The sequence below is a fragment of the Ovis aries genome, chromosome 17 (genome assembly GCF_016772045.2).
Source record: "Ovis aries strain OAR_USU_Benz2616 breed Rambouillet chromosome 17, ARS-UI_Ramb_v3.0, whole genome shotgun sequence".
Classification (NCBI taxonomy): Eukaryota; Metazoa; Chordata; class Mammalia; order Artiodactyla; family Bovidae; genus Ovis; species Ovis aries.
Genome location: NC_056070.1, coordinates 44,443,157 through 44,656,880, shown reverse-complemented (window position 1 = coordinate 44,656,880; position 213,724 = coordinate 44,443,157). Strand labels below are relative to the sequence as shown.

At 48.0% G+C, this 213,724-nt stretch overlaps 8 protein-coding genes and 1 long non-coding RNA gene across 30 annotated transcripts in view; 4 read left to right on the top strand and 5 right to left on the bottom strand.

Annotated features, from left to right (window-relative positions):
- Positions 1-2,269: 2,269 nt before the first annotated feature.
- Positions 2,270-12,844, bottom strand: LRCOL1 (leucine rich colipase like 1). 2 transcript variants are annotated; one of them, XM_027956360.3, is made up of 6 exons: positions 12,758-12,844; positions 4,933-5,036; positions 3,814-3,939; positions 3,578-3,703; positions 3,387-3,509; positions 2,270-2,463 (listed from the first exon to the last, which is right to left on the bottom strand). In XM_027956360.3, the coding sequence occupies exons 1-6, from the start codon at positions 12,813-12,815 to the stop codon at positions 2,461-2,463; spliced, it is 540 nt and encodes a 179-aa protein (XP_027812161.1). In that variant the 5' UTR covers positions 12,816-12,844; the 3' UTR covers positions 2,270-2,460. The 2 variants fall into 2 exon arrangements, with proteins under 2 accessions (XP_027812161.1, XP_042090389.1); XM_042234455.2 differs by lacking the exon at positions 12,758-12,844 and adding an exon at positions 12,412-12,649.
- A 13,458-nt stretch (positions 12,845-26,302) lies between these two features.
- Positions 26,303-29,854, top strand: P2RX2 (purinergic receptor P2X 2). Of its 5 annotated transcripts, XM_027980233.3 has the most exons (12): positions 26,303-26,512; positions 26,846-26,981; positions 27,087-27,158; positions 27,252-27,327; positions 27,398-27,494; positions 27,670-27,750; positions 27,860-27,998; positions 28,385-28,515; positions 28,736-28,826; positions 28,945-29,010; positions 29,104-29,181; positions 29,374-29,854. In XM_027980233.3, exons 1-12 carry the CDS (start codon positions 26,337-26,339, stop codon positions 29,476-29,478), a joined length of 1,248 nt encoding a protein of 415 aa, XP_027836034.1. In that variant the 5' UTR covers positions 26,303-26,336; the 3' UTR covers positions 29,479-29,854. The 5 variants fall into 5 exon arrangements, with proteins under 5 accessions (XP_027836034.1, XP_060256682.1, XP_027836033.1 ...); XM_060400699.1 differs by lacking the exon at positions 28,945-29,010; XM_027980232.3 differs by having other exon boundaries at positions 29,104-29,854.
- A 1,300-nt stretch (positions 29,855-31,154) lies between these two features.
- Positions 31,155-87,472, bottom strand: POLE (DNA polymerase epsilon, catalytic subunit). 3 transcript variants are annotated; one of them, XM_027956359.2, is made up of 49 exons: positions 87,358-87,472; positions 83,253-83,394; positions 82,736-82,816; positions 82,268-82,312; positions 82,022-82,114; positions 81,560-81,714; positions 79,304-79,445; positions 79,097-79,177; positions 78,281-78,388; positions 77,838-77,948; positions 77,491-77,576; positions 77,201-77,320; positions 75,270-75,402; positions 75,065-75,178; positions 74,745-74,957; positions 74,377-74,484; positions 69,834-69,962; positions 69,656-69,758; positions 69,424-69,570; positions 68,918-69,063; positions 66,893-67,041; positions 65,700-65,792; positions 65,299-65,443; positions 61,946-62,103; positions 61,401-61,596; positions 60,555-60,769; positions 59,251-59,353; positions 58,729-58,809; positions 58,510-58,632; positions 53,030-53,242; positions 52,551-52,760; positions 52,168-52,311; positions 50,604-50,744; positions 50,298-50,451; positions 50,114-50,220; positions 49,724-49,900; positions 49,418-49,641; positions 49,086-49,306; positions 48,647-48,851; positions 47,290-47,463; positions 46,286-46,411; positions 43,861-43,993; positions 41,621-41,810; positions 39,787-39,918; positions 39,473-39,666; positions 33,894-34,094; positions 33,473-33,598; positions 32,771-32,860; positions 31,155-32,624 (listed from the first exon to the last, which is right to left on the bottom strand). In XM_027956359.2, the coding sequence occupies exons 1-49, from the start codon at positions 87,417-87,419 to the stop codon at positions 32,511-32,513; spliced, it is 6,858 nt and encodes a 2,285-aa protein (XP_027812160.2). In that variant the 5' UTR covers positions 87,420-87,472; the 3' UTR covers positions 31,155-32,510. The 3 variants fall into 3 exon arrangements, with proteins under 3 accessions (XP_027812160.2, XP_042090384.1, XP_042090385.1); XM_042234450.1 differs by having other exon boundaries at positions 41,621-41,807; XM_042234451.1 differs by lacking the exon at positions 31,155-32,624 and having other exon boundaries at positions 33,473-33,645.
- A 278-nt stretch (positions 87,473-87,750) lies between these two features.
- PXMP2 (peroxisomal membrane protein 2) lies at positions 87,751-99,906 on the top strand. Of its 4 annotated transcripts, none has more exons than XM_042234454.2 (5): positions 87,751-87,889; positions 90,152-90,268; positions 91,947-92,109; positions 94,982-95,101; positions 99,726-99,906. In XM_042234454.2, exons 1-5 carry the CDS (start codon positions 87,768-87,770, stop codon positions 99,735-99,737), a joined length of 534 nt encoding a protein of 177 aa, XP_042090388.1. In that variant the 5' UTR covers positions 87,751-87,767; the 3' UTR covers positions 99,738-99,906. The 4 variants fall into 4 exon arrangements, with proteins under 4 accessions (XP_042090388.1, XP_027812159.2, XP_060256685.1 ...); XM_027956358.2 differs by lacking the exon at positions 99,726-99,906 and adding an exon at positions 97,552-97,892; XM_060400702.1 differs by lacking the exon at positions 99,726-99,906 and having other exon boundaries at positions 91,961-92,109; positions 94,982-97,892.
- A 114-nt stretch (positions 99,907-100,020) lies between these two features.
- PGAM5 (PGAM family member 5, mitochondrial serine/threonine protein phosphatase) lies at positions 100,021-106,682 on the top strand. Of its 3 annotated transcripts, none has more exons than XM_027956356.3 (6): positions 100,021-100,230; positions 102,504-102,682; positions 103,339-103,464; positions 103,551-103,639; positions 103,762-103,892; positions 105,625-106,682. In XM_027956356.3, the coding sequence occupies exons 1-6, from the start codon at positions 100,040-100,042 to the stop codon at positions 105,773-105,775; spliced, it is 867 nt and encodes a 288-aa protein (XP_027812157.1). In that variant the 5' UTR covers positions 100,021-100,039; the 3' UTR covers positions 105,776-106,682. The 3 variants fall into 3 exon arrangements, with proteins under 3 accessions (XP_027812157.1, XP_027812156.1, XP_060256683.1); XM_027956355.3 differs by having other exon boundaries at positions 103,759-103,892; XM_060400700.1 differs by having other exon boundaries at positions 103,551-106,682.
- Positions 106,683-107,996: 1,314 nt separating this feature from the next.
- On the bottom strand, positions 107,997-132,340 carry ANKLE2 (ankyrin repeat and LEM domain containing 2). Its single transcript, XM_012097639.4, has 13 exons — positions 132,143-132,340; positions 123,763-124,233; positions 122,085-122,279; positions 120,513-120,706; positions 120,248-120,436; positions 117,224-117,346; positions 115,324-115,390; positions 113,597-113,769; positions 112,775-112,881; positions 111,879-112,069; positions 110,951-111,587; positions 110,266-110,397; positions 107,997-109,916 (listed from the first exon to the last, which is right to left on the bottom strand). Exons 1-13 carry the CDS (start codon positions 132,327-132,329, stop codon positions 109,679-109,681), a joined length of 2,904 nt encoding a protein of 967 aa, XP_011953029.2. The 5' UTR covers positions 132,330-132,340; the 3' UTR covers positions 107,997-109,678.
- Positions 132,341-132,646: 306 nt separating this feature from the next.
- Positions 132,647-138,774, top strand: LOC132657990 (uncharacterized). Its single transcript, XR_009596849.1, has 2 exons — positions 132,647-132,689; positions 132,825-138,774. It is a non-coding gene; the product is annotated as an uncharacterized LOC132657990 (long non-coding RNA).
- A 436-nt stretch (positions 138,775-139,210) lies between these two features.
- GOLGA3 (golgin A3) lies at positions 139,211-185,442 on the bottom strand. 7 transcript variants are annotated; one of them, XM_027956353.2, is made up of 24 exons: positions 185,338-185,442; positions 178,867-179,186; positions 176,390-176,629; positions 174,102-174,214; positions 169,080-169,738; positions 168,071-168,182; positions 163,600-163,906; positions 160,315-160,517; positions 158,134-158,271; positions 156,383-156,544; positions 155,775-156,143; positions 154,938-155,015; positions 153,908-154,171; positions 152,679-152,773; positions 151,688-151,904; positions 150,001-150,144; positions 149,171-149,368; positions 148,268-148,384; positions 146,123-146,262; positions 145,402-145,534; positions 145,065-145,187; positions 144,156-144,320; positions 143,127-143,290; positions 139,211-142,550 (listed from the first exon to the last, which is right to left on the bottom strand). In XM_027956353.2, the coding sequence occupies exons 2-24, from the start codon at positions 178,997-178,999 to the stop codon at positions 142,334-142,336; spliced, it is 4,491 nt and encodes a 1,496-aa protein (XP_027812154.2). In that variant the 5' UTR covers positions 179,000-179,186; positions 185,338-185,442; the 3' UTR covers positions 139,211-142,333. The 7 variants fall into 7 exon arrangements, with proteins under 7 accessions (XP_027812154.2, XP_060256678.1, XP_027812153.2 ...); XM_060400695.1 differs by having other exon boundaries at positions 176,510-176,629; XM_027956352.2 differs by lacking the exon at positions 185,338-185,442 and adding an exon at positions 185,034-185,178.
- A 13,502-nt stretch (positions 185,443-198,944) lies between these two features.
- The window catches only part of CHFR (checkpoint with forkhead and ring finger domains), a 24,778-nt gene continuing 9,998 nt past the window's right edge, over positions 198,945-213,724 (bottom strand). For 2 of the 4 annotated variants that reach the window (XM_060400693.1, XM_004017297.5), the window contains 11 exons: positions 213,710-213,724; positions 211,539-211,695; positions 210,335-210,652; positions 208,408-208,550; positions 207,262-207,378; positions 206,662-206,745; positions 205,817-205,887; positions 204,429-204,516; positions 201,844-201,951; positions 201,337-201,409; positions 198,945-200,014 (listed from right to left, as the gene is read on the bottom strand). The exon at positions 213,710-213,724 is cut by the window's right edge and continues 153 nt beyond it. In XM_060400693.1, coding sequence (XP_060256676.1) covers positions 199,972-200,014; positions 201,337-201,409; positions 201,844-201,951; positions 204,429-204,516; positions 205,817-205,887; positions 206,662-206,745; positions 207,262-207,378; positions 208,408-208,550; positions 210,335-210,652; positions 211,539-211,695; positions 213,710-213,724 — 1,217 coding nt within the window. In that variant the 3' untranslated portion in view covers positions 198,945-199,971. The other 2 variants (XM_015101550.4, XM_042234447.2) reach the window with 2 other exon arrangements.

Genomic DNA, 213,724 nt, shown 5'->3' with positions numbered 1-213,724 from the left:
TTCCTTATAAGAGGAGATCAGGACAGACACATGGGACGACCGCGTGGGGACCTGAGGAGGAGACAGTGTCCACGATCCCCACCCCACCCCCCGCCGAGGCTCTGTCAGCCATGCGGGGGCCGCTCAGGCCCCGGACACCACGTTCTCCACGTTAGCCGAGAAGCGCCGGCCAGGAGAGGACCAGGTTCTCCCGGAGGCCGAGGAACCGGGTCTCCGCCGTTTCCTGGGGAACAGCCCCCGGATAAAGGCCGCACTGGCAGGGTCTCAGGTCCCGAGGACCCCGGAGTGGCCGCCAGGAATCTCCTCACACGCAGGTGCTCCCCCCGCATTAACCTGAACGAGGCCGGGACCCAGTGGGCAAACTGCTGTTTTCCAGATGAAAAGGGAAAATGTCAGGGTCTGTCCGCATCCCCGGAGGAGCAAGCACCTGCCGGCTCCCTGGGAGCCTGGTCGACTGGCGGCCCACAGCGCCCTCTGGCGGCCCCGGGTGGTGCCGGCGCCGCTGCAATCACGTTCCTCGGAACCTTTCCGCTGGCGAGGCGCCGACAGGGGCTGCTGTGGGTGCATCAGAGAGATAAACAGGCAAAATGTCCGGATCCCCGGGAGGTCTCGACCCCCGAGGAGACAAGGAGGGGCTGGAACTAGCGTGGCCAGGATCCTGCTGAGAACTGGACGTCTGAGTACGGGGAGTAGGGGGAGCCGCGAGGCCCTGGGGCGGATCCTGAGAAATCCCTGCGGCGGGAGACCGGCCCCAGAAGAGCGGAGCGAGGGGCTGGGTGGGGCAGGACTTGGGGACAGTCCACCCCGCCCCGCTCCCTGGGCAGTGAGGAGGACCCTGGCCACAGCAAAGCTCCGGCTGGCCTCTACTCCGAGTGTCTCAAGAACATTCTGAACTAAGGCGAGGGATCCTTCTGGTTTTGTTGTTTTTATTTTTGCTCCCGTGGCTTGCAGGATCTTAGTTCCCCAACCAGGGATTGAACCAGTGTCCCCTGCAGTGAAAGTCAAGTCCTAAGCACTGGCCCACCTGGGAAGCCCCAGCTTTGTTCTTAAAGAATGAAGTGCAGTCACTCTGGGATCCACTTCCTGCCCCCTGGGTTGGCCAAGGGGGCAGGACCAAGAAGACAGATGGTAGCAGGTGTTGTCCAGGGTGTGGACAGTTTGGAGGCCTCGCACGGGCCCTGGGAGCGTGAAAAGGCGCAGGTGTGCTGGAGAGTCACCTGGCGGTTTCCTAAAAGGTGAAACATGGAGTACTCCTCAGAGCCAGCACGCCACTCCTAATTCACGCCCAGTGGCTTAGAAACCCGTGTCCAGAGAACATGCAAGAAATGTGCACGGTGGCTTTACTCATAGTTAAGCTGGGAGCAACCCGAACGTCCACCCTCCGATGATGGACAAACAACATGCACAAACTCAAGTGGAACGAAAAGGAAAACAGTCCGGCCACACCGTGGATGAGCCTGGAGAGAATCACGCTCAGTGAAGGAAGCCAGTGTGGCCGCGGACTGGGCGAGTCTGTCTACTCGGAGTGTGCAGAGCAGGCAAACCTGCAGAGACGGAAAGTGGACTAGTGGTGGCCTGGGAAGTGGGGAGCGAGGGGGCGGGGCGAGGAGGGGAAGAGGGAGGGGAGGGGAGGGGGAGGGACAAGGGAGGGGGAGGGAGGGGTGGGAAGAGGAGAGGGGAGGGGAGAGACCGAAGTTGGGGTGGAGCCTGAAGGCCTCTCTGGCCTCCTACAGACTCGGAGTAGAGGGGAATGTGGGAGGAAGGAGATGGAGAGGAGGAGAAGGAAAGGAGGGAAAGGGAGAGGAATTTTTTAAACAGAGCCCCCAAAAGCAGCCTGGTATCTGCAAGATGGGTGAGGGCACAGAGGAAGGCAACGGTAAAATTTCTGGTGCTCTGGAAGCAGAGGAGGCAGTCGTGGTGTTCACCTCTAGAAGCCACCAAAGGGAACAGTTTCTAGATCAGCCAGGACTTCAGCTCCTAGGGGAAGTGGGGACCCTGGGGGCCAAGGGAGCAGGAGGAGGGACCAATGGGTGGCCCCTCCCCGCACGGGTCTTCAGCGGGCTCCAGTGCCTTCACTGCACCATCCACAAGGTCAGGGGAGCCTTCCAACCTTTTACCTGTGATGACAAGTCACAGTCACGTGCCTGCAGGGGAGGGGCACGTCTACACCTGCCCCTTCCTCTGGGGAGACTTGGTCTCTGGTTGAGGGGGCTCCTGAAGATGGCACCGAGCTGAGACCCGGGTCTCCATACCCACAGAAACATGCTCACTCAGTCAGGAGGTTTATTCATGCTAAGTCATCACATTGAGGTTCCAGGAGCTGCCCTTGGTTTGCACGGACATGGATGGCCTCGGGAGTTCATGGTTAAGACGTGCAATACCTGCGGGTCTTCATGGTCCCATGAACACACACAGGGCTCAGGGTGTAGGGTGGTCTCCTGGGCACAGACTGGGCCCACGTCACTAGAAGGCATAGCACAATTAGGAAACACACAGGGAGACACAGCCCACGAGGCAGGGAGGAGTTAGCCTTCAGGGCCAGCTGGTTAATGGCCAGACACTCTCCTCGGCACTGACAGTCTGCACCTCTGGGCGAAGCCACTGAAGGTGTTGCCTGGTTCACTTGGACACCCTGGGGACACCCATGGACTCACTATTGTGGCACCTGCTGCACCCACTGTTGTTCTGGGTGCTGGTGGACCATGGCCAGCAGGTGAGGATGCTCAGAAAGGTCTGGTTCTCAACCTCTGGGCTCAGACACACCTTTATAATCAGACTGAAGTCCTGGATCGGGGCATCCAAGCTCAGACACCAGAGCATCCCCTCCAACCTCGTTCCCGTGCCCCCATCCCTCTCTGTCCCCAGCTGTTCTCCACAGTGTCTTCAGGTTCTGTGTTCTGGGGGCTGACCTCTGCGGGCTGCCTCACTGAACCCTTTCCTTCTGGATTTCCAGTTCAGCCAGTGAAAGTCTCCAGTGGAGATGGGAGGGAAGGAAGAGGAGGAAACTCCTGAGAGGGGACCCTCCCCTTCGTCCAGCCGGGTGTCCAGCCCCACAGGAGTTAGGCCCCGGTGCTGCCGGATCTTGTGGGCCCACCACCTACCACCATGCTGGCCCTTCCCCAGGTGCCCACACTATGCCATGCTGCCACCCTGGTGGACATGAGAACCAATGCCCACAACCTGTGTCCTTTTCTGAGCTCGGCCGCGCTTCTGCCGCAGGTGCAGCAACAGGAGGCCAACTGGCAGCGACGACTGGCGGCCTCTCCTGGAGGGGACGCCACCCACGCGCGTGGGCACAACGCCCTCCAGGTCACTGCCCGCCTGCCCTCAGGCCAGCCGCAGGACTGAGGCCCCCCGGCAGGGCTGGACTGGGTTCCAGGACTCACCCAGGGCAGGCACTGGAGCAGGATGCCGCTCTGGGGGACGCAGCGGTTGGGGCTGAGCTCGTTCAGCCGGATGCAGCACTTGCTGCGGCACTCGCTGTGGTAGTTGCAGTAGTCCCAGTTGGGCTGGGGACAGAGGTCAGAGGTCAGAGCTGGCGGGCGCCTCCCTCCATCCCCATGGCTCCTGGCCTCACCTTGCGCCAGGGCAAGCACTGCAGGAAGATGGTCTTGGCTTTGCAGTACGTCTGCACCCCATAATTGTTGACGACACAGCATTTGCTCTGGCACTCCAAGTGGTCCTTGCAGATGTACCCATTTGGCTGCAGGAGAAGGAGAGCGGTCCTTTCCACCAGGCCCCCAGCCCTCCTTTCAGGGGCTGCCCTCTCCAGCCCCTTGCCCCCCACCTCTCACCCGCCCAGGCAGGACACACCTTCTTCCAGGACAGGCACTGCTGGAATACGGTCTGGGCGGTGCAGAACTTCTGAGGGTTCAGGCTGTTGGTGACACAGCAGTCGCTCTGGCATTCACTGTGTGTCTCACAGGGCTCTCCGATGCTCTGCAAAGTTGGGGCTCCTTTACGTGCGCCCCCACAGACCAAGCGTCCCTGCAAGGCTGTTGTCCATCTCAGTAAACTTAGCTCACCTGCCTGACACTGTTCCGGAAGGCTAAGGGAGCCAGGCCCAGAGGACGAAGGATGCTGGTGAGCGGAAGTAGCTCACCTGGCCCATTCCATGTGCTCTCACATTTTATAGGTGAGATGTCACAGTTCAGAGAAGGTATCGACTTACCCAGGGTCACACAGCCAACTAGAAGTTGGAGCTGAAGCCTAGGTCTGCCGCCTGCCCACCTCCTGTGAGGAGGGGCCCTCGACTTGGTTCTGAACATCTCAAAACTCCTTTACAAATGCAAAATTACTGGAGACTGCAAAGAGTCATTGTTGCTGGTTTACCATTGGCTGTGAGCAACTTTATCTCTTCTTGGCTGAGATAAAAGCCATCGTCTGGGCTCAGGAACTGGAGGCCAGAAGCCCAGCGGGTGAGCGGGGGACAGAGGAGGGAGGTGCATCTGGAAAGCAGCGGCCACACAGCGCGGTGCCCTCCCTCCTGCATCCTGCACAGGGGCACCTTGGTCCAGGCAAGACGTGGGGATCAGAGGGGTGGCACACGGCCCCCAGGACCGACAGACTGCGTTCTTTGCTGTTGCTGCATGACACACACGAGTTGGTCACATCACCCCCCCAGAACCCACTGCCCTGCCTCCTTCCATACTGCCTCTTCTGCACACACCCCCCAATCCTCTGCAGGGTCCCTGGACTTGGGACTTGGCATTGGGGGTCTGGGGGTACACCAGGAATCAGTCATCCTGGGGACCTGAGAGCCTTAGGAAGCAGGTGCATTCATGAAGTGCGGGTTCAGTTCAAAGTGGGGGTGGGACAGGAGAAAAAGCACAGAGCACCTGGCAGGAAAGGGGGCTGGGAGCCCGGGTGTCCCGGGGTGGGTCTGGCGAGAGTTAGCCCTGGGCCCTGCAGAGACAGGGACGTGGTGCTTACCTTATGTGACAGATGCTGGTACTTCTTGATTGTCAGCACCGGGGCCACGGGTAGCAAGCAGAGCAGTAGCAGCAGCAGACGCCCAGCGCTGGCCATCGCTCGGCCTGTTGGCGCCAGAGGGCATGGATGCCTGCCCACGAGGCTCCTCCTCCCCTCCCTCCTGCCTTCCTAATCCTTCTCCATCAACATGGATTTTCAAAAATGAATAGATAGGGTTCTCTGGCCGTCCAGTGGTTAGGAATCCACCTTGCAATGCAGGGGGTGCGGGTTCGATCCCTGGCCAGGGAAGCATGATCCCACATGTGTGTGCTGTGCTCTCAGGCACTTCAGTCGTGTCTGACTCTCTGACCCTGTGAACTGCAGCCCACCAGGCTCCTCTGTCCATGGGATTCTCCAGGCAAGAACACTGGAGTGGGGTGCCATGCCCTCCTCCAGGGGATCTTCCCAACTCAGGGATCGAACCCATGTCTCCTGCATTGGCAGGCAGGCTCTTTACCACTGAGAAGCCAAGATCCCACAGGCAGTGGAGCCAATAAGCTCACAAGCTCTGGAGTCCACAAGACACAACTGGAAAGAAGCCCTCGCACCTCAAAGAAAAAAGATTCCACGTGCCACAGTGAGAACTGATGCAGCCAAATATATGAATAAACAGGAGTAGGGGCAAAATGGCATGATGTTAAGAAAACTAATGATGTGATTTTCTTAGAGGGGCTTTGTTTACAAAATTGTGTAGGATGTGCAGAGAATTCCCGTCCTTGCCCCCACCCCGCCTCCTTTGCTAACATCTTAGTTGGATGCATTTGCTGCAACCCGTCAGCTGACACCGACACATTGTTGTAAACTGAAGCCCACTATGTCATGTGGGTTTAGTCTTGGTGTTGTACCTGCTACAGGTTTGGACAAATGTATGATGTGCCTGTGACTGAGGATCATACAGGGTCATCTCACTGCCTGGAAAACCCTCTGTGCTCTGCCTGTTCACCCCCCACCCCTGGCACCGTCCACCCCATCCCTTTACTGTCCCTGTGGCTGTGGCTTTTCCAGAGCATCCCAGGGTTGAATCGCGCACTGTGTGGCCTTTCAGATGACTTTTCCCCTCCCTAATACACACCTGAGGGCCCTCCGTGTCTCTTTAGGGCTTGTAGCAAATTTCTCTTTATTACTGATGGAAAATAGATTTTCAACAGCACTTTTCTCTGGAGAACGATCAAGCCCTCTTTTGCTTCAGAGGAGAATGTCTCTGAGGTTAACGCGTGCCCGGGGGGCCTACCCTCTGCAGCCTGCTTCCTTCTGCGCCTGCACGTCCCTCGGCAGAGGCCCTCCAAACCCCCAGCTGAGCTGCTCCAACCCACTGGGGCTATGTGGTTGGTTCCCTGGCTGTTCATAGAGCCAGCAATTTGGTTTCCAATTTATTCATAATTGTTTTTCACAATGGAGATGATATTCAAACAGCGTAAAATTAACCATTCGAAAGTGGACAATTTAGTGGCATTTCATGCATTTTTAATGTTGCATAACCACCACCTCCAACTAGAACAGGAGTCCTCAATCCCTGGGGCTGTTAGGAACCAGGCTGCACAGCAGGAGACTGGCGACTGAGCGGAGAAGCTTCTTCTGTATCTACAGCGGCTCCCCATCGCTCACATGCTCACATTACCGTAGCCTGAGCTCCGTCTCCTGTCAGCTCAGTGGCGGGATTAGATTCACATAGGAGCGTGAACCCTACTGTGAACTGTGAGTGCCGGGGATCTAGGTTGTGTGCTCCTTATGAGAATCATCCTGAAACCATCCCCACCCCCCAGCCCTGGAAAAATTGTCTTCCGTGCAACTGGTCTCTGGCGCCAAAAAGGTTGGGGACCACTGATCTAGAATATTCTGTCATCCACCACAGCCGGGGCCCATCAGCAGAGCCACTTGCACGGAGCCCTTCAGGGAGCGGAAGTGATCCGAACACCTCCCGAGTTCTGCCGAGCACAGTGTAGAAGCCCAGAAGCCCTGGGAAGGTCGGGGGTGAGTGGGGAGGGGTTCCCCAGGCCGCCGAGTCCCCTGCTCCCCTCCCGCCCTCCATCCCATGTTCCAGAATCTCTCCTGGCTTGTCTTTCAGCCCCACCTTGTCACTGGCCCCTGTGGTCTCCAGCTCAGGACCCTGTGATATGACAGAACAGTGTCCTCAGGGACCACAGGCCCCCCTCCCAGACTCTCCCAGGTCACTCTATTTGTTGTGGGGCCATGGGGAGACCACTGGGTCTTTGAGGGTCTGGCTTCCCTTTCTGTGAAATGAGGTGTGGGCTCCCTTTCAACTGAGGGTTTTCAGATGATTCCGTGAAGTCACAATGTTATCTGCCTTTCAAAGCACAGTGGAAATCTGCTTTTTAAACTCCCTGAAATGTTGAGGTCCCAAGCCCAGCAACACGCCCAGCTCTCCAGGTTGAGTCCTCCCCATCCTCGGCCGCCCCCATCTGGCTGCCTTAGTGGGCCCCATGCTAGGAATTCAGAGCCTTTGGGAGAACAGAGCTGGGAAGGAGCACAGACTGGGGGGTGGTGGTGCGTGAGAGGGAGTGGTTCCCTCCCACCCAGACAAGCCGACCAGGAAAGTTTTGGGCTGTGGTGTTGGTGGGGAGTGGGACAGCACTGGAGATGTGGGGGTGGGCGGGCAGGGGTCTCGTTTGTTTCCTGCTCCTCTCACCTCACACAGGAGCACCTGATCCAAATGAGCAAGGCTGGTATTTTCTCCCGAGCCATTACTATCAGCACAGATTCCTTTGGCCCCACACAAATACCAAGAAATAACCCCGTGCCTCCCGTAAGGACAGAACTGAGCAACACAAAACATCTCAGAAAGGCAAAAGGCGTTTAGCCCCATTTATATGTTTTTGTCAATGGAAATAACAAATCAGGGCTTCCCTGGTGGCTCAGTGGTAAAGAATCTGCCTGCCAAGGCAGGAGACTCCAATTCGATCCCTGGCCCAGGAAGCTCCTACATGCCTCAGACCAACTATTGAGATTACGTGCACCAAAACTATTGAGCCTACATGCTACAACTACTGAAGCCCATGGGCCTAGAGCCCGTGCTCCACAATAAGAGAAGTCACTTCAATAAGAAGCCTACACACTTCGACAAAGAGTAGTCCCCACTTGCAGCAACTAGAAAGTAGCCCCCTCTCACTGCTACTAGAGAAAAGGCGATGCAGTAACAGAGACCCAGCCCAGCCAAAAATAAATAAACAAACAAAAATTATATAAAAAACAAGTCACAGGATACGTCACTGCCTGAGTTTTGGTTTTCAGCAATTTTAGATTTAAATGTATCGGCAGTAAACCATAGCTCTTGAGCCACAAAAAGCATATGCATGTCATTCAGAAGTTTTGCTAACTGCTTCAAAAGAGATACAATAGCATGAACTCAGAGCCCTATTTGGAGCTATTTGTCACTGAAAAGTGATAAAGATGAAGAGAAAAGAGACCAGAGGATGCTGGTCTTAGTGACAATACCATTTCTCTTTTAAATTCTGCCTTTAAAATAGCAAGTCAAGGACTTCCCTAGTGATCCAGGAGTTAAGAATTCACCTTGCAATGCAGAGGATGTGTGTTTGATCCCTGGTTGGGGAACTAAGATCCCACATGCCGAGGGGCAACACCCAGCAACTACTGAGCCTGCGCACCACAACTATAGATTCTGTGCAGCACAGCAAGGACCCAACAAATAAATGATCTGAAGAAAAAAAAAAAAAAAAGCACTTCAATGTCTATTTCAACATGTGACAACAGCGTTCTAAGCTTTTCCCCTCAAAAAAAAAGCACCTGCAAGGCTGGGACACACCTTTATCACATGAGCATCCTGCATGTTGACAGACGCCAGGTGTGTCTGAGGGTCTCCTCCCACCTCACTGCGGCTCTGCAGGTGTGAGCAGGCTGTTCTGGGTTCTGGGGCCTCACTGGTAGCCCTGAACCTCTCAGTCTTCCCACCCGGACTCCTGACCCTCTACTCCAAAGTGGCCCTTGGGAAGAAAATAAGTGTTTCTATGGTGGGACCCAAGACACAGTTCCTGGTCCTGGGAGACTGAACCTACAGACACCCACAGCCTAGCGCAGCCAGCCGGCAGAGCCGGTCAAACCTCTCAGTGACCCCAGATGTCCACCCTGGTTGTGCCCCTCCTCCAACTCAGGACCAGCCAAATGTGCCCCTTAACCCATCACATGGGATGCCCATATGTGACAGACTTTAGGCTGAGTAACAAACACCGCAGACAAGGATGGTCTTGCATCCTGGAGGCTGACAGCCCAAATCAAGGTGTGGGCAGGGCTGGTTCCCTCTGAGGTCTCCTTGGCATCTTCTCGCCATGTGTCCACAAGGCCACCACTGTGTGCCTGTGTCCTGATTTTCTCTTGTAAGGACACCAGTCCTATGCGATGGAGGCCCACCCTATAGACCTCATTCTACCTCAGTCACCTCTTTAAAGGCCCCATCTCCACAGACAGTCACATCCTGAGGTCCTGGGGTAGGATTTGGGAGGACACAGTTCAGGCCATAATGACACCCCACATCTAGTCAGTCGGCCCATCTTCCCCACTGACATCCTCCCCTTGGGTGCACTGGAGCCAAGCTTTCCAGCCATCAGTGTCTGCCCACCGCCTGTCTTCAGGTCTGGTGCAGAGATGGACCGGCCCGCAATCTGATCAGCTGCCCTCGTCCCCGGCTGCAGCCTCCTCCTCGCAGCTGACCACCACCTTTCTGCCTTCCAGCTGATCTGTGAGGGCCATCGGCAGAAGGGTGCAGGAACTTGGTTTCCTTCACAGCAGGTCAAAGGTCTCGGATGCCACACATCACGTGATTTGAGGAAAATGACACCAGACAGTTGAGTTGTATAAACATTTTCCAAGATAAATGGCAGCCCCACAGTCACTGTTTGAACTTTGTACACTCTGTTCCCATATCATTTCAAACGTATCAAATACAATCATTGTTTCATAACTGAGTAAGAGCTGAATTTCAATCACAACTTGAACATTTTAACATTTCAAACCTGCAATGTTCTTTTTTATATTATGAAGATTTTTCTAAACAAATTCTTTTATTATTCTTTTATTGATTTATTTGGCTGCACAGTTTCTCAGTTGCTGCATGTGGGATCTGGTTCCCTGACCAGGGATCGAACCCAGACCCCCAGCAATGGGAGCAAGGAGCCTTAGCCACTGGAACACCTGGGAAGTTCCAAAGTAGAACTGGACATGGAACAACAGACTGGTTCCAAATCGGGAAAGGAGTACTTCAAGGCTGTGTATTGTCCCCTGCTTATTTAACTTATATGCAGAAATGCTGGGCTGGATGAAGCACAAACTAGAATCAAGATTGCCGAGAGAAATATCAGTAACCTCAGATATGCAGATGACACCTTCCTTATGGCAGAAAGCGAAGAAGAACTAAAGAGTCTCTTGATGAAAGTGAAAGAGGAGAGTGAAAAAGTTGGCTTAAAGCTCAACATTCAGAAAACTAAGATCATGGCATCCGGTTCCATCACTTCATGGGAAATAGATGGGGAAACAGTGGGAACAATGACAGACTTTATTTTGGGGGGCTCCAAAATCACTGCAGATGGTGACTGCAGCCATGAAATTAAAAGACGCTTACTCTTTGGAAGAAAAGTTATGACCAACCTAGACAGCATATTAAAAAGCAGCGACTTTACTTTGCCAACAAAGGTCCATCTAGTCAAGGCTATGGTTTTTCTAGTAGTCATGTACAGATGTAAGAGTTGGACTATAAAGAAAGCTGAATGCCGAAGAATTGATGCTTTTGAACTGTGGTGTTGAGGAGACTCTTGGGAATCCCTTTGACTGCAAGGAGATCCAACAAGTCAATCCCAAAGGAAATCAGTCCTGAATATTCATACTTTGGCCACCTGATGCAAAGAACTAACTCATTGGAAAAGACCCTCATGCTGGGAAAGATTGAAAGTGAGAGGAGAAGGGGACTACAGAGGATGAGATGGTTGGATGGCATCACCGACTCAATGGACATGAGTTTGAATGAGCTCCAGGAGTTGGTGATGGACAGGGAGGCCTGGCGTGCTGCAGTCCATGGGGTCGCAAAGAGTTGGACACGACTGAGCAACTGAACTGAACTGAAACATACTTTATTTTATTTTTAAAAATGTTTGGTCATACTGCTTGGCATGGCATGTGGGATCTTAGTTCCTCAACCAGGGATCAAACCTGTGCCCCTTACATTGGAATACAAAGTCTTAACCACTGGCCCACGGGGGAAAACCTACAGTGTTCTTTTTGTATTTTAAACCAGGGGAAAATTTTTTCTGGTCTCATATTTTTTCTTAGGCCCTTGAAAAGTGCACAGGCCCAGTTTACAAAATTGGGTATGTTGTGCCTTGTCAAACAGCCCCCACAACACGGAAGCACTGGACCCTCCCCCTCTGGGGCTCAAGAAAGCCCAGTTCATGGAAGGTCACAGTCTACCTGTGCTCACAGCCCATCACTCACAGCAACCAAGAGGGGGCAGCTGCCCAAGGGCCCATCAGTGCATGATAGACAAACAAAATGAGGTCCATCCACATGATAGAATATTACTCTCCCTAAAAAGGACAGAGACTCATGCCGGCTACAATACAGAAAAACCTGGAGGACATCACACTCAGTGAAATAAGACAGACACCAAGCGACAGATTCTGTATGATTCACTTTCATGGGGACAGTGTTTCTCTTTGGGAAGATGAAAGAGGCCTGGAGAGAGATGGGGGAAAGGTTGCACCACGATGAAAATGCGCTTAATGGCTCTAAACTGTGCACCTAAAACTTGTTAAGATGGTAAATTCTATATTGTATGTATCTTACCAGGGTTAAACTCAGGGCCCTGGAGGCATAGTTATCTCATATTTGCTGCCTCTAGTTATTTTGAAATATTCTGCTATGCACAGAATCTCTTTTATTGGGTATTCGTTCATACGTCTCTCAAATCAGGCATCTTTGCACAGGTTTGCCTTCCAAACACCAACATCAGGTATGATTCCATGATATCTCAGTCTACCCAATAAAAGGCTGATGCCAAACCTTGCCAAAAACCTTACAAATCTGAATAATTTAAATTATATGATCAAAGTACAACTACTGTATTTACAGGATAAACCCCTCGTGCTGGAGCCACCCCCACCCTGCTTGTTTCAGTCCTTGCATGGGGAGGCGGCTTAGCTTCTGGTGCCCATGAGAAAGGTGACCCGAATGTGCAGCCCAGATGAGGGGTCGCGGGCACAGCCCGGCACATTTACACACGGAAAAGCAAGACTTGCGAGTCACCATGTGAGACTGGACATTCCCTGCAGAAAAAAACGCCCTCTGGTAGCTGATAACAACTTAAGTTCACAGCCACCCTACCTTTAAATCTTGGGGCCCACGGCTCCTTTGTGCGGAAGCGATACTGACCAGGCTGTGGCCACAGAAAAGACTCCCAGCCCAGAAGCAGAGACTCACCTGAGAGAGCTGCTCAGAATCACGGGAGCTGCCCCCAGCCCCTCCTCTGCCCCCACCGTGTCCCCGTCTCTGCCCTCCAGGAGAAGTCTCTTCCTTGTTCAGGAGAGACCAGATGCACAGTGGCCCGTGGCCAGGGCACCCAGGACAGCAGGACGCTGGCCCACACAAGAACGCCAGACACCAGCCGCAGCCTCTGCAACCACGGCCGCCGGCCAGTGACCGCAGCCTCCCCGGGTCTGCCCGCCTCCACGCAGGACCAGCCCCTAGCCCCTCACCTGGGACACCCCGCTTCCGGTCAGCCGCCCCATCCTCCCCACCAGCACCCCTCAGGGCCCCTGGAGCCCACCTCTTTCATTCTCAGGGTCCCCAGCTGCCTGTCTGGGGGGCTGCCGATTCCCGGCCATGTTTGTTCTCCTGTGGGTGGTGTGAACACAGTGTTCATTCAGTTAACATTGACTGACATTTACCTTTGGCTCCACGCCCAGCTCTGGGAAGAAGACTGTGCATCAAGCATCTGCCTTGTCACCCGGAAAGGAGTTCTGGGCTTACTGCGGGGGAGAGACCCGTGCACAGACTCCGGAGAGCCTTTAGGGGAGCGGTGGGGACGCTGGGAGGAGTACCGGGGGTCTCCAGATGGGGTTCCCTAGGTGGCGGGAGGCAGGACAGAGGTCCTGGCAGAGCAGGGGGCTGGGCTCCGCCTGGGTTTGCGGGGTGGGTGAGAGGGTGGGGCCTGGAGAGCTGGCATGAGAACCTTCACAGGACAGAGAGAGTCTCAGAAAGCTCGGGCACCACGTGGGACAGACGAGATGGCACTGCTGAACCTTGGGGTCAGTGGGCTCTGTGGAGCAGGCACCAGTAAGAACCAGGACTGGAGGACTTCTCTGGCTGTCCAGTGGTTAACAACTGGCCCTCCAATGCAGGGGGTGTGGGTTCAATCCCTGGTGGAGGAAATAAGATCCCACATGCTGTGGGGCGACTACTGAGCGCGTGCTCCGCAGCAAGAGAAGCCTGTGCTGCAGCGGAGACCCGGCACAGCCAAGAAAGAACTGGGGCTGGGTGCTGACCGAGTGTCGGAGGTGAGGGTGTCAGGGACCCAGGACAACTCCAGGTTCTAGGGAGGGGCTCTGAGGGACTCTGTTCTGCACAGCATTTCAAGGGCCCACCACTGCCAGCAAGCCCCTCAAAGCTCAGTGGCCCAAAGGGCAATCTGTGACAGCCTCTCTGGTGCTGTGGATTGATGGGGCTGGACAGGGAAGTTCTCCCTGGGACTCACACAGCAAAGGGCAGTCAGATTGCGCCAGGCTGGTGAAGTGACCTGAAATGAAGTCTTTTCCACCAAGATAGCTGGAACTGGACTGGCTGGGGTGCCTCCCTGACAGGGCTTCCTCACAACACTGAGTCCCAGGAGGACCCAGGCCAGGAGCCAGCACCATCCCCAGGGAGATGCCTGGTCAGTATAGGAGATGGAGCAATCCTCCCAGGGCTGAGACCCAGGAGCAGACACTATCCCTCAGGGAGGTTGCAGAGGGTGAGGAGGGGCTGCTGGCCATGGGATATGGTTTCTTACAGGGGTTAAGGAAGACAGTCTAAAGCAGATCTCTGTAACATACTAAAAACAATGAATTATATACTCTAAATGGGTGAATTGTATAAGCTGTGACTTTTATCTCAATGAAGCTGTTTAGGAAAGGAAAATTTATTTGAAATTTTACTTATAACTTGATTGTTGTATACATTTTAAAAATTCTACTCTTACTTTACTTTTATTCTTATCAGAGAGTAGCATTTCCTTTTACCAAAGGTTTTAGAATTCAGTTGAATAACTTGATTTTTTTCACTTGTGAAATGACTTTTTAAGTAAAAAACAAACAAACAAACAAAAAAACCTTTATGGGACTCAATCCTCCTAAGACTAATTTCTTTAACTTATTAATTTTTAAACCGTTTTTTAAAAATTGAAGTACAGTTGATTTACAATGTTGTGTTAGTTTCTGGTGTACAACTAAATGATTATATACGGGAATCTCTGGTGGCTCATAGTAAAGAATCTGCCTACAGTGCAGGAGACACGGGTTCGATCCCTGGGTTGGGAAGATTCCCTGGAGAAGGAAATGGCAACCCACTCCAATTTCTTGCCTGGAAAATTCCATGGACAGAAGAGCCTAGCGGGCCGCAGTCCATGGGGTCGCAAGAGTTAGACACGATTTAGCAACTAAACCACCCACCGCTATATGTATATAAAGAGAGCGACAGAGAAGCTAGAAATCAACTACAAGAAAAAAAAACTGCAAAAAAAACCACAAACATGTGTCCATGCTAAACAATATGCTACTGAACAACCAGTGCTGAGCGGAGACTTGCATCCGCTGGCCTCAGGGCGGGGGTGGGTGCTGGTGTCAGCCACAGCTCTTAAGGGACCCATGCTCTTAGCTCTCCCCCTCAACCTGGCCAGCCTTCTATCCACTCTTTGTCCACCTCACACTGTCTGCTTATCTGGAGCCTCCACAACCTACGATCCTCTAGTTAGCTCTGTAGGTGAGTGGGTGAGTGGGTGAGTCCGTCCACTTCAGTGGGGAGATAGCAGAAGGTCTCCACTCCAGAAGGAGGACCAAGTGGCATCCTAGAAATTACGTTTGCCAGAAATAAAATGGGTATCTTGCTCACTCTCTTTTACTCCCAGTTCTCAGTCAGGTTGGCCCCTAAATTAAAGAAGGGATGGTGGTTATCACAGTGAGCCGACAGATACCGTCTCCAGGGAACCTGCGCGGGGACACATCTGAGCTGGAGGCTCATTTGTCTCTTTTGAGTACCATGACTTGAAATTTAAATCAGGCCAGATTAGATGATGTCAGTCGGAATGGATTAGGTTTTAAGTTAATAAATGAACTGGCACAGAACTACAAACACAAACATTTAGGAATTTTGCTACATACATATATTCAGGAAGATTCGCTATAACAGACAAATCTCAGGAAAAGAGAGGCAGAAAATACCTGTATCCGTAGAGTCAGAGAAAAGACCAAAGACTGATGCAGAAAATGACCTGAAACACTAACAACCTGTCTCTTCGAGAAAACACAGATGCCGCTTACTAACCAGAGGAAGGGCCATATGAAGAAGACAATAAGAAGAAAAACAAGAGTTTTGTATGATAGTTCACTGTATCTGCCTACTACCCTATGTATGAAAAATAAAGGGGGTCCACACAAAGGTAAGGCTTCCCAGGTGGCTCAGTGGTAAAGAATCTGCCTGCCAATGCAGGAGCTGCAAGAGACACAGTTTCGATAAGCTGGCTCAGGAAGACTCCCTGGAGAAGGAAATGGCAGCCTTCTAGTTTTCTTGCCTGGAGAATCCCATGGACAGGAGGACTTCAGTCCATGGGGTCACAAAAGAGTTGGACACGACCGAGAGACTGAGCATGCATGCACACAAAGGTAATCTCCAAATACGGCTTTTTCCTTAGGAAGAATAGGATCAAGCGCATAAGAAGGGTCCCAGTGTGCGCGATAACCACTATCCCTTCTTTTATTTAGGGGCCAACCTAACTGAGAACTAACAGTAAGAGTCAGAGTGTGAGCAAGATACCATTTTATTTCTGGCAAAGCTACTTCTAGAATGCCACTTGGTCCTCCTTCTGGAGTGGGGACCTTCTGCTTAATTGCAAATCATGCATCAAGCCAACAATTCTGATAAACACGGTAATTCAAAATGAATAATAAATAAAGCTTGTCCACATTCTGTCAGCTAGGGGGACTTCTGGCTCATGTAATGCTTGCTCAGTTTCTAATGTCCCATGTCCTAAGTGCTTTGGGACTGCACACACTCCACCTTCTGTTTTTCTTGGAATCGACTTTGTAAAGGTCATCACTCCAATTGCATTATTTCCATGTCATAGAAAAATACTCTCCACCAACAATGGATCCAGTGTAGCTGGCTATGACTCAAGAGGATCTATATGTTGGCATCCATTTAATTGAGGAATTAACAATGGGATTGACCAGTCTTACACACTTAGATGGAGAAGGAAATGGCAACCCACTCTAGTGTTCTTGCCTGGAGAATCCCATGGACAGAGGAGCCTGGTGGGCTACTGTTCTCAGGGTCACAAAGAGTCGGACACGACTGAGTGGCTAAGCACAAGCACACACTTAGAACAACCTCATTTGACAGTACACAAAAAATGAACCTGCTTCCTGGTAGAAGGCTGATACTACACTAAACCCATACAAATGACATGAAACCAGGTGCAAAGCGAGATTAGATTTTGCCAGAACAGATGGAATTCACATGTAGGATAACAAGTGTCAGAGAGAATCAAGTAACAATCAAGCTAAAGAGAAAGACAAGAGAATTTTATTCAAGCCAAACCAGAGTTCATGACCTAGGAAACATTATCAGAAGCTCTGAGAACTGCTCCATTGATCGAGAGTTATAGATATATTTTGAGACAAGGAACTGTGCACAATTCATCAAAATTTTGTTTTAGTCATTTATGCAGGTACAGAAAAAGCTTTTGGTCAATGTGACCCCTTGAAAAAGATGAAAGATTCATTTACAAAATGAAAAAGGAGTATTAATCTTAGAATCACAATACTATTATCTGAAGGAGACCAACTTTTCTCAAAGGTTGATTTCCTCCTCCTGCTTTGAAGAGGTCTGGTTAATATATAACGTGGATGGATGTACACTGCCCATTGAGAACAGTCTACCACAAAGTGGGAATGTCATTTATTTTGTTTCTTCCTGTCTTGGTTAGATTATCCTGCCATAGAAAACTTATGAGATTTCATCATCACAAGTACTTCTTTCTATTTTCTAAAAGACCAGCCTCCAACCCTAAAATCACATCACCATAGCAATAGACATGTGAATTATGACATGTAGGCTTACCTGATACTCCAGTGGTTAAGAATCTGCCTGCCAATGCAGGGGACATGGGTTCAATCCCTACTCCGAGAAGATCCCACATGCCGTGGAGCAACTAACCCTGAAAGCTGCAACTACTGAGCCTAGAGCCCACTTTCTGCAACAAGAGAAGCCACTGCAATGAAAAGCCCACACACTAGAGAAGAGCCCCCACTCTCTGCAACTAGAAAAAGTTCACACAGAGCAATAAAGACCTACCATAACCCAAATATAAAGTAAATAAATAAATCTTAAAAAATTATGGCTTGTGCTGAAAAGGAAGCTCTCATCAAATTTTATGTTAAATTTATAAAAATAAACAGGACAGTGAGGAATATTTTAATGCCCAAGAAATATTTTAATATTTATTTATTTAACTTTTTATTTGACTGCCTCCAATCTTAGTTGTATCATACAGGATCTTTCCATCTAGCATGGAGACTCTCTAGTTGCGGCTTAAGGACTCACTAGCTATGGCGAGTGGGCTTCATTGCCTTTCAGAATGTAGGATCTTAGTTCCCCGACTGGGGGTCACACCTGTGTCCCCTGTGTTGCAAGGCATATTCTTAAACACTGGACCGTGAGGAAAGCCCAGGAATGTTTTATTTTTTTCATTTTGTTTTGTTTTAGTTATGTTACTAAAATTTAATAAGAAAACTTTGTATAGCTTTCATCTTTAATACATTTGCTTACTTTATCTTGTTCTTAATCATTATGACAAGACTAAAGCAGAAATCCTGTGCTCTATGGAATACACATGATGGAACAATGAAGGGTCATTTCAGCACAGAAGAAAACACTTTGAACCAGCAAAACCTGATGTTCAAGATCAAAAACAGTCAGAAGATATGACCAAGAGTTACTTAGTTTGAGACTCCTAGGGGTTTGTCAACTATAAGAGGATGAGCTTTTTACTCTGGTCTCAGTAATGAGATATGCTATTTTATGCCAAGTGGGCTGTTGTGCCAGGTGTGGGGTTAGTCTAAGCATGTTACTCACTCTGTTAAATGGACTGGAGGCCACAGATTTCTGAGAGTGTATGCACTGGAGCAAGGGCTGCTGGGCCGTGGTGCAAGACAGAGATGACATCAATGTCATAGCTTACAGGTCAACCAAAAACATTTAGAGATCTTTCAGAAGAAATAAGAAGTTTGATTTAATATTTGCTGTCAATGATCCACCAATTTTAAAAGCCTACAATCTGAAGGATAATTTCTTTCATTTTAGTAACTGGATCTCCTGATTATTTACCTCTGATGAAATTCCAATGCTATGCCAAGGTATGGTGCATCGTTTACATTAGTTCATATGAGAAAAGATCTGTAAAATAGCCATATGTTAAATCCTTCAATAGGGCTGAAGGACATTCAGACTTTACATAAATAAGGGCTTAGCAAAGTCTGTGGGTAGAAAGGGATTGTGATCACTGATCTCTTGGGGAAGGATGAGAAAGCTACAGCCAGCAGATAGAAAGTGGCACTGAAATGAGCTCTGAATCTCCCCATTTTATGAGGCAGTTAGTCATCTTTCTTACTGAATCTTGGTCAGGCATTCCCACTAGTAGACGACTGACATTTCACAGTAGCCACAAGAGGGGACAAAACACAACACTGGAGAGAGAACAGCACTGACAACATCAGAGGCAGGAAACAGGGAGGAGAGGGGGAGCTAGAGAGGCCAAGAATGCAGGCCAAAGTGGAGAAGAACAGATTGATTAGGCTGCTGGTTGTAAAAAAATCCAATTTTGTGCCCAGTGCAGTTCCCACAATGCCCTTTGTGAAGAGGCATCTCTGAATTCAGGCTGAAAATGCAAAATAATATTAAGTATGATAACACTGCAAGCCTATCATGCCTCCAGTTCAGTTGCTCAGTCGTGTCCGACTCTTTGTGACCCCATGAATTGCAGCACGCCAGGCCTCCCTGTCCATCACCAACTCCCGGAGTTTACTCAGACTCATGTCCATCGAGTCCGTGATGCCATCCAGCCATCTCATCCTTGGTTGTCCCCTTCTCCTCCTGCCCCCAATCCCTCCCAGCATCAGAGTCTTTTCCAGTGAGTCAACTCGTCGCATGAGGTGCCCAAAGTACTGGAGCTTCAGCTTTAGCATCACACCTTAGCACTGTATAATTTCATAAGCAATTTCCAATATTATCATGCCTCATTTAAATAAAAAGGAAATTGAGGCTTAGGTGGAATAAGGGACATGCCATAAGTCATATCAACCATGAGGCAGAGCTGAGATTCAAAACTATCTCTGTCTTTTTTTAAATTGTTTTTTGCTGCGCTGGGTCTTCTTTGCTGCATGGGGATTTCTCTAGTTGTGGCAAATGGGGGCTACTATCTAGCTGTGCTGCTAGGGCTTCTTGCAGTGGCTTCTCTTGTCACCAAGCATGGGCTCCAGGGCTCCAGAGCACAAGCTCAGTAGTTGTGGTGTGCTGGCTTAGTTGCTCCCTAGCATGTGGAGTCTTCTCGGACCAGGGATCAAAGCCGTGTCTCCTGCACTGGCGGGTGGATTCTTCACCACTGAGCCATCAGCGAAGCCCTGTCTATCTTTAGTTCTACACTGCATTACCGGGTGGGACACAAGGTCAATCAATGATCAGGCCTTTGTACAAAAAAGAAACATCTGACTGTAAGTACTGTATGGAGTTTTAAAGCAGTGGACTTATTTGATAATTTTATTAATCAAGGAGTGTGTGTATGTGTGTGTGTGTGTGTGTGTGTGTGTGTGTGTTAGTCCCTCAGTCATGTCTGACTCTATGCAGCCCCATGGACTATAGCCCTCCAGGCTCCTCTGTCCATGGAATTCTCTAGGCAAGAATACTGGAGTGAGTTGCCATTCCCTTCTCCAGGGGATTTTGTGACCCAGGAATCGAACCCAGGTCTCCTGCACTGCAGGGGGGTCCTAAACCATTTGAACCACCAGGGAAGCCCCAGTCAAGGATAAAGTATTATTAAGTTATATAGTGCCTTGGTATACAGCCAGCTTGGGCTTCCCAGGTGGTGCTAGTGGTAAAGAACCCACCTGCCAGTGCAGGAGATGTAATAGACGTGGGTTTGATCCCTGGGTTGGAAAGATCCCCTGGAGGAGGGTGTGGCAACCCACTCCCGTATTCTTGCCTGGAGAATCCCCTGGACAGAGGAGCCTGTCAGGCTACAGACACCATAGGGTTGGAAAGAGTGGAACACAACTGAAGCGACTTAGTGTACACATGCAGCTAACTTATCCTCATTACTCCCCAGGTGGCAGACTGGATGAGGCTGTGGCTTCCTCAGCTGGGAAGCTGGAAAGACCTCTGCTGTCATGGCGTTCCCTCTTCTGCCCTCTTCACCTCCAGCCTCCCTCTGATGTGACCCTTTCCACATGCACCCCGAGGTGTTTTGTTTGTACTCTCCAACTTCTGTGTGTTGCTCTTCTTTCCTCAACTTGCTTTCCTCTTAGATTGCCTTCACTACACTTGATTCACACTCAAGACCCACTTTTCACATTTCTCTCCATCTGCCTCAAAGTCTCTGCATTTGCCAATGCAGTCTTCTCAGGATGTTGGACCACTAGGGAAACTCACTCTCCCCCTCATCTTCGGGTTGTACTGTGCACAACTTTCCTGGGCTCAAATATCTTCGCCCACTCTGCCCACCCTGACTACATGGCCGTGCTGGCCAGGTCCTGCTCATTGCTGTGGTGTTAAGGTTGGAGCTGTCGACACAACTCACCCCTCCAGAGATTCTCACTGCCAGGAAGAAGCAGTCCACTTCAGGGTGAGGAACAACAGTGACTGTGACATGTTGGACATCTCAGTGAGGCAAGAGGACATGCAGAGTCAAGGATGAAATGACAGGAAGCTGTCTGTGAGGGGAAGCTGACTAGGGCAGCACGGGCAGCCCCTCTATCAAGGGATAAATTGACACGATTGTTGGCTGAAGCAAACACATATCAACCAGAATCCCAGGGGGAGATCCGTTTGGACTGCTTTAGACCAGTCTGAACTTATACCAGTCTGGTCCAGTTTAGACTGGTTTGATCTGGATTAGGCTGGTTTGATCTGATTTAGACCAATTTCGGTTTTAGGCTGGTTTGAACTGGCTTAGATCGGTTTAGTTCAGCTTAGACTAGCTTATATCAGCTGTGACTACTTTAAATTTATGGAATGCAGCTAACCTCTGAGATGCAGCAAAACATTTCTAAGTAAAAAGTTTATAGCAATACAGTCCTGCTTCAAGGAAAAAGAAAAATCTCACGCAAACTACCCTTACACCTAAAGCAACAAGACAAAGAAGAACAAACAAAACCCAAAGCTAATAGAAGGAACTAAATCATAAAGATCAGAGCAAAAATAAATGAAATAGAAATAAAGTGATAGCAAAAATCAAATCAAATCAAAATAAAAGCTTGTTTGTTGAGAAGATAAACAAAATTGATAAACTTTTAGTTAGACTCATCAATAAAAAAGAGAGGACTCAAATCAATAAAATTAGAAATGAAAAAGAAGTTAAACTGACACTGCAGAAATACAATGGATCATAAAAGAATACTACAAGCAATTACACACCTATAAAATGGACAACCTGGAAGCAATGGACAAATTCTTAGCAAAGTACAACCTTCCAAAACTGAATCAAGAAGAAACAGAAAATATGAACAGACCGATCACAAGGAACAAAATTAAAACTTGTGAATTATTTAATCACAACTAGTGATTAAAATCTTCCAGGGCTTGATAGCCTCACAGAGATGAGCTAACATCTATTTCTGTCAAACTAAAAAAATTGCAGAAGGAGGAACACTCCTAAGTTTATTCTATGAGGCTACCATCACCCTGAAATAAAAATCAGACAAAGATATCACCAAAAAAATACAAAAAAATTACAGGCCAATATCTCTGATTAACATATATGCAAAAATCCTCAGCAAAATACTAGCAAACAGAATCCAACAACACATTAAAAGGATTTTACACCACCATCAAGTGGGATTTACCCCAGGGATGCAAAGGTTTCTCAGTATGCACAAATCAATCAATGTGATCCACCACATCAACAAATTGAAGAATAAAAATCATATGATCATCTCAATAGCTGCAGAAAAAGCTTTTGAGAAAATTCAACATCCATTTATGATTTAAAACAAACCTCCAGAAAATGGGGCATAGAGGGAATCTAATTTCACATAATAAAGACATTATTAAATTTTGGATATTAAATTAACTATTGGTTTACTAGCTTTTGAGAATTTTTTCATCTATATTTTAAGGAATTAGTCTGTTATTGTCATGTCTTCCTTTTTTCCCAGAAAGTAATACTAGCTTTGTAGGATGAGTTGGGATCTGTTCCTTTCTTTTCTAACTTTTAAAAGTTAACGTTTAAAGAAGAATTAACACCAATCCTTCTCAACCTTTTCTAAAGAAATTGAAGGGGAAGGAACACATTCTAATTCATTCTATGAGGCCAGTATTACACTGATACCAAAGACCTACAAGGAAAGAAAACTACAGACAAATATTTCTCATGGATATAGATGCAAAAATCCTCAATAAAAAAATCCAACAGCATATTATAAGGATCATACACCATGACCAAGTGGGAATTATTCTAAAAATGCAAGAGTAATTTGGCAATGAAAGTTAGTCAGTACAATGTACACATTAATAGCATTCAGGGCAAAAAGCGCATGATTATCTCAACTGATGCAGAAAAAATTTTTCTTACAAAATCCAACATTCTTTCATGATAACAATCAGAGAAGTGGTAAAAGGCAGGAACTTTCCGACATGATAAAAGGCATTTATGAAGAAGCCACACCTAACATCACACTCAATGGTGAAAGAGTGAAAGTTTTTCCCCTTGCATCAGGAAGAAGACAGGATGCCTGCTTTCACCACTGCCATCCACACTGTGTTGGAAGTTCTAGCCTGAAAGATCAGACAATAAAAATAAAAGGCCTCCAAGTCAGAAAAGAAGAAAAGTCTGTTTGTAGACGATAGGGTCATTTTTTAAACTTTTTATTGTGTATTGGGGTATAGCCAATTACCAATGTTGTGATAGTTTCAGGTGAACAGCAAAGGGACTCAGGATCCATTCTCCCCACACTCCCCTCCCATCCAGGCTGCCACATAACATTGAGCAGAGTTCCCTGTGCTATACAGTTGGTCCTTGTTGGTTATCCATTTTAAAATAGGATCTTATATACAGAAAATACCAAAGAATCCACAAGAAAACTAGTAGAACTAACAAATGAGTTCAGCAAATTTTCAAGATAGAAGATCACCCCACAAAAATCAGTTGTGTTTCTACACACCATCAAGGAACAATTAAGAAATTAAGAAAATCATTCTCTTAAAGTAGCATCCAAAAAAATTACACAGGAATAGATTTAGCCAGGAAGTGAAAGAGTTTTAAAAATAACAAAATATTGCTTAAAGGAATGAAAGAAGATGTAGATAAGTGGAATGACATTCCATGTTCATGTATCGGAAAACTTAATATTGCTAAGATACTACTCAGAGCAAACTAGATTCAATGCAATCGCTATCAAGATTACAATGGTCTTTTCTGCAGAAATGGTACTACTGATCCTTAAATCTGTATGGTATCGCAAGGGGCACTGAATAACCAAAACAATATTGAGAAAGAAGAACAAAGTTGGAGGATTCACATTTTCCAGTTTTCCTATAAAGCTATAGTTATCAAAACAATGTGGTGCTGGCATAGGACATACAGATAGAACAATGGAATAGAATAGACAGAAAGACCAGAATAAATTCTATGCCTATCAGTTCAGTTCAGTCGCTCAGTCACGTCCGACTCTTTGTGATCCCATGGACCGCAGCATGCCAGTATTCCCTGTCCATCACCAACTCCCAGAGCTTGCTCAAACTCATGCCCATTGAGTCAGTGATGCCATCCAAGCATCTCATCCTCTGTCATCCCCTTCTCTTCCTGCCCTCAATCGTTGTCTTCAATCCTCCTGTCTTCAATAAATTGTCTATATCTGTAGACAATTGATTTGCCACACAGGTGCTAGACTCTCAGTAGGTAGAGAATAGTTTCTTTAACAAATGGTGCAGGAACAACCAGATATTCACATGCAGAAGAATGAAGTTGGAGCCCCTAGCTCACATTGTATGCAAAAGTTAACTCAAAATGGATCAATAACCTAAATATAATGTCTAAAATCATAAAACTCTTAAAAGAAAAGAGGGGCAAAATTTCACGACCTTGCATTTGGCAATGGATTCTTAGAAATGACTTCAAAAGCAAAAGAAACAAAAGAAAAAAAAAGGATAAATTGGACTTCATCAAAATTAAAGACTTTTGTACATCAAAGGTCATCACCAATAAAGTGAAAAGACAATTAATAATGGGAGAAAATATTTGAAAATCATATATCTGATAGGGGTCTACTATCCAGAATACATAAGGAATTCTTACAACTGAATAATGAAAAGGCAATCCAACTGAAAAATGGGCAAGGGACTTGAACAGACATTAATCCAAATAAATTATATAATTTCACCCAGTAGGATGGCAATTCAAAGTGAGTGGAAAATAACAAGTGTTTACAAGAATGTGCAGAAATTGGAATCCTTGTATATTGCTAACTGGAATGTAAAATGGCCCAGCTGTTTGGGAGACATTTTGGCGGTTCTTTAAAAAAGTTAAATACAGAACAGAATTACCATGAAAAAAGAAATTCCACTCCTAAGTATATATGCCAAAGAATTGAATGTAGGTGTTCAAATACTTGTACACAGATGTTCATAGCAGCACTAGTCACACTAGACAAAATATAAAATACAAAAACTCAAACCTCTATTGGTGGGTGAATAGATAAATTGTGGAATACCCATACAATACAATATTATTTTGCAATAAAAGGGAATGGAGTGCTGGCACATGCTACAACCCAGATGGACTTTGAAATCATTATGCTAATGAAAGAAGTCAGACACAAAAAAGGCAAAGATTCTTAGTCCATTACTTGAAATATCCAAAACAGGTAAATCCTAGAGAGACAAGGTATATTGGTGGTTGCCAGTATGTGGGAGGAGAGGGGAATAGGAAGTTCTTGTTAAGCATGGGTTTTATTTGGTGATGATGAAAATGTTTTGGACGTAGATGATGGTAGTTGCAAACTATTGTGAATGGACTAAATTTCAACAAATTGTTCATTAAAACGGTTAATTGAATGCTGCGTGAATTTCATCTCAAATGTGACCTTTATCGTTTGTGAAACACTATGATATCTGAGATTTGTTCCAAACTAATGAAGTGAGGGTAGAGATACAAAAAGTGAAAACAAAAACAAAGCACAACAGAGTCGGAAATGGATAGAAACCTGGAGTGTCAAGTTATTGCCGAAATCCTTGTGAGAAGCGAGGCTGGGCGCTTGGGTGGAGGAAGAGGCTAGAACCGAACAGCGCCGAGGTGTGTCTGTAGATAAAAGCAAGAAGACTGGGGAAAGAAAGAAATCCAGATTTTTATGTGAACCCTGGAAGCAGGGGTGTCTTTGCCGAGCTGCGGAGAACCGAGGGCGCGAATCAAGGGTTGCCCTTGGGAAATTATCTCCTTGTACACCTTAAACTCTACTTCACGTGCCAATTGTATCTCAGGAACATTGGGGAAAATATACATATATTTATTTTTAAAGAAATTCGGGCTTAATGCGCGCTGCACATTCGACACCAGTGGAGAAGCCGAGGAGGCGGGCCATGCTCGGGCGGCTTCCTCCCGCGTCTTTAAGTGTCTGGTTTCCGAGGGACGCGAGGGTTTGGTCCGTCTCCACACCCTCTCTGAGCGGTCTGGGGCCGAAGGCTGCCGCGACCCGGGCTCTGCCGGCTCGGGGTCCCACCTGGTGACACCTGCCAGGTGCGCTGGGCGTCTCCGCCCCGCGCCGGGGCTGCTAGGGGACTGATCGGGGGCAGGGAGAGGCGGGATAGGGCGGGGCGCCCGAGGCCACGCCCAGGAGGCGGTGCCCGGGAGCCCCCCAGCCCTTGCTCCCAGCCCTATCGAGCTCCGGGCCATGGCGGCCGCCGAGCCCAAGCCCCCAACGGGGGCGGCCGCGGCCCGACGCCTGGCCCGGAGCTGCTGGTCCGCGTTCTGGGACTACGAGACGCCCAAGGTGATCGTGGTGAAGAACCGGCGTTTGGGCATCGTGTACCGCGCGGTGCAGCTGCTCATCCTGCTCTACTTCGTGTGGTGGGTGTGCACGGAGCCGGGCGCGGGGAGGGGGCGCCTGGGGCGTCCGGCGGGAGGGGATGTCTGGCGGGTTCACGAGGGTGGGGAGTGCTCGAGGCTAAGGCTGCTCTGAAGTCCCAGGTTGGAGGGGCAGCTCTAGGCTCTGAGCAGGGAGAACAGGTCGCAGGGGGTGGAGAACGCGGGCTGGCCCCTCGGGCCCCCGCAGAGCCTACCCAGCCCTCGAGAGGCGGTGACGCAGCCTCGTTCCCGCCGGAGTCGAGCTCATTCGGCATGGGAGACGTCCCAGTCCTGTCCCAGGATCGTCCCGAGAGTCGGCCCTGCCCGTCCGCACAGGTACGTGTTCATCGTGCAGAAGAGCTACCAGGACAGCGAAACGGGCCCCGAGAGCTCCGTTATCACCAAGGTCAAGGGCATCACCTTGTCCGAACACAAAGTGTGGGACGTGGAGGAGTACGTGAAACCACCGGAGGTGCGCAACCCGGGCCCCGCCCTGCACCCCGCGCACCCTGAGGGTAGGGCTGATCGGTGGCCGAGCTGTCCCCGCCGGCCTACCGTCCCTTCTTTCTGAGCCCAGGGAGGCAGCGTGTTCAGCATCATCACCAGGATTGAGGTCACCCCCTTCCAGACCCTCGGAACATGCGCCGAGGTGAGGCTGCCTCGAAAGCAGAGCTGGGATGGGAGGGGCCCTGCCTGGTCAGCTGCGCCTGTCCGGCTCCTGAGCAAGCGGTCTTTTCCCTAGAGTATGAGGGTCAGCAACGCCACCTGCGACTCGGACGAGGACTGTGTGGCTGGGCAGCTGGACATGCTGGGAAACGGTCAGTGTGCGCCAACTGGGGGTGGGGGCGAGCCGCGCCCCTTGCCACCTGAGCGCGCGTCTGCCCGCAGGCCTGCGGACTGGGCGCTGCGTACCTTATTACCACGGGTCCTCCAAGACCTGCGAGGTGTCCGCCTGGTGCCCGGTGGAAGACGGGGCCTCAGTCAGGTGTGCGCGCCCGGTGACCCCACCCACCTGGGACCAAACTTCGTTCCTTTCTCCTCACTGACCAGGGGAGTTGGGATTTGTTGGGGGAGGGGGAAGGGAAGGACAGAGCAGCTGGGAGGCTGGGAGAGGCTTTGGAAGGGAAGGGAGACTAAACACGCCCAGTCTGCCTCCTCAGCCAATTTCTCGGTACGATGGCCCCCAATTTCACCATCCTCATCAAGAACAGCATCCACTACCCCAAATTCCAGTTCTCCAAGTAAGAGCCATTAGGGTGTGGTGACAAGGGGTGGGAGTTGCCTCTTGGAATGTGTTGTTTGGGGGTGCATGGCTTCTCAGCATCTGATGCCAGTGGGCCTTGTCCTTAGGGGCAACATTGAGAACCGAAAGGGTGGCTACCTGAAGCACTGCACATTCCATGAGGTCTCTGACCTCTACTGCCCCATTTTCAAGCTGGGGTACATCGTGGAGCAGGCAGGGGAGAACTTCACAGAGCTGGCACACACGGTGAGGGTGCCCGAGAGCGGGCAGGACAATTGTCTGGCCAGGTGCTGGCTGTCACCTGCATACAAGGGGTCTTGTTACAGGGCAGTCCCTTTTCAGTTTTGGCCAGCCCCAGCCCTGCTCGGGTAGAGGAAAAAGAAACAAGATCGGCTGACCCATCTGGGTGTGTGGCTGCTGCTAAATTATTGACTCCTGGTCACAGTTGGCTGCTGGCACCCCTTGTGCCTTGGAAGCAGGGCACTCAATAAGCCCCCCTCCCCAGAGTTGCCCTGAGCTGCCTGGGGTGCCCAGAATATGCACCCCATGGGCAACCTCAGTAGGACCCCAGGGCTGTTGAACGTCCCCTGTGAGCCCGTCCTGACCCGTCTCCTGTATCCACTTCTGGGCAGGGTGGTGTCATCGGGGTCATTATCAACTGGGACTGTGACCTGGACCTTTCAGCGTCAGAGTGCAACCCCAAATACTCCTTCCGGAGGCTGGACCCCAAGCACATCCCAGCCTCATCTGGCTACAACTTCAGGTATCTTGGCCTTCAGATGCTGGCTCCTTGTCTGCCCTGGCTATGGAGGTCTGAGAACCAACAGGGCAGGTGCCTCAAGACCCAGGGATGCCAGCAGTTGATGGTCTTGGAGCCACCCCATTGGGCAATGGGCACACCCCGCTGCCATGCTTCCCAGCGCTCTTGCACCCGGGCCATCCCATCCTAGGTGCTGATGTGCTTCTGGGTCATTCTGCCCTAGGTTTGCCAAGTATTACAAAATAAATGGCAGCATTACCCGCACACTCATCAAAGCCTATGGGATCCGCATTGATGTCATCGTGCACGGGCAGGTAGGCCAGCCCACCCTGCTTACATGGGATCTGGGCTGACCCAGTCTTGGTCTCCCCTACCACAACCCACGCCTCCCTTGGGCCCCACTCCTATCTAAGGTAGTGCCTTTGCCCCCAGGCGGGGAAGTTCAGCCTGATTCCCACCATCATTAACCTGGCCACAGCGCTGACCTCCATTGGGGTGGTAAGAAAAGCACATGGGTTGGGGACGGGTGTGTGCCGGGGCGAGATGGGGGGCAGGTGCCAGGCCCTCATGCATCTGTCTTGCTGGCCTCAGGGCTCCTTCCTGTGCGACTGGATCTTGCTAACATTCATGAACAAAAACAAGGTCTACAGCCATAAGAAATTTGACAAGGTGTGTACTCCAAGTCACTCCTCAGGCAGCTGGCCTGTGACCCTGGCCCTTGTCTTGGGCCAGGCCCCTCCCCCACCCTATCCCTGCTCTCCAGACCCAGGCCAGGCTGGCCAACTGCAGGGTGAGGGGCAGAGCCAGGCCTGGGCTGCCCCACCCCCATGGCCTTGCCCCACCTCTGCCCCATCTGAGCAGATGGTGGATGCTCCCGAGCGGGGTGCGGGACCAGGGCTTTGCGCCTCCGAGCCTTCCCAACAGGACTGCGTGCTCACAGACGCCCGAGGTTTGGCCCAGCTCTGAGCCTACTTCCACCTTCTGCCACACTGCACTTAAGGCCCCAGGCGTGTCAGGGACCCCTGACATCTGAGGCCCCAGCACAGCCCCTGGCTCTCCAGGGCAGCACAGCTGGGACCATGGACATGGGCCCTGCCCATACACCTCAGCAAAACCAGCAGCCAAAGGGTCCCCATGCAGCTAGACCGGGGGGTGACATGAATGGGATGACGACTCCTGCTCCATCTTCGCCCCCAACTGTAGCAGCAAGTCTCTACCTCCTCCCTAGCTGCCTTCCTCCCAGGCTTTGCTCCTGCCCACCCACCCAGCCCTACCCAGACCTTCTGCTTGCCTCACAGCTAAGAAATCACACATCTACTGTCCAATAAAACTGTGACCAGAACCTTCTAGCCTCATCTTTGGGGGAGAAGCAGCTTGAGGCTCTTGACAAACACACCATGGCAGGTCCGCACCTGGCGGGCAGTGGGTGTGCTTGGTCCTCATCTTCCCCCAGCCAGCCTGGGCGCAGCGTGTGGATCATCTGCCCCCAAATCCAGTCAGGTTACAATCAAGTCTCAAGGGGGGACCAGTGGTGGGGGGCATGTAGGCTGAGTGCATCCCAACAGCTGTCCTTCAGCTTCCTGTAGGCATCACCCCAGACCCCAAACCTCAAAATAGGGGGAAAAGGGTGGTACATCTAGAGGAGGAAGAAAGCCAGGAGGCGGGCAATGGGAACTGTTCCCAAGGATAACAAAAGCTTAGGTTGACACCAAAATGCCCACCCAGAACCCGAGGCTCTATTTAACATGGGGACGGGGGACAGGAGTGGACACAGCAGCAGGGCGAGGTTGGAACAGCCAGCATCAGCCGGATCAGGCCTATGGATAATCTGGTTATGGCCTTGGATGCTACAATGGTCACTCCACTCAGCAGCTCTGACCCAACTTGGCCAGATGGCGGTTTCAGTTTCCCCAGCAACGGCAATGACCAGTGCACAGGTCTGAGGAGGCACAGTGCCTCCCACAGATTGTTTCACCAGCGACCCTGTCACAATCAAGGTCAGAGCTGGTCTTCCCACTTGCTGACTGGACCAGCACCACTCACTGGAGCCAGCAACCCTCCAAGAAGCCCCCTCACCCCTGAAGATCCTCCTGTGCCTGTGATGTCAGCTCCATGGGCCACTCAGATGCTCAGAGATCCAGCTCTAGTTTTAGAGAAACTGGCTTTTCCAGTTGGGGTTGGGCTGTAGCTCAAGAATTCAGGCCAGGAGCTCAGGTTTCCCATCCCCCACTATGAGAGTGACCCTGGGACCTCCACCACCCCCAAATACCCCCAGCCCCAAAGCTGGCCTCTGAGGGAACCACTGGGAGCTGTGGTGCCCCCGCCCTGCTGCAGGGAGAGGGTGAGCCACACAGCCCCAGCTCCTCACTCCTCCATGCTCCCCTGGGACTTCTCTGGCTCCGTTTCCAGGAAGGCTGGTTAGTCTCCACCGCCCCCACCCCCAGCCCTAATTTGATTTGATCTCCATCTGGGGGCTGCCGGGCGCCATCACCTTCCAAGCAGAGTCAAGTTTCCTGCAGTCACTGGACCTGGACGTGCCAGTGGGCAACAGCAGTACCCAGCTGACAAACCTAGCCAGACAGACGTCAGTTACTATCCTTCCTTCCAGATACCCAGGCGCGAGCATGCACACACACACACAGTAAAGACTAAGGAAATGTATAAGTCAAAGTGTAAATCAGGCAACAGGGACAAAGCTACACCAGGCTCCAGAGCCAACAGTGCGGCTTCTACTGCCCACCCGTGTGGGTTTCTGAGTTTATGATTTACATTTAATGTGCTTGCTGGCTTGCCAACTTGACTGGTTTTCTTCTGCTTTCAGTCACATTTAGTTAAAAATGAGGTGCAGGCAGGCAGTCTTATGTTCTGGGGTTGCTAGAGGAACAGAGGAAGCAACTCCTGCTCAGCAGAGGGTTCCCCAGGCTGCTGGCAGGCAGACTCTCCAACCCAGCTCCGTCCTGGAGGGGAAAACAGCACGGCCTACATCCCTGTGAAGCAACAGGGCCCTGAACAAACTGATGGTGTCACCTTTTAAAAGCGGCACAGGCCAAGGACCCTTTGCCTCAGGCAGTCAGAGGCCGGGCAGGCCCGTGGGGTCAGAGGTCTCGGACTGACCTGAGGTTGAGGCAAGAACACAGTGGCCTCCATCCTGATAGCATTTCTGTTGCCCTTTTCTCCGTCCTTTCCCCCCACCGCTCAGAGCTGAAGCAAAGAACCTTGTGTTGCACATGAAGAAATACTTTGAGAATCCAGGTGCTGAATATGCTGTCAGAGTCTGCGACGATGGTGTGCCTCATCCCCTCTGGGGCCCCAGGCCTCCTGCTGCGGCGGTCCCCGCACCGCAGGTGCAGAGGGGGAGGTGCTGGGCCCCTCTGTGGCTGAGCCCCGCCCCCTACCCAGCCTTTGTGCCCCCAGCCCAGTCTTGCTGCTGTTGACGAGGTGACTGCGCCATACACAAACAGCCCAGCAGACCTCACTCTGACCCTGAGTCTCCAGACAGAGGAGCCCAAGCCCCAGAACTCAGTGAATGAGAGACGCCCAGGTGACCGCGGGTTCAGTCAGGATCCCTGGGACACAGCCCACAAGCTGCCAGCGTGGAGTGTAGGACAGCACTACTCCTGGAAGCCGGGGCTGCACACTCCACTCAGGCGCCCCTTCCAGCCCTCTTCAGGGTCTCAGCTCAAACAGAGGACCTCCGAGGGTACCTCAGGGCAGCAAAGGAGTGGGCAGGAAGGGCTGGGGCTACAGCAAGGGCCGTGCAGCAGCAGCAGAGTGTGTTCATCCAGTGAGAAACCAGCCCTGGGACCCCCTCGCTAGAGACGCTTCCTGGGCCTAAAGAGGGCTGGCTGAACCCCAGAGAGCCGGGAAGTGAAGCCACTTCTTGCTCTGACTGGTTCACGCTTCTGGGCTGTGTGACCTGCTCCCCGAGGGCCACCCTCCCGAGTGCCCGTCTTGGGTGTGGGACACAGGAGCAGAGGACAGGGACACTGCCCAGACTGCTAATGGCCCACTTGGGGGTTCTGAAGCTGCAGCCAATCCAGGGTCTCCCTGAGGTACGACATGCCATAGTGCTGGGCGATATTCCGGAAGATTCCGATCTGTTCCATGAAGACCTACAGAAACGACCAGTCATAGTGAGACCTAGTCCCAGAGGAGGCACAGGGAGGCAAGGCCGAGGCTCAGAGAGGACAAATGGCCCGGGGTGGGGGAGGGAGGCGAGGGGTGAGCAGCAGGGTTGGCTGTCCACGGGAGCCCCCACCTTAGTGTGGATGGTGAGGGAGAAGCCCCCCGCACAGCTGCAGTACACGGCCATGTTGGTCTCCTTCACACCCCGGCACTTCAGGCAGACCTGCAAGGAGAAGCGGCCCCGTCACAGCCTCCCCGCCCCAGGCCAGAGCCGGCCAGTCACTTGGCACCAGACAGGCTTTTCACCTCAATTACAAATAAAATCTGAGACCTGATATGGGCTTTATCCAAACATGCCAATTGCTTCCCAACACCCTCCCTGTGGATACCTCCCTTTGACTCTGAGTCTGCGGTCCCCTATCCATCACACCAGGCACCAGCTGTTCCCTGCCTGAACCCCAACACTTCCCTTGGGTCTTCACTCCCCCACTGAAGGCTGAAAGCTTCCCTCTTTCACACACACACTGCCTGTCAGTTCTTTACTCTGACCATTACTTGCTTGTCTTGTTTACTGTTTGTCTCCCTCTCCTAGAATAAAGGTCCATGAAGCCAGCAATCGGCCCCTGTAGGTGCCCAACAGATGCTGTAAGAAAGTCAGCTGGGCCCGTGGATGAGGCCTGACCCAAGGGGTATCACCTCGGAGGATCAGGCTACAACTTGAGACTTGCGCACACCTCTCATCTCCTATGGGTGCAAACTGCTTACTGATGAGGCCTCCACCTACTGGAGGGGTGGTCAGACTGGTTGCAGACCCAGCACTAGGCCCGTTGCTCACCAGGTCCTGCAGGGTAAAGGCCATCAGCTTCTTCTGTAGGGCTTCCACCAGGGCCATCTCAATGACTGATGAGTCATAGGCAGCCTGACAGTTGGAGCAGAGCCACTGAGGCAGCACGGTCCCATCCTGGACAGACAGGGAAAGGGCCAGGTCACCTTCCTTGGTCCCCAGTGCTGAGAAGAGACAGAGGGATTCTCGAGAAGTGTGCCACTGCGGTCACAGCTCCAGGGCACACTCATCTCCACTGTCATCACCCATGTGATTACCAGGACAAGGTTCTGGCATGTGGCAGCTGAATGGCCTGAAAAAGGGTGCTTGTTTCTAATTCACATTAGAGTTGGTTGGGGGCCCTGCAGGAACCCCCGATCCGCTGAGGCCTGGATATTCTGACTATACCAGCAAGGGGCCTGAGGGAGCCCACCTGAGAGAAGGAGGGGTCTTTGCACAGGTCCAGGTCCCGGCAGAAGTTACAGTTGTGGCAGATGACCTCAGGGAGCACGTAGGAACGGCAGGGGTCTCGGAACTGGGCCTCCTCTGAAAACTCGCCTACGTCTACCAGGCGCAGCAGGTCTCGGTTTAGCTTGTTCACCTGGTTTGTGACATTGGTGTCCAGAGACAGGACCTGCCGAGAACAGAGACCATGTCAGGGACAGCTCCCAGACCTCCCTGCAGCTGTCTGGACCGGAAAACCCCGCAGCCAGTTCTTTAAGCTACAGTTTCTCAGAAGTATCTCAACTCTTCCTTTTCCTGTTAGAAGCATCAGAGATAAGAAGTGCCTCCTGCCCACCAGTGATTCCCCAAGTTAGGGTCACAGGTGTGGAGGTGCTGCCCCCAGGCCTTGGGGTGTCTGGGACACACCAAAGCATGCTCCACCTGTCACCCCTAGGGATTCCTTCTTCCTCAATGACAGGCAGCCTCAAGTTCACCAGAGTTTTACCATCTCAAATGCAAAGGGGCTGACTTCAGCCTTCCATGGTGGAGGGATTTCCAGGTCAACCCAGAAAAGTCCCTGTAGCACACATGTGTGTTAGAGCCCGCGGTGTGGACACGGGAGGTCCGGTTCCCACCGTGGTGCTGGCAGAGCCATAGGGAGTCATCAAGCTTCCTGTCTGTAAATGAGAGGACAGGACCGACATCTTCCCCAGGCCTCTCCCAGCCCTAAAGCTCCTGTCCTAGCCTAGCACAATGCCAAGAACACAGAACCAAACACCACTTAGAAAACACATCTCTGAGGGGAGTGTTTATGGTCAATGTGAAGCAAAGTGGGTGAATTTGAAAGTATATTTACAATGAGGATCAGTGGCCTACTAGGAAGTATTGTTTAAAATATATATACATTATACACATCACTTACATAGGGAGAACACTGGACTTAATTAAGAGACAAAAAAATGAAAGTGAATTTACCAAACATGAAGGAAGAAGTAATACTGTTCTATAGACAGTATCTTCCAGAAAACATAAGAGGGAGAACACTGCTAACTTCACTTGGAAGGCCAGCATCATCTAGGTACCAACACCAGACAAAGACTGTGTAAGGTAACTACTAATTCTCATGTGCACAGACTCAAATATCCTCAACAAAATAAGAGCAAATTGAGCCCACTGATATTTTGACCAAGTGGGACTTACCCCCAGAATGCAAGGCTGGATCAACACTAGAAAATCAGTGCAATTCACCATATCAACAGACTAACAAACAAAAGCCAATATGATCATTTCAACTGAGGGAGAAAAAGTCCTTAACAAAATTCAGCAACCATCCTTGATTAAAACCCTCAGGATGGGACTTCTTTGGGGGTCCAGTGGTTAAGACTCTGTGGTTCCAAAAACAGAAATATAGACCAATGGAACAAAATAGGAAGTCCAAAAATAAACCCATGCCCCTCTGGGTACCTTATTTTTGACAAAGGAGGCAAGAATATACATTGAGGCAAAGATAGCCTCTTCAACAAGTGGTGCTAAGAAAACTGGACAGCTGCATGTAAAAGAATGAAATTAAAATACTTTCTAACACCATACACAAAGGTAAACTCAAAATGGATTAAAGACCTACATATAAGAACAGAAACTATAAAACTCTTACAGGAAAACAGGCAAAATACTCAATGACATAAAGTAGGATCCTCTATGATCCACCTCCTAGAGTAATGGAAATAAAAGCAAATGTAAACAAGGGGGACCTAATTAAAAGCTTTTGCACAGCAAAGGAAACTATAAACAAGGTGAAAAGAACCCTCCAAATGGGAGAAAATAGAAAATGAAACAGCTGACAAAGGATTAATTTCCAAAATATACAAGCAGCTTATAGAACTCAATACCAGAAAAACAAACAACCCGATCAAAAAGTGGCAAAGACCTAAATAGACATTTCTCCAAAGAAGACATACAACATGAAAAGATGCTCAACATCACTCATTACTAGAGAATGCAAATCAAAACTACAATGAGATATGACCTCACACTGGTTAGAATGGCCATCATCAAAAAGTTTACAAACAATAAATGCTGGAGAGGGTGTGGAGAAAAGGGAACCCTCTTGCACTGTTGGTGGGAATGTAAATTGATACAGCCACTATGGAAGATGGTATGGAGATTCCTTAAAAAAACTAGGAATAAAATCACCATATGACCCAGCAATCCCACTCCTAGGCATACACCCTGAGGAATCAAAATTGAAAAAAGACACATGTACCCCAATCGCAGCACTATTTACAACAGGTAGAACATGGAAGCAACCTAGCTGTCTATCAACAGATGAATGCATAAAGAAGTTGTGGTACAAATACACAATGGAATATCACTCAGCCATAAAAAGGAACACATTTGAGTCAGTTCTAATGAGGTGGATGAACCTAGAGCCTATTATACAGAGTGAATTAAGTTAGAAAGATAAAGATAAATATTGTATACTAATGTGGGCTGCTGTCTATGGGGTCGCACAGAGTCAGACGTGACTGAAGCAACTTAGCAGCAGCAGCAGTAATGCATATATATGGATCTAAAAAGATGGTTCCAAACAATTTCTCTGCAGGGCAGCAATGAAGACAGACACAGAGAACAGACTTATGGACAACTGGAAAGGAGAGGAGAGGGTGAGATGTACGGAGAGAATAACATGGAAACTTATATTACCATATGTAAAATAGATAGCCAATGGGAATTTGCTCTATGGTTCAGGAAACTCAAACAGGGGCTCTGTATCAACCTAGAGGGGAGGGATGAGGAGGGAGATGGGAGGGAGGTTCAAGATGGAGGGGACACATGTATGGCTGATTCATGTTGAGGTTTGATGGAAAATAACAAAATTCTGTAAAGCAATTATCCTTCAATTAAAAAACAGATAAAAAATTTTAAAAATCCATAAAAAAGAAAAAGACTCTGCTTCCACTGCAGGGGGCACAGACTGGATCCCTGGTCGGGGGAACTAAGTACCACACGCCGCAAGATGCAGCCAAAAAACAAACTCACTCTCAGGAAATGACCATTATCAAGGCACCAAGGAACTTTCTCAACCTGCTTCAGGGTGTCCCTTCAGCAGTCTACAGAGGTTTTTTTTTTTTTTTTTAAATGGAAATTGATATACTGATTTGAAATTCGTAAGGAAAGGCAAATTAAGTCAAAATAATTTGAAAAAAAGAATAAAGATAAAGCATTCACACTACCTGGTTTTAAAACTTATTGATAAAGTTACAGAAATTAAGACAGTGTGGTGTTTTAGAATAGAGAGACATATAAACCCAGAAACAGATGCATATACATATACAGCCAGTTAAGCTTTGAAGAAAGCACAAACATAATTACATGGAGAAAGGCTAATTTTTTAACAAATAGTGCTGGAATAATTGGATATGCTTATGCATAAATATGAAAGTGTTAGTCACTCAGTTGTGAGTGACTCTTTGAGACCTCTCCCTTCTCCAGGGGGTCTTCCCAACCCAGGGATCAAACCCAGGTTTCCCACATTGCAGGCGGATCCCTTACCAGCTGAGCCACAAGGGAAGCCCAAGAATACTGGAGTGGGTAGCCTATCCCTTCTCCAGCAGATCTTCCTGACCCAGGAATCGAACCAGGGTCTCCTGCATTGCAGGCAGATTCTTTACCAACTGGGCTATCAGGGAAGCCCAAGTAGTATTAGGGAAATGCAAGTTAAAAACATGATGATATACCACTACACATCTATTTGGACAGATAAAACCTTGAAAATGAACAAAGTTCCAGTGGGGTGTGGAGCAGCTGGACTACAGTCACTCACCACTGATGAGAATGCAAAACAGAGCCACTATACAAAACATGATATGACCCAGCAATTCCCCTGCTGGGTTTTTACTCGAGAGAAATGAAACTTATGTTCACACAAAAACCTACATGAGAATGTTTATAGTGGCTTCATTGACAGTCACCCATAAGCGCAAACAATCTGAATGTCCTTTAATCGGGGAGCTATGGTCCTCCCATACAATGGAGCACTACTCAGCAATGGAAAGGAACAAGCAACGACACGCAGGAACCCCAGGTGCATTTTGCTCAGTGAAGGAAATCAGACCTAAAAGGCCACATGACCAACCACTCCACTCACGCGGCATTCTGGAAGAGGTTTCAACGCAGGGACAGAAGACAGATTGGTAGTTCTAGGGATGCAGGCGAGAGGAGAGGCTGAGTCCCAAGGGGAAGCACATGGAAAAACTCTCAGGGGTGGAGAACGTTCTGTACTTTGCTGTTGGTGGCCAGTTCACATATCCATATGTGAAAACACAAACAACTGCACTTCACAGAGAAAAAATTTAAAAGTAAATAAACATAGGGACATGGGGGCTTCCCTGGTGGCTCAGTGGTAAAGAATCTGCCTGCCAATGTAGTAGACACGGGTTCAATCCCTGATTTGGGAAGATCCCACATGCTGAAGAGCAGTAAGCCCATGAGCCACAACTACTGAGCCTGTGCTTTAGAGCCCAGGAGCTACAACAACTGAGCCTTCAGGCCACAAGTACTGAAGGCTGTGTGCTCTAGAGCCTATGTTCTGCAATGAGAGAAGCTGCCATAAAGAGAAGCCTTTGCACTGCAATGAAAAATAGCCCCTGCTCACCTCAACTTGAGAAAGCCCAAAGAGCAATGAAGACTCAACACAGCCATAATACATACAATTTTAAAAATAAAAAACAAACATAGAGACAGACAGATCAGCACGTACCAGGGGTGGGGAACTTTGGAGGATAATGTATGACTCTGTATCCTGACTGTGGTGGTGAATAAGTGACTGGCTGCCCCATGAAATGCACTCTAAAAATGGTGAATTTCACTGTATGTAAATTATACTTTAATAAAAATAGAACTTAAAAATTCTGAAGTCTACCAAGGAGTTAAAGTGTTATATTAAGCCATTTCTTAACCACCATGAGAGTCACTTGATCACTGTGAAACACAGAGTACTGGGAGGTAACTTAATGGACAGTAAAGTTCTCTGTAAGGGGACACCTGCCAGATCCTTATCTGGTAACATTATCCCTCGTTTGAATCAGCCTACCTTTCCCAGAAGGCATTCAGCGTCCAGGCAAGCTCTCCTCTTAGGTTCCACAGCAGCCTGGATGCTGTGGGTGCCCTGTCCAGTTCCTGGTCTGGCCCACCAGCCTCACGTGACCCATAAGCTGGCTCTGCCGTCCCTCTGCTCACCTTTCGCCAGCACCGCCCTGTCACCCCTCCTCCCAGGGGCTCTGTATCCTCTCTGCCTGGACTTCATTCTTCCATCAGATCCACCCACTGCCAGGGCCTCCCGGTCCTTGTGGTCTCAGCCCAGGACCCACCAGAGGTCCTTTCTCACCTGCCCCTGCCCTGAACTCACCCCTTGGCACCTGTGCTCTCTGAGCTCACCTGTGCCCTCCAGGGGATTGTGAGCTTTGTGAGGACAGGGGTCTTTCCCATAGCGACTGCACAGACTGGGTGCAGCGGGTGTTTGTGGAATAGAGGAGTGACTTACACACACGTCAGTGGGAGTGTCCTCACCTTGCACACGTATTTGATGAATTCCAGAGCAGGGTTATTAAGCAGCAGGTGAGAACCGGGGAGGACAGGAAACATTTCTGAGAGCTCAGTAGAGTTCCGAGAGCCTGTGACTTTCTTCTGAATCTTCTGCGTGATGGTGAAGAAGTTCTGAGTGAGTTCGTTTGCCACATAATCTTGTGAGAAGGTGATCATTCCTGGGAAGAGAAGCAACATGGCGCCTGCTCCCTACCTCTCACGGCAACAGGACACCAAGGGAAGGAGATGGGGACCCTGAGAAGCACACACTGGTGGCCTCACACAGCAAGGGTGCTCACCAGGAAGGGCTCCGGCCTCCCCCTGGGTCTCCTGGGAGAGCTGGCTGGCTCCCCTCCTCCTCACGGGGGTGCTCCCTGGGGTGCTGCGCCTCAGTTCCTCCTTCATGCTGTGGTACACGGCCACGATGTATGCTGCAAAGAGAGGGCAGGCTCAGGCCACAGGCCGAGAGAGTCGGCGACGCCTCACACATCCCAGAATCCGGGGGTACCCTGTGGCTGGTCCCGCTGCTAGCCAGACGAGGCTGAAATATCATTATTGGTGATGATTCCATTTGCTGCACTGAGATGAGCCAGAGTCAATTAGACAAATGGGAACAATCAGAGCACTCACTGATGCCCCGGTTCATGCTTAGAGAGACTGCTGCACAGCTGAGGCAGCAAGTACCAACCTTCACACCAACTGGTGCAAAAGAGGGCTCACCTTGCCTCTGGGGGTCAACATGCTTCTCCAAAAACTCCACGGGTCCACTCGTTCCAAAAGAGAACTTGAGAAGGCAAAGAACTCAAATATGTAAATTGACAGGGGATAAAATAATCATAAACAGAACTCCCTCTGCCGCTGTATGCATAGATGGACCTGTATCTACGTCTGCTGATAATTTATGATGCTCTTCACCAACTGTTCTATTCTAATGATTAGTTCTGAATTACAGTGGGTGCTTAACTTCTCATTTCTTTTTCATATCAACCTAAATAACTTTGTTTGGAAACACTAAACTTTTATTTCTTTTTTTAAATTTTGATTGGAGTATAGTTGATTTACCATGTGGTGTTAATAATGACCACTAAGATCATGGCATCCGGTCCCATCACTTCATGGGAAATAGATGGGGAAACAGTAGAAACAGTGTCAGACTTTTATTTTGGGGGCTCCAAAATCACTGCAGATGGTGACTGCAGCCATGAAATTAAAAGACGCTTCCTCCTTGGAAGAAAAGTTATGACCAACCTAGACAGCATATTCAAAAGCAGAGACATTACTTTGCCAACTAAGGTCTGTCTAGTCAAGGCTATGGTTTTTCCTGTGGTCATGTATGGATGTGAGAGTTGGACTGTGAAGAAGGCTGAGCGCCGAAGAATTGATGCATTTGAACTGTGGTGTTGGAGAAGACTCTTGAGAGTCCCTTGGACTGCAAGGAGATCCAACCAGTCCATTCTGAAGGAGATCAGCCCTGGGATTTCTTTGGAGGGAATGATGCTAAAGCTGAAACTCAGTTTCCAGTGTTTCCAGTACTTTGGCCACCTCATGCGAAGAGTTGACTCATTGGAAAAGACTCTGATGCTGGGAGGGATTGAGGGCAGGAGGAGAAGGGGATGACAGAGGATGAGATGGCTGGATGGCATCACTGACTCAATGGACGTGAATCTGAGTGAACTCTGGGAGTTGGTGATGGACAAGGAGGCCTGGTGTGCTGCAGTTCATGGGGTCGCAAAGAGTTGGACACGACTGAGCGACTTAACTGAACTGAATGCCTTTAGCCCCAAATGAAATACAGGGGTTTCTCACACTGGAAGTTGAGCCTCAGAGACCAGCCAGTGGGGCAGTTGATTTAGGAGTATCTAAACTCCTCTCCATGGGATCTCTTTTAGTCACTGTAAGTGTACGCACGCACAACCTCGGGGGCGGGACTATGAAGCCTTTGTGATGCCCCAGGGCAGTCTTCCTCACTGTGGGGTTCTGTGAGAGGTCTGGGGCCTGGGCAGAGCCCGAGGGTCCTCTTTCTGCCTCTAACAGTGCTATGCAGCCAGGGCACGCACGCTGGGCATGCTCCCACCAGGGCCACGTTATTCCCACCGCACGACTCAGATGTGACGGCGAGTGTGGGCCACTCACCTGAAACGATCATGAGGAAGTAGCTCTGGCAGGAGGCTGCCTGGGGCAGGAACTGCAGGATGTTCCAGTTGTTTTCCAGCAAGTCCTCGACATCCAGTTCCTGTGCGTCTCCCTCCTCCTCCTCCTCCTCCTCGTCCTCCTCCTCCTCAGGTTCCCCCCGCTCTGCTCTGCCCTCTTCTGGGGAGTCCTGCTTTGACACAAAGACAATCCCAGTAACGTCTGCCCACACTGGCACCGCCTGGTGGGGAGTGTCCCAGTCTGTCTCATGTCCTGTTCACCTAGTCGTTCCAGCCCCTGAGCCCAAGAGATTCCTGCAGGATGGCTCCAAGAACAAGGTCATGTACAGAATGAGCCTGGTACATTCTCAGTAAGCTGCTGCCTGTTACTTTCATTTGCTATTTCACAAGATTCACTTTAAAATTATTCAATTCCCACTTCTCAGGAAGGGAAGAATCAAGGGTGCTTCCTGGGTGACCACCTCTCTTGTTAAGTTTTGGATCTCTTCCTGGGACGGCCGCAGTTCTGAGAACGGATCCTTAGGTAGGTTGATAAGGAGTCCAGGACCCTCAAGGAGAAAGGGGTCTGGGGCTCTCAAGAAGGAGCAAAGGACAAACAATTTTCTCTACGCTGCTTTGTCTCAGTCAATATAACAATGTATCTTGCTCCTTAACAAGAGCCTTCTGACTAATCTTGTTATCTTTAGACATATGCTGTGGGAGTGGGTCTGATAAGACCTCTCTATTGTCAGTTCTAATCCTATTATCTTATACTGAGGGAGTGGGTCTGGTAAGACCCTTTACTGTAATAATGTATATAGCTCCCTTGCTAAGACTAGCGAGGGGGGCACTCTCCGTCCCCTTCTGATGTCTATGTCAGAAGCTTTCTCTGTCCCTTTTTCACTTTAATTAAACTCTGCTACACAAAAGCTCTTGAGTGATCAAGCCTGGTCCCTGGTTCCAAAACTAAATCTTCTTCTTTGGAGATCACGAATCTGACATGGTAAGCCATCAGTTCTACCAAAGATCTAGTTCTGGTGGACGACCCCTGCCACCCCTCGACTAAGGTCCCCTTTCTATACAGCGCCTTTCATTTCAACATCTGAACTCTGACAGCCACCATCCTTATTAAGAGCAGCAACCACTCCTGCCTTCCCCTATTCGTCTACATGACCTGCACTTCCTTCCCTTGCATGTGGTCTCAGTGAACCTCCCAATCCTAGCACCAAGGGCAGCCTTTCCTTCTGGTCTCCTCTCAGATGGTGACTTCCTTCTGGGGGTGCTCTCCTTTTGACACCTGAGGCCCCACCCACTGGTAGCTTCCTCCATGGGGACCTGCCCTGGGGGAGCTGTCCTCTCAACTCATACTTACCCCCAGGTGATCTCACCAGCCCCAACTGCCAGGCTCACAGATGACCCCAAGTTTCACGGCCCCCTACCCAAGACACACAGTCACTACCCGACCCCTCTGTCTCCACCTGTGCACATTAAGCAAACAACAGGGGCAGCAAACACCACGTGCCCCAGATAAGCACAGCTCCCTTCTCCCCACACTTGCTCTCTTGCCCAGTCCATTGGGGTTTACACACCCAGACACAGCTCCCTCACACACAACCTACATGCTCAGACATCACCCCTGTGTCCCAAGCATCACCCCACTGGCCTGTCCACACCCTCTTCAATACACACCTGGGTCATTCTCCCTGACTCTACCTTGCCCTGCATCTTCTCTGGGCCGACACTAACTGGGCTCCACTTAGACCTTGACATCCTGCAGTAATGTCCACTCAGGACCCAAGTGGAAGTCAGGCCCCGACACTTGCCCATTCAGAATCTCCCCGTCAATAAAAGCCAAGTCTCCATCACAGCCCTAGGGCCCAAGTGGCCTGGTCCCACCCAGCTCTGTGCCATAACTCAGGCAGCTTCACATCTCGGTCCCAACACCTCCTCGGAGGACTCCTAGACCCCCCTCCACATTGGCCCCTGCCCCAGGACTCTCTGCCTACCAGCTTTGTCTACCCTGAGCCCTTACTGTTGTCGACACTGCCGTATACATCTACTTGTCTGCTTGTTCATGATCCTTTCTCTTATAGACTTCATGATGCTTACTGCTGCATGACTGGGGCCTAGAACCGTGCCTGGAACTCGGCTTGTGACCATCAAGTGTGCACTGAAGGGACAACGTGGACCCTTCAAGTTGCTTCAGATTCCAGCCTCAGCTCTCCAAGACTGGTTACCTCTTACCTGTCCACAGTGAATCCTAGATGGAACAGTTCCTTTGATTCCACCATAATTAGAGGGATCCATCCAGAGAAGAAACTCCCAGCATCGAGAAAAGGAAATTGTCAAAGAATGGAAGATCTCTTTAGAGTGGATGCTAAAAAGAAACAAGACAGAATCGCTGAAATTAAATCAGTAGTCTTCCCCTTTTACTCTACTTTCCTTTTATCATCTATTCACCCTCTATTTATTTAAAAGTGAATTTAAAGTGGATTCACATTTTATCATCCCTCAGGCTTTCTAGGGAAAATGATTGGTGTGCCCACTATGGAGAACAGTATGGAGGTTCCTTAAAAAACTAAAAATGGAGTTACCATATATCCTGCAATCTCACTCCTGGGCATATAGCCAGAGAAAACATGGTTCTAAAGAACACATGCAACCAATGTTCATTGCAGCACTGTTTACAACAGCCAAGACATGGAAGCCACCTAAATGTCCATCCATCAACAGAGGAATGGATAAAGATGTGGTACATACAGACAATGGAATAGTACTCAGCCATAAAGAGAATGAAATAATGCCATTTACAGGAACATGAATGGACCTAGAGATTGTCATGATGAGGGAAGTATGTGAGAGAAGGAGAAATATCATATGACATCTGTTATATGCAGAATCTAAAAAGAAATGATGCAAATGAACTTATTTACAAAACAGTGACAGACTCACAGACTTAAGAGAACCAGCTTATGGTTGCTGGGCCTAAGAGCTGGGAGAAGGGAAGTTAGGGAGCTTGGTTGGGAGAGACATGTACACACTACTAGATTTAAAATGGATAACCAACAAGGACCTACTGTATAGCACAGGGAATTCTGTTCAATGTTATGTGGCAGCCTGCATGGGAGGGGAGTTTGGGGGAGAATGGATACATGTATATGTATGGCTGAGTCTCTTTGCTATCTGCCTGAAACTATCACAATATTGTTAATTGGCTACACTCCAATATAAAACAAAAATTTCAAAAACAAATGAAATTAAAATGAATTTAAGGTGGATTCACATTTTATTATCTCTCAAGCTTCCTAGGGAAGATGATGACAAACACGATACTGAGGAGACAGCTGAGTTCACCAGGAGGGGGAAACAGGGCGCAGTGCGGAGAGAATGACAGGTGAGAGCTGCAGAGGGGACCCCGGGAGTACTGTGGCTCGCCCTCCAGCACTTAGCAGAGCACAGACCACACTCGTGTGTGAGAAAATCACACCAGCCTCAGGCACCTGCTCCCGCCAGTGTCACAGCCTCATACACAGGGGCATGTGGGGCTGTGCTCACAGAAATCTTGCTTCAACAGAGGCAATAATGAGCCCTAGAGTAAACATTGCTCTGGCTCTGACTATAAATCTCAATAAATACCCAAAAGGATCAAATTGTTTTCAAGTAACATAAAGCTCAACAATATTTACAGGAATGCAAAAGTAGCTAACAGACAAGCCAAGGTTCTTAACATCTGGCATCCAGTCCTGTATCACCAGGTGTGCAAAGAAGCAGAGAAACACAACAAATGAGAAGAATCTATCAGTTGAAAACAAATCAGAGTTGACATAGATATTCTAATGAGCAGAAAAGAACATTAGAACAGTTATAATTGTACAGTTATTATAATTGTATTTCATGTGTTAAAAAAAACTAGAAGGAAGACTGAACATGTTAAGCAGACTCTAGAAATGTAGGAGACCCAAATCAAGCTTCCAGAGATGAAAACTGTCGTGTCCAAAATGAAAAATATACTGGATGGGATTAATGGTAGATAAAACACTCCAGAAGGTCAGTGAACTTAAAAGATAAAACAACAGAAACTTATTCAAAAAGAAACATAAAGAGGAAAAAAGGACTTCCAAAAAATAGCTCAGTGGTAAGGAATCCGACAGACAACACAGGAGACATGGGTTTCATCCCTGGTCGGTAAGATGCCACATGCTGCAGAGCAACGAGGCCCGTGTACCACAGCTACTGACCCTGTGGTTTAGAGCCTGATAGCCGCAATTACTGAGCCCATGAGCCACAACTACTGAAGCTGGTGCACCCTAGAGCCTGCTCCACAACAAGAGAAACCACTGCAATGAGAAGCCGGTGCACCACAACCAGAGAGCAGTGCCCCTCTCTGCAACTAGAGAAAAGCCCAGGCGGCAATGGAGACCCAGCACAGCCAAAATAAATAAATAGATAAAAATAAAATCATATTTATATATCCATCTGCAATTCTATGCCCAGCGAAAGTATCTTTCCAAAACAAAGGTGAAATAAAGGCTTTTTCAGATACCCAAAGGCAGAGAGGATTTGTTACCAACAGAGCCACACTACAAGGTTTGTTAAGGAAGTCTGTCAGCAGCAGGCAAATGGAGCAGATGAGAACACGAGCGAACGAAGGCGACAGGGATGCTGACACCTGTTGGTGATGTACTCCACGTAGGCCAGGGCGTCCTCCACCCGCCGCTTCTTGGTGCAGAGGATGATGCGATTGAAGTTGGCATAGACGACCGATGACCCCAGGCGCCTGAACTCAGCGATGAGCCTGCAGACCAAGTTCAGAATCAAAGGTCAAGACACCACAGAGAAAACAGTTAATGGTCCCGAAGCAGAACATATACCTAGAACCCAGAAGTAACAAAGAACAAATAGGTCTGCATGGCCAAACCCTACCACAGACAAAATCATAGACAAAGAGAGGAAAAAATCTGCAACTCATATCACGGAAAAATGGTTACTTTTTATCTAGAAAGAGCTCATACAGATCAATGAGAAAAACACAAAACAAAAGTACAGAAAAATGGTCAAAGGAAGTCCAACTTCATTCATAATTAGAACTGCAAATTAAGGCGATACCAAGAGAGCATTTTATCCCATCAGGTTGTTGGTGGGGCTTGGCATGGGGACACGCATTCCCAATCTGGTTCCTAAGAGTTGGTAGTACAACCAACTGTACAACCTTTACAGGGAGCTGACAATATTGATTCAAATTAGCATTTACCTCTCTCAATTTATCTGAAAACATCCATCAGACCCGCAGCAGTGTTACTTCCTGGAGATTATTCTAGACATGTTTACATGACCTCATGCGTAAGACCAATCCTTGGTTGGTTACTGTGACAACAAAAGTTATGGAAGCAGCCGAAACATCCATTAGTGTGGTACATCCACACATAGCTCTACAAGACCTACTGTTAACGAAGGCAAGCGAGGTGCAGAATGGTAAGCAGTGTGCAATGACTTATAAAAAAGCAGCAGAGACTCTGCACCGTATGGCGTGTCTCTGGAAGCTTGATGGCAACTAAGCTCTTCACGGGCCCCATCTGATCGCTATGGACCACTAGCCCAGAAGGGGACTCTTGATCCGGAGGTGCTGACTAGCCATCTTTCTGGTTTGGGGAGAAAGCTACTGGCGGCACTCACTGAAGGAAGAGCTTCTTCATCATGCTGTGCAGCGTGCGGTGCAGGGCAGGGTCGTGCAGCAGTGAGGACGGCGACCGGAGCCAGCGGTAGAAGTGCATCACCTGGTTGTCGGCGTAGACGTTGCGATACTGCGTGATCTCCTTTACCCAGCCCACCACCATGCTCTTCAGGATCCTGCAGGAGGGGTTCAGAGGGTGCCCCCACTGTCGCTGGCACCAGCTCCTCACCGTTCTGCTGTCACCTCTGCGCCCTCTCTTCTCACTGTCCAGGCTCCATTCCTCACCCCTCTGTAACTCATCCGCACCCCCGACTCAACACCACCTTTCTGGCTTTTCCAACAGAGCCAGGACAGAGCTGAGAAGATGCGGGTGCCCTTCAAGGAGGCACCTCACTGCTGTGAGAACCAAGAGACTCACAGCAGAGACCTCAAGGGCCCCCTCTCCCTTGTGCCAGTCAGGGTCCTAAAGGACTGCTTCGTCACAACTGCCCCTGGTTAAATAGCCCCAGGTGACTCTACAAACAGCATCACAAAGCCAGTGTGATGGTTCTGTCACCTGGAGTCTGATTGCACCACCTCTCAGGACTGAACTGGCTGCTTCTCTGCCCAAACAGTCCTTGGCCCTGACTACACCACATGCATTTTGGCTGCTGAGGCTTTCTTTCCGCAAGTCCCCTGGCCTGAAGCCCCCTCCCTCCAGTTCTGTTCTCTTTCTGTGAGAAGGCTACAGGTCGGCAGTTGTAGAAAACAGTTCTGGAACCACAAGACTTGCTCTTGAACACCAACCTTTCCCCTCAGCTGCACTATGACCACAAGCCTGGGCCTCAGTTTCCTCATTTCTACAATGGGTGACAGACATCTTGCCTAGTGGGGCTATGAGAGCACGTGCTCCCTGCCCGTGCCACCACTGCACTTCTCTCCCGATACCCATGCCTTGCAACTCGCACCACTTTCTGTGTGGCTTTACCCATGTTCATATCCTGCTGTGCACCCCACAGCAGATGCTCGGTGAGCACCCACACCACAAGTAAACTGGTGACTTCTTGCAGGCATACCTCCGGCCATAGGAAGCGGGCCAGAAGGCAGCACCTGGAACTGTCGCTGGTACCTGGAAGGCGGCATTTGTGAGTGCCACTCGTGAGCGAAAAAAGGAGTCTGGCCCTGTGCTGGTTTCTGACCGGGCAGAGGGAAGCCCCACTGATACTGACTTAGCTCTCAGTTTCCAAAACAAGGACAGAGGATAAAAGGATTTCTACTGCTCCTTCTAGAGGCAAACTGTTGTTCTGCCTTTGGAGAGCTGAGGGTACAAGAAGAACCAAAGGGCAGGTGATGTTCTCACAGCGGCAAGCCCCTGGGTACCTGAAGGTGTTGGAGCAGAGGGCTGTCTCGTCGTAGCTGGCAGGGGCACTGGTGGTCTGATTGCCCGTGATCATGTCCTCTAGGGAGGCCTGCTGGATCACATCGAAGCTGATGCCAATGCTGTCGGCCCCCTCCATATCATTGACGTGGTGAGACTGCAGGATGGTGTTGACGGCCAGGTTCTGAATATCCAGTTCCACGCACACTACACACAGACATCAACGCTTGTGCACTGACCCCTCCTGGGTATGGAGCCTGATCCCAGCAAGCACCATTTCAGAAAAATCACTGCTGCTTAGGGCAGCTGACTGCACAGCCCACACCCACAGAGGCCCCCTGCAGGTTCAGCTCCCAGCCCAATACACCTGAGTGCTCCCACCAGCCCAGAATGGCAACAAATAGCAGGAACAGCAGTCCCTGGTGCGCCCTGCCCTCCCACCTGTGGAGTAACAGCCGGAACTGTTGATCTCCACAGCGGCTTGGTCATCAAACTCCATGACAAGCCTGTTGTCGTCAGCCTCTTTCCCACCCAGGTCAGGGCGTGATGTAGGAGACAGCCAGAGCAGGTGGTTGTGGCGCTGGAGGTGGCGGGCAAAGAAGAGGTCGGAGCCAAAGGTAGAGATGTCCTCAGGCAGATTCCCAACGGGGATGTGGAAGTACCTGCAGGGGAACGGGGTCAACCCCAAGAGTTGAAAATGACTGGGGAATGCCTTCCTTCGCCCAGAGACCAGTGATGTCAGTGACAACCAAGATGGCCTCCCCTCGGCCCACCTGCTCATCTCAAAGGCCTGTGACAGACACGTGTCCAGGTTGAGGTAGTGCCGGATCATGCGCCGGGCTCCGTGGCGCTGCCAGTCCAGGACCCCGTAGCTGATCTTGTCAGCCACGCGGACAGGCACCAGAGGGAATTCCTCCAGGACAGGGATCTCGCCAGCCAGCCTCTTCAGCTCCCAGTTGGACTGAACAGCAATGAGAGTTGGCCCACGGCGCTCCTCCTGGGTGCAAGGAAGGAAGCAGTGAGGTGGACCAGGCCCTGGGGAGGGGGCTCTCACAGCATGGGGTCCCACTGGCACTCACTTTGTAGGTCAACAGGAAGCGCTGGATGGCTCTGCAGACGATTTTCAAGTCTGTTTCAGCACGAACTTCAAAAGCGTGTTTTTGTGGGGGCAGGAGCTCAGCACCCACTTTCTCTAGCAGGAGGCTGTGCTCGGTTGAGTACAGGGTATTGAGGCTGGGCATCTGGTTGCTTCGCACCTAGACAAACAAGGGCCAGGTCAGCCGTCTTCCCATGGGGAAGGAGGGGCAGCCCTGCGAGTCGACACAGGCGGCAGGGCTACCTCTGCAGATCAACTTCTCACTCTCACAAGAACAAGGCAGTGATGGGAGGGAAGGGGGAGTGGGAGCTTCCTGCCCGGGGCTGTGCGCCTCCCCCAGTGAGGCTGTCCCATGGCCTGGCCCGGAACTCACGGTATCCAGCACAAACACAGCCGCCTTGCGCTGTGAGGGCACGAAGATGCCAAAGAGAGCCTTGTGGCCCTGTGCGTGGTGGTACAGGTAGATGTGGCGGATGCTCCCTGCAAGAGGACATGGCCCGTCACCCTGAGATGTGCAGGAGGTAGGGCCAAGCAAGGGCGGCCGGCACACGCCATACCTGGTTCCAGGTAGCTGAACTGGGCCAAGGAGCGCATCTCCAGGTGCTCAAGAGTGAAGGTTTCTGCTTCCCAGCCTGAAAGGTGCCTCACCAGCTGTTTATTGACCACACACACGCAGCCCAGCTGCACCAGGGCCCGAAACACTAACGGAACCTGGAAGAGGGGCAGACGGGGCTGTGTGAGGGCCGAAGGGGGAAGGCAGAGGCCCAGCTGCTGCTGCCGGCCTGTCCATGCCTCGATTTGGTTTGTTTCCCTCTATTGCATTTAGGTGGATCCTTGCACCATTCGGCTGGGAAAACAATCACCTGAGTCTCATACACGCCCTCGATGTCTGGCGCCGCCAGCTCAGTGTTGATCTCATTGATATGTTCTTGGTACATGTCCTCTGGCACCGAGTATTCGTAGAGGTTGTAGACCATATTGGAGCGAGGAAGGACTCGATTCACCTGGTGACACCATGTGACAGTGACCTTACCCCACAACTGAGCTAAGTGGTAACGTTTGCAACAACGCACAGGCAAACACACGTGCACACACTCTTACACACATACATGCAGTGTTTAAACAGTCCTAGGATGTCCGCACACAACCATAGGGTAAAGTTCTACAGCCCATTTCTCCCTATCAGTAAAATTAAAAGGTCTGGGCCTGGCTTCAAGAAGCTGCCTGAGGCTTCTGAAAAGTAGACAAGTTCCCAGACTGTGAGGGGCAGGTGCTCCTGCTACATTTTCCTCTGTTCTCTCCTGGGTGTAACCGAAGGGTGCATGAAGCAAAATCCCAGACAGAAGCTATGTTTTCCCGGACAGAAGACTAGGAATGGAACCCCTGTCCAGCCAGAGTGTGGGTACCTCAGCGAGGAGGGAGGAGCGGGGTGCCCCAAGGGGAAAATATCTTTAAAGGAAGGATGTTCTCCTCCTCACTTACATCACACACATCTAAGAAAGCTACAGAATCCTAGATCATCTGTTCTCTGTTGCCCACTCCTTCCCTGTCCTCTTCCAGGATCCACATTCTGCTGAATCTTCTGGTCGGAACTGGATTTCACCTCTTCCAGAAGCATCCTCTGTCTAGCTGCCAGTTACAAATACTCTAGTCTCATCTCCTCAATTAGATGTCACCCCGTTCACTGAATTTTAGTACCAGCCAAGGAATGTGCCCATTTGCTCAGTAAATATCCCTGGGCAGAGCTAACTGGGAGCTCGGATGGAGACACTGGGCAGGAGCCTCTGAGGATGCCCCAGCTGAGAGGAGGACCACCTGCTGTAGGATTCCACATATGTGAAATGCCCACGGCAGGCTAACCTAGAGGCAGAATGTGGACCAGTGCTTACTGAGGGCTGGAAGAGGGGAAAGGCTGCTAAGGGGCTGGGGTTTCTTTGTGGGGTGATGAAAACGTTCTAAGATTGACAGGGGAGATGGCTGCATAACTCTGTGACTACACTAAAAGCCACTGAGTCGTATAGTGAGCTGTATGGCATATGAATTATACCCCAATAAAGCTGTTCACATCAGAAGAACCTATGGAGACAGAGCCTGCAGCCTCTGACAAACGTCCACCTAGTCCTTTCCCTGCTACATGGACAACAGATACAAGAGATGGTCCACCAGGACAATGATACCAGCAGCTTCCTCACTGAGCATTCACTCGGTGCTCCACAGCATCATTTCACTTAACTTCTGCAGCATCCTAAGAAGGTTCTCAGGAGAGATGGAGGCACCAGAACACCTTGCTCAAGGTCACAAAGCTCACATGGTCTTTGTATCTGCAAAGCTTGAATCTGTATGCGGCCTTTGCCATAGTGGAGGCAACCTTAGAGGCTGAGCAGGCAGCTGACCTCAGTGATCAGAAACAAGAGCTGCCCCCCGTACCTTCCGATAGGAAGGGCCCTCCTCTGCTTTGGCCACCCGCTGGTTCACGTAGAACACCCGGGGAATGTTCAGCTTGATGCAGTACAGGTCACTGCCGATGACAGCCCATACCCTGAACAAGCCAGCCTGGCTGGTCTCACTGATCTGAAAAGGAAACACAGATCGTATAGCACTCCATGTCTCACCCTGTCACAGAAAGCACTCAATACCTGTGCACAGGCCATCTCCCAGGCGGCCTCCAGAACCAGCTCCTTCACAGAGGCACACAGGTAAAGCCCCGTCCCTTCTGCCCCATTCCAGACCAGGTCCCCAGGATCGCGAGCTGGTCAAATACCCCATCCCATCAGCCATGCTCCTGCCCTCTCTCTGATCACTGTCTGCACCTGCACAATCTGCCATGGAAGGTCCAGAATGCTGCGAGCCGTTCTTCGAAAGAAGCCCCCCAGTCCTGTGGAGGGCCCCTCTCGGATGGCCCCAGGCCTTGGTGCACCCTCTGCCCCTTCCAGATGCCGCCTCTTCTTGTGAGCAAGGCGCTGTTGAGCCTGCAGCCTCCACTTCTTCTTGTGGAACTGGAGCCAGACCAGCCACTCTTCCTGGGACAAGTCAAGAGGAGGAGATGGCAAACAGAGCTGAGCACGCAGTAAAACAGAAACATTCTTCCACAGCAAATAAACCTTGGAGCTCCCAAGCTCTGGAAGATCTGGGCACATCCTACCAACTTCCTCAGGGGTCAAGCCCCATTTCTAGGCCCCCGCACTGCTCAGCAGACCCCAGAGGGAGATGGCTTGTCACAGGTCAGGCCTGACCAGCATCACTGCTCCCCTCTCCCACCAGCCACTCCAGGCTCCCTGAGAATTCTTGCCTGGGTGGTTCCGAGTGCCGGAGGCTGCCCCAAAACCTCCTGCCAGGGCATCATCAGCTCCAGGTCCTGCGACCCCTCTTGCCTCTCACAGTGGATACGCTTTCTCTTGGTAGCAATGGGCACTGCCGAGTGAAGTGGCTTCGTGAGGCCAAAGTCCTCCATGTCGGGGGAACCAAGGCTTTGGGTACCTTCTGAAGTTTGGGCCATGCCCACCTGCAAAGATCCAAAGGAGACTTAAAATAGCTCTCTCTCAATAAATCTCCCTTCTAGAAACCCACCAAAAGTGAACTCCTAAATAAGGTAAAATAGTTGAACACATTTACAGACTAACCTATTCTTTTAATAGTTAAAAAATCCATTTATTTGGCTATGCCAGGTCTTAGTTGCGGCATGTGGAATCTAATTTCCTGACCGGGGGTGGAATCTGGGCCCCCTGCATTGGGAGCACAGAGTCTTAGCCACTGGACCACCAGGGAAGTCTCAGACTAATCTATTTTTAAACTTTTAACAGTGAAAAGGTCAGAAAGAAAAGGTCACTTGGGTACCACCATTACAAAGTGAATGTTATATTTTTTTGTGTTTGCTCTAGAACCCTCTCCTTTTTATAAGAAATATTGTAAAACATAGGTAAAGGATCCCTCTTTCTCAAGCCCAGCCCCCAAGTGTCTATCACTCCCTGCACATTTTGTACTTTTACTCCGAATCTATAAACCCATAAACTGTTCCTTTAAGCTGCAGTTTTATATGAATAGAGGCACATGGTACACATACTGTGACTTCCTTTCTTTACTCAATGATACATTTTTGCGATTGATCCCTGTTGAGATACATGTGGACACTGTCCATTCATTCTAACTCTATTATGCATATAAACCAGCTGACCTATCTATAATATTCTAAAATGAAGAATGGTTCATTCCCACTCTTTCAGAACCAGAAACTGGGTTCAACAACCATCCTTTCACGTGCTGCCTGAAGACCTTGTGCTCACACTCCCACAAGAAACACAGACAAGATCCTATTTCCCCACGTGTTTATGCTCGATGTCACCACAATCATTTTTTTTGCTGTGATGTGGTATCTAAATATTTGATTTTGCATTTACCTAATCAAGAGTGGGGTTGACCCTGGGGTAGGTAGTTTTCGAAAATGACCCCAATGACCCCAACTCCAGTTGTTCATGCCCTGTATAACTCTCTCCTGAGTACAGGCTGGACCCAGTGACTGACCTGCCTCTAACGAAGAGATTACAACAAGTGACAGGATGTCATTTTGAGGCTAGATTATAAAATACAGTGACCTCTGCACTGCGGGCACCCTCTCTGGCTGACATCTAGGGCCTGCTCTGGAGTCAGCCGTCAGGCTGTGAGCTGTCCTGTGGAGAGGCCCATGGAGCTAGGAACGAGGATGGCTCAACCAGAGTGAGCTGGGGAGCACATCCCTCCTCACCTCCTGGGGAGGCCTTCACATGGGAGCACAGCCCTGGCTGACACCTGACTGCAGTCTGCGGGAGACCCTGGGCCAGGGGACCTGGATAAGCTGTGCCCAGATTCCAGATCCACAGGGCTCAAAATGTGCAAGATAATAATAAACCCATGATATTTAAGCTGCCAGGTTCTGGGATCACTTGCTACACAGTAAATAGAAAAATAACATACATGTTTATGGACCATTTCTAACTTTGTAATTTCAAATATCTTCTTTGAATTGTGACTTCGTTTTATGGTGACTTCTGTGCTAGAAAAAAGTTTTTTAATTACAAAAGTAACAAAAGAATAGTAATGAACACCCATGTTCTTATAACGCAAATTCAATAAATACCAACATTTTGCCTTTCTTGTTTCAGACTACAGAAAATTTACAGTTTAATTAATTGAATTTATTGGTCTTTCCTTTTGTGATGTGTGTTTTTTAGTTATGACTTAAGCTCTTTCCACCCCAGCATCATAAAGATAGCCTCCTGTGCTCTTTCCCCAAAGAGTTCTCTTTTTTCAACTTATATCTTTATTTGGAATTTGTTTTCATACTCAGTGTGGGATAGCTACTTTCTTCTTAAAATATGAAAAAAACACTTTGCCCAGCATCATTTATTGAATAAGCACTCTATTCTCCTTAATAGTGTATAACACTACCTCTGTGATAGACCAAGCTCCCAGGTGCATGGGGATCAGTTTCTACGGTCCCTATTATTAATTCCACTGTTACATGGTCTTGCCTTAATAACAGTGAGCTTTGTTACACACTAAGACAAACTTCCCCTTTTTAATCTTCAAAATTGTTTTCATTTTTCTTATCCTTGTTCTTCACATGAATTTTAGGATTGTCAAGTTCCATCAAAAAACTTTTTGCAGATATTTTAACTGAAATTACACTGAATTTTACAAATTATCTTGGGGCAAATCACCCCAAGGATTCTAATATTGAATCTTTTCATCCATGAACATGGTATATCTCCTTATTTGTTTAAGTGAATTTCTCTGCTCTTCAATAAAGTTGTATAATTTTTTTCCATAAAAGTTTTACACATATTTTGTTGCTATGATTTATTCCTTGGTATATTATTCACCATCATTATAAATAGTACCTTTCAAACAATACTTTCTAGGGAATTCTCTAGTGGTTCAGTGGTTAAAACTCTGTGCTTCCTTTGCAGAGGGCGCAGGTTCAATACCTGGTTGGGAAACAAAGATCCTACATGCCACATAGCCAAAATAAAATTAAAAAATTGATCAATTTTTAAAAATCCCCAATTGTCTCTAATATAAAAGAAAGCTATAGGTTTTTATATATGAGCTTTGTATCTAATGACCTTGTTGAAATGTCTTAGTTAAAATAATTAGGGGGTTCCTTACATTTTTTGTGTTAACAGTTATATTTACCTACAAATGATGTTTTTTATCTTTCCATCCTTAAAATTTAACTTCTTTTTCTTGTTTTGTGCCAGCCAGGACTTAAACAATTTTGAACAGAAGTGGTAGTAACAGGCATCCATTTCCTCTTCCTCACTTCAATGATTCTAATGTTGTGCCATTAATTATGATGTGTGCTACTGAGTTTCAACAGATGGACTTTATCAGAGAAATATATCTTTTTTTCTGATTTTGACTGTTCAGTTTTATCATGAGTAGACATTAGTTTATCAAATGTTCTTTCTTGACTTTATTGAAAATGACACCATAAGTCTTCTCTTCACGATGAATCACTTTTTCCTAAAATGAACTAAATTAGCAGGTTTCTGAAGTTAACACCTGCCATTCCTTGCATAAATCACACCTGGACACAATATTACTGTCTTTACACAGTGCAAAATTTAGTTTGTTACTATTTTTGTACCTAGAGTTCTATCTGCCAATGGCCTTCCTTTTCCTGGCTTGTTTGTTACCAGGGTAACAAAAGTTATAAAGATTACCAAATGAGCTATAGTGATAGTGATAGTGAAGTTGCTCAGTCGTGTCCGACTCTTTGTGATCCCATGGACAGTAGCCAACCAGGCTCCTCCATCCATGGGATTTTCCAGGCAAGAATACTGGAGTGGGTTGCCATTTCCTTCTCCACCAAATGAGCTAAGGACCCTCTTTTTTTAAATTCTCTGGAATCATTTGTTTAAGAAGTTTGGTAGGGGGCTTTCCTGGCGGCTCAGTGGTGAAGAATCTGCCTGTCAAAGCAGAGGACACAGGTTTGATCCCTGGTCTGGGAGGATCCCACATGCTGTGGAGCAGTTGGATTCCTGTATCACAACTAGTGGCACTCTAGGTCCCAGGAGCCCCAAATACTGAGCCCATGTACCTAGAGGCCATGCTCTGCAACTAGAGAAGCCACTGCAATAAGAAGCCTGCACACCACAATGAAGAGTAGCCCCCCGCCATTTGCCACAACTAGAGAAAGTCCACACATAGCGGTGAAGACCCAGCACTACCAAAAAATTTTTTTTTTTAAGTTTGATAAAATCCCTCTGAGAAACCATCTGGGCCCAGTATTTGTTTCTTTTTAATGCTTGAAGTTCTATTCAGTTTTTCTATTGTTTCTTAGGCTAATTTGAATAATTCTTTTAGGATACTGTCCATTCCATCTAAGTTTTCCAATTGTTTAGGAAAGATAATTCAGTCTTTATTTCTTTTAGACTTTATAATAGCTGCACTGATAATCTGTTTTCATTAACACAAAACCTGAAATATCTATCTTGACAAAGATTTATCTATTTCATAAGTCTTTTCAAAGATAAAGGTTTTGGCTTTATTGTTTCATTCACTGCTGCTCTTGCTTTTATAACTTCTTTCTACTTTCTTGGTTTCTACTGTTTCTGAAATTTTCAGTTGGGAGTTACTTAATTTTCTATTGGTTTTTCTTTTCTATATATTAAAATAGATTATGTGCTATTTATAGTCTTTAGTTGCAAACTACAAATTTTAACAGTATTTTCATTCAGTATTTCTAATTTCCATTGTGACTTCTTGATCCATGAGTTACTTATATTTCTTTACAGTTTCCAAACAACATGATCTGTATATATATAAATTATTTGGAATGTTACAATTTGCTTTGCAGCATTCAGTCTTATTTTAGGTGTTCTTAAAAAAGAATGTGTGTTCCTTAATTACTGAGTGCAAAGCTCTATTTGTCAACTCATTCTAACCTTACAAATTTTTACTAGTTTTTGGTCTGCTTGATATATCAATTGAGAGATGTGTTTAAATCCTAAACTGATTAGATGTCAATTTTTTTCTAAGAGTTATGTAAATTTTCACATTATTTAATTTGAAGTTAAGCTATTAGAATTACTAAATATTTCTAATGAAATTTGACTTTTAGTAGTATTTAATACCATCATTATCATTACTAATACTTTTTAAGTTAATTTTTTTGGGGGGTCTTGCATTAGTATAGCTACATCAGCTTTGCTTTGGTTAATATTTACTTGATATATGTTTTTGCATTCTTCTAATTTTTTTGAGCCCTTTTAGGTATAACTCATAAATAAGGTAGTTAGATTTTAAAATTCAATCTGAGGATCTGGTTTTCAGCAGGAGAGTTTGTATACTGCTCTGGTTTAAAGCTCAGTTTCCATTTTCAGCACCTGAGAATTTTCTTCTTGCTCTTCTGATTTTAGCTATGCTTTTCAGTACACTGGTCTTTAGTATTTTTTTGCATTTGTAACAGCTTTTTTTATAGTTTAGAAAACTGAAGTCTCAAGGTGCAGTGATGCATTCCAAGTTACTAATTATTTAGTACATCATATATTTAGATAGTTTTTCATCCTAAAGTGATGCATTACAAAGCTTCCTATCACAGAAGAACACAGAGAAGAACTAAAGGGTTAAGTATCAAGATATGTATTTTTAGAAAGAAAAAAACATTGCAGATGCTTGAATGGAAGCACCCAAAATGATGGGCAGCAGTATGGAGACTGGTGCCTGTGCGCCCACAGGACCCAGCCCAGCCCCGACTGCCACAGCCTGTCGTCCTGGGCCAGGCCCCATTACCTGTCTCCTGCCCTCAAGGACGAAGAGCTCACTGATCTTCTTCTGCTTGTAGACGTCATTCTTCTCTAGCAGTTTTTTGTGCAGCCAGTCAGGGTGTTTGACACGTGGTACTGGGTTCTTCACCTACATGAAGGCGATACTGATCACTTGTCTGACTCTGTTAGTTTAGTCAGGTCCAGGTTTCACACCGGGCTCCATTTCTGCTGGTCTCAGCCTCACCTGCTGCAGGGCCGCAGGGATCGTGATGATCTTCTGTATGGCACTCCCCAGCCGCTCGATGTAGTAGTCCCAATCCAGAATCTGAGCATGCAGGAAACCAGCAACGGGGTGCATGAGAAGAGCAGCAACACACCATGCCAAGCACTGTGCTGAATGAATGCTTCATGCATTCAATCCTCTCAGAAAGTCTATGCTGAAAGGCCCCATTTCACAGAGGAGGAAATGGAAGTGCAGAGTATAAATGATCCCCCAGGATCAGAGCAAGTAAAGGAGCCAGAGGCAGAACCCTGTGCCAGACCCCAAGCCTTAGCCCCTCACAGAGAGCAGTTAAAAAGGCCTCCGCAGCATCTAGCTTTTCCCGGTTTTCCCAAAGTGTAACTATTTCTTCATTCATTCCATAATAGAAGAGAGGAAATCAAGAGTGAAGTCCCCAGACAAAAACATGACCCGAGTCTGGGATTCTCTGCCTTATCTAGTTTTCCTCCTCAATTTCTAAGGGTAGGAAAAAAAATCAGCACTCACTGTCCGAATATCAAAGTCCTGAAGGGAAGAACTCTTTAGCCATTTCCGGAGAAAGTGCTTCCTCACTGTGGGCTCTGCCTGGAAAATGGCCAGTGGAATGGCCCTGGTAGAGAAGAGATAAAAAAACTCACAAATGTGAAAATCTCCTGCAGTTTACATGGAAATAAGTACTCATGACCTACTTTGTAACCTATGTTTTAAGTTCATATAGTTATTTTGTATAAACTATCTGTATCTGATGTTTATTATCATACTTAATAAATATTAATACTTCATATTAAAATGTCATGATTTCATGCACAACTCCTTACCATTGGCCATCTGGTGTATGTTTGACCACTGTTATCAGAGCTATTTACAGATGTCTTTACATAAATTATATATTCATGTACATGTATATAAATAAACACTAAAAATGTTATTCACTGGGTAAAACATAGACAGAGCCCACTGCTGGCCTGAAAATGAAACCAGTTTTCACATCACTAGCAAAGCAACATGGCAACTGTCACTACCCCTTTCTCTCACTGGAAGAAGTATTTGTTATTTTGAAATATCATGAAGAAACTTAGAAAGAACAGAAACCTGTGCACCCACCACCTAGTTCTATCAAACCGGCCATGCCATTTTCATGTCATGGATGAAAAATAAAGATGACGATGAAGTCCCCTGTGTAGCTCTGTCGACCCTCCTAATACAAAGTAAATACAGTGTTTATCTTGGTGCTTATCAATCCCCTACATACTTTTATAGTACTCCTATTGTACTTCCCCTGTGTGTAAACTTAAATAGACAGAAGTACACTCTGCCTTCATGCATCACCCTGCCTTTCTTGCTGTCAGTGTGGTAGCGGTAGCATGTAGCTGTGGTTCAATAATCCCAACTCGAGAAGTGCAGCATCAGTCTGCTTGTGTGTGAGTGACCTGGAGCTCTGCCCTAAACCTGAACTGGACTTTGTGTTATGCTCATTGTAGCAGACCCTCCAAGACATCCCCACTGCCCTATGCCTGACTGAGAGGGTACTCTCAGTCTGGCCACCCAAGAACCCAGATTCTCTGGCTCCAAGTGGACAAGCTCACTACATCCTCTCAGGATTCCCACCAGGGCCCCAGCAGCCTTCCCGGCATCTGCTCTGAAGGAAGTCCAAGGCCTGGTTCCTCCCTCTTCCAAGTCCTGACTATCCCTGCCCTGTTTAAGGAAGCTCATCTCTCTATGGAGGAACAGAGGCTCTACAGAAGATGCAGGTTTTCAGAGAGCAATCAAGACCCTTAAGGAATTCCTTCCTTGATGCTGGAAACCCTTACCTCTCTGTGACTGGAGACCCCTCAGGCTTCCGGGAGATGATGTAGCGGCAGCTCAGCCCAGCATCCTTCACCATCTGATCTCCCAGGAACTCAGCCAGGCGCTTGGCCGTGCTGATGGATGTCGACTTCTGCTCCCCATAATCTTCCAGCTTCCGAGACATGGAACGGTTCTCAGAGATCAGCTCGAACAGTTCAGAATCAGGCATGTTAGCTGCCTGGAGAGAGAGGCAACGAGCAAAAATATCATACAGAGGAAGGGAGCAGCAGCCTGAGCTCACCCAAGACTTTCTCCATGTGAAACTGCGTTCATCTAGCCTGATGAGCTGAAGGCAGTGGTGTAACAGGGCTGTCTCATACCACTGCACAGCAACACACCACACACAAAACCTTAACTTTTATTAAACTGTGCAGGAAAATATCAAGAAACATTTATTGAGCTTTCAGTACCAAGACTACAGAATAATAGGAAAGACAAAGAATTGATTTTTGTCCTAAAAGGAAGAAAAAGACAGGGAAAGGAGGAGCCAGGAGGGAGAAAAGAAGAGAGACATGGGCAGGTTGGACAGCAGATGGACCAATCGAGGAGCCAGCTGCTTTCTTCAACGATGAGGAGGAGCCCAAGGGGCCTGTCTGAGGTTGAACAGCTTACAACTGGCTCATTATCATGCTAATATTTGTTTCCTTCACAGAATTCTGTCACTGGACACAAAAGTTAAGGGGGATTCGGGGTAGCCCTGGCACTAAGGAAGTTATGGGATTTCATCAGAATTAGCCTTGAGTTCATCTGTCATCTTGCTTACCAGGACTCTGACTGCAGGACCCTCAGAGCCAGATAAGGAGCCTTACCTTGCTGTATAGTACGTCCAGCCAGTAATCAGCCACCTTGGCGACAGAGCCATACACTTCTTCTAGGGTGCTGCCCTTAAGAAAGGCCTCAAACACTGAGGACTGGAAGATTTTAATCAGCTGCAGCTCCCCGCGGCGTTTGACCTCAAAGCCCTTGAGCTCAGCCAGGGAACCATCCTCATTGAACACGGCATACCTAGAAACATAGGCAAAGAGAGCAGAGGAGAGAGCCTGGGATGCTAGCTGCTTCTCATCACCCCTCTGCCTTTTTCCTTCCCTTTCTCATCCTCCCTTCTAGCATCCATCAAGCAGCAAACATCTCTCTACCCTGATCTCCAAAAGGAAAATGACTTAGGGGCTGCAATCTGTAGAACCAGAATATAACAAGTGGAGAACAGAGTTTGTAGGTGTCAAGAAAAGCTTTCCAAATTGAATCAAAAAGGTCAAGAAACCAGAACCAAGGTCTGTTCCCATTGTGGGTCCTGATCCATTTACTAGAGGAGTTGTTAGACCTTTCCCAAGCATAAAGACTGTGGGATTCCTACCTCTTCTTCAGTTTCTTGCCTTCTTCCTTGGAGGCTGGAAGGATCATGGCAAGGTAGGGCCCATCAACCTCGAAAAAGATGCTGTTCTCTGAGCGAGTGACGTAAGTGAGTGAAGAAGGCTCAGCCAGCTCCTGGTATTGATCATTGGTGAAGCCTTCCTGCCAAGCAAGAGTGAAGAGGGGGTCGGCCTCACTCATCATCACCCAAACCTGGAGACGACCAGCTGCCCTCCAAAAGGTGGATGCATCAGCAAGCTGGGGCTCTTCCATACAATGGACACCACTTGGCAAGAGAAAGGGATCAAGTTCTGACATACGTCCAACGTGGATGAACCAAAGTGCTTCCTGCTTGGTCTACCAAGGTTACACAGCATGTTTCAATTCACAGGACATGCTGGAAAAGGCAAAACTATCACACAGAAGAACACACGGGGGAACCAGGGCTGGGCCTAACGAGAAGGGCCGACAACAAAGGGGCAGTGTCCAGGAGCCTTTGGGGTGGAGGCTGTTCTATGCTGCTCTGTGATGGTGGACACACGCCTCTATGTCTGGGTCAAAACCCACAGAAGTGCTCCTTGTAAAGCATGGATTTTGGATTTCCCTGGTGGTACAGTGGATAAGAATCTGCCTGTCAATGCAGAGACACAGGTTCAATCCCTGGTCTGGAAAGATTCCACATGCTGAGCGGCAACTGAGCCTGTGTGCCACAACTACTGAGCCCCCATGCTGCAGCTACTGAAGCCCACACACCCTAGAGCTCGTGCTCCACAAAAGAAGCCACTGCAATGGGAAGCCCATGCCCAGCAGCAAAGACCCAGAAGTAAATGAATGAATGAAAACAACAACAACAAAAGAGTGAAATCATACAGGAGGCAAACGAACCAACATTCAACTAGGATCTAGGGTGACCCCAAGAACACCTGCAGATTGGAACAAATGAACTCAACTGCACTAGCACTGCTTGACAGAACCCTGCCAGAGGGCTGGCTTAAGTAACTTTGGCAAATCTCACATGGTGTGGGTGGTCTAAGAGTAAAGACTGAACACTGTACTGCAGCTGGTGGGCTTACTGCTCACAGACACACAGCTCTGAACCTGCTTTACACAAATACTAGGGTTGAACAAATAAATACACAAATAAAATCAGAGATAGGACAAAGGAGTCACTAATAAGGAAAGGAGAACAGACTGGAGCCGGATATATCAATATGCTCATGTTATGTCTATTTAAACATGTATGCAGATAAACAGAGAAATAAATACAGACACACGTGTGGGATTATTACACACACACACAACTTCCTAGCCAATCTGCTGTGAGCAGCAGAGACACCCCATCTTGGTTTCTACCACGGCTTCCTAATAAAAGGAACCTGGCCTCCTTGGAGAAATGGGTGATTCCAAGGTGGGACAGGGGAAATACAAGATGAGGCTGGAGTGTCTTGCAGTCCCAGGAAGTAAAGCACTCCCCCAAAACCCAAATCCAAACCACATAACAGGGTGTGTCTCAAGGACACAGGGGGCTAACGTGAAGGAGCCCCTAGTGGCCAAAGTGGAATAAGCTGAGCAACAAAACACATCAGGATGGAACTGGGTTGTTACCCCACACAGCAAACACCCACACACCCACAATGACCTAACCAATGATTCAATAAAGTGATAAGTGAGGGACTAAGTAGGAGAAAGGGGCTTCCCAGAAGGTAAGAGGAATTGGTACAGGGGTAAAGAATCTGCCCACCTAGCAGGAGACTTGGGTTCAATCCCTGGGTCAGGAAGATCCCCTGGAGAAAGGAATGGCAACCCACTTCATTATTCTTATCTGGAGAATTCCATGGACAAAGGAGCCTGGAGGGCTACAGTAAGTACGTGGGGTCACAAAAGAGTTGGACAGGACTGAATGACTTCACAACAAAAGTAGGAGAGAAGTGTGACAACTCTTCCTTACAAAAGGTTCCAATTAATAATGTACAAAGAACGAGGGAAATACAGAGTTGCCTTGGGCAGACTGATTCCCACTGTGACAGGATACTGCCAGTGCTAAAATCAGAAGGCGAAGGTTCAGAGTGAAACAGCACATCTGCAGAGTCTCAGTGTAGAGGAGAGTATCTCCTCCATAAAGTGAAAGTGAAATCACGTGAAGTCACTCAGTCGTGTCCGACTCTTTGAGACCCCATGGACTGCAGCCTACTAGGCTCCTCCCTCCATGGGATTCTCCAGGCAAGCGTACTGGAGTGGGTTGCCACTTTCCTTCTCCAGGGGATCTTCCGACCCAGGGATTGAACCAGGGTCTCCCGCATCCCAGGCAGACGCTTTAACCTCTGAGCCATAGTTTTTACTAATTACTGGGATGGCTTTGCTGTGTGGCTGGGGTCTGCCACTCCTGGGAGTGTGGACTCATGGGCTAGTTCCTGTAACGTGATAGTTGGGAAGCGAGCAGGAGTGCTGATCCTGACTCAGTGCCCCGAAAGAATGCCAACATGGAGCACGTATCTCTGTTTTTTCCCCTCCAAAACACCCAAATAACCTCAATCTAGTAACGAAGAACAAGGGACAAATTCAAATGGAGAGTTAGTCCGCAAAGCAACTGGCCAGTATTCACCAAAGTGTCTGGGTCATAATAGACTGGAAAGACCAAGGGGGGCTGCCAGGCTGGAGGGGACTAAGGAGACAGGCTGGCCAAATGCAGGGCGTGGTCCTGGAAAAGCTGAGAAATACAAACAAAGCTGTAGTTGAGTTACAGTGTGGTGCTGGCATGACTTCTCAGTTCTGACAATTACACTGGGGTTTATAAAAGATAAACAGAAGCAGGCAGGACTTCCCCGGTGGTCTAGTGATTAGGAATCCGCCTTGCAATGCAGGGGACGTGGGTCAGATCCCTGGTTTGGAAAGAGCCCATGTGCCACAGAGTAGCTAAGCCCGTGTGCCACAAACTACTGAGGCTGCGAGCTCCAAAGCCCACACACCACCACAAAAGACCCCAGATGATGCAACGGAGATCCCATGTGCCACAACTAAGACCCATCACAGCCAAATAAAAAAATAAAGAGAAGCAGGCTAAAGGATATACAGGAATTCTTTTTCTATTTTTCCAGTTTTGCTGTAAGTCTAGTCATTATGCTAAATAGGAACAGAGACACAGGTAACTTTTGAACACAACATCTCTGGACAAGATGTTCAGGCTAGAGAAAGATAATCTGAAAGTCAGAGACATTCAGAAATGGGAGCACCCACTCAGAAAGGGGAGCGCCTCAGTGTAAGGTCCAATGCTTTCCCCTTTCCCACACTCCTATCAAGGGAGGTGGTGTCAAGAACCCCACCCCAGACAATAGGTCCTTGCTAGAGATGCAGGCTCACCTTGACCATGATGTTTAACATAGCCCCAGGGTAAGAGATGGTCACCTTGGGCTTTTTCACATTGGTGGTCTTGATGATAAAGTTTTCGGGGAAGCTGTTGGGCAGGACACACCATATACCATCTGTGTCCAGCTCTAAGGGCCTCCTACAGAGAAACAGAGAAATGAGACCACATGAATGATAGGCATGGATGTCTACAGAGCAAGAACCCTGTGTCAGTGCTTGACAGTGGACGAGGTTCCTCCTGGCTGGGAACCCACAAAACAAAACACCTTCCCATCTCCAGCATCGCCAGCTCTATCGTCACCAGCTTGTTCCTTCTCAGCCCCTGCATCCAGCCTCTTCACCTCAGGCCATGCCCCCTCAAGTCCCAGCAGCTGGTGACCAAGTGCAGCACTCACCCAATCTGCTCAATCAGCTCCCGCGCCTGGGTGATGATGTTGGCCCCTGTGAAGCAGACGATGCCAGCCATCTCCATGGAGTACCAGCGGGCCCTGGAGGGGATAGTCACAGCTGAGGGGTGGGAGGGGCACCCTCAAGAAGGATGTTAGAGGAGTTAGGGTTGGGAGGAGGGGACATCTGAAGCAGGGAAGAACTAGGGTAGGATTAAGCTCTGTGCTGAGGATACTCCTCTGTTCTTACTTCAAAGCAGTGCTCAGCTCAGGAAAGTTCTGAAAGGATGCAGCATGTGCCGTGGCAACAGCTCACGACCTCAGCTCAGCAGGGCTCTCCAGGGCAGTGGCCGAGAGAGCCCCCTCGAGTTCCCTCCCACTCTCCCAGGCACCACCTCATGCCTTCCTTGTTCTCCCACACCCCACACTCATCCTCTGACTTCTCAGGCAAAACACCAGCCCACCTGGCTCCGCACTCAAATCAGGTCTCACAGGTGTGAAGTGACCTGAGGCCAGGCCCTCCTGCCTCAGGGAACTCTGCTCAGGTGCTAGCCCTGCTCTCAGCCCCTCCCTCTCTGCCATTAAAAGGCAACAACAAACAAACAAAGCCACTTTCCCTCAAACCAATCTGCCCCACCACTACCTCGCTCCTCCAAGGCCACCCATGTTGACCCTCCTGGGTTCCACTCACAACAGCTAGGCCTCACCTTCAATGACCTGCTCTGCCGAGGCCCCACCCACCTAGCTGCTGGCTCACTGGACACACTCAGGCCCCACCTTGCCTCATCTTCCTTTGGCACCCTACCCTGGGAACACACTCCATGTTGGCTTTAGGATGCCCCCATTCCTGGCTTTCTTGACTTCTCAGAAGACCTTGGAGTAGGAAGTGGCAACCCACTCCAATATTCTTGCCAGGATAATTCCGTGGACAGAGGAGTCTGGTGGGCTACAGTCCATGGAGTCACAAGAGTTGGACGTGACTGAGCACGCAGGCACTAGTCGTACGCCAGAGACTACCCTCCGCTCTGCAGCCCGGGATGCTCAGAGGCACGTGTCCAGGAGTGCTAACGCCCCAGATGCCCAGAACCCTGAGTCAGTGTGACCTCACCCCCCACCCAACCCGCCCTCTCCTGCACTCCTTGAACGAGGCCCTGACTCCCCCCTCTCGCTCGTGCCCACAGGCCCCACAGGCAAGGGCCTACCCCTTGCGCATAACGTAGCCATAGAAGGAGTTGAGGATGCACTTGTGCGCCAGCTGTAGGGAGTCGTACAGGACCTCCATGTTCCTGCAGCGCTTCACCTCCGCCGCGTCCCCCACCTCCACGGCTGCGGAGAGCTTCTTTTTCCACACCTGCAACCCGCACAAAGACTGATCACCTCCTAGACTCTTCCACCTCACATTCTGTACCTGGGCCCAAGTTTTTGATATTTTGAAAATTTCAAATCTATAGAAAACTTCAAAAAAAGAAAAGGTACAACAAAGACCATATACCAGAGGGGTCACTGTTGATATTTTGCATTTTTCCTTTATTCCATTCTAGAGAAAATCTCTATTGGCACAACCAAAGGCAAGTTGAAATTATCATGACCTGACCCCCCTAAATACTTCAGCAAAAAATTTCCAGGAACAAGGACATTCTATATAACCTCAACACTATCACTACACCTGAGAAATTTAACATCAATATATCAGCTTGTCCCCCATAGTGTCTGCATGCTTAGTTCTCACCTACCTTGAAAACACTTTCAATCTAGAACTGCCCCATGTAAGACAGATATCCTGAAAGGACTTATGAACACAAAGAAACATATCAATATTAATTTTTATTACTTGTGAAACTAAGGACTAGGAGAAAATACTTTGTGATAGCAACAACCCACTTTGACACCTTAGACTTAGGGCAATTTCAAGCCCACAGAACAGAATCCAGAACCTGGCAGCTAACTGGAGAAGCAGATGAAATCTACATCTCAAGACCAGTGACAGAGGCAGGGGCTTCACTCCACCAAAGAGGCCCAGAGGCTCCCAATCCAAGTTCTGTTACTTAATTTACTCTTATTAATGCATTCAATGGGCTGAGTTATAGGGTTTCTTGAACAGAACTCAGAAACCACTGACAGGCTGAAAGCAAAGTGCACATTCTTAGAGGCAACATCTGAGAGTAACAATTTACTCCTTCAGTTCAGTTCAGTTGCTCAGTCATGTCCGACTCTTTGCGACCCCATGAATTGCAGCATGCTAGGCCTCCCTGTCCATCGCCAACTCCTGGATACTTATGGACCAACAACTGTTTATCAGATACTATACCAACCGCTGGAAGATGGACACAGCTGTGCTAACAAGGGCTGTGTGCTATTGTAAATGGTTACGAAGGAAATGTTCTTGTCACTGTGGTGGTGGTTACATAGGTGTATCCATTTGTCAAACTCTATAGAACTGCCCACCTGAAAGGGTCAGATGTACCCCACATCAATTTTACCTCAATACAGCAGACATGGTCACCACCAGGGAGGGTGAGAGACAGGGATGTGACCCAGGGGTATCTGAACTCACTTCCTGCCTGAGTGGCATCTCTTTCTGTTTGCTAGGCTAGCTGCTGTCACAGTGGCCAAACACTGGACATTCTCTTTCATCTCAGAACGTTCCACCATTACTTCCCCACCTGATGTCTTTTCAGTACCTAGAAAAAGGTCTGGCACAGAACAGGTGCTCAACCAACGTGCTCAGTGATACAAAATTTGTATCACACTGGAAGACATCAGATTGTTACTGCTGAGGGGAGTGGTGAAGGGGCATGAAGGACCTCAGTAATACCCAGTGCCAGTCGGGGCTGGGATGACGGGGGGAGGCGCAACATGGTGACACCCATCTCTCACATCCACACAAGCTGCACCTCCTGGGATGCTGAGCTTCTAAGAGGCCAACGGACAGCTCAGCTCCCCAGCATGCTGTGAGGCTTGTGTTTGACAGATTAGCTCCTTCTGCTTCACCATGACAAAGTAGTTTACTGACCCCTGCTCTAAATAATTATTTTAAAAGCAATCATTCAGAATAGCTTCAAGGCCCCAGGCCCTTACTTCTTCAAAGTTAAAAACAACTGCATGTTTATTGTCTGAGTGCATGCATTGGACTCAGAGAGAGGGAATAACACACCGAGACAGCGCTGAGCAAGGATTTTCACCTCAGAAACTAGATCCTGCTCCAACCTCATGAAGGTCAGGCTCACCTTGTGGAGACCTTTGAACTCATAGCGCCTGTCCCGAAAAGCGCGTACAGTGTCCACATAGAAGGAGTTCTCCCGCTGGCAGATGGTGGTGAGACGCTCCTCCACCTTGGTCATGTGGATTTTCTTGTACGCCTTCCGGCAGTAATCTGAAGCACAATTGAGAATGGCGGGCACGTGAGACTCCACACAGGGGACAGGCCTCCTGGACACAGCCAAAGAAAGCTAGGCAATGGATGCCAACAAACATGGGTTTTTTGGTTAACTCAAAGGAGCAGAAAACTCAGAAAGACAAGCTCCTAATGAATCACATCAAAGGGCAGCCCTGTATGAACAGACCAAATACACAAAGACTATAGGAGGAAGGGTTTAGGAGCTAGAAACTTGCACAAGGATAAATGGCAACAGGAAGCCTATAGGACAAACTAATTCACAGTGGCCTCATCTACTTCAACAACTGGCTCGACTGACCTCAAGGTGCGATACACCAACAGGGCCCAACTGCTCACCTGCCAGCCTCCGCTTCTCATATTTAGCCTGCTCCTCACGGGACAGCTCGTGAAAGGCCCGGGCTGGGCCCTCGGGGGTCAAGGGAGGGAACTTCTCTGACTCCAGTTGGTGCTGGATCCGATGATACTCACTGCGACTGGCTGGCACTAGAAGGAGTGATGGGAAGAGAGGATGTGACAGAGACGCGCCCACCCGCTTCCTGCTGAGCAGCCCCCCAGGGCCAACACTCACTGAACTCTCCCCTCCACTGCCAGGCCATCTTCCTCTGGCAGTTCGCTCCAGGCTTGTTGAAGTCACAGGCTGCGCAGGTGGCCTCGTCCACCATGGCAGAGGGCTGTGAGGGGACAGGAAGAGAGCAATTAGGATTTAGGCAGAAAGAGCTTGATTCTGATATGAGAATGTGTCTCACCTGCAGGCGGTTTGTCAAGATGATGTTGGGGTACATGGCCCCCACGTCCAGGTGGTAGATGAGGGGACACTCAATTCGGTTAGGAACATCTTTCAGGGAGGTGAGCTTGGTCTTAATCTGATCACACACCTACAGAGAAAGTGGAAAGAAGTGAACGCTGGTGACCAAGATGGAAACTGGAGATTGTACAGAGTAACAGAGAAAACACCATGGGTCCCAAATGGACGACAGACAACAGGCACCAACACACCAGACCCTGGAGGTACAGGACAGAGCACCACAGCACAGGAAGCAGCAGTCTCCGCCCCCAGAGAACTCTGGGGTTGGGAGAGAAATGTGTAATATGCGGCCTCATATGGCACAGCCCGTCTGCTAGTGAGTAGGGAGACCCGCTGGATTACCAACAGCCACACTTCCTGGGGGCCCCGAGTACCCCCACAGTGCAGGCAAGTGACACACCATCAATGTCCCTGCAATTCCTCATCTGACAGATGAGAAGTTTCAAGTTAGTATGGACCCTCTGAGACCAAACACCATGCTCTCAACTGTGATACTAGATGGTTTCCAGCATTACTTTATAAACCAATGAATCAGATTCTGTTTCCAGCCAAGGCTCTTAGCTTAAAAACCCTCTTGACACCAAACACATGGAAATCCTAAATGAAATATGAAAACTATCCCTGTGAATGCAGATGTTTAAGCTTCTAAGTTATTCCCAGAGAACAAATGTGATGAGGGGACTCAATATCAGAGCAGTGAGTTGACTCAATGGTGTCTGGCAGAGGCTGGGCCCTGTGTTGGGATCCCCAAGACCACCCCTAGGTTTGGTGACTCATAGGGAAAAGACACAGAGCTCAATGAGCAAAGAGCAAAGCGCTTGGGGGAAAGTCAGGAGGAGCCCAGACTCAAGCTGAGATGAGCTTCATTCTTCCAGCAACAAACTGTGATAACACATGAGAAGTGCTGTGAAAAGTACTGTCCCCCAGGGAAGCTCATGGAGACCCAGTGCCCAGAGTTCTTACAGGGGGCTGATCACGTAGGCAACTCTGCCTGCCTGGACCAAAGCCCAGACTCCAGAAAGGAAAGAAGGCACTTAGCACAAACCACACTGTTTGCACAAACAACCTGAGCACGAGTGAGTGAGCCATTCTTACTAGAGGAAGGTGAGAAACCTCTTGAAGCCCGAGTTCCCGCACCCTGGCTGCGAGCAGGCAGGCAGCAGGCCTCTCTGAGGTTCTCGGCCTCAGGTCTGTGCCATGAGCTCTGACCTCACATTTCTCATGCTGCCTCAAGGAGGGACAGGCTACACACAACAAAAGGGAGACAAAATGCAGAGCCCCAAATAAAGGCAGGACTCTCAAAGGCCGCCTCCATAAAAGAATAAACTACAGCAAGTTTGCTCACCATGTCTATTTTGGACTCTGGGCAAAGAAAGCATTTTCCCTGAGCATTTATCATAACAGGCACTAACAGGTCTCTACTGGCTCTGGGGCTCTTCAGCCAAGGAACCAGGTAAGAAGGGGCATCGGGCCCATGTTACTTTTGGGGAACCAGGAAGAAACTGTCAAACTTCCAACGGCCCTCCCGCTGAAGAGGAGTTCAGATTCCAAAACTGCAGAGCGACAGGACTTCCCTAGATGTCCAGTGGTTAAGACCCTGTGCTTCCAATGCAGGGGGTGGTGTGTGTTTGATCCCTGATTAGGGAACTAAGCTTCCACAGGCCATGTGGCACATCCAGAAAGGAAAAAAAAGTCTCAAAATTGTAAAGCATGGGGGAAAAAAACCATACCATGACTGAGAGCAGACACAGTGGGAGGAGAACCCTAAGAACATAAGAGAATAAACCTCCCAGAGTAAACATGGTAAAATCAGGCCAATTAGAGATAAGTGAACAGTCCTTGTAATAACCTATAATGTGAAAGAATCTGAAAAAGAATATATGTGTACACACACACACGCAGGCTTCCCTGGTGGTTCTTGAATTCACCTGCCAATTTAGGAGACACAAGAAATACTTCCTGATCCCTGGGTCAGGAAGATTCCCTGGAGAAGGAAATGAGAACCCAACTCCAATATTCTTGCCTGGGAAATCTCATGGACAGAGGACCCAGGCAGGCTACAAGTCCATGGGGTGTGAAGAGTCGGACATGACTTAGTGATTAAACAACAGGAACAAGAATATATATACATGGAATTCCCTGGTGGCCTAGTGGTTAGGACTCTGTGCTTCACTGTAGGGGGAACGCATTTGATCCCCGGTTAGGGAACTAAGATCCTGCAAGCTACGTGGCACAGCCAAAAAAAGGGGGAAAAAAAAAGAATATACGTGTGTGTATTTTAAAAACCTGAATCACTTTGCTGTATACCTGAAACATTATAAATCAGTATACTTCAATAAAAAGTTTTTAAAAATAAAACACAGGAAGAGAAAGCCCACTATAAAGAAATAAATAAAGCATATTTGAAAAAGAACCAATAGAGAGCTTCTAGAAATAAAAATATTGTCCTAAAACACAAAAAGTCACTGAAACTAAAAAAGGCTAAACAGGCTTCTGATAGTCATACACTTTTATTTTCTCTCCCAAATGTAACACTTATAAATGAGAACATTGGATATGTACTTATTTGATAAGTTCATTTTGTCCAAAACTTATGCAACAACAAGAAATACAACATTAAAACTTGACAATTACTGTACTTAGGAGTTATTCTGAGAAAAGTTGGCTTAAAAACAAACAAACAAACACCTTTAGATCTGGGGTCAGCAAACCTCTGTGAAGGACCAGATAATAAATATTTCAGATTTGGGGGCTACAGTCTACTTTGTCTTTTAAAATATTTTAAAAATATGAAAACCATTCTTAGCTTGCTGACTGTACAAAAACAGCCCTTCTATACTATAGCTTGCCAACCTCTAGACATTCAAAGTATAAACTGGAAAACATCTAAATTACACAAAAATCAACCAGAAGGAAAAAAGGAGTATCTATCAAGTAGAACAGGAAATACCAGAAAGATAATACTGTTTCTAACTGAATTTTAAGCAAATGAACCATTCGGAGAATAATTCCCCCATCCTTCTCTGTGCTAGGGCATGCTCTGAAATGCTGCTCGGAGAGGGAAGATGAGACGACAGTAGTGGGAAGGCTGGGATGATGGGATGACACCTGGACAGGCCAGATGCCGCTGTGTGCCCCCAGCTAGCACCTCCCACCAGCTATCACACTACTGCCGAGATGGTCACGCAGGAACAAAAGGTGAACCTGCTACTCTTTCCCTGAAGACCCTAGGCCACCCTACAGAGAACAATTTCAGGGACTTTGGATGACCATCTGTCATCTAGAAAAGTCCACGTCCAGATTCACTAAGGTGTCTGGGGTCCCTCCAATTAGCACACCTTCAGCCCACTTCTCACTCATTTCATTGGTTCATAGACTTAAAAGTAGTATCTTCGGGGAATTCCTCAGCGGCCCATTGGTTATGACTCAGAGCTCTCACTGCCAGGGGCCTGGGTTCGATCCCTGGTTGGGGAACTAAGATCCCACAGGCCTCACGTCAAGGCCAAAAAAGCAGTATCTTTGTTTTGCTCAAGTTGCTCTTTAACTCCTATTTGTCATTCAGCCTACACTCTCTTCCCAAGTTGGTTCATGGAAAGTTCCCAAAGCGTATGATAGCTGTAGCTGACAAGAGCTGCACAGAACTTTGTCCTATGCAGAGCACATGCACACGTTCTTGTTTCAACTTTGCCTGGTGAATATGTTACATTTCTTGAAATCAATCCTAGAACTGTTAAGAGCTGCAAACCACTCGAGTAGCTGAATATGCTGAAGCAGGGCCTGATAGAGACCCAAGATGCACCACATCCAAAGGAATAAGACCAGCAAAGCAGGTGGTGCCTGGTGCCTCTGGTCATGTGACACACTTTGCAAATGGTGCTTTCTAACTACTATGTGAAGGACTTTACAGTTACGATATTCTACCCTGTAATTTATAGGAACTCCTATCGTCATTTTTTTTAACTTCCCTGGTGGCTCAGACGGTTAAGCGTCTGTCTACAATGTGGGAGACCCGGGTTCGATCCCTCGGTCGGGAAGGTCCCTGGAGAAGGAAATGGCTATCCACTCCAGTACTATTGCCTGGAAAATCCCATGGACAGAGGAGCATGGTAGGCTACAGTCCATGGGGTCGTTTTTAAAGTCCATAGACAGAAAGTAAAAACCTCCAATGGCTCCTTGCCGCCTACAAGACATAGTTATATCTACCCTTCACTTGCCTTTCTCTCCCACATCAGCCCACCACTTTGTTCTGAAAGCCATTGCCTCCTCTGTGAAATTCTCCTGAACATAAAATCGAGTCCCTCACTGTGCCAATACGCTGTCCTGTCCTAACTACACGAGACCAGGCCCCGTGTCCTGTCTCAGCAACCAAGTATTATGACACAGTAGGTGCACAATGAATAGGCCACTGAAAGAAGCCACTCTGCAAGGCAGGGCATGTAAACAGACTGCTCTCCCCACACCACTCCCCCGAGCCTATGCATCACCTCTTGGAAGTTGATGACCTGCTCCATGGGCACTTTCTCCTCTTCCTCGATGGCGTGACGCATGGTTTTCTCCACCCGCTGCAGCAGGAAGTCAAAGGCAGCAGGATTCTAACACAAACAACCAAAAGAGGATGTGAGAAAAACAGGAAAATGGCCCCACACCACGTAACCTACTTCAGGTGGGACTCTACTAAGAGAACACTCCAGAAGGAGCAGCAACCTGAAGGGTAGGCCAGACAAAGGACAGCTGGTGAGGGGTCCATGGGTGAGAAGGGGGCGAGGGTTTTATTTCAGCCCTTGTGGCTGGGTCCTTCCTGGGTCCTCCCACCGCACTGGTGGGACAAGGCCCTGCCTTAGGAGTGGCGCACCATCCGGAACCGGCAGGGGATGTCGCTGCGGAACACGCCCGACTCCAGGGCTTCTACGTGGCCACCCACGTAGGTCTCAGCATCCAGCACGTGGCCATCATCTGTCAGCTTGTTGAACTCCTGCTCCTGCTTGTTGGGGAAGACGATGTTGGCATGGAAGGCCTGCACCATTAGCAAGGCCTCGCACAGCGTCCCAGAGCCTTTCCGCAGCACCTACAGGGAAATATCAGGCTGTGAGCCAAATACAGAAATCAACGGCTGCACCTGCATCAGCTGCCTGGGACCACCCTGTCAGGCAGCGGGCCAGGACAGGCACTGACCTCATCGGGCTCCATGGGGATGATGGTACACAGGGCGAATATAAACGGGTGGACATATTTCATGTACAAGTAGTATGTGGCCACTGCGTCCGACACCGAGTAGGTGGCCAGAGTCTGAGGAGAAGACATCAGACAGTAAGGTCAGTGAGGGGTCCAGAGGCCGCCATCCCCAGCAGAAGGTGACTCAGCGAGGCAGCACACGTGCCTGGGGCTGCTCAGTGGCCATCCGGCACATGTCTTCGGGGTCCAGTTCCACTGGGTCGTAGCCCAGCTTGGCTTTGGCTGCAGCCTTGAGGTTGTGGCTGCCCACGGGCAGGTAACTGTCCCTCTTTACCCACCTGGAAAGGAGAAGAAAAGCAAAAGCCAGAGATAATTCTGAGATGAAGCCCAGGAACCTGTGAGATGTGGCGAAGCTGGACACTCTATAGGAAGATGCAGGGTCCTGACAGGTACCCCAAAAGATCACCAAGATCTCACATGGTGCAGGCCCCTTGCAAAAAGCTTTCACCTGGACCCAGTCAACTTCACAGAGAAACCCACAAACACAAGGAGACGACACAGCCGGTCCTTCCAGTCCTTGCGAGGCCTTCTTCTCACCCTCACAGAGAAATAAAAAGGGGATCAGGCAGGAACCTGCTGTCTGAACTTCTAGATTCCTCCACAGCTTATTCGCTACAGGTGCTGCCAGGCTCTGCCTTGCTCTCCCTGCCCCTCACACCCTGCTGTCAAACTCCCATCCTCTTCTTACACAAGCCCTCTGTATAAAAACACTCGAGGCCCCCTAGTGCCATCTCCACTTCTTCCTTCCTCACAACTCAGCCCCACGACAGACACCGCTATATCTCTAGGACTTATAACTTCGTACTGGCAGCATCCTTTCTCACCGTCTGTGGCCTCTCTGCCCTGTGGGCCATTCTCCCCCTCAGAAACGCCCTGCTAAGGATCCCCAGGATTGCTGCCTCCACTGAGGAACCCCACCTCTCTTTTACTCCTCTTACTTAAAAAAAAAAAAAAAAAGTATTTATTTGACTGTGTAGGGTCTTAGCTGCAGCCATGAGCGATCTTCAATCTTCACTGTAGTATATGGGATCTTTTTTAAAAATCATTTTTCTGGCTGCACTGGGTCTTGGGTGCTGCGCGTGGGCTTTCTCTAATTGTGGCAAGCAAGGGCTACTCTTGGTTGCAGTGGCTTCTCTTGCGATAGAGCATGGTCTCCAGGTCTGTGGGCACAGCAGTTGTGAAGTATGGGCTTACTTGCCCCTTGGCACGTACAGTCTTCCCACAGCAGAGATCAAATCCATGTGGCTTGCATCAGCAGGAAGACTCTTAGCCACTGAAACACCGGGAAAGTCCCTATTTCTATTCTTGAGAATCCATCAACTATCAAGTTTTTTGCTCTTATCACCGAACCCCACAGTCTCCAGATCCTCCATGTGGATGGAGCTCCCAGGTCTGCTTTTATTCTGAACCTGAGCTCTGCCCTATTTCTCCAGGAGCCCAGCCCAAGTCCTGAGAGCCAGAATTTCCTAATGCCTCTTGCACCTGTCCCCATATCTATAGATCCCCAAGTCCTCGACTCTCAGATATCTCAAGACCAGCCCTCTCTTCACTCCTCTTCATGTTGCAATCCGCCTGCCCCTTCACCATAATACCAGGGGTAAGGAGAAAATTCATTAAGCTTTAAATGTGTCAGTGGCTCCCCATGACCACCAAGAAAAAAACAACCTCCTCACTGGACACAGGAAGCCCAGAAGACCTTTTTCTCCAGCCTTCCTTCTCAGCACTCTGGGCCACCTCGCTCGCTTATCCTGAGTCTGGACACTCCAGCCTATCTGGACACCATGCTTGTCCTTTAAGAGAGCCTGGCTGCCACATCCCAATCTGATGTGGGGAAGCCAAGGCCTCTCTGTGACCTCCCATAGCACCAGACCTCACCCTACCAGGTCCTTCTTTCTCATCTGGTTTCTATACCCTGGGGACCAGCCAGCAGCCACTGTCCTCTCAGGTGACAGGAGCTACTTCTCGGCAGTTTCTGTAAGAAGGTATGGAAAGGAGCAGTGTGTATAAGGGAGTCTCACTTACAGAAAGCCCTCATGAGACACTGCGATGAGCCACCACGTGAGCTGCAGGGCCTACCTGAGACAGTCCATGTGGATACACTGGGGTGATTTGTACTCCCCCTGGCTGTCCTTCTGGAACCCTATCTCCTGGTACATGCTCAGTCCATGGACCGCTGCTCTGGCCTCCACAAACGGCCTAAGGACGAGAGAACAGAAAAGCACGTGGGACAGTGAGTCTCTAACTTCCACAGGGGCCAGACTACCCCAGCGGACACTTCATACCATCTTCTCTTAAACAGGGTGAGCAGCTCACCCGTGCTACCAAGTGGTGCTTCTCCCATCTCTTCCTCCCCCTTTCTGACTCACCAGTCAAAAAAGTCCCCATTATAGGTGACCATGATGGTGGGTTTGGCCTCCTGGATGTGTTCAAACCATCTTTGGATTAGATGAACCTGAATTTAACAAATTTTGGCAGTCAAAGGGTTACTTTACTCTTCCTCAAGTGATTTTAATACCTCTCCAAAGCTGAGGAATAACAACTTCACGTGACCCCTTTATTTCCATCCTAACCTTATGTGATCGAGGACCAATCATTTGGGATTGAGCCCAGCTGCTATTATGATTAAACAAATGCTGAGATCTGAGAGGATCACCATGCTTGCCTCCTCTTCCTATTCCCAAACATCAGGCACTTTCCCAAGTGGCATCTCTACCTCATCGGGCTCATTGAAGACACAGAAGGGTCCTTCATATTCTGGCTTGGGGGTGAATTCGAAATCTTCTATGTCTTCTGAGACAATCTCCCTGTTGGTGATGAGGTAGCCCTGGAAAGTTCATTAGCAGTCAGTGCGAGTTACAGAAACAAAGCCTAAGACACACCTCCCACATGCAGCCTGGAGACTTTTGCTACAAAACCTTTGCAGCAACTTGAAACACCATCGCTTTCCCAAAATAGACAGGCTACTTAGTCCTAAGATTTGCCTGGAGGGTAGAGAGTCACTAGATGCCAGAATAGCTTGCTTGTTCACTTGTGCGGACTCCATTCTCTCATTAGTCACCAAACAAATACTAATCACGGGTGGACACTGTTCAGGTTTGGAGACCAGACTTGGTTCCAGTTCACAGAGAGCTCACATTCCAGAAGGCACCCACTCACCTGACCATCAATCATATAGGAAATCATCATAATCTGGTCGGTCTCAGCATCTGGAAACTTGAGGGGCAGTTTGGTTGTCTCAATGTCAAATGCTAAAACCACAGGGTCCTGAAGGGACAAAATGTAGCAATAAGTTGGCCAAGAACCAAGCTGAGCTCTGGAGACCCTGGTGGTTCTCTTGACACCTCCACCTCTACTGCCAGTTACTAAAAGCAAGAGTTGAACTGCTGTGGGGAAAGGTCCAGGAAAAAGCAGGACAGGCATCTTGGGGTGGACTGATCTACCATGATGATATGAAAACTTGAACATACAAGATATGGCTGGAGCCACTGTTCACAGGAAAAGTCTAGAATTACAGAACACTTGAGTCTCTAGACACCTTAAAATGAATCACCTCATTTTGACCTTTATGACAACTTTGACAGGAGACTATGATACAGAACTGACAATCTCATCTTAGATGTGAGAAAACAGAGTACAGACTATCCCACGATCAGAAAGCTGTTCCTGAACCAGTTTTGAATCCATTTTTCAACATAACATGCTGAAACCATGCTCTTAACCATCAAAAATGGAAGTCAAGGCTTTCCCTCCAATGCTCAGATCCAGCCTAGCTCAAATACTAACAGCCCACGATATATATGTGCAAGGTCAGTGCAAGGTCAGAAACTGATTTAAAAAAAACCAATTATTTCAAAATTCTTTTGAATTTGAGGAAAAAGAAGCAAACCAATTGCAAAATCAAATTCACCTTTCACCTTTCTCGCCAGAAACAACTGGAAAGTTTAGGATGGAGGAAATGCGAGCAGTACTTACTGGTCGTTCAACGAGGTCATCGCGGCGGGCAATTTCCACTGGAAAGGCACTGCCTCGGTACCGGACATTGTACCAGTGAGCCTGAAGGACATGTCGTGCATTAACCGAAAACTTCTACACCTGCCCAGGGAAGTCTACTCTATGGATCTGTCCTTCAGTATTACCTCCTGGCTGTCAGTAGCTACCCCCACGCAACAGCCCACTCACCACGTGGATCTTCAGGTCGATGGAGAGACGGATGTGGTAAGGCACATCATACTCTCGCATGTCCACAATGTTGTCCATCTGGTCGGCAATCTTCTTAGACGTTTCCTCTTCATCAATAATTACACTGCCCCCTTGCAGAACACTGCAAAATAAAGAGAGCAGCTTTTTCAACTATACTCTGCTAGGAGCTGAAGCGGGGAAAGGCCAGAGTCCAAACAATGTAAACACAAAGGTTTGCAAGGTGGCTGAGATGATCAGGACAGGCCCTTCATAAGGAATGACCTTGGATGACCCCCATCCGACCAAGCAGCAGGCCATAGACACAAGGAAGTTCAGTACACTTAGGACATGCATTTATTGGATGTAAGTTCCACCCCAATTAAAAGAGCAAAGAAGAAAGGAGACTATTACTCGGAATGCATATCTACAGACGTGACCCACCTTCACTGAGGTTATTTCTTCATCAAGAGAACAAAGACAACAGGAACAGGCCCACCCAGCACAAGTCATAAGGTAACATGCTCACAAGCTCTTAGCATGGTGAAGTGACTGATAAACAGTAACTATTTCTGCATCATAATTATTCTTACCATATCTAAGTGGGAATCACTGTCACTAGAATATTCACTCCAATATTAGTCCACTAAGCTTCCAAATACTGAATGGACTATTAAGGAGGAGAAAAAGGCAATGAGTTTTAGAGAAGGCTCAGGCCTCTGGGGACTCAGTCTCCAGATAAACTTGCAGTATTCTGAAAAATCATTAATGAGCCACTGGGCAGGGGGTGCTGATGCAGAAACATCCAGAGTCCCAAACTGATCTACTTTTGCCAGAGGTTACGATTAGCTCTCTTCTAAAATCCTCATAAATTTCTGCATGTCTTTTAGTTGATTTACAATGTTGTGTTAATTTCTGCTATACAGCAAAATGATTCAGTTATATACATAAACACATTCTTTTAAAAACTCCCCATTATCATTTCTCACAGGATGCTGAATACAGTTTCCTGTATTATGCAATAGGACCCTGTTGTTTATCCATCCTATATATAATCGTTAGCATCTGCTAACCCCAAACTCCCAATCCACTCTTGCCCCATGGCAACCACAAGTCTGTTCTCTATGTCTGTGAGGTTACTTTTGTTTCATAGATAAGTTCATTTGTCAAATTTTAGATTCCACATATTAAGTGTTATCACATGGTATTTGTCTTTTTCTTTCTGACTGACTTCACTTAGTATGACAATCTCTAAGTCTACCCAGGCTGCTGCCAATGACATTATTTCATTCTTTTTTATGGCTGAGTAGTATTCCACTGTATATATGAACCCCACCTTTATCCATTCATCTGTTGATGGACATTTAGGTTGTTTCTAGGTCTTAGTTATTGTGAACAGTGCTGCTATGAACACAGGGGTGAATGTATCTTTTAAAATTAGTTTTATTTGGATATAAGCCCAGGTGTAGGATTGCGGGATCATATGGCAACTCTATTTTTAGTTTTTGGAGGAACCTCCATACTGTTCTCCATAGTGGCTGGACCAATTTACATTCCTACCGATAATGTAGGAGCATTGCCTTTTCTCACACCTTCTCTAGTGTTTGTCATTTGCAGACTTTTTAACGACGACCAATGTGAGGTGGTACTTCATTATAGTTCCGATTTGCATTTCTCTAACATTTAGAAATGTTGTGCATCTCTTCATGTGCCTGTTGGCCATCTGGTATGCTGAAGTCATCATAACTTTTAATTAGCCAAGATTTCTTCTTAATCTCTCACCCTGTTGCTTACTACTGTTGATGTTTAAATATTTAACGAACAGTGTTTGTTGTCCTTTATTTAAATTTCTCTGTATAATAACCAGGGTTCTCTGGAGACGATGTGCTACATAAATCTAGATATTTAATAAAATTTGCAGACATCTTAACACTTTCTAAAAACCATGAAATCAGACTCTGTTATGGTGGTGGGATTAGAAATCTAAAATGCCTTTATTATTACAGAAACTCAGTTTGAAGCCAAATCTATCCCCATGTAAGAAAGAAGGGACAGCTGAACTACAACCTGGGAATCTAACACAAAGGGAACATATAAGAAAGTCTAATTGCTCAAAAGTGTTTCGCACTGAACAAAGCCAATCATTAAGGTAACTTTATTGCTGAGTTTTCCCATGTCCTATTCATCTTGTAAACTTAGGAAAAATGGGAAAAGTCCTATGGACCAACTGGCTACTTTGCTTATGTGAACGAAGCTTACCTGGAGAGCATAGTTGTATAGGCATCACTGGCATGACCCTGCTCCTTGTTTTTCTTCACAGCTGGGGAGATCTCCTTCCTCACTTTGACGAGGTCCTCCACGGTGTTGAAGGACAGCTTAATGTAATTTCGTTTCAAACCAACCAAGTGATTTGGCTACAGAGTGAAGAGATGGTGTTCATGAGTTCAAGAGAAAAAAATACTACGTTGGAGAGATAAAATAAGGGGAGAACGAGTCAACAGTACATAAATGAGTTGAAGAGCTGGCAACTCCAAAGCAACTTCTTCAACTCTGCATGTGGCACCAAAGATGCCACTAGAGTTTTTGAGGAGGAGGCAGGGACAGTCATGAAAATCCATCATCTATACTGCCCCACAGGTACTAAACATGTCCTCCCCATCTCACCCCACGGACAGAGCAGACCCAGCCTAATTTACCCAGAAAGGGCTGGGTGATACTCACCAAGTCCAGATCCTCCTTAGGGACAGTTTCTACTTTGGCAATTTTACCCTGAAACTTCTTAGAAAGAAAAGACGAAACTTCTCGCTCACAACCCTAAATCAGGATCAGAATGAAAAGACAACCCATTAGTAAAATCTACTTCCTTTCTTGCCTGTTTCTCTAGAAGCCTCTTTATTTCCAGTTTTGACCCTCCCCACAAAACGAAGCGCAGGTCATTTGACCTAATGCCATAAAAAACAGACCTACCTTTCTGGTCGCAATGTAGAAATATGGCTTGTAGGGCAAGGCCACCTGTAAGAATCACAGCCCATGTGGGGTGACGACAAAGAAAAAAGGAGAAAAATGAAGATAGGCTGTTTTTATTATACCTGTGAGCAGCCTAGATTCAATGCATCATTGACCTGGACATATCTTAGAAGAGATGATACAACAGAAAATTAGACTTGCACATATCACAAGGGCAATAGTCTAAGAGACACAATATTGCTCATCTTTCAGTCTTCCTGAGCTAGCTTCTCTTAGGACATCTTAAGTGGTGACTAGTGTGGCTCCATGGGGCCCATGTTCCTAAACAGCTTTGGGCAGCTGCCTGCTACAAGTCTCCCATAAACCCTCTCCTCACAGCTGCAGAGCTAAAAGGACATATATCATTTTGGGCCCAGTTATGCCTCATCACTGAGTGGTTTTTAGCTTCTTTGGGTTCAAGGGCCTTACCTTAAATCTGCTCCCATCATCTTGAATAAAGTAGTAATCCACAGCACTAACTAAGCGTTTATCTTCATCTAAAATCTCAGTCTGCAAGAGAGTTGATCAACAAGAGCACAAGGTTTTCCTCTACAAACTACAAGAGCCTTTTCTTCCTTCTCTAGGAAACTGAGTACTTTAAAAACAAAATCTTTCTCTACCTTTACATAAACCCTACCAGACCCAGTCACAAGAATTATGTCATAACAGCGTCCAGATGGGAATGTCTCTGTCTCCTCATCTTTGAAAGCTTTATTTTTATGGGTAACAGGGATGCCCCCTCCCCTTTGTTATCCCAGTGACCTCTTAATGACCCGGAGAAGACCCTGAGAAGTTAAAGAGGAAAGCCGGAGAGCTGCAAACAATCCCATCTCTACCTGGATGGTCCACAACATGTTCCCACCAGGTGTCACCTGCTCTTCAGATAAGGGCTGTGCTGCCCTCCTGAATGGGAGGAGGAAGATGGAGGAAAAGCACAGGTGCTTACAGGGTGCATGTTGATGAGCCAGCCTGTCTTCTCACCAGGCTCCTTGAGTCTCTCAAAACCAAACCGCAGATCCATCTTATCTGTCCACTGACTGCGCTCCAGGCGCTTGAGTGCCGAGACAGAGGAAGAGGAGCCATCATCCCTGAGTGAAAAGAGGGAAATCCAGTCTCCACTGATCATGACACTCTATACCTGCAACCCTCAGTCCACCCAGTATAAGCATTTCTGATGTGACATGGTAGGAGCATCCCTGAAAAGTGCTCATTAAGAAAACAGGACTCATAGGAAAAATATGACTGGGACGTCATATTGTTTGATGTCATACTCACGTCAAAACTTGTTTAACTATGTAACCAGAACACTAATAAAAACAACAATCTTGGCTGGACATGCTGCCTCATGGGGTAGTTAAAAAGGAAAATGCATCAAGTCCAGTATTGCAATCTTGAGCATTTATCCCAGATGAAAGAAAACTCATGTTCACACAAAAAACTTGTATGTGCATATTCACTGCAACTTTGTTCATTATAGAAAAGAAGTGGAAACAACCCAGATACTCTTCAACAGGTGAATAGTTAACCTGTGTTATATCCTCATGGAACACAATTCATCAGTAACAAACTTATTGATACATGCAATAACCTAGAATGGTTGTTTCAAGGGAATTAGCCTGAGTGAAAAAACCAACTCCCCCAAATTACATACTTTATTCCACTTATACAGCATTCTTTAGAGATGGAGAACGGATTAGCCATTAATAGGGGAAGGGAGATAGCTGTGGCTATAAAAAGGTAACATGAGGGAGCCTTGGGTCAGAACTGTTCTGTGGCCTGACCATGGTGTTGGTCATGAATACAGAAAGTGCACAGAACTAAATCTACATACACATAAACGAGTGTTCATACACTGCTGTATCATGTCAATTTCCTGGTTGTGACATTGCACTCTAGTTATGTCAGCTGTTACCACGGGGGGAAACTAGGTTAAGGGATCTCTGTGTAATTTCTTACAACTGCTAAGAACCTACAATTATCTCAAAAAGCTTTCTCTATTTTTAAAATGATGGTACCCAAATTTATTATTAGTCTGTTTCTTGCAAAAAATGCAATTAATCATATTTGACCACACAGAATTTTCAGAACTTGGGTTTGATCCATGGTCCAGGAAGATCCCACACGCCATGGAGCAACCAAGTCGGCGCACCACAATGACTGAGCCTGTGCTCTAGGGTCCGGGAGCCCATGTGCTGCAACTACTAAAGCCGGTGCACCCTAGAGCCCATATTCCCCAAGAGAAGCCACCGCAGTGAGAGAGCCTGCTCACTGTAACTAGACAATAGCCATGGCTCACTGGTTCTCTGCAAGTAGAGGAAAGCTCCTGCAGCAATGAAGACCCAGCACAGCCAATAAATAAGTAAATAAATAACTTAAGAAAAAAAAAAGAATGACCAAGTTGGACACTAGTTCTACCAAAAATCAGTGGTGATGATTAAATCACAATACATATGATGTGCAGACAGAATTTTTTGTAGAGTGCGTGCTTGATAAATAGCATTTGTGATATTTATTGAAGACCAACAGAAACAGAGAAATACTCACTTTTTGTTGTCTTCAAGATAAAATTCTGTAACGTCAGTTATTTGAAATAACCTGAATGAACTAATTCACTTGTGTTTTCAAGTCATGTAATTTGAGTTGGAAAAATATTTACTGAACACTTTTCAAGGCACTCATACAACCATAGAGGCGGCTGCAGCACATCTAGGAAAGTGCATTTCGTGCTAGGAAAGTGAAACAAGGATGGCTGCAGTGTGCTGGGCTGCACAGTTCAGTGTCTGAGTACACAAAGACAGCAGTGTTCCATGCTAAGCCATTTTTCTTTTAGCTGGCTTATAAACACTGAAAGGCAGCTCTAATTTCTATACAGCAAAGTCAATAACCATGTTTCTACAGAGTTGTTTGCTTTAAATGCATAACACAAGCAGTAAGGTCCTGGCTTATGACTGTTGAGTACAGGAGAAAAAAGTGTAGCCTGCCACCTGAGATTGGAGGGAGGCGCTGGTACAGGCACTCAGATAAAACTGTCTTCAAACAGAGCCAACAGGGCACATATCCGTGCCACACTCCAGCCAAGGGCTCTTTCCTTCTCTACTGAAGATTGTTTAATTCTACTCGATTCTGACCCCCTTGCCTAGGGAAAAACTGCAAATGAACCAATACAATCTCCACATTTTACTGATATTCTCCTGTTTACCAACTACATGTGAGCAAACTAGGGTTACAGAAATACCTGTTGTGGTAGAACAAATTGTACCTTAAAAGCATGATATATCTTCTGGGACACCTGAGTCTGGATGTTTGAAGAACCACATATGGATAAGAATGGGGATATAACATTGTTCAGTGTGAGAGGAACTATCTCAACTGACAAAGGAAATCACTTCCCAGCTCAGTTATATCTCCTCAAACCTCCCAAGCCTTTCTCTGCTTAGGGTTAAATAACTGTTTATATAGATTTTATCATAAACCTTAAATTAACTACTTGACAAAGACTTTCCATCAACAGAACTATCCAAATCTATTTTGATTCCAGAGATTGGAATAATCCCAAATTGTTCACAATCTTTAATTTCACAGGTGTGATACCATCTAAATAGAATACAATAATTATGGCTTATCCATCTTCAAAAGAGAATAATTACCATATTGGCATTCCAACTTAAAAAGCAAATGCTATTAATACTTTCTTCTTAAACTGCAGTTCTGAGATTCTGGCCCCTGTATATTTTGGGCTGAAGGCCTCTTTATTAGTTAAGCCAACTATATTCTCCACTCCTTAAAAGTGTACAGCTAAGAATCCATACCCCATGACTTTTCGTCTTAATGTAAATAAATGAGCTACTTTATTATAAATCAATAAGCAGAGAAAATATGTATGTGTCTAGAATGGTGCAGTCTAAGAAAGCTAAATATACAAAACAGAGACTAGTTAGACAAAAAAAAAGATCTGAACCAAGCCTGTGCAGAATTCATGTCTTTAATTACTGTAACATGATTAATTAGTTATTAATTTATAAACAGAGAATTTTGCTTAAGAAAACCTCCTTTGCCTGAAGATACTTCTTGGGTCACCTACACCTAAAGAACAGAATGACCTATTTCAAGATGAGGATCCTTATTTTTCACAAAAAGTTATAGCCACCTGCTGTAGAGAATAATTGACAGCCCCTACACCAAAGATGTCTGTGTCCTAATCCAAGGAACCTCTTATATTACATGACCAAAAGGAGTTTGCAGGTGTGATGACTTTAGGTGTTTTGAGATGGGGATTATCTGGGTGGATCCACTGTAATCATAAGGTTCTTTATAAGAGCCAGAAATTAGAGACAGAGAGGAGAGTGAGGCTGGAAATGCGGCAGTGTTGTTTTTGAAAATAGAGGAAGGAGGCTCTACAAACTACAAAGGGCAAGAGAAGAGATTCTCCCCTAAAGCTTTCAGAACGAACAAAACCCTGTCACATCTTAATTTTAAGGGCTTTTGACCTTAGAACTAAGTCAGAAGCTGCTCCCTTTACTCCGCAGCCTCGCAGACAACGCGGTCAGAGCCGCCCCGACCACGCGAAGCAGTGGGGCTGGACCCGAGAGGCCGGAGCCTTGCAGCCCCACCGCCCTCACTCCAGCACAAGATGCGCCGACCGTGGGCCTGCGGCGCCGACCGGAGATTAGGCTGCAAGGCCTCCGCGCGCGCTCCTAGCATAACCGGACACCCTCAGCTACTACCCTGAGAACTCGTGGGCAGCGCATCAGCAGGAGCCAAGCTATGGCGCTTTCCTCCTCCCCGCCCCCGTCCTAGAGCCGCCCTTCCCCGTTGCGCTGCCGAAGGGCCGCAGGCGGAGGACCTCTGACACGGCGCCAACAAAGAGACGGCGGGGAGAGGGGGCAGCTTCGGAGAGCTGCCGGACTCTCAACCCGGAGCCCACGTCGGGCGGCCGAGTGGAGCGCCGCTCTAGCCGCTGCTCACGGACGACGCGCGCGCTAAGGAGGGGGCGCTCCTGCGCCGCCAGGCCGAAAGGAGGGTCCTTGGCGCCCGCCTGCCACCTGTCTCACCGGCTGGGCTCCCCGTCCGCGCCCGGCTCCGCGCGCAGTCGTCCAGTATTCCTCAGAACCATAGCGCTGAAGCCGCCGCCGCCGCCACTTCCCTGTAGAAATTTGGCGCGCTTGTAATGACTCTCGCGAGAAGCCGGAAGCGCCCCACCGCCCAATCAGGAGGCTCGTCGCACCCCGCCCCAAAAAGCTCCAATCGCCGCCGGCGCCCGAGGGGGCGGTGGCCCGTTAGGGAGTCCGGGAAAAGTGCGCGGAGGTTCGCGTTGCGTATCCAGGGGTCTGTACCCGGCGGCACTGCGCGACGCGGCGGGGCGGGAAATGTCCGGCCGTCCCCGCCCCGCGCCCTGGGGCCCAGAGCCCGACAAGCCAAGAGTGGGGTCTGTGCCCCCGGTGGGCGTGGACCGGGGAAGGCGATGGCGCCGGCGGCGTCGAAGCTGCGGGCGGAGGCTGGACTAGAGCCGCTCCCGCGGCGGGCGCTCTCCCAGTACCTGCGCCTTTTGCGGCTCTACCCAGTACTCACCAAAGCGGCCACCAGGTCTGCGCAGAGAGGCGGAGGAGGGGACTGGACGGGGCCGGTGGGGGCGAGGCGGGGTGCGGGGGTGGGCGCGGCCCAGAGCTCTGTCGGCCGGTGACCCAGCCCCACAGGTACATCCATCCAACGTGGGGGTTTGAATGTGGAAGGCAAAATCCGTGTGTGTCAAAATGACCCTCCAATTGCCTTAAATTAACCAGAACTCTTAGCACGTGCTGTTCTGTATATTTGGTTCCGAGCTGTGACTCGTAAACACCCTAAAATGTGGACCCAGGGGCCAGACTAAAGGAGTGCCCGAGCTGAAGGACTTGCTGCAGGCCTCGGGGCCTCCGGCCCCTCTGCCCCGGAGGTGGCGGTCGTCCGGGGTGAAAGGGGACTGGGGGAAACATCTGTCACCCGCTCGGCTCTGCGCAGGTTCTGCAGCTACCTTCCAGTTCGTTAGTGCCTGCTCTTGTTTTGAGTCCAGGATAGGCTGGGGATTCCCTGGTGGCTCAGTCGGTAAAGAGTCTGCTTGCAATGCAAGAGATCCGGGTTCGATTCCTTTGCCGGGAAGAGCCCCTGAAGAAGGAAATGGCAGCCTATTCCAGTATTCTTGCCTGGGAAATCCCATGGACAGAGGAGCCTGGCGGGCTAGGGCTACAGGCCCTGGGGTCCTAAGAGTCGCACAGGACTTCCCGACTAAACCACAGCCACCACCGGATGGACTAAATGGGTTGAGGTGAACACCTAATTTAGGAAGGGCAAGGAAGGCTAGACCGGGTGGGAGATGTTAAGATATGCTTCAGCAGCTTTGCATTTGGGAGAAAGCTGACACAGTGCCCCCCTTGCTGCGGTTAGGTGGGCCCTTTGATTTGGAGTACTAAACATTTTATGAGACATCCCCCCCTTCCTTTTAATTAATCCATTTTACAAGTTTGTCCCCTTTTATTAATACAGCCTTTCATACATGTGTACAGCTGCTTCCTGTCTGGGGAGCATTAGCGATGATTAAGACAAGTAAGTCCTGTCCCTACCCTCACGGATCTTGCGTTCTAGTAAAGAACTAGTCAAAAAGTAGATAAATGTATAACACAGATAAAGTGGTCAGGGAAGTTTTATTTGAGGAGGTGACACTTAAATAGAAGCCTGAAGAAGGAACAGGCTGTACAAAACAGGGAATCAGAGGTTAGAGGGCACAGCAGGAGCAAAGGTCCTGAGGGAGGAGCAATCTAATAGTGGTGGAGTGGAAGATGGGCCTGTGTTCCTGGAGAAAATGAACAACAGCCAAGGGAGAGGATGAGGAAGAAGTAGTGAAAGATCAGATCAAGAGGCTCCTTGTCTCGTCCAAGAATTTTGGACTTTATAGCTTAGAAAGCTTCTCAGAATGCAGATATAGACCAATTATTGAGCAGCTGGGCCCATCTCCATCTTTCTATTTGAAAGTTTTATTGTGATGATTGTAGATTTACATGTGCGCGTGTGCTAAGTTGCTTCAGTCACGTCTGGCTCTGCGACCCTGTGGACTGTAGCCCACCCAGTTCCTCTGTCCATGGTACTCTCCAGGCAAGAATAACTGGAGTGGGTTGCCAGTCCCTCCTCCTGGAGATTTTCCCAATCCAGGGATCGAACCCGTGTCTCTTGCATCTCCTGCATGGCAGGTTCTTCACCACCTGGGAAGCCCCAGATTCACGTGTAGTTGTAAGAAACAATACAGGGAGATCCCTAGTATACTTGCCCCAATTTCCCCCATTGGCAACATTCTGTAAAACTGTAGTATCACAACCAGGACACTGTATAGACAGCAGACCATAGGACTTATTCAGATTTCCCCAGCTTTTCTTGTACTCTTCCGTGACTGTAGGCATTAAGATCTATGCAGTTTTGTCACATGTATAGGTTTGTGTGTCTACCACTGGAGTCAAAATAAAGAAAATTTTCTTCATAAGGATCCCTTGGCGTTGCCCTTTTATAACTACACAGGGTAACTTTTTCTAAAATTATAGGCTATCATCACAATCCAGATATGACATTTATACAACCCACCGATTGGAAATCTTACCATGCTTCTGTGTGTGTATTAAGTTCTGCCGTCTCCACCTTTTCATGCTGGGAACTTACATTTCGCTGCTCTGATAAGGGTTCATCTCCACCCATCCCCAGCATGTTCTTCGAACCACTGTGCTAATTATGTGCAGGAATAGATGTGCTCCCCGCCCCGCGCCTCCCGCCCCGCGCCTCCAGCCCCGGTAGTTCGCTTCTGTGTTCTGAATACCCCTCTCTCCACAGTGGCATTTTGTCAGCACTTGGGAACTTCCTGGCACAGTTGATTGAGAAGAAGCAGAAAAAAGAAAACTGCTCTCAAAAGCTAGATGTCAGCGGGCCTCTCAGATATGCTATCTATGGGTGAGTTCCATAAAGGGACTGATTTACTCAGTAGCAGGCTAAGTGCGACAAAGCTAGGATATCAACACCTGGAATTACCTAATTCAGAAAAGTAATTTTTAAAAAAGCATTGAAGTCATCGTGGGAGAAAAATCAGAATGATGGATAACGTTAGCTTCACTTGTTTTGTAGTTTTATTTGGTTTTTATTTTGAATTGCATGGGTGAGGGTAGCCATAGTAATTGAGCTGAGAGGCCTGAGGGCACCTAAACCTGAAATCAGACTTCAGGACCCAAAGACTCTGAAAGAGGAAAGCAGACTCAAATATGACCAGTTAGTTTCTGTTGTTAAATTCAGAGCATAACCATTCAGAAAAGAAATCCTTAGGTATCCTGAAAATTGTCGTTTCTGAACTACTTTTTAAATCGCAAAAGCACAGAGATTCAGAAGTTTTATCTATTAAATCCACCCCGAGTTCTCTGGCCAACAACAGTGTTTGTATAGATGGATTTTTAGAAATCTTTTGCAATAAGATTGATTTTTTTTCAATTCAAAATTTGCCCAGAGAGATGTTATGGGGAGGGAGGTGGGAGGGGGGTGCAAAAAAAAAAAAGAAAAAGAAAAAAGAAAAAGAAATAAATAAAAATAAAAATAAATAAATTTAAAATAAAGAAGAAGTAGAAAAACCAAAAAAAAAAATAAAGTGATACATTACAGTGAAAAAAAAATTTGCAAATAACATTTTTTGTATTGTAAGCATGCTAACTTGAGTCGTCACAGCTTTTCCCATATGTATTTAAAGTCCTAATCCCTCCAAAGAGGGGGTGATAATCCCTCCACCTGGAAGTGATTCTGATCCATTCCCCTTATCCAGTCACAGTTTTCCATCCTCAAGACTTCCTGTTTCTCTTCCTTCTAAGAAGCCCTGCTCTGGGCCAGTTAACATTCTCTGAGAGGGTGGAGAAAGACAAGGGAAAACCATTTTTTTAAAGGCTTGGCACTGTGGAGCTAGAAGGCCCCTGGGCCCCTGCTCATCTTTTGATTCTGGATTTCATGGAATCTCAGATCTGTTGATCCTGTAGACATGGTGGCAGGGTTCAGTTTTCTTCCTGTGCTGTTTGAAATGAAAAATAATATAGACAAGCCAGCACACAGCACCAGGTCTCAGCCCTGATAATGATCGTAGAGAGTTTGATAAAAAGCTCTGACACCTGGGATGCTTCTGTTTATTTACCGAGCATCTCTGAGCCAGGCCATGTTCCAGACAGAGCAGTGAACAGACAGACATGATCCTGCCTTGTGGCGTTTACCTTCTAAGGGTGAAGAGAGGGCACTGTATAAACAAATAAGACCATGACATCCAGTGATAAATGCTTTGAAGAAAATGGACAGGGCCTAGAATAGAGAGTGGCTGGGACAGTGGTAGGTTTATTATTCAGGACCATTGGAAGGCACTCTCTGAGCCAACAATGTTGAGAAGGAGCCAGCCATGTGATGACAAGGGGGTGCAAAGCAGGAACAAGCCTGGTCTGTCAGTGGCAAAAATGAATGCCTGGAGCAGATGCATTGAAAGCATGTTTTCTAGAAGGGCCACACAGACCTCTGTGGTCAGCGCTGAGGGACTCCAGGGAGGCAGGTTTTAGGATCTGGGGTTTGAGGGTGAAGGGTGTGTCCAACTCACCCCCACCGCGGGCCTCAGGTTTTTTTTTACAGGGCCGCTGGGTCACTTCTTCTACCTCTTGATGGAGCGCTGGATCCCTTCCGATGTCCCCTTGGCAGGCATCAAGAGGCTCCTCCTGGACCGCCTTCTCTTCGCACCTGCCTTCCTGTCTTTGTTCTTCCTTGTCATGAACTTCCTGGAGGTTGGTCTCTAGCACTCATGCATGCCAGCTGTTCGTTGGCATAAGGATGCTGTGGTTGGAATTCAGAGGGTCTCTGAACTTTTCACTCAAGTTGAAGTTTCACTTTTTCCTCTATGAAATATCAGAAGCAAAGCACAGACATACTAGCAGTACCTGTTGGCCTGATGTAAGCGTCCGAGGTAGACGGCTGTCACACATCCATTGTCACAGTTACCCCGGAGTATCGTTTATGCTCATCACTCCTGACACCTTTCGGCAGGTCTTATCACTGAATGTGTAGGTGAAGAAGCACATATACTGGTTTATAAGAATGTTTTCTGAATGTTTCGATAGCTGTTCAGCTCAGTTCAGTCGTTCAGTTGTGTCCGACTCTTTGCAACCCCATGTGCTCAGCATGCCAGGCCTCCCTGTCTGTCACCAACTCCCATACTTCAGTATAATTGATTTCTTTGTACTCCCATATATTTTATGCATTTCAAAACATTCTGGGAAGTGGCTGCATGGGCTTCACCAGACACCAGAGGGGTCCATGGACCTTGCAGAACCCTGTGCTCACTTGGGGTGTGGACATCACAAGTGCTCTGAAGAGGTTAACTTATCAGCATAGACTTAACATTGCAATGGAAAACTTGAGAGGTGTGTTCACCCAACCCCATTCCCACTACCTACCACCCTCACCATCTCCTTTTCGTCCTCTGTGTGCTGAGATGTGTCATGTTCTGCCCTGGAAGTAATTTATTTCAACCAATCACAGCAAGTAAACACTTCTCACTTGGGTTTTATTTTGAAACCACATCTCAAGTTCTTGTTAGTAAGGAGAACACCCATTGCTGTCTAAAGTGACCCTGGTGAGAGGTAGGAAAGATGTTTAAACTTCCCTGTGATTCCTAATAAGTCCCTGATAGTAAAAAGAAATATCTGGGAAGTCCTTAGGAAATCAGATAGGAGAAAGTGAAAGGGTGCTTATGTTAGGATTGAGGGTACCACAGCAGTTTCTCCCTATTTTTTCCTTCCAAATAGGAAGTGAGTATATTTTCATTAAGAAATAAATTCCCTGCATGGATAAGGCAATGCTACCATGACACGTGTGGGACCACGCTCTCCATACGGCACACACACTACAAGCTGCTTCCACATCCGACATTCTGTGATCCAGACATTGTGTTACAAACCATACGCCTGTCTCTGTTGTATAGGGATTCCTTCATGGTCAATTACTAGAATTATTATCCAAAAAGGCTGTCCTTGTCTGTCCTCCCTATAGTGGTGCAGAATGATAGCATCAGCTGACATCTGTTGAGCACTGAGCTCTGCATCCAGTGCTTCAGGTCTTTGAGCCTAATATCAATCCACCTGACAATTGAGGAAGCTGAGGCCTTCAGTTATTTACAGGGTAAACACTGGCCTGAGGTGCTGTAACTGTGTCTGTCATTGAGTCAGGATTCAGATGCAAGTTTTGTGATCCCAGAGATCTCTAAACTCTTGTTGTGGAGCACGAGCTGTAGGCACGCAGGTTCAGTGGTTGCAGCTCTCCGGCTCTAGAATGTGGGCTCAGTAGTAGTGGCGCCAGGCTCAGTTGCTGTGCAGCATGTGGGAGCTTCCTGGACCAGGGATCAAACCCGTGTCCCCTGCACTGTGAGGCAGATTCTTAACCACTGCCCAACCAGGGAAGTCAGGTGAAAAATATTTTCTGTATCTTTATGAGGTTGGGTATCTTTTTATATGCTTATCTGTATTTCTTCCACTAACTCTGCTCATTTTCTCTTAGAATGTTTGCATTTTTTCTTATTTGTATGTTTGTACATATTAAAGATATCCATCCTTTGCCAAATAAAAGTTACAGATATTTTCCCCATTTTTAGATGTTTACCTTCATAAAAATGTTTGTATAAGTTATATAAAGTATCTTATAGTGTCTTTCTCCATACAAAACCTTAAAAAGTCATGTATTCAAATCTAGTCTTTTTCCTTCATCGGCTTCCTTAAAGGAAGATACTAGAAATATTTTCCTATATTTTCCTCTTCTACTCTTATGATTTGATTTTGTACATTTTGATAGGCCCAAAGATAATAGAAATATTTTCCTATGCTTTCCTGTAGTATTATGTGTTTGTTTTTAATATAGCGTGAGATATACTTCGGTCTACGGGCCTCCTGGGCGGCTCAGCAGTGAAGAATCCGCCTGCCCGTGCAGGAGGTGTGGATTCAGCCCTGGGTGGGGAAGATCCCCTGGAGGAGGAAATGGCAACCCCCTCCAGTATTCTTGCCTGGGAAGTCCCATGGACAGAGGAGCCTGGTGGGCTACAGTCCATGGAGTCTCAACGCACCTTAACGATGAAACCACCACTGCCGCCAGCAGACTTTTTAATTGCCATAACTGTAGAGAATTTTAAAAATCTCTAGTAAAGCAAGCCTTCCTTTCTTACTCTTTTTGAAGATGGGTATTTTTATGCATCTATCCTTCCAGGTGACATTTAGAATCATTTATTGGGGTCTATTTTTTAAAAAGAACTCCTGACAAGTTTTGAAAGGAAATGTATCAACTTTGGAGGTTATTCTGGAAAGAACTGACAGCTGAGCCATCAGCAGCTGCAATTCTGGTGCCCAGGCCAGCAGTGTGAATCACACCATCATCAGCTCAGCTCTCAGGGGTCGTGGGCAAAGGTCACACACAATGAGAGCACTGTTTCGGTGATCTTTCTACTAGATTGTTAGTTCATCCGGCTGTATCACTGATCAAGCACACACATGTGCTATGTCCATATAAATGGAATAAAACATGCAGTTTTAAAGAAATCATTGAGTTAGGCTTTGGAGTCCTTCGCCTCAAAGACCAGTATTGCTCACAGTCTGCGTTTCCCCCCCTTTGCAGGGGCAGGACACCGCCGCTTTCACTGCCAAGATGAAGAGCGGGTTCTGGCCGGCGCTGCGGATGAACTGGCGAGTGTGGACACCTGTGCAGTTTATTAACATCAACTATATCCCTGTGCAGGTGAGGCCAGCTAGGTGCCAGGCTTCAAGCTTCCCTAGAGCCCAACCTTTTTCCCGAGCCTTGGGTCATCCCAGGTTCTGGATTCCTCCTGAGGCTTTTCTCTCTGCTCTGAGTTGCTACCATTACTGGATTTGAGGAGGCAAAGTGACATAGGGGGGCCCAAGCTGGGTCCACGCTGTGCCCCTTCATCCCAGGCTGTGCTCAGCTTTCTAGGGTTGGATGCCCACCCCCACCCCCCACCTCCAAGGCTTTACAGATTGCAGCCAAGGCAGCCTCACTCGCAGGGACATCAGAGCCAAACCTGAGTGAGGCGGAGGGGCTCTGAGTGGTAAGGGGCAGAGTGTCTGGGTGTGAACCAACTCACTGACCTCTGGCTGCCGACCCTAGGCAGGCAGCTGAGGGGCCACCTTCTGGTTGGTTGAAGGCCCTGCCATTGTCCACTGTCTTCACACCCAGTATAGCTCACCTATGACTCGGTCCCAAGACTACTGCCAGGTGTATGGGCTCATGGCTGAGATTTACTAGGGCCATGCAAAAGGGATGTACAACTGAATCCTGGGAAGCCATTACAGGCACTCCATGCTCCCTGCCCTGAGGGCTACTGGGAGCAAGCGATCATTTACCCACAAAATCAGCCACGGCAATATTTCTGCCCAGGGTTTTACTTGGGGCTGACACATGGACACTGGTGCCTGCACCAGAGTTCCAGACCCCGGGGAGGAGAGCAGGCACTCAGCTTTAGGCACACTGATTTTGTAGGCACTCTAGGCCCAGAGAGCCATTCTCATCAGTTGGAGAAAGGTGGGAACCCACATCCAAGTTCCCAGATCCCAACTCTCAAACAGGCCTTTCCAGAAATTCCCAGGCCTCAGCCTGCTGTGTTACTGTTTTTCTGCACACTATTTAAGTAATCTACCTGAAATTAGCTCATAAAAGCTGGTTTCCACCCTGCTTTAGATAGAGGAAAGAGACCCGGGGCAAGAGCCCTCTTGGGAAAGAGCTACCTTGAAAGGGTAGGAGAGGGGAGAAGGGAGGGCTTGGTAATCACACACCACACACACCAAGGATAGCAGAAAACCAGAGGCAGTGATGAACAGCAGTAGCTGATGTTGTTGGAAGTTAAAAATCACTAAGTCTCCATTAGCTTAAATGACCTTTCCAAGAGCAATTTCAGTGGCTCGATGGGGCTGAAGCCAGACTGTTGAGGCTGAGTGGGTGAAAAAGTAGAAGATAAACTACAGAGTCTAACTACAAGTTTGTGAAGCATAGGGAGAAAACAGTAGTTAGCAGTGGTCCAGGAAAGGAGGTTTGGCAGCTGGAAGAGTGGCCATGTGACAGGCACGTGGTGCCCCAGGCTGCCCCAGTGAGAGGGGTGGGGATGGGAGTGGCACATAAGCAGAGAGACACTTCTTCCCGTTGAGCAGAGGAGAGAGAGGAGGTCACTGTTGACTGGGGACCCCCGGCCACACCTTGTGTTTCCTCTAGGAGGGAGGCGGGTAGGGCAGGGGAGGCTGATGGGTGTTTTGAGCGGAATAAAGTAGTGGTCGCCTTGGCATTGTGAAAGATAGGAGAGGAAGCTGATTGGAGATGGGGGAACCAGCAGAGGGTAAAGACCCTTTTGTGCAGGGGCCTGGGGCAGGTGAGAAGCAGGGAGGATTGGGGTTTTTCAACGGAGTACAACTGAGGAACAGGAAGGGAAGAAAACCAGGGATATGGACCATAGGTTCTAAGGCATATAGAGAATGAAATAAAGACATGAGAAAACAGAATGGCTGAGGATGTGGCGGGGCCTGTGGATGAGGGTAGAGAGGCTGGAAAATAGAATCCTTCTGAGTAGCTTAGGGGAAGCACTGCAAGCTTGGGGTCAGAGAGCTCCCTAAAAGGTGGTTGCAGGTGAGTGCTTAAGTGGCAGGGCATTTATTCAACACATATGTATTGAGCACCTGCTGTATGCCCTGTGGCTGTAGATTCTGGCCTTGAGTGATTAATGAGATAGGCAAGATTGCTACTTTCCTGGAGCTTATGTGCAGGGGAAACTCAGTAATTGACTACAGGTGGTTTTAGGTGGGAGTACGTCTGTCAGATCATTGAAGCAGATAGTGGCAACAGGATGGGTCTGAGTGAACTGGTCACGGAGTTGTCAGGGAAGAGCTGGGTGAAGCTACCCACATGATGTCTGGTCCTGGGGTGAGAGGGGCCTACTAGGAGCTGAAGTGATCAGTGAAAAAGTGTTTTCCCTACTGTCCAGTTAACATTATCAGGCAGGGGGACTGTCCTCCTCACCTCTCTCTGCTGGAGCCGAGGCATAGTGCCTCATAGTAAAGACTCAGTAAATCCAACAGTGGGTAGATGGGCTGACCAGTGGATGAGCACTGTCCTGGGGGCCTCGTACTTGATGAGTGTGCCCAGGGCCTTCCTCTTCTTACCTTACCATCTGTTCTCTCTGGCAGTTCCGGGTGCTTTTTGCAAACTTGGTGGCTCTGTTCTGGTACGCCTACCTGGCCTCTCTGGGGAAGTGAAGATGACCTGGAGAGGTTGTCAGACACACTGATGACTGGGGTGGGGTGAGAGAACAGAAATAAGCCAGCCGGGCTCTAGATCATGAGATTCAAGATGACTCGAACATGATGGATGGAGAAACAGAAATCTCTTAATGTCAGAATTGTGTTTTAAAAAGGCAATCGCTGTCCTCAGGTGGTGCTGCCCTAGAAACTTAAATATAGCAGAGATGATTTCACCTGTCACCCTGGATTGAATTAGGATCACAATAAACTATAATGTAGCATTTTCAGTGGTGATTTTAATTTCTCAGAATAATTGCTGTTGCTTTGATAGAAATGAGTGACCAGAGAACTGCTCTTGGAATTTTTTAAATGTTTAAAAATTTGTGGTAAAATATATCACAATACAGCTGTTTAGCTACTTGGCCCTATAGGGCAAGGGCCCCTTAGACCAAGACTTTCCCTGACCTTCTGAGAGGCCCTATATACCACCCTTTCCACTGGCTCTACTCTCCTGTTGCTCATTTACATTAGCCCTCCTTCCCTGCTTTTTCATTCTCAGAACATTCTTTCCTGATAGTCTCCCATTCTTATTTCATGGATACAATATCCCTTGGGATCTCAATTGTATATATTTTAAAGTTTTCTTCTGTCTTGTGCGCTGTTTTCTGTTTTCACAGGGTTCTTTTTTTTTTTTCTTTTCTATTTGATCTTTGTTGTTGTTCAGTCACTAACTCATGTCCAACTCTGCGACCCCATGAACTGCAACATGCCAGCCTTCCCCATCCTTACTATCTCCTGCAGTTTGCTCAAATTTATGTCCATCGAGTCGGTGATGCCATCCAACCATCTCATCCTCTGTCCCCTCTTCTTTTGCCTTCAGTCTTTCCTAGCATTAGGGTCTTTTTCAATGAGCTGGCTCTATCCAGTCATTCCAATGAATATTCAGGGTTGATTTGATCTTTGTTTTACCCTATCAGGATTACCTGAAATGTCTGTAAATACTTGGATGTATATCATTGTTAAAAGAGTCAAAGCCACTCAGACATTCTTTGGAAGATTGTGTACATGGGTTGCACTTGTGACACGGTACTTGGTGGTGGGCTGGCCAAGCAGGGACCCGGTTTTGTTGGGGCTAGTACCTGTAACTCATCTGGCTCTTCCAGACTCACAGGACTGGATGAGCTTGATTCTTGGCTTCCCTCAGTGAAGGCAGTTAATATTCCATCTTCTCAGATCAGTAACAATCTGATTTCCAGCTTTCAAAATTTTGTCAGCTGATCTCTTTGCTTGGTTTCCTCTGTGAATTCAAGTACATCTTTTTGAATTTGTCCTTTAAAAAAAATTTTTTTTGCTATCATTTTTCATAAGTGACCTTCTGGAAGGAGACATAAATATATGGGTTTAAAACACAATGTTTATGCAGAGGTCTGGGTATTTCTGTGGAATACGTTCATTCTTCAAAATCCAGAGTGACTTTAAAATGTAAGTCAGATCATATCACTTCCCCATTTAAGTCTGCCAAGATGATCCAGCAGTTCCATTTAGTTGTATACACCCAGGAGAACAGAAAGCAGGGACTTGAAGAGACGTTTGTATGCCATGTTCACAGCAGCATTATTCTCAATAGCTAAAATGGGGAAACAACCCAAATGTCCATTGATGAATATTATTCACCCTTAAAAAGGAAGGACATTCTGACAGATGACTCGGATAAACCTTGAGGACATTGTTAAGTGGCATAATCCAGCTCCAAAGGACAAATACTGTTTGACTATTTCTTTGGGATTCCTGGAGCAGTCGAACTGAGACAGGAACCAGGATGGTGGATGCCAAGGGCTGAGGGAAGCGGGTGAGGAGTTTAGTGTTTTAACAGGCACAGAATTTTAGTTAGGGATGATGAGAAAGTTCTGGAGATGGATGCTGGTGATACTCGCACAACAAAGAGAACGTGCTTAATCCCTGAGCTGTACACCTAAAAGCGGTTATGTTGGTAAATTCTGCAATATGTGTATTTTGCCACCGTAAAAACAAAGCAACCAGCAAACCCTGCTGGAGTTTCCTAGTTCATCTGAACCAGAACCTCAAGTTATCCGAGGGTTCCCCCTGGGCTCTTTCCGCAGATGCAGGTATAAGTACTCGGGTCGGGCCCCTGCCCAGACGGCTCAACCGGGGCGCCATCTGAGCCCTCGCTCAAAGGCAGAAACGACTCGCACAGCAGGCCTTCGGCAGCAGGTCGACCAAAGGTCTCAGAACCACCGCCTACCCCCCGGCTCCGCCTTTATCCCCGGAAGTCACCGCGGCGAACGCGGCGGCTCCCGCGAAGCCAGCCGGCCGGAAGCGTACGCCCAACGAAGCGTGTCCCTCGCCGCACGCCGTCCACACCCGAGCACGCCTGCGCGGAGCCCGCGTGGGGTCGACGCGGGACTTGACCGGCATGGCGTTCCGGCAGGCGCTACAGCTGGCGGCCTGCGGCCTGGCCGGAGGCTCGGCCGCGGTGCTCTTCTCGGCAGTGGCGGTGGGGAAGCCCCGCGCGGGCGGGGACGCGGAGCCGCGCGTGGTCGAGCCCGCGGCGTGGGCGGGGGCCGCGCGCCCCGGGCCCGGCGTCTGGGACCCCAACTGGGACAGGTGCGGGGCCAGTGGCGGTAGCTCTTCCTGGGCGCTAGCCGTCCCGTCTGGTCGGTGTGGTGGGTCCCACGGAGGGGCGGGCGGGGCAGGTTTGCGTGCTGGTTTCTCTTTCGGTTCTGGCCGCGAGGCTGGCTGCGGACATGAGGTGTCCCTCGACCCCTCTTCTGAGCGCCAGTTTCCTTGTCTGCCCAGGGGGTCGTTTTGAGGAAGGAGTACTGAGATGCCCGGAGTGGTCCCTTTCAGTCCTAAACGGAGGGGTTGGACCTTCATAGGGCTCTCGTCCTTGTTTCTGTCTCTCAACTCATGAATATTCAGATTGGGTGACGGCATGCTAATCCCATATTTGGGATACTGCGGAGAGGGTCAGGTGGAGGTGGGTTCTGGAAGGGGCCTCTGCGAGGAGGCCGCGCAAGGACAGGGCCAGCTGACATGAGGTCCAGGGGTCCCAGGCACCCCGGCCACGGGCTGTCAGTATTTTTATCGAGCACCTGGAAATGGTGGGTTCTGTAATCCGGAAGCAGTTTTTAGCCTTACTTAATGTTAACTTAAATTTAAAAACCAAAGCAGTGCAGATCTTAAAATATTGTATTGAAACGATAGTATTTTTGATATGCTGGAGTGAATAAAGTGAGTTACTGAAATTTCCCGTTTCTTCCTACTTTGTAAATGTGGCTACTTGGAAATTTTAAATAACATACGTTGTCGGTGTTCTGTTTCTATTGGATGGCACTGCTCTGGGTTGTGGAATGGTTTACCCAGTCCCAGCTCTTTCCTACTTAACACTTTGAGTGTGGGGCACAGAACTAATATTTATTGTTAGCCTCATTGTATAGACAACTTCAGAGGTATTCTTTTTAACCTTTAATTTTTAAAGATAAATTCATTTTAAAATAGTCTTCTAGTTACAGAAAAATTGCAAAGACAATAGAGTTCCTGTTTTGTTAGAGTTCCACACCTAACTTCCTCTGTTATTAACACCTTACTCTAACATAGGGTATTTGTTACAATCAGTGAACCGGTGTAGGTACAATATTATTAACTGATGTCCATACTTTATTGAGATTTCCTCAGTTTTTACTTGTAGTCCATTGTCTCTCCCAGGATCCTAAATGACAATCAGGCTTTGACAGTTTCTCGGACTTAACTTGTGATGAACTTGACAGTTCTGAAAAGTGCTGATCAGGTATTTTGTAGAATGTCCTTCAGTTGGGATTTGTCTGTTTTTCTCATGATTAGGCTGGGGTCATATTCCCTTTTAAACATCAGTACAATCTTGTTAATTTCTTGTGCCTTTCCAAAGAAAGGGTCACTCTGAGGTTAAAGAACTTGAGGGAAAGCCAGACTTCAGCTTTGTTTGAGGATGACATGCTATATTTGCTTGCCAAGTCTAGATTTATGAGGGAGTAAGGAGAGTAGTATCCTGCATCTTTGCCTGTGGTACCAGAGGTCTTTTCTGGCTGAGCCCCAGCTCCCTCATGACTGCTAGTGTGGCATCTCAGCCTGGTTATGTTACGGGTACCCCAGGTTCACATGGCCCAAGCAGAACCCTTGAATTCACCATGACTTCCCTCAAAACTTGTTCTTCCAGCACTGTCTCAGCAGAGTACATTTTTTCCCAGCTCTGCCAGTCTCACAGACACTTAACTTCTACTGACTTCTGGTCCATGAGCTAACAGAGCCTGTCTTCACCAGACATCGTTTCTCAGCATCTTTGCTACTGCTGTGCCCTCCCAGCCACAACCCCCCCATCAGCCCTTTCCCAGCACCCAGCAGGGCCAACCAGGGGGATTCCCGTGATACTGGGAACATTCTTCTCCCTGTCCGGTGTGATGGCCACTGTCCCACTTGCTGCTAAGCTTTGAAACTGTGCTTTGTGTGATTGAGGAAATGGGAGTTTTAATTGTACTTAATTTTTATGAGTTTGAGTGTAAGTAGCCACACAGTCAGTGGCTGCTAAGGGGCAGCACAGCATCCCTGTCAGCGAGGCTGCCTGGTGGGCATGTCCCACCTATCCTCCCACAGCCTCTCCTTCCTCTTCTCTGTGTCACTGGTCCCCTTGCTGTGACTGTCTCCTCACAAGGACATGACAGCACAGAGGCTTTGCTTATCTGTCTGTCCACCATCCAGCCACCCAGGGCAGGCCTAGCACCGAGAACAGAGGACATTGGCTCCTCCCCTACACCTCCCAACCACAGGAAGCCCCTCTGTCAGAAAGACTAGGGGTGACTTGTGAGCAGGGGCCCAGAGCGCGCCGTCTTGTGTTTCAACGTCAGGAGAGAACCGCTGTCCCTGGTCAACCTGCGGAAGAGGAACCTAGAGTCTGGAGAAGAGGAGCTGACGTCCAGACTGGACCACTGCAAGGCCAAGGCCACACGGCACATCTTCCTCATCAGGCACTCGCAGTACCACGTGGACGCCTCCCTGGAGAAGGACCGCACGCTGACGCCCCTAGGTATGTGGCTGGGCTGTCTGCTGATCCTCTCGGCAGGCCTCCTTGGGCCTGTGTCAGGTGTTCTTGGCCCAGATGTGAGCTTTGTCATTAATAGTAACAATCAGCTTATTCTGACTCAAGACAGACTTTGAAAACGTCCTCAACCTTTTTTTAAATAAGTTTTTAAAAATGTATTCATTTTTGGCTGTGCTGGGTCTTTGTTGCTGTGAAGCTTTTCTCTAGTTGTGAGCAGCGGCTATTCCTCATCATGTTGCATAGGCTTCTCATTGTAGTGGTTTCTCTTGTTGAGGAGCATGGGCTCAGTAGTTGTGGTGCACAGGCTTAGTTGCTTTGCAGCATATGGGATCTTCCTGGACGAGGGGTCAAATCCATGTCCCCTTCATTGGCAGGTGGATTCTTATCCATTGTGCCACCAGGGAAGTCTTTGTGGCCATTGGTTTTGATGCTTTTTCTGTATGGGGCTGGAGGTGGCTGGTCTGTCTCACTGACTTTACCAGTTGAAAGCCTGACCTCTTCCTTAGGCCTGAGACCCGGGAGGGGCTGCCCGTCTTGTTCCCCAGCCCTAATGGTGCTTGGTAAGGACGGAAGTATTTGTGAAGTAGAAACAAGCAGGGACTCCCACCACCTGTAATTCTCCAGTGTATTCCACCTTCAAGGTCGTGAGCAGGCTGAACTAACTGGTCTCCGACTTGCAAGCTTGGGGTTGAAGTTTAATAAAATCGTCCATTCCTCCATGACCCGTGCGGTAGAAACCACTGACATCATCAGCAAACACCTGCCAGGTGAGTGCCAGGCACCCTAGGTGCCCAGCAGCAGGGAGGGAGGGGCAGCTGCTCCTAAAGGGGCTGAATCCTGTGCTTCTCTGCAGGCGTCTGCAAGGTCAGCACAGACCTGCTGAGGGAAGGCGCCCCCATCGAGCCTGACCCCCCCGTGTCTCACTGGAAGCCGGAGGCTGTGGTAAAAACACTCCCCCCCGGGGCAGCCTCCTGTGGGGAGCAGCCTCCACTCTGCCCTTGGGCTCCTGGTGGCAGCGGGGCCCACACTGCCATACGCACGATTCCTTCTTCTGCCCCTAGCAGTATTATGAAGATGGAGCGCGGATCGAGGCTGCCTTCCGGAACTACATCCACCGGGCGGACGCCAAGCAGCAGGAGGACAGCTATGAGATCTTCATCTGCCACGCCAATGTCATTCGCTACATCGTGTGCCGGTGAGGGGTCCTGCCGGATGCCCTTGGCCCTACTTTCCCTCCTGCCAGCCTATGCCCACAGCGTGTCTCCTCCAAGTCCAGCTGGTGGTCTGGTAGAATGGCTTTCAGTCCAGTTTTCTCATGACTGTGTGTTTTTGGTGGGAACAGACCAGACCAAATGCCCTCCGTTGGCAGTCTTTCCCGGGCGATGTTGTGGTTGCTTGGTTCAGGCGCTATGCGCCGGCTGCTCACACTGCAAAGTCACATTTTATATGCCAACACCCCATTTCCCTGACATGCAGTGACTGGTTTAGCACCTGTCGCTGGATCATGCTGCCGTGGTTACTCGATGTTTGCCTCATAGTTTCATGTTTCCCTTAGCTTATTAACTGGAAATTTTTTGCAGTTATGGGCTCATGGACCTGTTTGTGCAGGATTATAACCTGTGGGCGTATTAGTCACTTCCCTGCTCCAGCTGATCCAGGGTACGAAGTCGGGAGCTTCTCCAGGGGCTCCTGTGTCACTGGAGCCAGCCAACCACTTCCCTATGTCCTGGCCCCACCAAGTTCCAGGCCTTCGCAGTGATGCCTGCCCTGAGCCACATCCATGAGTCACAGAGGGCCTGGACCTGGAAAGGCCAGCAGGGTGCTCATGTATTTGACCAAATCCCACGTAGAGCAAGATGTGAAATAACTGTAACCCTGTCTCCCCCGGATCCATTAGAAGCTGTTTGGCAGGTGCTTCAGGAGCGAAGGGGATCCTCCCTCTCACATGGGCCCATTTGTCCAGACATCACACACGGCTCCAGGCGAGAAGCGCCATGCTGGGAGAGCAGGTTCCAGGCGAGGTCGAGTGCTGCTGGGAGGAACGGCTGGGCTGCAGGCTTGTAGCCTGAGCCTGTGTGCTGCTTTTAATGCGCAGAAGCCAGCTGCCTGAGCTTTGACTTCTGGGCTGTGTAAAACACACATCCTTCCATATCCCAGGACAGCACTGACCCAGCATCACTGGGAGGCGAACCCAGTGCTGAAAATGGGCCAGAAATGATTGGGCTTGGAGCAGTGGTACCTGTGCTGCCGGGAGCCAGGGCCTCTGCCCCAGGAAATGGGAGGGCAACCTGCCCCCTAACTTAGGACAGTTTTTTAAAGTGGTGAGTGTGACGTTGAGACTTTAAAAAGCAGTGTGTAGGTAGTTACTCCTTCAAGTAGGCAAAACTCTTGACAGAGTAGTGGTGAGACAAGCCACGGGGCTGCCACTTGTCGACCCCAAAGTTCTAGGGCAGGAAGAGTGTCTGGTGACATGGACAGAGGCTGTAGTCATGCTGGGCTCTTCAGCAAATACTAACTGTGCCTCAAAAGCACTTTTAAGAGCATGAAAATGCTCCACGGGTCGTGGTTGCACCTGCTGCACCATCTGGCTGCCCTCTGCCCCCTCTGTTTACACTGGGAAAGCAGGTTAAGTTGCATGCATTTGTTAACCAGGGTGCTTGTGCCTCACCTGCAGGCCTTGAGCGTGGTTGATCCCCATCCCAGAGGGACTGGACTGTCCCCTACCCCTTGTTGGACTGTTAAGTTGACATCTGCCCGGCAGCTCCTTCCTCTGAGAAACCCCATCTGCAAACAGGAGGGACTTACAGATGCTGGATCCAGCCCCTGGAAGTTTGACCAGGGGCTTCTAATCTGGGGTGGGGGACCCTCAGCTTTGACGAGACCTGGCCCACCTGGCCTGTTTCTAGCACATTCTCTCTTCTCCTCAGGGCACTGCAGTTCCCTCCAGAAGGCTGGCTCCGCCTTTCCCTCAACAACGGCAGCATTACTCACCTGGTGGTCCGGCCCGATGGCCGAGTGGCTCTCAGGGCCCTTGGGGACACAGGGTTCATGCCTCCTGACAAGATTTCCCGTTCCTGAGGGCCGCTTTGAGGCCCCACATCCTCCTCAGCCCCTCGCTGGCCTGGTGTGGGTGCCGCCAAGACCGCAGGTTCCCCCGTGTCCCCCCCACAGGCTGCGCAGCGGGGACGGCCACCTCTAGGCAGCAGGAAGGCAAAAGGATCTACAACACAGAGTTCTTCACTCACGGTCCAGGAAGGAAAAGGGAAGCACTCAGATCAGACCAGCTTCATCTCTTTCGCAGGGTGTCTGCCTCCCTCTCATCCAGGACGAGCCTGAGGGGTCCAAGCAGGCCTGTTTGAGGGACTGGATGAGGGCCCCCAGATACTGTGACTATGGGGACCAGGCAGACACGGCAGCAGGGTGTCTGCCAGCAGAGCCCGTCAGGCAGGAGGAAGAGGAGGAGGGCGCAGCGCTTCTCCCATTTGTAACTTATTCTGCTTCGTACATTCGTTTCCTAAAACTCTTGTCACTTACATAAAGATTTTCCTCATCTGGTTCTTGCTTTGAAAACCAGTTTCTCACTCCAAAGTCACACCTCCCTGACGCTGTGGGATCTGAACTTTTGTGTCGTGACGCCTTTCTGGACACACAGGAGGAGCACCTTGGCCGGTGAGGGAGGTGACTTGAGCTGCTGGCCTTGCCAGAGAGGCAGTGATGAATGCCCCAGGAGTGGCCCATTTCAGTAAAACGTCCAACTGACAGTTTAGTCCTTGTTTGCCTCTGGCTGTTAATCTTTCATGCTTATGGATTAAAATATTTAGTGTGTCCACCCCAAATTTCTGTTATTTTAGGAGAAAGTACAGTTTTTATTAAGTGGTTATGAACATTTTCTGTAATCAGTGCAACTAATTGGAGTATTTGATGTTTCTGTCGATTTTGGAAATAACTACAAAATAAAATTTTATTTTACTGGTTTTTCAAAGTACTAATTGTGAATGTTTTAAAACAAGAGGCCTGTGCATGACACAACAGCAGCCCCAACTAGCAGAGAAAGTCTCAGCAGAAAGCCCTTTTCCCCAATATCTTGTGTACCCTGGGGTGAAGTTTTGCAGGGCATCTGCCCAAGAGGGGCCTCAGTGAGAAGCCCTGACCCAGGACAGTGAGCTTAAGTGGTTTTCTAAAAGCAACAACCATGCACCATTCTGTAGAAATAGTTTTGACAAGTTCGCCAGGGGCTGTGCCAATGTCCAAGAACAGAAAAGTAAAAGGCAGTGCCAGGTGTCTGGCCTCGGGTGCCGTGAGATCCTGTAGTCGAGCCCTGGGCACCTGGACCCTCAGCACCTGCAGATCTTGTTTCCTTGGGTTTGTGTGGTCATATTGCTGTCCTGTCTGCAGACCTGTCTTTTCAGTGGTATGTCCACCCTTTGTACTTGACTGCTGAGGAGCAGGACAACATTTCAGAAACAGAAAGTGAGCCCAGGAGCGGGACAAGGGTGTCAAGGGCCCAAGAAGCCATCCTGAGGTGGGACATAACTGAGAACTTACGAAACATCAGGAAAGACATCATAAATGTGACCAACATAAAAACCCACCCTGAGAGCCTGTGCGTCAGGAGGGATCCTGAACTGACAGCAGCGGGAATGAAGGTGGTTCCTACTGGCCGCAGTGCTGTTCCAAAGTATCTCGAGACAGTTGAGGAAGGAACCTGAGGGCACGCGTGACCCAGAGTTGCCTGCAGTCTCCACACGGAATGAGAAATACATGCCTCCGACTGCCTGAGCACATCTGGCTTGGGGATGGGATGGCGATGTGCCCAGTGACTGGCAACTGTGCCCGACAAGACAGTCACCCTACAACCATCCTCTCTGAGCTGTGAACGCTTCTGGAAACATCCGAAAACTACTCCAGAAGATCTGGTTGCGGGTGTGGTACCTGCTCTCCCCCAGGAGCAAGGGGCCCTCTGGAGCCCCCTGCACTGTAGACCACAGCACAGCCGCCACCCGCCATGATGGGGTTCCCATCACCTCTTTCCAACCAAAGACATTACACACTGATTGTCAACATCACAGAAAAAGGCTTCCTGTTTCATAGGACACTTAGGAAATATTTGCTAGTTTAACTGATGCCAGGCAAGGCTTTTCACAACTGTGTTAGGAATGAAAGGACCCCAGACAGCAAATAAACCACTCAGATTGATGTTCTGTTTAACCCAAACACTGCTTAAGAGTTTGCTAAAAAGGGCACTTTTCCTGGGCACAGTTGAGAGAGGTCTTTCTAAAAGCTTCGAACGACTGCCACATGGTTTTAAAAATAATTTATTCCATTAAGTAGTTTTAAAAAGATGTAAAATCACCACGGGACACATGATAATGCATTTAGTGGAACCAGGGCCAACTTATATAAACAAATGGAGAAATAATCAAAGATCTAAACTTGAGAAAACAAGAACAGCAGTCTGCAAAGTTAGGGCACATCCCTACTTTAATTTCCATCTGAATACTTATAACTACACAGGATGGCATGGTCAAATTTTAGAGAAAATAGATCATCACTATGACTACATCTGTGTTCTGGTTTCTTTGAGACTAGAGATGTCTTAAACACGCCATTTGGTTTATAGGACAGAACATATTTTTCTCATGTCTAGGTTGTCTACTACACAAGTGAGAACACCCTGTGTAACAACCTTTTGAATTTTAAAACCTTAATATCAGGTCCGATATTCCTGACCTATCTCTTATTATTGTGTGAAAGAAATAAGCTCTTTTTTTAACATGTTTCAATTCAGAATCTTTACAAATAAAAAAGACTCACTTATGTCTACCTCCTGTCACTGTATAGTCTCAAAGAGTAAGTTCAGAAGAATCAAAAATGATTTACAAAAGGCACTGGACAGCAGACGCATTGGTAGTTTTCACTTTTGATCAAACACTGACAATGCCCCCAGAACCCTGCTGTGAGTGGTCACTGGTAACACGGGAGAAACAGCCCTCAGCTCGGCTGCAATGTCCTAGCCCTCCGGGATGCAGAGCTCTGTGTGTGCAAACCCTCCAGCAGGTATGGCCCAGGGGGAGGGAAGACAAACCACACTGAAAGGACAGAACTGGGATCAGATATTTCCTCCAAAGCAAACCTTTTGTCTCTACTAAAACGTGATGCTCTTTCATAAAGCAAGTCCAACTGAAATGCATTCTAAAATATGCAGTGCACCTCAAAACCAGGGAATAACATTCAGGTTACTTTGTTACACTGCACTGGCAGCTACATAAGGTGCACTGTGAAAGGCCAAGTGCTGGTGAGAAAGGAAACACCCTCCAAGGACCACTGGTGAGTGAGTCCTGTGTGAGACTATTCATATGACTCCCAGCAACTACCATTTTTCGTCTAGAAAAAAGCTAGTTTCATCTTCTGGTCACTCACTGAAATGTCTTCAGTGACTCCCAGCTGTAAGTGTCGCTGCAACTGTCCGACACGTGCAAGGCTCCTTTACTCCTGGATGCCCACCTCGTCAGTGTCTACTCAATGGTTGACCGGCAAAGCAGAGAGGATTTTCTGTCATGAACTAGAAAGTCAAAGACCCTCCCCAGAAAAGGCAGAGGCACAAACTTCACCCATTTCAGGAAAAGAGCAGAAGGGAGCGCAGCACTGTCAAGGGAGGAGGGGGCACCCAGGCCTCTCTGGTGCCCTCTTCTGTTACATGTGCACCTGGGGCAGCTAACAGAGCCTGTTTGTAACCACACTGAGGGTTTTCAGAAAATCTGCAGGAGTTTGTGTTTACTTTCTCTCCAAATAACAGAAAGCTAAATTTTATACGGAATACTTGCAATTTCTAAAATTATTTTACTCTCTAAATAAGGACTGATAAATTAATCAGAATATTATTTTGGCATGTGAAATTTCAGCAACAAACACAGTACTTTTCTTAAAAAACAAACAAAACAACGAAGAACAAACCAAGAACCCCAGCAGTGTGCATGGGCCCTACAAGGTGGCAAGCTGGGCCAGGCGCGCCATCCGGCGGAGGTGGCCCCCATTGGCGGGGCTGTAGCGCCCGGGGCTGCCGCGCCCGGGGCTGCCCAGGCCGGAGGCGTGAGGTGTGGAGCCAGGCTTCCCAGGGCTGCCACCTGCAGGGCTGTTTCTCCCCGGGCTGCCGCTAGGAGGGCCACTGACGTCCAGGAGCTGAGACTTCAACTTCCCTTTCAGAGAGGGGCTGGACCAGCTGAGGAAACCAAGAACAGGCAGTCAGCATGGACGGCTGGATGGGATGGGGCGAGTGGAGGCCACAGACAGGATCTGGGCCCCTGCCCCCGAGAACACGGGCAGAGGTGCTGCAAGCCTGGGAGCTGTGGGCCCTGAAGACTGAAAGCTCACTACCATTCCCCACACGAGTGGCATGTGACCCTGAGCAGGAACCTGGGCTACTTCCGTCCCATACCCACTTGTCAGCAGCACCCTTCCACTTTGTCACCCCCAGCCACACATCAGGGGACTTCCCACCAGCTTGGCTAACGGGTCTGTGTGAACTTCCCCATGAATCTAGCAACTCTGATCCCCGGGCCTGTGGGTACCTCTGTCTGTCCGAAGGCGAGTAGCAAAGGACAGTGCTCCTCCACCTGTGTACGGCTGGGTACTGGCGAGGGTCCACATCCGTGCACTCCAGGGCTGCCAGAACATCCCGATCCAGTTTTGACGGCTCTTCTCTAGAAGGCACGAGAAGCAGAAATCTCCGTGATTACACCCAGAAATCCAGCACCACTGTGTCCATTGCCGCCACCACAGGCACTAGCTGCAGGCTGCAATCCGGGGTGGGGGTGGGGATGAGGGTGAAGGTGGGACCAGCATGGCTGGGGGCAGCAGAGGGAATGTGCTGCCCACAGGGAGGAGACCCCAGCCCCAGCCCTGCTGGCAAGACGCGCTCTGTGTATAACCACCTCCAGGAAGTCAGAGCAGAAGGGGGAACAGGCCATCAGCTGGACAACTGAGACTGACCCCAAGATGGCCTTTCTTCCTAAAACTCATAGGACAGCTCAGTCACGGTGGGAAGTACAGTGGACGCGAGGAGGAGCCAGGAAGGAAAATGCTGTCTCCCACTGGCTTGGAGGACCAATGAGGATGGATAGAAAGCCACCAACTCATGAGACAGATGGAACAAGTGCCTGTTAGGCTGGCCGGGTTGGAGGGAAGTGTCCAAGAATCATACTGGCGCCTGTGCCCACCACCCCCCAATACACATGCATGCTCCCCAACTCATACCCAAAAAGGAAGAGCCTCTGGACAGGCTCCTTTGAGGCAGGAACCTCCGAGGGCTCCGAGCCATTGCCATAGCGGGGCTCATGCACGGAACTGTCCGGATTCAGGCACATGTTAGCAATTCCAGCAGACATCTCATTTTCTGTCCTTCCCTGGTTATTTGCAAGTCTATCAGCACCAAGAGATTCTAACACGTCACTTCCTCCTGCATTCACTCTTGACGTCAGGATCTTCTTATCTCTAGTTTTCACTCTTTGATTTGGTGTCTTAGAAAAGCTACTTTCTAGATTCTGCAAATTCAATTTATCAAACTCAACAGTCAAGCCACAGACGGGTGACAGGAGGTCTTCCTCCCCACTCTGGGCCTTGGGCCTCTTCCCACTCAGGGTCTTGCCATCCCTCAGAGGGCTGCAAAACCCATTTCTGCTGCTGTGGGGGCTGGTCGGGGCTGAGGCTTCGATAAGTTCTGTCTGCTCCAAGGGGAGGATGTCACACCCCAAGTCTCCAAAAGCAGCTGCCCTGGGCGGGGTGTTGTTTCGAGCTGTGTTTTGCCGGTTTTTTATCTCTTCCAAGCTCATGTCATCATCTTCATCTAGAAACGCCCTCACAGAGATAGAATTGCTGCACTTCCTCTGACGGCCTGTGAGGGAGAGAAACCAGCTCTCAGAGGTGCTGACAAGGGGACTTCAGATGTCACCGCGCATAGCACAAACCCTGTGACAAATCACTCCCATATTCAAAGCCTCCTCCTTGTTGTTTAAGACAGAAAACCTTGGAAAAAGTCAAGCAGGACCCTGCAGACAGAATTACAGGCTCCAGGCCCAGCTGTCCCCCCTCATGGGCAGGAAAATGAGAAGCCACAGGTTCCCACAGACCCGGCCACAGGACAGCTGCCAGTCTTACCAGCCTTGGACGCACTGCGTGTCCTTACCTAGGGCTGAGGTGTCCTCCTGGAGACACACTGCATTTTCTCCCACGTCTTGTAGGTGCTTTTTGCCTACTTCCTGCTGAGTAAGGTATTCTTCTAACTTTTGCAGGCCTGCCTGGGAAGACAGATCAACAAAACAGCCCAAAAAGTCCCAGTATTCGACCCAGGGATACCCCAGTTCATGAGCCAGCTCCCTGTAAGAATAAAGCAAATTAACCAGTTTTGAGAGCAGAAGAAAAACTCACAGAACTGACTACAGAGAAAAGAGACACTTTATGCTGGAAATACCCGAACTGCACCAGCAACCTTGGTTTCATTTTATCCTAAATTTGGGGCTGAAAGAGTATGCTTAACTTCCTGAAGCAGCACCTCCTCACAGGGTAAGACAGTGCTACGGAATGAGTCAAGGTCACGGTTGAGAAAGGTACCACTTAGAAACAAACCATTCCACTCACACCAACACTCACAAGAGATAAAAAAGGGCAAACTGTAAAAATCCACTAACAAAGAACATTTTGGTTTTCATAAAACAACAGTACAAAGTTGAAGACAATTCTGGTTTGGGCCAGACATAAATGTTTAGAGGTCCTTTTCAAGTTGTGAACTTAAAGCTGGGCACATACTTTAAGAAAAAGTTTCCCTGTGTGGCTCCTTTCCCCACATAGCCTCACGCTCCTTGGACACCCCACCTGACTGCCAGGAGGAACTGTTTTCATGGAGCCTTGCTGCACAGGATGCAGCGTACACCTCTGCAAATTAGACCTTAGTAGAAAGGCTTTTAAAGTCTACCAGTAAACACTTCTGGGAACTACTGTTTTGAAAGCCCCAATCAGCACACCGGCACACAGCACACAAGACACCACCACTCGGCTCTTTGTCACTTCGTGCTCTTTAAGTACCTTCCCACTCTCTCAATGCCTCTTTCTGGATCAGATTTCCTGACACTGTGGAAGAAGCCCGCTTTCTCTCGAGGTGGGGTTTTCCAGAGTCGGCGAAAATCTTCTGCCTAGAACAGAAAGTGTGTTGATATGTGCTATGCACCCACACTGCCAGGCAGTACCCCCACCCAACCCCAAATACAGTGCAAGCAATGTGCCCTCCTGTCCTGGAGCTAAGGAACTTCAGCTGTATCACAGTAGAGGCCAGGAGGGACCCTGGCAAGGTCTGGGCTGGGCTGAGGGTCAGAACTGAACCAGGAGAGTTTGAGGGAGACCCTACAGACCTGCTGCCCAATAAGTGCTTTTTATGTTTCATGCAGCTAAATCTATTCCTAACATTTTATAGTTTAAGGTAACTAACTACAGCTTTCTTTTACCAAGAGGAAAGAGTGCATACAGGTCAGTATATGAAGTACCTCCATCTGGAAGGTGAACTTCAGAGTCTGCAAGTGGAAGTTTCCTAGTGACAGCACAAATCCAAGGACAATGGAATGGGCATGTGCTGCGCAAGGTCCTGGGCACAGGCAATGCCAGCACGGGGAGAGTAAGCCCAGGTAAACCTCATTTCTTGGGAGCACCGCTTGTCACATACTGCTCTGGCTAACAATAATAGGGTCAAGACACTCTTGTTCCTCCAGGAAAGTTCTAAAGCCTCACTGACAACTCACTGGAGTTTCATGAGACCTGGTCTCCAGGACCAAGCACAAAGCAAAAGGCTGGAAAAACCCAGCACTCCTGGTGGGGACAGCCAGGAGTTGTTCCAGAACCTTCACAGATGCTCACCTTGGATGGACTCAGGGGCCCTGCGAAGGCTCGAAGGGTTAGAACAGGGTCTTTGGAGAAGCCTCGAGTGTGGCCAATGTGAGAGACCTCGCCTGTCTGGTCTGAAGACCACAGCTCCCCGATCACAGGAGAAGACATGTCCTCTGCCCTCAGGAGGGGCACATAGTAGTGACCTGGGAGGAGAAAACACATGGGGCTAGGTGATGTGTGTGAACAGCCTGCACCACAGCGGCTGTTGCTGCTGCTGCTGCTAAGTCACTTCAGTCGTGCCTGACTCTGTGAGACCCCATAGACGGCAGCCCACCAGGCTCTGCCATCCCTGGGATTCTCCAGGCAAGAACACTGGAGTGGGTTGCCATTTCCTTCTCCAATGCATGAAAGTGAAAAGTGAAAGTGAAGACGCTCAGTTGTGTCCGACTCTTCGCGACCCCATGGACTGCAACTGCCTTCTCCGACAGTGGCCGTTAGGCCCTGGGAATCGGCCTGAGAATCAGCTGGGTTATTATCCCACAGGCTCTGCATGCCAGTCAAAGATATTAACAGTAAAAAGGCTGAGAAAGCTCTCGAGCCAGAGCAACTGAAGAGAGGTCAGTCTGCGCCAGACTCCTGCACCTAACGAGCCCCACACTCTTCCTCTGCAGAGAAATAAGGAGGAGAAGAAAAAAGGAAAGGGGAGCAGCAAACACATGCTCGTTCCCAGGTTCGTAGGAGGACTGAGAGGGACCTGTAAACCAGAGCAGCTGAAGAGGAGCTGGAGAAACCTTACAAAGAAGATGCATGTCAACCTCCGTCCTCCCCCAACTCCTATTCTGTTTCATATGTTACAATTTTGTTATCACTGAACACATATATCCAAATAGACCTGGAATCACACACTTTGGTATGGAATCTGAAAAGGACAAAGGCTGTGAAGCCACAGGGACAATGTGGCAGGAAAGCACCAAGGACACCACGCGAGCAATGGTGGTGGCTGCTGGGGACCCATAAGACTTCACACCAAGAGGCCTCACTGAGCCCTGCACTAAAGAAACCACCGGGGATCTGGGCAGGAATGGAAACCAGAGGGAAGAAGATAAAGACGAGCACACAAGGGAGGCAAAGATCTTCCAGTATCTGCAGCAAGGCCACTGAACAAGCTGCTGCCAACTGCTCAAACTCCCTGGAAACAACACAGAGGAAAAAGGGGGTAGGAAGCGGGGCTTTCCACCACCAGGTGCCCTGGAGCCTGCAGGCTGGCTGGGACACAGCCTGGGCGCTCTGGGCCAGAGGCTGGAGGCCCCGGGAAACCAAGCAGGAAGGACTGGCCCATGGGCTATGGTCTGAGAAGCCCTTGGCCTGGAGAGTGGTGATCCAGGGCCAGGAGGTCGCAGAAGCAGAGACGGGGACAGCCTGGGCAGAGGGTGGTGGAGGACAGGGAGCCACAACCACTGACATAGGGGCTCCAGGCAGGCCTCTCCTGCCTTCTGGCTGCCCTGCAGGCTGTGGCCAAGGAAGAAGCGCCGGAGGCAGCTGCTGCCCAAGAGGCTGCAGAGGTCAAGGGGTGAGGCCGCAAGCAACAGTCAAGTGACAGACAACTTGGTCTCCCAGAAAAGGGAGGTGGAACCCAGGGGAATTCTGAGGGGGTCCCAACAGCCCCCTGGCTTCACTCCCACACACAAGGCAGCCTAGATGCTGCCAGGACCTTCCTGGAGGGCCTCCTCACTCTGGGCGCCCACTCCCCACCTTACCCTTTAAGTAGTCTCGAATCCGCTCCTTCAGTTCCACAGATTTGTTTTTGCTTCTTTCACAAATAACCTATTCAAAAAAAAATAAGTGAATGCTCTGAATCGAATTTATCACATTTTCTTATCATGAAAATGATTTTGCAGAAGCAAGTATTAAAGTCAACACAACAAGGATAGATAGATCCTAACACTGAGTATTTCATAAAGCCCACAATAAAAAATGTATGTTTAACAGTGCAATCTTCCTTCTTCAATGTTTTGTAAAAGCTCCAAGGGGCCAGGACAAGGAGAACAAACTCTGAGATTACAGGTAAATTTTACCTTCTTTCTTCATGCTGTCTACATTTACTAATTTTCTACAAGGAAAGGAAACCTAAAGGTGAACCATCAAGTCAGAGCAGACATGTCCACACCTCAGGGCTATACTCTTCACTGCCTGGGAGCCTGTCTTCTACGGTTTGGCTGGACTGAAATACAGCTTCTATTGAACAGGGACACAGATGTTTCATTTTTGCAACTACCGGAATCAATGTTCTTAGACATTAGAGAATACAGAGAATTGTGAACATTTTAGCTACAAACAATAAAAAACCAATAACCTCAAAATAAAAAGGAAGGAACCACAAAATTACCATCTCCTGCCAGCCTGTGAGAAAAACAAACTACCGCTGCAGAGTGAACCCTTCAAGCAGTGCAACATTTTCTTTTAAACTCTGTAACTGATTGTGAGAGATGTCCAATGCTTTAAAGACGTGTCACCACCTACTGTAGAGCATGTAACTCTGCTCATATTATGTGGCAGCCTAGATGGGAGGTGAGTTTGGAAAATGGATACATATTTATGTATGGCTGAGTCCCTCAGCCAGTTTACCTGAAACTATCAAAGCTATCAGTATGATACAAAATAAAAAGTGAAACAAAAACGTGTCACCATCTTATATTGAGAACACACACACACATGCACACAGAAAGCTGAGTCAGATTTATCCAAAATAATGGTAATTTCTGAGTTGCAGAATTGGCTGGTAAATTTTATTCTTTTTATGTGAATTCTAAACTTGCTACAGAAGTGGGTGCAACTTACATAATCACAGCAAATGAAAAGGAGGTGCCACTGCCAGAACAGGATCTTACAAATTCTGTTTCCACAGGGTTGGCAGGTCCACGCCAGCCAAGAGCTCCCATGCATGTTACAAACTAACTCATCTTCCAGTTCTTTCAGGTCCACTTTCCTCTCCACCTCACTGCACAGAGGCACTGGTGCCTTCTCCAAAGCACATTTTGCTCAACTGCTGACATACATTCTGACAAGGCCTGTTCCTAAGGCTTGTATGGACCAGGCAAGAATATAGAAGAGGGGCGCAGGACAGCTCCTGGTGCACACCGAGCTGAACACACAAGCAGCAGCATCTTTATCATCATATCATCACTGCCATCATCACCATCTCCATTATCCCTCACCAGTTACCATCCTCCTCACCATCATCTCACATTACCACCACCACCGCCATCACCACCATCATAACTGACTCCATCCTCACCATCTCCATCATCCATGACCACCACCATCAGCAGCACAAGCACCACCTCCCATGTTCTCTCTGACCCTGGTGAGCTGAAGGATGCAGAGGGAACTTGTCAAAACACAGTGAGCCACAGAGGACAGCTTGACCACCCAGTTCAGGAAAATAAAATCTGCAAACTAGGGCAGTTCACTCCCTCCTGGCTCTATAGAGGCATCTTCTTCAGAGCACATCTTACTTGACAATCAAGCTTCTGTTGCCATAAGGCAAACACATGCACACAGTTACTTGTGTCTTCACAGTAGCTGTGGTTGCAGACCTTGTAATTTTATATATTTTCATTTCTAAAACTATGTAGTAAGAGTTTAATAAGTACTTACATCTTCAGGTGTTTTATCATATTTATTCCTCGGGTTTTTTACAATCAAAGGGTGTGAAGAAAGCACATTGACCACATCTACGTTTCCAAACTTACAAGCAAAATGCAATGGTGTGTCGTAGCCCTGGGAGAAATGCAAAAGAAGAACACTTATATACTCTTTTTTGGTTCATAAAGTTGCTTCAAGTTACTAAAAATAAGTATTTAGTAAAACAAACAAAAACCCTTAAAAATAAGACTATAAAAAGGCAGTGTCTTTATAGCTGAAAAGTAACTGGCACACTAGCATACACCCACTTTATGCCAGGGCGTTAGCCCAGCATAACGCTCTGTTCCTGTGTGTCCAGTGGCTGGGAGGAGCTTACAACAGAGCTAGGGTGTAACACCTGGTCAGCAAACAGCCGCTTTAACAATTCAGGGCCCAGTACAGTGTCTTAAAATCAATGCTCATATGGTAAAACAAATAGATAAAAATAAGATCTAGAATTGAGCCAAGCCCATGATTTGGTCTGTACTCAGAATTCTCTCCAATGGCTAGTATTGCAATAAATGAAACTCCCCCCTTCTGACTCCACAAGGTTTTCCAATTCAATCCCTCCCCAGTCTCCCCACAGACCAGCAGGCCCCTGAGCTGTGGAGCCATCGCCGGAGCCATCGCCCCCGGCATGTTCACTTGGATGGCCGCAGACTAGGAGGCAGTTCGACCAAAACAGAATCTGCTTAGGTCCACCTGCAACCACCACACGTTCCAGCCCTTGGGTTCCTCCCTCTACATGCCATGCTGCGTGCTCAGAGCTTCTCTCCCAGCTATCTAGAGTCCCAAGGGCCCTGCTGCCCGCACCCACACTCCCAGCTCCAGTCCCCCTTCTCCAAGGTGAGCCCAGGCCCCAGGGCAAGCAAATACCCTCAGGGCAGCTCCATCCCTGTTCTGCACCTTCTAAGGTCATCTCACTGTCTCCTGGAGCTGCTGACACCGCCCCTGGCTTTCCCACGCAGTAAACAGCCACTAGGCTCTGCCACACACACCCGGCCGACCCACCGCAGCTGTAGACACACAGAAGGATCAGAGCTGGGCTCCAGTAAAGCTATACTAACTGAATGGGACAGGCTGCCCCTTGCCAGCCCTGGCTTGCCTGCCTTCTCCCACCAGGCCCTCCCCAGTCCACCTGAGCCGCCTCCAGCCCTGTGGCCAAGGCTGCAGCATCACCACAGCTCCCAGGCAGGCCCAGGGGGCTGGGGCCGCTGCACATCAAGGCCAGCTGTGTCCACTCAGTGCTCAAGATATCAGAGTGCAAAGTGCCCTCCACACTCCCCTTCCTTCTGGCTACCCCTCTTCCTCAAGCACATAACATCCTTCCCTAACCTGCTCTGAGCTTTAGCAGCTTGACCCCAGTCACTTCCCTCACACCTGCCAGCAACTTTCATTCCCGCACAGCTGGGGGGCTTTGGGTCCTCTAGCCACTCCTGGCTGATCCAGCCTCTCCTTCACACCACACCCTCTGCTGAGCCCCTGGGCTTGGAGGTCAACCCCAATTAAGGAGGTCAACACCAGTTTAGGCGCTTCCTACTCTCAGTGCCTCGTGGTCAAAGAATGGGATCTGTAACACCTAATTTCAAGAACTTATCCAGTGGTCTCTGTGGACACACATGCATGTTTTCAATGAGCGCTACACAGGCATGGAAAACACTGCGTTATACTTCCGGCAGGGCACACGGGCCTGTATCGCATCAAGAAGTCACACTTCCTAACTGCACTGTCACACACCCTGATTCAGTCTGTTCACACTTAGTCTAATATACTATGACTTTGTTCTTTTCTGGCCTATTTCACACTTAATACTGCTTTCATGTAACCACTGTTTCTCTATTATGCTCTTCTTTAATTTTGCCAGCATGGCCAAAATTTTTCCCTCTGTCCTTTTCTCTCTTGTGAGAAAAGTTATTCTGGCTTCCAGTTCTGCATTTCAATGTATCATATTCAATATGTTACAAAATAATCCACTAGGCTTTCTTTATTTCCTCTCCTGCCAACCACGACTTCTCAAACTCCTAGGTTTCGCTCAGAATTTACAGCCCTTGGCTCTCAGCCATCATTGGGTTCTCCCTTATATAAATATGTAAAACTCTTCTATTTCAAGAATCCTTACTTAAGCCTTCAGTTCAGTTCAGTTCAGTCGCTCAGCCGTGTCCGACTCTTTGCGACCCCATGAATCGCAGCACGCCAGGCCTCCCTGTCCATCACCAACTCCCAGAGTTCACTCAGACTCGCATCCATCGAGTCAGTGATGCCTTATGCACCATTAAAAATCACCCCACTGGGGGGCTCCCTGGTGGGTCAGTGGTGAAGAATCTACCTGCCAATGCAGGAGATACAGGTTCAGTCCCTGGGTGGGGAGGATCCCATATGCCGCACAGTAACTAAGCCTGTGCACCACAGCGACTGAGCCCACGCTCTAGGGTCCATGAGCTGCAACTACTGAGCCTGCATGCTGCAACTGGAAGCACGCACACCTAGAGCCTGCACTCTGCAACGAGAAGCCACTGCAATGAGAAGCTTGCACACTGCAACTAGAGAGGAGACCCTACTCTCCACAACTAGAGAAAAAAGCCTGAGCAGCAATGAAGACCCAGCACAGCCACAAATAACTGAATAAAATATTTAAAAACAAAAAAAAAGTCACCCCACTGAACATTTTAACCCCACAGGAAATATTCTTCACAGAACGTTAAATGTAAACAACAAGACATACACAGGACTGTAAGGCACCAAAACCTTTTTACTTCCTTCTCCCTTTAGCTTTGGGGCATTCACTCCCCCTCCTTTCAGCTCAAGCCTCTCCGAAATAAGGCCAGGTGGGAAGTGCCCTGGGGGTAGCTCCACCCTACTTGAGACCCAGGTATGCAGGCCCGCAGGAGGCTCTCGGACCACAAGGAAAGCGCATCTCCTCTGAGCTGATGCAGAGCAAGGACGCGGTAAACAAACACCCAAATACTGTTTCCACCCCAGGATGGCTACGAGGCATACCACTCGGTCCGGTGTGTTGAGGTACAGGTCCACCACGTAGCAAATGCGCTTCTCCAGCATGTGCGGCTCGTCATCTGGGTACATGAGCCGCATGAACTCAGGGTTCTCCAGCGTCTCCAGGGTAAGCTGGCACACAGCAGCCTGGTTCTCTTTGGCAGCCACATGCATGACATTGTACCGACACCCTTCCTGAAGGAAAACAGCAGACCCTGAGCTTCGCTTTCATCACCTGCAGTCTTAATGCTAATGATGCTAACAGGTTTACCTGTACGATGGTTGGGTTGTCCCCCGAACCAATCAGATACCGGGGATTACTCCAGATGAGGTCAGAAAAGGTGTCTTCATCTCCCTTCTCCACAGCTTTCCGAAGTTTGGCAGTGAGGTCTTGTGTGCGCGGATTTTTATAGCTGTTTGCTCGCTCTTTGCTTGCTGTTTCTGACTCAGACAAGTACAACCCGTCTGTCACGAAGAGACAATTGAAGGACATTGAATTTCACAAACATTTTCTCATCATCCACTATGTGCTTCACTGAGGGCAAGAAAAATCTTTCCCACAGATGCTGATGATCTACTTGGGAGTAAAAGGTTAAGAAACAAGGACGATCTGCAGCAGACGGACGCGTGTTCCAGCCTAGGGCAGTGAAGGACAGGCTGTGACGCTCAGCAGGGGGACGCTGCCCAGGATACGATCCACTCCTGCACGGGACCCTGCAAGAACAAGGAGCATCCCCAGCAAGGCAGTGAGTCAAGACGAAGGTCTACTGGCTGAATCACAACACCTGTGGGTGTGTGAAAGCCATTTGAGGAACTATCACCAAACGTGAACAGGGAAACATCTAAGTGTTGGGAATCATCCTGGCTTCCGCTGAGGAAGCGCCTCCATGAAGGGACAGAAGAGGAGGCACATAGCACTCTTGACCCAAGGCCAACTGCCTGCAAGGAGAGCCGCTTGCTCCCTCAGCAACCCCAGCCAGCCTGGGAAGCAGGGCCGCTGTGAGCTCACGGAGGGGCCAGAATGAGGCTAGTCCACTGGGGCTTGTATGATGCTGACAGCAAAGGCCCCACAAGACCCTGGTCCTGAGCTGGGAGTGGCAGTGGCCAGGTTTCCAGCTAGACGGCTCCCGAAGGCAAGCTCAACTACTGGAGAACTCTTTGAGGCGAAGCAGGTACCACTTGGGCTTCCCTGGTGGTGCAGGCGTAAAAAATCCTCCTACCAATGCAGGAGATATAAGAGAATGCAGGTTTGACCCTGGTCGGGAAGATCCCCTGGAGAAGGAAATGGCAACCCACTCCAGTATCCTTGCTTGGAAAATTCCATGCATAGAGGAGCCGGGCGGGCTACAGTCCATGGGGTCACAGAGTCGGACATGACTGACTGAGCACATGCACAACAAAGTGCTTTCACAAGTACAAGCACAAGCAAAAGCAAGCACCACGAGTCTTAGAAGAAGGTGTAGCTCTGGGGCGGAAGTAGATAGGTCTCAGCATCTAAAAAGGCCTAGAACCCAACAGGCTGCAGGAGAGAAAGTGCGATAAGAGGGACAGAACACAGGACAATGGAGGCCCTTCCGCTGCATCTCCCATGGCCCTGTCAGCTTTGGGGCCTCAACAGCTGCCTGGCCCACTCAGCTCCTGTTGCCTCAACCCAGACCAGCCAACTGACCCATCCTCCTCCAGCTGCTCCGTGGCCTGGGCCTCAGCTCTCTACTCCCAGCACACTGGACTTCTCTCAAAGATGGAGAAAACTAGTTACCAAGAAAGAGGGTGTAAAATACCCAGGAGTAAATCTGACAGTAATGCCAGATATGAACTGCTATATAATGACCTTTTAACCCACCATTGCTAAAGAGCGGCGCCGTTTTCACAGGAGAAAGTGGTAAAGAGGTTTTGCTTGGAGAAGGGAAATAATCACAGCTTCCTCTGGCAAATTTCTCAGCATCTTCTCTGTTTGTAAAAGCTTTAAATCGGGATCCTTTGTTCATCTTGACAGCTTGTAAGGCTTCCTTTTTATCTTCATAAACGTGAATCCTCTCTGTATGGGAAAAGCGACAAAGGAAAATCAGAGATGATTAACTGGAGCCCTTGTCACCTAATTCACACTTGAAGCCCCCTGGGTTTGTTTATTAACAATTGTTACCCAGTAGCCTGATTTTTCCTCTCATTAATAGTTCAGATTTTTAAACTTCAAAAAAAAAGGGCTTCAGTTAGCAAAAAGAACACAGTAAGTTTGATCATATGAATATGCATGAATATAAATGATAAATATTTTATATCTGTATCTGCACTTTTTATACCTAAGGATATAAAAATGAAATTTATGGACCAACGATCTAAATAATTTTAAAAGTAAGTCAAAAAACTATGACTATTGGACTTCCCTGGTGGTCCAGTGGTTAAGAATCTGCCTGCCAATGCAGAAGACATGGGTTCAACTCCTGCTTTGGGAAGATTTCCACATGCTGCGAAGTAAGACAACTACTGAGCCCTTGCCCTAGAGCCTGTGCTCTGCAACAAGGGAAGCCACAGCAATGAGAAGCCCATGTACTGCAACTAGAGAAAGCCCAAGTGTAACAACAAAGACCCAGCACAACCATAAACAAGTAAATAAAAAATACATACACACACAAAGGGTACTAGATATAAAAATAAGACAGGTTTCCCTTATTTGAAAAGACCAAAAGGGAAGTTTAATAACATGCAGTATGGTTGATGGAACAGAAACAAGATACTTGTTTTCCCTTTTCAGATAGACCAAAATGTACATTTCACATTATAGAGAGGCTAAAAAGTCACTCATTCACAGCAAATAGTAATATCTTTTGGAGGACAGTAGCTTTCAGTTTTAAAAATGCATATTGAAAAAAAATGCAAAAAACCTTTTGACCTGACACTTACCAATTTTATAAAAATAAAAATAATGTACATACTTACATATATATGTTAAATATAAATTAAAATATATTAAAAATATAAAGTAATTAAAATTTAAACATATAAATAAAACATAGTAAGCAGGGTCAGGAATGATACACAAAACAGTAAGATTTGGGTGGAGAGGAATAAGTTTCATCTTTATAGACTACACACATATATATCAAGCTTTCACTACTTCTTTCCAATGCTATTTTAGTCTTATTTAAAATTACAATTCTTTAATGTTGAAAATTATAACTTCACTGGCTATTTGCATTCATTAATATAAAAGGTGGTCAGGTTACAGAGAATTTTAAAAAAGTGAGGGAGATAATTAATCAAAAAATGGAGCCAATCCATAAATATTTATAAGTGAACTATATCTCCGTAGAATCCAATTTCCTTAATTTCTAAAAATTCCTATAGATTTACAAAAAATTCAGGAGCGTTCTATACAAAAATGTGAACAATGGTTAGTTTGGAGGAGTATTATGGTGACTAAAGTCTTCTTTCTTCTCTTCTGTAGTTTGTGATTTTTCAAAATCCCTCTCCCCCGATGTAAATGAACCACCTGTGTAAAAGAAACCTACTGGTCATATTACCATTTCTTGCTGGGGTGTCCTCAAAGGCCGGGCACACCCCATAGTAGAGAGGCACCTCTGCAGAGGCCCTCAGCACGGCTTTCTGGCTGTTGACGCTGCCTGAGGCACTGAAGAGCACTGAACAGGTCTTAGATGTCACGGCGTCTTCCTCTGGAGGATTCAAGCCCACACTATAACCAAAGTCTCTGTCTTCAGAAAAGCTGAGCTGCTCAGCTGGGCTCCCTACTGCAGACTTCACAATCCTTTGTGTGTCCTGGCCCAGGGATGGGGCATCTGCGCCACCAGGGTCGGACAGGTGTGAAGGCAGTGTACCATGCTCTAACAAAGCCTGAGCCAGTTTTTTCTCAAAAATGAACCTTGTTGTTGATGTAATGGGTCCACATTTCAATCCAGCTTTGACAATCTCTTCTCTAAGCTCATCTGGATTCAGGAGCTTCAATCGTGCCAAGATGGTATCCATTGTCATTTCACCTAGGCCCAAAAGAACGAAAATCAATTTGATGGCTGTAAGTACGTCTTCTCTTAAACAAATTCAGCAAAGTTGCAGGATACAAGATTCATGTACAGGAATCTGCTGCTTTTTTATACACTAATAATGAACTACCAGAAAGAGAAAGTAACAAATCCTGTTTAAAATCACATCAAAAAGAATAAAATGCCTAGGAATAAACTTAACTATAGAGGTAAAGACCTGAAGACCTGTGAAGACAGACATTTCTACAAAGATATACAGGTGGCCAACAGGGACATAAAAGGTACTCAACATCACTAATTATTAGAGAAATTCAAGTCAAAACCACAATGAGATATCACCTAACACTGTCAGAATAGTTATCATCAGAAAGTCTACAAATATCAAAGGCTGGAGATGTGGAGAAAAGGGAACTCTTGTACACTGTTGATGAGACTGCAAGATGGTATAGCCACTACGGAAAAACAATATGGAGGTTCCCAAAAAACTAAAAACACTACTACCATATGATCCAGCAATCCCACTTTTGGGACCTATCTATCTATACACACAAACCCAAAGGAAACAAAAGTGCTAATCTGATATGAGCACCCCAATGTTCACAGCAGCATTATTCACAATAGCCAAGCTACAAAAAATGAAATTTTGCCATTTGCAACAACATGGAAGAGCTTGGAGGGTATTATGCTTAGTGAAAGAAGTCAGACAGAAAGACAAATACTATGTGTAGTCACGTGTATGAGGAATCTAGAAAATAAAACTAGTGAATACAATAACAAAGAAACAGATTCACAGATAAAAGAGAACTAGTGGTTACTGGTGGGGAGGAAAGGGAGGGGCAAGAGCTGGTATGGGATTAAGAAATGCAAACTACTAGGTATAAAATAGACAAGGAATAAGGATAGGTTTCTGTCACAGGGAATTATAACCATTATCTTGTAATAACTTTTAATGGAGTACAATATGTAAAAATACTGAATCACTATGCTGTAACCTGAAACTAATATGACATTGTAAATCAGCTATACTTCCATTTTTTTAAAAAAGCGGCAAAAGAGCTGGCTCAGGGAATTCCCTGGTTAGGACTTCGTGCTTCCATTGCAGGGGGCTTGACCCTTGATTGGGGAACTAAGATCCTGAAAGCAACAGACTGTGACCAAAAAAAAAAAAAGGTTGACTTCAAAGTTTCATCTCAATCCATTATTTCCCCATATTCTTTGCAGCCTATGATACGATCTCATCACACCAACATTCTAGGGAGGCCAGCACGCTGGAGAAACAGGTGCGCCACTTGTCCCTAGTTGCAGTGTGCATGTGTGTGTGCTAAGTCACTTCAGTCGTGTCCAACTCTTAGTGACCCCATGGACTGTAGCCCACCAGGCTCCTCTGTCCATGGAATTCTCCAGGCAAGAATACTGGAATGGGTTGGCATGCCTTCCTCCAGGGGATCTTCCTGACCCAGGGATCCAACCTGTGTCTCTTCTGTCTCCTACATTGACAGTCAGGCTCTTTACCTCTAGGGCCACCTGGGAACGCCAGCTGCAGAATAATTAGGAAGAAATCCCCAGGAAAGCAACTGGACAATGTCCATCAAAACTCCAACTCCAGAAATTTATCCTACAGATACATCTGTACTTTATTCCATACATGATGAGAGATTATGCAAAGATTTAAACAGAAGAGCCACACAGATAGCTCTGGAAGTCATTTTGCTAATATTGATGACAAATAGCTAATATTTAACATGTGGAGGGATTCCCAAGTGCCTGGTTCTATCCTAAGCACTCTGTCTACACTAAATTACTTAAAATTCACAGTAACTCTGCATGAAAGTTTATTGCCATTGCTCACCCCTGCTTCACAGATGGAGATCCTAAATCAGAGAAGCTAAGTGACTTGTTCAAGTTATACAGTCACCAATCAAATGGATGTGAACTGGAGCTGGAGCTTTCAACAGTACGTTTAGAGAAAGAGCAGTTAAATCTATGGTACAGGTTTAAGTACGATCAGCTAGAATTGGGAGAAGGTAAGAAAGGACAGAGCATGGGTCACTGCTGCAGTTACTGGGGCTGGAGGTGAGGGCTCAGACTAGAGAAACAGGATGTCTTGACCACAGATCAGATGCCAGGAGTGGGGTCTGGTGGGACTGTAGTGGGCCTATAGTAATACCTAGATTTCCAGTCTAGATGCCTAGAAAGCGATTCTCCCTGAGGCAGAGAATATGAAAGATGCAAATGGGGATTTAGGAAGTGAGTATCAGAGACACCCACCGCACATCAAGTAGGCATTTTAATTTTCAAGTCTGAGATTCAGAAGACATTCAGAGTGAGAAAAACAGAGCTGGGTGTCAAGGGTATGTATATGAGTGCTTAATCCTTGCCTCAACACCTTGTCTCCAATTCACTGGGCTGTCATGCAGACAGCAGAGCGAGCTTGGACTCAGTAACAGCTGAATGATAGTTACTTCTGTATTTTTCTTTTTAAATAAATTTTTATACCACCCTTCCCCCATTCACACACTCCAAGACTTTTCAAACAATCAATGTATTGCATAGCCCCCTCTAGAGCTGCCAAGAAAATAAAGGGGGAGGCCAACTGACTACAGGAGCCCACTCAAAGAGAGCCCCTACGGGGAGTCTGAACATTAGGCATAAGGTCAACAGATGTGATAGGGGGCTGGTATGAGAAGTACAGGACAGGCTGAAGCCACACGCAAGGCAAAGTAGGGGTGGGGAGGACTGGGGCAGATGTTATGAACAAATGGAGAGAAATTCCACCTGATTCTGATAATATTCTCTTTTGCATATACCATCCCTGTGTCCTGACTCTAAAGCTATCTTTTAAAAAAATTTACTAGATTGACGTAAAAGTAATTGCAGTTTTTGACAGTGAATTTTAAATCATTATAACTAGCCCCAAACACATCTTTATTAATCGAAATAGGAATCATTACAATCAACACATTTTTTTCCAATGAGAAAAAAAAAAATCCATGCTTCAAGACTTGACAAACTCTTGGAAGGCATTTTCTGCCTCCTGCTGGTGTGGAAGTGCTTTCCCTGCAAAAAGTTGTTGAGATGCTTGAAGAAGTGGTAGTCAGCTGGTAAGAGGTCAGGTGAAAATGACGGATGAGGCAAAACTTTGTAGCCTAATTCGTTCAACTTTTGAAGGGTTGATTGTGTGATGTGTGGCCAGGTATTGTGGAGAATTCGGCCCATTTTGTTGACCAGTGCCAACTGCAGGCGCTGCAGTATCCAGTGCATCTCATCGATTTGCTGAGCGTACTTCTCAGATGTAAGGGTTTTGCCAAGATTCAGAAAGCTGCGGTGTATCAGTACAGCAGCAAAGCACCAACAGTGACCAAGACCTTTATTTGCTGCAAGTTTGGCCTTGGGAAGTTATGCTTCTCGGAACTTCTTGGCCCAACCACTGAGCCAGCTGTTGTATACAATGCACTTTTTGTTGCATGTCACAATCTGCTCAAGAAATGGTTCGTTGTTGTTGAGTAGAATAAAAGCTGACAACACTCCAAAACAACGATTTTTTAAAATTTTCGGTCTGTTCATGCAGTACCCACTTAACAAGCTTTTTCACCTTTCCAATTTGCTTCAAACGCCAAATGACCACAGAATGCTCGATACTGAGTTCTTCGGCAACCTCTCATGTAGCTGTAAGAGGATAAGCTTCAATGATTGCTCTCTGTTGGTCGCTGTCAACTTCTAGCGGCCGGCCACTAAGCGCTTCATCTTCAAGGGTCTTGTCTCCTTTGCAAAACTTCTCGAACCACCACTGCATTGTACGTTCACTGGCAGTTCCTGGGCCAAATGTGTTGATGTTTCAAGTTGTCTCAATGCTTTATGGCCCATTTTGAACTCGAATTAAAAAAAAAAAAATTGCTCAAATCTGCTTTTTGCTTAACATCATTTCTGTAGTCTAAAATAAATATAAAATTAACAGCAAGTAATAAGTCATCAGAAAAAAAAAGCGAGAAACACACATTAAAATGATAACATAACCACATGTATTTAAGAATTATCCCAATATTAAATGGCAAAGTTTAACAATGCAAAACCGCAACTACTTTTACACCAACCTAATGTTTTTAATTGGAGAATAATTGCTTTATAATGTTGTAAAGATTTCTGTCATACATCAACATGAATCAGCCATAGGTATACATATATCCCCTCCCCTCTTGAACCTCCCTCCCACCTCCTATCCCTGTAGGTTGTCACAGAGCACTGGGTAGAGCTCCCTACAAAATACAGCAAATTCCCATCTATTTTACATATGGTAATGTATGTTTCAATGCTACTTTCTCAATTCCTCTCATTCCCTGCTTCCCTGCTGTGTCCACAAGTCTGTTATCTATATCTGTGTCACTACTGCTACCCTGCAAATAGGTTCATCAGTACCATTTTTCTAGATTCCATATATATGTGTTAATATATGATACTTGTTTTTCTCTTTCTGACTTGCAACTTCACTCTGTATAACAGGCTCTAGGTTCATCCACCTCAGTAGATCTGACTCAAATTTGCTCCTTTTTATAGCTAAGCAATATTCCATTGTATATACATATACACACAACACAACTTCTTTATCCATTCATCTGTCGATGGATATCTAGGTTGATTCCATGTTCTGGCTATTATAAACAGTTAAAGCTATCTTTTTAATATAGGCTAATCTGAAGAGGGGTTTGTCCTTGTAACCAAGTAAGCCATGAAGAGAACAATTACATTATATCACTAACTGTGCGACCCTGAGCAAGTTATGTAAACTCTAAGCCTCAGTTTCCTCATCTATAAAACAGATACAATAGCTCTACTTCTTAGCTTAACAAGAATTAGATAAAATATAATGCATGTGTTTGACACTGACAAAGTATCCATAAACGTCAGGGATATGAAGTTATTACTAAGTAAATACAAGCTTATTAGCCTTGCAGAATACACAGTATGCTAGAAAGTCAACTCGAATAAAGACAAACATATATCCTGTTACTGATATTCTTAATACACAAATATTTGCTTATGTGTGGGAAAGAAAAGATAAAGCAGAAAATAATGAGACTAGTTAGCTTCAGGGGAGGGTGGGAAACAGATAGGAAGGCCAGAGGGCAGAGGAGAGGACACTTCTGAATGATTTTATGTTCTGACTTTTAGTAACACAGTCTGTGATTCACATACACAAAAACTACGTAAATAAACAAATAGATAGGGGAAACCTCCAAATGGCATACAAACCAAAACAAATGCGCTCATCAGTATTACAAGTTAGTTACATAATGAAAGGGAGAAGCAATGTAGCCACTGAAAAATAACATGTGATGCTCTCCTCTAAGGATAAAGACAGCAAGGGTACACAGACACTCTAGCTGGAAGGTAGGTTTTCACAGTGGTATAAGTTAGTAATTCTGAAGCTTTTTGTGTGTCCGCTAGGTATCAGCAAATAATTGGATATATTGTGGCTGCTAAGACCCAGGCTCCTCACTGACAGAGAAGGGAGAGGCTACAACAGGCCTCAGAAAATTTCTGTAAAGGGCCAAGAGTAAATTTTGAGGCTCTATGAGCCCAAGAACCTGCAAACACTCAAGAGCCATAGATAAAAGACGGCTGTCTTCCAAAAACAGGTAGGAGTCAGACTTGGCCTGTGGACCATAGTTGCTGACCCTTGGGCTAGAGTTAGAAGTATCTGCAACATGTCCATTCACTTGATAGAAACATACAGATAGAGATTAAGAAACTGAGGCAGGTCTGTAGACTGTATAACGCTTCCTGACTTTACTACTAGCAGTATGATTACACAAGATCCTAACATTTGGGAATCTAAGTATACAGGGTTTCTTTAACTCTTTATTTTATATTTTAATTATAAACATAAGAAGTTGAAAAATGGTACAGAGGTCTTGTGGACTCACCATGTGGCTTCCCTCAGTGGGACACCTGAAACACTGCATCCAACCCAGGCAGCCGACCCTGGCTCTACACCCTAAACTAACCGCACCCTCACCGGGTTCTGCAGTCACTCTCATATGTTTTTGTATGTAACTTTGTGATCGCTTACCACATGATCGTTTATCACACGAATAGCTTCACATAGACATGCTAAATTACTGAACTGTTCCATCACCACAAAGATCTTCCTGCCAACCCTTCACTATCATATCCAACCTCCTCCACTGTTCCCTACACATGAAAACCACTGAGGAGTCCTCCGTTGTTATAACACCTTCACTTCATGTTATATAAATGGAATTATACACTGCAGACCTTTTAAGGTTGGCTTTTTTCACTCAGCATAATGCCCTTGAGATCCATCCGAACTGCTGATGGGGCAACAATTTGGCCTCACTGCTGAGCAGCATTCCACAGCATGAAGATGCCAGCTTTATCCTTCAGACACATCTGGGCTGTTCCAGTTTTTGGCAATTACAAATGAAGTTATAAACGTCTGCATAAGCGTTTTCGTGTGAAAATAAGTTTTTGACACTCTAGGGTAAAGGCCCAAGAGTGAAGTACAGGTTCAACTATTTGAGAAACTGGGAGTTTGACTTCAGAATGACTGCACCTTTAAAATTTTTACCAGCAGTAAATTTTAAAAAAAAATTTCTACCAGCAGTAAATGAGACCCAGTTTCCCAGGGTTTCCACTAGCATTACCAAATGTCATTGGTATTTTTTTATTCTAGCCATTCTCATAGGTGTGTAGTGATATCTCATCATAAGTTTAATCTGCAGTTTCATGACTAGCTAGTGATGTTGAACATCTTTTCACATGTGTTTATTTCTTCTGTACCATTTTTGTAATTTTTTGTCTGAAGTGACTTAGAAATATAAGTTAAAAATTTAAAAAGAAATAAATAAGACACTCCAAACTGTAATTTCTTAGCCTCTGGTGGCTCAGACCCTAAAGAATCTGCCTGCAATGCAAGAGACCGGGGTTCCTCGCCTGAGTCAGGAAGATTCCCCTGCAGAAGGGAAGGGCAACCCACTCCAGCATTCTTGCCTGGAGAATCCCATGGACAGAGAAGTCTGATGGGCTACAGTCCATCAGGTTGCAAAGAGACTGACAGCGGCTTTCCCTTCACTTTTCTGACACCACTGGCCCCAACCACCTTCAGTCTTAGTGTCTGTACAGCCTTTCACTGGGGCGTCGTGTTTTCTGACAGGGTTTTCTGTCACAGGGGATTTTCTGACACAGTGCTGACAGTGTACCTGGACATAGCAGCATGTTATTTACTAAAGACATCACCTGAAACTTCCTGAAAGGGATGAGAGAAGGGAAACAACAAGAAACCCAACAGGTTGGAGGGCTAGCTGGACCTCGTGTCAACAGGCCTGCATCTCCACATGGCTTCTGCCTCGGACTTGTCATCCTCGCCGAGCGGGACCTTCCTGAGGCCTGCTCCCTCAGCTGTGAAAACTAAGTCATCTGGAAGGACCGCTGCAGCACCGAGAGATCTAGGTAGGGTTATCAGCTGTGCTTTTTGCTAATAAAATTCTATCTCCTTATCAGGGTACTTGAGAAACTGTTGTTTATCCTTCAGGAAGAAACCAAACTTGCGGGCAACGCGGTGAAAGAAAACTGAACGAAGGAGGATCTGGGATGCACGCAGGGTGCACACTGCCTTCTCGGTCAAATCAGGGGGCTCAAACCCACAAAACTGGGCACAGACGTGCTCCCGGGCGTCCAGCTTTGCGGCGCTCTCACCGTCTGCAAGTCAAGGACTCGCGCGTTTCACTTCAAGTCTCTTCCCAGAACATCGACTCAGGCCGGGGAGGGGGATCCAAGCCCGGAGAGGAGAAACTAGGGGAGACCCGAGCCGGGGAGGCGGGTGGGAGAAGACGGGAAGCAGGACCCAGGCCCGGGCAAGGGAGCGGGCCCACCCGCGAACCGGTCTTACCTGGATCGGGGGCTGGGCCCGCAGCCGCGCGGGGCGGCGGGTCGGGTGGACCGCTCTGACCCAGGCCCCGCGGCCGCCTGTCCAACCGCCGCACCAGCCAGCGCACCGCGATCAGCAGCACCGAGGCGCCCAGCAACTCCCAGGCCAGCGCCGCCCACTCAGTCGCCGCCAGCCGCGGCCACAGCATCGCCACAACTCGCCCGGTTGCCGCCGCCGCTGCTGCCGCCGAGGCCCGCTCGCTCGAGGACCCCGCGCGCCAGGCTGCCTGCACCACTGCCTGACGGCGCCGCGCCCGGGGGCAGCCGGGGCGGGGCCGGATCCGCAAGCGCGAGACAGGGCGCTTGATCCCGCGCCGGCGCCCGGCGGCTCGACAAGGGAGCGCGGCCGCTACCGCCGCGCCTTCAGACTCCGGGCGCGTGAGGGCGTGGTCGGGCAGTGGCGCGGGCAGCCGGCACGCGGGGTCCTCGGGCAGGCAGACTGCCCCCAGGGGCGGGTCCGAAGACTGGTCCACAGATCCCTGAGGCTCGGGCCTGGAGCCTTGAAAGAGGTTGTCCAGGCGCTGGCAGGTTTCCGAGCGAGTCCCTGGGATCTGGGAGGAGGTTGTGCTGGGGGTTCAGGTCAGGCCGGGTTCCAGTCGCGGTGGAACCACAAATGAACCGCTCTGGTTTCTCTTTTGCGCTAGGTGGAAACACGGCTGCTTTGCGGCTCAAAGCGACCAAAATCCTACAGGCCAGCTCCTGGTATTTTATGGACATGCTTTCAAACAAGGTTTCTGACATCTTGTGATTCTAGAAGACAAATTTCTCCGTGCACTTTCCAGCTGCATCAAGACTGCTACCGAGTTGAAGCTTGCTCGCCTCGTGCAAGGCAGGCCCGATGAGTCCAAGAGAGGAGGTGTAGCGGCAAGGAATAAGAATTTATTTGGAGAGCTGTCTGACTGAGAAGATGGCTGACTAGTCTCAAAGTAACCATCTTATCGGAGTCTGGATGGCATATTTTTTTCATATAGGCAGAGAGAGAGAATGAGGAACTAAAGTCAAAAAGCAGAATCGAGAGGGAGAGGTGGCGAGGAAGTAAAAAGGGCCATCAGTCTTGCAAAACATCTCTGGAAAAGGCCAGTCTTTGGAAGGGATGTGTTAATCTCTTCTATCTTGCAGCCATGCACGGGTGGCCAGGGTCAGATTATCTATGAGCTGAACAAACCCACTTTAACAGGCAGAGGAGCAGGGTCCTTTGAGGTGTGCCATTTATGTATGATTATAATAACAGCAACGAAAAGTAAGTCAAAGAAACAGTTCCAGCATGAAGTCAGAATTGGTTCTTCTCTGCAACAACTCCTCTTAACTTGGCAGCAGACTCATGTCTGCATTTGGCTTGTCTGGCTTATCTGACTTCCGTAACTTTCTTAGCCAGTGTAGGTTACTTTCTCACCATCCTGTCCCTGGAGAGATCCACGGCTTCCCAGACACAGATTAACAGCTGTACCTAAGTGACCAGGTGACCCCATTCACTGGACGCAGATGGACAGGCAGGGGAGTGGTCGCTGCAGGCAGGGGAGGGGCTGACTATACAGTGGCTTAATCAATTTTAGCGACTGGTGGAAGCATCTGTCTTAATAGTGGTGGGGTCACACAACTACGCTTGTCAAAACTCTCAGGGCATGTACAATAAAAAGGCAAATTTTACTGTAATTTATACATTTACTTTTTAAATAGAAAAAAACCTAAAGAAATAAAATTGACTTCCTTGGTTCAAAAAATCAATTGGACAGTACTAACAGTCAATTGAGCACAACAATTGAAGAGTTAGTGAATCTGAGAATGGGTGAAGTCCAAATTAAACCCACAATGATACTGCTTTCCACCCACCAGGAATGGTTAAAATTAGAAGACTATCAAATGTTGGTGAGTATGTGGGGCTGTTTTAGAATTCTCATACACTGCTGGTATGAGTGTAAAATGAATCAACCACTTTGAAAACCACGAAGCAGTTTCTAGTGAAGTTAAATGTACGTTTCCTTGTGGTTCAGCATTGCGGCCCTGGGTGTGAAAAATGAAAGTTTTCAGAATGTTCACAGCAGCTTTATTCAGAATAGCCAAGCGAGAAACACCCAGCTGTTTGGGTAAACCCCAGAAGAATGGATAAACAAATTTAGAATCGTCATATGATAATCCTGCACAGAGGTTTATTATTAGCTACAGGGTGGCTGAATCAAAACCTCGCTAAGAACGCCACACAAAAACAATACTGCACAATTCCATTTATAAGAGGCTCAAGCTCAAGGGAAAGCTTCTGGTGATAGAAATCGGACCAAGGGTCTCCTCTGAGTGGGGTGATGAGCTGTGACGGACGTGAGGGACTTCCACTGTGTGACGCGCTCTGCGTCTTACTTGCGTTGATAGGAATACCGGTACACATTTGATTGACATTTGTCAAAACTTACCAAAATATACACCAAAATCTGTGCCTATTTTAGTGTATATTTTGTCTACATTTAAAAAGGAATAGGGATTTCCCTGGTGGTTCAGTAGTTAAGACTGTGCTTCTACTGCAGGGTGCTGGTTTGATCCCTGGTAAGGGAACTAGGATTCCACATGCCACAGGGTGCAGCCAATAAAATAACCATATTTGAAAAGGGATAAAGAGCACCGTGTTAGATGAGATCTTACTTTATATTCTCTTTAATTTCTAAGTACCTGAGGATGGATCTCTATCCCCAGCCTCTCCTCAGACTTGACGTTTCTGAGTCTGTGGCTTTGTTCAGTGATGAGAGCTCCAAGCACTGGGTCAGACCGCCCCTGCCTGCCGGGTAACTTTAGGTGAATTCTTTAATTTCCCTGTGTTGTGTTTTTGTCTTTTTTTCAGGGATAAAATAGAATGATAATTGCACTGTCTCAGAGATGAGGATTAATCTGTGCCAGGCTCTTGCTACAGTGCAAGACTGTGTAAACGTTAGCTGTTACTACCACTTCTATCATACTTTAAAAATTATTAAAGTTATATATATGGCTTTAAGGGAGGGCTTCCCCGGTGGTAAAGAATCTACCTGCAAGGCAGGAGACACGAGAGCAAGGGTTTGAACCCTGGGTAGGGATGATCCCCTGGAGAAGGAATTGGCAACCCACTCCAGTATTCTTGCCTGAAAAATCCCATGGACAGAAGAGCCAGTCCATGGGATCAAAAAGAGTTGGACATGACTGAGCAACTGAGCATGCATTCAAGCGGTAGCAGTATCAGCCTCCTTTGTGAGGGATTTTGTTATATTAATCATAAACCCCAGTGATTCAGAGCGGAGAGGACTGATTTGAGAGACTGTGTATGGTGATAAGGGGCTGTTGCCAGTATCATCCATTCTCTTAATGACAGAAGTCCCAGCTGGATCTGGGCACACTGTTGTCCAGCTAAACACACATCCTGTGGCCCAGTGACTAAGTGGAGGCAACAGACAGTGTACACTGCTAGGGAGCGGTACTCTTAGATGAGGGTATGCAATATGCCTTCCTTTTGGGAAATGCAGACAGGAAGTGGGACCTGGAGCAGCTATCCTGGACCACAGGTGGGGCTGGAGGTTAGAAGGCACCAGAAGCTGCCCTTATCAGTTCTGTTTTACTGCTCGGGCTGTTTCATGAAAGAGAAACTTCTCTCATTGAAGCCACTAAGTTTCAGGGTCTCATAGCAGCTTTACCAGCCTAACAAGTATCTTAATACCAGGATTTTTTGTGGAATCCAGCTAACAATAGGAATCCTATTATGGCTGGATCCTCCTAACTGCCATCTAATGCAGTCTACGGTCCATTAAACGAGACTGGGATGGTGTGGGGGGTGGTGGTGGTACACGATTCCACTGTTAAGCCAACATTGTATTGGCCACTATTCACCTTTGAGGCAGAAATGAATTTGAGATGTAAATCCCTGTAGGTAGAAGTGGATTTCTACAAATGAAGAGAAAATTAAGTTTAAGAGACTTGATGGTCTTTTGGGAGAGGAGCTGGTTTAATCTAATTCATGATTGCAGTTTGTCTCCTACTCTGATCCCTACCTCCATTTTTCTTTTTTTAAAAAAGATTTACTTATTTTGTTTTTGGCTGTGCTGGGTGTTTGTTGCTACGTGGACTTTTCTCTAGTTGTGAGCAGGGGCCACTCTGTAGTTGCGGTGCTCGGGCTTCTCTTTGCGGTGGCTTCTCTCATGGGCACAGGCTCTAGGCACTTGGGCTTTAGGAGTTGCAGTGCATGGCCTCAGTGGTTGCAGTTCCTGGGCTCTAAGAGCACAGGCTCAAAAGTTGTGGTGCAAGGACTTAGTTGTTCCATAGCACGTAGGACCTGGACCAGAGATCAAACCTGTGCCTCCTGCATTGGCAAGTGGACTCTTTACCACTGACTCCCCAGGGAAGGTTTTACAAAAGTTGATGCAGGTCTATTTTCTGCTTACCTGTCGCATCACGAGGGGATAGCCTGGTGTGCTAGTCTCCTACATGTGACTGCCCACAACCCTTCCCAGCTCCAGTGACTTCCCAGTGGTCGTGTCCTATCTGCCCAAGTAGGGTGCTTACACCTCATCAGATGCTAGGCATCAGGCTTTTTCCTCCTGCAGAGCTGGTTTTGAATAGCTCTGGAAAGTGTGTGACTGCCCAGCCTGACATGTGGTTACTGATCAAAAGGCAAGGCAGCAGCTGTTCGCTACAAGGGGAATGGGCGAGTTGTCCAAGCAAGGCCCAGGGCACCCTGGCCTGTTGTGGGCACTCGGACTGGCCAGGACAGGCTGGGTCATGTTGCACTTACAGGTCACCCCCAGTCTCCAGGGGCTTGAGAGAACAGGTTCACTGTTGCTGCCACCTGCCACCCATTGTGGGTCAGCTGCTGGTACCATCACTCAGGTGTTCACGCTGACTGGGAGTACCACTCAAGGACGAGGCTGTGACCCTGGGGAAGGATTTGTAGCAGGCAGCCAATGCTGTGCACCGTCTCTCCAGCTCGGGGAGCTGAGCCTGCCACCTTGCTGTGCGCGTGTCTAGGGAGGCAGAGGAGGACAGCACTGGTGAGGGCTCTGGAGTCGGTCAAAGCTCCACCAAGAAGTGAGAGAGGCCAATCAGGGTCATGTGTATAGAACTTAGTCCTACAGGGCAGCAGGCCACCTGCAGGGCTAGCAAGCATATGTTCCAGGCAGCAGAGCAAGGAGGATGCCTCTGAAGGCCTGGACACCGCCACAGGGCTGGGTCTATAGCTAAGCCAGGTTCCAAGCTGATGCGGAGAAGGAAGGGGGCATGAAGCAGAGACCTGGGCTGTGAAGGAGCTGTGGGCTGGGCCGGACCAGCGAGGAGGAGACCTTGAGGGTTAGGAGGCCAGGGGGACTCTATCACTATAAGTCAGTCAGTCAAGGGAAGGGGCTGTTTTCTGGATGAAGGCGACCCCTTTGGCTTTCAACACACCAGGGCTCGAGTATAGGAAAATCACTTTGAAATGTCTATCAGGTATTTAGAAATGCACGCTGAAAGCTCACAAACAAAATGAAGGTCCTGTGAGAACTCACGAGCCCAGAAACGTTCGTCATGTTCTGACCTGCAGATTATGTGTAAGAACCCAGCGGGTCACTTTCTCCAGCAATTCCCAGACCAGGTGAAAGAAGGCTGAGTTGATGAGAACTTCTAGATGCTTCCACCTCCAGATGCTGCAGTGATTCACACGTTTCCAATTCCAACCTGGCCCAGAAGCATACTGCTTGGGGTAGAGGCTGCTCTGAGCTCCTGGAGGTGCCCACTCCACACGGACAGGCTGGGATGAGAGAAGGGGCCTGGCATAGGAGTGCTGCCCCCGCCTCCCCCCCAATAGGCAGAGAAAAGGATCAGCAACACAGTTTAACACCTCTCCTGTTTCCAGGAAAAAGGCAAGGCCAAAGAAAACTTTTTTTTAACCAGAAGTTGCAACATTCTTTGCTAAGTGAAATAGGCATAAAGGCAAGCAGAATTCCAATAAATGCTGCTTCTGGTATGGGCCACTGCTGATGGCTAAGAATTCCACCTCATCTAAGGGGAAGGCTTGGAGACTTTTCCAACAGCTATCACGCTTATCCACCACACTCGACACCATGGCATCAGTAATCCTCTCTCTACTCCCCACCTAGTCTGCAAGACAACAGAGGAGCCTTCGTGATCTGGAGGACTCAGCACCACATACTCGGCCCCGCACTCAGCACGTGTTTCTGCCAGTACTCCATCCCCCTTGGAGCCAGGAAGCAGCTGCCCATGAATCTTCACTTGGATCACTCCCGTAATACCCGCTGTATGACTGTTAGGAGGGTACAGCAGAGAACTTCTATGTGACAAAGGAGATACAGCTTAAAAATATATCCATCAACTCATTTGTTTGGGGCCTGCAAATGTGTAGCAGCTTTACAGAAAAAGGAAAAAGTTAATACTTATGATCACCCCCTTCATGACTACTGATTGTAGAGATGAGAATTTGCATCGCAATGTTTCAGGAAGTTAAGATCACAAAAGGAGGCAGTCAGAGCAGTTTCATTTAGGTCTGGGTGGTACACGGAATGCCTGACCCTAAATTGCTTATAGACACTGAGGCAGAAGCACAGTGAAACATGTATCTGTGCCATCACAAAATAAAATTCTGTGATCACTGATTAACTTCTCATTTTCTGTACATTTTTTACCATGCTGGTTATGATAACATTTAACTGAAGAATGAGAACATTTAAGTAAAGAATCTACATCCGGTTTACTCTCACTGATTGAAAAGAAAGTGTGAATGAAAAAGACGGGTGAGACTGGGGAGCCACAAGGCTGAGACTGCTGTGGGCAAGGGATGGTCAGCGGAGGCCGAGGCTGGGCAACACTCCAGACCAGGAAGCATGTGTGTGGCGCATCCGTGGCCTCAGGAGTGGTTTACTCAGAAGTGTCTCCCTTGTGAGACATTTCACAGCCATCTGAAGCTTTGACAGAATAAAATTCTTTTACATGTTTGAACAGAGTTGGTTAACAACGTGAGGTAACAGTCACTCCCAGAAATGACAAAATATATAGCTGAAAATGAAGCCACCCCCAATGAAATATAAAAATCTTTAACAAAAAATAGTTTATTGCACAAAATTCAAGGAATTCCCAAGCACACTTAAATTTATAAAAAAATCAACATGCTTTTTAAAGTTACAATTTGTTGTGCATGGTGACACCTTTCCCCTGAACAGCCCCAACCTGAGGACTCCCTTTTAATGAGGAAATTTTTAATAGACATGAATAACTTAACACCACCGAGTTTTCTAGATCCTTTAAAACATGACCCTCAAGGATCCTATCGTTAACCTGAGACCACCATACGCTGAGAATCGCCTGGCATGGGAGTGAGTGACTTGTTTGAGTAAGGCTCAGAGTGTCTCACACGCCCCTGCACTATGCATGTCATGGGCTCTTGGGGAGGCTCCGGGACATTTCTCTCTCAGATCTGCTGGTCCCTTCCACTACTAGCAGTCTTTACATGACATTTAATTTTTGTTAAAAAAATACTCATAGGAATATATGTCCTGATGACTCTGCAGGCCCATGGCTTTAGCAGTATCCTTAAGACCAAGAAAGTCTTTAAACTGAGGAAGGGTTTAATGAGATATCTTCCTAACACAGCCTTCCACGGGCTGTCTTCTTCAAGGCCCATCTTGGTACCTGGACCCCAGGCCAGAGAATGAACCAGTTTCACATCCTATCAAAAACAATGCCTGTTACACCTCCCGAATAGTAGAACAAAGGCATGTAAATCCGTGGCATCTATGTGATGGGTACCGTGGAAAAATCAATGATAACCACCTCGCAGTAAGTTATTTTTGGAACATAAAATCAAGTCATAACATCGTGAAGTGTCTAAGCTGACACGTCCTCCAATGAGGACACGAGGTACAGGATTAACAACATAGACAAATGCAACGTGATGACGAATGTATTTCTACAAGTACTCCAGAGTTTACTGTTGTTTTCCATGAGCAAATTCCTAATTCCCACTTCTGCCATGGAAGAAGAATATTTCAAATGCTGGGAGGCAGGAGCGCCAGTAAAGTCTCTCACAGGAAAAAAAAAGCCTTAACAAACCAAGAGCAGGTGACTTCAGTCCAACTTCCTCCTTCAGGATAATTTGTTAAGGGAGCCTGGACACAAGGGCCCCAGATCGGGAACTGCAGGCCAGTGTGACGGCACAAGGGGCACACACAGGACAAGGCAGGGGGTGGGGGGCAGCCAGAGCACTTGGGCCAGAGGCAGGCCAGGCTGGCCCAGAACTACGGATAAGGCTGGCACAGGAGGTTGGCAGGAGCCCCAAGGAGGTGCTGCTGCTGAAACAGAGGGTGACTCCACAAAGGAAAAGGGGTGAAAAACAGAGACTGGCTTTCTCTCGATGGACACACTCAAGATTCGCTCATCATTTCCTAAGGAAGAAGATGCACGGTGATTTTCCAGAAGACCTTAGCAAGGAGCAAGAAAGCAGCTACAAAGTGAGGCTAAGTGACTTCTTGGCTCTAAAATTAAAGGACAACGCAGCCAAAATAAATAAGAATGTAAATTACCATTTTTCTTTTCCAATGGTACAAAAACAGTTTGTCAAAAATGATTTCCAACTTAGAAGGAAAAGTAGAATATATTTATGTAAAGAAGGTTCAAGTATAGTTTCCAAGAATAACCCTGTACAAATGATATACGTATTTTAGTAGTTCCAATACTTGCTGGAGAACTTTTTAAAATGCTAAACATCTTTCTGGTTAGTGCTATTTTAACCTTACTGATTAACCTTCTAACAGCATATTGTGAGAGAACGCAAGCAGCTTAAAAACACCACGCTGTTTTCTCCACAAGAGACCCAGGTGATGAGGTGACACGAGCGTGTCTGGCCTGATCACTAACACCGCAGACTTCATCTTCAGACCAGCCGCCCTACACGGGGGCCACACAGACCCATTCTCTCTCTCTCTCAACTTGGAACAATAAACATTATTTGACATCATCTTAGCAAACTAGTGACAGACTTTCAAACCTCGAGTCTCAGTCATTCTAGGTGGGACCTCACACACTTGGGGTGTCTGGTTTCCAATAAGGCATCCCACATGGGAGGCTCTAGAGACCCTCTCGTGCTGACCTGCCCCTTTCAGAAACCTTGCTGCTCTCCAGATGAGAGGGGAAGGCCCTTCTGAAGGCTGTCACACACAGAGGCCGGCAAATCTCGTGATGACCACACAGTGCTGATGGACACTTCCACACAGAGGCAAAGTGGGAGGCCTGGGGAAGGCTTGCTCCCAGGTTGGAAGCCTGCAGGCAGCCCTGCCTTATTCTCCTCACCACCCCTCCTCTCTTCTCCTGAAGCCCCTCCCCACACCTCATGTGTCAGGTCAGCGCCTGCTGACCGTGGTGTCTGTGTGGCATCCTGGTGGTCATCAAGCCTGCCCAGGGGTTGGCTGGGGTGAGCGAGGCCATGCAGGACCAGGGCTCGAACAGGTGGGTGTTGTGCACTCATGACAAGGAAAGACCCTCAAAATAGAGTGAAACTAAAATAACAAAGAACTTCTGTCTAAGAATATTTGGCTTTGGGAGGTAAATAAATTTCTTAAAATATAATTTTCTGACATTCCTAAATTCTACATGTACATTATTTCCTAACAGCAGATTTTCAAAAGGCAATCAATAAAAAGACAATTCGGGTCATTCTTAAATAATATAAGGATATACTTTTTAAAGTTTAGATTATGATTTTCAGTATTTATATACATATCCTATGGAGAGATGGCTATTGAAATCAAAATAAAATAAAATAAAAACCAAAGGTGCAAATGAAGCCTCACTCCTGCAGGGTAGTAAAACTCTTACTGAATCAGGCAGGAAAGTGAGAAACCGGACTCAGCTGCGCAACGTCTCTACCAGCAACCGTCCGAGAGCAGCATCTATGGTCATGCCTAAGATACCTTCTCTACACATATGCTTCAGACACATCCAAAAATGTCTCACTGAGACCTAAATTAGGTTTCTAAGATTTGGTCACTTCGTGGGAAAAGCTGGTTGTGATCTGCAAATGATTATTTCTCAATCCTTGGCTCCTGTTTTGTTATTTTACTCCTTGTAAAGGCAAACGCAAAACTTAAATTTCACCTCTTAGAAAAACATAGAGCACACAGTCAAATAAATAACATCGATGAGAGAACATTCCTCGGGGTAGTTACAAACACTCGGGGTGGGGATGCTCGGCGGTCACTGTTCCAAGTCCTTCTCGCGAGGCGCTGCCCTGACCGTGCCGCTCTGTGTCTCCTCTAGGGTTGGCGTGATCTCCCGGTGGCGAGGGGCTGGCGGGGTCCCCCTGAGTCCATGAGGACAGCGACTCATGCACAGTGACTGCGTGTGCCTCCATCTGGCGCTGCAGGCTGTCCATCTCCTGCCTGGGGAGACAGGGGAGGGAGAGGAAGGGACGCTGTCAAAGGAGAGCCAGGGAGGGCGCTGCTGCTCCCCTAGAGACAGCCCATCACCTAGGACTCGGCCCTGACGAGCCTCAACTGGACGGCAGGTGCTCACACTCACAGGACCCATTGAATCTCTCTACTGGGACCAGCAAACTGATTGGGTCACAGAACAAATGGGACTCTGGGCATTTTCCTTCGCTCACAGAGGCCCACAAGCCAGGCAGCTCTGCACATGCTAACTGCTGCTTGGGGAGAATGTGGGGAAGACAGAGCTGAATCTGTCCTGCCTGGCTTCTTCAGGGTCAAAAACGATACCTGCCCACACCCTCCAGACACGGGCCTCCTGATGCTTGGCCACTGTCATTTAGCTCAGGACAGCTCCCACCTTAGAGACAGAGCAAGAGGCATGGGACCCCATGGTCCCCTCCCACCCCCCACCCCCAGAGCTGCTCGGCCTCTGCTGGATGTGGGGTGCTGTAACAGGAAAGATTCTTCCAAGTTAAACAAGAAATTTATCTGTAAAGACTAAGCCATGGAGCCCAGTGTGGTTCGTACTTGAGCTGCTGGAGGCAGCTGTTGAGGTTCTTGAGGGGTTCCTTGCTCACGGCAGGAGGGGGCCGCAGCAGTTCCTCCAGCAGCGAGGCCGGGACAGGGCAATCGGGGATCTTCACTGGTGTCACGGGGCTGGAAGAGCTGGCTTCTCCTTTTGGCTCCTTTCTCTGTTTTTCAAAGCACACGGCTAGTTTCCCACTTGGAGGCCTACCCCCCGACCCCTTCCCCAAGGGTCCCTGCCATCACACGTGCTTCTGGAGGTGCCTCCCCAGCTCCCCAAGGGTTTCTGGGGAGGCAACTCCCACTCCGCAGAGCTGGAAGTCTCGGGGGTTCAGGAAATGTCTGCTAAATAGAAAATCTTCTTCCTAACCATGTAACAAATACTATAGTCCTGGCTCTTCAGGGGCATGGACCTGACCAGAGGCCCCCTAATGACAGCTCACAGGTGGGGCTTTCCAGAGAGACCAAGGCCTTGACTCTGAGTTTCCCTGAGAAATTAAGTCAATTTTCTGACTCGTAAGACTCCCCTTCCTTGGACTTCTAACTTTTTCCATAGATAACCAAACCATGCTAAATAAACCTCTGAATCTGAGCAAGATCTTTGCACCAGCAGAGTATTTACATAGGCTGAGGAGAGAAACAAATTGTGGGTAAACAGATAATCTGAAAGAGCTCATGACAGCAGTTTCAGGGGTTCCTGGGCCCTCGAGCCTGTTCTGGCAGCTGTGTGTCCCAGCTGGGCCCACCTAGAAGGCCAGGGACTCTTGTTAACACAAGCAAACCATGCCCTCATTTGGTTTGTAAAGCATATTACAATAAAATGGCATCTGAATTCATAGAAAGAGGCCAACGTTCTGTTAGAAAAAGCACTAAATTAAAAAGATTTGGCCAGTGGTCCAAAAAGAATATGCCATCATCATTTCACATGGTTGTTGCCCAACACTGATTAAATGTAACTTTATGACTGAATGGCTGCCGACCATCAGCCAACACGTCTACAACGGCCTGCTGATGGCCCGGGCGGCCTCATACCGTCTTGGCTGCTCCTCGCCGCAGGTCCAGCTTGAGCTGCTGGTTTTGCTGGAGCAGTGTCTTCATGTTGTTCTTCAGTTCTGACACTTTAGCTTGAAGCATAAATTTATCTTTCTGGGTCATAGACAGGTCTTCCCGTACCATCTCCAGCTCAGATTTAATATTCTAAAGAAAGTGGAGTCATAGATTTTCAAACACTGAAAGATCTTAAGCACACTGCACAAATCTTAGTTTGTACGTCACAATTCTAAGGGGCTGGGGCTACTAGCCTGGCTTTGTACACTAAAGCTTTCATGTGACGCTCCCCTCCCAGCAACACTCCTCTCTAGGAGTTTACACTGCAGAGAATCCAGTTACAATTCTGTCCTCAATGTTCCCATCCAAACTTCAGAGCTTCTGCCGAGGAACCAGTAACATTCCCATACCCACATTTGACAATGAACCCAATCCTTGTATAAATTCCAAGGTCAGCTACTAGAATAAGCTTAACTGTTCCCAAGACAGAAGACAAAGCAGTTCTGATGATTACAAGCTGTCCATCCACATGTAGGAATCTCAGTCAGAGTCACCCCCCGCCCCCCAACCCCGATCCCATCCTCGAGCAGTCAAGACCATATGTACATAGACTTCTTCTCAGAGAAGCTCATCACACACTGGTGAATTGCACTCTCATATATTGGACTTAACGAAATCTCGTTCCTGGGACAATTGCACAGCTCAGCCCAGGGGCTCTGGTCTCTCTGCTCGGTGTCCCTCAGCTGCCTGACCTGGGCTGCTTTCTGAAACATGAATGATCTGGTGTGAGCACTCAATCCATCAAAAACTCTTGCTGTGCATGTAGCATGCTGCTTGGCATGATACTGGGAAGAGCTGGGGGGGTTGCTGCTGGGGCCCTGACGTGACCTGTACCTGTAACGACTGCTGTATTCCATCCAACTCCTGTTTACTCTGGTGCTCGGTCAAGTCCAGCTGCTGTTTCAAGGACTGGATTTCTCTCTCTTTCTGATCCACCTCCCATTTGAGATTTTCCATCTAGAGACAGAAAAACATCACATGATCCAAAGAATTTTAAAATGGCTTTCTTGCATTATAAAATTGCTGTAACTCTATCTCTTCGTATCATTTAATACACTTAGGGGAAAAAAAATCCCTTTCCAAGAAGACGGGGAATGAAGTGAATGTGTCAAGCAGAGTCTTGTTCTGTAAGCCCTGTTAACTGGGGAGGGAAAGTTGCCCAGTGAGTCACCTCTTGGTTTCCTATGGGTTCTTTGCTCAGCTGCTCATCCAGCTGCTTCTGCAGCAGCTGGAGCTGGGTCCGGGCCTCTGCCAGCTCCGCCTGGAATTCTGCTATTTCCTGTGAGTGCTTCCCCTCCTGGATCCTAGCACAAAAAATGAGAAGGAATAAAATTACAGCGTTCTTCCAATGACCTTCCCACTCAAAAACGCTTTCAGTTGACTGTTAGATGTCCTGGGTAACATTCATAAGGACAAAACTCACGTACCGCACTCCCTGGATGGGGACTGTTCTAGGAGCTGTGAATGCACTTGCTCAACTAATGCTCACAACCCCTGGGAGGGCTTCTCCATGAATGCCCAATCATAGATTACAATGGGAGGGAAAGTGTCGCAGAGTTCAATGCATGTGCACTGCCCAACACATGTGCGCTTACACACGTTTGAGCCGAGACCCCCCAGTGGGAGCCCACAGTGAGCATCAGTGGTGGGCACAGCCCCCAGGGCTCTCTGTCCTCACAGAAGGACCAGCAAGGCACAAAGTGGGAGCACACAGCATCAAGGTCAAAGTTTCAGTGTTAAGCTGCAAGCATTCTGAGATAGCAATTGGATGCATTTTTCCTCCTTAGATCTGCCTCCAGAGATCTGCCCAGCAATTTGCTAGAACACGGGACCCTGGTGTGTCGAAGGTGCTAACTGGAGATGAGATGGTGGTGGCACCCACTGCTACTTACTGGAGCCCGTCGGCCTCTGCCTGTAGCCTCTGGACCTCCTGCTCCTTGGCCTGCAGCTCCTTCTTCACCTCGCTCAGCTCTAAGGTGGCAGCCTTAAAGTGGCGGCGGTTGTGACCCGCTTCTGCCTTGGCTGCAGCAACCTAAAACAAAAAACATTAGCACTGTCAAGGACAGAGGCAGAACCTCACAGCACGTGTGGAGGCAGCTGCCCCAACCCCCACCTCCTAGCCGCTCTTGCAGGCCTTCCTTCCACAGCTTTTCAAGGTGCCTGTCAAGGATGAAAGTACTGAACACACACTTGGCCTGAAAGCATGCAACGTGGCAGCAGCACCTGCTGAGCGAACCGTTATGTTCAATCTTCTTGGCCTCAGTGGTTCTTACAGTCATTCTCAAGTGTATCTGCATATTTCTTGTTACTTTTGTTCATAATTTATGTATTGAGGAAGAATCCACCTTTCCATCAGACCATCTAAGTGTAATAATGCTACTGCTCATTTTCCTTTAAGGATGTAACTAGCTTTTTCATGGTTAACAACATTTTATCTCAAAGTTTCTGAGAAGATAAGCAAATTCTCAGAATATAACAACATTTTTCATTTGATTTTCCAATATTTTAGTTTTCTTGTCTAACTACACTAGCAGGTACTTCATGTAAAAGAAGTTTAATAAAAATATTTATAGTATATGACAAATGAATATAGAAAGAACTCATATATTCCTGGAAAAACTCCAATAGACGGTGTTAGCAGTGGTTGTCACTAGGTAGAGATTCAAGATACTTTAATCTCCACATGCACTAAAAATTGTTGCTAGTATGTACTATTTTTACAATTAGGACCATCAGACCAAATGTACTTGGAAAAATAGGCATCATTTACAATTACTGCCCTTAAAAAAAGAAATCAAATATACATCATCCCCCCAGCATTTCCTTAAAAATTGCCTAGTTACAACTTCTTTAAGGTGAGAATAAAACTATTAAGTGATACCTGAGTACAAATCAAAAGACAGAAGGTGGGGGACAGAAAAGCAGGGAGTATTGCTGACTCAGTTTAGAACCATCAGATATGCAGCAACTGTAAGCAAGGATTAAATATGGCAAACAAGGCACATGTGGGTCAAGAAGAAGCTAATAATTGATCATAAAAGAATCTCTGGGGACTTCCTTGGCAGTCCAGTGGTTAAGACCCTGTGCTTCCAATGCAGGGGACACGGTTCAGATCCCTAGCTGGGGAACTAGATTCCACATGCTGTGCAGTGCAGCCAAAAAATATTTTTCAAAAATAATAAAAACTAAATAAAAGAATGTCTTACTGTCTCACTCATGAAATAAAAAAAAAATATTTCCTTCTATCTCTAGTGCATTATCATGGAGAAATGTAAAAGTAAGTGGCAAAACCCAGGTGACATGCACCTACACACGCAGGAGTGTGCCCACGACAAACATGTTCTGCCGTCTGCTCTGAGAAGGCACTGGGGACAAGCGGGCAAACAAGCCACAGACCTTGTCCCAGGATGCTGATGTTCTCATGAGGAAAGAGCTAGACAGAAACCACAGATGATGCATCATGATGGTAAAACTTTAAGTCTACAGCCTGAGGTCCACTCCACTTGTGGGGTGGCCAGGGCAGGCCTCTCTGTGGGATGAGCCACTGATGATGAGTTCACTGATGCACTAGTGAACATCTGAGCGTGGAAGGCAGCAGCCAGGAAAACTGCTCTAGATGTCGAGAATGGCACGGGTCTCCAGAACCACTGTTCTTGGGTGCTTCTTTAACACAAATGGGGTCATCATATACTGTTCTTCAGTTTGCTTTTCAGCTCCACACTACATGCAGGGTCTCTTTCCCCAGCAAAGACACAGCTGTGGAGCTCTGTGCACACATCTTAGATCCGCACAACTGCCCCTTAGTTTAATCTAAGCCCTTTCTTCCACTGACGAGTACGGAGACTCCCTCCAGGCTCTGTCACCAACCCCATGACGACACCCTGTCCTTGGACCCATCAGCAAAGGTATTCACAGAGAAGTTCCTGGAAGGGAACTGATGTGTCAAGGGTACTAATGCTGAGTTTTTAGATATTTACAAGTTACATTCCAAAAGGCTCTGTGAGGTTGCAGTCTGATACCAGCTGGAAGCCACACACCTGCTCCTCGAGGCCGTGCACCATCACCTTTTCCTTCTGTAGTGCGGCCTGCAAGGCCTGGACAAGCTGCTTCATCTGGCGGTCCTCTTCTTCCTTGCGCTGCAAAACTGCCTGCACCTACAGCACATTCCAAGAGGGGTAAGGAAGGAAGGACATCAAATTTCCAAAGCCTGAAGAGCCCTGGGAGAAAGCACAGGCCACTGTGATCAGGGTCATGTGAGGGAATCAAGCATTACGTGGGAACAAGACATCATGACATGTTATCAACAAAGGTACAAGCCAGGAAAGTGTGAGATTTCTACTTCTGGAGAACATTGTTCTCAAAACTGAAATTGCAGATCACGTGAGCACAATCATATGATCATATTCAAACATAGGGTTAGGAGCCCAAAAGATGCATATAAATCAGGGGTTATCAATGCAGTTGTCTTCATGGCGAGGAAGGTAACTCAGATGGTGGGAACTAGCACATAGGAAAATCTGGAAGCTCTTTAAAGCCCGGATTATTCAAGGCAGGGGCTGGGCTGGGCTGGTAGAAAACCCAGAGGGGCTGCAGAGCTGAGGAACTGACAGCGGGGTCTGTAGGGTGACATCCACCAGAGTTCGAACCCCAGTGCTGAATCACAGGAGGCCCTCAGGTCGGAGCTAGGAAAGGGTCTCCTCTGCACCCCCAGGGAACCTTAGGGACTGAGTCTAGCTCCTTTACAGCTCAGCTCCCCTGCTCCACCCCCACCTCAGGACAGGCAGAGGGGCTGAGGCTTCAGCAGATCCTCTGGGCCTCCGTCTCCATGCCTCTACTCTGCAGGCATCTGTGATGAAGCACAGACGATGCAGCCAAGGCCCTCAGAGTCTGCCTGGCCTGCAGCAGGTTTCCTCCTGCTTCCGGCAAATGAGTTCCAATACCTGAAGGTTCAGCTGAACTAGGTCTGCTTCCCTCTTGGCTAATGCCGTCTCTAAGATGCTGTTGTGCTCTCTCAAGGCTGCATTGGACTGCCCGAGGCCCGTGAGCTTCCCTCTCTCGTGCTCCAGTTCCAAAGCTAGCTTCTTATTGGTCTCCTCAAGGCGCTTTATCTTCCTCCTGAAGCCTCTGGACTCTTGCAGCTGAAACAAATCAAAGTCACCGGTTTTTGGAGCCACTGTACTCCAGGCACCGAATGAATAATATCACAACGCAACAACACACAGCTGAGCACCAGATGCAGCAGACCCTCGCTCCACAGCTGGCAAGGCTGCTGTGGCCACGCCTGCTTCTCTCCTAGACCCACAGCTGACAGCCAGTCCTCTCCTGCGGACTGTGGGCTTCTGGAGAAGCACATCCAGGTTGGAGCCCAGGCAGGCCCAGAGCTGAGTGTGACAGAGATGACCATGAAATGTGCATGCAGCCTGCAGCTCCCGACAGCCACCTTGGGACACTGTGCAGAACCCAGGGGACATCACCATGCTGCAGCACGTGGCACCACCTGAAGCCATAGCTGTCTCTGAGCCTGAGGGTTATGTGGAGATCTTCCGGGCTGGGTTTCTTATTTGCCACACTGAAGTGAGAGCAGGCACAGCAGGCCTCACTGAAGTGCATGAAGGGTGTCCAGCAGTGCAGGTGGTCAGACCCAGGGGAGTGGATGGACAACCCCCAGAAGCACAGAGTGGAGGCCAAGCACTCAGGCTCGGCTGCACCCCGACCCTGCACATGGGGCAGTGCTCATCCCTGGGCAGTGGGACGGCAGGGCTTGGCCTACCTCGTCCTCCAGCTCCAGCACCTTCTCCCGCTGCTCCTCCAGCTCCTGGCCGGTCAGTGAGATGACCTCCTGTAGCTCCCTCTCCAGCATCATCTTGCTGTGGCTGACAGCCTGCAGCTCCGCCTCCAGCACCTGGACCCGCTCCTGACGGCCGGGATGGAAGGTGCGTTTGGTTAGGGTCTCACCAAAGCCCCGCACGTCAGCATGAGGCTGCCACTGACGGCAGCGCACTGACGGCATGAAGCTGCCAGCCACATGTGACAGCCTTCCCTCTCCTTCAATGAGACACAATGAAGTACCAGGTGTCACACAGTAATGACTAACTTTTTCAGTTAATGCTTTGAAAAGACAGAAAGGTAAGAGCTATAAATTATTATCTTTGGCAAATAAGTAGATTAATTAAGCAGACAGATACTTTAAAACAAAATGGAAACTGCAAATAAGTTCTCCTCCTGATACTGTATAAAGTAAGTGTGTGAGAGGGAATACTGAATTTATATATTTTGGCAAGAGAACACCACACTATGCTACAGTGTCCTCCAACTCATGAATTCTCAAATTGATAGAAGAGAAAAACAAATATGAGAAAAAAATACAAATACTAAGTTTAAGTGAAATGACTCAAAATCTGTGGGTAATAAATGAAATGCAAATTAACTGAGGCAGAGCTTCATGCCTACTAGCGGGTGTGAAGGGAGGTGGTAGGCTCCACATTGCCGGGATCTGGGGAACCAGGGCACTTGTGACCAACACAGAGTGGCAGTGCAGCCCCAAGGGAAACCTGAGGGCCTTTACGTATGAACACACCCCTCTACACACACACACACAGAGGACAAGCACGCCTGCCTGCTGCCCTGCCCTCCCTCCCACAGGCTCTCCCTCAGGATGCCAGAGGAGGAAGAGAGGCTCCAGAGGACGCAGCCCTCAACCCTTGCCACGCGCACATTCCCTCTTCCTTCTGACGCCAAGCGTTTCATAGCCACTTCCATCCACTATGCTACACATGCTGTCTGACCCATGGGCTTGTCTCCAGCACCGCCCCCCACCCCCGTTCCCCTGGCGCTGGCCTCCACAGGGCACGGGGCTCCGCGAGCCCCACCATCAGCTCTTCCCATTGCCATCCTGCCGCCTCCACTTCGCTCCCAGCACCTCAGGCGCCATTACTACCCGAGGCTCCCCTACCTCCACCCGGGGCAGGTCTCAGTCTGCTCTGTCTCACGCAAGAGCCAGCCCAAACTTCCCCTGCAGCCAGACACCCACCCACCCCGTGCCCCCAGACCCAGCACACAGCACAGCTGGCACAGGAACACCCGTCTGCTGAGATGCCCCCTTTCACTGAAGGTGAATTCAGATGTCACCTTTCCCAAAAGCTTTTCTGGACTCTCCAACCCTCACCCTGAACCCTCACATGCCGCACTCATGCGCTCACAGAGCTTCACCTACTTACAGAGCCTAGTCCCCACAATGAGGCAGAGGAGGACTGGAGCGAGCAGGGGGCACTCCACACGCTTCATCAGGGTCCCTGGTCATTTCACGACCATGAGGTATCTGAGAAAAACACTGCCCACACGCTTGCCCCACATTGCTTTTCTAGACACTCTAAGAGGGTTTCGGAGGAGAGCTGCCTATAAACGTCATGCCCCTACACCAAGTCTCTGCAAGTGGCCGAAGCAAACGAGTTACCCACATGCAAGGTGAGGTCGCTGCCGCCGGTGGCTGCCTGGGCTCTCAGCTGGCTCAGCTCGGCCTCGGCCGCCTCCTTGGCTGCGAGGGCCTCCTGCAGGCGGCGGCTGAGGATGCCCACTGCATTCTCATAGGCCTTGTGCTTGGTCTTCATCTCCTTCTGTGCGCTGGTCAGGTCCGAACCCAGACGCTTCATCTTCTGCTTCTGTTCTGTGATGGCCCTGGGATGTGGCAGAGACAGAAGGAATTTCAGCTCACCTCTGAATTCACATGCCATACCAAGCACACGCGAAGAACATGTCCATCCAAGCCCCATTCCTCTAGGGCTCTGGATGGAGGCTGTCCCGGCTCCACCCTGTCCAGCTCCGCCACTGCTCAGATCTGCCTCCTCAGGATGTGGTTGGTGGGTGCCCCTGAGGAGCCTAGCACTGCATTTCAATGGCCCCGCTCCCCTTTTGGAGCTGTTTAGATGATTAGGTGGAGGCAGAAAGAGTCCCCTCCTACCAAAAAGAAAGACTTCCAGGGATCCTCCTGATCAGCAGCAAGAAACTCAACATTCAGGCTCACAGTAAAACAGTGGCTGACCAGAGCAGAGTGCTATGGGACACACCTTGGGAGTGGAAGGGCCTGGAGTGGGCTGAGGGGGACCAACACAAGCCTCCGCCCTGGGCAGGGAGCTGGGGCGGGAAGGGCACTACAACAAGTTCTTGACACAAAAAAGCAACAAAAACAAAAACAGACAAGGGAGTGTTTGTGAAAGGATATGTTATGTTGGCACATCCACGTGTAACCATCAAGTCTGGACGGAATCACTTTTGCAGCTTTAAATCTGAACTCTGACATCTAAGCCTCCTGGGGTAGACCAGTGAGGGCTGGACACACCGTGCTGGGGTCCCCTGGTGTGGACCAGTGAGGGCTGGACAGAGAGTACTGGGGTCCCCTTCATGGTTCATAACCCCGCCCGACCTCCCCCAGCACATGCCCTGCCCGCATACTTCGTGGCTTCTTGCTGCAACTCTTCTATCTGTTTCTTGAGTACCTCGTTGGCCTCCGTCAGAGCGACCATCTGCTCTTTATCAAACTGCAAAGACTTCAAAGAAAGACAGGAAAAGACAAAATGAGGAGCGTCAGGCCCTCCACCCGAAGCCCCAGTGTTGGGACCGGCTTCCTCGCGGGTAAATGGTGCCCTCTCAGGGCTGCCTTACAGGTCACAGGTTTTGAGGAAGATCCAGACAGAGAGTCCTGAGGTAAGTGACAACTTTAACAAAGGTTAGGAGCATCCTGAGTTGCCTGTGCCAAAGAATGTGGTGGAAACAAGTGAGAAGAACTGGCCAGTGGGGAAACCTCTGGCATCCGGATCCCACCCGGGGGCCCCACTGGACTCCCTGACAGAGCCCCGAGGCCCCTCCTTGGTTTCTCCCAGCACGCCCGGGGCAGCCTTGTGCCCCCTCCTGGCCTCACCCACTGCCCCGTCTCCCCCTGTGCAGTGAGCACCAGCCCCCAGGCCCAGCTCGGCCCTCAAAGACTGAACCCCTCAGTGAGCCCTGTGCTCCCACAGCTCCCAGCCCTCTTGTCCCGCCTGTACCCTCACAGCCCTCAGCTGTGGCCTCCAGCCCACCTGCCCCGCTAGACCCTGCCTGGCCTGCTTGTGGGGTTTCTGACACATCACATGTAAGACAAAGCCCTTGGTCTGACTCCCTGCCCACTGTTCTCCCAGGTCTACCGTCTGCCTCAGTTTCTCACACTTGCCATGCTCCTCAGCTGCAGGAATCTGGCCTGAGGTCTCCCTCTCCCCATCCCATTCCGGAGACCCTCTGATACTGCCACCACCATCTCTCACGGGCTCCCTGCCTCCACACTTGCCTCCCTTCAACCACAGGGGCCTTCAGGCATGCACAGCGAATCCGGCTGCACATTTAAAACCTAGAGCACAAACCAGCGTATTCCTCATGCACCCTGCCACCCGCACAGAACTCTGTGCCATCCCACACCCAGCAGCCCCCTGGCTTTCTACTGACTCTCCAGCTCTCAGACGCTGGTTCTAGGCCTCCTTCACAGCTGTATCTCTGCCTGGACCACCCCTCCCAACCCTCCAGCATCTGAGCTCCAGGAGGGCCTTTTCCAAGTTACTTTTCTAAAAACCTCTCCACATGTCCTTGCCCACCCACCATACAGCCCCAGGCACGTTCAGCTGAGCCCTCACACATCAGACGTGCCCCCAAACCTGTAACTGCGTCTCCATCTCGTCACGCTCCCTCTGGGCCGAATGCAGGTGCCCTTCGAGATCCACCACCTGCTGCTGGACCTGTGACATCTCCTTCTGCAGGCGTGAGTGCTCCACCTCCATGGACCTCTTCTCCCCTTGAAGTTTCATCAACTCCTGCCGCAACTCCTTCACCTCTGAGTCCAGCCTCTTCTTCGTGGCCTTCAGCTCACTGATGAGCTGGTCTTTGGAGGTGGCATCGCGGCGGTAGGCCTCCACCATCACCTGCCCAACAAAGACAGAAGCTGCAGCCAGTGGGGTGGGGCTTCCAAGGGGTTGAATGGCATAAACAAAAACACTCACCGCTTACATCTACAACACTTTTGGGGAGCGAAGATAATGTATTTCAGCAAATGCACGATACCGCCTACTGAGATGTCACAATTTTACAGTCCTCAACATGTCTGGGTGAGACACATAGCAACTACGCCAGCCGCTGGGGTTCCTGACCATGTCACCTTCTTGGGGGAATGTGGCCATTCCTTCTCCCTCTACTTGCCCTGCCTGACTTCTGAAGGCACCCCTGCTTGCACCTCAGTGACAAAATCCCCCACCACTTATAACATTCTCAGTCGCCCTTCCTCGGACCCTTGGTGACACTCTGTGTTCATTCGTCCAGAGCAGAATTGGCTTCACTAATGTGAAACACCTTATTTCAATGCTAGACTGTGGTGTGACCGTTATCAAAGACACGTTGAACAAGAGGCTTGGGGCTCTGTGGAAGCAACACGTGCTCATGCTACGTGATGGCAGGGCACATGATCTGTGAGATAATAGATGCCAAGCCCATCCTGAAAATGCACCTGACTTCAGAGATATAAAAATGGGAGGGGTGAGATACGTGTTTTAGAATCAGTGAAGTGCCTTAAAAAACCTGGAGCCAAGCTGTTACCTTCCTCTTGAGTGATTTCTTTCCAGTGATAAGATTAAACATATAGGATTTTCTTTATGCACTTGTTTTGTGGGAAGAAAACTAACCACATGTTCTTACCTTTTGTTGAAGAAACTGTTCCTTTATTTTCTGTGTCTGCTTTTTCAGAGCGCCAGCTTCCTGTTGCAGGTGCTCCACCTATGAGGGACATGAGTGCAGATGTTACACTGATGGCTCCAGGAGGGCCCTGTGTCTCGGGGGGACACATGTGCACAGAGGCATCAACAACCTGCCTCCGAGCATCCTGTCCTAGAAGGTAACAGTCAGTCAGTGTCTGCAGAAAAAGTGTACCTACTCCTTGGAGAGAAAACACGTCACTGACTTCCTTTTGATGTTCATGGAACAGGATTTGAAGACAACATTGTTCCTGACACTAATTCTGCTTCCTCCACACCCTGCAGTTTTCTTGTTCTGTATTTGTTTACTGGTTGCTTGCATCACAGCATGGCAGCTCCCAGGTGTGGGACCATCAGGCCATCTCCCCACCCTCATCCACTCTGTCGATGTGTCCTGGAGGTCACACTAAAGTCAGGCAGCCAGGAAGGAAAAAAAAAATCGAAGTTCTAAGTGGCTTTTCCCAAGTCTGAGCTCCTCATCGTAGGTAGATTCAAACAAGCATTTCCTGGCAGATTACTTTCAAAGCCTCCAACAACTGTTTTCTAGTTTTCAGCCATCTCCACACCCAGCCGCCGACCCAGGACTGGAAGTACCACACTAGAGGCTATGGACCCTTTCCCCACTGAGCCCTGGGCCCTGCCCTGCAAGTGTTCCTCCATGTTTAAAAAGCAAGGTGTTCCAAAACAGGACCAAACAAATAAAATGAATGGCCAGACAATGAGCATTACTTCTTGTATGCATGATTTCCATTCATAACAAAGTGACAGCAAATTGCATTACCTGGCTGGACTTGATGGCTAATTCTTGTCTCAACTGTTCTAAAGTGTCCGACGTGTCCTGGGCCCCCTCTTCCAGGCGTTTCACCCCTCTATCGAATTCCTCTCTGCTGCTCTGGGCTGCCTGCAGAGCCACCTCCAAGACGATCTTCTCATTCTGCAGGGCCTGGATGGTGTCTTCTCTGGAGGCAGCTTCCCCCTGCAGCTCCTCCAGCCTGGCCTGCAGCTCATCGTAGCGCACCTGCAGGTCCCCGAGGGACTGCTCCTTAGTCTGCAGAGTCTCCTGCGTTGAGGTGAACTGCTTCAACAGGTCCAGGTGCTCCTGCTGCAAAGCCTCCAGCTGCTGGTCTCGCTGATGCAAAGTTAACTTCACCTGGAAAAGAAGGAACCAAAGTCAATGTGACTGCTCTTGAACAAAAACACCGTGTGCTCCAAGAGTTTACTTTTTCTGTGCTCAGGTTTTAAGCAATCTGGATGGATGCTCTGGAGGCAGCCTTCGGTGTAAAGCTGTGGCACAGAACATGAGTAGAAGATGGACAGACCAGCACAAATGAGCACCGTGAGGCTGGCTGTGGCACCGGGGCAGTGACGAGAGCCCCAGCAGGTGCTTGCCTGCTCCAGTTGCTGCTCCAGCACCGCCGCCGAGGCTACCATCTTTTGCAGCTGCTCCTTCTCGTCTTCAAACTCCTCAAGTCTCCTCTGCAGGTCCTCCTCTACCATCGTCTTCGCCTCTTGAATCTGCACAAAGGCAGCTTCCTGGTCCAGCATGTCAGCCTGAGCCCAGAAGAAAGAAAATTTCTTAAAAAGCAGGATTTGGACTTCCCTGGTGGCCCAGTGGTAAAGAATCCGCCTCCAAATGTAGGGGACATAGGTTTGATCTCTGGGCCAGGAAGATTCCACACACCTCAGAGCAGCTGAGCCCATGTGCCACAACTACTGAGGCTGTGCTCCAAAGCCCAGGAACTGCAACTACTGAAGCCAGTGCACCCTAGGGCCCGTGCCTCACAACAAGAGAAGCCACGGCAACGAGAAGCTAGGGCACTGCAACAGAGAGCAGCCCCCACTTCCCACAACTAAAGAAAGCCTACGTGCACCAAGGAAAACGCAGCACGGTCAAAATAAAGAAATATTTTTTAAAAAGGAGGATAACCTGAAGGCTACAGATTCAACAGACAAACCAACGACCCTGGAGAGAAGCCCTGGTCTCCATCACCAACCTGTCCACGACCCACAGACAGAAAGCCCAAAAGTGACAAGAGGGCAGAAAGCTGGTGTCCTCCTGCTGCCCATGAGACAGGCTAGCTGCTTACTCCTTTACCACAACTCCCTTGCTGACTCTTGGACCCGGCTGAAGAGAGAAGCAAGCGGTCCACCCGGTTTTAAGAATTAAGATAAAGTGATGAATGAAAACGCCATGATGACCACTTGTGTGAAGACAGGCTGTACAGCACATCCCCATTTTGGGGTGTGATACACGGCACACTCTTCCACAAGATTATTTCCTGATGCCACTTGGTAAAACTAGAGATCAGGGCCAATGGGGCAAATACGGCATTCATCGTGACTATGTAGATAAGACTGAACATCTGGGTGTTTTCTTAGGAAAAAATGCATGAGCTTATAACTTAAAATCTTCTCAGTTCTTTGACACTGAGCCCTTGAAACATGTTTGACAAAACATGACTGTCTTTTAACATCCACATCATCTGTGAGGACAAAGGCGCACATGGGGAGGCAGGGACCACTCTTGTCATAGGATGCCAACCTTCCACGTGCTCCTAAAAGACCACTGATGTTCTCGGCATAAAACTGCCCTGAATACACTGCCGGGATGCCGCAGACCCTTGTTCGCCTTTACTTTTCCAAAAAGCCTGTGAAGCAGATATTATCCACATTTAATACAAAGAGAACAAAGCCCAGAAAGGTTAAGATATTAAGTCCAGGGCCTCAGAGCTGACAAACAGCACAGTTCAAAGCCTCTGCATCTCCTTCCCCGGGGATAATCCACGGAGATGGCTGAACACGGTCCTAACTACTCCTCGTGGGTGCTGGAGGGTGAAATGTTAATGTAGGCTAAGGGCTGAACTAGGTTGGCCCACATGGCAGCTCACAGAAGGGCCACAGGTTACCACTAACAACTCAAGAGACAAGAGACCGGATGGGCATAGAGCGAACATGAGGGACAGAATGCCGAAACCTTAGATAACTGCAGATGGTTCAAAAAGGACATTTTTAAAGATATATGGACATATGTACATATATAGTACTAATGTTAACATGTATATGTGTGTATTGTTTTATTTTCTTGATCAACATAAAAGAAAAATACCCAAACCCCAAGACCCAGAAGGAGCTTGGCCCACCTCAATGCCCTGGAGCTGGGCGGCAATGCGCTCCTTCTCCTTGATGGACCTCTGCTGGGTTTCCGTCAGCTGGTGGGACAGGGACACGTTCTCAAGCTTCAGGTGCTCCAGAAGGCCCGCCTGGCTCATCTGTCCAACCTTCAGAGGAAAACAACAGAAAGTTTCAGGTTGCTAGACTCCAAACACAAGCCCAGCCCAGTCCAGCCCCTCACTCTGGTGGCCTCAGGGTCTCTGCACAGTGCTGGCACCCAGAAGGACCGTTCCCCAAGACCCCTCCACTGTGACACTCGGGCCATCCGGCTTCTATGTGCTTAAGAGGGGGTAGCCAGCAGCCCAGAACTCAGTGCTCATCACCCCTATGACGGTGCACTCTGTTGCAAGACCTGCACAATAGTTTCCACTGAAGGTGTATCTCTGAGCCCCTGAGGTGAGGGCCCTCATCTGGGCGGCAGGGACAGCCAGGAATCTAACCATCAAATGAACTGACCTATGGGGTGACACATCTTGGGCCCTGCCCTCTCAATGTCTGACTATCCTGGACGTATCAGGCTGACCCTGGCCCTTCCCAGGAAGAGGCACTGGCTATCCACTCAGTGTCTGACCCAGACCTTCAAGCACATCCCTTCCAGAGCCAGTGTGAATGCTCTAAGACTTGTAAGACGCCAGGTGTGGCCAGACGTTGTGAGCTTCAGGGTTTAAAATAGAAGGTGCTCAGAACAAGGGAAAGCATAATTTGCCGGGATTTTATTTCAAGGTAACAAAAGAATAAAGACCACCCTGCATTCTCCTCTAGCCTGAGCATTCCTGGGACATATCTATGCTACTGGGAAAAGAGGACAAAAACTTATTACACACTCTAATAAAGGAATACAAACTTGGGTGCCACAGGTATTTGAATAAAGAAGCTATGGTTCTCCAACTGCCATTCCCTTGGAATCTTCCATTTCTGTCTTCCAAATGCCATTTCTGAATTATGTCAGGACACATAAATCTCGCTTCTTTAAATTTTTTTATGCATCAAAAAATCCACAATAGCTTCAAAATTGCATTGATTTGCAATGATTTATTTCCACCTACACTGTATGTAAACAAATGCTTATCTATACGGTCCTCTTTTTAAACAGCACATGTTGAATCACATTCTGTGCTACTGTTTTATAACTGTTTTCATTTAGCAATATATTGTGATAACTTTTTCTGATTAAAAATTAATTTTTGTTAGAAAACTTATGAAAATAAAAATTACCAGAAATGGTACTGCTAAAAAAACATAAATTTTGTGTATTTATAGATTACAGATTTTTTAAAAAAGAGTTTTTGGTGGAGTAAGTACTTCATATCCTCCACTTGAGAAATAAAAGTTTCAATGTTTTGAACATTTTAACAAGTTAAATTACAATATTTAATCTGGACCAAAAAAAAAAAGCGGGGGGGGAGGTGATAAAACCCACAGCAAAATTCAAAGAGAAGACAGGCTGACCAAGGTACCATCAGCACCTTCACAATTAGTCCAATTAGTCCAAACCCTGAGATTTGGGGCAAAGTGTATTACAGCAATTTGCCTACCACTCCCGAGTGCCTCCAGAGCACCCTGCAGACCTGGACCCACACCTCCTCCCACTGACGCAGAATCAGGGGCCAACATGCTTGCACCCTAACAACATGGAAAGACAGAGTGGGAAGTGTTTCCTCCGGGGTCCGGGAAATGCGTGTCTTCTGGAAGGATCAGGTGATCACGCAGCTGGAGGAAGGAGCAGCTCCGCTGGGAAGCAGCGTGTACTGTGCTCTCTGCACGTCAGGAACACAAGACAGGAGGTGGTGAAAGGCGAGAGAGCTGGGGTGTAAGGGGTCCAGGACCCCAGCAGGCATGGATGTGATAGCTGGGTTCAGATAGCAGGTGCCCCTCAGAGAGGGGATGGGATGGATTAGTGAGAGCCAGGAACACAAGATGTCCCAGAGAGGGGGACTTTAGAATTTAAAATGCTCTAGCAGAAGCTGTGTCAGAACATCACAGAAGGCAGTGACTACACGTCTTGGGGTGTGAGCTAGACAGGTGGTCAGCAGATTTTAACAAAACCTTTCTATGAAATATAAACTCAGAAGTCTTTTCAATATGGAGGAAAAGCAAGTGTTCCACACAAGCCATGCAGTGTGGCCCTCTGGCCATGGTGGGGGCCGTACCTGGATGTGGGCCATCTCGCCCTGCAGCCTGACCCGGGCCTCCTGGGCCAGGGCGAGCTGCTGCTGGTACCACTGCCGGACACTCTGCAGGGACGCGATCTCGGCCTGGGATGCCTTCAGCTTGCTGGTGAGTGTGGCGCGCTCCAGCTGCACCTGTTGTAGCTGGCTCTGCAAGGCTGTCATCTGCTGCCGCAGGTCGTGCACTGAAACAGGCAAGCACAGTGCTCAGGCCACCGCATGGCCTGGGAAGCTCGGCCTACGCAGAGCAGGGACCTGCTGGTTCTTCTTCTCTTCAGCAGCGACGTCTAAAGTGCAAGCGAGGGCACTTAACCCTGGAGCAGGGCCATCCAAGTTGGGGTCTGGTCACTTCTCATCAACTAATAACACAAAACCTTGTTTTACATGTGCTTCTGTTGAAAGACACCTGACTTCATTTTCTGTGGATTCATTAACACTGAACTGACAGCTGACAGCACCCAACCTTTGCCTGGATGAAGCTTGTCTAGCATAACGATTTTCTCTGAAAAGCGCACCAAAACCATCCTGCACTTAGGAACACCAGACAGTGCTGGGGTTTACTGTAAATAGCAAAACCACCCCCAAAAGCACAAAAATAAACAAACAAAAAAATGGCACTAAATCGACCATAAAAGGGCACTTGGGGAACAAGAAGTGAACTGGAAAAACTGCACCTTGTACATCAGGCAACCCCCACGGTTCTCTGCTCTGCACCTGTCTGTAAACAACCAGAAAGAGCTCTGAGTAGATTAAATTCAGTAAGTTGGTGAATTCATAACTAGGGAATCTGCAAACAGGGAGAGCGACTGTGTGTGTCTGGGAGCTTTCTGGCTTGAGACTTTGGCCTGATGAAGTCTGTGAGTCATCAACAAACTCAGGAATGGTATCCACAAGAAACTCCACTGGTTTGCTGATATGGTCAACTCTTAACACGGATGATGGGAGGGGGAACAGATAAGAAATCACAGCACAAACCCAAGTCATAGTCCAAACAAAACCAGTCAAATATTTAAAAAATAAATTTCACCAAACACTTAAGAAAACTTACAATTTTAAATTCTAAAAATTTTAAATGAAACAAAAAAAAATGACAGGATTCATGACCCCTAACCTTGGGAAATCCAACCTCTGCTCTTGAAATCCTTGAGAACGGATGTGCCTCAAAGTTCAGCATGGTAGGGCTTTAGGAAGGCAACTGGAGCATCCCCTGCACCCCAAATCCCCCACCCAGCTGGCACTATACTGTGTGCGGGTCACTGTTGACCTGCTCTGGTCAGGTCAGACCTTGCAACCTGAGCACTACAGAACTTTTTGAACATTATATTAATAATTTTCTTAAGGGGCTGGGTATCATAAAATGCCCAGAGACTAAAAACAGTAGGCTGTTATATTTCTCAGCTGGTGCTCCCCACCACTCCCCTGCTTCCCCAGTATCAGGATAAAGCTCTTGTGACAGCAGCTTGTCACTCTTTCTTTTGTCATAAGATCCGAAACCTAGTCTCACAAGTCTTATGACCAAGACTCCAAGTGGGCAGACCTGGTCCCTCACAGCCATCCCGCCGCACCACTCCCCATCTCTCAGGCTCCCAGACTTCAAGGATGAGGGTGTCATCTATCCAGGCTTCTGGAGGACCAGGATCTGGGCTGACACGCCCCTGTGCTCTGAGTGCCTTCTCCCCATCTCCAACCCCCCACCCTTCTCCTACCCACAGTGCACAGGAGATGCTGAGCCCACAGACCAGGTTCTCGGTGCCTGGACGTGGGTGGCTCATGGACTCTGGGAATGGAGTGTGCGTCCCCAGGATGAGCAGAGAGCATGAGGGAAGGATCCCACAAGTCCTTCACTTACCACTAAGGCTCCCAGACTCCACTGTTTCATCTGTCTATCATTCTGAAGGGGGCTCCCCTAGGGACCCAGCTAGACCCAAAATCTGAACTTATGGAGGAAAAAGAAATATTTACTAGTCACTGGTCTCAGTGTTGCTTTTAAATACTCCAAACAGCATCTGCAATGCTGGACTAAGCAGGCGGGTCTAGCCCCCTAAGCAACAAACGACTAGGGAGACAGAATGAGTGGAAACAATTACATCTAACCATCAAAGGTCCAAAGTCCATTTCAGGGCCTAGAGGAGCTATTCCACGTTGAAGGTCAGGAAGGGCGGCGGTGAGGAGATAGATACCCTTCGCCCAAGGTAAGGAGCAGCGGCTGCAATTTGCTGGAGCAGCCGTGAAGAGATACCCCACACCCAAGGTAAGAGAAACCCAAGTAAGATGGTAGCTGTTGCAAGAGGGCATCAGAGGGCAGACACACTGAAACCATACTCACAGAAAACTAGTCAATCTAATCACACTAGGACCACAGCCTTGTCTAACTCAATGAAACCAAGCCAAGCAACCCAAGACAGGCGGGTCATGGTGGACAGGTCTGACAGAATGTGGTCCATTGGAGAAGGGAATGGCAAACCCCTTCAGTATTCTTGCCTTGAGAACCCCATGAACAGTATGAAAAGGCAAAATAATAGGATACTGAATGAGGAACTCCCCAGGTCAGTAGGTGTCCAATATGCTACTGGAGATCAGTGGAGACATAATTCCAGAAAGAAAGGGATGGAGCCAAAGCAAAGACAATACCCAGCTGTGGATGTGACTGGTGATAGAAACAAAATCTGATGCTGGGAAGGATTGGGGGCAGGAGGAGAAGGGGACGACAGAGGATGAGATGGCTGGATGGCATCACTGACTCGATGGACGAGAGTCTGAGTGAACTCCGGGAGTTGGTGATGGACAGGGAGGCCTGGCGTGCTGCGATTCATGGGGTCGCAAAGAGTCGGACACGACTGAGCGACTGAACTGAACTGAACTGAAGCCACCCCTTGACACGCATGCAAAAACATGTAGAATTCCACAAGTTCAACCAAAGATAACACTCCATTAGGCAAGTGGACACTTCATGTACAAATTAGAAGGGACAATAACCCCTCAGCACATTGATGGGACAGTAGGTCAGTCCCCAGAGCAGACAGGGAGAAGGAGATGACAGAGGATGCGATAGTTGGATGGCATCACCAACTCAATGGACATGAGTGTGAGCAAGCTCTGGGAGATGGTGAAGGACAGGAAGTCTGGCGTGCTGCAGTCCATGGGGTTGCAAAGAGTCGGACACAACTGAGCAACTGAACAACAACCAGAGCAGATGAGACGAAATGTCCAAGGGCATAGCCCCTGGGTACCTGCATACAACTAAGGGGCAGATGCGGGACCGCTCACCTGTGTTGTCCTTACTGAGGATGCTTCTCTGCATCTCCTCCACTTTGGCCATTAGTCTCTGATATTGCTCCTCTGCCACCTGCAGGTCACTGTTGGAGGACGCCAGGCTGGCATTCTTGGCTTCTAGCATGTTCTGCAGGTCAGTCATTGCCTGCTCAAGGTCCCAGCAGGACTGCTTCAAGGTGTCCACTTCTGAACTGAGTGAATCTTGCCTCTGCTGGCTGCTATGGCTATGCTCCAGCTGCGCCTGCAGCCTCGTGTGCAGAGCAGCCAGTTGCGCCTGCAGCTCAGCCTTTTCTTTAAGTGCCTGGAGAAACACACAAACAGCCATGCTGACTCTCGGAAAAATAAGTCACTTCCACCCTGCCTAATAAGAGGGCTGCCAAAACTCAGCCAGTGAGATAAAGAAAGGTGTCCAACAGGTGGCCTTTACAGGAAAGCACCACACTGTGCAAAATATTCAGGAACTCGAGCATTATAGCTATCCCAAAGAAGGGGATTCTCCAATCAGGCCCAGCAGGCAGGTAGGTGGGGTGAAGACAGAATGTGCTTGTTTTCTGCATGGCGGCACCTGAGCAGGCCAGCATGGGGGGAAGAATCTGTGATCACCTTCTCACCCACAAGGATGTTGAAAAAAGAAAAAAGTACACACAGACACACACACAATACCTTCACCTTCTCACCCACAAGGATGTTGAAAAAAGAAAAAAGTACACACAGACACACACACACACACACACACACACAGACACACACACACACAAAATACCTGAGAGCTGAGGGATCTCTAGTAGATGCAGAGCAGTCAGATTCAAGTTTGGGAAAAACCAAACCCACAGAACACATCAGCCGGGAAAGGACACCATTACATGAGGCCTTGCAGCCAGGGGCACAGAGCAGCCTGAGGCACCATCTGTGCTAGGTGGCAGGACCACAGGGACCCCTGTCTGATGGACATGGCAGGAACTGACAGGAAAGGTGGGGCCAGCAGAAGGCCCAGGCACTTGGAGCACCAGAGAAGAGACAGGGAGCAAAGAGCACAGTCCCCACTCATCAGCATCTCTCACCCACCATAAAGTCAGCCTATCAGGAGGTGCATGTAGAGCAATTTCAAAATGCAAAAAGGAGCAGACAGCTGTACATCAACATACAATAGGAGAAAAACAACCTTGGGAAGACAAACAACAGATACAACAAACAGAAGAACAAATACCCAAAGAAAAGAAGCTAACTGAGCAGATGCAATAAGATTTTGTAGTTAAGTATAATTAGTGTCTTCACAGAAATGCCAGCAAGTTTTACACCCGTAACAATCCACAAAGATCTTGGCTTGGACACAGCCGAAGAGCAAATCAAATTCCAGGAGGATTAGTTCCGTTCAATTGCTCAGTTGTGTCCAACTCTTTGTGATCCCATGGACTATGGCACATCAGGCTTCCCTGTCCATCACCAACTTCTAGAGATTGCTCAAACTCCTGTTCATTGAGTCGGTGATGCCATCCAACCATCTCATCCATCCTCTGTCATCCCCTTCTCCTCCTGCCTTCAATCTTTCCTAGCAACAGGGTCTTTTCCAGTGAGTCAGTTATTTACATCAGGTGGCCAAAATACTGGAGCTTCAGCTTCTGCATCAGTCTTTCCAATGAATATTCAGGACTGATTTCCTTTAGGATAGACTGATTTAATCTCCTTGCAGTCCAAGGGCCTCTCAAGAGTCTTCAACACAACAGTTCAAAAGCATCAACTCTTCGGCACTCAGCTTTCTTCATAGTCCAACTCTCACATCCACACACGACTACTGGAAAAACCATAGCTTTGACTAGATGGACCTTTGTTGGTAAAGTAATGTCTCTGCTTCTTAATATGCTGTCTAGGTTGGTCATAGCTTTTCTTCCAAGGAGCAAGTGTCTTTTAATTTCAAGGCTACAGTCATCATCTACAGTGATCTGAGTCCAAGAAAACAAAGTCTATCACTGTTACCATTGTTTTCCCATCTATTTGCCATGAAGTGATGGGACCGGATGCCATGATCTTCATTTTTTGAATGTTGAGGTTTAAGGCAGCTTTTTCACTTTCCTCTTTCACCTTCATCAAGAGGCTCTTTAGTTCCTCTTTGCTTTCTGCCATAAAGGTGATGTCATCTGCATGTTTGAGGTTATTGATATTTCTCCTAGCAATCTTGATTCCAGCTTGTGCTTCACCCAGCCTGGCATTTTGCATGATGTACTCTGCATATAAGTTAAATAAGCAGGGTGACAATAAGTAGCCTTGACGTACTCCTTTCCCAATTTGGAACCAGTCAACCGTTCCATGTCTGATTCTAACTGCTGCTTCTTAACCTGCGTACATTTCTCAGGAGGCAGATAAGGTGGTCTGGTATTCAATCCCATCTCTTGAAAATTTTCCAGTTTGTTGTGATCCACAGTCAAAGGCTTTGGTGTAGTCAATAAAGCAGAAGTAGATGTTTTTCTGGAACTCTCTTGATTTTTCTATGATCCAACAGATGTTGGCAACTTGATCTCTGGCTCCTCTGCCTTTTCTAAATCCAGCTTGAACATCTGGAAGTTCTCAATTCATGTACTGGCGAAGACTCGCTTGTAGAATTTTGAGCATTACTTTGCTAGCGTGTGAGATGAGTGCAACTGTGTGGCTGTTTGAATATTCTTTTGCATTGCTTTTCTTTGGGATTGGAATGAAAATTGACCTTTTCCAATCCTGTGGCCACTGCTGAGTTTTCCAAATTTGCTGGCATATTGAGTGCAGCACTTTCACACCATCATCTTTTAGGATTTGAAATAGCTCAGCTGGAATTCCATCACCTCCACTAGCTTTGCTCGTAGTGATGCTTTCTAAGGCCCACTTGACGTCGCATTCCAGGATGTCTGGCTCTAGGTGAGTGATCACACCATCATGGTTATCTGGGTCATAAAGATCTTTTTTGCATAGTTCTTCTGTGTATTCTTGCCACCTCTTCTTAGTATCTTCTGCTTCTGTTAGGTCCATACTGTTTCTGTCCTTTATTGTGCCCATCTTTGCACGAAATGTTTCCTTAATATCGCTAATTTTCTTGAAGAGATCTCTAGTCTTTCCCATTCTATTGTTTTCTTCATTTCTTTGCATTGATCACTTAGGGAGGCTTTCTTATCTCTCCTTGCTATCTCTTTGGAACTCTGCATTCAAATGGGTATATCTTTCCTTTTCTCCTTTGCCTTTAGCTTCTCTTTTCTCAGCTATGTGTAAGGCCTCCTCAGACAACCATTTTGCCTTCCTGCATTTCTTTTTCTTGGGGATGGCCTTGATCACTGTTTCCTGTACAATGTCTTGAATCTCTATCCATAGTTCTTCAGGCACTCTGTCTTCAGGCACACTTGCCACTTGAATCTATTTGTCACTTCCACTGTATAATCGTGAGGGACTTGATTTAGGTCATACCTGAATGGTCTAGTGGTTTTCCCTACTTTCTTCAATTTAAGACTAAATTTTGCAATAAGGAGTTCATGATCTGAGCCACAGTCAGCTCCTAGTCTTGTTTTTGCTGACTCTATATAGAGTTTCTCCATCTTTGGCTGCCAAGAATATAATCAATCTGATTTTGGTACTGACCATCTGGTGATGTCCATGTGTAGAGTTTTCTATTGCATTGTTGGAAGAAGGTGTTTGCTATGACCAGTGTGTTCTCTTGGCAAAACTCTGTTAGCTTTTGCGCTGGTTAATTTTGTACTCCAAGGCCAAACTTGCCTGTTACTCCAGGTATCTCTCATGTTCCACAGGAGGACAAAGTGAAAACCATGTACAACCAAAAGGAACCTTGAAACCTCAGTAATCACCTCTTCAGTCTGGAGTTTATGCAGCAGAGCAAGCATTCTAGTGTGGGTGCCCTCCCCACATCCCCACAGCACAGGTTACTGAGGGGACAGCCCCCACCCTCTACCCCACTGTCTTGACCAGACACCTCCCCAGGCCCTTGCCATCTTCCTGCCAAGTACAGAGGGTCAAAGGCAGCTGAACTGATTTACTCTGATCGTTGATAGGTATGCTGAGAATTAAGGGATGGAAAATGATTTTTCAGGCATATGCTAACCAGATAAAGCAAAATTCATATCAGAAAAAGCAAAAAGTACTAAAGGGACAAAAATGACAATTTCACTGGGCCAGAAAAAGGTGAAATCCACTCCAAAGATTGAACTGTTATGGTCTCTTAGGTCTCTAATAGCGGAGCTAGGAGGTATCCAAGGCAGATCCTGACAGAGATACAGGGAGAGACCCCACAGTCGGAGTGGGAAACTAGCATACCTCTTGCTAAGGCTGACAAACAGAACAGAGAAAAATAAATGGTTACGAGGACAACGCTGCTAATGATGATAAAGCTTCTTCTTAAATACATCTGTAAAACTTGGTGTGTAGTGAATAGGAAATTGTACATTCTTTCCAAAGACATGGCACATTAATATATCCATCAAATTTCAATTACCTGACTAGCTTCTAATGATAAAGCTTCCAGCTGTCCTTCGAGTCTCATTTTTTCTTTAAGAACCTGCAACATTTCATCATGAGTTTCAGCAACAGAGCTTTCCATGGACACACTAGAGGATAAAGACAAAAGGATCAGATGGTGGGAGTATAATTGATCATTATCTTCCTTTATACTGTCCATACTCTCCAGATTTCACACCCTTCTGGCTAGTCTCCCCTAATTAAAACAACTTTTTTTCATTGTGGTATAGGCTTCTCTCTAGTTGCAGCACTTGGGCTTAGTTGCTCCGAGGCACATGTGACTTTAGTTCCCTGCTGCTGCTGCTGCTGCTAAGTCGCATCAGTCGTGTCTGACTCTGTGCGACCCCATAGGTGGCAGCCCACCAGGCTCCCGTGTCCCTGGGATTCTCCAGGCAAGAATACTGGAGTGGGTTGCCATTTCCTTCTCCAATAGGTGAAAGTAGAAAGTGAAAGTGAAGTCGCTCAGTCGTGTCCGACTCTTAGCGACCCCATGGACTGTAGCCTACCAGGCTCCTCCATCCATGGGATTCTCTAGGCAAGAGTACTGGAGTCGGGTGCCACTGCCTTCTCCCCTTAGTTCCCTGCCAGGGATCAAACCTGTATCCCCTGCTTTGGAAGATGAATTCTTAACCATCTTTTCTAATTGTTAAAATTAGGTCAAGTCCTTAGGTTTAAGCCCTTTCCCTACATTTTTAAAGAAACAGATAAGTAAAAAGATTTAGGTAGAGAGTTAAAGCTCAAACTCTTGCCCACAGTAGGGCCTTTACAGCCAGCACAGGGCCAGAACACCTTTATGGAGACATGAATCCATGTCACATCAATGCAAGAAATCCTGGAAAGCAGAGTACCTTAACATTGCAGGTAAGCACTCATCAGACCCAGTTTCTTTTCTAACAAAGCAACAGAGAGTGTATAAATGAAATGTTAAGGACTGAGTGGGAACTCTGAGAAGAAGGTGGTGTCTTGTGGGCTCCAGCGTCACTCACCTGCTGCAGATGCTATTGGTCCGGCTTCGCGTCTCCCCGTTGACTTCCTGCCTCTGCTCTTGGTGCTCGGCTGCTGCAGCCTGCAGGACATCTGAGATGGAGGGGAACTGGCCCAGGGCTCCAACTGCGATCTCCCTGCCACTGACCACGTAGGGGGCCTCACGGGTGCCCCCCATGTTCGCTGGGATGCCTGGTGTCCCGCGGGTGGAGATGCTGCTGTAGGAGGAACTATCGCTCTCCGTCCCGTCAGCCTCGGACACGTTGTCTCCAGTCAGGGACGCATTCTCCAGGCGGTCGTCGGCCTCGGGGCACAGGCTGACCTCAGATACCACTGATGTCGCGCTGCCTCGGTTCTGCTTCAGGGAGCCCCTGGTAGAGTCCGGAGCTGGAACATTTCCACCAGAATTCCGAACGTCTGAATCTTCAGTTCTGTAATCAGCCAGAGACCGAATTTTGCTTGATTTGGAACTTTTTTTCTCCTTAGGATGTGCCAGGAGCCCTAAGCTGCCCACCTTCGGCCCCCGAGGGACACTGGTGCGCAGGAAGGAATATTCTTTTGTCATAGCCACGGCACTGGCCCTTGGTAAGGTTTCTGGGTTCAACATGAGTTCAGGATCAAGTGTGCTAAAAAGTCTCGTTTTAGTTACAGGTTGACTGGACTGAGGAGGAAAAAAAAGTACAAAAATTATGTTTAAAATTGACAATCAGCATTCAAAAATCGCCACCGAGAAAGGCCATACTGATTACATAAACAGAGCACCCTCCCGCCATGTTCCCACATCACGGGCCTTCCATTCTTGACCTCACTCCTCCATGTCCATCCCAGGGAAAGTCCAAGCACAGGCCTATCATGACTGTGACCTGATGACATTGTAAAACACCTACTAGAGCAAGTCTTTCCTCATCATGCCTCCTTCGCAAAATTTCCCTGCCTATTCTCTCATGTTTATTCTTTTAGATAAACCTTGAAATTTTTCAAGTTAAAATATTGGTCCTGTTGAATTAGAATTACCATAAATTTATAATTACTTACGGGATAATGAGCAGTTTTCCTCCATTTATTCATATCTATTTGCATGATCCTTGACAGAGAAACTTATGTAGTGTTTTATCTAGATTCTAAACCATTTTTGTTGCCATTTGATACTTAGAAATTATTTTGTTGATACTGTAAATATTATTTTTTCCTCTCTAATTTTATAACGGGTCATACTAGGATAACTACTTTTCATATCTGTATTTCAAACTGACAATTTCTGAACCCCAACTATTTTATAATATTCTAATAAACTTAAAATAATAGAATTTTCAGTTGATTCGTCAGCATTTTTCTAAAGTGTTATCAACACCTGCAAATAACAATGTCATTTCTCTTATATTTTTTGCTGCACTGGGTCTTTGTTGCTGCACAGGCTTTTCTCTAGTTGAGGCAAGCAGGGGCTACTCACTAGTTGCGGTACATGGGCTTCTCATTGTGATGACTTCTCTTGTTGCTGAACACAGGCTCTAGGGCATGTGGGCTTCAACAGGTGCAGCATGTGGGCTCGGGAGTTTGCAGCTCCTGGGTTCTAGAGCATGAACTCAATAGTTGCGGCACATGGGCTTAGTTGCTCCACGGCATGTGGGATCTTCCTAGACCAGGGATCGAACCCATGTCTCCCACACTGGCAGGCAGATTCTTCACCACTGAGCACCAGGGAAGCCCTCTTCTATTTTTTAATACTTATATCTCTCATTTCTTTTTCTTATATCATTGTGTTATCTAGAACTTCCCAACTGGCCTTGAATGAAGCTGAGGATGTGAGAAGATAACATTCCTTGATGCTAAATGAACATGACTTTCTTCTACAAATAAATTAATGTTCAGTTCATGTTATTCTATAAAGTCAGTGCAGTCGCAAAGTGGTGAGGGACAAGGTGGGTGAGGAGCATCTCAGAACGATGCTATGACACGGCAGCAAGGATACGTGAGTCGGAGCAGTGAGGAAGAGTAAGGGATGTGGGGTGGCAGACTGACTGGACCTCCCAGACAGATACACACACTATAAAGCTGCCATAATTAGAGCCACAGAGACCAAGAAAAGCCGTCGACGGACTGATGACACAGAACACAACCCAAGAACTGGCCCAAGTATTGGTGGTGTCTATAGATATTAAGGGAGAACGGCAAAAAGTGAAAAGACAGACTACAAAATCAGCAGCCTTGAGATAATTGACCAGCAGTTCACGAAGAGGCTCATTCCTACCTCTCGCCTCCATCCAAGCAAGTGAATTATATCTACATAATAAAATAAAAAACATAGCTTATGAAGACTTTTTATATTATCTCTTACTTTTAGTATAAAAATAAAAGAGGTGAATTTATATCCTTCAAATAGGGAGACCTTAAATATGATATAAACCTTAAAAGAAGTAACAGCAAAGACTAAAAGTTCTGACTGTAAACGTTCAAATCCAATGTGCAGGGTCTTCCCTGGTGGTCCAGAGGTTAGGACTCTGAGCTTCCACTGCAGGGGGCTCAGGTTCAATCCCTTAAGATTCTGTTAGCAGAGCAGCAAAGCCAAAATGAATAAAAACAAAAGGCTGATGTGCAGCAAAAAATATACCAGAAAAGAAGTCATGGAAAATTAAGAAAAAATTATTTGCAAAAATACTAAAAGGGAATAATTTCCTCATATATAGTACCAACACAGCAAAAAGACAAACTGAAAAACAAAGGCTGACAAAGACACTCAGCCAATATGTAAAAAGGTGCTTATTGTTAGGAAGTACTTTTTTTCTCAGCTATCTGAGAACAAAGATTCAATTTTTATTATTTCTAATCCTCCCAAAGATGAGAAGTCTAGCAGTCTTATAGACTGCTAAATGGAATGTAAACCAGTCCTTATCAACTAACAAATACATAAAACCTTTTACCCAATAATTTAACAGTTAAGGATTTACCCACAAAGTATACCAAGACACAAAACATTCACTGCAGCACTGTTTGCAATTTCAAAAAATTAGAGATAACCTAAAATGTTGATCACTTCGGGCTGCTTAATGCAATGCTGGTATGTGCGCATGGTTACAAAGGGTGAGGAGGGTCTCTACTGCGCTGAGGGAGGACAGGTGCGTGAGAAAGGTCACGTGAAGAGCAGCAGAGAGAGGGCACTCGCCCTGTACACAATCTTCACCTCTACATGAAGGACCTGTGCGGTGACGCTCTCAAAGTATTTACCAGACTACAAAATGGGGGGACTTTCACTCATCCTCTCTAGCCTTTAGACATGAAGTATGAATTACACTCCTAAAGAAGTATCTTTTTATTCTTAGCTTGGGCTTCCCTGGTGGCTCAGACGGTAAAGAATCCTCCTGCAATGTGGGAGACCTGGGTTTGATCCCTGGGTTGGGAAGATCCCCTGGAGGAGGACATGGCAACCCACACCAGTATTCCTGCCTGGGGAATCCCCATGAACAGAGGAGCTTGGGGGGCTACAGTCCATGGGGTTGCAAAGAGTCAGACACGACCGATAGACTAAGCACATTTTTAGTTTACCTGTTTTTGCTGGCTTGTTTTGTTTTTAATTTGCTGCATGGGGTCTTTCTTAGTGGCACGAGATCTTTGGTCGCACCCTGGGGGACTTTTGTTGCCGTGCACAGGCTCTTCAGCTGTGATACGTGGGCTCCAGAGCACGTGGGCTCTGTAGTTGCAGCTTGCAGGCTTAGTTGCCTGAAAGCATGTGGGATCTTAGTTGCCTGAACAGGGATCAAACCTACATCCTCTGCATTGCAAGGTGGATTCTTAACCATCAGACCACCGGGAAGTCCCATGTACATATAATTTTTAAAGATGGGAACTGATGTTAAATTTCACCCTGAACTCCTAACACATTAATTGCCTAATGCTGGATGACCCAGACAGAGCTTGGACTTGCGGTGCAAACCTGAGAGGCAGGCTGCGGACAGGACGGGGCATATGTACACTGGCTGGTCTGTATCTTGGTTCCGCCACTTTACTGCTAAGTGACCTTTGGCAAGTTCTTTACCTGCCTAAGTCTCACTATAAAATCTGTGGGGAAATTAATATTGCCTGACTACTGACTGTCACTGTAAGGTTTTCTGACAGGCCACCTGGATAGATGCCTGAATGCCCCTGACCGGGTGGGAGCCTCAGTCAGTTCAGAGCCTGGTGCTGGCTCTTCCAGTCTGTTTACATTGGCTTTGGAGCAGTGACACTCAAAAAGCCAAGATCCTCTCTTGGGAAAACAAATGGCCAATTCTGATAAGGACTTGTCACAACTAAATCATTCACTGCAAGTGTTTTAGTTTTTTAAAGCATGTTTTTTTTTTAGTTCGTTTAGTTTCAAATTCCTTTAATTTGAAATTTCTCAAGTTCACGATAAACTTGGATTAAGACTGAAGTGAACCTTCACACATGCCTTTCCTAGATTCACTCGACTGATTAAAAATACTATTTTCATTAGTATCCTAATGAGGGTTTCATACCTGAATAAAACTGATTTTAGGAAAGCTTATGCACATACTTTGGAGAAGGAAATGGCAATCCACTCCAGTATTTTTGCCTCGAGAATCCTATGGACAGAGGAGTCCATGCGGTCACAAAGAGTTGGACATGACTGAGTGACTAACATACATGCACACACGCTATCGTGTGTGACACGCCACACAGTCTAATACCATACAGCAAAGTTCAGCAGAAACAAACACAATAAACAAGTCAAACCCAGGACTGGCTGCTCAAGTACAGAGAGCAGTTACACCCACATGTTCGCTGCCTCTGCTTTTCTAATGGCAGATTTAGACATAAAACATGCCTGTTTGGAGGAAAGAAGGACCAGAGGGGTGGGAACCAGAGCCCCAGGAAATCTCCTCAAAGGGTGGGAACTACATGAGAAAGATGATCTTTGCAGAGACACACACAAGCCCATCCCAGCAAAGAGAAATAAACAGCAGATCCTAGAATTATGACTGACTGCCTACTGTTTTTTCCATTAGCTGGTTCGAGAGAGGGAGACTCACTCTTTCCTGCTGGCGTTTCACCCTGTACTGTTTGAGCTGTTCTTCCAGCCGCTTCCGAGCCTGCAGTCGGACCTGCTCCTCCTTCTCCAGGGGCAGCGAAGCCTCTGTTGAGCCTGAGGTGGAGAAATAGCCATTTAGAAACTCACAACACAATAGCACACAGAAGATAAATCAGAAGAGCAGCTTGGCTGTCTTGCGTTTTATTACCGATATGATTTAGCTTTAAATAATACATGGCTGTCTAGTTTGAAAGAACTGTTTGCAAACGGATGGAGAACTGTAAGCCTTGGACACTGACCACAGACAGGACCCACCTGGTGGCAGACACAGGGCCCAGCACAGGGGTGGTGCCTCTGCCAGCAGCGCACTGCCACCTATGGGCATCCCGCCAATAAAACAGGACGTGCGCCACTTGCGCCTTTTAGTAATTAAAGAACTGAACTTGAAGTTGGTGCCAGTGTGAGTGTTCTGAGGCTCCCACCAAGCTCTAACTCTGCTTCCTTACATTACAGAGGGACATGAACAGCAATCCTGATGGAACGACAGGCAGCAGCAGCTAACAGGAACATTCTACCAAACTCGCCTGCTTTACCCAGGAACATCCCAGCAGATTACCTCAGTTTCCTACCCGAGGCGACTCCAGTCCAAGGGCCATGCTCAGGGACAAGAGGGGAACTACGCTGACAACTTTCGGGCAGCTAACAAAACTTAAAATATCAAAACCCAAACTTTCACTTTGGGTAAAAAAAAAGAGCTGCACAGTGAGTGAAAGGTAGGCAAGACCCAGGCCTCCCAGCTCAGGGCCAAGGGCTGGTGAGAGCAGAGGAATGCTGTAACTGAGCCCCTTCCTGGGCGGCACCATCCTCAAATATGAATTCTGGGAGGGAAGCTGCTGTTGTTTTAAATAATCCCTAAAACCTGAGCAGTCGCCAAGAATTTCACTAGGAATTCACTAGTGTTGTTACTGATTGTGCACTCATACTCTCCATATAAGTTTCATATGAAAGAGCTTACATACTTTTCACATCACTAAGTGGTCCAGATGGCAGAGACCACCAGAGGCATGGCCTCAGGGCTGGGCACATTCCTGGGAGGGGCGGGCAGGGGAAAAGCAGGAGAACCTGGGGCCAGAGCTCACAAACCCCTCAGGTCAGGACCCAGGATTTCACACAGCATCCTGGCTGACATGCTAACAGTTTGTTTACAGAAATGTTTAAAGTATGCTGTGACACTAGCAGCATAAAGGAAAAATTCCTGTGAACACCCTCTAGTAAGCATGGGAGTGCAAGTGCAAATGAAAGCATCAAGGCAGCACTGCTGCACACCCAGCAGACTGGTGAAGGCTGAAGGGAAACAGCATCTCTGTCCTCTCACAGGGCATCAGCGCCCTTGCAATGTGACCACCCATGATGGAGATAAACACAACCACTGCTTCTGACCAAGAGTTCTGCTCCTGGGATGGAGTGCATAGAAGTGAGAGCACCAATGCTGCAACATGCACGGGGAGCTGCTCACTGCAGCACCGGTCCCCTGGCCCTGACCCGGCCACACTCGGGGCTCCTCCAGCCTTTAAAGAATGGATGTGGAGCTGCATCAACTGACGTGGGGCAATCTCCAGGTGGCAGCGCTAGGTGAGAAGAGCATGCAGTGATGTGAAGGACATAGGCCCATTTTAAGAACAATGATCCTCCCAACCTGGCTGTTTTCAGAGGCCTGTAAGGTACTATGTGAGAAGGTGGCTGACCTGGAGGAGAGGGGAGGAAGTACTGAAGCGGGGACGAGGTGTAACAACAGCAGCTGTGAAATGAACTCATTAGGTAAGATTACACAAGTCTGTGTGTGAAAACTTGCATGTTAGAAAAGCCTGGAGGCTTCAGGGCTCTCAGGCTGACAGTTTGCAACTTGTTTGCCCCTGAATCCCCAGGGATTAGCACAAAATGAAGGCTGATTAAAGTAACTCATAAAAGAAAGCCTTCAAGCTGTAACTGTCAAGATGAAATCCCCACTGCTGCTTGCTCACCCCTCCGGTGATGGAAGACATGCACGCACAGGCCCTTCACACTGGGGCCTCCAGTGCCGCTGTCACCAGCAGGCTGTGACAAAGCGTATCTTCCCTCTGAAATGGAGCTATTTGTTAAACGCACAACCCACCAAGGTGATAAAACAGCAACGACCGAGGGGCGAGCCCTTCGGGGCCTGTGCCTCTCAAGGACGGTGAGTGACAGGGGCCCGGGGGGGTGGGAAGGGGGATGAGGGGGTGGGGGAGAGCCCAGCAGGAAGATGCTTACACAGTTGCGTTTCTTGCATAGGAAGACTGAGTCTGAGGGACTGCAAAGCTTCTTTTCTAACAATGCCCTCAGCACTAGTCCCCTGAGACTTCCTTAGGTTGTCATGGAAACCAGCCACACCTGGAGACGCATCAGGACCCGCTGGCGAGGGAGGCTCTGGGAACTGTGGTGTCGGCCCATTCAGACAGGTGTCCCCCTGGCGTCCTTCATCTGAAGTTCTGTTTACCTTGGCACTGGCACCTGGAAAAGAGGGTGTGCTGGGCCATCATGTTTTAACAACTAAAACAGGACAAGAGGGAATCTAGACATGGGCGCACTCTCCACATCCCAGGAACCTGTTCACTCTACGGGGACAGCAAGCCTGTCCTTCCGAAGGGCAAGTGATGTGGACAAGTGACTCAACCTCGCAGAGTAATGCCCTCACCTGCAGGACGCCCTCTTCACCTTCCGCACTACAGCGGTAGAATTTCAGTAGTCATGTTTCCTTTTCATTTAACAAGACCAGTAAGAAATCTTACGAAAGTCTGTTGTTAAAAAAATAGTAAAAAAACCTCCACAAATCCTTAAAACGTGGCCAACAATATTTCTAATAAGCACTGTTAACAGCAGTACTAACCAGTGTCACAGCCTCACATTCACAAAGGGCTGATTCTAAAGTTATTTCAAGGCATAAGTTTATCATCCAAAATGAGACATCAAAGGTGAAGAGTTAGAACAGCTGATGAGAATGATGTCCCCAAAGGTGAGGACAGAACCCAGAGTTTATGCTTCTGACTGACAAACACCTAATGGGTAAAAACCCAAGTTAACCAGTGATGACTATTCACCTGAGTATCAAGCTCAGTCTCCTCTACTAACATTACTACAAGTTACTTACACACTAACTGAAACCTATTTTTGTATCAAAAGGAAAGTGCTCTCCCCCGATGGGCAGCCAGTTGGCAGCCAATGAGTCGAGGAGATACATGGAGAGGCTTCCAGGCATGTTCCGGGGGCTCCCAAGCACTGCAGTGCCCCAGGTCCCCATAAGGTTAGCACCACTTGGATCTCATGATGTACCCAGTATGCAACTAGGAAATTCCCTCTGTACCCAAGCAAATTGAAAATGGGTTTCTGTCACTTGAAATGTGAGTCCCAACTAACATAGCCACTTACTGTCATGCCTCCCTGAAAGGAAAACTAGAATATAAAGTGGTGGGGAGGGGGCAGACACAAAACAGAGTGGGAGGACCCCACCACAGCTCTGACATAACCGTCTGTTCTTTTACACAAACAGCTGAGGTGAGGGGTGGGGTGGGAGTGGGGAGGAAATCGTGTATTTCAGATGCAAGTTAATCAGGTCAATACCACTTCCTAATGGGCTTATCAAATCTGGGAGAGTCTCTAAAGCATCCTGCTTACATACGAAAATAATTGAGAGTCACACTGCACTTTAAAAAAAATCTAAAAGAAGGCCTAATAAATAATAAGACTTGATTGTTTCCAAACAGAAGTCTAATTATGGATAAACAAATGATGATGACACAAAAACTGGCCAGCCCCACCTCCTGGGTGCTTTCCAAGTGCTCACATTTCACATGGGCCTTCACCACCACCCTAAGATGCAGGGTGGAGAAGGAAATGGCAACCTACTCCAATATTCTTGCCTGGAGAATCCGTTGGACAGAGGAGCCTGGAGGGCTACAGTCTATGGGGTCACAGAGTTGGACATGACTGAGTAACTGACACACACACAAAGACGCAGGGACCATTCATCTTTCCATTTTTCTCAGTAGGAGAGTGAGGCAGAAATAAATTAAGGATCTTGGTTGAGGGCTCATTCCTGTTAGCGGCAGACCTAGTTGTTCCAATTGCAGAACCCTTGATCCTGGGCCAAGCTGCATCAGCCTCACCTGGCACTTAAGGAGCAGGAAGCAGCAAAGCCATTTCAGGTGCCTGAGCACTGTTTTACCAGAAGGGAAACACAGTTTCTGCTAGTAAATCAGTGCATACACATGTTACGATGTTCAAGCACACGCTGCCCAGGAAGGGGCATGAGGAAGCAGTCATTTATTCTGTGCTTCCAAAACACGAATAAGCCACTAGCTAACATGGAAATGTGACCCAGTAATCCTCAGAGCACTAGTGGCACACTTTCCAGTTAGTAAAAATCTGACAACCAACCAACCAAAAAGGTAGAATGTTAGGCAGGAGACAGTGATGTGTCAGTGAAGATCTGCACAAGCCTTATGGGTAAACCATGCTGCTCCATCCCTCTGGAGCAGAAAGCTCCAGAAAGTTCCCATTTCATTTAACACACATGGTGTTTGAGTTAAAGTTGGCCTCAACTAAAAAAATACATAGAAACACACTCTGAATGAATTATAAAGTTCATTAAGCTCTTAGACATCACTGTCTTCTTCCAAAAGGCAAGACGACCTCTGTTCTCCTGTTTAAAGGTAAGATGTGAGCAGAACACAGAGTAACTGGCAACTTACACTGGGCTTCATCCCACTGATCCAGCGGCGCCAGTGAGCCAGGGGGCTTTGGGGGGCCCTCGGGTTGAGCTGAGGTGCCGCTGCCGGATCTGTCCTCCACCAGGCCCTCCTGCACAGCCGCTGCACTGTCCATGGTCAGGGTGACACGGGCTGGGCTGACGCTCAGAGGCTACAAGTGAACTGGGAGCGAGTTCAGTTTCTGCCATTAGCAATGGCCAAAAGCTCCTGGGACGGACCACACTAGGTTTGCCATTTTGGGGAAGAGATTTACAGTCTCACAGATGGCCTGAAATCAAACCAGGTAATATCATGCATGATACCTGACAGGAATAAAAAGAGAAAGAAGGTATTATGAAACTTCGTCAGATTTGAAGTAACAAGTCCAAGACTAACATTTGGTTCCCAACATGCATTTGTATATTAAATATATTCATACAACAAGTAATCCTTGAGCACCTACAGCATCCTATTTTTTGAGGATAAAAAACTGACCCAAACCCATCTGGCCCATCCCTGAAGGCCATCTGCACTGATGACTGCTGAAAACCATCCCCCACCAGGGTGAGAAGCTCCTCCATGTAACCTGCAGAGCTCCTCCATGTAATCCGCAGAGCTGGGGGTGGGGCTTGGATGACTGAGGAGCTGTCTTCATTTATTTAAAATTAACTGACTTGTATGTAAACAGCGCATGTGGCCAGTGGCTTTAGTATTGGACACAGAGGCCCAAGTGCTCACAGGGGTCAAAGGGTGAGCTCCTCTCCCAGGAGACCTGGCATGTCAGTGCCCAGGCCATGCCTTAGAACCAGAGGTCAACAAGGAAGACGTAGCAGCACGGTAAACAGGACACTAACGGAGGAAGCATGGGGGGACGAGGACACATGGAAAATAGCCACTGGGGTCTGGGGGGCAGAGAAAGGACCTCACAGCAGGTGACCAGATGCATTCTTCATTTCTCACTAGATCTGCTTTCAGCTTGTTCTGCCAAGCTGAATTTAAGGGAGCAAAATTGCCCAAAGCCTGGCAACTGGTTATTGCTTTTGAAGTGTAATGAGGATATTATCACCTCGTTTCCTCCTCAACAGATAAGGTGCTGCTACTATTCTGCAGAAATGGTGGCATTTACTTCCTTGAAGATAAGATTTCATATTACCCTATGTACTGTTTGGTGTTTCATGAATTCCAGGACAAAAATTTACGGGACTTTCCTCCACGGCTTCCAAATGCCACATAGATGTTTTTGAGAAGAGCCTAAGCAACAGCTGACTCTCACTAGATGATCCTGTTTCTCCACAGTTCTCTGTCACCCTGTCACCCATGAACAGGTAGTCCTTAGTGGCTGGCACAACCTGTGAATACCTAGTGATGGGAACCCAGCAGTGTTTGACCTGCAGTGTCAATCATCCACACATTTCCCTCTGCTATCTGGCACCCGACAGGCCAGCAACATCATGGATTAATAAGTGCTGTTATGAATATAAAAAGGCTATGCTGACTTTTTTTTTGGTGGCCTCATGGCTTGCAGGATCTTAGTTCCCTAACCAGGGATTGAACCCAGCCCCTCACCATTGAAAGTATGCAGTCCTAACCAGTGGACTGCTGGGGGATGTCCCATGTCTACTATCAAGTGCAGAGCTAGTACTAAAACTCTGTACTTGAAAGGATCACAGATAGAATTGCGTGAAAACATGAGTAGCTACAATCCAGTGTAGTGAATCAATAAGCACCGGGTGCTGCTGGCTCATGGTGCCTGGTGCGAGGAAGTATTTGAGGACTGAAATGATGTCTGAAGGGAGGTACCAAGGTCAACCAAACATGATCCTATGTGTAATGAGGTCTCAACTTAGTTTCTGTCTCTACAACATTCGGTAACCTCTTTCATCCACGGAGACACTTTCCAGGTTGGAAGGTGGGTAGACAAACAGGCCAGTCCACAGGTCCCTCTGAAAACCACCATCTCACAGGGACCTGGCTGCACAGGACACCACTGTGACACCTGCTGAGCCTGCCCTCACTCCGTGGGCACAGCTGGTGGTAAGCTGGCCAGAGTGACACCATAGAGGAGGTGATGCCCACAAGGCCAGGCAAGGGCACACCCAGGCTGTCCCTTCACCACAGGCTTCACTTCACAGACAGGTGACTACAGATGGTCGGGCTGGGACACACACAGTGGGCTGTGGAATCAACTGTCCCTGCCTATGGTGTATGGTAAGTGCTGGCCATCCTGAAACGCTCCTTAACAAAGGAAGATATTTGCATTTTGCTTTGAAATGTCTTTGTTTCTGTCTTGTGGGGGTGGGGTGAAGCTGCCTACATTATCACATGTTCCCTAAGATGCCTGCCTGAGAGGGTAACAACAACAGATAAGTGCTTTTCAGAGCTGGCCCCTCTGTTGCCAATGCCCTTTTCCCTTTGACCACCAGGCAAATCCCCCCGGATCCTTTCATGTCTGCCACTAGGCACTGCTCTCAAGTCTCCTGAGTCTCAGGTAAAGCACCCCTCTGTGCCATCATGATACCCCTGCGTGCATCAGTTCAGTTCAGTCGCTCAGTCATGTCCGACTCTTTGCGACCCCATGAACCGCAGCATGCCAGGCCTCTCTGTCTATCACCAATTCCCGGAGTTTACCCAAACTCATGTCCATTGAGTCGGTGAATATCACACGGCAATTGTGTGTGCCCATCTCTTCCATCACCCTGTAAGATCTTAGACACAGAAATCACCACTCCAGGTCTGCCCCTACCCGCTCAAACATCCCCTACACAGAGTAGTGCTCAATGCCGGCTGCTGACAAACAAATCTCTGCCTCCACCAAGTCCTACCCCTCAGCAACCAAGCTAGTAGTTCGAAAACAAAACGATACAGTATTTGCATCCTTGAATATCCACAATGCTTTGTCAAATATAGGATAATTCTACTACTCAATGCAGTTGGGAGTCACAGTTCTGGGAGGGCAAAGAACACCTGGGAGGTACAAACTGGGAGAGCAGCATGTAAATGGCCACAGGTCAGAGAAGCATCTAAGGAGCCACAGGGAATGTGTAACTGAGGCAAGCAGTGACAACACCTGACCCTGACACTATGCAGGAAAGAGAGCATTGGCCGAGATGTTTGTGTGCACTGAGGAAGCACACCAAAGACAGAGAGAAATGTGTCAGGCTGTTTGAGCCTAATAGCAATGCACAGTCCATGCATTTACTTGCCTTTATTTGGATTTCTTGATAAACAAGAAGTCTTCTGATTCCCAAGGAGCCCTAATTGCCCCCCCCAACCCCCACCCCTTGAGATGAATGGTGCAGCCCTGGAGACCCTGTGACTGTGACTTGTTCTGGTAACTTATGAAAGTGGCTCCTGTTCACACACAGCCCTGCCTGAAGCCAGACAAGACACAGGATTCACAGAACACCAGAAGCAGCCTCTGGGGAAGGGACATGTCTCCCTATCTATAATACACTGGCATTCTCCATGTTTCCTCAGCCTCATGTGAATTTTACTTAGCATGACTCAGTCATCCAGGCCTCATTATTTCAGACTGCTGGCAAAAACAGGACAAGGACGGTTAGACAGCTGGGAGTACATCACAAGGAAGCTGCTATTAGTAACATGCACTCCATTTTGTGATTAAAAATACAGAGATCAGCCTAATCACAGTACCATTTCTGACCACCTGCATTCTGTGTTTCCCAGAGGGAAGAGATGAAGCAAAGGTATCACTTAGAACTTCAAAAAGTATGTAACTCTAGGTTCACCACTGTCTGACGTTAAGAGACTTCAGACTGAGAAACTACCATCTCAGGCAACTACGTGATCTTCAGCTTCCCCCAGACAGCAGATCACTTCGATCTGGTATACGCACATCAACAGCTCCATCTACTTCACCTTCTTTACGATGGTCCTATTGGCAATTCAGAAACAACAGAGCATGGGAATTCCATGGTGGTCCAGTGGTCAGGACTTTGCTCTTTCATTGGCGAGATCACAGGTTTGATCCCTGGCTGGGGAACTAAGATCCTGCAAGCCATGCAGCATGTCCCAAACAAAAAGAGAAACAATAGAGCATGGCCAAAGTGAAAACCCAGAAAGCCTCATGTCACTGTAGAGCAGTGTAACGTAAAGAACAGACTCAGGCATCAGACATGTTGGCTTTAGGTCCTGAGTCCTCCACACTCAGCTGTGAGATCATGGGCAGATTTCTTAACCACTCTTAGATGGTGATCCCATCAGTAAGATGATGAGAAAAAGACCAAAACACTTGTGCCAGGATTAAATGCAACAAGGGACATGCCCCATGACTTCAGTAAATGACAGCTATTTATTATTAGTGTTACTTTTTCCTTCAATTGTTTCTTGTCCAAATCAACAGGTAAAAGCCAACTGAAGATATTCTCATTCAAGAAGGCATACTGCTTGGATAAAGATACAGTGTACACACACGTACACACACTCTGTAATATTACTCAGCCATAAAAAAGAACAGAATTTTGCCACTTGTGACAACATGGATAGACCTGAAGAGCATTATGCTCAGTGAAAGAAGTCAAGACAGAAAAAGTCAAATACTGTATGTTATCACTTGAGGAATCTAAAAAACAGGACAAATAAAACAAAAAAGAAACAGACTCTGAGATACAAACTACTGGTCACCAGAGAGAAGGGAAGGGGGATGGGCAAAGTAGATAAAGGGGATTAAGAGATACAAACTACTAGGTATAAATAAGTTACAAGGATGTAATGTACAGCAGAGAATACAGCCAGTATTCTATAACAACCCTGCATGGAATGGAAAGTACAGAGTGTAATCTACAAAAATATCAGGACCCTGGTCTTCCAGTGGTTATGACTCATGCTTCCACTGCAGGAGGCACGGATTCAATCCCTGGCTTGGGAATCTCACATGCCTCAGAGTGCAACCCAAAAACAAGAAAAAAAAACCAAACCCACATCAAATTACTATGTTATACACCTGAAACTAACATAAGGTTGTAAGTTAACTACACTTTAAAAATTATACTGCTGCTTAAGGCAACTGGCAAAAAAAAAAAAAAAGGCTACTTTAGAATCTGAGTAATGTCAGATGATTTTTATTTCCTTTTCTTGCCATTCAAGGCCCATTGTAACTGAAGGCTATCACTCCAATAAAAAGTTATGTTTCCAATACTTAAGGGACAATTTAAAAAGTAAAAAAACAAACCCATGAGTCACCTGTAAATGGCTTACAATGTCCCAGGGGTTTCCAATCACACTGACAATAAAATCTAAGCCTCTTACCCTGAACTAGGAAACTGCATACCATCTGGCCCCTCCCCACACTGCATCCTTGTCCCTTATCGCTTTCTTCCTTTTTCATGACACACTTGCCATACTTCTCTAAGAACATCAGATTTACTCCTCCCTCGGGGTCATCACACTTGCTGTTCATTCTGCTTGAAACACTCTTATCCCACCGTTTTTCGTGGCTAATTTCTTGTGATAGAAACCTTAGGTCAAAAGTCACTTTCGCGGACAGGCTTTCCTACAGACCCACCCCAAGCACCGCCTAATACTCTCTCAACAATGTCTCATTTATCCTCCACTACGACGTAAGCTCAGTACAGCAGGGATCCTGACACGATTTCAGCTCTGGATTCCAGGACCTACAGTGAGTGTTGCCCATCACACGACCAACAGTTGTTGAATGAAGGCGGAGCTGTTCACGCAACACCAGCACACTAGTGACAAAGCCTGGCCTCACTCCCTCTGGAAAGTATTACTGCACCGGTGAAACGCCTCTAAGCACCCAGGATCGAGATGGAATCGAAGTGGACTCAGAGACTGAGATCACACGCGTTCTTTAAACCAAGCTTCACACTAACCACCCGACACGAAATCACGCATGTCATCTTGACATAACTTCTGCAAAAGGACAAGAGCTGTTTCTCAGCAGCTCCAACAGCAGCTGCGGGTACCCCTGAACAAATCTCTCCCTGGCACGGGTAGACAGAGCTCCGGAAGGGCTCGAATGTATGTTTACTTATGAACCCAGTTCCCTAACAGCTGCACAAGCCAGCTTCCAGGCCCGGAGGCTACCAACGGTGAGGAGCCAGACTAGCGCGGGGCGTTGCCGCTCAAGACAGAGTTGCGGTCGGCCTCCCCGTCCGCTCGGGCCCCGCCGCCCTTCTCCCAGCCCATACCCCGACTGTGCTGCGGTTCCCTGGATTCTCGCGCCCTCCGCGACCAGCGCTCCTGCCCAAGCACCACCCCGCGACCCTCACCCCGGCGGTGCGGAAGCCGCGGCGAACGCCCGGCCCGGCCGCTCCGGTGGAGACGTGGCCCCTCGAGGGGCGGAGCGCGGAGCAACGACGTAATCTGCCCCCCCGGAAACAGCCTGTACACAGTGCCTCCGTTCCGCAAGACAGAAGGTCCCTTTCTGCTAGCCCGCAGCCGCCCTCGGGCGGGGACTGCTTCAACCTCAAGGTCTGGATAGAGCCCACTCACAACTGGTCCGAAGAGGATTTCAGAAAGTAAATCTGGGGCGCCTTTGCCTTTCAGAAACGCAGCTCCCAGACTTGCCGGACCAACTCCAACAGGAAGCCGGCAGTTAAGCTTCCGGCGGAAGTGGCGTGGCCAAGCTCCGGTCCCGCCCCCGCCCCGCCTCGCCCCAGCTGTCAGTGCTTGGGCATGGTCGTTCTGGCCCCGCCTCTACCTTGTTGGCGGCATTGCTCGTAAGCACCCTGGTGGGCGTGGGTCAGTGTGGGTGGAAGTGGTGGTGCTGGCCGCTGTCCCTCTTCTAAACCCTCTACAACGCTAGTCCTTATCTTTCAGGTATGCAAGAGACTCGTGGACTTTCACAGAGGTCCAGTGGTTAAGACTCTTCCCTTCCAGTGTAGGGGGCAGCAGTTCCCATCCCTGGTTGGGGTACTAAGATCCCACCTGTGCAGTGAAACAACTCCCTCCCCGCCCTCAACAACTACTGAGCCCTCCCTCAGCAATGAGAGAAGTCTGAAAGCCACAACTAGAGAGTGGCTCTGCTTGCTGCCTGTGTACCACAAAGAAGAGGCCACCTACTGCAACAAAGACCCAGTGACTGAAACATTCGCTCAGTTCTGTCCAACTCTTTGCTATCCTATGGACTGTAGCCTGCCAGGCTCCTCTGTCCATGGAATTCACCAGGCAAGAATACTAGAGTAGGTAACCACTCTCTTTGCCAGGGGATCTTCCTGACCCAGGGATTGAACCTGGGTCTCCTGCATGGCAGACAGATTCTTAACTGTCTGAGCCACCAGGGAAGCCTAACAAAGACCCCACACAGTCAAAATAAAAAGGAAGAAAGAAAGAAAGAATTGTTGGCATAGAGCATGAGGTGAGGGTTTTTTTCCTTTCTTTTTCTGTCCATGGATATCAGATTGCTGCACTCAATATGTCAGCAAGTATGGAAAATTCAGCAGTGGGTACAGGACTGCAATAGGTCAGTTTTCATTACAATTCCAAAGAATGTTCAAACTATTGTACAATTACACTCATTTCTCATGCTGGTAAAGTTATGCTCAAAATCTTTCAAGTTAAAACAACAACAACAAAATCTTTCAAGTTAGGCTTCAGCAGTATGTGAACTGAGAGCTTCTAGATGTACAGGCTAGGTTAGGAAAGGCAGAAGAACCAGAGATCAAATTGTCAATGTTTGTTGAATCATAGAGAAAACAAAGGAATTCTAGTAAAACATCTGTTTCTGCTTCAATGACTACATGAAAACCTTTGTCTACATGGATCATAGAAAATGTGGAAAATTCTTAAAGAGATGGGAATGCCAGACAACCTTACCTGTCTCCTAGGAAGCCTCTATGCAGGTCAAGAAGCAACAGAACAGCACATGGAACAATGAGCTGTTCAAAACTGGGGAAGGAATACGACAAGGCAGCATACTGCCACCTTGTTGATTTAACTTATACACAGAGTACATCATGTGAAATGCCAGGCTGGATGAATCACAAGCTGGAATCAAGACTGAAGAGAGAAACAACCTCAGATATGCAGATGATACAACTCTAATGGCAGAAAGGGGAGAGGAAATAAAGAGCCTCTTGATGAGAATGAAAGAGGAGAGTAAAAACGTTGGTTTAAAACTCAACATTCAAAAAACATGGATCATAGCATCTACTCCCATAATGTCATGGCAAAAAGAAGGGGGAAAAATGGAAACAGTGACAGATTTTTTTTGGGGGGTGCTCCAAAGTCACTGGGGACAGTGACTATAATCATGAAATTAAAAGACTTCTGTTCCTTGGAAGGAAAGCTATGACAAATCTAGACTGTGTATTTAAAAGCAGAACCATCAGTTTGCTGACAAAGGTCCACATAATCAAAGCTATGGCTTTTCCAGTAGTCATGTATGGATGTGAGAGTTGGACCATAAAGAAGGCTCAGCACCAAAGAATTGATGCCTCCAAATTGTATTGCTAAAGAAGACTCTTGAGAGTTCCTTGGACTACAAGAAGAGCAAATCAGTAAATCCTAAAGGAAATCAGTCCTGAATATTCATTAGAAGGACTGATGCTGTTGCTAAAGCTCTAATGCTTTGGCCACCTGCTATGAAGAGCCAACTGATTAGAAAAGACCCTAATTCTGGGAAAGATTGAAGATAAAAGGAAAAGAGGGCAACAGAGGATGAGACAGTTAGATAGTATCACTGACTCAGTGGACATGAATTTGAGCACTATCCAGGAGATAGTGAAGAACAAGGAAGCCTGACGTGCTGCAGTCCATGGTGTTGCAAAGAGTCAGACATGACTTGGTGATTGAACAACAAGCAACAACAACAACAATCAAATTGTTTCAGACTGTTTATTGAAAAGTCTATCCCTCCTCCATTAACTTGTTTTTGCACATTGTCAAAAGTCATTTGGATGCTTGTTGGTTCTATCTGGGTTCTCTGCCCTGTTCCATTGGTTGGCATGCCTCTGTCTCCACCAACACCACAGTCTCCACCATGGTAGCTTTACAACAGGCCATAATATGGAGGAGATGATTCCTTCCACTTTACTTTTTTTTGACTATTCTAGCTATTCTGGGGTTCATGTCCTTTCATATAAATTTTAGAAGAGACTATCTCTACAAAAATTGTCTATATCTACAAAAATCCTTCCTGGGATTTTGATAGGAATTGCACTTAAACTGTAATTTAACTATTTAAACTTTAATAAGTCAATTTGTGGAGAATTGGCATCTTTACTATGTTGTCTTTCAACCCATGGACATGGTATGTCTCTCCTTTTATTGAGATCTTTGATTTCTTTCATCAGTATTTTATAATTTTCAGCATGCTGCTGCTGCTGCTAAGTCACTTCAGTCGTGTCCAACTCTGTGCGACCCTGTGGACTGCAGCCTACCAGGCTCCTCCGTCCATAGGATATTCCAGCCAAGAGTACTGGAGTGGGTTGCCATTTTCAGCATACAGATCCTAAACATGTTTTTTTAAAGTTTATACCTTGTGCTTAGTCACTCAGTCATGTCCAACTCTTTTCAACCAGGTGGACTGTAGCCCAACAAGCTCCTCTGTCCATGGGGATTCTCCAGGCAAGAATACTGGAGTGGAAAGCCATGCCCTCCTCCAGGGGATCTTCCCAACCCAGGGATCGAACCCAGGTCTCCCAAATTACAGGCAGATTCTTTACTATCTTAGCCACCAGGGAAGCCCAAAGTTTGTACTTAAGTATTTCATTTTCTTTGGAGTGGTTATAAATGATATTTTGTTTTAAATTTTGCTTTCCACACGTTCATTATCAGTATAGTGTAAGCCCCCTGCAGACAACAAGTTTTGGTTGTAACTTCAATTTATTTGTGAGTTCAACAAAGTTAGGCTAGGTACCTAATTAACACAATCAGCCATATTGTACTGTCCTGTAATTGATTTATAATACTGATTCAGTTCAGTTCAGTTCAGTTCGGTTCAGTCACTCAGTCATGTCCGACTCTTTGCAACCCCATGAATCGCAGCATGCCAGGCCTCCCTGTCCATCACCAACTCCCAGAGTTCACTCAGACTCAAGTTCATCGAGTCAGGATGCCATCCAGCAATTTCATCCTCTGTCGTCCCCTTCTCCTCCTGCCCCCAATCCCTCCCAGCATCAGAGTCTTTTCCAATGAGTCAACTCTTCGCATGAGGTGGCCAGAGTACTGGAGTTTCAGCTGTAGCATCATTCCTTCCAAAGAAATCCCAGGGCTGATCTTCAGAATGGACTGGTTGGATCTCCTTGCAGTCCAAGGGACTCTCAAGAGTCTTCTCCAACACCACAGTTCAAATGCATCAATTCTTCGGTGCTCAGCCTTCTTCACAGTCCAACTCTCACATCCATACATGACTACTGGAAAACCATAGCCTTGACTAGACGGACCTTTGTTGGCAAAGTAATGTCTCTGCTCTTCAATATGCTATCTAGGTTGGTCATAACTTTTCTTCCAAGGAGTAAGCGTCTTTTAATTTCATGGCTGCAGTCACCATCTGCAGTGATTTTGGAGCCCCCAAAAATAAAGTCTGAAACTGTTTCCACTGTTTCCCCACTTATTTCCCATGAAGTGATGGGACTGGATGCCATGATCTTTGTTTTCTGAATGTTGAGCTTTAAGACAACTTTTTCACTCTCCTCTTTCACTTTCATCAAGAGGCTTTTGAGTTCCTCTTCACTTTCTGCCATAAGGGTGGTGTCATCTGCATATCTGAGGTTATTGATATTTCTCCCAGCAATCTTGATTCCAGCTTGTGTTTCTTCCAGTCCAACGTTTCTCATGATGTACTCTGCATATAAGTTAAATAAGCAGGGGGACAATATACAGCCTTGATGTACTCCTTTTCCTATTTGGAACCAGTCTGTTGTTCCATGTCCAGTTCTAACTGTTGCTTCCTGACCTGCATACAGATTGATTACACAAATAATAATCTTTCCCTTGTGGCTCAGACTGTTAAGAGTCTGCCTGCAATTCGGGAGACCTGGATTCAATTCCTGGGTCAGGAAGATCCCCTGGAGAAGGAAATGGCAACCAGCTCCACTACTCTTGCCTGGAAAATCCAATGGATGGAGAAGCCTGGCAGGCTACAGTCCATGGGGTCGCAAAGAGTCAGACACGACTGAGCAACTTCACTTTCTTTCACTTTCATTTCTTTACACAAATAATACATAAAAAAGCAAACACAAAAATAAGAAAATATTTAAAATTTTACAATAAAGTACCTTTAAAAGTACAGTAGTACAGTACAACGGCTGACACACAGGGGCTGGCATCAAGTGAACAGACAAGAAGAGCTACTGACTGGAGGAGGGAGAGGAGGTGGAGTTGAAGGGCAAGCTGCAATTTCAATGACACCAGACACTGAAGTACAGGTTCTGGTTCTTTGCAGGATTCACTCAATTCTATCTACTCTCCTGGAAAAACAATGATGCAGTGATATCTGGGTAGTAGTTCTTTTTTTCTTGTCATAGATGGCACAGTAGCACTAGATTGCATTCTGAACGGTGGCTGCAACCTTTATGCACTGTTCTACATTTGAGTTCAGTGCCTCAACAACTAACAGTGCCTCCTTAAATAAAGAAAGCCCTTGCCATTTCCTGCACACCGAGAAGTTTCTCCATCTCCTCCATTATTTTTCCATGCTTCGTTGATATTATTTTCTATGTCGTTGACACAGCAGACTTTACCTATTCCGTGATCTTGTCCTTGTTCTTTAGAATCGCGCCAGTGGTTGAATGATTAATATTATAAGAATGAGTGAAGTCTATCATCATTTTGCCTAGCTCCATTCTCCCAATTGTTTTCACCTCTTGTTTCCATTGTTGTTGCTTCTTAGCAGTACCAACTACATTACCACAGCTTTTATGCTTGCTTCTGGACATCCTGGGCTTGAAATACAGAAAATGCACTGCTGTAATCTATACAGTGCTGTATGGTAAAGTGCACAGAAGCACAACCACTTGTAGAGGATGCATGCACGTGACAATATATGCCAGACATGGGACTAACTTCTATGGTTGGATATGTGAACACACGTTTGCATATTTGGAAGTTTGCAACTTGAGGATTCATATGTAAGAGACTTACTTTTTTGATACACACAACAACTTGGATGAATCTCAGAGGCATCTCATTAGCATTAAGCTGAGGAAGGAAACAAATATCCAAAGGAATATACTGTATGATAGGATCTCACACATAAAATATTCTTGAAGTGACAAAAGTACAGAGATAGGAAAGAGATTAGTGGTTGCCAAGGAATAGCGGGGTAAGTGTGACTAGAGGGGTAGGATGAAGGGGGTCCTTATGGTGTGAAGCGGTTCAGCACCTTAAATGTAGCAGTGGATTCACTAAACTGCACGTGGGGTAAAATGACAGAGGGCTGTGCCTGCACTCTAGACTAATGTCAGTTTCCTTTTTTAAAAAATTATTATTTTATTTTTGGCTGTGTTGGATCTTCATAGCTGTATGGGCTTTTCTCTGGTTGTGGCGAGTGGGGCCACTCTCTAGTTGTGGTTCTTGGGCTTCTCATTGTGGTGACTTAGGGCACACAGGCTTCAGTAGTTGTAGCCCATAGTCTTAGCTGCTCTGTGGCACATGGGATCCTCCCAAATCAGGGATCGAACCCATTGGCAGACAGTTTGTTTACCACTGAGACACCAGGGAAGTCCCAGTTTCCTGGTTTTGATGTAGTACCACAGCCACGTATGACACAACCAGTGGGGGAAACTGAGGAAATAATTAAATTAGCAATTAGAGTATGACAAACACTAAATTTAAAAACAAACAGAAACAACTGAGCCTAATTATATATTAAATTGATGGGATATCCACACATAAGAAAAAACACCTAATCTCATACATTTAAAAAGTTTTATTAAAGTATTATTTGCATACCATATACATTATTTATATTATGTGTGCACTTCAGTGATTTTTAAGTATTGATAAATTCAGCTATACTCACTAAATTTTAGTAGATAAAACTGGGTGCATCACATTTATTAAGTACACTGGATTTACTACAGATTGCTTCAGGACATTCTGATAAACCCCAAAGGATCCCTCTAATCCATGGGCAGTCACTGCCCATTCCTCCTTCTCCCAGCCCCTGACAACCACTAACCTACTTTCTTTCTCTATGGGTTGGCCTATTCTGGGCATTTCATATAAAAAGTTTCACACATTATGCAGTCTTCTGTGACTGCCTTCTCTTTTAATTAGCATAATGTTTTTAGATTCATCCATGCTTGATGTGTATCAGAACTTTGCTCCTTTTATGGATGTATAATTCCACTGTCTGGATATACACCATTTTAAGATGCACTAATCCATGGATGGACCCATTCAAGTGCCTCAAAAGAGCTGGTCAATGTTCTCAGGTACAGGAGACACAAGATCCCTGCTCTGATCCAGCTTCCTTTGTGTGGAGAAGAGCAGACCTTTAGAGCGATAACTCACGAAACTGGTAGTGCGTTAGGATGGGACAGATGCTGCTTCCCTTGCGCCATCCTTCCTTCCTTCATTGTGGTCTACTATATGCCAAGTATACCTTGCTAGATGCCACACACAGTCCTTGCGGTCGTGGGGCTTACATTCTATCGCAGTTTGATACTGTATGCCAAGTACCATTCTAGTTGCCATACACAGTCCTTGCTGTCACGGGGCTTATATCCTATTGCAGGGCCAGAAAACAAGCACAGAAGAACTGTGCTTATAGGACAGGAAGAACTGAGTTGAGAAGAGAAAAGGGCAGGGTGAAGAGAAAGGTGGAGCTGCATGTTGCTATTTTAGATAGCAGTTTAGGGAGGCCCCCTAAGCTGAGTTGCTCAAAAAACATGCAGAAAGTAAGAAAAAAGTTCATGAGGGTAATTGTGGGACAGCAAAGAGAACCATGTGCTTGGGATTTTTGCTTCTTAACTTTATTTTTAATTAAAAAATTGAAATGTACCTAATTTACAATGTGTTAGTTTTAGGTATACACCAAAGTGATTCAGTTATACATAGATATATTAATATATTCTTTTCAGATTCTTTTCCATTATAGCTTATTACAAGATATTCAATATAGTTCCCTTTGCTATGCACAGGTCCTTGTTGTTTATCTATTTTACGTATATTCACTGGTGTGTATATGGTTTTCTTTTCCTTTGGTGCTCAATCGTGTCCGACTCTTTGCGACTCCATGGACTGTAGCCCCCCAAGCTTCTCTGTCCTTGTCCATGTCCAAGAATACTAGAGTGGGTTGCCATTTCCTTCTCGAGTGTGTATGTTTTTTTGTGTTACGTATTTACTTGGTTGCGCCAGATCTTAGTTACAACATGTGGAATCTTTGATCTTTCATGAGGCTTGCGGAATGTAGTTCCTTGACCAGGGATCAAACCCAGCCCCCTGCATTGGGAGCATGTAGTCTTAGCCACTTGGCCACCAGGGAAGCCCCTGGTGTATATATGTTGATCCCAAACTTCAAAAGTTTCCTTGAGGAAGTCACACTTGAGTTGACCTTGGGTGATATGAAGGCAGGCGTGTGCAGGTCTATGGAGGAGTTTTACAAGGAAAGGAGTGGGAGGGGTCTGAGATGATGCAGAGAGGGCACAACACACAGGGTCTGTTGGTGTGGTGGGGCCGCTGGCAGGTTTCAGGCAAGGGGTGACATCATCTGCCTGGTGCTGGAAGAAATGGCTCAGGTGCCATGTGGACTTGGGTTGTGGGCAGCTTGAGACTGGCAGCCCTTATGACCAGGGCAGAGGCTCAGCCACACCCTGCCAATGAGTCAACTAGCTAAGGCATCCACTGGGGCTCAAGGCAGAGAGAATTCTTCACCTCTTCCTACAGTGCTTCAGAAAACACTGGCTTCTTCCTAAAGACTAAAAACTAAAGGAGAAGAGGGTGAGGGTGTGTCTTAGCTTCCTGTGGCCACTGTAACAAGCTGCACAAATTTAGTGGCTTCAAACAACACAGTTTCCTTTTCTCATGCTTCTGGAGGTCAGATATCCAAAATCCAGGTGTCTCCAGGCCATGTTTCTTCTCCAGGCTCTCGGAGGAGCTGTTTCTTTTGCCTTTTCCAGTTTCTAGTGCATCTCTTGGCTCGTGGCTCCTTCCTCCAACTTCTAAGACATCATTTCAGCCTCTGGTACTCTCACATCTTTTTCTGCCTGACCTTCTTGCCCCCCATTTATTGGGACCCTTGCAATTTCACTGAGGACCCACTGAACAGTCCAGGATGGTTTTACCTCCTCCAAATCCCTTTTGCTAGATAAGGTGACATTCACAGGTTCCAGGGGTCAGGACACGGACTTCTTTGGGGACAAGGGCAGAGAGCATTATTCAGCCTGCCACAGGATGTTAATAGTATATAAAGTGTTGTTGTTTAGTTGCTAAGTTATGTCTGACTCTTTTGCGACCTCATGGGCTATAGCCTGCCACGCTTCTCTGTCCATGGACTTTCTTAGGCAAGAATACTGCGGTGGGTTGCCATTTCTTTCTCCAGGGGATCTTCCAGACCCAGGGGTAGAACCCGCATCTCCTGCATTGGCAGGTGGCCTTTTTTTTTTTTTTTTTTTTTAACCACTGAGCCACTAAGGAAGCCTTTAGTTCAGTTCAATTCAGTTCAGTTCAGTCACTCAGTCGTGTCCGACTCTGCGAACCCATGAATTGCAGCACGCCAGGCCTCCCTGTCCATCACCAACTCCCGGAGTTCACTCAAACTCACGTCCATCGAGTCAATGATGCCATCCAGCCATCTTATCCTCTGTCGTCCCCTTCTCCTCCTGCCCTCAATCCCTCCCTTATATAAGTGTTAATCGCTCAGTCATGTCCGACTCTTTGCCACCCCACGGACAGTAGCCTGTGAGTCTTCTCTGTCTATGAAATTCTCAAGGCAAGAATACTGGAGTGGGTTGCCATTTCCTTCTCCAGGTTATCTTCCTGACCCAAGGACTGAACCCAGGTCTTCCACATTGTATGCAGATTCTTTATAGGATGTGGGGTTTGCAAAAAAAAAAAAAAAAAACCATCTGATTTTATAAAACCCTGTGGTGCTTGATGTCTGAGGACAAAGTGTTGTGACCTGGACTGTGTCCCTTCCCAAATTCACGTGTTGAAGCCCTGACCCAGAGGACCTCAGAATGTGACTATGTGTGGAAATAGGGCCTTTAAGTGGTGATTGAGGGAAAACAAGGCCGTATGCGTGGACCCCAACCCAGTGGACTGGTGTCCTTCTAAGAGGAGGAGATAAGGACACAGGCACACAGGGACGACCATGTGAGGGCATGGGGCGGAGACAGCTGTCTGCATGCCAAGGAGAGAGGCCTCAGTGGGAACCAGCCCTGTGATACCTTATCTCCAGAACTGCAGGACTGTAAATGTCTGTTGCTTCAGCCTCCTCACCTGTGGTGAGTGTTACGCAGGCCCCAGGACCAGCACACAGAACTGCTACTGAGAACAACCCCCCTCACAGCACAGCATGCTGCTGCTACTGCTGCTAAATCACTTCAGTCGTGTCCGACTCTGTGCGACCCCATAGACGGCAGCCCACCAGGCTCCCCTGTCCCTGGGATTCTCCAGGCAAGAACACTGGAGTGGGTTGCCATTTCCTTCTCCAATGCATGAAAGTGAAAAGTGAAAGTGAAGTCGTTCAGTCGTGTCTGACTTTTAGTGACCTCACGGACTGCAGCCTACCAGGCTCCTCTGCCCATGGGATTTTCCAGGCAAGAGTACTGGAGTGGGTTGCCATTGCCTTCTCTGACAGCACAGCATATGGCCATGTAACCCCTGGTCCCGTCAGCGCAAAACTGGCTTCCCACACCCATCACACCAGTCTGCTCCATGTAGGCATGGGAGCACCAAAGATAAGGGTGTGTTCCAGGCTCACTGTCTTCAAAAGGAAACACACAGAAAACAGAACAAGAGGATTCATTAGACTCGACAGAGACGAGGGAAAGAGCCATCACCCGTGCCTCGGGGAAGAGCCCCAGCAGAGGGATGTCTCAGCAGGGTCTTTGCAAGGACCAGTCAGCCAGGGATTATCAGACATTTCTGCCAGTGAGCAAGCCGGGTGGGGCCTTGTTCTGGGATTCTGAAGGGGAGATAAATAGTAAGGAAATGCTTCCTTTCAAATGATTGGTCAGCACCAGGAAGAAACTGAACAGGCTGGTGCTAGAACGCTGGTTGGGAGGCTCCCTCCAGGAGCGGGTCTGAGGTGAGCCCAGAGTGAGGCAGAGGCCTGGACACCACTGCAGAAGCGGGCGAGGGCCCAGCTTTGAGTGGAGCTTCGGAAGGTCCCGAGGTGTGGTGGGTGGATAGGGAGGGTTGCTCAGGGAGGGGCGGGGGCCACCCAGTGCTGGGCCTTCATGGGCCATGGCAGTGCCATTCGTTTCTAAGTAACAAGCTGACCCAAAATGCAGTGGCTTCAAACAGCTGTTTATTCATGATTATACTGGTTGGGGGCAATGGTATGCTGGTAAGTGTTTAATAACCTCCTCTCCAGAAAAAGAAAAAAAAAAATGACCCTAGTTGCAGCATTTACCAGTTTCCATGTTGTGAATACTCATAGTGTGGCAAGTGTCAAGCTGCCAAAGGTGAGGGCCACAGACCAAACCAAAGGCAGCACTGCAGAGAACCTATAGGTCCAGACAGGTAGACGCCGATGGGAGCAAACTTCATCAAGAAGGGCTGAGTCCTGAGTGCTTATTACCTTTGTTTAATTATAATTTTGGGGTTCCAAGATTATACGATTTTGCGACAGTTGTATTTAAGTTACTGGTTGGAGTCATTCCTGAGATGGTGACACTTGTTCCCTGGTTGCTGGCTGGGTGGCTCATCTGCAGGTCAAGACTTTCAGCCGGTGGATCCGTGGGGCTGGGCCTCCTTCCAGGTTTTCTGGGGCCTGGGGTGGCAGCTGAGAGTGGGAGGGAATGTGCACAGCTCATCTCTGTTGCGTTTGTTTTGCTCACATCCCGAGGGACAGGATGGAAAGGATATCCACTTGAGACAGAGAAATGAACCAGCAGGTGGCACAGCTGAGCGAGCGCTGAGCGGCTTGGTTGGGAGGCTGGACAATCACCAGCATGGCCTTGGCCTCGAGCCTCAATACCCCTCACAGTGAGTTCTGCATGGATTCATCTCACAGAGGGGCCAGGAAGCGGTGGGAATGAGGAGACAGAGCCATGGAGGCCAGACTGGGTGACACCCCAGTGACCCGAGGACCTTTGACTTACTTCTGCTGGAACTACAAATGCCATCCCAGGCTGGCGCTTTCAGGGAGAGTAGCTGAGACCCAGTGGCACATTCCCATTAGGGTCAGGCCTGGGAGAGCAGGCCTGAAATGAGGATGGGCTCAGCTCTGGTGGGCTGTCTGGCCCACAGCGGCCAGTCTGCTTTCTCGACGGTGACTCTGGAGCCTGCCTTCCCCAGCCCCACCTGCTTACCGAGTGCTAGTAGCCGGAAGGTGGTGGAAAGCTCAGGTCTGCCAGGTCATCAGCTTTAGGGTCAGGGATAGCCTTCTAATTGAACTGATGGAGAAATCACCAGTTCACCTGTATTTGCTAGGAGGGAACCTGAGGTCTGGGAAGCTGCCACCATACACAGGAGGAGAAGGATCCCGCATCCAGCCACCCTAGGCTTTCTAAACCCAATCCATCCCTCCTTTCTCTTCCTTCCTCCAGAGCACAGGTCATTTGTCTGGTGCTCTCTGCAGCAGCAATCCTGATTCAGAACCTGAGCTTCGTTGGGTCTTTGCTGCTGCGTGACAGCTGGTTTTGCTGCAGGGCCTCCACTGGTAGAGGTCTGGCTACTCCACTCTCTCTGGGGCAAGATCCACCAACGTCACGCTGGGACTCTCAGACCTGGGCCTGTGATCCCAATAACTGTTGTTTAGCTGAAAAGTCATGTCCAATTCTTTGTGACCCCATGGACTGTAGCCCATCAGGGTCCTCTCTACATAGCATTCTCCAGGCAAGAATACTGGAGACAGTTGCTAGTTCTCTCTCCTGGGGATCTTCCTAAGCCAGACATCGAACCCATGTCTCATGCACTGGCAGGTGAATTCTTCACCACTGAACTGCCAGGGAAGCCCCCAATCCTGTTAGCTATGCAGTATTAAGATGACCTGCTGGGTTCCTGGTCACTGGCCCAAAGAGGAATCCATTTGGTCATCTGGGGGCCAGGACCCAGGCCAGAAAGGGCTGGTGTGCAGCCCTAGGAGGCCCAGCAGATGGGCAGTGTGGGCAGGGCCAGCCCTTCTGACATGGGCACCAGGAGCCCAAGAGGGACTTGGGTAGCGAGGCTGTGAGAGTACATGAGTTGGGCCCAAGGACACAGGAGTCACTCAGTGCCAGCCAAACCACCAGGATAGGAGCACACAGCAGGCTCCAACCCACTGTGGGCTGGATGCCAGGGGTGGGGTGGTGGTGGTCAGGGAGGGTATCAAGGAACAGGAAGTACAGAAAGTCATAAAAAACACTGCATGGTGCCCACCCTATAAAAGAGCTGGTCAGCAAGCCTGGGTCCTGCGGCTCCTCTTCAGGTTAGGGCTGACAAGGTCTGTTCTGACCCTGTGTGCTCATCAGAAACAGGGAATCTGAGTTCCACTGGAGTTGGCCTGCACCATGGACCAGCTGTCCGAGGTGGTGTGGGCCCTTCCCTTCACCTACGCATCCAGTGTAGTCCAGGGAAGGCTGCATGTTTAGGCCTCAGCCAAAAAAGCTGCTACATCTGCTAAGGGTCCTGCATCTCTGTTCTTACTTTGGGAGAAGTGGTCGGAGTCCAAAGTGAAGGGGGTGATGTGCCAAGTTAGGACCTTGGACGGCAGCCTCGTGCCTGCATGAGCTGAGCCAGAGCTTAGACACAAAGCTGTGGCTTTAACTAGGGACCAGAAGGCTAAGGCTTGGACTGGTGGATCCCAGGGAGGCTATGCCTTTTCCCAATTGTTCAGACCTGGCCCTGGCCCCAGGTCACCTACACCTGCAGGGCTGGCGAGGCTAATGAGTGCAGTGGCCCCCTGCCCCCCACTGGGGGCACACTCTGTTAGTTAAGCAGGTAACCAGTGACCTCTGCAGGCGGTCCTACCAAAGGAAGGGTATCACAATCAACACAGACGAAGGTGCCAGGGAGAGAAACAGACACAGCGTGTTTATTAGAATGCGGGAAGGAGGCCTTCTTCCCCAGAGCACTGCTTCTCAGAGTCTGTATCAAGAGCAAGACAAAGTTGAAAATCGTATTCCTGAGAAGAAGCAAAAAAGTACAATTTTGCAAACAAACGGGTGGCTTTAACAAATGATTAAAAAAAAAAAATTTTTTTTTTAAACAACAAAATTTCAAGTATTATTCCAGATGACACGGCAAACCCAACGCAGGAGGAAAGGCTAAGGACTCGCAGAACCTATTGGCAGGAAGGGGCTGTTCCAGGTGGGCTGGGGCATCACCAGGGACAACCTGCAGCCTGGCCCCAGGCCACCCCAGCCCCAAGGCTTGGGAGGAGTGAAAAAGGCGGACGGCTTGGTGGGCTGCAGTTGTGCCAAGGAGGAGCCCATGTGTTAGTGACCCAAACATGCCCTTGGCGCTGGGAAGTCCTGGATGTCTAATGATTTTTTTTCATAAACAGAAACATATGCTTATTCTTTCAAATATCAGTGTCTCCAATTTTAGTCAATTTGCAAATATAAATTATATCATTTGTGCTACAGTTTGTGATATTTAAATCTCATTAGGAGATGAGCACCGAAGCTATGAAAACACACATGTGAGCCGCTGTGCGTCCTGTGGCTGGAAAATTGTGCTCCCTTTCCTCACAGCACAGTGTTTCTGACAAACTCCCCTTCCTCTCCCAGGACACTCTTCTTGAAGAGAGATTTCTGCTTTGACTGTGGTTGTGGGACAGATACACAGGGGATGGTTGATGGCTCTTGTTCTGGCCCCAGGGCTCTGGGTGCCACAGGTGGGGGTTCTCGCCGAGAGGGTCTTGCTCCACAAAAGAAAGGTCACACCAGAGTGCCCTATGCCGAGACCCCAGCCCCCCTGGGGCGGGGGGGGACCGTGAAATGCCCTTAAAATGTCTGTTTTCGGTATTTTCTGAGATGCGTGTCACTGACTGCCAACACTCCTGAGTCATCACGGTGCCTCCCTGGACGCTCAGTTCTTGAACCTCGTCTGTTCACAGATGTGATTGAATTTCCTGTGGAGAGAAAACAGTCAAATCATAAGAGAGGGCATCACAGATGCATTCAGTAAAGAAATTCTGTACTTGCACCCAAAGGAACTACAGGAAACAGTGATCCTGTGCTTGGGGGTTTGCAAGGGCATGTTTCTCATACAGCAAACACACTAACCCCAAATGCAACCCTCTTTGTTGTTGTTTAGTCTCTAAGTCATGTCTGACTCCTTTGTGACCCCTCCTTTCTAAATGTAAAATATAAGTGGAACATTTGGGTAATTTCCAGAAACTCAGACCTGTGCCTCGTTAGCATCCCCAAGGTACCGTGGGTGACCTCCTCTCTGAGAAGACGAGGGTGCCTTTGCTGCCCCTCTTCCCCACATTTTAATAGAGACAGGTTAGCCTGTTACTAGCGAAATCTCTTGGAATAAAATGATCTCTTCCACACAGTTTATGCTCAAATACAAACCAAGATTTTTATTTTACAGAATCACTCCCTTGGGCGGCTGCCTTTACTTGAGTCCTCATGATGACTCTTTTAACCAATTTCTTTAATTTGAACCTCAAATGGCTGTTTGGGATCACAGTCACCGCAAACAGCATCAATCCATGAAATTGACTTATGTGATCACTTTCCTCATGGCTTCAAAGCAGAGGCCGATCTACTCCTATGGGCGACCATGCGTGGTGACATGAATGTCAACACGAACAGCCTCTAAAGACCCCGTGGGAAACTCCCAGGGAGAGCTCTAGCCATCGCATCACCATAGGTAGATCCAGGTGCAGGGCAACGTGCACATGGCTGTGACTTGGGAAATGGGTCTCAGGGACCACACCCACGGATTCGCAAAGTGCTCAGCCCCGAACATGTGGGCTGGGGACATGGAGGTGGAGAAGGAGATGAATGTGTATGGGCAAACATTTCATGAAATGACATAACAGAAGAGCAGAATTTCTAAGTGATGATGACTTTTTTATATACTACATGACTTTGTAAAAGCATGACAATTATTAATGAATTAGTATATTTTTTAAGTAGAGAACTGACTACTTCATGAATATCCCTGCTGCTGCTGCTGCTGCTGCTGCTGCTGCTAAGTTGCTTCAGTTGTGTTTGACTGTGCGACCCCATAGATGGCAGCCCACCAGGCGTCCCTATCCCTGGGATTCTCCAGGTAAGAACACTGGAGTGGGTTGCCATTTCCTTCTCCTAAAACCTTCAAAATCAACATGGCCAAAAGATTTAAAGAAAAGCAGTTCCTGTTAGGAAACCGTGGGTTTGTTTGCCTTTCTGCACTCACTTCTCCAGCCCTGCCCAGCCCCCGCCCTGCCTGCACACTCACATTGCGTGGTGGGCCTTCACCTGAGTGCGGCAGTTGCGGCCCCAATAGCAATCAGGACGGGATGTGACAGCCGCTGGGAAGAGAAAAAAATGAACACATGTCATGCACATGTCTACAGACTTGGCCTAGTGAATTTAAGCTGAGACCCAAAGAGACACTGCAGCTGAGACACACAATGCTTTGACCCACTTTATAGCTTGCTTCCTTGTTCTCCAGGAAAGGAAAAAAAAATCTTTAATTGAAAATCCAGTTTAGAAATGAGATGACTCCAGTTGCCATCTTGTTTAAGGAACCTACCTCACCCGATCCAGAGCCTGTGCAGGCACCAGGCAAGGGGCACTTGAAACAAGCGTGGCCTTTGCGCCCCCACCCACCAGGCTGTGTCCCTGGCCCTGCTCTGAACTCAGAGTAAAGGCCCACACAGGGTATTGAACTATTGCAAAAGAGTGGGAGCCCACACAAGCAGAACTGAACTGCAGGCCAGGAAGGGGCCAGATGGTTCCTCACCTGGTAGCTCAGAAGCAGGAATGTTCTGCCGATACTGGTAGGTGAGCTCGCGGAAGCTCCGCAGGCCACAGCAGTAGCACAGCACGGTGTTCCCGGTGATTCTGTAATCTGGAAGGAACACAGCCTCTTACAGGCGCAGCCCGCCAGTGGGTAGCATCATGTTTCCAGCACAGCAGAACAGACGTGGCTTGCACGCTGCTGGGGAACTAATGCACTGATCCATAGACAGGGTGAGACAGAGGGCTGGACATTTGGAAAACAAGAGCAAAACCAACCTAGATGCCAACTTATTTCCTTATAGCAAAATCATTCCATCTAGATTAAAAATTTAAATATTTAGAACAATTTAAAAAAGTACTAAGAGGAATAATATTCTTCTCTTGAGCTATTTCTAACTATGACATGAAAACCAAATGGCACAAAGGAAGGGATTTGTAAATGCGACTGCCTCTAGTTTACACATCACAATGGGAACACATATAACAAAGGAGAAATACTAATGAATTAGTAGAGGACGTTAAGAATTTCTAAGTGATGATGACTTTTTTATAAAAAAAAGTCATTTTTAACACAAATGACAATGTACTGTACCCTTAATTAACAAAGATATCACACAAACAATCTCCCAAGTCCAAAAATGAACCAAGGACACAGACAAGCATATATATATCCCATATAAGAAAAAGATTTTCAATTTCATTTATCATCAAACATGGCAGATAAAATATCCTACCATTTGCCTCTTTCATATTTACAAGACCTAGAGATCATGGTGTCTAGTCCTATCACTTCATGGGAAATAGATGGGGAAACAGTGGAAACAGTGTTTGGGCTCCAAAATCACTGCAGATGGTGACTGCAGCCATGAAATTAAAAGACGCTTACTCCTTGGAAGCAAAGTTATGACCAGCCTAGATAGCATATTCAAAAGCAGAGACATGCTTTGCCAACAAACGTCCATCTAGTCAAGGCTATGGTTTTTTCAGAGATCATGTGTGAATGTGAGAGTTGGACTGTGAAGAAAGCTGAGTACCCAAGAATTGATGCTTTTGAACTGTGGTGTTGGAGAAGACTCTTGAGAGTCCCCTTGGACTGCAAGGAGATACAACCAGTCCATCCTAAAGGAGATCAGTCCTGGGTGTTCACTGGAAGGACTGATGCTAAAGCTGAAACTCCAATACCTTGGCCACCTCATGCGAAGAGTTGACTCACTGGAAAAGACTCTGATGCTGGGAAGGACTGGAGGCAGGAGGAGAAGGGGACAACAGAGGATGAGATGGCTGGATGCATCACCAACTCGATGGACATGAGTTTGGGTGAACTCTGGGCGTTGGTGATGGATAGGGAGGCCTGGCGTGCTGCGATTCCTGGGGTTGCAAAGAGTTGGACACGACTGAGCAACTGAACTGAACTGAGAGGGCAAACATTCAGCTGACAGGCTTAGGGGATGCTGGCACTCAGGCCCCAGGACATGCCTCAACCATGGAAGCCAGTGACAGTAGTCCTGTTTATTATCCTAGGGGACAACTGTGTTTTTTTGGGGGGAGGGGTGGCACAGGGATGGGGATTGATTGTGAAACCTACAGGATTGCATGCTTGACAGCTTCAATGGTGGTTCAAACAGTGAAAAGCTGGAAAGAACTTAAATACTCTTTAATAACAAACTTGCTAAATGAACGATGGTATCAGAATGCTAAGTAATAACTAAAACAAATCAAGGCATAGATCTTTGTTGACGTAGGAAGAGTCCGAGATATACTGTTGAGTGAATAGGTTATTAAAAGCATATCTGGCAGGATCTCATTTATGAAAATGATGCACACACATGGGTACATAGATTTAGAAGGTGGCTATCAAAGTATTATGACTGGCTATATTTTAGGTGGTGGAATTTCCAATGATTTTCACTTTATCCTTTAGACTTTCTTGTACCACTTAACATTTTCTTTGTGAACCACATCATTCTTATAAAAATAGCCATTAAAAAGCAAAAGAAGTTAAGATCCAACCACACAGAGCTGTCTCAACAGAGAAAACTCAAGATACTCACTATAATGTGTCTGTGAGACAAAATAACTTAGTACCTTTAAAGTCTTTGATAATAATTTATGTTAGGGAGAAAAAAAATCACTCACTGATTTTTCTGCACCCTCCATTAGTGACAAAAGTTCACACTTCACAAAGCACTAGGTGTCCCTGGGAGAGAAGGTAAGCCTTCGCTGAGTCACTTGATGCACTGAGGGACAGGCCAGCAAAGACCCTGACAACCAGCCCTAGAATGTCAATGCTGACCAGTGGTGGGGCCAGCACCTCACCAGCTGTGCTCCTTCCCTCCCCTGTATGAGAAAAGATTCTGGAACATGTCATGTCGACTCAAACCCAACAAGAAAAAGAAATCTCAAAGTATAAGGACCTTTCTGTCTGTCTCTGCCAGGGTGGGCAGAGGTTGCAGGAGTGAACATGGGAAAGCCAACATCAATGCTGCCAGTGTGTGGACAGGCAGGAGGGACCGCTTGACCAGAGACAGAGGTGCCCCTGGAAAACACCACCATCAGTGGGGGGCAAGTAGGCACAACAAGGCTTACCAGACAGCAGGAATACTCCCCTCTGCAGAGCCCCGAGGCTCTCAGTCAACATGTTTTTCCATGTCAAACCCCTGGTGGCCAGGTAATTCTGTAACAGGGGAATGGGCAAGAAAAGAAACATGAGCTTGGAGAAGGAAACACTAAAATGGCAAAGAGGGGGCTTCTCTGGTGGTCCACTGATTGAGAGTTCGCCTTGCAATGTGGGGGGACACTGGTTTGATCCCTGGTCTGGGAAGGTCCTGCATGCTGCGTGGCAGCTGAGCCCATAGGGCCATAACTACAGAGCCCATGTGCTGTAACTACTGAAGCCCCCACGCTCTACAGCCCGTGCTCTGCAACAAGAGAAGCCACGGCAACAGGAAGCCCATGCAGTGCAACTAGACAGTAACCCTTGGTCTCTGCAACCAGAGAAAAGCCTGGCCAATAAATACATAAATATAAAAAAACCCCCCAAAAAAACCAAAACGTGTAACAAATGGCGAAGAGGGCTGACATTTCATAAAAGGCCCTGGAAGGTGGGTAGAGCCAAAACACGCAAGTGTGATGGGCACCTGCAGAGGGTGAGGGTTGCATAAAGTTAGGGGACCTGCTTCCAGGAGTTCAGCTGGGAGGCCTGGATGGCCTGTTGGAACAGGAGGCCTGGGACAGACATGGTGTCACACCCACGCAGTGCAGCACAAATTTGTCGACCAAGGAGCTTCTTCTCAGTCTCAAAGGGCAGGCTAGCTTTAGAACCTCAAGTGTAAGAGTTGGCACTCTCTTTCTGAAATTCTGTAAAGACATTTCTATAGCATAGGAGCAGTGAGACCGAATCGTAGCCTGAGCGGCCATAGTGTGGCCCACGACCACGTGACAAGGAAGCCAGGGTCTACATCTGGGTAGGTCTGCCCTCAAGATACATGGAGCTGCTTGGTTCTGGCTGTGTAAACCTATAAGAGCGTGCCTGTGAATACCTAGTCAGAGAGCAGTGGGGTAGAGGAGGTGCTGTTCAGATGAGAGGGGCCTTGCCCTGGAGGTGTCATACCAAACATAATTGGGGTGAAGGGAAGACCCCTGGCAAGCGACACATGTGCATGTTAAACTCTGAAGTTCTAAGAGCCAGCTGCCTCCTGAAATGCATGAAGAGGGCCAGTGGGCAGTCCTGGTTCCACCCAAGGGCCAGCCGCTCCTGCTGCCTGCCCCGGGCAGGCTGAGCAGGCGCTGGAACTGCGTAACACAATTCCTGTGGCTTCTCAGTGTGAAGGGCAGGGAGGAATACCTATCTGGGGGGATACAGGGGTAAACAGACATGCAGAGTCACAACATGCAGACATGCACAGACAGACATGCACAGTCACAACACTGGACAGTCCCGGGAAGCCTCCCACTGGCCTCCACCTGGCCTGTACCTTCAGGACGTCCGACTCGTAGTTGTTGTTGCTCAGCACCCCATCCAGACACCGGTCACCCAGGTTGAGCTCTGTTGGGATGGAGGGAAGCAGCATTACCCATTTCATATGCACTTTATGAAAGCACTGTTCACCTGACCGGATAACCAAATTTCGTTCATTACGGATTCTATAAAGAATGAAAAGTTATGTGACATTATGGTCATGGGTATGGTGGGGGAAGGATGGGGGAGGTGACAGTTAAGGAGTTTGGGATGGACATGTACACACTGCTGTATTTAGAATGGATAACCAACAAGGACCTACAGTATAGCACAGGGAACTCTGCTCAATGTTATATGGCAGCCTGGATGAGAGAGGAGTTTGGGGGAGAAAGGATGCATGTATATGTACAGCTGAGTTCCTTTGCTGTTCACCTGAAACTATCACACTGTTAATCAGCTATATCCCATGATGAAATAGAAAGTTTAATTAAAAAAAAAAAAGTTCTGTGATGAAGTATAATTGCAAACAGAGAAAAAGTAAAAGGCATTCCATTCCACTCCCCCCAGAAATGGTCCAGTCTGCACAGCCCCTGGTCTGGGGTTGTGAAGTCCAGACATGTATTTTCAGTGGGGGTGGTCCTTGTGCACGACTCAGAGTTCCCCTGTTGTTGTTATTGCTGTCTTGGAGCCAACACTCACTGATACTTGCAAACCCATGCAGACCTCCAGGAAAAGGTAGCTAATTCATGGCGACCAATGTGGCCTTTCCCTGCTCAGGCACACAGCCAGCCCACCACTGGCCTTAAGTACACCAAGAGAACAAGGAAAGGTGGTGGCGATCGGTGGTGGGGCCGGCATTACCGCAGAACGGGGCCAGGCAGCCAAGGCAGCCGGTCCGGGCACAGCCCCAGTATAGGTGGCAGAAGGGCTGCAGGCAGATGGCACCTGTGGACACAGAGGACACGCACCAGTCACGCCGCATGGCAAGGAGGAAGTTCATGTAACCATTAAACAAATGACAAGCTCAATTTTCACCACCATCTAGAAACTGTTAATGTGCCGTACAGTTCAGCTGTTAGATTTTAAAATGACACCTTGGACCGGGTTCAATCCTTGCTCGGGGAACTGAGATCCAACAAACTATGCAGCCAACAGAATAGAACAAAATGCGACCCTGGGGAACTACTGGGGTGATGTTCGGATACAGGATCTAGAAAGAGAGCCCCCTGTGTGTATGACAGGGGTGGATATCAACTGGTGACCAAGGAGAGATTATCAACACAGCCCTGCAGGGATACCTGGTGACACAGGTGGAAAACACAGAACTGTATCTTTAGCTCAAACCACACACAGAAGTCCATGACACTTTGAAAACCAGGCTGGAAGGACACATAGGAGTGGCTCTGAGGTGGGGAGGGCCCCGGGTGGATGGTGTACATACACACCCACACCCTCACTCACACTGCTGGGGGGCGATGCGGGGGTCCCGCTCGCGCTCTGCTCTCCGGTCGGGCATGGGCTGGAAGCAGCAGGTGCATATGGCGTGGCTTCCTTGCAGGGCGCACACGTAGTCCTGGGCTGTGGGACAGACAGCCTGCTCAGGCTGGTGCTGCCAGCACTGGAGCAGCAGCACGAGCGGCTCAGCCCACACCTGGAGGGGCAGCTACAAGATACGCACGAGAACACAGACCTACAAGAAAACCTGGACAGATCCCAGGCCAATTTTGCTACCAGCCAAGTGATGGTCTACCACTCAAACTAAAAGGTTTAATAGATGGAAAAGTGACCGAAGCTATCTTTTGGTTCAGTAGCTGGAGCAAGATTTCAAAGGCCACTTGAAGGTTTTCTAGTATTTCCTGTAAAGGAAGGACAGATCACAAAACAGTAAAGTGATTTCTCTAGTCTCCGCTGGCTAACTCTGCCCCAGGAGCTGTCAATGCGGCCGGGCCCCTGGTCACTCACGCACCACATGAGGCTCTGTGCACTCACCATGGTCACAATAGGGCCTTCCACGCACCACCCTGGCCATCCCCACCCGTAGGGGCCTACAAGGACACCCAAGAGCTGTGGCACAGCACATATAGCAGATGGTGAAGAATGTGGCTCTGGGTCACATTCCTGAGGTCAGTGGCCTCTAGACAGGCTCAGGCTGACAGTGGCAACGAGGCCAGGCCCTACAATATAGGGCCACAAACCACAGTCCACATGCTCGTTTTCCCTTTCTTAATGGCACCTAGGAACTCGCCCGCGGAAATGGGCAGCGAACAGACAGTTCAGGGCGGCTCTGGTAACATCACGTCCTGTTGCTGCAGAGAGGCCAGTCCCTCACCGGAGGGGCCCATGTGTGATGGTCACTTCAGCTTTGGCAAGCATCCCAGGGCATGCTGACTGCCCCAAGGTAGTAGCGGGGAGGGGTGGGAAAGGGTAAGTATCAGAGTCAGGACTGTGTGTTCAAGAGCAGAGATCCACAAATAAAGCTGATTATCTGGTTTCTTAGCTCAAAACAGGTCACGAAAAGCAACGAGCTATCTGAGCAGAGAAGAGCCAGCAGAAGCGCCACCCACACCCGGAACGGTCAGGACAGCAAGGAGGGAGTGGCCATCTCACCTGCTGTGACACTGGCGGACGTGGATGGTGCATCCCCGGGGGCTTGCGGCGCCCCTGGCTCGCTGCCGGGCCCTGGGTAGGGAAGGGGCTGCCCCGCCTGCCTGCGGTACTCAGGGCACTGTCTGCACACGATGGACGGCTGGCTGCAAGGAAAGCACAGAGCTCGGGGGGATGAGATGACACCTGCTCTGGTTGGTGTGTGAGGCTGAGGGTAGCGACAACGGCCCCAGCCCGAATGACAAGCCAAGACCCAGACCCCAGTTCATGGGCCTCGTCCCGCCTCCATGTCTCAGCTCTGCATCAGCTGCTGGACCTGGTGTGTGCGAAGGGGAAGGACAGCTGCCCTCCAGCACCCCCCAGCCCCCTACACTCACCCTGCACACTAGCAGTCGGCAGGCTCTACTCCCTGCCACCTCCCAGCCCCCTTTTCCCATACTTCTCCAGAGCTCTCTCCCTCAGACACTCCTGGGGTCTGGAGACATCTCCTGCCTGCCCCTCGACCCCCTGAGCCATCCCCTGGAGTGGAGCCTTCCTGTCCCCACACTGGGCAGGATGCACTCTTGCAGGTCTGACGCCACCCAGTGCACACCCTACCCCTCATTAAAATCTGAAAATGCACAGGGCTGGATGCCGCTGTCCACAGCACCTTTCAGCTGTATGCTCCTCAGCTGAGCCTTCAAACCTGCAGATGGTAAAACGTAATCTGCAGGAAAGGCACATGTAGACTCTCCTCTGGTCTCAGTCAGAGGATGCCTGCCTGAGCCTGGCACCCATGGGAAGGACACGCAAGACATGACTAGAAAAGGCAGCAACGCTGAAAAGACACTCAGCCATGTTTGTAAGGAAAACATGTAAATGGGAATAAGTCACCTGCCTGTCCCAAGACCCCGAGTGTCTCAGGGATCACTGGGGTTCCTCCACACACCCAGGGGAGTGCTGCCACCTGCACTCAATGGCAGGCATTTGTCGAGCACCAATCTTGCGCTCGACCAGACGTCAGAAGTACAGCAAGGTATCCTCTCACGGAGACTCCTGACATGAACATCCTACTTCCATATGCTTGTCTCCAAGAAATAACATGTGGACTAAACTGTAAACACAGAATGCGCACTGTGGTTTTGTCCCAGGTTTCAAAATATTACAAAAAATGTCTTAATAAAAAAAAATTAAGCATGTATGACTATATTTGTGTATGAATGGATGAATATACACTAAAAACTTCACACAAAAGTGAGTTTTTATTTTCTTTTTGCTTGAACATTATGTGCTAAATTTTGTGAAAAGAGACAAACTAGGGGTAGGGGTTTGTCTTTTTAAATATTATGGCCTCAACACAAAAATTCACACCCTGGACTTCTAAGTCAGGAGACATCAGCTGTAAAATAAAGTCTCCTAGGACTGCATCCTGTCTACCAGGTGGCTGTGGCTTTTCTGTAACAATACCCTGACAGATGATAAGCGATACTCTAGGATATATGTTCACTACGTAAGCTGTGGAGAGTGAGTGTGCTTATGCGGTATTTGTATTAGCTGGTGAATCAAGGCACTTGATGAGGACTCAGCAATTAAAAAAGTATCATTTCCTGTGGCTAGTCTCTCACAATAATTAAGCCCAATCATTATGCTACACACCCTGAACTTCTATAAGGCTGTATGTCAGTTATATCTTAATAAACTGGAAAACAATACAGAGAAACAACAAAAAAATAGAATAAATGTTCCACTGCATAACAAAAGAGAAAAAAGGCTATCACAGGAGGCAGGGCAGTGAGCAAGCCTCATCACGGTCACCTGAATGAGTGGCGTGCTTGGCACAAGGCAGGCAACACGGCTGCCGGGTTGCGCCTCAGCAGTGGCCTGGGCCAGCTGGTCCTAAGGGGTGGTCAGACTTGGGCCACCCACCCCACTCCAGGCCCAAGGGGCTCACCTAACGTCCGAGGACTCACTGTCCACGTCCGACAGCTCCAGCAGGTCCTCGGAGCTGCCCTCCTCGTCGGAGAAGGCCCTCCTGACCTTGGGCTGCAGCATGTCCTGTGTGATCTTGTTCCTGGCAGCCATGCTGTGCAGATCCTCCTCACTGCGCCTCTTGTCCGGGTGCTGCAGCAGGTACGCCTCCACCAGGTTGTTGAGGATGTGGTTTTTACAGATGCGCTCGACTGGACAGCGGCAGGTGGGGCACAGGGCAGACCGCTCCATCCAGCCCGAGTAGCAGGCAGCACAGAAGGTGTGCATACAGGGCTGCAGGCTGAGGGCACGGGATGGGCTTCAGAGAACTGGGGGCACTCTTGGGCAGAGCATCTCCCCAGCAAGTGCAGTAGCCCCTCAGATGCCAGGGCCCCAGGGGCACGGCTGGCCTGGGGCATGAGGATCAAGGACCCAGGGTCACACTGCCTCTTTCCTCGGAGGAAAACAGTCTGGCCCTGCTCAGACTGAGGTTCGGGTACAAACAGAAAAATGAGCCAACTGCCCATCCCCAGACCCTATGCTCTTTTGCCTCAGCAGGGCCTTAAGCCTGTCATTCCTGGGCATTCCACCCATACCATGCGTGAGGTCTGCTGCTGGTGGGGTCTGCATCCTCAGCTAATGCCAGGGGAAGCCACCTGCCTTCCAAAACCTGCCAGAGAAAAAGTCCCTGTGCAAAAACATGGCACCCATCTCAACTGCTTTAATTCTGTGCCTGTCAACTACAAGTAGGAAAAAAAAAAAAAGAAACTAGAGGTCACATGGTACCCCTAGGGAGGGCCAGGGAGGAAGAGCAGTGACATGGGGTGTGGGTGGAAAGGACACGCATTTCAGCTGAACTTCAGACAGATTAATTCCAGGTTCCCACAGAGGAGCAATGAGAGATCTTCGTTCTAGGAGGCTTGCTCCATGCTGACTGCCAGGCTCCCTTTGCTAGGAGACACCGAGCCCTCGGTGCAGCTCTCCTGCTCCGCCTGAGGCCAACCCGAGGTCAGAGCCACTGCACCTCAGTCTCTCGGGCTCCTTTGTAGCTTCAGTCATCAGCCTGGTTCCCGGCTCGTCAGCCATACAAGGAAAACGGCTATGGCACCCTCAGTGGGTGCAGCCTCCAACCTGACCCAAAGGCCCACCCCACCCTTGGCCTCCCATAGGACCCCACTTGGGCACACCTCACACAGTCGTGCAGCAGGTCCTGGCAGATGATGCACGTGAGCGTCTCCTCCATCTTGTCTGGCTTCATGGCCTCGGCTCTGACGTCAAAGGCAGCGGGACGGTCTCTGCCTGGGTCTGTGACCAGTACGGTCAGGTTAAGGTCTGGCTCCCCATCTACAAGGGAAGGGACACATTCTGACCGTCATGACCATGGAGGCAACACGTCTCTTGGATTTATAGATATCTTAAACTGTGGACAGAAGACCTCTTTAGAAGGTCCAAAATAAGTTTCATAATCTGGTATATTTAAGCATTGTTTTAGCACAGTTAACAGTATAAAAAGACACTCAGGATACATTGGTACGAGAAAAGGCCAGTTGTCAAATGGCATTTGTGTATGAAGTCATTTTCGTTTGAATAAAAAAATGTGACTCATATGCATACAGGAAAGTGCTGGAAAATACAGACCATCAGATGTTACCAGGAGCACTGATGAACCTATTTGCAGGGCAGGAACAGAGACAGAGACCTAGAGAGACTTGTGGACACAGTGGGGGAAGGAGAGGTAGGGCAAGCTGGGAGAGCAGCATTGACATACTTCACATACTATCATATATAAAATAAATAGCTAGTGGGAAGCTGCTGTGCAGCACAGGAAGCTCAGCTGGGTGCTTCTGTGGTGACCCAGATGGGTGGGATGGGGTGGGGGGTTGGTGAGAAGGAGGCTCAAGAACGATGGGATATATGCATAGCTGATTCTTATTGCTGCACAGCAGAAACTAATATAATGTTGTAAAGCAATTATACTCCAATTAAAAAATAATTAAATTTTAAAAATGTTACCAGGAGCTTAAATTTTTTTTTTTTTTTTGGCTGGCATGTTTAATTTTTCTATGTCACAGATTAATTTTTATTTTTATTAGAGAAACATGATTTAAAAAGTCAAATATTTAAAAGAAAACAAAAGCAGCAGCCCTCTGCCCCAGCCTCTGCTCACCTTCACCATCCCCGTCTCCTCTGAGGAAAGGACTTTCTTCCTGCCTCACAGTGTCTTTTAGCTGTTTCTTCTGGTCCCAGCCTCTGTGTTTCTGGATTGTCATGCTACATTTACGCTGAAGATTTTAGCTATCATCTCCTGATATCCATTAAAACAGAGAAGGATTTTGCCCTTTGAGTAGCCTTCCCAATATTATTCTAACACAATTATTGGGTCAATATATTGTAGGTATATTACTATGCTTAAATAGTCTGTTCAGTCAAACAGCATATTAGAATTTTCTTCCTTATATAATTTTTCATTTCTGATAATTAAAAATGGCTTCATTCTTATACTTGTTTATGTATCTGTTGCCAATTCATTCCACCCCTTCCCAGGTCAATCAACTCATTTTCCACTCAATACACTAGGAAATACAGTTTCTTTCTAAGGCCCATCTTCCTTCGCATCACGCTGCTCCAATCCACGGGCAGCCCTCAGGTCTGCCTTACAGCTACTGTCTTACGAACTACATTCCCAAACATTTTTTACAATCTTTTTAACTTTGGCTTTTAAAGCATAGGTTTTTCTCTAAATTGTCTTTAATGTGAAGTTTCAAACTATCACTTAAAGATAACATACTCTTAAAAATTGGCTGTTGTATCAGGACAGAGTCGCAACTCGAGAATATGGTTTCCAGGGGCTTCCCTGGGAGCTCAGTGGTAAAAAACCCGTCTGCTAATGCAGGAGACATGGGTTTGATCCCTGATCTGGGAAGACCTCCCATACCACAGAACAACTAAGCCCGTGCACCACAGCTACTGAGCCTGTGCTGTGGAGCCTCAGAGCCACAACTATTGAAGCCCGCAAGCCCCAGAGCCTGAGCTTTGCAACAAGAAGCGACCATAGTGAGAAGCGCACACATCACTAGAGAGTAGCCCTGCTTGCTGTAACCAGAGAAAAGCCTGTGCAGCAATGAAGACCCAGCACAGCCAAAAAAAAAAGAATGCAGTTTGCAGACTGATAGCATATCCTGGCAGTAAACACAGTTCAATCCCAATGGTACAAACAGGAAAGAAAGGGCCCAGGCTGCCATCTGCTGTCAGCCTAATACAGCATCCTCAGGCTTTGGCTGACGGTGGGGCCCCAACAGGTGCATATTGGATGGTCCTGCTGGGGCCCTAAGGTTACATGAAACCTCAAGATTCTGACCTGCTTTTAATTTCT

Coding starts and splice junctions, on each gene's coding strand:
- P2RX2 (XM_027980232.3), top strand. CDS start 26,337: ATGGCGGCCGCCGAGCCCAAGCCCCCAACGGGGGCGGCCGCGGCCCGA. Junction 27,328..27,397: donor GCTGGACATGCTGGGAAACG/GTCAGTGTGCGC, acceptor GTCTGCCCGCAG/GCCTGCGGACTGGGCGCTGC. Junction 28,516..28,735: donor TCATCTGGCTACAACTTCAG/GTATCTTGGCCT, acceptor ATTCTGCCCTAG/GTTTGCCAAGTATTACAAAA.
- GOLGA3 (XM_027956353.2), bottom strand. CDS start 178,999: ATGGACAGTGCAGCGGCTGTGCAGGAGGGCCTGGTGGAGGACAGATCC. Junction 145,188..145,401: donor AACCCATAGGAAACCAAGAG/GTGACTCACTGG, acceptor TTCTGTCTCTAG/ATGGAAAATCTCAAATGGGA. Junction 142,551..143,126: donor AGCTGCCTCCAGCAGCTCAA/GTACGAACCACA, acceptor CTGTCTCCCCAG/GCAGGAGATGGACAGCCTGC.
- LRCOL1 (XM_027956360.3), bottom strand. CDS start 12,815: ATGGCCGGGAATCGGCAGCCCCCCAGACAGGCAGCTGGGGACCCTGAG. Junction 3,704..3,813: donor AGTGCCTGTCCTGGAAGAAG/GTGTGTCCTGCC, acceptor CTTCTCCTGCAG/CCAAATGGGTACATCTGCAA. Junction 3,510..3,577: donor AGTGCTTGCCCTGGCGCAAG/GTGAGGCCAGGA, acceptor CTCTGTCCCCAG/CCCAACTGGGACTACTGCAA.
- ANKLE2 (XM_012097639.4), bottom strand. CDS start 132,329: ATGCTGTGGCCGCGGCTGGCGGCGACTGAGTGGGCGGCGCTGGCCTGG. Junction 120,437..120,512: donor ACAACCCAACCATCGTACAG/GTAAACCTGTTA, acceptor GTTTTCCTTCAG/GAAGGGTGTCGGTACAATGT. Junction 112,070..112,774: donor GGCATTGAGAGAGTGGGAAG/GTACTTAAAGAG, acceptor TTATTCTTACAG/GGAGCTGGCTCATGAACTGG.
- PGAM5 (XM_060400700.1), top strand. CDS start 100,040: ATGGCGTTCCGGCAGGCGCTACAGCTGGCGGCCTGCGGCCTGGCCGGA. Junction 102,683..103,338: donor CCGCACGCTGACGCCCCTAG/GTATGTGGCTGG, acceptor TCCACCTTCAAG/GTCGTGAGCAGGCTGAACTA. Junction 103,465..103,550: donor CATCAGCAAACACCTGCCAG/GTGAGTGCCAGG, acceptor GCTTCTCTGCAG/GCGTCTGCAAGGTCAGCACA.
- PXMP2 (XM_060400701.1), top strand. CDS start 87,768: ATGGCGCCGGCGGCGTCGAAGCTGCGGGCGGAGGCTGGACTAGAGCCG. Junction 90,269..91,946: donor CTCAGATATGCTATCTATGG/GTGAGTTCCATA, acceptor CGCGGGCCTCAG/GTTTTTTTTTACAGGGCCGC. Junction 92,110..94,981: donor TTGTCATGAACTTCCTGGAG/GTTGGTCTCTAG, acceptor CCCCCTTTGCAG/GGGCAGGACACCGCCGCTTT.
- POLE (XM_027956359.2), bottom strand. CDS start 87,419: ATGGTTCTGAGGAATACTGGACGACTGCGCGCGGAGCCGGGCGCGGAC. Junction 78,389..79,096: donor ATGACCTCGTTGAACGACCA/GTAAGTACTGCT, acceptor TTGTCCCTTCAG/GACCCTGTGGTTTTAGCATT. Junction 65,793..66,892: donor GGCTACGTTATGCGCAAGGG/GTAGGCCCTTGC, acceptor TATCCCCTCCAG/GGCCCGCTGGTACTCCATGG.